Source organism: Balaenoptera borealis (genome assembly GCF_965194805.1).
Source record: "Balaenoptera borealis genome assembly, chromosome: 3".
NCBI lineage: Eukaryota > Metazoa > Chordata > Mammalia > Artiodactyla > Balaenopteridae > Balaenoptera > Balaenoptera borealis.
Genome location: NC_138866.1, coordinates 161145225 through 161433582, shown reverse-complemented (window position 1 = coordinate 161433582; position 288358 = coordinate 161145225). Strand labels below are relative to the sequence as shown.

The following is a 288358-nucleotide window of genomic DNA, read 5'->3' as shown; positions in this document are numbered from 1 at the left end:
CCCCTGATGTTATGTGACCACAAACCCGACACTTGACCTTTGAGTGACTCAGGGTCATCTTATGATGGTCTTTGGCCCCTGTATTGTGGGTAGGTTGGTTTCGTTTTAAACTATAACGCTCCATAGTCTAAGCATTACAAAAAAAAAGAAACTCGTAGGAGAAGTAAAAGCAGAAAATTGGTTTTTTGATTAAAAAAACAAAAATGAAAGGAACCTTGGATTTCTTCAAGGAAAGGAGCAGCATTGGAGTGAATCTTTTGCTACTATGTACATATACCTAGGGTGGCAGTCCTGGCTTTCCATCCTCAGGGGAGGGGAAATAAGGGGAGCAGACATTGCTGCTCCAAACGGGCAATTATCCGTGTGTAGATGTTGCTCGCTGCCCAGCGTCCATGACAAGTCACCGCCCCATGACATGGAATTGCCCTTTCCTGACTGATTCTGAAGACTTCCAGCCCTCCTGCCTCCCCTGAACCAAAGGCACACAAATGTTTAAGCAGCTTTGTCCAGAAGGGTTCAGTTAACGGCAAGTACCAGGACAGTTGTGCGGTTTGCACACGGCACAAGGCGGCTGAGCCGGGGAAGGAGCGCCAAGGTCCAGCTCAGGCTACACTTGCCAAAGCCGGAGCCCTGGCACTGGCTTGTGTCCATGTGGAAGAAGAGGTGCCTTTTCCTTCACACAAAGGCACGGTCTGCTTGCTAAGCCATGTGCCCATAGACCTGAGGATGTCCACAGGTGGCACACACAGATGTCCACACGAAGGTTCAGTACAGGCAAGTGGAAGCCCTGAATGATTGTCCAAAAGTGTGTGCATGTGTGTGCACGTGTGTGTGTGTGTGTGTGCGTGTGTGTTATGATGGGGGAGGCGGGGGGCTGCCAGAGGGCACCATACACCTGGTCAGGCTCCTTCGTTCCTTTGCATGACATGAAGGGTACAGCTTCCCTTCCTTAGCTTTTTTTTTTAGGCCTCTCACTCAAATGTTCTCTAGGGTAGCAGAGAATATTCATTCCCAACTCTCTCCTCTTTCTCTTCTCATAAGCCCCACCCCATTTGATTACGTCCTCTTTTTCCCCTGAGATGTACCAGTCTTCCCTAGAGAGTAATAAAGTGCTCATACCCTGCTCCCTCCTTGCATTTTGCATATTCCAACGTCCCAGGCATTTGCTGAATGCCGAGGCATCTATTAGTTATCGACTGATGTATGATGAATTACTCAAAACTTAGCGATTTAAAATAATAAATATGCTTCTCTCAACAGACATTTTCTCTGTGAGTGCAGAATCCAGGAATGGCTTAGCTGAGTCATTCATGAAGCTGCGATCAAGCTGTCAACTGGGACCACAGTCATTTGATAAGAGACTGCCAAGCTCACCCACATAGTTGCCAGGAGGTCTGAGTTCCTTTCTGGCTATTGGTTGGAGGTCTCAGTTCCCCACCAGAAAGATCTCTCCATACAGCTGCTGAGAATGTGGCAGCTTGCTTCCCCCGAAACTAGTGGTCCAGGAGAGACAAAACCAGTGAATGCAATAGGGTCCTACTGTATAGCACAGTAGGGAACTATATTCAGTATCCTATGATAAATGGAAAAGAATGTATATATGTGTATAACTGAATCACTTTGCTGTACAGCAGAAATTAACACAACATTGTAAAACAACAATACGTCAATAAAATTTAAAAAAAAACAAAAAACACAGTGAGTGCAAGAGGGCCCGAGACAGGAGCTGTAACCTTTTATAACCTGATCTCAGAAGTGACCTATCACTTCTGCCAAACACTGCTGGTCACACTGACCAACCCTTAGACAATGTGGCTGAGGGGGGGATTCCACACGGGTGTGACTGCCAGGGGTTAGGGACCATCAGGGACCATCGTGAAGGCTGGCTCCTGCATATACAATCCTCTGATCAATATCTACTAGCTCTCCAGAGAAGGCAGGGTGCATACATTACCAATTACAAGTTCACAACACTAAAAAGCAGGTCCTGTGTTTGTTCTTATCTTCCCCAGGGTTTTCATAGTTTTATTTGCATAACCCCCAAAAGGATTTGCAAAAACGACATACTCCTTCACACATTTTAAAGTTAATATTCGAAACTTCATGTTGTAATGTTCCATGGATGCAAAGATTATAATTTCTAGCATTTTGTAAATGTTGAGTTTTATATAGAACTATTACATCACTTTAAAAAAAACAAAACTGAAGTTCAAGTTCACTCAGTTTGGCATATACCCTTAGGGCAAAAGCCAGACCCATTGTTCCACTTCCCTCTCTGTGGTTCCCTACTTCATTCAGTCCCTGGCCTGGTTATTGTTGAAATTTTTGCCATCTCATTGATGCTTTTAAGGAGATTACATTTCTTTTTACCCAGAATTTTAGTTGTTTTCAGTGGAAGTGTCATTGTTATGAGACTAGCACACAAAGTTTCCAGAGTGTGCACCATTTTGTTTTTGAATAGTGGCAATTATAGGACATCATACCTCTCCTGAAGACTTTATTCTATTATTTTTAAAATATTTATTTGCATATCTATCTCAGTTTATACATATGTATATATTTTTTCTTTGCCCTGAGCTTTAAGAAAAAAAAGAAGATAGGGAACCTCACTTATATGTGGATTCTAAAGAACAAAAAACGAAAGCAAACAAAAGAAGGAAGGAAAATATCTTAAAGATTTCAAGCTAGAGAATATTTTTTTAAAATAAGACATGTAAAGGCAAGCCATAAAGAAAATGATGGTTAAATTCAAACACACTAAAATCAAGACCTCCGTGTCATGGAAGACACCATAAAGAGTGAGAAGACCAGAACAGGATGGAAAGCCCAGAGATAAACCCATGCACATATGGTAACCTAATCTATGACAAAGGAGGCAAGAATATAAAATGGGGAAAAGACAGCCTCTTCAATAAGTGGTGCTGGGAAAACTGGACAGCTACATGTAAAAATATGAAATTAGAACACTCCCTAACACCATACACAAAAATAAACTCAAAATGGATTAAAGACCTTAATGTAAGGCCAGACACTATAAAAACTCTTAGAGGAAAACATGGGCAGAACAATCTTTGACGTAAATCACAGCAGGATCTTTTTTGACCCACCTCCTAGAGTAATGAAAATAAAAACAAAAATAAACAAATGGGACCTAATGAAACTTAAAAGCTTTTGCACAGCTAAAGAAACCATAAACAAGATGAAAAGACAACCCTCAGAATGGGAGAAAATATTTGCAAGCGAAGCAACTGATAAAGGATTAATCTCCAAAATATACAAGCAGCTCATGCAGTTCAATATCAAAAAAACAAACAACCCAATCCAAAAATGGGCAGAAGACCTAAATAGACATTTCTCCAGAGAAGATATACAGATTGCCAACAAGCACATGAAAGAATGCTCAACATCACTAATCATTAGAGAAATGTAAATCAAAACTACAACGAGGTATCACTTCACACCAGTCAGAATGGCCATCATCAAAAAATCTACAAATAATAAATGCTGGAGAGGGTGTGGAGAAAAGGGAACCCTCTTGCACTGTTGGTGGGAATGTTAATTGATACAGTCACTACAGAGAACAGTACGGCGGTTCCTTAAAAAACTAAAAATAGCACTACCATATGACCCAGCAATCCCACTACTGGGCATATACCCTGAGAAAACCATAATTCAAAAAGAATCATGTACCACAATGTTCACTGCAGCTCTATTTACAATAGCCAGGACATGGAAGCAACCTAAGTGTCCATCGACAGATGAATGGATAAAGAAGATGTGGCACATATAGACAATGGAATATTACTCAGCCATAAAAAGAAATGAAATTGAGTTATTTGTAGTGAGGTGGATGGACCTAGAGTCTGTCACACAGAGTGAAGTAAGTCAGAAAGAGAAAAACAAATACTGTATGCTAACACATATATATGGAATCTAAAAAAAAAAAAAAAAAATATATATATATATATATATATATATATATGGTTTGGAAGAACCTAGGGGCAGGACAGGAATAAAGATGCAGATGTAGAGAATGGACTTGAGGACATGGGGAGGGGGAAGGGTAAGCTGGGACAAAGTAAGAGAGTAGCATTGACGTGTATACACTACCAAATGTAAAATAGATAGCTAGTAGGAAGCAGTCGCATCGCACAGGGAGATCAGCTCGGTGCTTTGTGTCCACCTAGAGGGGTGGGATAGGGAGGGTGGGAGGGAGACGCCAGAGGGAGGAGAAATGGAGATATATGTATATGTATAGCTGATTCACTTTGTTATACAGCAGAAACTAACACACCATTGTAAAGCAATTATACTCCAATAAAGATGTTAAAAAAAATGTTGATCAAGAAAAATTTTTTAACAAAAAAATTAAATAAGTAAATAAAGTAAATAAATTAAATATATATATATATATATATATATATATATATATATATATATAAAAATCCATCTTAGCCCACAGGTGGTACAAAAACAGGCAATGGGATGGATTTACCCACAGGTCTTAGTATGCTGACCAAATAATTACGTGAGCTTTCTAATTGTCTTCAGAATCAAAGCAAGGTTGGTCTTGTCCAGTTGTTCCATAGCTTAACTTAATGTGCTAGAAGAGAGTCTATTCCACCCCATATCATCTTGCTTAGCTAACGTGTGATGCCTTTAACTCTTTAAGTAGTGGAAACAAGATACATCAACATTGAGAGGTAATATAGAACAGGAACAGAGAACAAAGATTGGAATCCAGGCTCTCTCGCTAATGGGCTATGTGACCTTGAGCATAACTTAAACCTCTTTCCTCATCTATAAAAATGGAAATAATAGCACATATGCAGTTCTCTGTTATGTGCAGTTATGGATTCTTCTACCCTTGAACTTCAAAACCTATTCTTTTCAACATTAACTACATCCTGCTTTACTTTCCTGTCCCCAATTTAAGCTTCGTCCATGTTCCACTCATGCAAACACTTGTGAGAATTCACCAGGTTCACCTTCCTCAATGTCCTTGGCTCTTTAGTTATGGGTCTTGAAAGGCCACCTCCCATTTTTGGCATAACTACATAGTTCTGTTTGCTCTAAATCATAGCAACTAGAGAGAATGCAAATTAGAACACAGTTTGACAATGTGTGTCAAGTACCTTAAAATGCTCTTAAAAGTGTTTTCATCCAGTATTTTCAATACAAGGAATCTATCCTAAAGTAACAATCTGAAATACAAACCAAGATTTATGCACAAAGAGAACCGTCAAGGCATAAGTCATAATAACAACAACAACAAAAGGATTTTGAAAAAAAATTCTCCATGTGGAGGGGAAAGAAATATATTTTTTAACTCTTTACATGTTTCCCATGGGATTATGTATCATATATATTATGTATATTATATTACGTATGTAATCTCATGCATATGAGACCACCTAAAACATCAATCCTACTTTAATGCCAATTTGGAGCTGTATCATAGGTTTCCAGTGTAATGATGGGATCCATGGACCTTACCTCATTATATGTATTGGAAAGCCAATTTGACTCACAGTGAAACAATCTGTAATACAAGAAGGCACTTTGTATCAAGGATGTCTTGTTGTAAATTATAATATTCCTCTCAAAAATTATTTGACCACCTCACCCATAAAGGATAGAGCCTCAGATTTTATTCAACTGTTCCCATGCCGTTAGGACATGGTGCCACACCAACCACCAGCTTCTTCTCTGAGAAGCTTACTGTCTCCCCACATATGCCTGGGGATGAGGGACACTAGCCAGGATTTAATCAGACAACCTCAAACCATATTTGGAAGTTCACTCCACACCACCCAGATCTGTGTTGGAGTATAAATAATTTTTGGCCCAAGAAACAAAAATGATAGAGTTAGCATGAACTGAGACGGGGAAGGCTACAGTGGAGTAGGATTGGAGAGGTGACAATTTAGAATTCAGTTTTAACCATGCTAAATTCAAGAAACCAAGTGGAAATCTTGAGTAGGCAGGTTGCAATGTGAGTTTGGAACTCAAAAGAGAGGTCCGGCCTGGAGCACTCATCAGTTTGGGAATTGTCGGTACACAGATGATGTTTAAGCCCATGAGACAAAATGGCATCACTAAAGACGCAGATAGAGAACACAGAGGTCCAAGGAAGGAACCTTCCGGCACCTGCCATCAGGAAGTCAGGTAGATGAGGAAAAAGCAGTCAAAGAAACTAGGAATGAGCAGCTCATGGTAGGAGGAAAACCAAAGGCGTAAACCATGTAAGACATGAAAAACTTGGGACTTCCCTGGCAGTCCAGTGGTTAAGACTCTGTGCTTGCAAGGCAGGGTGCAGGGGTTTGATCCCTGCTCGGGGAACTAAGATCCCACATGCCGAGTGGCCAAAAAAAAAAAAAAGACATGAAAAAAGCATTTCAAGGAGCCACCCACTGTGTCAAAAGCTGTTGATAGCTCAGCAGTGACAAAAATATCTCACAACAGCTGCAGACTAGTTGGTACAAGTGACTGAAGCCAACCATCACATCTAAAAGCCTAAATCTAGGCTATTTTATACTTGATGTTGAACTTCCTTATTCCCATTCTCACTCTTGGTGATTCAATGAAGTCCTCTCCCTGTAAACGTTTGGTTCAATATTTAAATGTGTTCAGTATCAACCCAAACACCCAGAGTGATTAACAGAGAATAAAGATAAGGTTGCCAGGCACTGAAAAGATCCAGATATTATTCAGACTCTGACGTGAGAAGGCGGAAAGCATGGGAGTTCCAAGCCACTTGTTGAAAAATTTCCTCTTTGCTTACGTGGCGAGCAACCACTTGATGGTGAACTGTCTCTCCTTTGGGAAGACATTACCATGCATTTCAGTAGGATTATTCTTCAAAGTGACATTAATATCTATCATCCAAGAAGAGATTTTTGAGAAATGCCCTGGGCATTGAACCGTCTCCCTCCTTTCATGCTCTGTGAGTTTCTCCTCCTTCCTTCTCTCCTATCCCCAGAAAGTCTTTTCCCAACCCAGCTTAAGGAGCATGGTTCTACCACCTTGACAAAAATATTCCATTACCTTTAGGTGACCTTTCTCTGAGACTTGGAAATGGAGTGTTTCAACGATAGGTCAGGCACTGGATGACTTCACTGGTGCTCCCTGAAAGACAGAGCTGATGAATAGCATTTGAACCCTGTTTCCCTAATCCTTCAGGCAGAATTAGAGGCTCTCCGGAAGGGTAATCCCGAATGATTCATGATGCCTGCTTCAGCACGGTCACACGTCATATAAATACAAATTGACAGTTTGTGCACACTGGACCCATGATGGTATTTACTTAAAAATCCTCTCAAGTACACTCCCAGTGGCTACACTGGGGACAGTTCTGTAAGCCTGGCAAACAGAGGCACTCACTCATCCTGTCCGGCCACTAGATTGACAGGAACATTTTGAATATTCAGCTCCCTTTCTGTGCCACCTGGCACTTATCTGTCCTTTGGTCAGGCAGTGGGTTTGTTAGTTGATTGCAAGGATACTCCTTTAAAAAACAGACAAAAAGATGGTAAGCTGACACCTTGGGATAACCCCCTTGGCCGTCCTGAAGTTTAGAGGGTGAAACAAAAAATCGAGGTTATGGAATAATAATAGAGGCGGGAAAGAGATGGGTGACAAATAACGTGCTAAGAAATAGCTAGAGATACTTAACAGCACTAATAATGCACTAAGTGCTGAAAATGTAAAGAGAAAAACTCATGTAGAGTCCCCTCCAAGAAAACATTTAAATCTGTTATTTTCCAAAAGAATTCTTGATAGACAATAATGAAAAACGAACAGGCAGAGACCAACTGTTATTGATTTGTGTTTTCAACACTGGCAACCCCGCTGCTTCAAAGAAAATGTCAAAAACAGAAACACTTTTCACTGAGAGCAATGTGAAGGTCATCCACGCAGTAGCATCCTGACTGCTGACCCTGGACTCTGGAGGAAAGAATTCGAAGCAGGATTTGGAAAAAGGTAGAATTCATGTAAATAAAAGCAGAACGAACTCAGAACTGCCTCAATACCAGCTTTTACGTGGGCTCCTTTGGTGGTTAAACGCGGTGCGAAATAATCTTTTTAATGGTCCTGGGGAGTCTTGATTTCCTTTGTGTGTAAGCCCATTATGTGTTTACTTGAAAGGACTCCCTTACTCCTTTCTGGCTTTCTCCGACATTCACCCTAATGCTTCCCTCTTTCTTGTCCAGAGCATGAAGCAGCACCCTTTGGAGGTCAGGAAGGAAAGAAAACACCACCGGAGCAGATAAAGAGCTGGCAAGCCTCCAGGCAAAAGACCTGCAAGAAGGAAGTGACTTTATTCAAGTCACCTCTTCTACCCCATTGCCCATGACCTCCTGGATTTTTACAGTAGGCATGGTGTTGTTTTATACTATTACTAATTGGTAATCAATTCCCTTTTAACATTTGGGTAACCCTTTTGGCTTATACACCCTATCCTGCAGTTTAGAAGGTGGAACGACAACAAAACAAAGCTATGGGATAGGAACATTGGTGGGGAAGGATGAGTTACCAATGACATGATAAGAGGGTCATTGAGGGAGTTCCCTGGTGGTCCAGTGGTTAGGACTCGGCGCTTTCACTGCCAGTGGCCCCGGGTTCAATCCCCTGTTGAGGAACTAAGATCCTGAAAGCCGCGTGGCATGGCCAAAAAAAAAAAAAAGTGGGTCATTGAAAGTCAACAGCAAGAGCCCTAAGAAAACACTGATACGTGGTGTTGATATCAAACCACATCATGGCTCTACAATTTGTTTACTGTGTCCTGAGAGATGCGTAAACAATCTTCTGAGTGATGCTAACAATTAAGACACACCCGTGTTCCTATTGGTTAGGTTTGTTTATGGTTTGATTGGTCTGAAGGTGCCCAATCATAAGATTATAGGTTATAGCAACTCTACTCACAGGAAGAGCGACCAAAATCTTAGATTTTATATCATACATAATAATTTTACCTTTTCTAATTGAGTATCTTACAATATCTAGTCAAACAGAGCCGACAGATAAAATATATCAAAAACACACTGTCTTTCTCTTTAAAAAAAAAAAAATCTTTAAGCAAATGAGAAGACAAGCCACAGACTGGGAGAAAATATTTGCCAAAAACTCTTAAAATTAACAGTAAGACAACAAACAACCTCATTTTAAAAAATGAGACAAAGACCTTAACAGACACCTCACCAAAGAAGATACAAATAAACATATGAAAAGGTGCTCCACACTGTATGTTATCAGGGAAATGCAAATTAAAACAATGAGATACCATCACACGCATTTAGAACAGCCAAAATCTGGAACACAGACAACACCAAGTGCTGGCGAGGGTGTAGAATAACAGAAACTCTGATTCATTGCTGGTAGGAATGAAAAATGGTGCAGTCACTTTGGGAGACGCTTAGGCAGTTTCTTACGTAACTAAACATACTCTTACCTTATGATCCAGCAATTATGTTCCTTGGTATTTACCCAAAGGAGTTGAAAACTTATGTCCACACAAAACCTGCACATGAATATAACAGCAGCTTTATTCATAATTGCCAATACTTGGAGGCAACCAAGATGTCCTTCGGTAGGTGAATGGATAAATAAACAATGGTGCGTCCAGACAACGGAATATTATTTACTAAATATTTACGTTTGATTGACTGAGAAGGACTCCAAGGGACAAAAGACAGGTGAGTAAAAGATGGTGTCATGAAAAATTTAGCTCTGATGGTCTCCCTCTTTCCCCTTTAAGTTATAAAGTGTGAGTTCAAGTTCTCAAAGTTCCCTAGGGAGCTCTGAATGCAGCTGAGGATGTGCCAGAGATGGGCAAAGGACTGTACGATTTGGAAGGAATAAAAGTGAGAATAACTAAAGACAGTGAGACCCAGAAATTTAATTGCCTGCTGCAGAGACCAGGGAGTAGAAAAGCTAACCCAACAAGCTTCCTGCATCTTCGCCCACCATGAGCGAGATAACCAAGGGAAAAGGGGCATTGGGCTGGCAGAGGGAATTTTGGCTTCCATGTGCCATTTCCTGACTTTATATTAATTTTGCATTCCTTTTCTTTTTCCCCCAGTAAGTGTTTCTAACAGGGCAACTAACAAGAGAATTGAGTAAGCCGCACCATCCCATACCTCAGATAGACCTAAAGTCACTGGGAAAAGAAAGGGGACAGGGCAGGGAGGTTTTCGACATTGAAAACACAGAAGCAACAAAAATACTTAAGTCAGTGTTTTTCTGACTAGGATGTAGCTTAGCCAGAAAATCATCTTGTTGGATGATTTTGAGACAGAGTAGACAAATTTGGCCACTTCAAAACTTTTTAATAGTTTGAAACTTTGAGTGTGTTTTGGACAAGCACCAACTCCCGACCATTCTTAAAGTGCCCATCACAGCATTCCATAATTTAATTATAGTTTTTCGCTCCTAGTCATTTGCGGTATTTATTTTTCAAGCAGGTAAAGCGTGATACTTGGAAGAACAGAGTAGTTTGCAGTCAAATAGAAGAGGACAAATAATTAGACAACATTTCAAAAGTACAAGAAAAAAATGCCACCACAGCGGTTCAGATGCTGTTTTCCTTCTTATATATCATGGGCTATGAGTCAACCCAGCCGGAATATTATTAGAGGTTGACCTGAATTCTGGCATAATTACATGCATAAAAACTTGGATTTCAGCCCAATGTATAAGTTTACCCTTCTTACTGCAGCTGCTGCCCTTCAAGGGCTGGGAGATCTTTAATTCCCAATCGAGAGACAGTGCTGGCAGGACCTGAGGCTTGTTGAAGTCATCTTTGCAGTCAGACCTGATTAAACACAGCCTGGGTGGGAAGGAGTAGGCTGTCCCGGACAGAGGTCTGCACCTGCCAGCACCCTTTGTTGCGAGCTACAGACCCACTCTAACTGGCCCGGGCAGAAAATGTATTAAAAGCTGTTAGGTAGTTCACGGAAGCTCCGGAAGCCCAGAGAACCAGGCATGAAAGCTATCCAGCCAAGAGCCGTCCCCAAATGCTGCCAGAACACTCCCAGGACACTGGGACCTCCACGGAGGCCAGCTTCCCATCATCGGCTCGGCCTCTGGGGACCCAGTGTCTCCACCACCCAGTGCCCCCCCCAAAATGGGTTCTGTGCTGCATCTCCAGCCCCCAGAAGTTCTCTTCTAAATCTTAGTCTCCCGCTGGGCTGTGTCTGACTGAAGAAAGCCAAGCCAAAAAGGGAGCCAAGACGACAACTTCTGACTCTATCTTGGAGAGACAGAACCCATAACGTGGGAAATAATCTTAGGGTTAAAAAGAAATTAGCCACAGGAAGACATGGAGAGGTGGGCACATTTTCAGTCTTACAAATTCGTAGTAACATTGTGAACAAGTGAACATCAGGATCCTTCTATCCCTCTGGAACTTTCATGGACACTCATCTATTCAAATAGTCATTCTTTCTCATGAGAATGTAAGTTGCTAGTGGGAAGGAATCTCTTTCCATTTTGTTCGTGGAGGCAGCCAAAGCAAATAAAATAGAACTTAGCACAGAGTAGGTGCTCAATAAACATCTGCTGAACGAATGAATTTGTTGAACTCATATTTACTTCATGTCTATTAGACATCAAGGATATAAAAGTAACAAGACAGAGCCAGAATTCAACATGCTCTCGGCAGCTACTGACCCAGGTCTGCCGGGAAGGACAGCAATGATGGTACCCGTGATAGGTGCTTTGACAGAGGAAGGATGAGGTAGAGAGTTTAGAAGAAGTCCTTACTCTGGTTTTGGGAAGAGAGTATCTGGAAGGACACCCTAGAGGATGAGCCTGACTTAGCCAGCAAAGCACAGGACAGGAAGGCTCCTGGGATGGACAAAAGGAAGGAGAATGTCCAGGCCAATGGGCGGCATGTGCAGAAGTTTGGACATAAGAGAGTCCGGGATTTCAAGTAGCTCAATACAGACATCTTTGGGTTATAATTAGCCTTTGGGTTTCCACTCACAAGGTCACACAGAGGACAAGCAGGGAAAAGAAAGTCAGGTTGCAGTGGAAAACCAAAAATTAGCATTAAGTTCTTCCTAAAAACCCTGCTTGGCAAGAAGTTGCCATTTTCAGCAAATTGGTGATGGACAGTGTCACCTTTACCTAGAACAGTGATGGGCAGTGTCATCTTTAGGTCACTGGAACTTGGAAGCATTGGAACTTGTTGCCCATCACACACAAGGGCACTCTGAGATCAAAAGTGATTCTTAAATAAGAAAACAAATAACCCAATTTTTAAAATGAGCAATAGATCTGCACAGGCACCTCATCCAAGAAGACATACAGGTGGAAAATAAGCTTATGGGAAGATGTTCAACGTCATATGTCATCAAAGAAACGCAAACGAAAACAACAATGAAATACCACTATATACTTATCAGAATGGCCAAAATCTGGAACACTGACAACACCAAACACTGACAAGGATGTGGAGCAATGGGAACTCTCACTCATTGCTGGTAGGAATGCAAAATGGTACAGCCACTTCGGAAGACAAATTGGCAGTGTCTAACAAAACTAAACATACTCTTACCATACAATCCAGCAATCACACTCCTTGACATTTACCCAAAGGAGTTGAAAATTTATGTCTACACAAAAACCTACATGTGGCTGTTTATGGCAGCTTTACTCCTAATTGCCAAAGCTTGGAAGCAACCAAAATGTCCTTCAATTGGTGAATAGGTAAACAAACTGTGATACATCCAGACAATGGAATATTATCCAGCACTAAAAAGAAAAGAACTATCAAGTCACAAAAAGACATGGAGGAAACTTAAGTGCATATTACTAGGTAAAGAAAGTCAGTCTGAAAAGGCTACATACCATATGATTCCAACCCTATGACATTCTAGAAATAGCAAAACTACAGAGACAGTAAAAAGATCAATGGTTGTCAGGGGTTGGGGGGAGAGTGGGGTGAACAGTTGGAGCACAGAAGACTTTTAGGGAAGTGAAACGACTCTAAGATATTATAATTGTGGACACATGTCATTATACAGTTGTCAAAACCCATAGAATGTACAACACCAAGAGTGAACCCTGATGTAAACTCTGGGGGAAAAGTAGTTCTTAATTCATTCTTTCACTTTCATTCATTCAACAGCTATGAAGACAACCATACAATCTCATAAAGCAGTGTGGCTCATCATATTTAATTCATGCCCCTTTTGATACTCCGATTTTAAAAGTCCAAACAAATTTCATACCACAAATAAAAATAAAATGAAGTGATGGCTATTTTTAATACGCTATTTCGAACAACCGCAGGCCTGGTCCAGCAGCGATTCTAATATACCCACCCTTCTCAGGAGCATCCACCACCTCTACCCTGCCAAGCCCCACCCCCATCCCTGCCCCAGCGTGATAATCGCTGTGACACGGAAAGTCTGTACCAGCTCGTGTGAAAGGCAGTGTATAATAAGAGCTATAAGAAATGTAGGGAATTATTCTGAAAACAGGACCATCCTCAACTGGAACTAGTAGGTGGCATCTAGGGTTGGAACTGAAGGATGGGTAGGATTTCAAGAGCAGAAATGTAGAAAAAAACACCCATAAAAAGAAAGAGGCCTCAGAGAAAACACAGTGATGAGTAATCACAGGTCATAGATGAGAAAGCTGCATTGTCTAGTCTGACTAGAACAGACTACTTGTGTCAACACCCAGCACGGTGTCCCACACAAAGTAAGAACTCACTAAATATTTGTTGATAAACAAATGAATTTTGTCAGAGTCTGAAAGGAGAAAACTAGATTTCTACAAGACAGTAAAGAGCTTGAAATAGGGCAAAAACAGGTGGATTTTATTATGATTATAATAGGAATTTATGGAAATTTTTATAATTTTTTAGGAATTTATAGGTTTTTGAACAGGGATTGAACATGATCAGATCTGTGTGCTTTAGAAATGTTTTGTAGCCACTATCTATGGGATAGAGAAAATCCTCACGAAAGGAAAGTAGACAGAAGTCTGTGAAGTGATCCAGGTGTAAGCATAACTGAAAGTTTGCACTGTCTTTTATATGTAACTTCCTTACAAAATTGTTGTCTTAAAAGTCTTTCGTGAGACGATATGGAGAGAAAGAATATTATTACATATAATTTAAATACATTTCTTTTTTCACTGTTATGCATGGATTCATTTCTATTGTACCTCGCTTCCCAATTTCAAAAATAATACATGTTTATTATGGAAAATGTATAAGATATCAAAGATTACTTTAACCTTATGAAATTTTATCACACATAGAAAAGGTATACATCTTGGTTATATCTTTACAATCTATATTCTGTGTATGACATACACATACACGCACACACATATTCAGATCAATTTCCTCATAACTTTTATAATACGTATTTTTTCTCTTTAAAAATAAATATTTTTTAACTTTTTATTTGAAATTTTACATTTTAAATTTTAAAACTTTATTTTTTTATAATTATAAAAGTAATAAATGCTTATAAAAACAAAAATAGTGAAAACTGTAAAGAAGAAAAATAAAACCATCTACAATCCCACCACCAAATGAAAGATGCTGCCATCAACATTTTGTCGTAGCACCTAGGTTTCTCTCCCTCTTTTGATATAAGTAGATTAGACTACATAGATAGATGGTAGATACATAGATGCATAGATAATCGATAGATAAATGGACTCATCCATTTATCTAAGATAGATAGATAGATAGAGAGTTAGATAGATAGATTTTTTTTTAATTTATTTATTTATCTTGGTTACGTTGGGTCTTCGTTGCTGCATGTGGGCTTTCCTTAGTTGCAGCGAGCGGGGGCTACTCTTCAGTACAGTGCACAGGCTTCTCATTGCGGTGGCTTCTGTTGTTGTGGAGCATGGGCTCTAGGCACACGGGCTTCAGTAGTTGTGGCACGTGGGCTCAGTAGCTGTGGCTCGTGGGCTCTAGAGTGCAGGCCCAGTAGTTGTGGCGCACAGGCTTAGTTGCTCCGCGGCATGTGGGATCTTCCCGGACCAGGGCTCGAACCCGTGTCCTCTGCATTGGTAGGCAAATTCTTAATCACTGTGCCACCAGGGAAGTCCCAATAAATAGATTTTTAATGTGATAATACCTTTTACTCTTTTGTAATATTTTTAATCTAACAATATAATAAAATGGACATTCCCCATGTTGTTAAATACTCTTTTACATGATTTTTAAATGACTGCACACAATTTCATCATACAATTGTTCCATCGTTTCCTTAACAATTCCTCTATTGTTGTACATAGGCAGTTTGCAATTTTTTATTGTTATAAACAGCTCAGTAGTGAACATTATTGTCAACTGCTGTTTGCTCAAATTCAAGTTTCTTAGGATAAACCCGTGAAGGTAAAATTGTCCAGTCAAAGAGTTTAACTTTACCCTTGTGGCTCATTTAAAAACTCTTAAGTTCAGTAATACACGCCATCTCTTAAAATGCCATACATCAGATTTATTTTTGAGATCATTTCTGTTTTCTAAATAGGCAAATTGATTCACTCTTCTTCAGAATACCGAGAAGATAATACAGTGGAATACTGCTCAGCCAAAAAAAAAAAAAGAATGAAATTTTGCCATTTGCAACAATATGCATGGACTTGGAGGGCACTATGATAAGTGAAACAAGTCAGACAGAGAAAGACAAATACTGTATGTTGTCACTTATATATGGAACCAAAAAAAATACAACAAACTAGTGAATATAACAAAAAAGAAACAGACTCACAGATATAGAGAACAAACCAGTGGTTACCAGTGGGGAGAGGGAACGGGGGGGGGTGGCAAGATAGGGGTAGGGGAGTAAGAGGTACAAACTATTAGGTATAAAATAAGCTATAAGCATATATTGTACAATATGGGGAATATAGTCAAATTTTTATAATAACTGTAAATGGAATATAACCTTTAAAAATTATGAATCACTATATTGTACACCTATAACATAGGATATTGTACATCAACTATGCTTCAATATAAAAAATACATTTAAAAAATTTTTAAGAATACTGAGGGGCTTCCCTGGTGGTGCAGTGGTTGAGAATCTGCCTGCCAATGCAGGGGACACGGGTTCGAGCCCTGGTCTGGGAAGATCCCACATGCCGCGGAGCAACTGGGCCCGTGAGCCACAACTACTGAGCCTGAGCGTCTGGAGCCTCTGCTCCGCAACAAGAGAGGCCGCGATAGTGACAGGCCCGCGCACCGCGATGAAGAGTGGGCCCCACTCGCCGCAACTGGAGAAAGCCCTCACACAGAAACGAAGACCCAACACAGCCAAAAATAAACATAATAAATAAATAATAAATAAAAATTAAAAAAAAAAAAAAAAGAATACTGAGAAGATATTAAATGATGCAAAACCAAAAGCCACATCTTTGTTAGCTCATTCACTCACTCCTTAAACCCATGTCAGTGGTGCCCAAGCCTTTTTCTGTTCTGTATCTTTTAATCTTCTAATAATCTCTGCTTTTAAATGTTTACGCATTGGAGAGAAAAAGAAAGATAGAGTACATGTGTGTACACGTGTGCATGCACAGGCACAAGTGACTATTGTGTGAACATCCTACGCCTTCCTTAGTCCAATGGGTGATGTAACTTATTAGCATTAACTACATTTATCCCATTTGGCGAGTCTGAAACACTGGGTTTATATACACTCATCATGGGTTGTATAACGATGGTTATCAAGAATTCCTAGACACCACAGAGTACAAATACCAACAAAACGAGGATGCTAATTATTTGCATTGCTAAACAGCATTTATTTCATACATATACAATAATCAACTAAATATAATGTTGGAACATTTTTTGAATAGTAACACACAAATGTCACTTTAAATATTCAATGAGATGATATTAAATAGTCATTAAGTCAGTAATGACCAGTCCTGCTCCCATGCATCCAAGCCCAACAGGCTCTCCAAGCTTCTTCTGGAAGATTCTGCCACTGGACAAAGCCAGGGTCTTATCCTCAGATGTTATCCTCACGTCTAAAACAGTAAAAGAGACCGGAATCTCCGTTGCTTTGAAAGAAGAAAATTGGGACCAAAAAAGTATCTTCCTAGACAAAGGTTGGGGCAATGGAAGTGAGAAATTTCACTCAAGTTCAAAGTAACCATCATGTTAAAACTGATAAGGGAAGACTACAGGCATCGCCAAATCTGTATGTAAACAGAGGTCAAATAAAGTAGAAAAACTCATATTTTAATTCTAAATGAAGAATTCTGGCATTGCTCTTTGTAGGACCACAAGCTTGCATTTAACACTCCTGCCACCCCGCCACTTCTGGAGCAAAACGTAAAAGGGTGCAAAAAAAACAAAAACAAAACCTCAGTAATTAAGATAAAGAACAGTTTTAATAAAATATTTTAACCAAAATATTTATGACAAAAATCATAATATTTATGATGTTAAAATATGAAACATTTTAATACAGGATCATTTCTTTTTTAATTTTTTTTTCCATAATGCACTAATTCTTTATCTCAGTTCCTGGGTTTGTGCCCAAGGCAAGTGCTTCATTCTCCTCGCCCCGGTCCCAACCCTAAGGGAAACCGAGTCTCAGGTGCAGGTTAAAATCTAGTCAGGTCCAGCCAAAAAGGAAGAGGGTGGGGAAAGCAGCCTTTTCCTACAGCCCTGGGATGTCTCAGGCATAGAAACTTCCTCCCCACATCAAAGGAGACTGCAGCTGCCCAAATTTAACAAATAAAAATACAGGACGCCCAATGCAATGTGCATTTCAGATACACAAGGAATGTCTTTTAGTATAAGTATGTCCCATGCAATATTTGGGACATACTTATACTATTTTTAAAAACTCATTGTTTATCTGAAATTCAAACCTAACTGGGCATCCTGTATTCTGTCTGGCAACCCTCCCTCCATGCCACTCCCACCCCTGCCCCAGGAAGTCTCCCTTAACCCCAGGCAAGAGTTTCTATCTTCCCTGAGAAAGCCGGTCACTCTGAAGGCCCATAGCAAGAACAAAAGAAACAAAAATAACAAACCAACTGAAAGCCAGCCCAACACGGAAAGAATGTTATTGCACATTTGCTGACAGAGACCGAGGGAGATTTCCAACATAAACAAGGAAATTTAATCTCTCATTTGCAAAAGCTTCCCCTGTGCTAATTTGTTAACGGCTCATGTAGTGACAAAGAACCAAATGCATTTTATTGAGTTTCTTTTTTCTTATATGATGCAAATCAAAGCAATCCCTACTAGTAAGTGCAACTAGAGAGACCAGAAATGGTGCATTTTCCGAACTGGTCAGGTCAAACTCAGCTTCTTTTTCCCAACCAAATGGATTATCTGGCCAACCAACTTCCTGAGCCTTTTCAACCAAAGGTTGTGCATTTGTCATACTTGTGAGGCTGTGGATGACTTCAGACCCGATGTGAGTTTGCCTGTTAATGTTCCTTTTTGTCCTTCAGCCTGTTCTCTGCCTCCCAGGTAGGAGGCAAGAGAATCCAAAGCCCCCAGAGGAAAGATGCCCTCACACACTTTCCTCTGCAGCTTGAGAAGGAGACCAATGCTGGTTTTTCTCCCTCCTCGACATCAGAGACCATGCTATGTCATCCGGCTGAATCTGAAAGAAGCCCGGAATGGTTTTCATTTAAAAATAATTAATTTTCAATCAAGGCTCTTCTTTCTGCTCATCAGATCTGGGCTACGCTATACATGGTCCTGAGCACAACTGCAGCCCCAGGAACTTCATCTTCTGCTTCCCAGAGATCAGCTAGAAAAGGAGGTCTCTCCTTCTCTCTCACTCTCTCTCTCTCATTCTCCGATAATGTCTATTTCTCTTGTCATGTTTTCCTATGTATTTTTCCTTTGTTACAAAATTGGATTCCATTTTTATATACGATTTTGTGTCCTGTTCACATCTTTGCCCTTTTCCATTGACAAAAATAAACAGTCTTCCACCCCCCCAGCTGCAGAAAGAGAGCAATAAAGGCCTATACACGTTTTTCATAAAGACCTGGAACAATTAACTCTCAGCCAAACTCTCCTTTAGAATAAGTAAGACTGTTTTGCTTTCACATGTGGCTAAAATCAACATATTTGGTTCTGGTGTGTGAACTTGGGCAAGTCAATTCCCAGCTTTGGTTTCTGTATCTTCATCTATAAATGGGAATTGAACCATCTCTACAAATGCTTCCGGCTCTGAGATTCTAAGCTGAACACTGATTTTCAGTATTATCTTTTAAAGGTTGAAGAGGTTTAGCCAATACGGGTATTTTATAGAGAAAATCACCATCTAGGAGCCCAGCAGTCTCCCAACTATGTGTTGAATTAGCAGGAGCTTGAATTGATAGATTGGGTAAAGGGGTGATGTGATCATTTCCTTCCCTCGACCGTATGCTGTATGTTCATCCCATGACGATCAGTCAACGTGCAGAGAGGGCTAATATAGTAACCATGCTTAGCACTCAAGGGACACACAAGGGCTATCATCATATAAAGGTGTGGAAGGTAGCACAGAATTACATCCAGTCCAATTAATCATCAACTTCACTCTTAGATGACTTAGATCCGACCCCTTTTTTAAAGTTACTCCTGAGCAGGAATGGGATGCTGGGCTCTAAGTAGCTAAAAATATAAACCCAGACCCATAAAGGCAATGGTGTAATGTTGGTCCAGGCTTTAAAAAGAAAGTCTTACACCTCTAAGTAGAAATTTTTGTTTAAATTTTTAAACATAATCCATGACATTCTAATGGGTGGAATGTAATCTAGCTGAATAACCATGAGATAGGACTACCAAGTTACAAAACTAATCCTTGAAAAAAAGAAAAAGAAAAAAGAAACCTGTACTTATGAACATAAGTTAATGCTGTCATTAGAAGACTATGAATTATTTCAAGAATAATATCCCTGCTCAAAACACTAGTCAAAACTTCATTCTCAAGCCATTGAAAAATGTCATCCCCACTCTATATCACTCTCAAAAACAATAAGTTTTGGATTTATTGTGGCCATTACAGGATCAGCAAGATTTTCTGAAATGAAAGCTAAAGTTTATCATTGGCTTTTTTTACAAGCCTAGTTTCCAAGTGGCATTTTGGTGCTTCTAAAAATCAAAGCAATCAAAATATAAAATTTCCTACCTTTGCATAAGTTGAAAGGAATACAGCATGGTCTGTGAAGGCAATTCCAAAAAAAGATCCAGAAAACTGTGCTGGTCACTGGCAGTTTAGTTAAAATAAGCGTATATCCCAACAATGCAATCACTTAAAATAATACAATACTCACCCATGTGTCAACATTCCAGATTTTGTTTCCCAAAAAAAATCCTCAATCATCGTTTCCAGTTATAAAAGGGTTGAAAACATGCAATTGTCTCTATTCTCTCCTGAAACCCCAATAAAAATAACAGTGAAGAGATTTATTTTAAGGAGTAAATAATCCACAAAGATAAAATAATGTGAGAGGAGACAGAAGTTTGAAAGATGGATAATAAAAGGAAGAAGGGTGTGGGCTTAGCAGTTACAAGTGAGCTGAATCATAGGCAGTACCATTGTGTTGCAAAACGCAGCAGCCTTGATCCTAAACCACAGTGGAGAAATCCAAGAAACAATCAAATTTTTACCACCCAAATCCCCAAATGGCTCAGATGCTACTATTGGGTATCCCTGGGAGTGGAAGTGAAGATGGAACTCTACACAGGAAGGTGTGTTAAAAATCACTTATGAAGGAAAGAGCAACCCAGGTTCTCTAGTGTCAGGGGACTGTCTTTTCCCCACCCTCACAGAAATGTGAAGGTGTAATCTCTGCAGAGGCTAAAAGAGAGGAGCTCTAGATTGGGGCACCCAAGGCATAGCTGAAAGTGACGGGTGCCCCCAAGAAAACAGATGGATTAAAATTAAAGCTTGCCTTCTGTAAATTGAGATCTCAAACGCTCGTCTTTCAGAACACTGGCATCTAGGGTTCTTCATCTAACTGGAGACTAGAATGTTCTTTAGATAAGTTGACAAGACTTTGGGGGAGAAAAATATAAAAATTGAGGTAAGGGTTCCCCAAATAAATGGTCCAACCAGACTACCCTACAGAGATAGCCACAGTCAACACGTCCTCCTCATGAACATAGGGGATCCAATTAGCCTTTTTTAGCTTCTCTCCTCTTAAGATATCAGCAGACAATCAAGGGAAAGCCTTTAACAGAAAAAGCAGAGACCAAAACAGAGAGCCGCAGCAAGGAGAAAAGAGAAACCATGCAGGAAGACGAATACTTCAAATAACCATCATTGATATATAAAAAAGAGTATTCTTTAAAAGTAGGGAAAACTAAGAAAAAGCTCTTGAAAATTAAAAATATTGATATCAAAAATTAAAATCTCAATAAGAGGGTTATAAGTTAAGATCAGAAAATGCCCCAGAACATAGCACATAATGTTGAAAAACAGAAGAGAAAAACAAAGAAAATTAGAGATCTGTTCTGGAATTCCACAGAGAAAGAAAAGAGGAAAGGAAGGTAAGGGTGAAATTATCAAAGAAATTATTCAAGAAAATTTCCCAGAATTGAGGAATGTGAGTTTCCAGATTAAAGTAAATGAGTGCCCAACAGTGTAAATGAAAAGAAACCCAGACTAAGGCACATCTTTGTGAAGTCTCAATCACTGGAGACCAAAAAAAAAAATCCTAAAATATTGAGAAGAGGAAAAGAAATATACAAAGGATCAAAAATCAGAATGGACTGAGGTATCTCAATGTCAAGGCTGAGAGCTAGAATACAATGGGGTAAAGCCTTGAAAATGCTTAGGAAAGATTATTTGCAACTGAGAATATCAACACTAAGCCTGTTAATTAAGTTTGAGGATAGACTAAAGACATTTTCAGACACTGAGGCCTCAAAATTCATCTCCCATGCACACCTGGTAAGGAAGCTGCTACAGGAGACTCTCCAACAAATGAAGTGAGGAAAGAAAGGGGAAGACATGGAAAAATAGGGACCAGGAAACAGGGTTCCAACCCCACAAAGGGGAAAGGGAATCCCTTGGACGAAGTGAAGGGAGATTTCAAGGCTAGAAAGCAATTACCAGACTGACGATCAGGAGAGAACTTTCAAAACAATGAGTTAAGAGCACACCTGATGGATTTGAATATATTGAGAGGAGATTAAAACAAGTAAAAGGAAGTTTGGGGGATCAGGGATCATAAAAAACCAAACCGAAAACTAAGTAAAAAGAAGACAATTATTAACTCCAGGAAAATCAAAAAGTTATGTAAGAAAGCAAGGTAATCATAGTATAACAAATGTCCCAGGTGTGATTAGCATTTAGATGGCCAGAATAACATAACTACACTTACTACATAATTCACTGGGAGAATGAGGGAGATGGGCAGTAAGTATTGAAAAGGTGTTGGAAAGGAGGTGAGGTGCAGGTTTGGTGAAAGAGAAAGAAAGTTTCCTCTTAAAGAGTGGAAAGAAAATAGAAAATACCTAATACTAAAAAATAAAGAGCATTTTAAAACATGTTATTTAGAGATAATGGAGGTTAATATCAAAAAGAATAGTTGACGGCGATTTCCTCTGGGGATCAAGAAAATGTAAGAGGGTATCTTAGTCTGTTTGGGCTGCTATTACAAAATACTACAGACTAGGTGGCTTATAAACAACAGAAATTTATTTCTCACATTTCTGGAGGCAGAAAGTCTGAAATTGAGGCCCTCTTCAGGGTCACAGACTTTTCATTGTGTCCTCACATAGCGAAGGTGTCTGGGGACCTCTGTGGGGTCTCTTTTATGAAAGCACTAATCCCGTTTGGGAGGGTTCCACCTTCATGACCGAATCACCTGCCAAAAGTCCCGCCTCCTAACACCATCCCATTGGGCCTTGGCATTTAAACATACGAATTTGGTGGGGACTTCAACATTCAGACCATAGCAGGGGGTATTGGGCAAAAGACTGCGATTTGTCGTAATAAATCTTGTCATCTGACTCTTTAAATTATGTGCATGTGTAAATTTGATATGAATAAAATCTAAACTATGAAAACTCAGATATGTTATTTTATATCCGCATCAGAGTCCCAGGGCAGGATGAGGGTGCGGAGAGAATAAAAAGAACCCTTGGAGTCACAGGGAGGATATCAGCAAATATTTGGTGGCAGCTCTTCAAAACCTTAGCTGGAATTCCTCTAATCCACAATAGAATGAAAGCTAGTTTTAGATCATCTGTCTTTCAAACCAATATGACCTCTTTCCAAACATGTTTGACTGCCCATGTGCAGTGCATTAAATACAATAATAAAGCCAATCAAAGGGGCCTCCCACAAATATTTTTGCTACATAGACCAGACCACAACATTTTTCCTACACCTACTAATGTCAGCAATGATGTGTCAGTGGCAGGAAGCTGTAATGACATCAAAAAAAAAAGCCTACTACAACAGCAGGGTTTGTATCTTATTAAAATTTGTAATAACCAAAGGCCAAAGCGGCAGAAAAGAAACTGCCTTCCCCTGGTAACTGAGACCGTAATTCCACTCAAATGTGTTAAGTGAGTGGTATAATAAATTAAAATAGTTAACATGTATTGAGTGCTTTCCATGTGCAAGGAGCTGTTTATTGCTTTGTGTGTATGAGGTCCTTCCATCCTCACGGCAACCTTGTAAAGTAAGTACGATGTGTCTCATTTTAAAGATGAGAAGATTGAGGCACAGAGCAGTCAGAACTCATGATGGTACAGCTGGTGAGCGATGGATCTAAAGTGGAAGGAAACTAACCCCACCCCCTATCGCAAGCCAACCCTGCCGCAACCTTGCAGAGATGCGGAAAAGATGTTGCCACCTCTCCTCATAAAGAGCGGACCTCCTGTGTGAACCCCGCAAACAAGAACCAGATCCTTAACCCTACTGATTGAGTCCTTAACACGTGCCAGGGCTCTGCGAAGCATTTCACAAGCAATATCTCCTTTAATCTTCCAGCAATCCCAAGAAGTAGGTATTATCACTGCCACGTCCAGATGGGGAAAGTGAGGTTCCCAGAGGATAAGAGAAACTCCCCTATGTCTGTGCGGTCATTACATGGCAGAGCCAGGATACAAGCCTGAGCTCTTTCGTTCCAAAACCCTCTGCCTTTTACAAACAGAAACGACTGATGAAAAAAATGACGGTTCAAAGTGGAGAATCCAACAGGAAAGAATCCAGAAGTTGTTCTTTGAGGATAAAGATTGCAGTGCTTTAATCCTCACAACAGTCAACAGGTATTATTTTATTGATTTGATGTTGTTGCTACTGTTAAGAGATAGTTTTTTGCTTAACTTTAATATAAATGTTTGAATTAATCATTACAAATTTAATTGTTTAAGACTCACAGATATAGAAAACAAACTTGTGGTTACCAACGGGAGAGGGAAGCGGGGAGGGACACATTAAGGGTACGAGATTAACAGACACACACTACTATATATAAAATAGATAAGCAACAAGGACCTACTGTATAGCACAGGGAATTATACCCATTATCTTGGAATAACCTATAATGGAATATAATCTGCAAAAACACTGAATCACTACACTGTACACCTGAAACTAACACAATATTATAAGTCAACTACATTTCAATAAAAAGAAAAGTGAAGTCAGATAAGAATTTAATTGTTTAAATTTAGATGATTCAATTTGCTTTAAATTAAACTGCCAGGAAGTGACAGACAGCAGTGGAAGGAAGGCTGTGGGCTCAGTGTTCTATCCTCACTAACCCCTCAAACCGAGCTCCACACGTGAGAACACTGATTTCCACGTGCAATTGCAGACCCTCTCTTTAGCAATCTTGGGGAAAAAAAGGCCTATTTTGTCGTTAAGACTGCATTTACCCCTGTGGCACAGTGGTTAAGAATCCGCCTGCCAATGCAGGGGACACGGGTTCAATCCGTGGTCCGGGAAGATCCCACATGCCGCGGAGCAACTAAACCCGTGCGCCACAACTACTGAGCCTGCGCTCTGGAGCCCACGAGCCACAGCTACTGAGCCCACGAGCCTAGAGCCCGTGATCCACAACAAGAGAAGCCCCTGCTCACCACAACTAGAGAAAGCTCACACGCAGCAATGAAGACCCAACACAGCCAAAAATGTTTAAAAATAATAATAAATAAATAAATAAATAAATAAATTATACTACAATTACTCAAGAGTGGTCTGGGTAAATTGCTCCCTTTTCCAGCAGGCACCGCTAGTGAAGGCAGAGTGACAGGCAACATCTCCATCTATGCTCAGGAACGCAAAGAGGAGGAGGGGGAGGAATGGAGAGAGAAGATTGCCCCTCCAGCCTTAATAAGCTAAATGGTGAACTTCTGTCCTCCTCAGCAAGGCTTCTGGGACAGTAAATCCTGGAGGACCACAGTTCTTGTCCTCGCTGAACTTGGACAGCAGCGTCTGTCTGTGCCGTCCACTCGGTTCTCAGTACCACTTTTGCCTGTTTAACTCTCCCCTCAAGAGGCACCTGGGAGTTCAGACTGTGCTCTCACCTCCCTTTTGTCCCCAGCTGTGCCTTTACACAGCACGTGTCTATGTACAGTCTGGAACCTGACAAATATTTATCAGCTTTCCTTGTTCTTGGAGGAGGAGAGAGGAGGACTGGATGACTGAAGACGGGGGCCCTTGAGAGCAAATCCAGTTCCCGTCCGAGAAGACAGCTCAGTGTATTCTGCTGACTTTATTCCCTTCCTCAGCTCTGCTAAAGAAAATGTTCTCTTTTGTAACAAGGGCACCTAAGAGGAAGGAAAAGTGCCTCTATAATCTTGTATTTGAGAATCAAATTTCACAGACATTCCCATTTCTGTCAATGAACAAAATAACTTCTGTTTCTGATATGTTTCCCCATCTCTCTAGCTGGCCAGGATGGTGTGGGGATCTGATGTGGAAATGTTCGCAAGCACTTAGATCTGTGGACGGAACCACGCCTGGTGCCCGTGGCACTTGATCCAGAATCGGCAGGGCACCGCGTGAATAGGAATAACAATAACAGTAATGACTAGCCTTTTGCTACAAAAAGGAATTGGGCTGCTTCCCCCTCTCCTGGGTTTTAAGCAAGATAGAACTAATGTCAACCAATGGAAAAAACTTTCAAAAACACAGAACTGGGATCTCAGCCGGACACCCCTAGCAGAAAACACTTGTAGAGGCTGTGCTTTGCTATACGCATAACCTCCACACAACCTCAAGTAACTCCTAAACGTGGCTCAGCCTGTGAAAGAACAGAAATAGGCATTTCTTCATAATCCCTTTCTTTGCAGCAGAATACAGGTGAATAAGATGATCCTTCAATAATCTCTATTGCTTTAGGATTTTAGAATATTTGGTATTTCTCCACGTCAGTTCGGCCCAAATAATTCATTATTGCATTAGGAATTGAAGGGGAATTGTCTTCTTGCTCTTCATTTTCCCCCAACTGCCCCTTCTGGTCCGACCTCCCCACCCAAAACAAACAAGCCAACAGGTAGTATGCTATGGAGGCCATGACAAGGAAGGGCCAGTGTGGTCCATGAAGAGCCGTGTCCAAAGCCTGTTCGTACCAGCTCAGATCCCAGAAATCAAAAGCACAGGCTCGGAAGCTAGTCTGAATGTTTTCAACAGCATGTGCTCCTCTGGGACCTGTTTGCTGGCAACCTGACGCTTTGACTCCTGGCCCCCAGGCTGATGGGCAACATTGTGAAAGGCCATACAAGGTGGCCCATGTATTCATTAAAAAATGAAGACCTAGACCTGGGATGCATGTTTGAATTTGGACTCTGGTGAGAGGCTGCTTGTAAACTCAAAAAGAGTTCACTTCCTCTGGTCAAATTCTAATTCCTCTTCCTGAAAGGAAAGAGGAACAGATTCCCATGCTGACTTTATGGCTTATAATCAGGTATCAGAAGGACAGAGGTGGCGAGGAGTTGGTGACAGGTCATACTTCCCTCGGAGCCCAAGTAGATTTCAGACCTAAGATGACAATCGGCTGATTCTCTGGATCAAGGCATGAGCACATCCCATGGGAATATGCCTCAAAGGGGACCAAATTCATCAGCCACGTGAAACTCCATACCAACTTCCTATCATTACAGCCCCTCCAGGCCACACATTTGGGGCAGCCTTCAGTGGGCAGGGGGAGGGGCAAATCTTCTGTAAGTCGGTACCTGATTTAGACTAGAATTATGACTCTCTTCTTGATACACAGTCTGGAGGATCACCTGTTAACATAATTTTTTGCAACATTCCCTCTGAAAACAAAGTCTCAAAAGAAAATGTTACCCATTCATTTATATATTTTTAAATTTTTCTTATATTTTCTGTGCTAAGAGATTTGAAAGAAGCTAAATAACGATGATAGAGAATCCCAAGCTCCAAAATGAAGTTCGTCCATCACTGATGGACATGTCTGGTGAACACATCTACAAGCTTAGAGGCGTTTTTAAAGCTTATTTACAAGTTTGATTTATGACCAGCTTGGAGTCTTTCTAGATTCAAACTCAAATGGAACAGGAAGCTTCTGGAAGATCATAGCCTTGCCTTTAAGTGCACTTCTCAGGCCCCACCTCCCTAGTTGAAAAGATGGTAACATCAAACCTCCCCAAAATTACACTGGAACAACATATCCCTTACCCAGACCCCCATTCTGCAAAATAATAAGTAAAATACAAATATGATTAATAAAACACAATTCCTGAGCCTCAGAAATGGTGACACCGAATGATGTCAAAGAAAATGATGGAATCTGTTTCTCAGAGGTTTTTCAGAAGATGTCTGTAATAATCTTTCTGTCATGGCTTCTTAGAGAGACCAAAATTTTGTTCTCAGACTGTGGGCACACCCCCATCTCAGCTTCACCATCAGTTAAGCGTGATCTCAGAGTTCCCTTTCAGCGCCAATCTTTTAAATCAAAGGAACACTCTTAAGTTACCATCCGAAGAGCCCTGCAGGCCTAAGAGTCCACAGAGCTTGGCTATCATTGCTGGTCAATCCAAACTACTATTGGGAACCAAATGGAAAGCAGTGAACGGGGGGAAATAGTTCTCACTCATTAAGAAAAATATTAATGACCAAAAAAAAAATTTTTTTGGAACCATCACTTAGCTCTGATGCGAAACAAGAGAAAGTTAAGCAGAGTGGGGGTGGGAGCAGGGGGCATTTATTCAGAGCTTGTCTGCCCATCCCTAGTTGCAACATCCATTTTCTTCTCCCTAAAAACACTGCAACACTCCATCCCTGAAACTGACCTAGTTTGCGTCTGTTTCTTTAAGAAAGGAGGCCCTCGCTTCATCCAGGTAGGTGGAAAAGCGATCTGTGCCTGGAAACTTGGTGTGATGCCCTCCATCCTTTTTTAGCAGGCTCCAGGTGAGATGAAGCCAGTGCCGCTGTTGCTTACAAAGACCGCAGGGAAGGGGCTTCCCTGGTGGCGCAGTGGTTGAGACTCTGCCTGCCAATGCAGGGGACACGGGTTTGAGCCCTGGTCCGGGAAGATCCCACATGCCACGGAGCAACTAAGCCTGTGCGCCACAACTACTGAAGCCCGCATGCCTAGACCCTGTGCTCTGAAACAAGAGAAGCCACCACAATGAGAGGCCCGTGCACTGCAAAGAAGAGTAGCCCCCGCTCGCCACAACTAGAGGAATCCCACGTGCAGCAACGAAGACCCAACACAGCCAAAAATAAAAACAAATAATTATTTTTAAAAAATAAAAATAAAGTGGCCAACCCCCAGAGAACAAAGAGTAGCCTTCTTATTTCTTTGCCTTTCTCTCCCCAAGACCTAACACAACGTGTAGCTCACGGTTGAGGCTCGTTGCCTGGTGGGTCTGTTGACCTTCTAAGGGACACATTAGGGAGATACAGGCTCTGAGAGTGAATTCTCTTTCCAGTGTTTCCCAGAAGGAGGTGTTGCATCCACCTGCAGCAGAATCTCCTACAGTCCTTGCTGAAAATGCAGATTCTCCAGCCCCTTCCATACCTGCTGACTCAGAATGTTGGGGGTGGATCCTGGGACGCTGCATCTTTTAACAAGCTTCCCAGGTGAGTCTCCTGCACATTGGAGTTACTGGGCCATCAGTTCAACTCCATTTTAACTTCTTTAAGACCTTTCTAGGTGGGAGGGAAAGTTGACTTTTGATTAAAGGAGGACTATGTGTGGAAGTGGTTTTAAGTCCCTCAGCAACTGTAGACATCTGTGCACATCGGTGGCCTGCCTACTAACAGCTGACGTGAGATCACCTTGCCTGACCCTGCCTGGACCATGAAGCCTCTTTGATCATCAGTCCAGCCTTTATAAGTTGGTCACGCACTGGCAAGTGGCGAACCATCTTCTATCACATTTCCCATTTGTTATTGACCTGAGGCCTCAGCAAGAGGATCGTGGAGTCCCCGACCCTCGCTCAGGTGAGACGAGCCCCGCAGGTGTGTGAAAAGCACAGCATACTGGACCCTATGGGTGCTGTCTTCTGGGTCAGGGCAAGGGCTGTAGGACACAAATTAGTTTATTCAGGGTTAGCAGTCTATTTGATTGTCAGGTTTTTGTGGGACAGTTCATTTGGTTCATTTTGATTAAACCAAAGAGCAGTTGACTCGTTGACTCAGTGAAATCAGTCAAAGTGGTTGTGCACACACAGACCTAGCCCAGGAGAAGCTGCTTTGTGACAAGCCATCAGGATGAAAGAAAGAGGTGAGGACAGAGTGTAGTGATCTCTGCTACTCATAACTCCAAGTTGCCATCGTCTATCCTCCTGGAAAGGAGTAGAACTTGCCTGAAAATGTTATGTGATGAAAATGGAAGGAAGTGGCACAAGAGACACAGCATATACCCAAAAGGGAAACAGGTTTCCAGTGTAGCTCTGCCCAGTGGACAAATATATGAAAATATGTGAAAAGAGATCTAATTCATTCCCTTTAGCCTTGTGATAGAGTACATATATTTCTCTCTTCTATAACCAGATCTTCTTCGGCACAAAGTTCTGAGTCTTTGTCCCTGCTGTAGGAGGCTACTAGCCCAAATACCTCCGGAGAGAAATAGAGTCAGCCCTCTGCATCCACAGCTTTCACATCCACTAATTCAACCAAAATGTTAAAAATATTCGGGAAAAAATTTCCAGAAAGTTCTAAAAGTCAAAACTTGAGTTTGCCACACCGGCAACAATTTACACAGCATTTACATAGTATTAGGTATCATAAGTCATCTGGAGAGGATTCAAAGTATACAGGGGGATGTACAGAGGTTATATGCAAATACAACGCTGTTTTATATGGGGATTTGAGCATCCAAGGCTTTTGGTCTCCTGAGGGGTCCTAGAACGAATCTCCTGTGGATACTAAACAGCAACTGTACTCGATTACTTCTGAAATCATTTAAAAGGCTGAATTGTGGGAAAACTAGGTTTAGGAGATGCAGGGGAGGTGCTTGATGAAAGATGGTGTGTGTGTGTGTGTGTGTGTGTGTGTGCGTGCATGTTTTCTTTTAAAAGATGGGTGCTATTTCAGGCTCTCTCACATAGAAATATAACAAAAGAGTGTGAAGCTCAGAGCCACAGCATGCCCATCTGTCGACAGGCTGTTCAATTAACTTATTGTTACCAGTGAAACACCAGCTCGGTGTGTCTGCAGAAAGAGGAAGTCCCAGGTGCTAGAGTGACAGCCATTAAGCTGCTGGCAAAGCTGAGCAAGCAAGCTGTTCCTTTGGAGTCAGCCTGCCTCTCTTCCTCCTCTGGCTCCTTCCTTCCCTCTCTGTCTTACTTCCTCATCTTTCCTCCTCCCAGCTCACACCTCTTTCCCTTTCTTCGCTTTATTCCTTCCCTCATCTGGGGAAGAGAAAAGGCCACCTCCTCCATTTCAGTCGAGCATTTCTTCTTGAGCAAGAAGCCCTGATGGAAGAGAAATGGGCTGGGTTCTGAGAATTTGCTGAAGCTTCTATTTATTTAAACAGAGCCAAGGAAGGGTGATGGGGGAAGATCGTTTTTGCCACCTCAAATGAACATCAAACCATTCCCCACCCTTCCCTCCCATCATGAGGTCTGATTTTCCGCCCTCCACCCTCTTGCTGACAGCTCTCCCACTCTCTAAGTCATTTCTTGGTTTCGCTCTCAAGGGGCAGAGAAGACAGCAAGGCGGGGCACAAGCCCTGGTTCAAACCCCAGGGTGTACATACGCTGGGGGCTCCCTCACCCGTTCCAATCTTGGGGGGGGGGCGTTGGTTTTCTGCAGGGGCAGAACTGGGCCTCTCTTGACTCATGGCCATGGAGCTTGCAGATTTAGGGTCGCCTTTATCATCATATTTTCACGATCTGAGCCCACTGGCAATTGCTCAGAGGGGAAAATAATAGTCTTCAAAGGAGAAACGTGAATGCTATAGACATGGATATATTCTAAGCATTAAAGCTAATTATAAGGGATGAATCACAAATTTAAACGTCTTAAATATAGGCATAAAAAAATAATTAACCCTCAAACAGGAAGCTGCTGAACTGTCAGATCGCACCGTTTGAGAACCAAGAAAAGCAAGTCAGCACCCTGTAAGCATGAGAAAAGTGAGGTTAATCCTCTGCTGGGGTTTCAATATTCTGTTCATTTCTATAGGTGTGCTAAGGAAGGCCCTTATACGGGTGGAAGAGTCTACTCATGAGACCGAAACTGTCATGGTGGAAACACCCTCTGTTCTTTAGAAAGTGACACTCTCCAGAAGATACATCCAGCCTGAATCTCCCAATGGGAGTGATTCAGCACTCATCAGTATAAGGATGTTTCAACCTAAAAGCAGACAAACTCCACAGTTTCATCAGGCAATTTCATTCATGTTTTAGTTGCTCTCCACTCAGTTTGAAAAGCTGTCTAAGAATCCCTTCACGGGCATTCTCTACATAATCACAACATCTCTTTGTCTGGGATTAGATGCTCCTAGAAATAAGAAGTTGTGGTCTCATCCAACTATACCCCTTTGTTCCCCACGAGGGGTCAAACCTAATAATACAGACCCACGTGACAGTCACAGATGAGGGTGAAAATGAGTCTAATGGTGCCAGATGAAGGAAACGACTCCAGGAACCAGAAGCCGTGGCTTCTAGGTTCAGTTACTTTAGCAGCATCGCTACGGCCAAGCACATGGCTCCTGCTGCTTATTATCGGGATTAGCAGTCAGAGAGCACTTCCGTTCACGGCATCTGGTATCAGAGTCACCAAGGAAAATGCACCGGCAGTCAGGCACAGGATCGAGCCACGCTTCCACGTAGAGAAGAGACAGAATCAAGGTCAGGAGTGGGGTCAGCTCTCCATGGCCACGGGTCCCTCCCTTCTTGTGCTGCTGCAGAAGGATTCCATCCCCTCCTCCCAGGGGAAGGATGTAGCGGTGGGGTTGGACGGATGCCTTGTGATGCACACGCCAAAGCAGAACAACGGAGCTCACGTGGAATCTGAAACAGGGAAAGATATTCCCACACAAGGTGGCAAGTCCAGCACGGGCTGTGAGGACCCTACATCTCTCAGTAAGGAAGTGTTCAGACCCAAGGCCCCTTCTCACGTGACCTAGTGGGGGTGAAAAGGTTCCATGCTCGAGACTGCCTTCCCAACAACTAGGACCTTAATCCTCGAACCACTTAGTCCCACCAATCTGTCTCCTCATCTGTAAAATAGAGACAACAGTGACGACCCTACTTCTCCATACAGGGCTCTCATTAGAGGAGGCCATTTATGGAAAGGAGCTTTGAAAAATGATAAACCCCTGTGGGACATGGACGTGTAGTGAATAACCTAGTAAAGTTCTCAAGAAACAGTACAACTTTTTACCCCATTTGAAGTAAATTGTTAATATCCGAGAGTCCACTTGGGGTCCAGCCTGAATGAAAATCAATTTCTTAGCACTTCTTGACACCCCTGGGTTCTTCCACATCAAATTTTGACAATAAGAGTTCTTTCTTTCAGTCCAATGACTGTCTCGAATTTTCACTTTCCCAGTACATTTCCCCTTCACCAAGAGCACCCACGTCAGTGCTCGTCTTCCTCTTTAGACCTGTCTTAACTTTTTTGTTCCCAAATCCCCGGTTCCATGATGGTTGATGCTGGCTTTCACCATCCAACCTTCATCTCTCCACTTGTCAATTTGATTTTTTAAAGTGCTTAAATTGAATGCAGTTCTGCCATTTTAATGGTATTTTACAAAAATAGTTAACACACACATAATATCTGGCTATGGTTATTTGAAAAGACCAAGTTACAAAATTATATGTAGTAACAATCCCATTTAACACATACACACACATCCTGCACACTTACACACTTATCCTAAAAATTGAAAATGTACATACATCAAAATATTGAGTAGTTATCTCTAGGTAGTGAGAACAAATTTCAATTTATTTTTCTTTGTGCTTATCTATATTCTCTATGGTTTCTAAAATAAGCATGCTTTTTTTTGGAAAAAAGGAAAGAAATTTATTTTAAAATGCTGCCTCTTCCCTCCTGCAGAAGGGAACATATTGTATTAAATAAATCAAAGACAAAGTATCCTCCTCTAACTGAAATTATCTTCATCACGGCCCTGGTGATCTGAGTAAGAATAAATCCATCATCTATTGCAGTGGCTGCAACCTTTTTCCATAGTAAGAAAGTTTATGTCAACCCCATACACGCATATAGGTATACATGTGACAGAAAAAATTTTCAAGAAAGAGTACGAAAACACAATATGTTCCAATGTTTTGTATTCTATGCGATTCCAGTACTTTAATGTTGGTTGCCTTGCACTGAATTCATTAACCACCGTTGGAAAGAATCTGATCTATTGCAAACTCCTCATCTGACAGAATTAGGAGCCTTACCGTCAAACTCGGTTGCCTTCTGGGACAAAAGGCAAGTCGTTCTAAAGAACATCCTTGGAAGAGATTGTTTCTCCATCACCTGCGGCATCTCCAGAAGTGAATTACACTTCCATCCTCTGAGCCAGATCCACACATTTTCCATGCCCCAATCAGCCAATACCAAAATGAATGTTCCAACAGTTGAGCTTCCGTGAGAAAGTTTGTGATACCAATGTCTTGATTTTAGAAATGGTGACATTGGAAACAGTTTTCCCTCTTGGAAATGAGTGTGAAAGCTCCTAAGCTTGGCAGACTCACAGATACAGAGAACAAACAAGTGGTTACCAGGGGAGAGAGGGAAGAGGGGAGGGGCAACATAGGGAGAGGGGATTTTAAAAAGTGTTAAAAAGGGTTATTATGGAATTATATGAAATCATGTGTGTGAAACTTTTCAAAATTGTAAAGCACTATAGAATTTAAAGAATCTTTCATTCAATAAAAAAAAATTTTAAACTCCTTTTGGGATTAAAATATATACACAACTATATATAAAATAGATAACCAGTGGCACAACATTATAAATCAACTATACTTCAATAAAAAATAAATAAATAAAATAGATAACCAACAAGGACATACTGTATAGCACAAGGAACTATACTCAATATTTTGTAATAACCTATAATGGAAAAGAACCTAAAAAATATTTTATATATATATATATATATATAATATAACTGAATCACTTTGCTGTACACCTGCAACTAATACAACATTGTAAATCAACTATATTTCAATTGAAAAAAATTTTAAGTACCTCTAGGAAAAAAAAACTCCTGCTCTTGGAAACCAGTATAAATTTCCACGGAGCAAAAGAGGTGAAGATGGACCCAAATTCAATCACAATCTAGTATATTACATGGCTAGCATCTCACAGCTTCCTATCCTTGTCATCTTCTTGTCTTTTAGTTAACGATAGAATTGGATGCAATAATATTAATAATCATCTTCTTCAAGCTTATAAGATCTAAGATACCACCCAAGTTATGATGAGCTACAGAATATCCATTATGTATAAGACAAATGCACGTTCCAGCATATAACTGCCCCCTGGAACACATCACACAAACAACAGCACTCTGCGTGGAGGGACAGGAGTGAAGGTCAGCGGTAAGGATTCAACCGCATGCAAAGATGCTGGCCTCGGACTGCTCCCCTATCAAATCAGGATGGTTCACTCACACGCTGATGTGATCCGAAAACACTAGCAAATTCTCGCGGTGACTTCTTCATCGCCATGTAGATGAGTTTCTAACCAGTGTGACCGACATGCATGGTCAGAACGCTTTCTAGAATGATTCTGCCACTGAGAGTGTGGTTGTGGCCTGATCCTAGGCTGAGGTTTCTGGAGTTTCCATTCGTGGTCTGGGCAGTGATGATCTGATTAAGCTGCACATCTGCGAAGGGTTTGAGGTGAAGGAAAAAGGGAACTGGAATGGTTCTCACCTCATCAATTCTGACCACATCCTCCCTCTCCAGTTACCCCCAAGATGAGGGAAGAGAAAAGAGAGCAGAGTAGAATAATGAAGAGATGAAACAGAATGGAAGGAAAAAAGGAAGAGAGGGGAAAAGGAAAGCTGGAGGGAAACCCCAAAGTGACTTATTCTCAGAAACAGAAGCCCAGAGCCCAAGTCTCCAAAGAACCAGAGCTTTGTTTTACCTTAATTTCTGCTTCCCTTCCTTCTTTTCCTCCTCAATCTATCTCCTAAGTATGAACTTTTAAATGACAGTCATCTGTGAACATTGGTTTATTAAGTAAATATCTGAACATTCAAAATGGGCTTTTTATCAGCAATAAGATTATGTGAAACTATGTTTTATGTGCACAGTGTCCTGATGCCCTTGTTATAATGGTGGCATATTTGAAAATAAAAGCTTTCAATACAATACGGAAGATCCTCAAAAAATTAAAAATAGGATTACTATATGATCCAGCAATTCCACTTCTGGAAATATGTCCAAAGGAAATTAAAACACTAACTCAAAAAGATATCTGCACCCCTATATTCATAGCTATTTACAATAGTCAAGACATGGAAACAACCTGAGTCCATCAATGGATTAATGGATAAAGCAGTTGTGAGATAGATAGATAGATAATGGATTATTATTCAGCCATTAACAAAACCCACGAAACTTCTACCATTTTTGGACCTTGAAGGCACTAGGCTAAGTGAAATAAGTCATACAGACAAATACTGTACGATCTCACTTATATGTGGAATCTAAAAAACAAACAAACAAAAACAAAAAAACTCATAGAAAAACAGTTCAGACCTGTGGTTACCAGAGGCAAGGGTGGAGGAAGAAGGAATTGGCCCAAGGTACAAACTTCCAGTTACAAGATAGTAAGTACTAGGGCTGTTACATACCTCATGACTTCAGCTAACACTGCTGTATGATATACACCAAAGTCATTAAGAGAGTAAATCCTAAGAATTCTCATGACAAGGGAAATCTTTTTTCCTTGTTTCTTTTCTTCTTTCTTTTCTTCTTATTGTATCTCTATGAGAAGACAGATGTTAGCTGAACCAATTGTGGTCATCGTTTCACAATACACGTAAATCAAACCATCAAGCTGTATGCCTTAAATACTGATGCATATCGATTATTTCTCAATAAGACAGAGGGGGAGCTTTCAAATAATGACTTTTCTTCAGTTTTTTTTTTTAATAAAGGCCTAATTCCACTCTGTTGCGTCTATTATCTTTCCAATAAAATATATATCTAAGTGCATTACAATCTCAGTGCAGGAGCCCAGTGGAAAAGACGGCTGGGAAGGAAGAGGCAAATGCACATCCAGGAGAAAAGATGTAATAAACAGAAGACTGTTCACTCCCACAGCACTAGAGCGTTTCAAGGTATTTCACTGTCTCCCTGAGTGACAGGTACACGTTATACCCACACTGGGGCACGGATTCTCGGAATTACTGCTGCTATCCCAGCCACTAGTTCCCTTTTTCATTTCAGGAAATAGCTGACAGGGAAATTTGCGTAACTTGCCCAAGGCCACACAGGGACTGAGTTGGATGTGAAATTCACTTGTCCTCACAGCTTCGTGCTAATCCCACCTCTTGACCGCCAGCCAGGGTTAGCCTTTCTGATGCCACTTGAAGTCACATGTTGACTTCACAGAGCCTCTACAGTGATAGAAAAAAGCCAGCTCAAACCTGGAAAACACAATCAACCAGTTGGCTTCATCTTCCTACCTCCGGACAACTAGTTTGACTCGCCTGAGTCAGTCGAATGGACTAATATTTTTTCAACTCGTGAAACTACATAGACTCACTTTTTTGGCACTGCAGCGACTGTCAGAGCGAGTCATGGGAATAGAAGTTATAGGACAGCATTCAAAATGGCAGGTGACCAGAATATTACTGTTTCAAGAGATCACCGTCATTGGACCCTCGCTTCGCTGTTGACCCATTTACTGAAAACCGTAAATCAAATGTACAACTGGTTTTAGCAGAACATCCTGGAAAGGGGTATCTACCTGCAGAGAAGCAGTAGATACATGTCAGTTTTAGTCACTCATGCACTTACTCATTTGCTTTCACTGCATGCCTACTGCATGCCAGAGGCTGATGCTCTATGGTGTTCAAAAATAAATAAATGTGGTCCCTGCCATCCTGGCTTTTGCAATATAAAAGGAGACCTAAATAAAATTGGGCAGGATTTTTTAAAGGGCTAAGTAGAGAGTTCTAAAACCCCTGTGCGGGATCATAGGAGAGTGAATGATCCCAACAGTGAGTTCTGGGGAAGAACCACAAGGAGAGGTCTGTGTCTGATCAGGAAACTCTAGGATAGGAGAGTCGAGAGCAGGGGAACGAAGGCATGAAGATCCGTAGAGAGCCAAGGCCTAATCCAATGCGGGCAACCAAAGAAGTGGACCCACATAGGGAACAACCCAAGACAGGGTTCCACAAATTCTAACTTCTCTCATGGGTCAGAAGGTGGGGGAAATGAGAATGAGAAGAATAACATCAGAGTCTTGGGTAGGAAACAAGTGGAGGCGTGGGGAGGAAAACTACATTTTGCTTATTGCCGTGTGTAAAGCAGTGTGCTGGGAGCCTTGCATAAGTCATCTCTCTTAGTCTTTGAGACAATCCTACAAATTGGGTATCTTTACTCCTATTTTACAGATATCTTCCAGGATTTCCAGAGAGCTTTACTAGTTTACAAAGAACTTTCACATCCACTCTACCCTCTTCATCCTCACATTCCTGCGCAATAAATAAGACAGGGATCCTCATTTTATGAAAGAAGAAACTCTGGCCTTGGAACCCAGGCAGCTTGCCAAGGACAGGAGCAGAGCCACTGTGCTTTTTCCATTTTTTTTAATTTATTTACTTTTTAAAATTTATTTTATTGAAGTATAGTTGATTTGCAATGTTGTGTTAATTTCTGAGGTACCGCAAAGTGATTCAGTTATACGTATACATGTACATTTTTTTTCATATTCTTTTCCATTCTGGTTTATCACAGGTTATTGAATACGTGCTATATAGTAGGACCTTGTTGTTTATCCACTGTATATCTTTTTTCATTTTTTGATAGCCTTACACAGCTGGCCATAGTGCCAACTTAATACCCTCACTCTCTCCCCAGCTTGAGTTCACATGTTATCTGTTACTCAATCACCAATCCAGCTATCTGAAATCCATTTGAAAGAAACTCAAATTTGTAGCAGCAGCCTCCAAACAGCTTATGCAAGGTTTGGAAAATTCAGCTTCGTGGTAGGAATGGAAAGCAGTGAGTACCATCCCCACAGACATCTTGGGGGCGCACCATTACTCCCTGTTAACTTGAAAAGAAGACTCAGTCTGAAGGTCTTGTGGGGTCTGCACAACCCAAGCGAAGCCACACAGCACCAAGAGCCTACAAAATTATTGAGGTAGCACATTGTAGATCAGCCTGGAAAAAAATCCATATCGAGATTGCCCAAGTCTCAACAAAACTTAAAAAAAAAAAAAAAAAAAAAGCAAGTCTCGCTTGGCAACTGTATGGAGACCACACCTTGTGCTGCACACACATACCTGGGCTTCATCATTCTTGCACAAGGGAGTTTCAGAACGGCCAATAAAACACTTCAAGATAAAGCTCCTTCAACTTTGAGCACTGTTTTAAAAGTCCTCAGGCAAAGAAGGTTCTGAATTTCTCCAAAACTATAATTTAGCAGCCGTAGCAAACAAGCTAGTGGTTTGATAAGCTATAGCCTACTGCCAACCGAAATCCCAGGAACACAGTTTTCCATTAAATATCTCAGCCATGTGGGTATTTACCTAGTGATATCCACTACCACCATCCCCCACCCAAAGTGCTACTATCAGTCCAAGAAGCATGAAGGTTCAAGAAACCATAGGACACGATCCCATTCATCTCTGCCTCTGGATTGAATCACTCTCTAATTAAGCGTTGCTCTTTTCTCAGAGATCGCCCAAATCCAGAAGCCTGCACTATTCAGTCTCTTCCAACATGTGACTTACTCAAGTCTCAACAGCATTCAAGCCCAAGCCCAGACTATAAACAACTCTGCTGAAAAATAAACACCACCTAAGGCAATAGGCCAAATACTACAAAACATTTATTATAAATCTAATGGGGGGAAAAAAGGCAAAACAAACTCTGTTCCTGTCCCTCTCCATAGCTTTACCCAAAAAAAGACTATCCATCTAGAAAGAGCCTAACGATTGAACCAAGAATACCCATAGCTCCCTCCACCAGCTCGTGAAAAGAAGCCAATCATTTCACTTCCTTGAGCTTCCCTTTCCTCGTGTGTAAAATAGGGATCATGAGAGCTGTGTCCTATTTACCCTGCAATGATGTATGGAAGAGTAGCAAGATACTGTCTGTAAAAATACCTTGATCTCCTCTGAGATAGGGTACTATGTAAATTTCAAGTGTTGTTATTACTACGTTTTAGCACATGTGAAATCTGAGCAATAAAAGACTGGTCATCATAGGGTGAAAATAGAACAGGATACAGCACGAGGAGAGCGGAAATCCAAGCTACATGATTCGAGTGAAAAAGGAGAACTTCCCTCTGACCAACAGAAGAGAGCCCAGTGACAGAAGAGAAACGTGTGTATCCAAGGAGAAGAGTCGATTTCAGGACATCCTGACCCAGTTCTTGGAAATCAGTCAATAGATCAGAAGTGAAAATAAGGCGAACTGGATGTTTATTCAAGAAGCTCCTAAAATCCCAACTCCTCTAGGAAAAACTTGGAGAAAAGCTAGCAAATTGCCCACATGTCTACACTGTCTGTTCTGGGGTATCTTCCAGAACTCACCATTATACAATTTGCACATTTCTCTGAACTTAGACTTAATAGGAATGCTTTTATTTTTAAAATTTCAGTTTCTTTGACACATATCTTACACATATTTCTGCCATTTTCTGCTTTTCCTTTATATAGCTCCTTTCCAATGTTGTCATTTTCTAATATTTTCAGGTAAATATCATGTTCAAACAAAATCTTTTTTACCAACATGGCTCATTCATTAATTTACTTGACCAGCATATACTGAGCACCTAACACGTACCTGAAAGAAGTTAGCAGAACAAGTAAGAGGGACAGATAAGCGATTCACAATTTGACCCTAATTATGATCTTACTAGTTCTATATTCCTTTTAAATGACAATATACTTCCCAATTCATCTGTTAAAAGATAAAATAGCAATATATCTGCACAATCACATCAGAACTATCCCAAACACAACCGAAATGCTGTAGTGTTGATGTCCCAAATGTCAACAATATATCCCCATGATTAGTGGGGCAAATATAACTGAAATTACACCTCCATATTTGTATTTGTCCATCTCTGGACCGTCTTTAATTTTAGGATAACCGGAATCATACAAAGTTTTCAAGAAAAAGAATGTGGACAGTGGTATCTATTTTGTTCTCAAGACTCTTCCAGTGGAGCCTGGAAAGTCTCAACACCTGAACATCTCCTGGTTACTCAATAAGTATATTGTGGATTGATTATCTGGTGATTCACGACTCCAGCAATACTCCTAGGTCACTTCCCAGGCTGGAAAGTGACAGCTCAATGTCAAGTTTCTGTCAGTTTGCCTTGGATTGTTTTCCCCGGTTAATTAACTTTCTCTTGCCCACACAGAAGGACAGATGCTGCTTTTCTGCCTATTCACATTTCTCTTGGGCTCTCCCTGCTCTGTATTCCCATAGAATTTTGCCATCCAAAAGATCCAATTGTCATTCATAAACTGGGCGGCTTTCAGGTGTGCTTGCTCTGACGAAAGGACTCTACAGAGATTACAGGACACCAGTGTCAGCTCAGGACTCTAGAGCTATGCTTTTCAAGCTTGGGTCCTTGTGGTCCCAGGAGTGGGGACTGTTAATGATTTGAAGGAGAAAATCTAAGTCAGAGAAGTCATTGAGGGTAGGATTTGAAAACAATCATTTTCTCCAAAAAAATGACTCTATTCCTTGACTTATGTAACAAATATATTATTCAATCATCACCTAGCTATTTTTTCCCTGTACCTATAAGCTAAAGAAATTGAGGCAATTAGCTGAAACTTTAAAAATACAATAAATTTGTCTGAAATATTACAATATTCAGAAAATGGAAGCTGGGAGGTAGAGTAGATTTCTTTGAGTTCCAAGTAGTTAGTTTCTTTCCTTTTATATCTGTAGTGCCAGCCTTATTATAAGAAAGCATAATAAATAGAAAGTTTTAGCAAGACTATTATACCAAAATCCCAAATCAAATAGAATAAACTCTAATGTTTTCCATAATATAAAAACTCAAACTCTTATGCATGTTTCTTCTTTGGTTCCTTGGAAAACCTCATAGCCTCTCTCTTGTTTAATATAGAAGAGAGTTTGCATTTTAGGCAAATAAATATTTATGTTTGGTTCTGTGTCCACTTTAAAGCAGTTTTTTAAAATTGGTGTATAACATTCCTCAATGGACCTTGTAAAAAATTGTTTTGCAATACCCAAACTCCTTTTTTGAAATATTGTTTCGATTTGGTTTGTCTCTTAGCACAGCTCCTATAAATATCTGTATGTCTCCCTAATGCACTGCAAAATTGACAATTTCCAGGCTGACCAGCGATCAAACAATCCTGTCACACGGGCTCATTTGATTCAATCACTAAAACAGCTTAAATAACCAAGACACAGACTGAAACACAATAGAGCCATATATTGGTAATTAATCTGAATTAACTTCCAATGTTCCCTGTGTTGGTCTGTGTAGATGGGGCAATAGACTAAACCTCACCTTTACCTGCTTACACATATGTTAGGCAGCACCTACAGAAAAACAAAAACGAGATGAGATGTTGTCTTCCTTTCTTGAAGTGTAGCGCTTTTTTGTGTATCTGGATTTCACGGTAGGAAAGAACCTAGGAGCAAAATGGAATTTTCCTGAAGATTTTCTTTGGGAGTCTTAGCTCCACCTTCATCCAAGTAGTCTCTCACTGGCAGGAACTTTGAAAGCAAACCTGTTAGCTGCCCCTCAGCTTTGTTTTAAAGCCTCGGGTGGAAAGATGTGGCATAGAAAAATGCATATTTTCTGTACATGTGACCCAGCTGGTCTCATGCCTATGGAAACATGAGCAAGTGATGCTTGAACTACCCTCTTAGTAAATGTTCTTACTGCAGAGCACTGCAGAGAAAAGCAATCTGCTTGCGAACAGTACTCGCAACCCAGAGGCCAGAGCCAGCTGAAAGGCAGGAAGGCAAAGGGTGATCTGGAACGGGGAGCCCGCCACTACATCCTAGAACAACCTCAAACAGCATGCAAACACCATCCAAACACATCGTTTCCATTAAAAAAGCATGTTTTTCATGCAATGATTTAATAACTTTCATTGGCTTCCTAATAGCATTTGCCTCTGGAGACCTTTTCACTATTTAAAAATCTCAGTAAGTAACCACAAAAATATTACTAAGAGCAGGGACTAACAGTGGGACCTGGGCTGAAGGGAGTGTTTTCATCTGCGGCACAGTCCCTAGGAAAGAAAAGAGAGCCCATTTCTCTGCCTATTACCCAGAGGAGGAAAAGAGTCAAGTGGAGATGGATTCCGATGAGTTCTTTCTGAGATGTGGGCGATATAAACCAGGCACACTTAGAAGCGTGCAGAGAAGGGACAGCAGGAGAATCATTTCAACCGAAATGAAGGAGTCCATTCAAATCATGCTGATCCCAAATGCAATGCAGGATTTTTTTTCTTTTTTGGAGTTTCCAAGGGAAGTCTCGTGGATCCTTTTTAAGTCATTTTTCTCTTCTCCAACTTCTGTGGATACCAATTCAAGGTAGAAATAAAGCTTTGCTCTTTAGGAGTCCCACAATCAGAAGCTGTGCAACCCAACAAAACAGCAGATAGAAATGTGTTTAGAAATGTTACGCTCGGGATTTCCCTGGCGTTCCAGTGGTTAAGACTTGGCCTTCCAATGCCGGGGGTGTGGGTTCGACCCCTGGTCAGGGAGCTAAGATCCCACATGCCTCACGGCCAAAAAACCAAAATAGAAAAATAGAAGCAATATTGTAACAAATTCAATAAAGACTTTAAAAATGGTCCACATCAAAAAAAAAAAATCTTAAAAAAAGAAAAAGAAAGAAATGCTACGTTCTACACCAATATATGTGTCAAAATATCACTCACCAAAATATGACATTAGAGTAATTTCTGAAACAGACTAACAGATGTAGAGAACGAACTTATGGCTACCAGGGAGGAGGGGTGCAGGGGAGGGATAGATTGGGACTTTGGGATTGACATGTACACACTGCCATATTTAAAATAGATAACAAGGTCCTACTGTATAGCACAGGGAACTCTGCTCAATATTCTGTAATAACCTAAATGGGAAAAGAATTTGAAAAAGAATAGATACATGTATAGGTATAACTGAATCACTTTGTTGGCCACCTGAAACTAACCCAACATTGCTAATCAACTCTACTCCAATATAAAATAAAAATTTTTTTAATTTTTTAAAAAAGATTTAAAGAAGAAAAAAAATTAAACAAATTCAGAAAAGTGCAAAAAAAGAGAAGATTTCTGAATGTTTTTCGGCAAACTATGAAGTAGAATGCTAAACTCTTCATTGACTCCTTTTGCAAGCTTTCATTCAATGCTCTTCTATTCCTTGATCTAGGTGGGGCTTTAGGGAGGAAAGACATTCTTTGCCCTCAAAGAGGTCACAGTCTAATGGGGAAGGCAAAGAAGCGATCACTGGACTTGATAAACGCTTTGACACAGGTAAACATAAGGTGCTGCTGGAGCCAGTAAAAGGAGTCTCCATCCAGATCTGGGTGGAGGGAGGAGTTGCAGGGAAGGTTTTCCGGATGAGAGGACACCTGAATCAAGCAAAGGGGTCAGCAGAGCCATCAAAGACAATGACAGGCAGCTTGAAGAGCTGAAACATGGCCCACAGGCTGAGTGGTGACCGTCGGGGCTGAGGCCATTAGCCCAGACCAGATAACATCCTTTGCCATGGCATCCTGTGAAGTGGGGATGCAATCGTGGAGACAATGGGGACCTGGTAAAAGTTTAACAGGGGAGGACCATACTCATATTTGCTCTGTAGAAAGCTCACTCTGGCGGCAATTTGGAGATAATTGAAGTGGACGGAGATGAGAGACAGGGAGACTTGTCAGGACGCTGTTGGAAAAATCCAGGTTAAAAAAAAAATGAGGAGGATTTGAACAAGTGCCACGAAGAACTATCTTCAGGTAATAGCAACAGGGTTTTATGACCAATTAGAGGTGAATGAGGACGAATCGCGGACGGCTGCCAGGCTTCTGGTTTGGGTGGCAGGGTGGCTCACAGTACCATTCGCCAAAATAAGGAAATCCAGTTCCTTCCTTCTGCCTGTGGCTCCTTCTGACCTCTAGATGATCCCATTTCTCAAAGCTTCAGCCAGTCACCGGGAAATTCTGCCCTCAGTGGCTGAGGCCGGTCCACTCTGTGCAGACAATTTGGATCGACACCTTCTTTCTTCCAAAGGTGAGAACCAGGAAGAAGTTCTAATTGGGAGAGGCATAAACCTGGGCGTAAATCAACCAACCCACCAAACTGTCATCAAGGTACATTAGCAGAAGCCGTATGAAACCCTATGACCGAAGAAAGGCTTTCCTATGGAGACGTTTGCCCTCATTGTGAGGATTCCAATGCTTCCAGAGGTTGGATTTCAAACTCACTAATGTCTTTGCCAAAATAAAGCCAAATGTGCGTCTTTCCATTAGGTATCCAGGCAGGGTGTATATAATTAACAGAAAACAGGCTATGAAATAAATTCATTCAATGGAAAACTGTATATGTCTTAGAAAATACAGCATATCTCACTGAGAAAGGTTGGTGCTATTTGAGAGTACAAACTCTTTGAAGGTTCCCGCTCATCAGTTTTGTTTTTTTTTTTTTTTAATTTAAATCTCCATCGTGTATAGAAGTTTATTTATTTATTTATTTATTTATTTATTTATTGACCGCACTGCGTGACTTGCAGGATCTCAGTTCCCCAACCAGGGATCGAACCCATGCCCCCTGCAGTGGAAGCACAGTCTCAACCGCTGGACCACCAGGGAAATCCCTCACCCATTTTTATTATGCTAAGGAATTCTGGCTCAATCTGAATTCATTTTGTTAAAATGTCTACATCCATCTCAGATATTCTGGTTTGGGAATTGTACACTTGAAACGATGACCACACCCCACCCAAAGGTGAAAGATTTGGGGAAAAGAAATGTTTCCCCTGAAACCGTCACATTCTTCTCACTGGGAAGGAAGATGCTTGGACCTGGCTGGCAGCAGCGTTGGGAAGGATTAATGAGTGTTTGTAGAGCACTCCCAGGTCTGAAGATGAAAGACATCCTAGGAGCACAGCCTCTAATTGATGTTTGCTATTTTGAGTGTTTCACTAAAGGACTTTTCTCCATGTAAATGAACTCTCGTCCCAAAGCTTTTAAGAAGGACATAGGATTGAAGAGTCTCAAGTGTAGTCTTCTACCAACATGTTTTTTTTCATCAGTAATTTCAGACGTGGCAATTTCACACTCAGTAGTGATTATCCCTGCTCAGGAAGAATATTGACTTCAGGTGCTGTGATTTCTTTAGGCTGAGTCTATTTACAGCCAAAACAACCATTTAATTCCATTTCTTTGGAAGAAAATCAAATACATAGATAAACAAATAAATAAACCCAAGCCTTCAAAGGGCTAAGTGATTTACTTTCCAGTCTATTTTTAAGCAGCGCTGAAATAGTTTTGTTTTTCTTGTACATTGGAAATAAACAGGTGATCAAACATCTGGATGTCAAAGTGTATATTTGGTTTGGCTTCATTTCCCATTAAGTTGTTTTCATAATCCAGAGGCTCAAGGGAGAATCAAGTCGGTTCATTCAAGTCCCAAGACAGGCACTATTTCACTTTTAATTTAGCAATAAGTTATCCACCAGCACCTAACTCATTGCCCCATTTGGTCAAATGTCTATGCATCCCAGGTTAGAAAGTAAATTCAGTGTTATGGCAGACCTGGCCACTAAAGCAACATGCCTCAAATCTAAATAGAGAAGAACTGACTCCTTCTCTGATGACTTGCTTTTCCCAGTCCCAAGCAACCTAACAATCTTCCTTCTCCATCCTTCCTTTTCTCCATAACAGTTCATATTAGTATTTAGGACCAAAGAAGATGATGAGCTCAAACCCACCACATCCTCAGTTGAACCAGAGACTTAAGTTCCCACATCAGCAGATAAAAATTAAAGGACAGTAGTAATTATAGATTAAACATTACATCTTTCCAGATATCCTTCATAGTGTCAACGACTAAAGAAGCAGAGACAGGGCTTCCCTGGTGGCGCAGTGGTTGAGAATCTGCCTGCCAATGCAGGGGACACGGGTTCGAGCCCTGGTCTGGGAAGATCCCACATGCCGCAGAGCAGCTGGGCCCGTGAGCCACAATTACTGAGCTTGCGCGTCTGGAGCCTGTGCTCCGCAACAAGAGAGGCCGCGATAGTGAGAGGCCCGTGCACCGCGATGAAGAGTGGCCCCCGCTTGCCACAACTAGAGAAAGCCCTCACACAGAAACGAAGACCCAACACAGCCATAAATAAATAAATAAATAAATAAAAATTAAAAAAAAAAAAAAGAAGCAGAGACACTCAATAAAGAATGGAATTTGGCCACCATTATACAGATCTTTCCAAATCTAATTTCACCAGCCAAACCTTAGTCTGGCTCTCCTACTAGAGTTGACCATTTCGAAAGAGATTGGACTTCAGGAAATGTCTCTGGGAAATTCATGACTTTATCTGTCATGTCGCTATCAGTCTCAAAAGAAAACAGCTGAGTTTGAGTTTGGGTTCATGGTGGACACATCTCTAAATTAAAGCAAAAGGGCCAGTCACCTTGTTTCCAGCTGGGGGGCCCTGGGCTTTTATGAAGCCCATGGTGCTTCCTTGATTACGAAGATTCAAGAATACAGGAAACGGGGACAAAGGTTTGCCTGATGTGTTGAAAACCATCTGAGGTCCTTTCATACACATAGCCTCCAGCTCCACACCCCCACCTCCGACCCAGAAAGCACATCCTTTGGGTCTTGCCTCTGTTAAGCTTATCCCCTTCAAAGCTCCCTTCAGGGTCTTTTAAACATGATTTTGCCTTTAAAAAAGATGTGTTTCATAGATATGTTAATTTGTATAGTATTTTAGATTCCACATATAAGTTATATCATATTGTATTTGTCTTTCTCTGTCTGACTTACGTTGCTTAGTATGATAATCTCTAGGTCCATCCACGTTGCTGCAAAAGGCATGATTTCATTCTATTGGGTGGCTATACAGAAGAAATAAACACAACATTGTAAATCAACTATACTTCAATAAAATTTTTTTCAAAGATGCAGGGATCTTGATATTTGGTGGAGGGGGGTCAGTGCACACCATGCCTTTCCCCGGGCACCTGCACTCCCTCTACAGCTGGCCTGAATCTTGAGCCAGAATTTGGCTCAAGATAAGAGTTTTATCCCAAACTGGAGGTGAGTTGGGGGGGATATCAGAACCAGTATAGAGCACTGTTCAGGCTGGGCGTGCACACACAACACAGCAGAGGCAGCGTGAGGCTGTTTGAGGAATCCAAGCAAATACAGCTCCATCGTGAAATCAGATTTCTTAAAATAAAATTAAATGAAGGGCAGAGCAGTGATCATCTGTTATAAAGTTTGCCCGTGACAGTAAAAGCTTTGTTATCGGACCAGCACGGGGAGTGGGTGCTGATCAGCCAGATCTTCTGGTTAGCTAAGGCTGGATTCGCATCGCCCCGGGAGCTTTGCCTCTTATCTCTTCTCCGTCTCTCCCATTTAGAAATGAAAGAAAGTGTATCTGGTTTGTGTGCAAGTCGCCATTTGCAGTCTAGAGAGATGGAGAGTTCATTTTGTTTGCCCAAAAGCAGCAGGAATCATAGGGGCCACTTTCTAGCCAACCTGCCCTGTGGGTTCTCGCTGATCTAGTCTAGTCAGTTTTAGCTGGCTACCAGGGTGAAGATGTTGTTTGGTTTTTTGTTTTGGGTGGTTTTTTTACTCTAATACTTTGGGGTTGATTTTACTACCAAAAACGGGGTTGACTTTTTATTAAATAATCTTCCAGTGGTAGACCCTCAAAGGCACAAAAATGGGAAAAATGAGCCTCAGGAAGCAGCAGAGTGGGATAGAAACCTCAGCCTCCTGGGTACCCACATGGCTCTCCTGTCTTTACCAATTATTACTCTTATGGTCTTGAGCAAGTCAGGTCACTTCCTCGGCTCTTAATTTTCTCATCTGTGAAATGAACATATTAGAGCAAGGGATCCCTAAAGCCCCTCCCAAGCTAGGATTCTCCACACACCTTCAAGAGAAAAGACGTTTTACTTGAGCTCCTCCTCCACGAGCCTCCAAATGGATGTTGCCCTGGCCATCCAGACCATCTGAAGATCTTAAATAACTCACCGCGGCTGAATCCCCTGGAAAAGGAAGTTAGTTTTAGGTCAATCCAGTGCAAATTTTTTTGGAAAACTCCTGACATTCAAACTGGGACATCCAAGCTCACGTGCGTCCGTGAATTCTCTCCATTTTGGATGTAAAGGGAGCCCCGAGTCAAAACTTGGCCTTAGCCTCTTTGTTTGAAGCCAAGACTCTGCGTGCTGGAGCAAAGCAAATGGAACAGGAGCCGGGAACGAGCCAGAGCTTGACGCTGCCCCCAGGATATCCAGATGTGAGCCCCTGCTCGCCAAAATAAGGGCCTCCCCACAAACCCAGATCAGGCAGGGCTTCCTGTCAGCCCCATCACACAATGTCACAGCGAAACCATGTGATGGGAGACACCTTGGCTCTGAAGCCAGAAGTCTGGCTTTTGAGGCCTAGTGTTTCACTTACGGTGAAATGACTTGATTTCTGCCTCTGAGCTTCCTTTTGTAGATCCTGATGACCACCTTTAGAACGATGATGGAGATTGAATGAAATGATATATAAAGTGCCACACACCATGCCTTGTATGTACTAGATACTCAACACATTGTGAATATTAATATTTCAGTGAGTGGCTTGGGGGTCTCTGGAGTGGTTTATGCAAATCCTTAGAAAAGGTTGACGGGAAACCAGCTTGCACTGGCCAGAAAGATGGGTCCAACTTATCTCACAGGCCTCCTTTTTATGAGGGTAGGAAGGAATTTCTACTCCTCAGGGGAGATTAAGAAATAGAAGGGGGCAAGATTCTCTTTGTCAAGGGTCGAAACTGACTCGTTCCTTCTGGCTGGAGGGAAGGGATGGCCCCAGAAGAACTTTAGGAATGAAGGGAATCAACTCATGAAGTGACACTGCAGTTTCTCTGTGCTAATAACAACAGGGAGGGGGGAGAAGCGCATAGATGTAAGGTTCAAAGAATACCGAGGATCACCATCTGTACGAGATGGGGCAGACCAGCTGTAGGACACAGGGGCCCCTACTTCCCTCCATAGGCATTGATTTGCCTTCCTACCTAAGTGGAAGCAGGATGGAAAAAGAAAACACACTGAAAACTGATCTTGGGACTGTCAGCACCATATTGGCCGATGCTTGAACTGCCACCTTCAAATCCCCAAACCAGAAAGGGTGCTTTCATTAAGAGTGTCAACCTCCATAAACATAACAGATTCCACCTCAGGTCAAGCAGCACCCAAAGGAGAGGAGACAAATCCAGAAAGGAAGGTCCATGTCCACTGTCCTCCTGTTGAGTCTCCAGGATGTCAAGACAGGGTCACGCTGAAGACTCATCCCTTTAGGCTTTCAGGGGCGTCACCTTTTGGTGGGGAACCCAAAAGAAAGAAAAGCCAGAAAAGCAAATGTTCCCTATATTTTGGTGCTGCCTTGTCTCTGCGTGACAGTCTATTTTTAAAGATAATGGATTAAAGGATCATATCATTAAGTTGAAAAGAGAGGTCATTATTTGGTACACCATCTCACTTTAAAGAGAATCCTTGGAACAAAGAGCAATGACTAAAGGTAATTAGCTGGGGACTCAGCTGTTGCCGACATATTATGGGTGACCCTATGCTATGTTATAGGGTGTCAGACAGACCAGAGGCCAGCAAACAAAATGGATTATTTTGTCATCAAATGTACCAGAGCAGGAGTCAAGAGGCCTGGGCTCCAGCTAGGTTGAAAATTTGCCATGAAACGTGAAAAAACCACTCATTTCTTGGGGCCCTGGTTGGCTCACCTGACAACGTGAAGGCTGGACTAAAACGACTCCTTAGATCCCAGAGTTAGTGGTGGCCAAGGTCATGGGCTGTAGAGTCCTAGACCTGAATCTGATCAAGTCCTGGCTCTGTCCCTTAACAGCTGTATGACCTTGGCAATCGTCTATAAAATGAGATAACAAAAATATCTACCTCATAGGATCTGGGGGACATTCAATAAGTTAATGCACCAAGCATTGCGTGTGAGCACCAAGGTGGGAGAAAGGAGAGAGGGTCCCTGTCTTCGATGGGTTTTCAAACAGTAAGTGGAACTAAAATGAGCCCATTTGGTAGAAATAAATCTCCATTAAAGGAATAAGGTAGGTTTGTGCACCTGTGTGACTTGGGTCGATACATTTCTTTATACCAATTCATTCTTAACTAGTAATAGCTGCGATGCCCTAAAAGAAAAAAATCAACATTAATAGTTATATGAAAGATCCTACCTGGGCATCTGACACATAGTGGGACCTCGAATAAGTAGGTCAGAATTTGTACAGGGATTAACGCATCAGAGCAAGGTGTTTAAGAAAGGCAGAGATTGTAGGGCTTGGGGCCAGATGGTGCCAGCTTGAAAAGACAAGGAGGAAAAGAAATAGAAGAGAAGAGAGAGAAGAATTCTGAGCAAGGTGAAGGGAATTGAGGCAGTAAAATGGCAGCAGGAGATAAAAGAAGGTGAGTGTGTCTACCTGGCTGGGGTGGGAAACGCACGCCAGTCAACAGGATAGTGGATAGACTTCATCTCCAGGACCAGCTCCGGAGGATGGGCAGCGGCCGCCTGGAGTCCCATCCTAAGAGCAACCTGAGTCCTTCTTCAGGCTCCAGGAAGGGAGCAGGGATGGACCAGCATCCCCAGCCATGGGCAGCGCAGGCTGGTATGGGCCCCTCCTAGGCCAGGATACGGCTGTCGGTGGATGTTCTTGGGGCACAGGAGGAGAGAGAGAAGGGCACCCAGAGACTCAGCCATCCAGGGCCAAAGGGGTGCAGAGTAAGATGAGATCACTCCCCAGGGAGAGGGAGAGGGGAGTTATTGTTTCATGGGTGTAGGGTTTCACTTGTACAAGAGGAAAAGAGTTCTGGAGATGGATGATGGTTGTACATTATGAATGCATTTAATACCGCTTAAAAATGGTTACTATGGTAAATTTTAAGTTAGGTGTGTTTTACCACAAACCACAGTCTCTCCTCAGGACTGGAGAGAAAAGCAGCCCCAGGGAGGCAGATGGTCCTGAAGCCAGGGAGGAGAAATCTATTTACACTCAACACTTAGGATCTAACAGGGAAAAAGCAAACCGAAGGGCAATAAATCTTGACGATCATGATAGCAGAGTAGTAGAATTACGGGTGATTTTCATATATTCTGTATATTTTTTAAATGGGTGAAATTAAACCTGTATTACTCTTATAATAAGAAACAAACTACAACATTGTAAATCTGATATACTTCAATAAAAAAAGAATTTTTTTTAAAGAAACAAACTTACTTTTAAAAAAATTCTAAACCTCTGGCTGCCAAACCAAATTTGATTCTTCTTCAGATTCAAAGTCCAACCACAGTATTCATAGCAAAGACAAGTCCAGAACCAGGACTGCCCATCAGATGAGGGACAGTCTCTATGGCTTTATTATGGTCAGCTTGTCCCCCACCCCTGACTTCTTGAAAGCCCTCCAGCATTTGCAAAACAATCCCAAGGCTTTTTTTTTTAAACACCCTCAGGAATTTTCTGCCTCTAAAACTTATCTTCTCTATTTTTGTTTGTTTGTTTGTTTTTTTGGGATAGATATTTGTGCTTGTGACATCAAACCAGACTGTAAATTCCTGAGGACAGAAACTGGGTCTTGTTCCTCTTTTAACCACACTTGGCATTTAGCACATAGAAAGGGATTTCATCAACGTCTGTTAAATGATGAATGTTCCCTGTCTGTCCCCTGCCATTTCCCTGGCCCCCTTTTCCCCTGGCGTCCTTTGCACCTGCGGGGGTGCAGCACTATTTCTTGCTGTTCTAGAGACAGAGATGGAGATGCATTTTGCTGATCTCTGTCTAAGCAGAGGCCATCACCTGTCACTTCCCCAGGGCCTTGGTGTTTGGGAGCACAACCTCTGTGAATGCCAAGAGGTGACTCCAAACCCATGGTTAGTCACCCCGGGGCTGGCTACCAGATGGTGTGGTCCACTTAATAATAATACTTAACGCTTAAACTGCTGCTTCTACGAGCCCCTTCAAAGCCTTTTATGATCATTAACCAATTAAGGCACAGCCCTGCCCTAGTGACTACAGTTATAATTCCCACTTTACAGATGGGGAAACTGAGGCAGATTTTAGGTGAGCTGCCGTAGGCCAGAGTCCGCTTTCGAGCCAGAATTAGAAGTTGCGGATACCGACTTCTGGGTTGAAGCTGCTGTACCCCACACCTCTCTTATTCTAAATAAATGGTTCCTGAGTAAGTGGGTGGTCAGGCCTCCACACAAGAACTGTGTCTACAGTTTTTGAGGGATGAGTGTAATTCTTCATTCAGTACTTTTTGTCATTCTCCGGGCTGAAGTTGAGTTCAGCTTCCAGAGGGAATGATAAACAAACAAACAAAAAGAAAAAAAATGGGTTTGCCATGGGTTTTTATTTTCTACTCTACATACTTTCTGAGCATATGTGAAATGCACATGGCAGTTTAGAGCAAATTAAATATTGTTACCTACTTCTGGCCACTCAGCGGCTTCCTCCTAGCAAGAAAAGATGTAAGAGAGAGAAAGAGAAAGGAGAAGTAACAAAACTTAAAGCTCTGGGAATCCTCAGTTGGTGACAGAAATGATAATAGCTGCTCACAGCCACGTGACATAACGTAGCAAATGACCAGGAGGATTAATACTTCTTGTCTTAGAGGTTAAGATGCTAAGTAGGAAATTTTGATTGATTTGTTTGGCAGAAAACTAAATGACTCAAACTATCCAAAAGAAAACCCAAGACTCTGAATGTCTGAGTGCAGACTCCAGCAATTAGCGCAAAATGAAACCGGGCACCTCTTCCAACATAGCGTGTTTGGGGTTTTTTATTAATACCAGGACTGGAAACAAATATTTGAGATTCTTATAAAAGCGAAGTACCTCTGTCTGGGCCTTCTGATCTACGAAAAGACTAAATGCCACAGTCAAGGGCATCCAGAGTACAGGAGAGATTTGGTGGGGTCCTGAAGGACCCCTTCTGGAGGACCCGGCCTGCTCAGAATCTGTAGGGACCAGAGGGTTGTGGTCATTGAGAGGGTGTGCTGAGGACATGCCACACTTAGCACACATAAAGTCACAGACATGAGGAGGGAAGAGTCAGGGGACCTGACCAAAAGAAAGGACGCGAGCTGAAGAAAAGGATGTTTATTGACTTTTAAATAAGACAGTATTCTGTTGTTCTAAATCACAGTAACCCACATACGCAGTTTCCTGGAGGGAGGGGGAGTTGAAGATAACAACAGGCCTTCCCCACCTAAAGCCTGTGAAGTACATATTTCTTGTGTTCCAAAAAAGAGAAAATTCTTTCTGTGCTGCAGGAAACTCTTAAAAGCGGGCACAGCCCTTAAGATTTGCAGCTTAAAAACATTTCCGTTTATAACTCCCTGAGATGTCCAGCCAAATTCATCCCATGCTCATTAGCAACATGGCTGAAAACTCGGAACAGAGAACATATTTTAGGACAAAATTAAGATCTTCCTCTTAGGGGTCAGTACAACGTGGTTCCCCAAACAAATGCCAGGAAACAAATGAAATCCTTAATATTTAAGTCACAAATTCCCTCTTCTGGCATACATGAGAGGTGAGTTCACGCCAAATACAGAATTGAAGGGGGTTTTTTGGTTTGTTTTGTTTTATGGAATTAACCATTGGAATTAAAGTAATTAAATGCTATTAGCCTAACCGTTCTTGATTATTATAATAGCCCAGGTTTGAACCGAGTAAACTCAAGGTAGATTTCAGATCCCACGGATATTTGGCCTTGAACTCTGTTTCGTTTCTTGCAGAGGTGAAAGGAGCTAAGAAATAAATGCTGTGTGACTTGAAACAGAGAAAGATTTAGCCTTTCTCAAGCCCAAAGACCACCGGACACAAATACATGCTTACGGCATCTGTGCTCAGCCTTTCTCATCCCAAAGCCCCTGAATAGAGACAAAAGGGGATGAGATCAGAAATTTGAGAGGCTGTAACAGAGAGCAATATACAAGAAGCGTATGTTCCTGGGATTCTCTCCTACAGAAAGTGGCTGTGAGGCATAGCATGAGAGGTCCACTGGCAGTGGAAGAGTTAAAATTTTATCCCCACACCTAGGGTTGCCAGATAAAATACAGAACACCCAGTTAAACTTTAATTGCAGGTAAGCAACCAATAATCATTTGGGATAAGTATATCCCAACTATTGATGGGACATACTTTAACGTAGTACTCTTCATTGATCTGAAACTCACCTTTATGTGGGCATGCTATAATTTTATTTGCTAAATCTGGCAACCACAATCACAGCAAAAAGTTTTTTGCAATGTACAAAAGTGAAAAATCGGAGAAGAGGAATATAAGCACATTGTTTAGAGATATAAAAGAAACACAAAAACAGCTAAAACAGTTTAAGTAGTTTCCTCTGGGAGACAGAAATTGAGGGTGAGGAAAGTTTGAACTGCCATTTTTCTTAAGCCTCTGCAGTAGCATTTGAATTTTTCATCTATGTACTTACATAAATTTGACAAAAATTAAAATTTTTTTTAAATAAAGAAATGACCTGTAATAACCTAAATGGTAAAAGAATTTTAAAAAGAATAGATACATGTACAGGTATAACTGAGTCCTTTTACCATACACCTGAAACTAACACAGCATTGTTAATCAACTGTATTCCAATATAAAACAAAAATGAAAAAATAAATAAATAAAATAAAATTGGAAGAAAAAGAAATGGCCATCATTAATTTTATTTTAACTCATTTTTCCTCATCAAAAAAAAAAAAAAAAGAAACTGGTATGACAAGTTTCAAGGGCATATGAGGAAAAGGTAAAAAAAAAAATTGAAATAAAAAGAGAGACAGAGAAAATCATCTGCCTCCCACTCTTTCCCAGTTCTGTGGGCAGGTGAATGCCGGCCTCCAGGCCAAAGAACCCCCAGCACGGTAGCGCTCAAAGCTTGCAGACCAAGTCATTAGGAGACAGGCGGGTTTTTGCTGTGACGAGAGTGGGGATTAAGAATTTAGCTGCTAATGACTGAGCTCTTACTAAATGCCAAGCACTGCAGGAAGAGCTAGAGCCCATTATCACCTTTCATCTTCACGGCCACCCTACAAGATATTGTTATTGGCACTTTCAGATGAAGAATCAAGGCCATTGGAGGTCAAGTGACCTGCCAGAGAGCACCTAGCTGGCAAGTGGTGGAGCTGGGATTGAATCCCAACACCTGTCGGACCGCAATCTCCTGCACTCAACCAACACGGTCCATCACCTCCCAGGTGTGATGCCAGGTGCGAGATTCTGGCAACAGCCCCGATTAGAACTCAGGGAGCTGAAGCTCCTCATGCCCATGGGTGCCATGAGAATGACCTTGGAGCATCCTCTGCCTTCTCCATCTCCCACTGTCATCGGGGTTCTGATGGCCTGGGATCCTGGTGCTTTGTCTCACAGTTTTCACAATGACCCCACCCAGGAAGAGAGCGTACCCCCGCTGGGCTTCCACCCAGAGTGCCTCCTGCAATGGATAAAGGAATCTAAGTGTCCCCCAAGAGATGCTTTGTCATGGGCCTCTTGAAAGCCTGGAATTTTTGGAAAACATCCCCAAGAAGGTACAACATCCCACGTGCCTGTTTGTTTCCCACTTGAGAGCGAAGGGGCTGGGAGAGAAGTTACAACCGTCACCGGAGAGCTTTTCTGTGCCTGGGACTTTTCAAGCTTATGCTTCTAGAGCAAACAAACCTAGGGCAGCCCAAGACAATGCTGACATCTAAGAGCTGCCACTCAAATTAACACCTTTCTTCCCAGCTTTGATTCCCTTCAAGCCACACCCCAACACGATGCAGTTATCTCCCCAGATCTGAGTTTTGGGGAATCGTCAAATTTCTGCTACCTTCCTCCTCATTGGTCCAGATTCAGGGTGGGAGAGAGAAAGAAGCCTATAACAGGGGCAGTGGTGGCTACATGGTTCATCGTTATGATTATTATTTGCTGAAAGCCCAGCTGCACATTCAGCAGGGTTGTAACTGCCCAGAACAGGTGGGGAATGCCCCCTGGTCATCCTCAGGGAAGCCAGCGGGCTCCCCTCTGCAGCATCAGATAATGGTGAAGATGATAAGTTTCAGCTCCCTGGGCCCGAGCCTCCTCCAGTATTTCATCCCAGTAGGGATCTGATTCCCTCCTAATGGCAGTTCTCTTTGATGTCTGAGATTCTCCTGAGGATAAGGGAGGTGACTTCGGGCTCCTGGCCTGACTCAGTTTTGACTTTCTTGCAGCTCTTAAGAATGACTCCCATCCTGCAACCTATTTGCCAGGGTCTGCGTGGAAGTTACTAGTGCCATTTTTAAAAAACAAACATCAGGCAAGGCCTTCTCTTTTTTCACACTAAGGATATAAGTCTTTAGCCACCCAATAGGAGTCCATTGTTTCAAGAAGCCAAAGGGACAGAATATTGTGAAGATTCTGGCCTGTAGACACTCTGCAGGTCCCGACTCTTCTCTGCCATTGAACAGAATTTCTGTGTGGATCTCACTGACTAGTTGGGTGTGGCATAGCTTAGGGAGTAAACTCAATACCCTATTTCATATTCAATCACAAATGTTTATAAGCCACCAGCATGGAGGTCTCCATTTCCCTCTCAGGCAGGTAAGTGAGGGTTGGCTTACCCATCCTGGGAAGGAAGCTAGCGGCTGGTGGGGCTGAGCCCCGGGTCAGGGAGTGGCGCCTACTGACGTGTCACCTCACTTGCTGAGTCACTGAAAATCCCCAAAGTGTCCAGCTGAGTTGAGAACTGTAAGAAGGAAACAGACTTCCGGGAGCTCCCCTGACTGGCATCTGAGAATGGTCAGCGGCCCCATTGTTACTGTGGGATGGGAAGGGGTTTATCCCAAGTGCTCCAGGTCTGGACCAGAAAAAAAAGTGCTCGCGTTAGTCAAATTCACACACACACACACACACACACACACATACACCCCTCAGAACAATTGATAGCTTGCTTATGTAAACAAGATCAGATCACAGGGTCTGGGAGCCCAGGTGGGGTTAATTGCAGGAATAGAGCATTGAACACCAGCTCAGAGGCCACCGTGCAGCTCCGGGCTGGGCTCCCAACAGAACCAGGGGCTGGGCTCCCAACAGAACTCATCCATCTAGTGACCCGGTTTCCCCCAGGAAGTAGGTCACTGCCTTGGGAAAGGTCAGGAAGGTGAGATGGACCAAGAAGGTGGAGGGGGTGGGGAGAGAGAAGAGCTGGACCATGGGGCAAATTCCAGCAGGTCTGAATCCAACATCTGGGATGATAGGATTCTTCTGCACCTGCTTCCTCCTTCCAGAACCTCATTCTTCCAGATTCCGCACCTTCTAAAGTAGGGACGACTCCAAAGGCCTAAAAAATTCTGGACGAGGGGACACCCACCACCCTGAGATCTCTACTTCTTTAAACCTTGCAAATACCTCCCGACTCCCAGCTACCTCCGCCCTCCGGCGGGCAAGCAGCAGCTCAAGGTAGGGCGCACGCAGCTGCCTTCCCTCTGCCCGGGAAAGGGAGGGAGCAGGTGGGGCCCCGTCCCAGCAGGTGCCTGGGCCTCGCCTTTTCTCCTGGGGCAAGAAGCAAACACAGGTGCCTCCTGCCACTCCTTCTTTCCTCCTAGTGGGAGTGGGCGGCTGGAGAGGTGTCCCAGCCGCTCCCTCTGGTTCCCCAGGGCTGGAGGCCTAGAGAGGGCCCTTTCCTACCAACCCTTTCCTCAGAGCAGAAGCCTGGGGACCCAAACCTCGCCCTCCCTCGCTCCTTTCCCACCAGTCCCACCACCTCCAAGGAGCTTTAGGACTCCCCGTAAGGTCTGCTTCCTCCACGACCCAAGCCTCTTCCTCAAGTCTGCCCCCAGCCAGCGCCCGGGCTGGGGGCACCTTGCAGGAGGCGGCCCCGTCCTCGAGGAGCTGACAGGTCCAAGAGCTCACAATGTGGTTAGTTAGGCTTACAACCCCCCCTGAAGCTCTGGTTTGATCTTTGAGTCCCTGCTTCTGGATCTTATCTGACCCTGGACAGAACAGGACTCTGGAGAGCATACCTCTTCTCCCCCATTTTTGGTGCCCTCACTGGGAAGGAGACGGGAAAGAGGATTCTTCGAGGTTATGAAGGTGGAGGGTGACGGATGGCCATCAGGTCTTTTCTAGAAGTTCTTCAAGGAGAACCTCAGCTCCAGAATTGATGTGTAAGGCTAAGCTGGAAAGGGTAACGTCAGGAGAATGAATGACACACCGAGGGCCCTTCCTGGAAACGGCCACCATGCGTGTCCATGGACCCCTGCCTCCTGTCCCCGTGCGTTCAGGGCTGCCAAGAGGAATCCCAGACAGACTGAGGTCAACCCATCACAGGATGATTCACCACCTCCAATCCTTCCCAGCTGCTCCAGAGAAGGGACACTTCTTCGTGACCCAGGAAGGGTCGTGATTCCCTGGTAGGGAGCAATTCAGGGAAGCCGTGTTCTAAGGAAACCCAGAAGCTCTAAAACCTCCCACATGGGCCTTCCAGAAGGAATCCCACAGGGAAAAGGCAAACATGGCGGAGAAAGTGGTCCAAGGAAGGTCCCCCCTGGAGGCTGGCAGTGACGTGTGGCTGGAAGAAGGGGAACAGGAAGGTTGACGTGGTCGAGAGTGATGACAAAAGTGGCCTCGCCTATAAAATCCACCCAAAAGACGGTAGGTACCAAGGTTTAAAAATAATTAAAATTTTTGAAAGACCAAAAATGGTTCTAATTTGGGGGAGAAGGAAAGTCGGAGAAGCAGAAAAGGCAACAACAAGCAGGGACAGGATGGGATTGGGCTGAAAGCATGACGGAGAAGGGAAAGGGAAACAGACATCATGCAGGAGACGTGGCCAAGATGCTGTCCTTTGTGCCTGGGGCCCCTCTCAGGGCCCATGTCCCTTTTCTCCTGGACGTGGACAAGCTCAGACCCTACGCATCTAGTCTGAACTTGAGCTGAACTGCCAGAAGGCCCCCAGCTCCTTTCTGCTGAAACTATAGTCACTAGATGTTTGGGCAAAAGGGACATTTTCCCAGAAGCAATCAACTAGGGTTTGGGGGTTCCTCTTGATGATGCCCCCTCATTATTAAGCCCCAGGCTGAATCCCTTCTTCTGAGACCTGCCAGTGAAGCAGTGAGAATTCCTACATTACAGAGGTGGAACGTCCCTGGTTCTCCTCTTCGTCTGACCCACTTTTCTCAGCCCAGCAGCTTTGATAATCAGTCTTCTCGTGAAGCTTCCATAAGTCAAGCTGAGAACTGACCAATACACCATTTTATAGATGGGGAAACTGAGGCACTTAGGGAGGTGGGCACCCCAGCAAAGAAGACCCACATCTCCAGCAGCCCTCGTATGACCGGGAGTCTCTAGAGCCCAGTGCCCAGGGGAGGAGAACATCAGTGGCCCTGTCATTCCTGCTGGGACAAGGGGAATATCTAATGTTGGGTCAATCCAGGCTGAGCTTCTAGCGTCCTTCCTAAACGGATGTAACAATAACACCACCATCTTCTAGAAAGGTTGTTTCTTGTCTCCCGTGAAACTCCTTAAAAGCAATAAGACTACGACCAGATAAGAGGGAATTCCAAAATGGCTTGCGTAACTCCTAAAGAGAGTCCTAGCCGCCCATCCACACGGCTGAATGTGTTCAAAGACTACATCTAGAAGGACCTACAGAGACTAGCCAGGCCGATTCATTCATCATACTCTGATTAGATGAACAATGAGGTATCCAAGGACCAGATGACTTGTTCAAGAGCACACACTAGGAATTGACTAAATTGGCATTACAACTTAAGAAGAAGAAGAAGAAATTAGCATTACTATAATGAGTGAGGCCCTCTCTCCTAGCCTATATACAGAACACTGCTGTGAGCATGGTGCTTATGAGTTACCTCACTGCTAACCCTAGTACGAGTTATACTGTCAACAGTATCATCTTTGGGATAAAACGTCCTCCCAGAGCCTCGAAAAAAGAGAGAACCATGACATTGGGGTTCATCATAATTCAGAAAATTGCGGGTATGCCTTACTTCCAGCAAATTCTGCCCTATTGTATTTATATTGAGTTTTTGTAGTGGTAGCCTTTGAATGGACTGGGGAGGTGGCTGTGGAAAGTAATCCTATGGTGAATCCTTTCTATTAGCAAAGCATCTTTTTGCAAAGCAAATAATTCTCCCCGATGTTCCTTAATCAGTTTTACTTAAACTGAAGTGTGTTGTCTGTCCTGAAAGCTGATCTCCACATTACTCCACACACAGCTCAGATTCCATAAAGGACAATATTTTGGGAGCAGCTTGGGAAGAAAGCATCTGGGGAGAAGTGGATCCGGAAGACAAATCAGATAGATTCACTTCTTTCCTAATTCTTCCCCTTCTCACCAGAGCGAAGCCCCGACCTTCATGCCCACAAAGAAAGGTTTCTGAGGAATTTTGTGAAAGAAAAATAATTATTAACAGGATGGACAAGGAAGCCTGTCTTACAGTGAAGAATAAATGGTATCAAAAGGCAAATATTCACTAATTCTCAGCAGCATTATTCCAGTGGGAAGACATGAGAGGGAGGGTCCTAGATTGATGAAGAAAAGAGGAAGAGAAAGTCGGAAATTGATTAAGAGATGAAACCCATCCCAGGAGTCTAATTAATATTTTTTAGCTCTATTATTGGTTGGAGTTTTTTTTTTAATGAAGCTATAAAGAAAAATTAAAGGACCAGGGATTGCTTCAAGGGTAAACCAAGGTAGAGTCCATTCAGAGGAACGGGGTGGCCAGTTTCTTCTACCCCCACCATCCGTGCCAAAAAAAAAGACAGTGAGGAATCAGGGAGAGCTCAAAGGAAGGCTAACATTCTGCTAAAGTTTTCCTTGTGTTCTCTGATTATTAAAGCAATTCATGAATCGTTGTGGGAAATGTGGAAAGTTAAGTATGAAGAAGTAGGGGCACCTATAATCCCGGTAACCACTGTTAATTTGGGGGCATATTTCTGGAGCTCTTTAAAGGCAGAGGTCATCCTTGCTTTCCGAAACGCTGCACAGGAGGGCAACTCCAGGGCAGGACATTTTAATTCCACACCAAGGAAGCCATGGTGCTATGCTCTGGTTCCTGCCATGTAAGACTGCGTTCTATGGAGCTAGGGACCTGGACTATCACAGCTGCACATCCCCAGGGCCCCTTTCCCCACCCACAACCCCAGCAAGTGAGCCCTAGCCTGGGGAGCCGCCGCCAGGTCCAGTCCCTGCCTGGCCCGTCTGCAATGCCAGACACCCATCCAGGTGAGGGTGGACCGCTCCGCGTCCTGACAAATGGGAAAGCATCACCCGGGGGCACTGACTGCTCCTAAATCGAGTTTTCAGTTCAGGGAAAAAAAATAAACCAAGCAAGGAATTTTCCACTGCCCCATTCATCATGAGAGCAACAGCCTGGGAGCAGGAAACAGCGAGGCAGGCCGTCCAAGGCTCAGGGCCCTCCCGGCCCAACTACGACTCTCCATTCCCTGGCAGGAGTCGCCTTCCACTGGGTCCACCCTGATGGATGTTTTTGACCTCATACATGAGTGGGCGGCAGGCCGAGTGGCCTCATTTCTTTCCACGTTCCACGGGAGATGCAGTTTGAAGACCATCAGAGGGATGCTCCCGACCGGGTATCTTCCCGCCTTGGGTTCCCAGTGGCGGATACGCCCCTGAGATTCAGCTCCTTGGAGGAAGCCTTTTCCTGCGCCTGTGTTTCTCTCCTGAGACAGCTCAGAACAGTGGCTAAGAGGTCACTCGACCACCAACCAGCTGTTCGTCATTGACCCTCCCTCGGCCGCAGCACCCTCCTCTGTAAAATAATAATAGTATTTCCCCCACTGAGTTGTGGTGAAGATTCATTAGGGTAACGCATGCACTGAACCTGGTACGTGAACGCTTAGTGAGTGCTGGTTGCTTCTGTCCAGCAACGCATTCATTCAACAGCCATTTATTGATAACATGTCCTCTGAGGACACGTGGTTTCTGCCTTCAAGGAAGTCATCATCCGGTGGGGGAGACAAATGTTAAAAACACACAGCTGTGACATCGCATGATAACATCTGTGAGGCGCGTGTTATAATCATCCTTTTGCACACTACCTCATACATCTCCCCAGTGATGCCGCAAGCTAGCTATTACTGTGCCCATTTTACACATGATGAGGCTGAGGTCCTGAGGCCGCTGGGTAGATGTTCTCAGATTTGAACCCAGGTCTTCAGAGTCCAACCCTTATGCTCTCAACCCACAGTCACCAGTCCCTTTTTTCTCTCTCTTACAGGGTCCCTCAAAGCTTCAGCTGAACTTCCTGAGGATAACTCAGAAGACCACCCGATGCCGAACACAGCTTTAAATCCTAACTTGAGTGCCCTCACCCATCACGTGATCAGCTCTGCTAGGTTGATGCAAGATTACTGGCAGATTCCCATCCATCTCGATTCGCGTTGTTGTCACCACCACTGCTTCTGGTCCTTATAGAATTGCAGCCTTGAAAGTCACTCTGGGACATACAACCCAGGGGCTATAAACAGCTGTCAGGCCATCGCTGCTGAAGCCTGCCCCTCAATGCCTGACAGTGGTGATTAAACATCCCCTGTTACAGGAGCAGAAGGAAGCCAGGCGTCCTGCACAGATGAGTAGAGCAGAGAACAAGCAATGGGCCGGATTTTCCTCTCTCTCAGGGGAGTCACTCTCTCATCTTTCAGAGAAAAAAAATCCCACAATGAGAATCTGGCAGAGTAACCTAAAGGTGGCCCAGAGGAGGGCAGGCGTCAGGAGAGGTTGTCTGGACACAGACGCCCGCCCAGTACATGAGCTGCCCACGTTCCTACCTCAGGCTAAGAAGCAGAAAGGAATTTTATTTCCTGTGACTTCTTATTGTCTGTACCACTCACGTGCATCACATGCCACCCTTGATGGTGGGATTGACTCAGCCTTGAGACAGCTGAGAGTACAATCTCAGTCTCCTTTCCCCTCTCTGGTCCCGGACTTCTGGGCATAGCTACAGAAAGTACCTACCTTCACTCGGGTCCACCCTCGAGCGTGGCCTCCACACCCTGCCTGGCCCCCCTGGCCTCCCTGCAGACAGCCTGGCCACCCGCCTTATTGAGAATATGGTCTTATCATGACATCTCTCGAGTTCCCGCCATAGCCCCAAACCATAGAGGTGTGACATCTGTGTGGTGACACACTTTCCTCTGGCCCCCTCAACTTCTGAATCTTTTTCCATCTCTTCTCCTTTTTTCTCAGGAGAAGACTGATGCTACTTCCTTTTTCCAAGGCCTTTGCTCCCGACCCCTCTCTATGGGGTTCTCTCCACTCGGCCCCATCTGTCTTGCACCATGAATCTTGCCTTCTTTCCAACTACTCCTTCCCTCTGCTCACCCACCTGATTCCATGGTGGCCCTCTCAGCCCCCGAACTGAATCCCCCCACCTTTCCTCTGGCAGAGATTCCCCAGCGCAGGATCTACGTGTCTTGAGCCTCTTCTTCCTCACCACCGACTCCTCCTTTTACTCCTAACGATCCTGCAGCCACCGTGACCGTCTACCCGGAACTCTTTTTCCAGGTCAAAATAACTACCAAACTCCAAAAGCTAGTGGTCTTCCCTCCATCTTGAACCCTTGATTTCTGCAACACTTGACTTTACTTCTTGAAGTGGCTCCTCTCCCGGCTTCCAGGAGGTAGCCCTTCCCTGGTTCCATCCTCGTCTCTCAGACAGTCTTCTGCATTAGCCTTGCCAGCTCCTGTGCTTCCTGTCTTCCACCTCTTTTTTTCTTTTTTTTCTTTTTTGGCCGCACTGCGTGGCATGCGGGACCTTAATTCCCCGACCAGGGATCGAACCTGTGGCCCCTACAGTGGAAGCACAGAGTCCTCACCACTGGACCACCAGGGAAGTCCCCTGCCTTCTACCTCGTACATGGGGTGATCTTCAAAGTGACCTCATAGCCTTACCATGGCCTCAAGCATAACTCTACCTAGATCACCCCCAAAAGTTCATCTCTTCCAAACTCCACGTTCATATATCTCCCCACCTGTTGGACAATTTGATCAAGATACCCCACCAACAACTCAATATGTCTGAGGCTTGGTTTATCGTCCTATCTGGATTCACTGCCACCTTGAGACTCAACGTGCACTTCTAGGAGGGACTGGGGTGTTTTGGAAGGCAGAGAAAATGAGAATGGTAGTCATTTTCACTGTCACCCAGTGTAGACGCCCACTCTACCTCAGCCCATGTCATCTAACCAGTTTCCAGGTTCTACTGAGTTTTCCTTCAGGAGCTCTCTCCCATCTGTCCCCACCTCCTCAAGCTGTTACCCTGAGTTAGATGCCATTTATTACCTTCTACTTGGGTGCCTGCCATGGCCTCTTGGCTGGTGTCTCTTCTTCCATCTTTCTGCCCCCAACCCATCCTATTCCCATTATCACACATACAGCTGTGACTGGACCACTCCTCTGCTGAAAGACCTTTCACACCTCCATATTGAGGAGTGAAGAAACTCCCAGCTCTCTGACCTGCCACTCATAATCTGGCCCCGATGGCTCTTTTTAGCTTTTATGTGTCCTCTGTAGTCTTAGAAACCTGGGCAACTCCAGGTAAGAGCCTCCCCCTTCCCTGCCTCCATATGTAGCTCACACACTTTCCTCTGCATGCAGTGCCTCTGCCCTCCATACCAAGCTGCCTAGTAAAATCCTACTACCCCTCAAACTCATATCAAATGATACTTGTCTCCACAACCTTCCTTGGTCCACTCCTTGTCATCTTCCTTTTCATTTGCACCTTCCTAATCAGACTTAAAAGTGTGGTTGTTCATGACATAATTCATCTTCCCTCCTAGATTCTAAGCTTCTGAAGGGTAATGCCCATGGTTATTAGTTCTTAACATCCCTCCCTGGGCCTGGTATTGTCTTGCCTTGTGCCAGCTCTCAGGAAGCATTTGTCAGTTCTACAGCTGGAAAATGTTCTGATCATTCATTGAATCTATAGAGTTCTTGACCCCAACGTCTTGGTCACAGACATCTTCGTTTTGACAGACAGCTACATAGCAGTATCAGCATCATTTTCTTTTTCTTTTTGTTAATTGTCTTCTCTATCCTCACTGATTTTTTTTTCATTTTTATCTTATTGCGGTAAGAACACTTAACGTGAGATCTACCCTCAACACATTTTTAAGTGTACAGCATATTATTATGGATTCAGGTACAATGTACAATCTAGGTACACTCTCTAGAGCTTATTCATCTCGATTAACTGAAACTTTATTCCCATTGATTAGTAACTCCTCTTCTCCCCTTCCCTGGCCCTGGCAACCACCATTCTACTTTTTGATTCTATGAATTTGACTACAGTAGATCCTTTATAAAAGTAGAATCATGCAGTATTTGTCCTTCTGTGATGGTTTAGTTCACTTAGCATAATGTCCTCCAGGTTCATCCCTGTTCTCACGGATTGCAGAATTTTCTATTTTTAAGGCTGAATAGTATTCCACTGTAAGTATAGAGCACATTTTCTTTATCCATTCATCTGTTGATGGACATGCAGGTTGTTCCACATCTCAGCTATTGTGAGTAGTGCTGTGATGGACATAGTAGAGGCAATATCTCTTTAAGATCTTGATTTTAGTTCTTTTGGATAAATACCCAGAAGTGGAGTGGATCAGATGGCTGTTCTATTTTTAATTTTTTGATGTACAAAGTTTCTAATTTCTCCACCTCCTCACTGACACATGTTATCTTTAACATCATTTTCAAAGGTATTAAACATGTGGATGATTGAGCCTTTCTAATAATACTAAGAACAGTCATCATCTGCTGAATAGCTATGCACTAGGCTAAATGTTCTACCTGTGTTATCTCATCATCTTCATAGAAACGCCCATTTTACTGATGAGAAAATACATTTTCTACAATAGAAAAAATGCATGAGTCAGTTATTCTGCCCCTGTGAGCTCTACTTAAGTTCTGGGAGCCTGGGGAGAGACCTGGAACTTAGCCTCAGTGCCTATTTTTCAGAATACCTGAGTTTGTGCAGCCACTAATTCTCTTTATGAAGAGCCACTCATATGGAACTTGCCATTGCTATTAATCAGCTCCAGCCACGAGTCAATCTGACACCAGAGGCAGGAGAAGCAGTCAAACCTGTTTGTCTTAATGTGTCTGAATCATTTCTTTTTTCGGTTTTGAAGTTTTATGCATCTTTCAAACCATCAGATCACCATGAAAGGCATAGCCCAATGTTTACGACACAGTGGGTACTTCATACCTTTACTGAAATTTTTTTTTCTTTAGGATGTAATTGAATTACTGTGCATGCCCAGCTATAATATGTAATCAGACAAGTTTGCCTTGCCAAAATGACAACACATCTTCTAATCATGCAAAGGAGAAAGGTGACTCCTTGTCCCCTCTAGGGCTCTAAGATGCTTCCAGATTGGGGAGAGTTAGAGACATGAGTCTACGTGAGGGCTGACTGCAGTCCTTACCCGAATGCTTTAGGAAACTGCTTTAGATAAGAGTTCAGATCATTGGTTAACCCTTAAAGGAGTCCATAAGAGTCCATGGGAAGCATCACTGGAGCTCGAGGCCAGCAGCTACACCCAGAGCAGAGCCTGCTTACTGATGCCTGTCTCCCCGAGGAAGAACCGGGTCTTAGAGTTCTTGCTAGGTCGGTCCCCCATCCAAACGTCAGAGAATCAGAGTGATTCTCCTCCAGAAAATTTAGCCCTACGTTAAAGAGAAGGCAACCCCGGGACTTCCCTGGCAGTCCAGTAGTTAAGAATCCGTGCTTCCACTGGAGGGGGACATAGGTTTGATCCCTGGTCGGGGAACTAAGATCCCACATGATGCACCATGCAGCAAAAAAAAAAAAAAAAAAAGAGAAGGCAACCCTGAAAAACATTCTCTTTCCTACCCAAATATTGCACTTCTGCTATCTTCTCTGATGGAAGAGGAAAAAGACACGGGCATTTCAAGATCATGAATAAACCTAAACTAATGTATATTTGGATTGGGAATGTCAAGAGAAACACACAAACATGCAAACACCTGTCCATCCAAACAAACATGTAGACACACACACTCTCAGACACAAACACCTACATTTGTGACCATCCTCAATAAATAACGACTTGAATCTGATCCTATTATTGGAAGCCAACGTCTTGATCATATTGAGTTTTATTAAGTTTTTATTTTTCTGAGGATCTCCCTGAACACGTGTGAGGCTGATGTCCAGGCTGATATCCACGCTGCCAATATCGTACTCCAGATGCCAAGAGTATTTTATACATCGGGTTAAATAGCACACTGTAGTCCAACATTTTTCAGTATTGTCCAACAACTTGGCCTCACCCTCGGCTAAACTAACAACCCTTGGGGGAAACAAAATAGGCCATGATGGAGTTGCCAACACTTTCCTATTGATACACCCTTCACCAAAGGACCCACAAGCTGTAATTTCCATAATATTCCATGGTCTTGAAATGAGGAAACTGTAGCACAAGGAAAGTAAGCCCCTTGTCCGGTCTCACGTAACAAGTGAAAGTTATGACAAAGACTGAGAATCTCTACCATTCTGGACATTTTTCATCACTTTCAGTCATGAACCAAATGGTTCCAAGAGGAAGAAAAGAGAAGTTGAAAGATCAAATCCAATCCTTGGTGGATATTCACTTCTCTTCATACGGATGATGTTAGTTCTTGCTTTTTTACAGCACTGACAGAGAAAAGTACAAACGAAAACCTAAACTGTACTTACCATTGCTATACCAATCCTTAGAATTCTAGGGAATTTTGTAAAAGAGTTTCAGGCAAACTATACTCCAATAAAATATTTTTAAAAAGTAAAAAGTAAAAAATAAATTAATTAAATAAATAAAAAAATTTAAAAAGGAGTTTCAGACGGACATTTAGAAAATTGACTTTGTTGGCCAATCCCTGGCAAGTGGCAGCCTCCGTATTCCTATCATTGCCTTGGGACAGCAGATTCTGTCATTGTTCAATACCTGCCTCTGTAAAAGGCCAGTAGCCACCTCTTGGAAGGCCAGTCATTTTGACTCTTATCTAGTCTGTGTCTGTCTGAATGCTTCTATTTGTTCCACCATCCCTTGCTGGATATCATTCATGGCATGCTGGTGTGGAGCCATCCATTCAACGCAACATGGATCTGTTTGGTTTCGGGGGTGCTCTGGTTTTCAGAGTAATCGCAAGAATGAATCATAATATACCCAGCCTTATCTTGGATATCACAGATAGCAACTGGTTGCCTTCACCACCCCTAAAATCTATAATGGTTGACCTCCCTGGGATGCAAGACCAGTCTTCAGTTGAGGTTTTTATATTACTCTTGTGGCTTTAAACACGCCTAGAGACAGAAATGCACTAGACCAGTCTTCCCCAATGGCTCTGTCCCAATGCTGGTGCCTTAAGCCTTCCTTTCAGCATCACATCCACCCATCTTCTGTGATTCCATCCTCCATGCTGCCTGTAGAAGTTCTCCCAGTCTGAGATGTTTGTCCTGAATACATTATTTGGAATTGTTTTCTAAGGCACTGGGTTTTGGATCACTTAGCATCTCATCCACCCTGCTCCCACCTTTGCCCACGAATGTGCTAGAGCAGCAGTTTCAAGTCCAGAGCTCATTGGAGGGTCTCGCACACAATTGCAAATTGCAGAGAGAGAACAAGGTGAATATATCTTTGTAGCCATCTCACTCACCCTGTCCAAGTGATCCTTTCCCATCCAGGATACCTCTCCTGTGACCCTGCCATTAACTAATCCTTGCCAGGCAATCTGTTGGTAACTAAACTCTGGAAAGACTTCAGTAGTTGAAGGGATATTGATAACCCTTCACCGTTATAGGCTGAATTGGTGTCCAACATAGTTCTAAGGTATATAGTGTTTCACTTAATCCCCACAATGACTAAATGCATAGAATATCCCCTTACTACAGATGAAGCAACTGATGCCTAGAGAGCCAGAGTTTGCATCCAGGCTACCTAGCTCCAGAATCTGTGCTCTTTACCACTCTGCTACAGCTGGAAGGTGAACAGACAGATGGCTGCCTGTTTCAGGGCTGACCCTGATCTTGGCAGCCCAGTTCGCAGGTCCAGGAATCTGCCTGGACCCTCCTATCCTCATCTCTTCCCAAATCTTCCATCCGATGGGTGGCTCGGGAGAGTGTGTCCCTCTGGCCGCCACGATTCCACCCCAAACTCACGGGGAATAAAGAAATGCACAACTGACACACCAGCTTTGGACAGTTTGCCGCACATGCTGGGTCCTCCCCGTCCCCTTCATTCCTTCTTCCAAAGCAACAGTATCAGTGACCTGGGTCCTCGGGAGCCCATTTCAATCACTAACCAAACCTGCTTCTTGGCCAAGCCCAGCAAACCTGGGGATAGAAACCAAATACACCCAGAGGTGAAGTACACAGTACCCTAGGTTGAAAACAGGCTTCTAATATTCTGCCCTAAGGAGTTCCCCGGCGGTCCAGTGGTTAGGACTCCACACTTTCAATCCCAAAGGCTCAGGTTCAATCCCTGGTCGGGGAACTAAGATCCCACAAGCCACATTGTGCAGCCAAAAATAAAATAAAATTCTGTGTTGTAGTAATTCTGTTCAAAGCCCAAATGGGGAGGGAACCATGTTAAGCCCACCCTCTTCCTCAAAAGAAGACAAGACTGGACCCAAGTGTCACAGGAATTCCGTGACAGAAGACCTGACAATTTCAGGGAGTCTGGAATCGCAGTCCTAGAAGCTTCAATACAAGACTTTAGAAGGCGCTCAAGTTCCTGGACAAAAGCTCCAGTGTTGCATCTCATTCTTCATTTTGGCCAAGCCAAGCAGCACAATTTATAAAAGCAAACAAACAAATCCCTGCTTCCTCTCTAGACCCACACATAGTTCTGATGGGCAAGTCGTATTAATTAGCATTAGCCAGTCAGTATCAGATCTGGGATGAAAGGCAGGAGGCCATGTACCGTGTACTACTCTTCATATTATTTTTATAATTATAATTATATTTTATGACAGTTTCCTTAACCCCTACTGCTCAACACTGGTTAATCTCTCCATTATAAAAAATGGATTCTTTTATTGCACTAAGTGTTTTGTGATTAGTTTGGTTGCATTTTACCAGCCAAGACATAATTAAGGGAGGCAGGTCTCCAAGTGGGGCCTGAAATCCCGCTATCCAGTGTGCAGGCAAGCCAGCAATTTGGAAGGCAATGACCACGCTTTACATTTCGAGCAATGGAAAATTGCATCCTTTTTCAGTCTTGGAAGGGGATTTTTTTTAATTGAAGTATAGTTGATTGACAATATTGTGTTAGTTTCAGGTGTACAACAAAGTGATTCAGATATAGATATAGACATAGACATAGATATATTCTTTTTCAGATTCTTTTCCATTATAGGTTATTACAAGATATTGAATATAGTTCCCTGTGCTATACAGTAAATTCTTTCTGTTTATCTACTTTATATATAATAGTGTGCATCTGTTAATCCCATATTCCTCATTTATCCCCCCCTTTTCCCTTTTGATAACCATAATTTTGTTTTCTATGTCTGTGAGTCTGTTTCTATTTTGTAAATAAGTTCACTTGTATTATTTTTTAGATTCCACATATAAGTAATATCATACAATATTTGTCTTTCTCTGTCTGACTTAACTTAGTATGATAATCTCTAGGTCCTTCCACATTGCTGCAAATGGCCTTATTTCATTTTCTTTTTAATGGCTGAGTAGTATTCCATTGTATATTTATATATACCCCATCGTTTTTATCCATTCATCTGTCAATGGATATTTAGGCTCCTTCCATGTCTTGGCTATGTAAATATGTTGTTATGAACACTGCGGTGAGTTTTCCTTTTCAGAAAGGGATTTTAAAACCAGACCTTCCACACTGAGATTATGCTGAGCTCCCGCGAAGACCGCCGCTGACCAGCAAGCAATCGAATTTAAACATAACCTGCCTCTGCTAAGAGCATTCCCACAGGACACCAGCCCTGAGCTCTGCCTGTGAGTTTTCACCCCAGTTTTGACCTTTGCCTGCCATAAGATGTTGGGCAAGTAACTTAACCTCTTGGGAGAGAGGGTTAAATGGTTAGGCTGCATTTTAAGGGAGAAACTGCAAGACGAATCACTCAGCCTAAAGAATCAATGGAAAATGCTTCCCCCCAAAATCCAAAAGCCTGAGAACATGGGAGCACAGCGTCCTTTCTTCAGCTCCTGGTTTCTGTTGATGAGGAGGAGCTCTCAGACGAGAGAGAAAAATCCAGCAACACAACTGCAACACAGCTCCAAAGCCTACGTTCATGACTGATTTAGCTTCTTTAAGCTTTGTCCTCCTATGTAAACCAGGGATGATTCAGAGTAATACCTACAGCCCAGGACCTTTGGGATAATTAAATGAGAAGCATATGTAAAGCACCTAGTAAGTGCTCAATATTCAGGGTGGCCCCCAAGTCTAAAAACATGGGGGAATACATCATTGGTTTATTGACAGTGATCTCCTTACATGCTAAAATAATTGCTGCGTTTCCAGATTTGGTGGCCATTTTATGCATTAGCTGATATGACTGTTCAACAGATAGCACTGTCCTAGGTGTTGAAAGACACCAAAAAAGTCCCTTTGCCCAAAGATATCCTATGGTCCCTGGGGCCTAGAATTCCCATGGGACTCTTGTGCTTGGTTTAAGTTGTAAGGCAGGAAACGCTTCTTTGACATGGAAAGCACAGCAAAGAAGGGTAAGTTTAAGCCATTAGGGCTCATCAACATCCTTAGCTCAAAAGGGTGAAGTTAGCATAGAACCAGAACAGTGGTTGCCAAGGGCTGGGGGTGGGGGAGATGGGGAGATGCTGGTCAAAGGTTACAAACTTCCAGTTTTAAGATGAATAAGTTCCGAGGATCTAATGTGCAGCATAGTGACTATTGTTGATAATACTATATTGTATACTTGAAATCTGCTGAGAGAATAGATCTTAAATGTCTCACCACACACACAAAAAAAGGCATCTATATAAAGTGATGGCTTTGTTAATTAACTTGATTGCGGTAATCATCTCACAATGTCTATGTATATTAAATCATTACGTTGTACACCCTACATACGTACAATTTTTCTGTGTCAATTACACCTCAAAAAAGCTGGAAATAAAATTTAAAAAGAAAAAGAAAGAGTGGAGTCAGGGAACTCACTGTTCATCCCTCTCTTAGCATAGAAGTCCATTTGACAGTGACATTCTCAGGCCAGCCTAGGTGGGACCTCTGCAAAGAAGCTCCTTGATTGCTGGAAACTGATCTCAGACGTGGAGAAAGAGACCCCCTCCCCCTCCCCTCCCCCTCCTGCACAGAGCCTAAAGGAAGCTGTGGACGGTGCAGTTTGCCATGTTGTTGTATGACCTAAGCTTACTTTAAACATCCTCTGGATGTACCAGCCCATGAGTTCAGCGAGGCCATGCCTACCTAGAGCTCTAGGCAGGGTGATATCCACCAGGAAGCTGGAGCCATGTTAATTACAGGGCCAAAAGGTTGGGCCGAAGGCGTGCATGAGGCTTCTGTATTAGACATTCCATATTTCATGTGGACGAGTTTGATCCTTTAAGCTCCGAAAACACCCAGAGGGCAAACTGTCAGCACCATGCACAAGAATTTTGCCCTGAACAAAATGACCTTTGAGTTCTTAACTGGTTTCATATTCTCCGGGTCTCCGCGTACATATTCCTCGGTCGATCACTCTCAACATCTTAAATGTATTTATTTGCTGGTGGGGTTGGCCCTCTCTGGCCAACAGCCACTGATTAACATCTAGTCTGCAAACCATGTAGAAACGTAATCCTTAACAAAATGGGGAAGTTCCGAGCAAGCCAACACATTGTATTGATTTGCAAACTTCAGCCCACAGTGAGCATCTTTTCTCACTAAACTCCGGCTGTCTGTCTTCCGTGAGGCTCCACGGAGACTCAAAGGGTCAAGCCAGGACTCTCTCTTTGTCACATGTCACAGACATTAAATTCAGCGGCTGATGGGAGCAAAGCATGGTGCTAAGACATCCATGGACAGGAATGGGACTTTTTGTTTAAGATGTGAAATCAAGGTGACATCTTCCATCAGAGGTATCTTTTTCTAGATATCAAACATTGTTTTCTCAGCAATAAGTAAACCAAAGCAGCATTTCCCTTACGTGTTAAGACTTACAGTGTAGGCTTTTCTGTCTTTTACTGTCAAGGCTGAGAACAGATACGCCAGCACTCACACGGTCTAGGACGGGCCGTTGAGGACAAGCTTCTCTGTGTCTTTGGGTAACTCAGATATGCCCCCTCCATCTTCTGTTTCCCAGGTCGTGACAGTGAGGAAACACGGGCCGGCTATGTACCTCCGAGGACCTCAGAGATGGAAAAAGTGGATTGATACATGCCTCTTTCTTTCCTCCTCTCCTTTCACCTCGGTCCAGCCAGCTGGCTATGAGAGTGGACATCCTGCCAGCTCTTCTATCTGCCGTAATGGAGAGCAGACACCTAATCCCCAACCCTCATCTTAGACTCTGCTGCCGTTGAAAACCTGTACCTTCATCAGAGCTGCTGGTGACAAGTCCAGCAGGCTGGCAGACATGCTTTGCTTTCCCTTCCCCATCTTTGAACGGGTGAGCTAAGGAACAGAGGAGCAGGCTGGCTCTGGAATCTCTAAAGGAACATTGCAGAAAGTCTAATCCCCAAACTGGAGAGTCAGCCTCGGATGGAATCGGGGGTGCAGTGAATTAAGCTCCAAGTTCTATGCCTTAACATCACCACCCGTCACAGGTCGGGAGCCCGAGTGGCAGCTCCAGGCCCCGATCCAATTAAGACAGCAAGGTCCTCTCTTCTCCTGGTTACAAGCAGAGGATTGAGCCTCAGAACCTGTTCTACCAGTGAACCAGATCTGCATTCCCAATTTAATTGTTCTCAGGCACCTCTCATCTCCCCAGAGAGGCTGCAAACCTCTTAAGGGAAGGGTTGACTTCACTTATAGTTGGATTAGATGCTCACTTGCTTGGTATAATTTGGGGGAAGCTGAGAGGGGGCTGTTTCTCACCCAGATATACCCTGCTACTCACCAGCTAGAGTCTCTGAAATTCCATTCCAAAACACTGTCACATGGGTAAAATGCTGTCCTGGAAATGCCCTCATTTATACCCAATTAAGAAGGGGAGACTCACAGGGTCTCTATCATTGCCTTACACTCCACCATCACAGAAAGGTCCTAAGGAGCAAGAAGATGGAAAAAGGTCTCCGTCCCTGCCCTGCTCACAGGAAGCCATGTCGTCCACCTGTCTCGATACATGCATCATAAAGTGAAAGACTCACTCCCACCGCGCCTTGGAGTCCAGGAAACCCAAGTCACCCTGTGAGACTAGGGGCCGTGTCTAAGACTGCCCTGGGCTCGGGTAAAGAATTTCTTCATTCCCTTCTTTCTTTCATCAGTACCCGGGTATCAGAGTGAGCAGCAGCCAGTGAGGCCAAACGCAGTCGATTAAGGCCTGATGCCGATAAAGACAAGATCAGAGACCCCAGTTTCACATAGCACGGCTAACCCTGGAGAGGGAGAGAACAGGACCCTTCCCCCCCTCCAAGCCGTATCCTTCTCCAGGGGGACAGACGGCTACTATTTTTTGACAAAAGAGGAGCAGGAGACGTGATGATGAAAACAAGGGGTTGGAGTGAAACAAGGAAGGGGCCATGAGCCAAGGAAGGCAGGAGGCCTCTTGAAGCTCAAAAAGGCAAGAGAACAGATCCTCCCCTAGAGCCCCAACAAGGAGCCCACCCCTTGACCCCGTGACCCCGTGACCCCGTGATCCTGTAACTTAAGCCGGTGAAACTGACTTCAGACTTCTGACCTCCAGAAGTGAGTCGTAAACCAGCAAGCCTGCGGCAGTTTGTTACAGCAGCAGGAAGAAAATGATACAGATGTTGGCTTCCTAGAGGCACCGGACCTGAGGTTCCCCAAGAATTTGCCTGGGAGACAAAGCTGTGTCGCTGTTGCTGCGGACCTGTTACCAGGCCTTGGAGGAACTTCAAACGCATCCTGTCAGCCTCAAACACCCCCAACCCCTGCTCCCCACCCAGAACTCGGTCAGATTGGAGGCCACTGTGTCCAGTGAGGGATTTCAATTTCTCCTCTGAGAAAGGGACCGATCTAGGTTCAAAGCAGCATTACACAGCCGTTTGTGAATCAAACGAAATGTGTTGCTTGTGTCTTACGTGCCCGGCACCGAGCTGAGCACAAGGGGTTGACTGCCCCTCACGGGGCTAAGCCCCCATCCAGGGGCCAGCTGTGCACCCAGGGGGTTCCGTCTCAGCAAAGCCCCTCACCAGACGTGTGACCTTGGGCGTTCCTCAGCCTCTCCACCCTACCTTTTTCTCTTCCATAAAATGAGGAGGAGACTCTTCTCGCTGGACATGGCTTTTCTGGGAACCGGGCTTTGGAAGCAATGAGCCCCGTGCCTTCCATACAGCGTGTGTGCAACACAAAGGCAGCTCTCATTTCTCTGTGGTTTGACGGGCCCTGGGCCTTGGTGGGGAGCCGATGTGCGCTATAGCCTCCAGGCCACGTTCTCACCCTCATTCCTCTCAGGGTCCAGTCCACATGAGTCCCGAGGGCCAGACAGAACAAATGACCAGCCCCTGTCCTTCTGGGAGGCCCCCATGGTTCCAGGCCGTTGTCAGTGGTCCTCGGGTCTTCAGAAGAGTGAACGCAATGGGTTGACCGCTGGGAAGTTGGGAATTCTCTGAAGGAGGCTGAGCTTAAGGCCGCCAGGGAGCCCCGGAAAGTTCCAGGTGAAGGACAGGGGGCTTCGTGCACTCAGCTCTCAAGTTCACAGGAGACAGGTCCGCTCTGGGCCTGCCGTGGAGAACTCGGCAGGATTTCTGACTCAGTGTCACAGGCTGTCAACGAGGAGGTCCAGGCAGCTTCAGCTCAGAGTCGGCAGTGACCGTGGACGGGGCTGCGGCCAAGGAGGCAGCTGTGTTCAGAGACGCCTGTTTTACAAGACACCCAGCATCTGTCCTGTCCGGCTGTGAGAGGCCAGCCCGATAAAGGGGGGAGAAAACCTCCCAATACCAAGAAGGAGAGGGTGGCTGCATTTACCGGGTGGATTTTACCTAACGACCCCTCCCAATTCATAAGATGGAGTTGTAAGGACCCTCAAAAAGCACATGCTGTACCCAAGCCCCCGCCCCACCAGCCCCACACCTGGGGCCAACAGATTCAAAAAACAATTCCAGACCAACTATTCAAAAGACCAGACCACACATGGCCCATTCAACAGCATCCCCCCAAATCTTGTTTCTTCTGCTTCTTTTAAAAAAAAAAAAAAAAAGGGAAAAAAGTAAAATTTAACTTTAAAAGTTTGAGGGGTATTTTACAAGTTTGGTTAAGAAGTATTAACTAATTCTATAATCAGAAAAAAGCAAACAAACAAACAAAAAACCAAAGAAAAAAACAAAAGTTTCATTTTCTGGAAATGTCCACTGGCCTCTCCTCCAAAAAAGTTAGACCAGATTGGCTGATGTCTTGGTCGACTACCTGGTAGTCTGGGTGGGCATCGAGCCAACCCCATCCGGATCCTTCTGCAGTGGGGTCCCCATCAGGTCAACGCACTGAATTAGGAGCCGGTGCCAGGGGCTAGTTGCCCTGTCGCCACACTACATCCCTCATTTGCACAAGGCTGGGCCCACAGCTGCTTCCCTAGGAATCAGCAGCTCCCCTCCAGGTGTTTGCAGGCCTTGGGACTGCTGCTGGGCCCTGGCAGCATGGCGGAGTGCTTTGTACTGCACGTCTTTTGTTTAGCCTGTGACTGGGTGGGTAAGGGGGTGGACGGGGAGGGGACCCGCTCTCCAAATCCGCACTCCAAACTGTGCACACAGACATGACAGGGGATTGTAAAAACGCACCGCAAACAATGTGTCTAATGTACCAGGATCCCCTGTAAAGAAGGTCAAAGGTGACGGAGGAACAGCCCAGAAAAACCAGAATCCGGACAGAGCACCCCAAAAGTAACAGCTTTGGGGGTGCATTGATCTGTTTCCTCTGCTGATCCTCTTCTCCTGAGAGAGAGAGAGAGAGCACAAGGAAAAAGAAAGGCTGGACGCTGGCTACCTCCCTAGAATAGGCTATAAGCAATTCAGGCAGACTTTCTTTACACAACGGATGAGTGAAATATGAATCACACTGCCAACATCAGCAGGACAAGCAAGTCCTGTGTGTTCCGCTCAAGAGGGGCCTGGACACATTTCGGAAAGAGCAGGGAATCTGCAGGCTGGGACGCTAACTCCTGTCCCAGGGTGACAGTCACAAAATACAAGTTAATTTGTGTTTTGCAAGATAGTACTAAGGGCAGATGAGAGTGGAACGACCCCAGCCCATCCGGAATCTTATTACAACCTGCTCAAGATTCTAACCAGGGGTGTGAGGACGTCTTTCCTAATAAAGGATGTTCTCCAAAAAAAGTTTAAAAATCCAATGGAATCATGGCATTTTTCTTCTCACATGGGTCTTAGACAACATGTCTTCTAATGATGTAAAGAGCCCACTCCCAGAGAAATCAAACAAAAATCCTCAGATAACCCTGTTTGTTAGTGGCACAGCCAGGAATAAAAACCCAAGTTCCCAGACTCCTAAGACAGTGGTGGTCAGACATTTCAGATGATCAGTGAATTTCTCTGAATTCTGGGGTTTTCCCTTTATTGGGTTTTTGCAAAGAAGTGCAGACAAGTCCCAGTCTGAGGGTGTGTTCACACCAATATGAGCAAGATGGAATAAGCGAAAATGAAAATGTTTTTCAGAAGTTCATTTCATTTGAAAGTGCCAAAAGGGGTTGGTGTATTACTCAGCTATTTTGGATCATGGTTAAAATTTATGCTCTGTGGATAAAACGATAAAATGCTATCGTTCAAATGTTTTCTTTGCACCTTTTTGTGATTTTTAAATTTTTAATTAAAAAAAATTATTTAATCTCTGCTTACCTTGGAAATGGAAGGGAATTTCTCTACAGAGGAGTCAGTAATGCCTGCTGTCCAGGAAGGATCACAAAAATGGTTTTAGGATTTGGGGTGGATTTGGGGTTGAGGACAGGGGGATAGTACACAGGAGAACGTGGAATCACAATGCTTCTAAATCTTTGAAAGGTCAGGGGGACAATTCACCATTGTGAGGAACATATCAGATGTGGGAAATGGATGGCATTTGAGTTTGAGTTTGAATTTTGTGAACAGGTGTTTTACTGAATTCGGATCCGACATGCATTACCTGGGAAGAATTTGCTCCTTTCACACAGTTTCTAGACTTAGGAAATACTAAAATGATGTCCTGTGATGAGGAGTCAGCTTTAAAAATAATTCTAAACGCTTAAAAAGGTTTAGAAAATAGACATTGGTCTCAGAAGGCAGGTTCTGAGTGTCCCCACTTGTGTCACACCTTCTGCCTGCATGGAGACCAACCCAGGGGCCCAACCTCGCCAAAGTTCATGTCGTTCTTTTCAAAGGGGAATAACCTGTAAATGTCACCAGACTGAGACACTGGAACCTTGGTTTCTCTATTTCCTAATCTGTTTTTTTTTTTAATTAAAAAAAAAAGTTTTTAAATGGACTTCAACCTAGATCCTCAACAGGTATTTGTCGAATCAAAAGAAGTGTTTTCATTCAGAATTTTTACATCATGAACATCCACTGTTAGGTATGAGGAGTTCATAAATGGCAAAACTGTTCAACAACTATGTAGTTTGTTTTTTTTCTATTATGTTGGCTTTTAAAATGTTTTTAAGAAATAATCCAAATCTTCACATATATTCCCGTGGATGTGCTAAATGCAGCTATTTCAAAAGCGAGGCAGAAGAGATGGAAAATTAATTAGGAGTACAATTTACTCAAGATTATTGGAGCAGCATTTTAGATCTACAATCTTGTTCTGTTTTTCTAGAGGAAACCCTATCTCATGTCGCTGTCCTAGTGTGTCTTTTTTAAGTGAAGAAAAAAAGAAAGAACAAAACTATTGAAGCCATGAAAACACATGATAACATTCGAAAGGAGAAACTGGAGAATAGTTACATAGTTTTTTAAAATCTTTTGCATCATCTTCCAAAAATATCTTAGAATGTAAAATCCATGTACAGAATGATGAAATGACATTTGTCTGAGGCAGGAATAGGATCAAATGTGGCACTATCGCTATAGCACCTAAAACAAAATGTAGCTGGAGTGTTGAGTTTGGGATTTTGCTACGTGTGCCCCCCACCCCTGCCCGCCCTTCTCCTACCCCCAAGAATGTCAAGAATTTGAACTCCTGTTCTTAAGGTGAAAGGGCATTCACTCAAATCTGTATGAAGGAAAAAAGTGGCAAATCCTGAAACATTGGAACTCTCCAATGACAGCGCCCAAGTTTAAGATGGCAACAGACGACCACTGCCTTGGGTGTTTCACCAGTAACCGGAAACCACATCTGAATTAGGAGCCAGTCAGATCTTCATTTGCATCTCAGTAATCCTCTACTTCTTTATTTCAACATTGAGCTTTAGGCTTGAAATATTTGCTAAGAAAGCAGAGAGGCGATTAACAGAGATTTTTCAAATGTGTGCCAGCGTTACACATTCTGTCAACAGAGAAAAAGGAAACTATACAGCGTAGGTTACAAAATGGTTATTTCATGTTTCGCAAACATTCCAATCAACCCTTCACTGTGGTGTTATTCAACAGTAGAAAAGCAAAACAGACGTGAAGCCAGCTCCTTTCCATCTTGCAGAGATCCATCAACTGCAAATATACCCAAGAATCCCAACGAGGAAATTTTCCTGTTTCTCCTGCTAGAAGATCGTCTCCTTGAGGCTAGACAGGGAGGAGGGAACGGCGGCTCAGAGAGGACCACAGAACCTACTCCAGCCTGGGGATGGCTTCCTCTGGGCTGCATCCCATGAGCCCCAAAGATCCCCAGTTTCCCAAATGAATTGATGTTGACTATCTGGGGTTTGCCGTATCTCCTAGTGAGTAATTGAACAAGTTTGGGCTTTGTTATTTTGTTTTGTTTTGTTTAAACTCCTTTTGCTTCAATTAGCTAGAGCTACCAGATTTTAGAAGAGCTTGGCCACCACTCTTGATACCATGTTATGTGGTTGTTTTTAAATCTTTTAACTTTATTATCTTTTTATATTATTATTCCAACAGACTGCATGAAAGGCAGTGATCACTAACACAGAACACAACAGGTGCTAACATTCAGCCAGGTTGCTCTCAGAACCCAGGCTGGCGGGCCTGAGCCGCTGACATGCACGCGGGTAGCTCATACACTGCTACCCTCATAGCACAGGCTGCAGGAGAAGTGACAAAGGACAGATGCTCTTGTACCCTTAGAAGCTATTTAATAAATATCATTGAGAAACAAAAAGGAAAAACAAAATCAGCCCTGTGGAGCAAAACCGCCTTAGGTCAACTGAACATCATCTAGTTTATTCAACCAAAAATTGAGAGAGAAGGAAACACAAAAAAAAAAGCAGTTCTTAACACTAGCAGGAAATAAATTTGTACAACAATTCAGTCTGTATAATATGATGAAATAAATCTACAACTTCTCTTATTTTGGTGCTTTGAATTATACATACAAACGACAATTACAGGGACTTGTTCACAAAGCATGGAGGCCTAGGGAAGTCTAACTGAATCCTCCATGGCAATCTGGGAGTGTAACGCGTTGCCCGGAGTGATAGAATTTCCTACACAGAGGCCCACAGCTTTGAACGAATGATTCGCCTACAACATTTTTCTTTTTTTTTTCCTTTTTTTTTTTTTTTTTTCTTTTAATGCATCAATCAAACTGTGACCAGGAAAAGGAAACAAAACTGGCAGTTTGTCCATTTGGATATCAGAACTAGTTTCTTCTTAATTTCCACACTTTATTTTCTCCCATCGTCCTTAAAATGCATGGCGTCCTTCGTGCCTTCCTGACAGAGGCAATAAAGTCTTCTTCTTCCAATGTACAGTATTTCTTACAATATAAGTTATATGCAATGTTTAGCGATTTTTTTTTTTTTTTTCACAGCACTAGAGAGACCCTGTTCAATAGGGAATATGAGTCTGAATGGCTTATTCACAAATGGTATCCAGATTCAGGGAGTGAGAACACAGACACCACAGTGGGTTCCTCTGTCCAAGTGGCAAACATCGTGTTGCTTTCTGCCTGCAAAAACATATAGATCCATCGGGTTTCGGTTTCATGATACTGCTCCTGCGAAAATGCACGTAGAAGGGGCTGGAGGGACTCTCGCCTGGAGATCTTTGAGCATCGAGCAGGGACCCTAACCCATGGCGGTGACCATACTGGAAGGGTGGTGAGGTCCGAAGGAGAGGCTGGAGGGCGGGTGCATCGGCGTGGGTGTGGTCAGCATGTGGCTGGAGTGGCTGAAGGGTGAGATGTGACTGAGGGAAGACATGTGTCTGGAGAGGGCGGCGGGGTTGAACGAGCTGCTCTTGGGGAAGTCCTCCAGCGTGTCGTGCACCTTTTTGCACTTTTTGGATTTGCTAGACATTTTTCGGTTTCTGGTCTGGATGCCTTCCTTCTTCATAGTCAGGGGTCTGTTAATCTAAACAGAGATCAATTTTTTTTTTTTTTTTTACTTTATTTGGCTGGCTCTGAAATAGTGCAGACTTTCACACCCCAACCCGGGTTCCTCTGACTGCCCCAGATCAGGGATCTGCTTTCAGGGGGCCCCTTCCTCCCCACCTTCCTGCCTCCTTCCCAGGGACCCAGGGTCCTGCAGGCTAGGGTTCTGCAGTGGGGGTCTGTCAGCCTCTATCAATTTCAGAAACCAAGAGGCCACAGGTAAGGTGTTCCAAGCAGGGCTTATTCATTATGTTCATCTGCACCAATCATTTGGGGGAAAGTTTGCCTCAGGGAACTTTCTGTCTCCAAGGACCATATTCTAGAAACCCACCCAAGATGGTTGTATTTCTCTGCTAACTAAAATATAATAACTTGGGCTTCCCTGGTGGCGCAGTGGTTGAGAATCTGCCTGCTAATGCAGGGGACACGGGTTCGAGCCCTGGTCTGGGAAGATCCCACATGCCGTGGAGCAACTGGGCCCGTGAGCCACAACTACTGAGCCTGCGCGTCTGGAGCCTGTGCTCCGCAACAGGAGAGGTCGCGATAGTGAGAGGCCCGCGCACCGCGATGAAGAGTGGCCCCCGCTTGCCGCAACTAGAGAAAGCCCTCGCACAGAAACGAAGACCCAACACAGCCATAAATAAATAAATAAATAAATAAATTTTTAAAATAAAATAAAATATAATAACTTGTCTTCTTCCATTAGAATGACCTTAGACTATTTCATGAGCATGGAGGCAACAGAGGGATTTTCAAGGGGGAAATAATATCTTGTCTACTGGTCCAAAATCTGTGTTAGGACTTTGCAAGTACTGCAAGGCAACCGATCTTAAGCGTTTGTCTCTGCCTTGAGAAGCTAGGACTGCTTCCCTCTTCAAAGTAATGTCTGGTTGTCTCTCTTCTAACGAACTTTTCGAAACAAGAGGTGCTGTAAAATCTTCCCCTGAAATGTGTAAGTTCTGGGGTCATAATTTAAGACAAAGTGTCTTTCCAAAACATAAGCTCCTGCCCAGGCCACAGCAACTGTGATGATTGAAAGTTGCGATTTCTACCTGGTCCTGACTATCCACTTTTTACTAGACAAATAGCAAAACAACCAATCCACAAGAATTTAATATCCACTTATGGGGTACAAAGCCCTGTGCTAGCCTGAAAGTACTCTCCTCCTAAAAATCAAAGACCAGGCCTGAAGTTGAGTAAAGAGACAGAGGCAAGCGCTAGTCTTCCGTCTCCGGGGCAGCAGACCAGCACTCTCTTTCTGATAAGCCTCATGTGTTTTGTTTTGAATACACATTTGTTTTAGGGGGGTGGGGAGAAGAATCAAGAGAGGGGATTTGACAAAGCAAACTGAGATCATTCCCCACGAGGAGTCAGAATCAGATTGACCTCAATAGCGGCCATCTGCCCCGCAGAGCAAACCAACGGCACATCTGGCCATGTTTCTGGGGAAATGGGCAAAGGGACTCAAAGAGGGAAGGTCAGGGTCTCAGTCGCTCCTGACTCCTTGGGGAACAAACAACTCCTTCCTCCAGGGTCCTCAAGGGTGGAGGAAGAGGAGATTTCACGGCTCTAGGATCTGCCTGTTTGCTCCAAAAGCTAGAAGGAGATAGTTAAGGAAGAGAGAATCTAGCAGCCAAGAAGGCCAGGCTCCGACAACGCTACTGGGAGCAGCAAACCCACAGCTTCCTGGGCCTGAGCTGGTCACCTGGAGACGGGTACAGAACCACTCCGTGGGACTGACACCTGCTTTCCCCCTTGTGCAGGAAGGCCACGTGAGTGACGATAGAGGACCTAAAAGGTCGTTGCCCAAAGAACATCTCAGGGTTCCTTCCTCAAAGTCATAATCAAGATAAAGATGCAGCTACAGAGGCGATAGGAATCTACTGTCACATCGAATCTCCCCCAAGATACTGCCTAGACACACGGCTCTTTACGCTGATATCTAGATATACAGAGCCAGGTATCTAAATATAATATCTAGTTACACAGATAGCCACACAAAGCCAGATAACTAGTCCCAACACTGATACTGAGATAGGTAGTTATCTACACACCTAGATAAGAAGACAGGAACTAACTTAGGTCGTGCATGGTATCTCGATGGGCAGAACAAAACACAACAAGAGGAGAATGTTAATAGATTATTATCTCTTATTGTTAAATACACAACAAATCCGCCTCCTTCTGTGAATTCTTACTAAACCAGAGAAGGCAGAAGAACCACTCTGGTGGATGAGCACGCTTCTACCTCCCAGCCACTGGGGCCCGACCGTGAAGTCGGGAGCTAATTAAGAATAGGGTGGGGGCTTCCCTGGTGGCGCAGTGGTCTGCCAATGCAGGAGACACGGGTTCGAGCCCTGGTCTGGGAGGATCCCACATGCCGCAGAGCAACTAGGCCCCGTGAGCCACAATTACTGAGCCTGCGCGTCTGGAGCCTGTGCTCCGCAACAGGAGGGGCCGCGACAGTGAGAGGCCCGCGCACCGCGATGAAGACTGGCCCCTGCTTGCCGCAACTGGAGAAAGCCCTCGCACAGAAACGAAGACCCAACACAGCCAAAAATAAATAAATAAATAAATAAATAAATAAATAAATAAATAAATAAATAAAAGAATAGGGTGGGAGTGAGGAGTGAAGAAGTTTCCTTGACCTGTCTTTGATTTAATGAGAAATTCGTATTCTTCAGAAATAGATATTTTTTTAGATTGGACACAATTGACAGCCTATCTCACTGTGGCTGGGTAGTCAAAGAAATTTACAGCTGGTTCATTTCTCATAATTCCTATACTTCTGTGGAAACAGGAAAGAAGTATATATACACACGCAATTCATTACTTTGAACAGAACTTTGGTATATTCTAAAATGAGAAGGTGCTTACTCTCCTCTCCTCCCTATTAGTCCTGAGGTTATTGATCTCCCTGCAAGGCCTTTCGCAATTCAGAAATCCATCCTGGCCCTTCTCCTTCATCAGCCATGTTCCTTACTTCTCTGAGTCATCATTTCTTAAAGTAAAAGGGAAATCAAAATAATTTCTGCCCTGTCTACATCATGGGACTCTTTGAGGCTCAAATGTAATCAAGTAACATGAAAGTTCTTTGCAAAACCATACATTACAACCCCAAAATCATTTTATCAGCTGTACCAACCACTTGGGTAGCTCATAAACCCTAAGGCCCCAAATCTTCCAGATTTTAATCACAAATCTGCTTCTCTCCACGGCAGTGAGCTAGGAAACTCCCCAAAGTGAAAACGGGTCTGGGGTTTCATTGCTGATGAATGTACACAGACCACAGTCTGAGGATGTGTGGGAGAGAAGCGATGGATTGTAGTAAGACCCCAGTTCCGTCAGCGCCGGGCCCCTCCTCTCGAGAGCGGACGGCATACGGGCAGGGAGGTTAGTGTTACGGGGGTCCCCGGGAAACAAATCAACTCATTCCCAAGAAGCACAAAAGGACTAGATTGCTGGGGTCACCCTGGGAAGTTCTCCTGTGATTCAAAAACTCTAACCAAAAAAGCTTCCTCCCCAATTCCCAGGTGTTTCTGGGTAAGATGCGTTGACTGCCAGAATGGTTCTGAGCAAAGCCCTCCGCCTTTCCCCATTCACTCCCAGACATTACCAAAATCAGACTGGTCAAGAGACTTCAGGAGAACCAGACAGAGCCAGAGAGATGATGTGAGAGAGACAGGGAAAGACAGACAGAGACATACAGACAGAGAGAAAATTCTTTCTCTGGGATCAACATAAACTTCTGGCCTCATAAGGGTCATGGCCTGACAGCCAGAGTTGCTGCAGGGAAAAAAAAAAAAAGTAGCTGAAATTTTTTTTTTAAAGGTAAACATATTGCAAAATGGGAGGACCGCCAAATTGAAAGATTAAAAATGACACAGCCAAACCCATGTGACTGACTGACAATTATCATTCTGCTAATGTGATCTAGAAGGAGAAAAGCATTCTTTTCCCTGGTAAGGATAACCTCCGTCGGCTGCTTTGCAAGAGTTCTCCTGGTGAGGACAAAGTCAGCAGATGAAATCTCTCAGCCATTTCATCTCGTATCTTTTATTCAGAGAATCCTTTTAAAATTCACCAAGCCTCTTTACCCCTCAGTAACTGAATCGCCCTGAACTCTTGCGCCGTGCATTACAATCCTATTTACCTTTCTCCTCACTCTCTGGCTCATTCTCTATTTTTTTTTTGCAAAATGTTTAAAAGTCAAGGAAACATCAAAATATGACTGGTGACTTTGGTTTTTCCAAGAGAAAGATTTTTCTCCCCTTAAAAACCCAGACCAGGCCCACCACGCGTACTGTTTCCAATACAAACTAAGGGGCTGGGTCATCCGCTTTAAAGCCTTCAATCTCAGCAAGGCTACGCTGTGCCGAGTCCTTTCCTACACTGGGTCCTATTGCAATGCCTTTTCTGAGCCTTGTCATTGGGCGATTCAAATGGATAACCAACAAGGACCTACTGTAGAGCACAGGGAACTCTACTCAGTATTCTGTAATAACCTAGATGGATAAAGAATCTGAAAAAGAATAGATATAATATATGTATAACTGAACTTTTGCTGTACACCTGAAACTAACACAACATTGTAAATCAACTATACTCCAATAAAATTTTTTTTAAAAAAATCAGAAAGGGGACCAGGGAAGGGGGAAGCTGTGCACAGGGCATCATCCGAAGGGGGCCATTCGGGGTCGGGGCGGGGGTGGTGCCCGGGACACTTACATTGTGCAGCTTGTAGTACAGCCCGCAGGCATTGCAGACAGGGTCTCCATTGGCATTTCTTCTCCAGAGAGTCGTAGTTGTGGTTTGACAGTTTGCACAGGACGTACCTGCCCTTCTTGCTGCTGACTGGGGAGCGGGAAGAGAGGGGAGGATAAAAATCAAAACAAATGTTAAATGGGTTTGCAGAACTACGGAGACCGACTTAAAAAAAATTATCATTGAAATCAAAACTAGCAAGTGGCCCACATGAAAGTAATAAAGATCCCCAGAAGCTGCATCAAGAAGAAAAATACAGCCAATCCACTGGCATAGGAGCAGGTCAGACCATAGTCCGGTGGTCAGCACAGAGCCCGCTGTCCCCTGGGGAAGGATTCGGGAGGATGAGAAAGCCAACACCACCTCACCGACATAACGAGCCCCCCTCCCTCCCCCACAAAGTTTGCCAGATGTTTCATTTTTATGGGTAGCAATTTTGACAACCAGACTGGTTTGGGTACCAGGCTCTCAGTGGCTTCCTTCGCCAGGCCTACAGGAGGTCTTTTTCAAGAGCAACTGCCCAGAAAAGCAGTTCTCAACAAGGATACTGGTCATCACAATAGACCAAGAGCCAAGGAAGAACAAACCCAAGCATCAAAAGCGCTTTCTAGATCCCAAATAAAGAAACGCTGGGGGCTTCCCTGGTGGCGCAGTGGTTGACAATCTGCCTGCCAATGCAGGGGACACGGGTTCGAGCCCTGGTCTGGGAAGATCCCACATGCCATGGAGCAGCTGGGCCCGTGAGCCACAACTACTGAGCCTGCATGTCTGGAGCCTGTGCCCCGCAACGGGAGGGGCCGCGATAGTGAAAGGCCCGCGCACCGCGATGAAGAGCGGTCCCCGCACCGCGATGAGGAGTGGCCCCCGCTTGCCGCAACTAGAGAAAGCCCTCGCACGAACCGAAGACCCAACACAGTCAAAAATAAATAAATAAAGTAGCTATAAGAGCACCCAAGCCCTTACATTAGAAAAAAAAAAAAAAAAAAGAAACGCTGGATGATAAGGAGGGCAGAGTGCTGACAGAATGCGAGAACGTCTGCGCATGTGTGGCTGGCACACACGGGATGGGCCACGGAGAAAGCACCAAGCCAGACATCCTAAGGGAACAAGACCCCAGCCAATCTGCAGGCATCCTAAATGTGCACGGCCCACGTTTTCAGATTTGATCACTCGTGGGGACAGCCATCTTCATCCTCTTTAGGTGGCTTTCAGTTAGTGAGACGAACTGAGAGGAACAAGGAATTTTGCAATCCACCGGGAACACTGGCCCCGCTCCTAACTTCATTTCATTTCACCCTCTTGAAAGTAGGTGCTTCCTATCTGCTGTTCACAGAGCAAAATGGTTACAGGTCAGATGTCAGCCCCAAGCTGAATTTTCATTATTTGATTGTGTCACTGCCTTCATTTCCTTTAAAAGGGAGATTTTTCTTTCGCTTTTCGACACACTTAAATGTATAAGGGGACTGTTTCCTATGTCCATACGTTAAAAAAGAAAACTTCAGCTCAAAAACTTTTGAAAGGAAATGAGGTTGGGTCACTTGTAACCATGTATCTCTCATCTCCTCACATCCCCTTGCAACATAAAAAGAAAATTTCAACTGCAAAATTATTTCGGTCCCTGGGACTTAAAAATATTAGCAAAGACAAGAGAAGGAGTAAGAATTCAGCTGGTCTTTATCTGTGATCAAGAAAATTCTGGGGTTTCCCTGGTGGCGCAGTGGTTGAGAGTCTGCCTGCCAATGCAGGGGACACGGGTTCGGGCCCTGGTCTGGGAAGATCCCACATGCTGCGGAGCAACTGGGCCCGTGAGCCACAACTACTGAGCCTGCGCGTCTGGAGCCTGTGCTCTGCAACAAGAGAGGCCGCGATAATGAGAGGCCCGCGCACCGCGATGAAGAGTGGCCCCCGCTCATCGCAACTGGAGAAAGCCCTTGCACAGCAACGAAGACCCAACACAGCCAAAATAAATAAATAAATAAATAAATAAAAATTAAAAAAAAAAAAAAAAGAAAATTCTGGCATGGTTAGGAAAGCACGGAACAAAAGAACAAGGATCAGGGCGTGCTTTTCCATCAGTATTTTATCCAGCAAGAAGTTGGGCCAAACACCCGAAGAGGTCAGATATTGAAAACCCAGTGGCAATTCTGAACGAACCAAGCTGATTCCTTTCCTTTCAAAGCTACTCAATTGTTCCACAGAGATGCTGCCCCTTCCCACAGGTTTAAATAGCAGAGCTGTGGCTTTTTCCGTTTGTTTGTTTGTTTTTAGTAATTCTTAGTTTCTGTGTTCTGAGGAACTAGAAAGGAAAAACAGCCCTTCTCCCTCATAACTGAGAAGGTTCTACTTTTGAGTTGTCCATTTGGAAAATAATTCACTGCAGTCCAAGAGTGCTGTCTCTTATCCCATATGCCTCTGGTCCACCTGCCTTTATGAAACATGATAATTTAAGACTTAACCGTTGCTCTTGTGTACTCTTGGGAGGAAAATGATATATGAAATCGGTGCTTAAGGATTTTGACAATTACATTATCATATGATTATTATTATAGCCCTGGACTGGTTTTCCCCCTTTAAAACAAATACTTGGATATAATAGACTAATATCTACTCAAGTACCGGATTTCCCAGCCCAACAACTGGGAAGGGATGGTACAAGTGCATAATACCAACCGATAAAATAAGAGTTCCAAATAACCATGCTCATGGTGCAGCCCTTTGCAGTGTATTGAAGGTAACATGAATCCAAACAGGCTTAGACTTTATGAGAATTTATACAGAACGTCTAAGTCACACTGTTTGGGTCACTAGCAGAAGACAAAGTATATTAATAAAGCAAGCTAGTTGTGAGACTTATGAAAATCTTGCAACACTAGGAAAAAAATTCTATGGGTCTTCCCTTCTATTTCCTGCACGAGTTTATTCAGTGTTAGATATGCATCTATAGAAGAGCTAACTACACAGAGGGGGCGGGCGGGGTGGTCTTCAGCAAGTCTGCAAATGTGCAGAGCAAAAGCAGCACACTGGAGAGACAGAGCAGGGAAGCAGGGACAGGAAATATAGGAAAGAACAAAAAGAAAGTTCTAGGTATTCAGAAGTCAAATACATCTATGGGCTAAAAATATAAGTATATATATCCTGAATGGGCCCCGAGTGTCTCTCTGGAGCATGTGAATTCTATGGAACTAAAAATAAAAAAACACCCAGAAGAGGTGAGTAAGAAAGAGAAGGCAGCCTCACATGTGACAGCAAAGGAACTCTAGAATTAAAAGTAATTATTACTCAGAGTTCTAGAGATTTCTTATGAAAGGTGAATGAAGACAAAATTATGTAAAATGCAAGTCCAGCCCTCCTGTACAATCTACCCAGACAGAAGAAACCCCAAGAAAATGTCAAATGTATTCTTGCTCATCAACCAGACAACTACGGGGTCTGACACTTTACTGCTCTCTTTTTCCTTCTTTACTTTTACCTTAAAAAAAAAAAAAAAAAAGTCCAATTATAATGGTACCATGACTTATTTTAACAAGAAGTTTTTTGTTGTTAGTTTTCTTTCTTTTGTTTTTCTTTTCTTTTCTTTTTTTCTCTTTTTTTTTTCCTAAGACCAGGTTTTGAGTGATTCAGAACATTCTTTTGTGGTGCGATCATATTCATTCTGTGCTAACACCTCCAGCCATTTTTTTTTTCAAACACGTCTTGTTCTGATACGTTCAAACATCTTGATGTTTAGGTTGGGGAAGCTGAGTTGTTGTTTATGAGTTATCTCCAGAGCTCAGATATCCGGCAGCTTTTTCCTAGGAAGTTAGCTTTGCACATGAGAGAAAGGAAAAAAAAAAAAGTACCAAAGAGCATGGGGACAAGTCGGGGGAAGGTTGAGAGAGCTGGAGAAGGGGGTAAAGATGAGAAAGAATAAAGCCTAGAGACCTAGGATTGCCAAAAATTAAAGTCATGTGGGCACTGCCATCCCTAGAAAGATTTTCCTTCTTCTGAAGAGGATGTGAAAGGTGTTGATTTGCACTAAAATCTGATGGAGAAGACAAATAATTCTTTAAAAAGAATGCAGAGGATTTGGGAAGGGTCCACCTTAGAATCTGAGGGATGCTGCTTCATCCATTAATTTGCATGGGGAAATTCCCCTCCTCCCCTCTCTACTTGGTGAATCACCACAAAAAGCATTTTGATCTCTTGACTGTGGTTACAGTTATCATTTGCCAAGCCTGCTTTTATTTGTCTGTTACATACACTTGCTATTCAATCTGGCCTGAGATTCCAAAGACAAGTTTGCAAATGAACCTCTCAGGCTAGTTTTCCTTATAAATGCTTGCCAGTGCCAGGTTTTCTCAAGTATTCCTAGGGGTCAAGAGGTTTAAGAAGGGGACAAAGAGGGGGGAGAGAGGAAACTATCACCCGACCGGCAGGAGTTCAAAGGGAAAATAAGACCAGACACTAGGGGAAACCAAGAAGCAGGACAGGAATCACACAGTTTTCCCCACAGGAATTACCTGTGGCAATTCCTCAATTCTTCAGACCAAGGAAGAAGAAAAACTCCATTAAGTCCAATGGCTGCTGTTTGTGAAATTCAGTTAATTAGCCCTGGCACATGAGATCTCATCCGTGGCACTAAGGCAACCCTGAGACTGTAATTACTTCTTAGGAGCCCACTTGTATGACTTCAGAAACAAGTTCTGGGTGGCACCTGGGACACTCCATCCCCGTACTAAATTCCTCTGTGAAACCGTGACTATCAATGCATCTTAAATCAGTCACCCTGGTCCTGTTAAAGCAATCATTCTATCAGTGAAGACATTTAAGATTTGATAACCCAGAAGTCAGCATCCTTAAAAATGTGATAAGTGACTTAAGAACCATGGAGGGGGAGAAAGGTGGCGGGGGTGGTGGGGGGGGTGGACCTTTCTGTATATCTAATTTGAAAAAAAGAAAACAAAGAAGAAAAAAAAAAACTATTCCAAGCAAGCTGATTTTGAGCCGTCCTGCCAATTTCCAGCAGAAAGCTCTTCTTCCTGAAGAGAGGAAGTTAAAGACACAAAATGGAGAGTGTTGGGCCAGTGCTTCCCAAGGACAACTCACCAGCCTGCGCTTGGGTTTGATGAGGGGCCGGTTCTGTCCGTTCATCTTGTGGTAGAGCCCACAGGCATTGCACAGGTAATGCCCTGTTCCATCTCGACGCCACAGTGGGGTAGACGTTGCTCCACAGTTCACACACTCCCTGCCTTCTGGAAGCAAGATCACACATAAGTCACTTATGGAAGGAAAACACACAGAAAAGCTGCCAGCAGAATTAGGGAATGAAAGTTAAATGGAGAACTTTTTCTCTCTTTTTCCTCTTTTGGGGAACTTTCCCAGCTTCCTTGAAGGTGGCTCCTGAGTTGAAAAGAGTTACTGTGTGACCCTTTCATGGCCTAACCATTCCCCGTGTACACACACACACACACACACACACACACACACACACACACGGCTCCCAGCCCAAGAAACAGCATAGGAATCAGTAGCAGCAGAACCTCGTCCTGGGCCTGCCTGACTTGATGGGGAAGGTCAGGCAGAGCCAAGGAGGAAGGCGAATTTCAACTTGAAACGATTCCCTGAGAAAACCCTGAGCCCCAGACGATGGCGAAAGCACAACATTCCATTTCGCTTCCCTCAGAGGAAAACCAAGATGACCCATTATCGTCACCAGGTCTGTCTATGCGGATTGATTAAATAATGAAGATTAGGATGGGGCCAAAGGAGAGATTCAACGATAGGTAGATAGAGAAACAGATAATCAACAGATGAACAGATGGATCAATCGGCTGATTGATTCTAGCACCGAGGGCCTTAGATTTTACTTCCAATAAAACTGTAAATGTCCCTGGCGGGCAAGGAATAGATGAAGACCCAGCAGGGTCCACTCATTCAGTCCCCCATCATCTTTTTTACTCTCTAGAAAAAAACCAAGGTTTTCTGTGGTTTTCCAGCCACTGAGACCCCAGTCTGAAGGCTGGAGGGAAAGGTAGAGCAATCCTGAAGGCAAGGAAGCTGGAGGTGGGGAGGGAGGGAAACAGCGAGGGGGCGTGTTGGGAGGGGCAGAGGGAGGAGAAGATCAGGAGAAGAGGCCGGTTTATGGGGGGAGGGCAGTGGGGAGGCCCTTGGGTTGGCTCATTAACCAAGACTTGCCTGCAGTTGCTCTTTTTCCAAAAAAAACAAACAAACAAAATCAACAAAAAACCGGCCAGGCCGGGTTGAAACAGCACTCACTCCAGGGGCTGGAGAGTGACGGGACCCACCTCCAGAGGGAAAGCCCTGGGAGAGAATCCCTCCAGATACTATTTTAGGAGGAGGGGAGTTCGCTCACAGAGTTCTTCTCAACTTCCTCGGGAGGAAGAAGAGCAGGACGGTTGCTGGGAGAACTTGCCCCGCTCCTGGGCGGCCTCGTTCTCCTGGCAAGGACGCACCAGCTTCACTGCCAACCGAGAGGGACCCAGGAGGAGCCCCCGACCCTGCAGGGCCAGTGGCTTCACCAGAGCTGGTGCCCCCAAGAAGAGGAGTCAGGAAAGGGTCTTTAGGGTGCAGGGAAGGGCCTTGGGGATGGTAGGAGAGAAAGATGAGCCCCTACCAGTTGTTTTAAGAGGTTAATCAGCTGACCCCAAACTACCAGGAAGAAGGGAGGAAGGGTGGAGGAAGGGAACCCGCAGGCAGGACGCTAGGGAATCTTGACTCCCCACGAGGAGGGCAAGGCCAGCCCAGGGCCTGGGGACCTGCTCAGATTTAGGAAACCCCCAGACCAAGTATGAGGGTGGCAGGGAATTTACACCCCTTAGCCTGGGCTTTTCCCCAGGGACAGGCTCTCAAAAAAAAAAAAAAAAAAAAAAAAAAAATGTTAAGGAGTTGAGAGATTTCAATTTCTTGCTCCAAATTCCAAAAGGTTCTTAACCCGGGGTCTACAGAGAGCCTTCCAAGAACCCCTGAGATTATCCACAGAAACGTGGCCCTCACGGGCCAGGAGCATTTGCTAGGCACCCAGCAGCTCTGAGTAGGCTCTGGGCTGAATCACATCCAGATTCCTCTCCTTTGGGGTCACAAGCCTTCGGGATGGGGCTGCTGAAGGTGGGAGAGGCACGGGGAGGAGGAGAGGGCGAGTGGGTGAGGAGGTGTGGCCGCAGGCATAGCCAGGGCCCTGCAGTCCTTGTGCCCCCGGTGGGCGCTGCGTCAGCCTCTTCTGGGGACACTGGCCTGGCCTGGCACGCTCCCCATCCTGCGCAGACAGGGGCCTCGGGCTCCCAGCCGTTTTGTCCCAGACCTCTGGGGGGTTTCTCGGGCTCCAAATCCCCTCCATCCCCGGCAGCTCGGGCTGGACTGCCCCGCTCCTGGGCACCTGGGCCGGGGGATCTCCCTGCCTGACACGATTAGTCTGATTTCCTTTCCTTTGTCAGCCAGTGGGGAGGATAACAGCTTCCTTTTCCGAGGGACCTTGAAAGCCAGCAACAGTTGCCTCTCCAGCAATTGCACATTAGAGCAATTTTCTGTCTTGATTCACTCGGCAAGTTTGCGATTGCCTTGCGTGGCTTTTTCTTATTTTATTTTATTTTTTTCCTCTCCTTGTTGCCTCTCATCTGTGACTTCAGCAAACAACCAGTTTTCCTAATGGAGGCCCTGACTGTCTCCTGCTTTCTTTCTCCTCGCTCACCGCCTGCTGTGAGCTGCTCAGACAGACACCTCGCTCTTAGGTGACAACCACAGCGCCGGGAGGCCTCCTAACCCTCAACAGCCATTTTCAAACACCCCTTGGCCTCCGACTGAAATCCTGAAACTGAGGCTGGACTGAAGGAGTAGGGGAGGCTGCAGAGAAAAAGGGGGAGCTGGATACCCACCGCGGAGGGAGGGGGGAGCTAAGAAATGGTCCCCCCCCACACACACACAAAAGGCTTGGTGTCTTGTTTGCAAAGACACATCTCAGCCCGGACAGCCCGGGCGTTAAAAAAGCAATAGGTGCTCTAAACCACAGCTCAACCGTTTCTCCAAAATGCGACAACCCTCCCTTCTCTGGGCTCCTCCTTCAGATGATAGCAAAGAAGAGGTTAAAGGAAAAAAAAAAAGAAAAGCAACCAGCAACCACTAAAACCAAGAGAATCCCCTTCTCAGGAATTCCCACTCCTTCCACCCTCTTCACGGAGCCTCGACACTTGCCCCGCACGCTCCGCGTTCCCCAAAGTCCCAGCTCCCTCGCCGCCCAGGTGTGCTACTCTGGGTTTTTTTGACTGTGAGAAAGGAATAAGGAGGAGGAAGTCAAGACCCAAATTTAAACTGGCTCCTCTCCTCTCCAAAAAAATAAAAGAAAATAGGTATATAGGTACCCCTGGTTCTGGTTTAGGGAAACCGCAGCCCTCGCCCTCACCCCTCCCCAAATGTCCCAGTCTCCAGGGAAGAGACAGAAAAGCCAGACAAACCCGAAGGCAGAAGGTGTGGACGGAGGGGGAGAGATCAAATGCGGAAATGAGGGCAGAGGACGAGAGGCATTTGGAAAAGTCACTCTGTCCCCTCCCTACACAAACCACCACCCCAGCCTCAGAGACCACAATCTGGCCCCCAACTTTTCAGCCCTACCAGAAAAGAGAACTTCCCCAAAAAAATCCCACCCCGACTTCAAAATGGACAGGTTGTTCTCTTACTGCCATCAGCCTCGGAGCCTGGACCGAGCCCCCTGCACCCCGCCCCCGCTTTTGTGAGCAGATCTGTACCCCGCTTCCTGGGGACCCTCCGCTCGCCGAGGCAGCCAGCCCACTTTCCTGCCCTGTTCTCCCTTCCCCTTGCTTTCTCTTCGGCTCCACCAGCGAGCCTACCTCCCTCTCCCTCTGCCGACTTTCATGTATTGAACACGCAGGTCTGAGTTTTCTGTCAGCCTAACCGCATCCGGGCTCTATTAAAGTTCCTGGCTCGGGATAAACAATGCAACTGTCGCGTGCAGCAGTCTGAAAATAATTGGATTAGCTAAAACATATCAACTAAATAGAGACAGTCCTGCCCAGGCAGTCGGAGTGAATGTCACCCTGGAAAAAAACCCTGGAAACTGATCTCATGGTCACTGGGCACCCAGAGCCCTCCCTCGGAAGTTTTCTAAACCCGGGTTTTGCAGGCTCTGTTTCAAGACTGGTTGTCTCATCCAGCAAAGACAAGTGATTTCCACCACTTCTGTGTATACAGAGTCTCTACAGAGAGAGGGCAGAGGGTAGCCAGTTGGGACAGACCAGGACGGAGACGCCCACCCTGAAATGGACACCCCCAAGGAGACATGACAATCTTCCCCAAACCACCTCAAAAAATACAGTGAAATCTCATCTCAGAGACTCCCCGACTCTGATTCAGCTGCTTCGACATTGGTGGTGGTTATTTTATTTTTAAAGCATAAATACTTTGTGTGGGCTTTACTGTTTCTTTTCATGCCAGCCTCTACACCAAGAGAATAAAAATGCTGCTCGCTTTTAGCTGGGGTGTGCTTTTCTGAGGGAGAATGGGCAGAGGAAGCAGAGACATACCTGGGGAATCTTTTTCCATCCTTCCTAACCCCTCTAGCTTCAGATCAGTCGGGAAGTAGGTCGTAAGATGACTTCCTTCCCCTGCCTGAGCTCCCAGCACTAAAAGATACTGCAGGTAACTAGCCTTTCTGACTTCCATTGAACTGCCTCCTCAGGGCAGAGCCCATCTCTCTACCCAGAAGTCAGGATGGGAGACTTCTTTTCCACGCAGAGAATGTGTGTCCTATCTTTGCCACGGTCCCGCCCCCGGCGAAAAATATACACACGCTTTATTTGTACATGTCTGTGTAAAGGGCTGTCCTCTGGTGACTGTATGACCCCCTCTGAGCTGAGCGGAGGGGAACGGTCAGGACATAGAGGCCAGGGGGGTCAGAGGAGGGACCTGTGTTTGTTTGGGTTTCAGGAGGTTTCGTTTTAGCATTAAACACTAAAGATTTATTCCCTCCCCTTGCATTTGCGCTTGGAAACTGACTAAAGGTTACTGCCAGCACCCAGAAGTTCCTTGGCAGGACAGGCAGGAGATGGGGGTCTGTTTTTGTTTGTCTTTTTCCTTCCCCAGCTCTTGGGGTTGGCTTTTCAATCAGATCTCACTTGCCCTCTGCTCTGAAGACAGGAATGAGATAGGACACACCTCATTCTTTCCCCGCTGGAAGAATGGGAAGATATTAAATCTCGAAGGGTCTGAACTGCCACCCAGCTCCCGGGAGGGGCCGGAGGGAACGCTCTAGTCCCTGTCCCGGATTTTGGAGCAGGGAAGGGGACGAGGGGAAAGGTCTCGAGGGGAGAGAAGGTTCCTACCTGTGCTGGATCTGGCCTTGGGCCTCGACTTGCATCCGAAGCCGGTGGGGGAGCCCCCGAGCAGGCTGCTGGGCGGGAAGAGTCCGGAGCTGTACTCGGGAACGTAGGGCGGGTAGGTGGTGATGGGGTGGTGGGCTGAGGCCGCCGCCCCTCCCAGGGTGGTCATGCTGCTGCGGGGATGCGCCGACTCGAGCTTCATGCTGTCGGGCAGAGGCACCTGGTACTTGATGCACTCCTTCTCGTCCTGGCGGCCCGAGCCGGCTGAGCCCGGGGTGGACAGGGACGGGTCCGGGGAGACGTCCTTCGGCGGGGTGGGCGGAAAGGTGAAGAGGTGCGGGCTGGAGTGGCCCGCCGACAGGGACGAGGACGAGGCTGGGGGGTACACCGACAGGGGCCCCGGGGAGCCGTGGTGGATGGACGTCTTGGAGAAGGGGCTGAGGTTCCAGGGCGAAGCGGTGTGGTGGCCGCCCAGCGCCTTGCCGCCGTCCAGCCAGGGCAGGGATCCGTGCAGCAGAGGCGGCCGGCACACCTGGCTCCCTGCGTGGGTAAAGGGGAAGGCCCGGGAGAGAGACAGGCGAGTGAGAGTAGCCCCCAGAGGCCTTCAGGCACCTGGGCATCCTCGCCCTCCACCCCAGCCTCCCTAGCAAGACAATCCCCACACACACCGGACCTCACACTCCCTGATCCTGGGGGCCCCAGCAGTACCTGGGCCAGCACACCCCCTTCACCCCTATCTCCCCACCAATGTCCCATCAAATCCAGGGAATTAAGGGCCTGTGTCTGACACCCAAGAGGTGCTGTCATGGAGCGAGAAGGGCCCTGGCTTCCTTGGCCTCTCCAGATACACTTTCTGAATCACAGCCCTGAGGTCCCTCTCTGGAACCTGACTTGATTTATTGGTTTCCTTCAATGGCCCAGCGGCCCCCAGCCCAGACCTAATCCCAGGCAGCCTGATAAGAGGGTGGGCTGGGAAGGATGAGGCCTGAAGGGGTGAGCCCAGCCATACAACCGCTCAAAACCAGGAGAACACACGGACCCTAAGAGAGGCCCAGCTGCAGAGCCAGCTCCCCACGCCCAGAGCAGGGAGAGGGCTTGGAAGAGAGGAGAGGGAGCATTTTAGGGTTACTTGCACGTAACCCCACTTCACTGCTTGCTCGTATTTGGCCAGGCCTGGAATGGGATTTGCAGGGAAGTGAACTGCTCAAGCTGTCGGAGAAAGTTTCCAAGGCTGGACTCTAGGATGGCACTTTTATCTGCCGTTCTCACCCTCCCAAATCCTACTGGAAAAAAATAAAACAGGCCCATATGCCCCCAGAGTTATGATTCCACCAGTGCAATATGTGAATTTTCACCTGAGCCCCTGAGACACAAAATTCCAGTTTCTGTGTCTATTTCACTCACACACAGAGTAAATAGAGCTGTCGTTTGAAATGCAGAGTTTTAAGGCAGCTGTAACTCAGACCAGAAGAGGCTCTGAGAAGGGTAAGTTTAAACGGCAAGTACAAATCCACACACTTATTGATCTTTTAATCCAGTACCTGTCTCAGCATTTGACATTCTATTTAACCATTAAGAACAATACCGAAACTAAAATCTTAAGAGAAAGGAAGGGGAGGGGAGTCGAGGGGGAAGGAGAGCTCTCCGAACACCAAGGGTCAAGCTTCACATTATGCAGGAAGTAGTATAGTAAATAATATTAAGGCTGCATCTACCGCATTTCCACTTAACTGCTGATCTGCACAGAACAAGGGCAAAGAGCGCCCCATCCGCAGAAACAATTGTTTGAAACCTGGTGACAGCAGGGAGGAGAACGCCTGCTGCCCTAGGGGCTCTGTCATCGGCCCCAACCCCGGGATCTAAGTCGGGGAACCAGGGCAGACCTCAACTGAGATCGCCTCACAGTTCCTCCGCCTGAAATGTTGCAATTTCTTCTTTGGGAACACGCTTACAGATGGAAAGCCTTAAGAGCTTTTTCCCCCCAACTACATAGAGCTGGGTTTCTCTCTACCATTTCAGAACTCTCCTGAACTCCTCAAGGTGAAAGAGAAAGAAAAAAAAGAAAGAAAGAAAGGAAGAAAAGAAAAAGCAACTGGAATCGCTCCTCCATAAAAGGAAACCCTGATGGATCCCAGATCTTCTTTGGGAGCCTAATGGGTCTGTTGTAGGGCCGAAGGAGAGAGCAAGGCAAGAGTTGCAGGGAGCAGGCAATGAGACAACCAAAAAGTGTAGACGGAGGAAAATTCCGTGCAGCCGGGAATCTAGGAAACCCCAAATGTCTCAAACTTAAGACGGGAATCTTTCCACCAAAACCCGGTCAAGCACCAGACTTCCCTTCCTCAGAGCCTAGAGGTAGGAGATGTGCCTAAAAACCAAATGCACTAGCTTTGGGGAAAGGCCGAAACACAGCGGTGGGAATAAATACGTTTCTCGGGCCTTTCTGGAAATGTGCCGGAGAAACATACCGAGGCACGCCGGCAGAAGCCCCAGAGAGAGAACCACGGGATAACTGGGGGAGCGAAGCCCCTAGAAAGAACCCAGCCCCAGCCAGGTTTGGCCGGCACCGGATGCCCGGTCGGGGGAGCGGTGGCCGGTGGAGGCAGAGGCTCGGCTCCCGGCGCCCGGGATCTCCGAGGCCCCCGAACCAGCGGCCGCGCGGGGAGAGAGGGTTGCAGCGCGGCGCCCGCCAGGTGAGCGCCAGGCCCCGGGGACCGCAGTGGCGCAGAGGCGCCTGCTGCGACTGTTTTGAAAAACAGACTCTCGCGACGATCGAGACGCCTTCCTCGCCCATTTCCGGGCCCCAGTTTTTTTGTTGTTGTTGTTTTTTTTAATGAAGCAGCAACGGCACTTGGGGGCTTTGGCCGGGTATCCCCACCCCCTGGTCCCTCCCTGCCTCTCCGACCCGAGAGAGCCGGGACAGTTGGACGGAGGTCCCCGCACCCGGGGCGGACTCACCGTGGTGGGTCGGAGGGTACCTCTGCACGGTGGCCCTCACCGAGTTTCCATAGTAGGACGGGACGTGGTTGCCTTGACCGTCAATGTTAAAAAGTACATCCACCTCCTCCGGCAGGGGGTACTGCGCCGGGTCCATGTAGGAGTGGCCGAGGCCCGGGTGGTGCGTGTCCGGATGCTGCCCGTTGAGGACCGCGGGGTGGTGGTGGCTCACCCAGCGCGGCTGGTCCGCCGTCACCTCCATGGCCCCGGCTGTGCTCTCGCCCTCTCGCCGGGCCCGGAACCCGCGCGCTGAGAGGGAGGGCGGTCGGGCTGGGAGGTCGGGGGCTACGAGGCTCTGCAGGTGCTCCTGCCGTCGGAGGGGTGGGGGTCGTTTAAAGATTTGTTTTCAGTTGGGAAATGGGAAAGCTAGGAAGGAAAGGTGAGCAAATGAGATTTTTTTTTTTTTAATCTTTGCCGGGTAGTTTAGCGAAAAGAAGAGAAAGAAAAAAGAAATTCCAAAAATTACGTATGGGAGTATAAAGGGGGACCAAATTGTAAAAGGGGGGCGAAGACTGGCTGGAATTCTGCAAGTGAGGCTCCTCTGCACCGGGGGCTACTCGACGACTCCAAGACTGAGTCTCTCCCGGGTCACCTGCAAAGGAGAGAAGGGGAGACCTGGATGAGGTCCTAAGTACTTAGCACCTGAGTTTATGAAGTGGCACCACCTCCCCCCGAGCCGCCCGGCCCCGCGCCCGCGCCCCCGGGACACGCACACACGACGCACACACGCGCGCACACGCGCACGCCCCCTCCGGAGGTCGGAAAACCGGGAGGCAGCGGGGGACTGAATGACTCCCAAATACATCCCCAGCAGCCTGGCTCTCCCGGGAACCCGGGACTGACTGAGCGGTTCCAACTTGGACGACAACTCCCTCCCTCCAGGGACCCAGGTCCCAGGACCTACTTTCCAGCCTCCAGAAACTCTCCAAAAGAGGAGGGTTGAGTTTTCAATGTTTTAAAGTCCTCCCAAATGGAGAGAGAAAACAAATCAAACTTAAAAAAAAAAAAAAAAAGTCGCCAGTACCAACCTGGGTAGCGAGGAGCAGAGAGGAGGAGGAGGAGGCGTGTGACCTGGGAGAGCAGAAACTGCCCGGTCAGATTGCGTGGCTCGCTCTGTCTCGCGCTCTCTCCGTCTCTCTCTTTTTTCCTCTCTCTCTCTCTCTCTCCCTCTCTCAGTATTTTTTTTTTTTTTTCTTTTTTACAGGGAATGCATTCTTTCTGAAAGTATCAAGACGGCGCCAGGCAGCTCAGTGTTCGCAGACAGCTGTGGCGCGACGGAACTTAAGGAGGTTCTAGTGTCATCCGCGCCGACGGGGGAGGAGCCTGGCTCTGGCGAGGAGGGGACAGGATCACCAGCACAAGGAAACTGCAACCCAAACCCGCTCAGGACTTCACCGCCCCCCCCACCCCCGCCTCTCCTCCCGCCCCTCCACTGACCGGAAAGGGGCGCCGCGGAGGGCGGCCAGGGCGGAGGGGCGGCGGGGCGGGTGGGCGAGGCGCACCCGGGTTCGGGGCGGAGGGGGCGGGCCGGAGGGAATTCGCGCTCTGGCCCTTTAAATGTGGCTCCAGCTCCTGCCAATTCATTCCGGCTCGGTAGGTTATTCCGTGCCGAGGAAACCGGCCTGCCCCATTCATAAAGTTTATTTCTACAGGCGGCCTTTCTTTTTCAGACTTTTAAAATGAGCAAACATTTTTTGCATTCAATCCAGGGTATGGGGTAGTTTATTGATGTGGGGTCTCTGTGCAAGTAAAAGTGATCAGGAAAAAAAAATGTAATGTCATAGTACTTGGAGATGTGCCTCTCTCACCTAGGGATTGAGAAATTGGGCAAAAAAAAAAAAAAAATCTGTCTTTGATTGAAATGTCGGTGATACTTTGGTGGTCGTGGTCAACATTCTCCCAGCCTCTTGCGTTAATAAGCCTCTCGAATGTTTCAGCTGTTGCAGCTGTCCTTTCCAGACCTAATATTTGTAATCAATGTGTGCTTTTTGACTTGAGTGACAATAGTGATGGATGAAAAGGAGAGGGGGCGAGAGGCTCTGTCTCCCCCAGCAGAGAGAGAGCGGGTGGGGAGAAAAGCGCTCGGGTCTTCACTCCGGTTACCCAACTTTTTCCCTTCTCCCCGCCCAGGGCCCTACTTAACTCCCGCTCCCGGCGTTTTTCCCCAGCCCCCTCCTCCGACCCCCACCCCGGCCGCCGGGCAGGGCAGCGGCGGCCTCCCCCGGGTCCCGCAGAACGCGGGGCTCGCCGGGTCAGACCCCGCAGCCCCGAGCGGAGGGAGCGGGTCTCAGACACGGCCCCGCGAGGGGGGGCGGGGCGCACGGGGCGTGGCCGGGAAGGGGCCAATCAGCGCGCGAGGCTGCGGCCGGGCCGCGATTGGTCGGCCCCGCGGGCTCCAACCTCCCCGGCCTCTCTCGGTGCTTTGAGCCACTGCATCCCCTAGCGGCGCTCAGGCTCCTGCAGCCGGCTGGCCCCAGAACGCGGCCCGGGTGTGCAAGAGACAGGCGGGAAGCGAAGACTCAGGTTCCACCCGTGGCTCACCCCAGGGGAATGTGTGCGAGGATAGAGTGTGGGTTCTTCCGCAGGCTTTCCCACGGACGGTACTAAGAGCTTGCTTTGGGGTTTTATTTGAAGGCATTATTCCCTCTTCGCTTCTCTGCCCCATAAAAGTTCCCTACAAATACACACACAAAAAAGTCGACATAGAAGAGACCGTTCCTAAAAGTAAGTTCTAGAGGATTCTTTTCGTGCGGTGAAGGAAAAACATCAACACTCAGCCTTACTTGGTGTGGGGTGTGTGTCCTGCTTTAATATACAATTCTCGTAGAAAGACTAGTAAATTTTATTTGGAAGAAATGGTGGAAACGTGGGTTTTCCCAACTTGGAATTGGAGCTTCTCTTGAGTCTCCGTCTTCTTAAATCTTATGTTCGTTAGAAACCAGGGTTGAATTTCTAGATACGGAACAGGAAGAAAATCCCTAAATTAACCCCCCTCCCCCATGTTTCTCCTGAGCCCATTTAGTCCTTGTTTATTAGGGCGGCCCAGTAAAAGAGCATCGATTTTCCCTCATTCCGACCACGTCTCTCTAGGGCCAGTCAAGCTGCCAGCCTCTCCTCCTGCTCACGGCGCTCTGCAAACCTTTTAATTATTTAGTTTCTAACATTCACCGGAAACCGCTCCATAAACAAGGACAGACGAACGCATACACATTTTTGCTAAAATCCCCGAGATTAAGATTAAGGATGGCAGCAGAGGCGAAAAAAATGAAAAGAGCATCTTTGCGCGTCGGTCTAAGACCAGGCAACACTAGCCGGACCCCAGTTCAAAGCCACGCGGAAAATCCCAAACGTAGCTCTTTGGTCCTCTACGCCGAGAACTGAAAGCCCGGGAAGTAAAAGGGACCCATCCTCCGAGAGAGAAACTGCTGACGCCAGGACTTGAAAATGTTAACTCCCGAGGCTAAGACCGATTTTAAAAGACAAAGAGAAAAATATCTGAGAAGGAGGCCTTCCGGTGTAGCGGCGCCTCTCTGATAACAGACAAAACTTTTTTGGGGGGGGGCATTATTCATTTTAATTAAATCGCAAGCGCCGAGTCAGGCTGCAGTAAGCTCAAGATTCACCCCCAACCCTTGGAAAAATAAAAGATCTTGAAGCCCCTCTTGGTCTGGGTGGTTTGGAAGTGGCAGGGAAGCGTGGGGGGCTGTGGCTGGATGCCCCGTGTAATAGAGCCAGCCTGTAGGGGGTATTTAACATTTAATTCCCAGCCGGTCCGCCCCTGTTCCCGGACTGACAGTGGGTAATTGGGAAAGAGGACGTTGCTCTTTTGATGGCCCGCGCCGGCCAGTCTCGCCGACGCCACACTGGGTTTGACGTCACGGGCCCAGCCCCAGAGCCAGGAGCACAGAGCAGGGGGGGAGGGAAAAGGAGAGGAGGGGGATACTGGGGAGGGAGGGCCGAGGTCGGCCCCGGGACCCAGGGGGAAGGAAGGGGGAAGGGAGCCAGGCCGGAGAGAGGCTGCGGCGCGTGGCCTGAGGCGGAGAGCCTGGCTGCGGGGGTCTGGGCCAGGCCAGGCGCCGGCCTGACCCGCCTCGCCGGCGAATGCAGGCCGGGCTTCCTCCTCCGAAGGAGGGTGGGGGAGGGGAGGGGGCTCGAGGCCCGGCGAAAGGGGGGAAAGGTGGTCCTGAGCCCCCCTCAGCCTTAGCTCGCAAAGCTAATCCTGGCCTCCTGTGGAGATGCCTCAGCGCCCTCCTACAGACCTGAAGGCACCCCTAGCCAGGACCCCGGGCCGGGCCTGGTCTAGCGAGTCCCCTCTTCTCCCCGGGAGCGACCGGCGGAGCTCCGGTGGAGGAAGAGAGGTGGAGACCTGGGAGGATGCTGCCGCCGCCGCCGCCACCACCGCTGCAGGGCCCCGGGCTCCTGCAGAGCGCGAGGCCTCCCTCACCAGGGTAAGGGGCTGGCCGAGGTCTGGATGCCTCGGACCCTGGGGGCAAGCATCCCGGAGCCGAGCAGGCGACAGCGCAGCCACCGCCCATCCCCCGCCGCCCGGAGCTGGTACCTGGGCTGTGCGTGGGGCGGCGGGAGCGGGTTGGCCTATTTGAAACGCCAGGCCTCGAGGTGGCTGCTTCAGGCGTCACGTTGAGCGGGGTGTGTGTGCCCTCTTGGGGAATGGGTAAGAAATGGAGCCTTACTTTCTCTCCTGGGTTGGGGTAAGCTGGGACCCACACACACACACCCCAAACACATGCCCCCCTGTTCAGGTCCCTCCCACCCGCCCTCCCCGGAGCTCAGAAGCTCTCTTCGGATGCAAGTGGGGAACCCAGTCCCGCAAAGGAACCGGAGCCCGCGGTGCAGAGGGGAGGAGCGTACCCCCAGGCTCACCCCTGGGGTCTCAGGACCCAGAGAGCGGAGATCCACGCGGCCAGCGTCACCCACCCGAGCCTGGCGACAGGCGCGTCCAGGCGAGCTCCGCGGGGCCGAGGTGCCGGGAGAGCGGCCCCGGGCGCCCGCGCGCTGCCCGCCTAGGGTAACCAGAAAAGCCGAGCCTCGGGGTCGAAGTCATAAAGTTACTAATCCCGCGCAGGGGGAGAGAGCGTGCCTCGGCCGCCTGGGGCGGTCATTTGAGCGTGTTTACTTAAGGACTTTGCAAGCGGAGCGCGCGCGAAATAGTCGGATTTCCAGAGAGGCAGCAAATATTTGCAGGCGGGAGAAAGAAGCGGAGCCGGGCCGCGCCGCCGCGTCCCTCCCACCGGAGCCGCGGCGCCGGCCTGGGCGGACCCGGCCGCGCAGTTAAAGACAGAAGTGAAGCCAGGGACCTGCGGGGCTGGGGGCGGGGAGGGCGCAGAGCCACAGCAAAGGCCAGAAATTGGAGCGCGGCCCCGAGGCTCTGGCGAGCTGGGGCTGGAGGAGGAGAAGTCCCTTCCCATTCCAGCCCGATCAATCTTCCTTGGCTGCGATCGGTCATTAAAAATGGTGTGAACCGGTCGCGGTCGCTGTGCGTCTGGGGAGGAAGTGGAGGCCAGAGGTGCCGAGGCCGGCGCTAGCGCCCCGCACCAGCCCGGTTCGCGCGCGGGCGGTCTGCAAGCCTCAGGCCGGCAGCCAGTTCGTCGCCGGGAGCCGAGCGCGGCCCGGCGGGGCCTTTAATTGGATGTCTCCATTTTTATAGTGGCCATTGTTGGAGCAATTAGCGAGAGACAATAAGCGCCAAGAGGCGTTTAATTCGATTCCATGCGCCGGCTGCGGCCGGGACTAGGGCGCTCTGGAAGAAGTGGCTGGCCCAGAAGGGAAGACCTGGTTAAGTGTCGGATCCCTGCCTTGCCGGTTTTGTCTTAGGTGTGGGAGGTCTCAAGAGGCAAGCTGAAAGCGGGGTGAGGGCAACCAGATCCTGGTCCTGGTCCTGGTCCTGGACGGGGGGAAACCCGTCCTGGGCCTCGCTAGCCCTGAGGGGCTCCCCCGGAACCGCCGCGCCTGCAGGCAGCACGCGTCCGAGCTGCGGCCACCGCGCGGGTCCCCAGTGCTTGTTAGAGGAAGAAAAGCAGAGAGAACAGGGACGTGGAAACCGGCCTCCTTCCTCCTTAGCCCTGGGTCCCCCACCTCGATCACCCGAACTGTCCCAATTTCCTTTCCCATTGGGGGAGGAGGGGCAAAGGAGAGAACCCCCTTCTGGCGCGTACACACCTCCCTCTCCACCGAGCCAGCCTCGCTACCCCCTCCTCTGCCTCGGCCCTCGGATTATGTTACCGTGGCCGGGCGAGGATTTTTACTGGATACGAGAATAGCACAGGTAAAGCTGTATAAACAGCTCGCCGGCAGCCGGGCGAGAGGGTTACGCCGGGGACACGGCCGGAGGCGCCACCGCCAGGCCCCGGCTGCGCGAGCGAAACGGCGGGGGAGCCCGCTCGGGCGCGGCGTCCCGGGACAGCGCAGGCTACACACATATTCTACGATATCTCTGCAGTTCCCACCCAAGCCCCCTTTCTCTTTCCCGCATGAGCTGAAATGCAGAAAGTGGAGAGCGGAATCACAAGCTGAGGAGAGAGAAGTGGGCAGTGCTGACTGTTCTGTTCAAAGGAAATACAGCGAGCAGGGAACTTGGGGGGGGGGACGCAGAATAAAGGGGACCCCAAAATTCACAGGCAAAGGGAAGATGCTATAGGTGGAAACGACAAGGGGGAAACCCGCGGGAACTCGGGCGAAAAGCGCTCTCGGCACGCGCCCAGACCCTCCCGGCTCCCACGCCCACCCGCCCAGGCCCAGGGTCTACCTGCCCTGGAAAATGAGCCAGCACTTTGGGGGTGGTATGTGGTTTGATTTACTTTTTTTTTTTTTTTTCCGCTTATTCATCTATCACCGGTTAAAACTCGGAAGGAAACCCGCTCGGGCCAGGAGGAGCGGCGAGAGACGTCGGAGAGGAGATGCCCTCGGAGATTACCCCCTCCCAATCTGCCCCTACCGCCCGGCCGGGCCCTCCAGCTTCAAGGGATCCTGGCCCTCCCTCTGCCGATACCCTTTTCTCCCCCGTAGAGAAAAACCCTGATGGTAGCGAGATAAAAATTGGGTAGGTAAGGGTGTAGCGGAAAGGGGGAGGGGGAGGGAGACGACAGGGGATTTCTGTTTTCGAGTTTAACAATGCACATGTCAGAGGGTTGGCCATGGGGGGAGCCCCGGGGTTGGATAGGGGAGAAAGATTTCCCCTTGAGGGCCAGTTGAAAGGAATGCGAGTCACCCTGGAGGAAGGGGGCCCCTCCGAGCTCTCCCTCCCTCCTGGTTTTGGGGGCCTGGGGGACAGGTGGAGCCGCGAGAGAAGGGAAGGGATGGAGGTGCTCCAGGGGGTCCCCGCGGCGTCTCCGCGGCCACAGGCCGTCTGTCCCGCCCCAGCGGCACCACTGTCATAGGAAGCGGCTAGCGGCGCCTCACCCCAGGCTCTCGTCCTGAGGGTGCCTCAGGCCGCACCGCTGTAGCCTCCGGGACGCCCAGGGAAGGGAGCGGCCACCGCAGCCAGGAAAGGAGTCAGCAGTGCGGGATTCACCCACGTGAACAACAGGCCCTCGCGTTTTGGGGGCAGAAGGGGTGCACGTGGGGCACCGGTTCCACTCTCCCCTAGCCTCCCAGCGCCCCCGGTTTGTCGCCCGCCGCCTCACCGCCGCGCATCTCTAGAGGCCCCTGGCCAGCCCCGAGCCCCAGCGCTCGCCGCGGCCGACTCTCCGCCGGCCACTTCATTTTGGCATTTCAGGAGAAGGAGAGCTTTCTCTTGGGGCTACTGTGTTTTTACTTCTCTAGCCTGAAAAATTGGGGTGTCGATTGCTGGACAATGACGGCTTCGAGGGCAGGGGACTTCACGACCGGGAGAGGGAAATGGGGGGAGGTAATTCCGTTCCGACCAGCAGACAGCAGAGGCGCGAAGTGTTCGTGTCTTCCTCTGGACACGCCGGAGAGCGCGGTAAAATCTGTAGATCTGCCCGGCTCCGAGGCGCCCACCCTCCGCCCTTCCCTCTCGCCAGGACTGCGCCCGGCCGCCGCCTCTCCCCGGCGGCCTCGGCTCGCGCTCGGCTCTCCGCCGCCTGCCACCTCGCGGACCCCGAGCAATTTGTTATATAAAACCAAACAACAACCACACACGTGTGTCTGCACACCCGCAGCGACGGACACCCAGGGAGTGCTCCGCTCGAGCGCCCTGGGCCACGTTTCTTTCTCCTCCTTCCAACCGCCGCACCCCCTCACCACCTCTAGTCCCGGCTGCCCAGCGGCCAGGAACAAAAAGTGGGGTTCGTACTCCAGATCCGGGGCTTCCTTGGCCCGCTCGCTCGGTTATTCCCACCATTAAGAAAAAGAGGTGATCGGAAATATTTGGTCCGCACACAAAGACACACCACAAAAGGAATGCACTTTTCTGTGCGAAAGGGCTGGAACACCGAGAAGGAGACCACACCTGAGCGCAGCCGAAATGGTTAGAATAACCGGCTGCCGGAGAGCACTGGGCCTTCGGACTCTGCCCCCACTACCTCATCTGCATCTCTAATTGCCTGCTACCTCCCGCGGTTCCTGGCGCAAACTGCCTTAACCTCCGGAAGAGGGGTCCTCAGCCACCCGGCTCCCGCGTACCTGCCCTTTTCCCAGGCCTCTCGGGGTGGCCCTGCGCTGCTGGGCGTCCACCCACGGGTGCCCACTCCCACCGCTTCACTGCATCCCCCGACTCACCCCCACCTCCTGTATCCTTGGCACAAAGGCAGGATGAACATAACAAATAAAGCAAAATGCAGCTTCCTCTGTCTCCGGGCTTTTGGCAGGGAAGACCAACCCTGATCCTGATTCGTGGGGGTGGGGGGGAGGGCAGGGTGGGTGGCGATTCTGTGTAGAAGGGAGGGGGGCCCGTGGGGTGCAGGGCTTGTGTAGGGTGCACCACTCACCCGGCTCCTCAGACCCCAGCTGCCTTCTCCAGCCAGGAACATGAGGCCTGGCAGGGCTACTGCTGGGAGCTGGGCCTCCTGCCCAGTCCCAGGCAAAGTCGATATGGGAGCCCCTAAGACCCTGGGTCTGCACCCACCTGGGTCTTGGTTTGTCTGACCTGGATGCCGTATCCCACCCCAGATTCAAATGGGCAGCAAGTCCTTCCCTCAGAATCACACATTTTAAAGGTTTAGTGGTAAGCCCCCTCCTCACAACCAGCCACTGGGGCCCTGCAAGCATCTCCTATCCAGGACTCCATCTCGATTGACTCTACCAGCCTGACTGGGACCCCCTGCCCCAAGCCTGTCACACAACCAACAGCCCCCCTCCACACACACACCCCTTTTCTACCACAGCCGCTAAGGGATGGGAGGGCTGCAAATGTTACTTTATTATTATCTGTCCGTTTAAACTTCATTCTCCCCCCACAACCCCAGTGCCCTGGTGAATGTGGGTGACAGAGGAAGGGAAAAGCACAGGTGAACTGGGAGCCAAGCAGAGGAGAGATCCTCCGGGTTAGACTCCTTTGCATCCCCTGCCCTGGACAGACTCACCCGTGTCCACTTCCTCAAAGCACCCTCCGGTGTCTGAGAGGAAGGAAAGGTGAATAAAAACAACTCTCCTACTCAGAGTCACTCAACTTCCCTTGCATTTTAACGTTATCTGTCTTTGTTGGGAACTGCTTCTGAATGAGTGACTTCTTGGAGGTCTGTTGGTCCAATGTCCCGGGAGAAAGTAGAGTTCTTGTTTCCTCTCCCCCTCCCACTCCCCAGGACCCTGGACACCCTCCCTCCCAGGCTGCGGTTTTCTCACCCACCTCAGGGTGCTCCTGGAAGCAAAGGCGCCTGCCAGCCACCAGCTCCCCAAGGGATGCCAGATGCCCACACATCTGGGCTCCAACTTTCAACCCACAGTGCACAGCTGTTTCTTTAATTATATGCAGAGACAATGAGCCTAAACAGTCACTTGTAGGCAGAGGGAAATAAACATGAAATTGACACTGGACCCTGCAGCCACCTTGGGGAGAAGGCTGAGATGCTCCTTCAAACTGGTTCTATTCCCCAACCCTCTGCCCTCCCTGAAGTGGAAAATGTATGTCCAGCCCTTCCCAAGCATTCCCACCATCTCTTATTTTTCTGTTTAGTTTTTCTTTGCATGCCTAGTTCTACTGGCTCTTTCCTCCAAACAAGGACACACACACATGCACACACCACGCGCGCCCAAGGTCATTGCAGAAAGCCAAAGATTTCCAGGGACCAGAAAGAACAATAAGGACTGGGGTCTAGTTCACTTTCTTCCAGGGGCAGCTGTCTCTCTGGAGTGGAGACCTCCTCTTAATTCTCTCCACGTGGAGCAGGGAAAGCCATTGCAGAGTTAGAGACAGAAGATAGTGATATTCACTGACCTGGGTAGCCTGCTCTCGGCGGCCAGCTGTTTTTTATTTTTTCCTGACTTGCTGGAGGTCTGAAGGCAGAAATGACAGGCAGACTTCGCCACTGTTGTCGCCGCTGAGGTCCTCACCGCCCCAGCTGCTTACGGCATCTCACGCGGGCTTCCAGCGAGAAGTAAAACCTGGGTGATGTGCATCCTTCCTAGGAACACCCTCCCCCGCCTTCTGCACACTGTAGAGAACGGAGCTCTTCCGGGTTGCGAAGAGGGAAAGGGAGGGAGGGAGGGAGGGAGGAAGACTGAGGGAGGAATGAATTTCACCCCTTTTTGCAAACAGGCAAACCACACATCAGGAGTGTGTGGCACTGGCAGAGTTGAGGGATGGGGAAAGACTGCCTGAAATGTGACCAAGCCCCGTGGCACCTACAAAGTCCACTGTCTCTAGCAGGGCTGGAATTAACACTATAAATGTCACCAGTAATGTTGACTGGGTCATTAGCTACCATAGATATAAAAGCCTTTGCAGAGTTTCCCTCCCATTTTGGGAGGAAGTGGGGACCCAGTGGGAGCATCTAGAAGTAAAACTCTCGGCCACCATTAGCAGGGTCTCTGCCCCTCAGGTCCTCCCCCCCATCTGACTGTTCCACCCGTTTCTGTATATGCTGACGCTTCAAAAATGAATACACGCTACCTTCCGGTACTTGCAGCCACAGCTGGCCAGTGAAAGGAAAAGTAGGGTGGCCAGTGACAGCTCTGGGCTTGCTTGCTACTCTTTGGCTCTCCTCATGGTCACCATAAAAACATTTGGAGGTAGCGATACCTGTGCGCCCACTAAGTAGAGGTTTGGGGATGGGCTCTCTAGGGTTCCCAAGCTCTTTCAAGAAGACTTCTAGGGGAAATTAACCTTCTAGGAGAGCGAGATAAGGGAGCAAGAATCAGAGGTCACTCTGAAGATAAAATGTCAGAAAGAAAATGATCCTATTAGTCTACCCACTGGACCCAACAAACTCCAGCCCTCCCCTTCGAAACCCCCCTCTCCTGTACCATCCCTACTTCTGCTGGTGGGAGGTCAAAATAATTCAAGGAGGGACTCTGCCATGAATAAATTTGGCAAGAGTAAAATGAAACTCCATAAACATTGGGGTAGAAAGGTCAGCATCCATTTGTTTTGACAGGTAGAGTTTTCCCTTCACAATATTTATACAATAAGAATATGGAGACTGACTTTAAAAATAAATCAATCTTCGGGGAGAAATAAAATGTGTCCAACGCTGGGCCAGGAAGTCAACAAGTTTCTTGTGCTGGAACCAGTTCGGTAGGAAGGAGTGGCCCAATTTGACGGTGCCAAGCGTTCAGGGGTGGTTGTCCCTTGGGGGGAGGACGAGGCCATTGGTCAGCAGGGTCAGAGTGAGAGGGCAGAGGTGGGGCGGCGACGCGGAGGGAAGTGGGGGAGGGTCGAGGAGAGCAGGTACCCAGCGCTGCCCAGGTGGCGGGCATCCAGATCGGGGATGGGCTGCTGCCCCCGCCCTGGAGACCCGCCTGCCTGCAGCCGCTCAAGCCCCTGAACTCAGACACAGCACCGACGGCTTTGCGCCCCGCTCGGCATCCTCCGGGTCCAGGTTTAAGCCGAGAGCCGCTGGAGAAAGGGGCTTATATCGTTTGCCGACCTGGCCAGGAGAGGAAAGGGGGTCTCCCTGCCCCTGAGGAGGCCCCAAAGTCCACCTCGCGTCCCGACTCAGCCCCTCCTCTGCCCTGCTGCCCTCTGCCCCCGCCTTCCGCCACCAAGTGGCAGAGCCAAGTTCTTCGGCGCCAGGGCGCAGAGTCCGCAGGGCCGCGCGTTTCGAGATCGCTGGGGAGAAGGTCACTCTTTTGACAGTCTTCCCCCAACCTGTTGCCCTGGCGCATCTCGGGGAGCTGTGGGCTGTGCCGGGAGGGCCGCCAAGGGTTGGGCCGCGGGGATTCCGGGCCCTTCGGGGTCCCTAGGCCACCTCGCTCCTCCTCGCTCGCTGCCTCGTGGAGAGTAGGACCCCGGGGCCCAGGAGGGGTCATCCATCACCCAGATGGCGGTAGCTGTCTCCTTAAACTGGATATTAGCAGTACCCCCGCCTCGCGGTCCACCAGGCCCGTGGGGCCATTTGCCTCTTTCTCCAGCTGCCCTCCGGCTTCTGGGCCCTTTGGAGACTCCCATCCCTCCCCCCTCCCCCCTCCTCCCTCCCCCACCACAGAGTCACCTCCAACCTGAAAGCCTTTACCCGTAGAATCGGGATCCTGCCCTGCAGCCCCTGGAACCCCAGGCCGGCTCCCTCTCCGCCACCCCTCCCACCCCCACCCTCGCCACTCTGTCCCCAGCGCGCGCCCGCGACCCTCCGCCCGGTTCCGGCCGGTCTGGCGGCCCCTGTGCCCGTTCCTTTTCTGCTGACGCGGGCACTTGCTTGTCTCTGGGTCTAAAGTGACTCTTTGGTTAAGGGACTGAGAAATCTGATCGCGTGCACACCGCTCCCCCATCGCCCAATTCTACCTTCAGTAAAGGAAGGCTTAGTTTAAGGAAATTCGACTGCCAAAGACACTCGGGCTTAAAAAAAAAAAAATCCAAAGGACTTAATTAAAATATAACTGATTTTGAATTTAATGGTCAGACAGGGGCAAGATTCAGAGAAGAAATGCCAGCTGGGCATTTCTTGTTATCTTGATGGACTTAGCGGTGGAAAGTGCCGCTAATTAGGGTCCAGGAGCGAATTATTCCAGGAGGGTTGGGGGAGATTTGATGGGGGGCGGTGGGTGGGAAGGGGGGTGAAGAAAGGAGAGAATTTATCCTGAGAAGTAAACAAAGTGAAGGAAAGACGCTGGTCGCTTAGCCAGACGGGCCAAAGATTTATTCGATTCGCGGACACCGGCCCATGCACACGGTAAAGACGTTGCTTTTATGAAGCTACAAGTCGCTTTCTGAATTTCAAAAGCTACCACCCTGGCTCGCTGATTCGTGGTTCAGGTCTCTGCGCGTGTGTGTGCGTGTGTGTACTTGCGCGTAAGAGACAGCAAAAAAAGACCCTCTCTTATTCGGGGGCGACTATGTTAAACGCTGAGGGGCCACGGATTCCAGGGTGCTCAGAGCTGCCCCGTCCTAACAAGTCCGAGGGGGAGAGGGTGACTTCACCCCCAAGGTTTCAGGACTCTCCAGTGAGCCTTTTCATTGAGGAATCCTTGCTTGGTAAGCGCCTGGAGCGCCAGTGCCAGAAGGCAGGGACCCAGCTCCCCACCACATACAGAGGACACTCAGGTGCGGCTCACCTGTTCCTGCACCCCTGACTCTCCCCATCCCCGCCCCCAGCACCAACCACCGGCCTTTTAATCCCTTAACCCTGGACAGGCGATCCTCCTTTCCCGGGTTGGATTCAGAGGCTGAACCACGGAGAGAACTGTTCTGAGGTTCCAGGGCCTGGGGACTGAGCTGGGTTTGGGTTCTTCCTGGAGGGAATCACGCCATCCTAATTGGCACCAGCATCGACTGCTTTCAATCCCGTGGTGCGTCGGACCTCAGTCCCACAAGCTAAGGCGTTTGATTGGATTTTAACTATAAAGGGAAGTCGCTGGGCATGTGAGGTAGAAGATGGATCAGTAAATGACTAACAGATAATAATAGAAACACTGTGTCCCTGGATCTCTGCGATGGCCGCGCAGATAGGAACTTCACCTGTTGGATAAAGAAAAAGGAGACCCCGTAGGAAGAAATAATCGCTGGCAGAATCTCCAATCTTACTAAGAATGTGCCGCCACTTAGAGTTGTTCTAAGCAGGGCTCGGGGTGGGGGGGGGGACCATATATTTATTCTTCCGGGTTTCCCACATCCCATTTGTTTTCCGTAAAACACAGGTAATAGTTTTTTCTCCTGTGCATCGGTCTACAGCGTCATTCCTCTTGTCCATTTTTCTACCGTCCTTTATATACCCTCAGATTGGCTTAGTTCGTCTAAGTTCACTCTCTGCCAGACGAAAACACACACTCAGATTAGCCTTGGTTTAAAAGTTCCAATCTTTCAAGCACACTCACTGAGATTTATTTTATTAGAAATGTGTAGGGTGGGTGGGGTGTTGAGAGGGAGTAAACGGCCCTCTAGGGTCGTTCACTAGTTCTTTCATTTTTCTTTCTTTTTTTTTTCTTTTTAACAGAACATTTTTATTAAACTCAAGTTTCTGGTGTGGCACTTTGCCTGTGTTTCTCTAACCAAAACTGCGGGGCGGGGGGCGGGGGGGGGCGCTGGGTGGTGTGGAACCATGGATGTCTCAAATGAAAGTTTCACAAAGCAATGACTGGAAATTAAAAAAAAAAAAATCAGACCTATTCCACCCAGGCGCCCTAAATAAGTAGCCCCGTTTGCAAATTCCTATCAATTATTACGTGATGGGAAAAAATCCTATCTGAAAATAAAGCACGTGGACGTGGAGAATTTTAATTAAATCTTACTGTGGATATAATAACATGGAAGTGATTTTTCATTCGGTGCTTGCCTGCTCACCAGTGTTTTATGGCGTTTTCTTGCCTCTGACTTTATTTTAAAATATTAGACGAGGTGGAGAATTATAAACGACTCTTTCCTTATCTGCACTGCTCACATATCCAGGATCAGAGGAGCTGATTAAGAAAGAAGTCAGAGGCAACGTTGGATTCATAATGATTTGGAATAATGAATCCTTATCTCCGCTTTCCAGATTATCTGCCTTTCAGCTCCCAATGTTTTGTTACATGGGATAATTTATTGCATCTAATACATCACAATGAATCTGATGGTAGAAAGTGATGGCCAACGTTGTGAAAGGGGGCCCTTATTTTTTATCCCGGGGCAATGAAACTGCTTTTTGCAGTTTTTAATTGGGAAAATATAAGGTAGATCTGATAAAAAAAAAAAAAAAAGCTGGGTATAATCTTGCCTGCTCGTGCTTTACCGCTCTGCTCTTTAATTAGTGTGTCAATTTCAGGCTGAAATTAACAAGATCGACCTGAAACCAGCGCTTAGTTTCTCCCCAGCACCAAGATCCCAATTTTTAACATGATTTATTTTTATGAAAAAAGAGATAATTAATCATAAACACTGACGAAAGCACAGAGCCAAGTTGAAATAAAATGCCATTTGCATCTTTATATAGAAAGATACCAATAATGTTAATTTTTCTGAGATTTCTTCTCTCCTCACCATCTCCTGCCCCAACACAGCTCCCACCCTGCCCGCTGCCCACTCCAGCCCCATTCCAAGTACACAAGAAAAAAAAAAAAATCAATTCCAGGTTCCTCTTTGGTATTCATTGCTCTCTTTTTTAAAGTGTATATATTTTTATATATATTCAGCTCCTCTGGCTTTGTCTATTAACACATGCAGAATTGTACAGGTTTCCCTCCCCCAGAGCAGAGTGGTGGGTGGATCCGCCTGTTCTCGCAGAGCCCCCCCACCCACCTACCCTCATCTCTTCCCTCCTTTAGAGTTAGAGAGAAGAGGACACACATCTCATTTAATGGTTAATTAGTTACAATAATTGGCATTTTTGTTTCTTTTGTCTTTTGCCCTAACGACCATGGAACAAAAGTCATCTAAACGCAACAGGCTTTCCTCTCTGCCTCTTTCAGGATGGATTTCAGAATCCAAGGCTACACCCGTAGTCCCCTCCCTACCCCTGACAGCACTAGCCACCTCCTGGCTTCAGGAAGTAGAAGGGGCAGGAGTCACTGGTAATTTGCTCTTTAAGCTTTTTGTGCCTGTTGATTACTTTCTTGTTGCTTGGATTAAACAATCGTTGCAAATATGCAAACCAGTGAAAGGCGATTCATACATATTCGCTCTCCAATTGTCCCTCCTGACGTCAGATCATAATTTCTTGGTAATTGGATGGCTTGCACCCGAATAATGCTCATCTGACATTCTCTACGTTTGCTCTAGGTTGTAGTAGACTTTGTACTGGGAGGGGGAAGGAGGACTTGATCCTTTTTTTAAGAATTCTTTTCTGTTCACTGTAGTTTCTATTATCTCCCTTCCTCCCCTACGCTAAAGAACATTAACTTATGACGTGTAAGGATATGGAGTTTGTTTCCTGGGAATATAATTTCCCAGGCAGTTTTTGAGTAAGTTGAAGAAAGTTGAATACAGGCCGGTAAAGATGGAGGAAATGGAACAGTTGGGGCGGGAGTAAGGGTGAGGGTCTATAGAGCCAGATCTACTCTCCTCCCTCTGCTTAGATCTGCAAAGAGTCCCACTTGGTCACTTCTACCCATCTTGCAGCCTCTCCTGAGACCACCGTAGGTTCCCAGCTATCTGGAGTTCACGTCTCCACTCCTGATCCTGCCCCCACTCTCTCAAGCCAAGTAGGCAGCCAAATCATTATAGATTTTAAAAGCTTGAATCTTGATTATAAAGCTATTTCAGGTTTTAGGGGGTGGTCGAGAGAGAGAGACCTGATTTTCTGGGATATTTTCTCTTTCTGTTCACTTTGGCCTTAGTTCAGTGGACTTAAAAGATGTCTAGTTCCAATTCTGGGTCCAATATTGTAGGACTTGCCTCTCCTTCCCCTCTCTTTCTCTCCCTTCCCGCCTCCTTTTCATCCCTTCCCCCTCTCCCTTTTCCTCTCTTTTCCCTGCTCTTCAGGACACATCACTCCAAGAATTTCAAGTATCAATTATAAGTAATATTAATTTCTCAGCCCCAACCGGTGAAGAGCAGATGATCTGATAGGAGTATAAAAACGGTGCTTCCCTAGATGAAACAGACCAATGGAGCCTGCTGGGCCAATTCCCATGCCCAGATGAACATTCAATTTTCCGGCATTATCTCCACACTTAAACTCGCTTTCTCCATTTCTGTGCCAAGATAAATTTGCATAATATTTGCAGCTGTAATTAGCTGATGAGCATCTCCTAGCCTCCCCCTTTTGTTTCTCTCTGCATTTGGTCTTCCATTGATGCCACGTTTGATCTTTAATATTACAGGAGTCCCGATAGAGGATTGCATATCTTATCTTCTCAGCTCCAAAATCTTTTAAGAAGGAGGGAGAAGGGGAGAGAGGGGTGCGGAGGAAAGGGTGAGTGAGGCGAATAAAGCCTCACTAATCAGAGTTTGAAAAGGTTATGATGGCAGAAGGTATAGGTAGTGACAGGACAAATAAGAGAAATGGAGAATTATGATGGGGAGGGTGTGGGAGGGGTAGGATGAGCCTTCGGAAATGGGGAGTCTGGAATGAATGGGTTTATTTAGAGAATTAGGGAGTGGGGTAGGGGGGATTGGGCTGAGATCTGGAACGTGGATGGGCTGGGGGAGTGCCGTTGGCACCCAGCCTTAACTGTGTGGCCCTTCCTCCCTTTCTGGGCAGCTGGTCATTGCCGGGTCGGGGTCCGGGTAAGATGCTCTGTTGGGTTGCTCCCTTCAAGCAGAAACTGCAAGTTTTGAAACCAGGCGACTCCCTTATCTGGTCATCTGTTTGTCTCTGTTAATAGAGACCACAGCCCTCCTGAATTTCTAATATGCCACCAACACTTTATTCCCTCCAGCGCTGTTTAAAAGAAATGAAAGGCCAAAAAAAAATTTTTTTTAAAAAGGAAAAGAAAAAAGATACAAGGGACTAAGAAAAAGGAGACGAGGAGTCCGTCGCACTGAATAGTGTCGCCTCCAGAAGTGGAGCGAAACCAGAAAAGTGGCCCCTTGCCTCGCCTGGCTTGTTATTGTTGTGTTAGTTTTCCCCAAATCGGGAGTCTTCTGACTTGGGTGGCGGCGGGGCCGGGAGGGAAGGCGGATTAGAGGAGCCACTGGTTGAATTAGTATTTGTGGGAATCCGGAGGGGAGAGAGAGAAAGGAAAGGAAAGAGGCAGAAGGAGGAAAAAAAGAAGACAAGAAAGAGTCGATTTCCATGCCAATCATCGGAACAAATAGCTAACATTTAACGTTTACACCCGCACTGGCGGCGCCCTGGCGCTCCGAGGACCTGGAGCCGGGCTAAAATGTCCCGAAAGCCTTTGGAGAAAACGAGTTTCCAGCTATCAGGTTCTCCCCGTCCCCCCCTTCCATAAGGCTTCGGTTTCAGGCTGGAGTTGTCCAATGTCTGCGTCGCTGCTCCAAGCCCCTAAATGAGTGTCAAAGAGGCAAATATCAAATAGCGCCGGGGTCAAGGCGATTTAGTTAACCGCGCAGGGCGCTCGGGACTTGAAACTTGTGTGGGACTCGCGGGGGAGTAAGGCGGGCGGAGGGAAGGCCAGTGAATGAATGATGCGTGAATGAATGAATGAGGAATGAACACCCAGACACACGTGGGCTGAGAGCGCCTCCACGCACCTCCTCGCCCCGCAGGGCAAAGCAAGGCTCTCAGTTGGAGGAAAGTTCCTTAAAACTTTTATTTTTATATAATGAGGCCAATTTTCTAAAGCGAAGTTAAGAAATTGGGCGCTTCTCCAGCGCTTCAACGGGTACCTTTTGTCATTGTATTGCCTCAAGGCTTCAGTTTCCCCACCTGCTAATTGAGGGGGTAGGACCAGAGGATGGCCAAGGTCCCTTCTTCGTGCGGAAAAAGCAGGCTGCAGGCCCAGAGCGGTTAATCAGGAGGGGGGCGTCCCCGAGTTGACCAGGTCTGCAGCCCCCATGCGCCCTGGGGACCCCGGTACCCACCCCCCCGCGTCTCGGCCACAGGCGCTGGCCAGACTTCCAGCAGCGAGAGCTTCAAACTCCCCCAGTCCAGCCTGCAGGGTTCTCCCCCCCACCCCACCCCTGCCCCGCCCTGGGCTCCGCCTCCAGGAGCAACGGCGGTTATTCTCGATTATTCTGGGGGTCGCCGTCTAGGGAAGTCCCGCGTGCCCTGCTCCAGCCCACCCAGACTCGTTAGGCGCTCTCTCTCCTGCAGTCTTGTGCCTCTCAAGTGTTTCCCAAAGAGAGCATCCTCTTTTTGGGAGGGGAGGGGGTGCGGATTGAGGTTTCCTTCAAAATTCCCGACTCCAGAGCCAGAGCGGAAGCCCAAGCGGACTCACCCTTTGGGCGCAAAGCGGAGCTGCAGGCGCACCGCGCGCGGGGTTAGATATCGATTAACCCAAGGTCGCTCCTTAGGACTTCACGGTGTCTTTTTTTTTTTTTTAATTTTTGAGACCCAGGTCTCTGTGCGCAAGCAAGGTGGGGGGTTGTGTTTGCACGCGCGTTGATCTGCGTGCGTGGGCGTCTCAGCCGCCAGCCTCAGGAGCTGGGGGGTTGGGGGTGGGCGCTGAGGGCTGGCGGCTACCGGGCGGGTCGGTGGGGGGGGGGGAGGGGTGTGTGCACCAGACTCGACGATTCATTTCGCCGAACGCTGAGTCGAAAATCAAGTCGAGCCAGTCGGCAGCCGGCAAGAGGTTGCTTCGGAGGCTGCCGCTCAGGCTCCAGGACCGTGAGCCAGGTCCGCACTGTCTTTCCTGCCCTGCCCCTCCCAGTGCCCCGCTCCCCACCTCCGCCTCCTCGGGCGCAGCTCGGGGTCCGTGCGAGGCCGAGCGCCTGGCCCCCGGGCTTCTAGCCTGCGGAGTGGGGGGTGAGTGCCGCGGACAGGAGGAGCGCGGGGGCCGGAACACAAGAGCGAGGTGCCCGGACGTGCCGGGTGGGCTGGGGGGGGGGGTCTAGTTAACCCTCCTTTTGTTGAGTTTTTCCCTCTCCTCAGTGTAATTCTCAGCGATAGTCACGAAGACTAATCACGAAGCTACTTTCCCCCTTCTTTCTCAAATTAAAAAAAAAAGAGAGAGAGAGAGAGAAAATACGCACCCAACTCCACTACCGTTCGGGTTCCGGAGAAATTCTCAAATAGAGCAGTGTAATTTCTCAGTTGATTTTGATTGACATACTGTCCCTGGGATCATGTGTTAATCCCTTCTTCACTCAAGCCTTTTCATAACTCATTTCTCTCTTGCTAGATGGGGACTCTGATGGTTACCGAGGCAACGATGATAGCGCTAAGCTATTTCCCTGTCTGCAAGGAGACCATTATTCCGCGTGCATAGGCCATTGGCAACAGAGGTCGTCACAAAGTCGTTCACAACACAGCACACGTTTATTAAACTTTTATTCTCTCTTTTCCCCCAACACAGAAACTAGTTTGCACTTGTACGGCGGGGGGGGGGGGCATCGTTGGCCTGCTCCGTGTTGGCACTAACTGCTCTCAGGTGCGTGGGCCCCACGCGGACACTCCTCACCTGCCACCGTCGCGCGGGGGCCAGAGGTGCCCCCACTTCCCCATCTGCCCTTTGAGGTCTTCTGTGACGCTACCTCTGGGACCTCGGGGATAAGAAGAGGGGGCAGCATCTAAGTGCAGACGGGAACCGGCTTTCCAGGCCCCTTCGTTGTCTACCCTCCTATGTATAGTCACCCGCTGTCCCCTCTCTCGGAGTGTTCCCTCGGCGACACCCCTTTTCTCCTCCCCTCCTGGGGACCTGCGCCCGCTGGCCCCTCCGGGCGCGCTGGCCGCCCCGGCTCCCGAGAAGCCACCTGCCAGGAGCGCACGGGTCTTAGGTTTCTGTTCCCAGTTTGGCCAGGAAAAGGGCCAGAGGGGGGCGCAGGCTCGGAGATGGATGGATTTGGTCCCCAGGCTTCCGGCTGCGGCGGCCTGGGGCTGGGGCTGGCAGGTGGGGAGTGGAAGAACCGGACCGTCTGGGGCGGTCAGTCAAGAACACGACCCCGAGAACGGTCTCCGTTAAAGCAAGCACGGCAAACATCTGTCTTCCCAGCCTGCAAGGCCCCCAAAGCCAAAGGGCGGTGGTGAGGGCCTAGGGACGGCACGGCCTCTATTTCCCATCTTCTCCCAGTTCCTCCCTCCCTCCCTTCCTCCCTCCCTTCCTTCCTTCCTTCCTTCCTGACTTTTTCTTCCCTTTCGCCCCTCCCAGTCTTTGTTTTTCACGGGAGGACCCACTGGGGCCTCAGGGAGTGAGTCTCGGGCTCCAGAGCGGTCTCTGTGACCTTGACCCGGGAATACCTGGCCTCCACCAGCCCCAGGCCCCAGGCACTGCCTTCGCCGCCCCTGCACCCGCGCACCCTGGGGTCCGGGGGGGACACCCTTGCCTCACCCACAGCCAGGGTCGCCCCCACTGCGGCCTGTCGCGGCCCCCCCTTCAGCCCCCCTCCCGTCAGGACCGGGCCTCGGAGATGGCTCGCTGCTCTGAAGACGCCAGCGGGGACGCAGAGCCGTGCAGCGGCGGGGCAAAGGTCGGGGGCTCTTAGGTCAGCAGGTGTAGGTGCTCCAGGGGGCTGCGAGGGGTCAACTTCCCTCCCCGAGCCCGCAATTGCCCACGGCCTGTCACGACCCCGCCGGCGATACTGAAGGCCAGAGGGGATGCCGTTTGCACGGGTGACCCCAGCTCCTTCCTGCCCCCGGAGCGAGGGGTGCTTTGCTCAGCCACGGAGGTGACACGGCCTGCCGCCTTGGGAACACGCCTGGCTCGGGGTGGGGGGCTGAGTGTGGTTTCGGGGCATCCGAGGAATGGGAGGAGAAAGGCCGCAGCGGGCCTCAGGGGCCTGCTCCCGTGTGCATTCGGGCTAGGAAGTGGAGGTGACAATAGTGCTAGCACACTCGGTGGCCCTGGGAGTCTCTGCTGAGGGTCAGCTTTAGGTGTGACAATCTGCCATCTGTGTGTTGTAGGGCACCACGTGTCACACAACTCACCAGGCAGCTGAGTTATCTTGGGGAAACCAAACTGCTGAAACTCTGTTCTAAGGAAAGGACCGTCCAGGTTACAGGAAGCTGGGGCCCTTACACCAAAGGCCGTAACAATAACAACCTGGTTATATTATAACAGTGACTGCATCCATCATAAAATATATCAGTTACAGGATAATGCTCATTAAACTCAGAACACCCTGTCAGATAGGTTTATCCCTGTTTTACAGGTGACGCATCCTGTCTGGCCGTGACCAGCCCTCATCCCTGCTCCTGGGACTTCTTTCCTTCCAGGAGACCTCAGTGTGCGCTGCGGATTATCAGTGGGGTTACCGGCCTTTCTATTTCTTCATTCATCCCTCCTTCCTTCCTTTAACACTGTGTCCCCATAATGGGCACCCTGCTAAGCTCTGAGACCACAAAGCAGGAAGCTGTCTCTGTGTACAGGTAGAGTGGGGAGAAGGACAAACAAGTAAATCATTCGAGATGCAATAAACACTCTGTGAAATGCCTGCTGTGTGAACCCAGAGGACAGAATGCTTGGGAGTGTCTTCGAATGTTTACCAGATTGTGAAGCTTGATCTGACTCTCCGGATGCTTATGAGCTCACAGAGTGGTGCAGGGGGCAAGAGGTATTCCAGAAGTGAACAGGCAGGTTCGATGGCACTGGGGTGGGGAAAGGGTCCGGAGAGTTTGATAAAGGATGAGAAAGGCAGTTCCCTGAGCAGGGGAGGAGTGGGAGAGGTAGGGACACAGGGCAGTGAAGTGTCACGGGGTCAAGCTACGTGGCCTTGTCCTGTGGGCACTGGAGAACCAGCGATGGTCTTTATGCAGACGAACAGCGGGATCAGAATGAGTGAAGTTGGAGATTCTAGATGCCATTCCGGTGACCAGTCTCCCCTTTTCCCTCAGCTACACACCCACAACTAAAGTGTCTGCTTCAATACTTCCAAACTGTATAAAGCGACTGGGTAATAACAATTTTTTTTTAAATGCTTAGGCGAAAGCAACACTTACACCAAGGCTCCTGTTTCTCTGTGTGTTTTCTCACTATCGCTGCGTGGGACCTTGGTCCTCTGGGCTCGTGTAAGTGTGTTGAGAACAGCAGCCCTGGTCGCTGGCTCTGCTGCAGTCACAGCTCTGCCTGGACCAAAGGCACTCTGACAGTTTCATGGCCGCGACAGAAATCAGCCAAAGCCCAGAAGGTGAGCAGTGACACCACCTAGAAAAACGCGCTGCACCGTGTCTGTGACAGCAAGAGACGGGGAAGCCGCTCGCCCTCATGAATATATGGCAGGTATCTACAAACCCTCACACTAATTGATGGTCTCCCTATATATCATCCCAGATAAAGGGCCCCTGTGCAGTAAATGCTGATGTTGAGAACACCCTGATAGGGCTTTGTTAACAAGAAGATAACAGAAGAGCAAGATATGTTTGTTTAGCTGCCTATAGATAAACCCAATAGGTCTTCGTTAACTTTTCATGACTGATGGCAACCGCTAACCATGATAAATAATCCTGCAACAGGGAACTTTATTTAACGAGCCAGAAATGGGACCTACATTTTTAGCTCCTTTGAATGAGGAGGAGGTATTTTCTGTGTGTGAGTACAGCTATGTCATAGTACATCAGCGCCTGATTTTCTCCAAATAACTTTAAACCGTCAGCCGGACCTCTGAACCAAGTTGACCCTTGATACTTGTTCAGGGTGTGCTGTTCCAACCACACAAAAGCCGAGCAGGTCTGAGGAACTGGATTTTACAGAGTGAAATCTAGTCTTCAAAAGAGTGGCAGAACCTTGGGAAATCAACACAAACATCTTTTGAGCAGCTACAAACAGGTAAAAATGTGCTTTTCAATACTTGTGAGGAATATGGTGGCCAGAGATGACCAACCCGTCAACATGTTGGACGTTGCAGAGTCTTATCCAAAACTGATGGCTGAATAAACATTTATTTTTCAAAGCTGAGGCGGTTAGTTTTTCACTGTCTTTAACGATGTCTTGCCTGGTGAGATACATCATCCTTTACCTAGATGGGTCCCCAAGTCAGGCTATGTCCAGAACTCACCCAAAACGAAAGCCTCAAAGTACATCAAAGGCAGCTGTTTCATAAATCCAGTTCCAAAGACCAAATTTGTGTGCTGCTGGAAAAAAAAATGATCATTCCGCTGTTGTCTTTAGTGCAATCTTTTACAAGAAGGCAATCATTTTTTACTAAAAACACCATCTGAATTTTATCTTTGCTAAAACGCTAAGAAGGAGGGCAGGAGTTTGACCCAAGCATAGAATCTTCCCTAACTTGCAGACTAAGTAATTTTGATGGGAGAAGTGATCCTGGGTCTCTAAAGTGACCCAGATTTGCCACCAGTAAATGGGGATCTCGGGTAAAATGATGTTTCAGTTAATAAAAAGAATATTAAGGGGAATTCATTCTCCATGTAGAAAAACGACTATTTGCAAAAGCCACAGGTTACATATGTCCTAAAGTACTAGCGAAAGCTTTCTTTTCTTTTCCTTTCTTCCCCCCCACCCCCCCACCATGTGTCACAAATAAGAAAGAGCTATTGTAATTCGGTTCGCCTTTTGGTTCTGAGAGAAAGCTGCGGTTGGATTCACTCTCTGGGGCAGCTCAGCCCTGAAAGCATCAGATTTGATCCCCTAGACTCCCTGGAACCGCAAGTTCACATCCCCAAGGGGTTGGGCTCAACCCTTCCTCCTTCCTGGGCAATAAATAGCATGGAAACCAGGTTATCTGTGTGGCCAACTTTCAGGAAAGACCTTGAAAACAGAGACGGGGTGGACCTGGGCAGTCACGTGGTGCTTTCCATCTCCATGGCGTTTGCTGCGGGGTGGCTGCGGCCACCTGACAGGCGGCAACGGAGGAGCAATCCCAGGAGATGCTTCTCCCGGGTTTCTAATGGAAGGCCATTTCAAAGCCTGCCTGGACTCAGAGGCAGCCGGCTCCCTTTACCCTGGTGGAAAGCCATTGCGTGGCTCCATCAGATTAGCTGAGGGGGGGGGGGTAGGGAATTTGGAATGTTTACTTTCACATCCAGCTTTTGGTGGCATGTCTGTAGCGCCTTCTTATCTTAGCACCATATTTTGTATTCGTGATTAGTGGATTGGCTTAGGTACAACGTGATTAATCTTTCTTTCTTTCCCCCCTTTTTTTTTTTTTGGCTCAAAGCGTTGGTGCCCTCACCTGAGTCTAAACAATCAAGTTACTGAAACCCTAGCACACTTTTTAAACCTTGCGCCGCTTCTTTACATAAAGGGCACTGTCTCCACTTGAGCTCTGAATATACTGTTTGTCCAATTTCTGACATGACTCCACTTAATATGAAAGACCAGCTTTTCTTGTGGGGAAAAAAAAAAAAATTCAGACAATGCCAGCCAAGACCATCGAACGGCAGGGTTGAGGTTTGTTTGTCTTAGCGACGTGGGCTGTCATCACACCTGAGCAGTGACTGGGGCAGAGGCAGCTCACCTGGGCCCTTCCTTACGATTTCTCCAAACCTTCTGTTTTCCTTCTGATCTTTGAGCACCAGTGAAACATGATTAACAGCTTAAATGAAGCCAGATTCTTGTTTCTAAGTGCATGATACATATTAAAAATGATAGCCATGTGATGTGACTTTTGCGTCTGTAAACTGCATAATTGTAAAAATTATACATGAACACATACTTAGGGAATGCTGTGAGCTGTAGGTCTTAATTACACCATGTATTTTTATATAACCATCCTTCAGCTGAATCTGTGTCCACAAACTTCTCAGAGACAAAGTGGGCCACTGTCAAATGTCAGCGTTAACCAGTTGCTTGGGAAAGGAGGTAAATACACTTCTTATGGCAGAAATACCATCTTTTGAATTCGGTCAGGATTTCTGCTGCATTAAATTGCTGTATTGTCTGTGACTACAAACTGAAACGTGGGCTAGCTTAGTTTGGGCGGTCTGGTAATTTGAAGCCCTCCAGTAAGGGCTTGGTATTTTGTAATCAATAAGCAGAGCTCCTGTGTTGTTTTTAGTGATTTGAAACAAAGTTCAGTGACAATGATTTGTCCATAAAAACATTTGAACAAATAACTAACCATCCAAGAAATGAAGCAGATGTTGAAAGGGTTTATATTATATCCAAGATGCTAGAAAGGGCATGGAAGTGGTTCCCAAGTCCATAGATTCAGTGTATGTATATGAACAAGTACATCGTGTGTTCCTATTAATGGTTGAATCAGTGCAGTAGAAAAATTTCACTACAATCTCATACAAACCACTGATAACTGATAGGGGCAGACTCCTGGATATACAAAATGTGGACTTAATGAAAAACTGTTAGTAAGTTGAAAACATTAAACTCTGTGTTTTCTTGCCTTCTTCCATCTGTTGACAATAAGGCAATATAAATAACTCTATGCTGTTAAAGATACCGTCCCATGCAGGAAATGTTAGGGAATGTATCCACCCCGTCAGCAGCTCTCGGCCACCCCACCACTGCTACAGCCATTGTACCTGGTGGAGAGATGCCTTTCTGCTGTTCTTCCTAAAAATGTGCTCTTACAAGAGGTAAACAACCGGAAAAGGATGTGCCTACTTTTCGTATCCTGATTTTATTTCAGTTTTTTAACTTTAAGCCTATTTTTTAACGTTATTTTCAATGAAATCCACACCTTAAAAATGTTGAGGGTGAGTCATTTCTGATTGGGTTCCTTTCATGTGACACACACATATCCCTTCCCCTATGGACCTGACATCCTAACAGGCATCGGACAGATTTGACGTGTCGCTACCTCTGAAACGGAACTAATTTATTTATAACGTTTGAAGTCTCGAGCACAGAATGTGAGAGCTACAAGGAGCATGTAGACCTCATGGGACCTCTTTGTTTCAAAATGGAGGGGCTGAGGCCCTTGGGAGAGTTGGGCAGACAGTTAGGAAGTGAGGCTGTGATGTCTGTCAGTGCTTCCTGGTCAGAGCTACAGCGAAGGAGCAAAGAACATCCGCGGTTGTGTCTGTCCTAGAACTGCAATGATGTGCTAGCTACTAGCCACCTGTGGATATTTACATTTCAATTAGTTAAAATTATCATTTTTAAAATTTTCAATTAGTTTAAATTACTATTTAAAAATTTTTTTCAATTAGTTAAAATTAAACGAAATTAAAAATTCAGCTTCTTAGCTGAAGTAGCCGCATCTCAAGTGCTCCATAGTCCATGTGGCCGTGGCCCCGGTATTGGCCCGAGCAGAAGTGACGGGACATTTCCATCCTCATGGCCTGAGCCCAGAGATGAATGCAGTGACTCCAGAACACAAATGCTTGTGCGTGGAAGGGATTCCTAAGCACATAGGGAAGCGCGCGGGGGGGGGGGGGGGGGGTGCAGTGGCAGCTCCTCCACTAGGGGGTGCTCTAGACTCCAGTGCATCCCTCCAGCCCGACTACATTCAGAAGGCTTTGAGAAATTCCTCCTTGTTTTAAGTGTAAGTTAGGTTTCCTTCCTTTATCTGATCCCTTTCCTGCACTGAGGCCTGAGGTTGTTCAGGAATGGACAGGCAACCATGTGCCTGCTGAATGTGGGTGAAGGCCAGCAAGGCCTTGTCCTCCATGATTTACTGTTTCGTCTAGTTCTCTGAGATTGTTCAGCATAAGAATCAGAAAGTGCCAATGCCAAATCCATTGCACTTTGACTTGCTGCATATCAACATCGGTCATCCAGGCCTGCTGACAGCGGCATACCTCTCCCTCCGCTCTCCACCATTGGGTACCATACAGATGGGTGTAAAATTGAGCTGGAGAAAATGGGCACTGGGAGGAAGTCTTTCTCCTGGCGGCCTTCTGTGTCCAGTAATCAAATAGCTTGATAATAAAATCGCCTGGCTAATGTCTTGTCCACCTTTCCAGCCTCGACTGTAGCATCAAAAGAGCATTGCTCTTTTTTAAATGAAAAAAAATTTTTTTTAATTGAAGTATAGTTGATTTACAATATCGTGTTAGTTTCAGGTGTACAGCAAAGTGATTCAGTTATACATATACACGTATCTATCTAAATTCTTTTTTTCAATTCTTTCCATTGTAGTTTATTACAAGATATTGAGTAGAGTTCCCTGTGCTATACAGTAGGTCCTTGTTGTTTATTTTATATATAGTAGTGTGTATATGTTACTCCCAAATTCCTATTTTAGTCCTCCCCTCCCCTCTCCTTTGGTAACCATAAATTTGTTTTCTATGTTTGTCTGTTTCTGTTTTGTAAACAACTTCATTTGTACTATTTTTTAGATTCCACATATAAGTGATATCATATATTTATCTTTCTCTTACTTCATATAGTATGATAATCTCTAGGTCCATCTATGTTGCTGCAAATGGCATTATTTCATTCCTTTTTTATGGCTGAGTAGTATTCCATTGTATATATACATCTTCTTCATCTATTCATCTGTCAGTGGACATTTAGGTTGCTTCCATGTCTTGGCTGTTGTAAATAGTGCTGCTATGAACACTGGGGTGCATGTATCTTTTTGAATGAGAGCCTTCAACTTTTTAGGATATATACCCAGGAGTGGGATTGCTGGCCAAGATCGCTGTTTTGATGGGGTGTCGAAATCCAGAATCTGAGTCTCATAGAAAATTCAGAATTTATAGAGTACTGAAAAATTATTGGAAGAGCAAGATAGTACCTACTAACAAATAAAACTAAAAAACAACAAAACTCACAATAGATACTATAGCTCCCATTTGTTGAGCTCCTACCATGTGTTAAATGCTTTACATATGATCTTATTCAATTTTTACAATTACCCAAAGAAGACAGTCCTATTCTCCTTTTATAGAGAAGGAAACTGAGATTTAGAGAAATTAAATTTTTTTAAATTAATTTATTTATTTTTGGGTGTGTTGGGTCTTCGTTTCTGTGCGAGGGCTTTCTCTAGTTGTGGCAAGCGGGGGCCACTCTTCATTGTGGTGCGCGGGCCTCTCACTATAGTGGCCTCTCTTGTTGCGGAGCACAGGCTCCAGACGCGCAGGCTCAGTAGTGGTGGCTCACGGGCCTAGTTGCTCCGTGGCATGTGGGATCTTCCCAGACCAGGGCTCGAACCTGTGTCCCCTGCATTGGCAGGCAGACTCTCAATCATTGCGCCACCAGGGAAGCCCCGAGCAATTAAATTCTTTATTGAAGTTCATTCAGCAGTTGAGCAATACAGTCAGGATTCAGATCCAGGTTCTGACTAAGAAAAAAGTGTGCTCTTGGCTACTATCTTGCTGTCTAGATTCCTTAAAATTTAGTTAAAGATCTAAATGCAATGTGAAAAGAAGACCTATAAAGCAGAAAATACCAATTTAATGCATGAAGCTCATCAAACAGCCTGTATGCACTTTAATGGGGGCCTAGGTCTGGCCAATTCAATTTTTTAAAAATCGGTGAAAATATGGTAAGCCAAAAATATTTTTATCACACTTCAAACAATATTTGGCCTGACGCGCACTTACTGGAAGTGGGTGTGATTCCTGGGCACAGCGACCCTAGGAGTCAGGCGGATAACCCACCCATGTCACAAGGAAGGCCACCGTGTGGTCTGCCTAAAGGTTTTCAGATTCAAAATTTTTACAGCCCTGTGATGCGCTCTCCCCAAAATGAAACCAAACAACAAAGCGACCTTACCTACAGGCCTGTTTCCATGTGGGGTCTTTGTGGAAAATGACATTTGAGAGGGTGTCAGCTGAGTTTCTAGAAGGTTGCATTCCACAGCAGCCTTCCTGGGAAGCTCTGATGGCCTCACTGAGCCTTCAGAGTAAAATAAAGTTTTTCCTCATACTTTTTAAAAAAACATACAGGTATTTATAAATGCTTTTTCCCCTCTTACCTTACTTCCTTAGTGAGAATTCACCATATTTTTCCTTTAAGCAAAACTCTCCTCTGGCATTTAACATGACAGGATTAACAAAAATTTGATTTACACCTATTGCATCAGGATACATTTATTTCAGTAGATTGATCTTTCTAGAAAGGCTCAATTTTTTTGTTTTATTCAGTTTCAGATCCAATCTTTCTTCCTGGGAATGTTATAATTTTGTCAACTTACTGCTGTGTTTTTTTTTTCAATTAAGATTTTTTTAATTGTAGAAAAGAACAAGCACAAAAATAGCTAAAACTTATATATACAGTTTAAACAAATGACTATAAAGTGGTGTTTGTATAACCACCTCCCAGGTCAGGAAATCAGACTTTGCCTGTACCTGGAAGCAGCCCGAGCTTGCTTATGCCGCCTCTTCCACATCCACACTCCCCTCTCTCCCCACAGAGGAAGCCGCCATCCTTACTTTTATGAGGGTCCCTCCTTGCTTTCCCACCTTTGTGTGCATCCTGAAACACGCGGTGTAGTTTTGCCCTTTTGGGACTTTATATACGAGGACTCAAACTACATATATTCTGATGTCTGGATTGGTTTACAGCGCTTTGTGGTAAGCTGTCCCTTGGTCTCATGGACCTGAAATTGAAAACTGGTCAAACAGGAGTCAGAACTGACCATCTTTCCACGCACTCTGGCTTGGATCCACTTTTGAAATGTGGACCACGTCTCTCATGTCTTTCTCTGTCATCTCTCTGTGACACTGGGGACATGTCTCAGGTCATCTTTGCATCCCTGTAGCCTGGGAAGATGCCTAATGGTTTTTTTGGGAAGCACGTGGATGTGGTTAAGTGCAGCACATTCTGGGCCTCTTCTTTGTTTTTGTGAATGTTGTAAATAGCCACGTCAAAAAGTAATAGAATGAAGGAGAGAAGAGGAACTGGTCATTTAGAAACCTTCTAGAGAATTCACTTTCTAAAAGCTAGCCAAAAAAGCTTAGTCAACATTCCAAACAGTATAAGAAAAGAAATAATCAGAATATAACCTGATGATATTTTTGGATGATTTGAACTCCCTGTGATGACTACTTTTATTAGAGGTTTAAATGAGATCCTAGAAGCAGCAGAGACATTTGCTTCAAACCACTGAACTGGGCAATAGTTAACTCATGAAGAACAGTAACAATGACAATCTTCAGTTTTGTGTTGTTTTGCTTAAGATGATCCCATCCTAAGCGTTTCACTAATCAAATACAAGACCAAGCCAAAAAAAACCACAAAGAAAAAAAAACTCCCACAAAACTTCAGAAGGTTAACAAAATCCTGACTAGGTTCCAAGGACACAGTAGGAGATGATTGCTTGGGGCAGAGTACCTAAAATATGCTTCTGTTTTTTTTGTTTTTTGGTTTTTTTGGCCATGCCGCATGGCATGCAGGATGTGGGATCTTAGCTCCCTGACCAGAGATCGAACCTGTGCCCCCTGCAGTGGAAGCACGGAGTCTTAACCATTGGGCCACCAGGGGAGTCCCAATATACTTCTGTTCTGAAAGCCCAGCACATTTACATCTCGTGGCATCCTTCTGTTTACGTATAAATGCATTTTTTCATATATTGTCAACTCTGCTAGTTCCTGGGATCGTTAATGTAACCGTTCGCTAAGCTTTTCAATATTTTGTTGTAAATATAAACCCTTCAACTATATAAAGCTATATCCACATTAAAAACCACTGCAGTCTAAGGTGGATAGAAAGATGATGTGGAGAAAAAACTAGTAAGGAAGGGGCTTAGGATTTGATGAAATGCACATTAATACCAGAATATGGTGGAAACAAGTACAAAATGGTGGAGGCCAGACTGCAGGAAAACTCAACGTGGAGCTAATGCACTTTTGCCATTTTCATGAAGTGTGTCTAGCCAACGTTGAATGAACGAACCAAAGTGCTTAAAACTGTCCTTCTATAAACTAAACTAAAAGCTGAGTTGTCCGGGATGAAAAAGGTAACCAGCAGTTGTTTTAATACTTCGCACATAAACTAAATGTTATGTTTCCCTGATAGGAAGAAGAAAACGTTCAGCTGTCCACCTAAATATCTCATTTCCAGTGTCACCACTGGCCGGCACGCGGGGATTAATAGTTACTTTAGACTTTTTAGGCCACAACGAATGCAAGGTTCTCAAAGAAACGGTTTCCTAAGAGAATGACTGATACCATTGTGGAGAGAACGTTATTCAGAACATTATCTGTTTCATTCTTCAGTTGGGGGGCGACTATCTACTTCTAGACTTGAACTTCTAAAGAAAACTGCTATGATCTGAAGAGATTGGCCATAAAACTATTTGTATTGAAAACTTAGCCCGTGTGCCTTTAGTGAACTTAATTCATTAGCATTCTCACTGGCCAGGTTTCCATATCTGTGTTCATTTTATACTTTAGTTTGGTTACCAGGTCTTTGTTGAATCGTCCTATTCAAAGGAGAACAAAGGAGGTTTAGGTGATACAGTAGGGTAAGGCACTATATTTTATCTCTGCAAAAAGCCCGACAGAGCCAGAATGCTCTGATGCCCTCTGATTTTCTGCAGGATATTTGGAGCCACAAATCAGCTAGAGGATAGAGCTCCTCACTGTGCTTCAGTGCAGACACCTTTAGAAGACAAACAGTGTGCCAGTCACAGAAATCGCGCTTGGCCAGCTCCTCAGGGCTCCGCGGGCAGATCAGCTCACCCGAGGAATGGGGTTCCTGGGAGGGAGGGGTCTCTCTCTCTCTCTCATACCAACCCCTCCAATTAAATCACTAGCCCGGCCAATTTTTTTCCAGACTACTTCTCTTCACGAAGCATCATCAGTGCTGAGGTCAGATGGTAGTGCTGGCATAAATGACGATGGTCCACCAGCTTCCCGACCGCTGGGAGACTTCTCATGCTCCCTAGGGAAATACTCTCCTGGTGCCTTTGCATCGAATTTTCTCAGTTCCGGTAGTTCCTCAAATGTCTGCTGCTCTCTGATTTCCTTCTCCCTCAAAAGTCAAAACCCACTTTCTTCTTCTTGCGTGGGTCCCCTCAAGGTTTTCTCCCAATTAAACTGTCATCTTTCCCAATGTAACCCTCTCCCCTCTGGTCCAATACAGGATTTTCCTTTCCCTGTTTAGTTCAACTTCATTAGGGCAAGTGAATTAACCTCCAGTCTCTTTGTGACGTCTGTGGCACTTGTGGTTACTCTCTTTTTCTTCAGTGTGACTTTATGGAGGATGGTTCTGCCCAACTTCCTAACTCTGCTTTGGAACACCAGGGTTTCATTTTCTAATCCACATTTCCTTTTGCAGTTTCTCGGACTTCCTTTGGTTGGTATACGGACAGGCATCCAGTAGAGACTGAGACCACCAGCCAGTTTCACACAGGCCACTGAACAGTCAGAAGATGGTAACAACTTTGGGTCTCTGGTGACCTGAACTGGATTCAACTCACTGACCTAGAGGTGAAAGGCTCTGTATTCCATTACTAATCCCTTGAGCTCTCCAGCCCCCTGAAAATGATTCTTTGGTTTTATTATTGCAAAGGCCATTTATAAAATCATGAACTGGATTTAGGAAAGCAACCATGAAATAGCAAGGGACAACAAACTGATTGAAATTCCTTCAATGTCATTTGGGCTGAAGTCTCTCAGACAGTAGGATTGGGCGAAGGTTATATATTGGCACCTCCATTCTTATTTCAGTGGCATGACCAGGTCACTTAGACATGGCAACGTCAGATACACTGACCATGCCTCGAGGAGCTAAATCCTAAATAAAGAAAATGGAAAAGCAAACTATGAAATAGCCAATAATCTTTATTTTGCACTTCCCCACCCCCATCCCTCTCCAAAAAGCACTAAATGGGTAGATTTGTGCATGTGAAAATATTGTATAAAGTATTTAGGATGATCTCAAATTAATAGAACAAAAAACACGTGTCTCAACATAGATGCTTTGTTTCTTTGTAGGGATAGAAAAACTTTGACTTCTAGAACAAGGAGGGCAATGAAATACTGCAATCTTGAAAGGGTGACTCCATTTCCACTGATTTGCAATTTAACATCCATGGCAGAAAGCCTCATTTCTCTAACCACATAATATGTTTTAAAATATGATTCATACACTAGTATCAATTTACTTGGCATTTAAAAAAATCACAATTTCTATTAATATATTTGTATTAGGTTCAAAGCCCATATTCTAGTATTCAAGATATCCATTACACTGGCCCAAGTTGGGATTACTTCAAAATCAAGTAAAAGTCCATATTTATTCCAAAGTTGCTAAAATATGCTAATAAAATTAAATTTGATGTTTTACATTAAAAATAAAATATTTGGTTTATCTCTCAGACATCTATAACATATAATAAATAGTGGGCAGTATAGTAATATAATAAAGTTTTGTGATACCCTGAAATTTGATGAGTTTTCTTTAAAAAAAAAATTTCATAATATACTTCATTTCAGCCTTAAACCACAATATCAATGAACAGATTTGCAGAAATAAAACAATATAAACACAAAATGCTACAGTATATATATATATATATTTCCTTTTTTTTTTTTTTAACTTTCAGGGAATCTACATGTCCTTTGAAACAAAAGGAAGTCAAAGAAATTTACAGAAACAAGAGATAACAAAACAATTTCAAATCATAAACCATAGATTTAAATTGCCTTGTTTTCCTTCCAACTGCTCGGGTCCTTTCCCCCAGTGTTTTGGGTACTGCATGGGTTCAGCTCAAGGTAGGTAACTTTGAACTACGCATGGCTCTTTTTTTCTAGCTTTCTTTGCTTATGTACAGCAGTAATTACAGACATGGCTGAAATCACAGCAGATTTCAGAGAAAGCCAGATTTAAACATGATAAAAATTTTTTAAAAATAACTACTTCATAAATATTTATTATTTACATTAGGGGAGATCTCCTGGTCTGAAGAGTTTTTATACAAGTTGATGAAATGGATAAGCTGTGAGAAGAACACCAGCAGTTTAGAGAAATGGGCAAAGTCGGGAGGCAACAGAGACAGAAAATAGGTGAGAGTCAACAAAAATAATTTGCACAAAAGCCAACAGGACATGATAGAAACCTTTTTCTTAAAAAATATAAGGTATTTCACAAAAAGCCTGAACATTTTACATGTTAGTACTAAAAACAGGGAGGGAGGGGAAGCTTCATATATTTTTCATCACAAAAATATTTACCGACACTCCACCTGGAGTTTTCTTTTATGTGATTATGATTATCTCACTAGAGAGGGAAGGAGGCTGGAGGCGCAGACAGACTACCAACGTCACCCTCAGTCACGGTCAAGGCAGGCCACACGCCATCTCCTCATCTAACACCTTAAGGAAAAGGCCCTGGAGAGAATCAAGAAAATCGGAAGGGAAGATTATGGTCTTTTTATTAGTAATACTTGTCACTGGTAATAGAAAACAGAGGCGAGGTGGCCCCGGTGCCCCGCCTCCACGTGAGTTTTCCTTCGGTCTCGACCACGTGGCCCCGGGCAGGGGTGTTCCGGAAGGAAAATCCCTGCGGGTGGTGTGTTTCTGTCCTCAGTCTTGCGAGGTTCATAACCTGCAGGAACATGGTGGGAGGTGACACGGAGGCGGGGTCACGGCACCTCCCCTGAGGCATCAGGACAGGGGCCCCCGGGGCGTCAGTGCGCCCGGTGCTTCCTCTTTTTGTGCTTTTTATCCTTCTTTTTGTTGGCACACTTGGGACAGAACCACTGCATCTCTTCCGGGGGCGCGGCCATTATCCCGACGCAGGGCCTGCATGGTTACCAAGGAAGAAAAGGCTTCAGACAAACAAGCTTTATTTATCCACACATTCTTTTCCTGTGTTTTTAAAGAATTTCAAGTCATTAAATAATGTCCTAAGTCTGAGATGTATTTACCAGAAATCCAAGTCACATAGCTCTGACGGATGCTGCGCTACTGCTGGGCGTGTGGGTGATCACCTTACACAAAGCCCCTCTCCAGGCCCCGCTGGAGAAATTAATTAGCTCATTCATCCTTTCAGCCAGAAATAGTCCAATGCTTCTGAGCCACGGCTTTGTTTTTATCTCAGAGATATCATATAGCACGTGACTAAGTGGACTCCTATCTTTTTATATCTGATATTTTCAAGATAAAACAGGAAGACTGCATGCATTTTGATGGTGTTTCTTCGGTTTTGGGGGGGCGCTGAAGAGGTGCAGAAACCACACAAGCTGTCCCTTCACTTCTGCACTTTGTGACACGTTTATGGGGGCTTCCCTTAGCGTTGCCGTCAAGCACTGCAGCTGCTACAGAAAACGACTGGCAAGAAAGGAAAGGGAACCCCCTCTAGCTCCTTTTCCTTTGTTAAAGCAGGAGGATACATAAGCCAAGCAACACATTTGGAATTTAGGCTGAATAATGATAGTCCAAAGACTCGTGATTTTTGCAATGCACATGAACGCCTTTCTCTTGGCAGTGATTCTGCTCCGTACACCGCTCTCCGGAGAGGAACTGCCCTGGGAGAAAAGCCAGGACGGGCCAGAGGCACCCCCACACCCTGCGTGCAGAGCCCCTCCCCCCAGGGCCACGATGGGGACTCACCAGTGGTACCAGTCGTCACAATCGTCACAGCCAATCATGGGGCTCCCGTCATCGGGCTTGTTGCAGCCGGGACAGAACCAGATCTGGTTCCCCCATTCGTCTCGGATCTGGGGTTGCAGGGGAGGGAGCAAAACAGAGATGCTTTGAGAAAGAAGAACCCAAAAAAGGGCACAATAAGGATCATTACTTCACACTGAGAAGCTAATACACCGACAGATTAAACTAAAAACAAAAACAAAAAACCCAGTAGTTAACAATTTAGTAAAGCTGTGATCATGGTCACCACTATCCTGGGATCACCTGAAAAAGCAAATGGCTACTAAGTGTTCAATGATAAGACATTTCTTTTTCTGTTTTTTGCCCCTTGGCTTGCAGGATCTCAGTTCCCGACCAGGGATTGAACCCAGGGCCCGGCAGTGAAGGCCCAGAATCCTAACCACTAGGCCACCAGGGAGCTCCCAAGACATTTCTAATGAATATTTTAAACTCTCTTTTGTAAGTCATAAAAACAAAGCATTTTATAATCATTTCTGTGAGCAATATGACCTACAGCCACTTTTATCTAAAGAAATCCTGTAAACACACACATCCTGAATGACTAGGGTTTTCATGGAAGTAACGATGAATATTTTTGAAAGCTATTGAGCTTAACTCTATGTTGTTTCCTCCATCGCATTCACAGGCCTGGAATTAATAAATACGGCCAATGTGCATGTATTGCCTTATTACTTATTAGCCAAACCCTTCTCCTGAACTAGCTGATAAGATCAAGGATATAAAAGAGTTGTTACTAAGTAACTTTCCATTCCCTTTATGACATTTTCAGTAAAGTACAATCAACTAAAGGGCAAATGAAATAAGGGACGCGGGAGGCCAAAGAGCCACACATTTTCACGTTATTTTGCAACAAATAATGCTGTGCTCTGAACTTTGCTTTACTTAACTTAGCAGTTCCAAATGAGAAGCATCCCTAACTGAACAACTTCCTCAAATTCCACATGAACAAGACCGATTTGGAAGAAACAATTCTATGACGGGCATTCAAAACCAGGAATGATAATTTTCTAAAGTTTTTCCAATTACACAGCATATAATTTCATTCAGTTTATTTTGCAAGCTATAGTCTCTTCTGGTACTTTAAAATACAACACTGACTAGATGTGCAGGAGAGAAATGGCTTTCTCTCTGTGTGATGGGTGTACGGGGGGCAGAGATGTTTCCATTCCACTGATGCGCTATTTTAAGGCTGACCATTCTCAAAACAGTCTCTACAGAGGCAGAGGATGCTGATGTGAAGGCTTCCTAAACAAATCTGTGGGCAGCTACATCCCTGACTCGGTCCTCTCTAGTTTCAAGGGGAGAGACCACCAGTTAGCACGTGCCAGCTGTCTGGGGCGAAGGCTGGCCCAGCGCCCTGGGCCCTGAAGCTGCCATGCATGGCCAGTCCTGCTGCTGGCTGACCTTTCTTGAAATTAGGAGGCCGTGACCCTGTGACATGGGAAATCTGCCACAGCACCCATAATAACTAACGCCCAGCCCTTCACGGTTTACTAAGTTCTTTCAAATGTCTTACTTGGTTTCATCATCCTAAAACAATGCTTGGATAGGTTAGAAATGGGGAGACTGGAGCTAAGGGAATGTCAGTGACAGTTCCAATGTCACAGATTGGGCAGTGACAAAATCAGCCTTTTTGCTGTATAGCCTGTGTCCTTCCTTCAATTCACACATTTTGTCTTCTGTCTACAAAGCGTCTCTGAGGAGACAGAAGGCTTTTCATCCATGTTGTCTATGCAAATCTGATCCATCTCCAGGGAGTTAACTCAAAAATCCACTGGAGAATCAGAAATCAGCGACCACCTAGTCTATCAACCCCCTAATTACACCTGAAGAAATGGAGGCCGAGGAGATTAAGTGTAAAATCCTCCCCAATTAACCAATCTCGGGGTGATGCGGCCTCAATTAAACACCTGTAGCAACTGGTCCTTGAATGGACTGATTTGATGATCACAGATTTTTGTATCATGTCTTCTATTTTTGTCTTGAATGGCCAATTTCTTTCTTCCTGTTAATATTTCATGCCTTTATATCCTCTCTGAAGATTTTTGAGATTTTCTTATCCTTCGTATCATTATAGTGCCTCAAATACTTAATGATTCATTGAAATTTCCTTCCCAAATGCCTTTATAGAGATGTAATACTTGCACAATTTATAACAACAACAGCAGGAGTCTGACCCTGCCACCCTCCAGCCCCATCTATTCAGAAAGACCCGAACCACCACTAGGCTGACAGATCTCAGTCTGCGTACTTGGTGATGTCGGCTGTGTCAGCTCAGCTAGGACCTCCATGTGCCTGATATCTTTTTGTCGTCTGTTTATGTGTCACTCTACAGAGCTCAAAGGACATATTTATGTAAGTGCTTTATTACGTGATTGAATTCAGGGCTTGAGTAAGATCTGATACTATTAAGTATGGGGAGAACACGTAAAAACGGTTCCATGACAACCGTGCGAACTTATTCATCAAGGTGAGTTTTTCCACCTGAAGACCGGCTTGGACCCAGGAAGCGCTGTGTCTGGAAGTTCATTTCCGTTCACTCTGCAGGCCCTGGTATGTTCTGCACCTTAGCCAGCGAGTTACTATAATTAGTGCTGCTGCTCAGAAAGAGCAGCTGGCCCATCAGACGTGTGTATATCACACAAATTATACTCTTAAGTGAATCACTGCTTGATCAAGAAAGTCAATGAGGGGTTTAACTATCACTATTCACCTCTATATTTATACACTGATTGTGCTGTGTACAGGTATATAGTCATCTTCCAAAACAATGCCGAATAAAGAAAAACAATGCTCTGACATTATTTATGGAGACTAAATATGCAAACATCCTAACAATACTTTTCAGCTGAAAGCTTGAAAGTGCAATGAAAATGCCTTTCCAGTCATAAAGAATTGCCTCTGAAATTCAATAATGATTCATCTGACACTGCATTTTTAATTGAAAATATTTTCATGAGGAAAGAGTGAGCTCTTAAGTGGCTGTTTCTTAAATACTCCAAAAATAGAAAGTAGCGCACCACGTAAGTGCTGACCGTCTCCGTGACCACACTCCGGACGGGGGCTTTGGAACTGGCAGCTCCCGAGGCGGCGGGGGCCGGAGCGGGCATCCCGGTGAGGGGCGCGCTGGCCGGGGCCAGAAGGGGCAAAGGCACGGGAGCGGGGGTGACGTGCACGGGGACAGGGGCGGGGGCCGGCGTGGGCGGCGGCGTCTTGGGTCTGTTCAGAGAAGGCGCTGGCTTAGCCTCGGGGGCTGGGACCACTTTGCTGATGACACTGTCAACAAAAGAGAGAAAAGGAAAAGTCAAAACACATAGTTGAGTCAAGCCAGGTAGCTAAAAACATGATCGCACAATCACTTGGTTCTTCTAGCAGCAAACGACTTTTTGGGGAGGCCAGAGAGCGACGGAGCTCAGGGTTAAAGGCCCTTCCCCAACCTGCTTCTCCACTTACTGGGTCACGGCTGGCCGAGATGTCAGGCAGCGGGGGTGAGGCTCCAGCTCCTTCCCTGGTGATGTCGCCAAGTCGTGATTAGAGCTGCGTGCTGCTCTCTCTCTCTCTTTTTTTTTTTTTAACAACTTTATTGGAGTATAATTGCTTTACAATGGTATGTTAGTTTCTGCTTTATAACAAAGTGAATCAGTTATACATATACATATGTTTCCATATCTCTTCCCTCTTGCATCTCCCTCCCTCCCACCCTCCCTATCCCACCCCTCTAGGTGGTCACAAAGCACCGAGCTGCTCTCCCTGTGCTATGCGGCTGCTTCCCACTAGCTATCTATTTTACGCTTGGTAGTGTATATATGTCCATGCCACTCTCTCACTTTGTCACAGCTTACCCTTCCCCCTCCCCATATCCTCAAGTCCATTCTCTAGTAGGTCTGTCTCTTCATTAACACTGTCTTACCCACAGAACCCATGCCGGGGAAGAAGAACTAGGCTCAGAGCCAGGATATCTGAGTTCAAACCCTACGTCTTCCACAGGCCGGCACGTGACCTGGGGTAAGTCGTTTAAAAGTAAAAGTTAAAGGAGGCAAGAATATACAATGGAGAAAAGACAGCCTCTTCAATAAGTGGTGCTGGGAAAACTGGACAGCTACATGTAAAAGAATGAAATTAGAGCACTCCCTAACACCATACACAAAAATAAACTCCAAATGGATTAAAGACCTAAATGTAAGGCCAGACACTATCACACTCTTAGAGGAAAACATAGGCAGGACACTCTCTGACATAAATCACAGCAAGATCCTTTTTTACCCACCTCCTAGAGAAATGGAAATAAAAACAAAAATAAACAAACAGGACCTAATGAAACTTAAAAGCTTTTGCACAGCAAAGGAAACCATAAACAAGATGAAAAGACAACCCTCAGAATGGGAGAAAATATTTGCAAATGAAGCAACTGACAAAGGATTAATCTCCAAAATTTACAAGCAGCTCATGCAGCTCAAATATCAAAAAAACAAACAACCCAATCCAAAAATGGGCAGAAGACCTAAAGAGACATTTCTCCAAAGAAGATATACAGATTGCCAACAAACACATGAAAGATTGCTCAACATCATTAATCATTAGAGAAATGCAAATCAAAACTACATTGAGATATCATCTCACACCAGTCAGAATGGCCATCATCAAAAAATCTACAAACAATAAATGCTGGAGAGGGTGTGGAGAAAAGGGAACCCTCTTGCACTGTTGGTGGGAATGTAAATTGATACAGCCACTACGGAGAACAGTATGGAGGTTCTTTAAAAAACTAAAAATAGAACTACCATACGACCCAGTGATCCCACTACTGGACATACACCCTGAGAAAACCATAATTCAAAAAGAGTCATGTACCACAATGTTCACTGCAGCTCTATTTACAATAGCCAGGACATGGAAGCAACCTAAGTGCCCATCAACAGATGAATGGATAAAGAAGATGTGGCTCATATATACAATGGAATATTACTCAGCCATAAAAAGAAACGAAACTGAGTTATTTGTAGTGAGCTGGATGGACCTAGAGTCTGTCATACAGAGTGAAGTAAGTCAGAAAGAGAAAAACAAATACCGTATGCTAACACATATATACAGAATCTAAAAAAAAAAAAAAAGGTCATGAAGAACCTAGGGGCAATATGGGAATAAAGACACAGGCCTACTAGAGAACGGACTTGAGGATACGGGGAGGGGGAAGGGTAAGCTGCGACGAAGTGAGAGAGTGGCAAGGACATATATACACTACCAAATGTAAAACAGATAGCTGGTGGGAAGCAGCCGCATAGCACAGGGAGATCAGCTCAGTGCTTTGTGACCACCTAGAGGGATGGGATAGGGAGGGTGGGAGGCAGAAAGACGCAAGAGGGAAGAGATATGGGGATATATGTATATGTATAGCTGATTCACTTTGTTATAAAGCAGAAACTAACACACCATTGTAAAGCAATTATACTCCAATAAAGATGTTAACAAAAATAAAAAATAAAACAATAAAAGTACTAGTTACTGTGCGCCTCTAAGCAGCTGGTGCTATACTAGAGGCTTTCCATACATCACCTCATCTAGCCCTCACAACAACTTCAAAGAAGTTATAGTGACACCGCTTTATAGATGAGGAAACAGGATTAGAGAGAGAAAGGAATGTGGGTAAATGGGTGGCAGGCTTAGAACCGAGGTCTATTTGATCCTAAAACTCTTCTTTTCTTTTTACAAAGTGCCTTTATTTGAGGGGAAATAAGTATATCATCTCAAGTTTAGAGAAAACATATTTGCTTCTGGTCTCCCTCCCTCCCTCCTCCAGAAGGAACCACTGTCCTCCAGCCGGGAGGTGTGTTTCTAAATTTTTGTTCTTTGAACTTTTTCTGCCTTTGCAGATACCCATAAACAATGCACACCGTACCACTGTTTTATGTGTTTCAAGTATATAAACAATTCACACTATATTTATCCTTTGCAACTAGCTTTCCTCACTTAGTTTTTTTTTGTAACTGAGATATAAGCAACATTGTGTAAGTTTGCACAGTGTGTCAGCTTGACACATTTGTAAACTGCAAAATGATTACTGCAGTGGCCTTATTAGCTAATACCTTTATCACACCACGTAATTATCATTTCTTTTTTTGAAGGGAATTGTTCGGATCTAGTCTCTTGCAACCTTGACATTTGTAATACAGTACTGTTGACTATAATCTCCATGCTGTGTATCAGATCCTTAGAACTTATTTGTTTACTAGTTGCCCGCTTAGTTTTATGCTCTTGATTTATTGATATATATTACTTATTTTAATTGCTATATAGTATTCCATAGTATGAATAAGTCAAAGGGTTTTTGCCCATTGTCCTACTGACTGTACAATGTATTACCTTGTAAATGTTACATGTTAACTTGTAAATATGGTGATGAATCTCCCTGGGCTATATTCCTAGACATAAAGTTTCATCTTTATTAGGAATCCGGAGCTGCTCTCTGAAATAGGCTGCACTGACCTACCTCTTCCTACGATCCCGCACTGACCTTCCTAGACCTTGCTTTTCTGATCAACAAAGTATAAATAAAGATGGCGGCCTGTGAGGGCTACGGTGAGAACCTGAATAGGGAGGAACCCGTCAAGAACTATGTACAAATGGGAAGTGTCATGGCCATTGCTCATGTCATCCCCAGCATTGTCATGACCAATCCACACAGGGCCTCTTTCTCAAAGTCCTTGTTTAGAAAAACACCTCCCCTACAAAGCACTGATTCTTTGCTATTCTGGTCAGAAGACTATAAAACAGTATTTCAAAAATTCCATCATTATACAAGCAAATAAACAGTGCTGTTACTTGCTCTCCACTTGTTTCACGTGAGTGTGATCACCCTCCTAACTCGAATGCAGCCAAAGACCAAGAGAATTTAACATGGGCTGTTTGTCCAGGAGACACTCAATAGCTGCTTAATGTAATTCATAGTGAATATTTATCCAGCATTAACCAAGTTCCCAGCTGTTGTGAGTGCTGGAAAGCCAAGTGCATGCCGGCACCTGCTGAATGTTTACTTGCCTATCTCAACCCTCATAACAACCAAATGAGGTAACAAGTGCTGATATTATCCTCCTTTTGTAGAGGAAGAAACCAAGGCACAGAGATTAAGTACCTTACGCAAGTTCACAGACTACTATGTGGCAGAGCCAGGATTTAAACCCAGGCAGCCTGATTTCAGAACCCGCGATCTTAACAACTACACTCTGCTGTCTCTCAGTGCTTACTGAGTGAGGTTTGCCTTACATGTAAGATGAGAGGTCCAAGTCATTACTATGGAATTTATATCCATAGGGCAAGCACTCCTTATTCTTATGGTTAGACTAAAATTTAAAAACACTGTTCTGGGAGGCAGTTTCCCATAATGGTTTAAAATATGGGTGCTGGCGTATGCTAATGCACATATATGGAATGTGAAAAAGTGGTACTGATGAACCTAGTGGCAGGGAAGGAATAAAGATGCAGATGTAGAGAATGGACTTGAGGACACAGGCAGGGAAGGGGAAGCTGGGACGAAGTGAGAGAGCAGCATGGACATATATACACTACCAAATGTAAAATGGATGGCTAGTGGAAAGCTGCCGCATAGCACAGGGAGATCAGCTTGATGCTTTGTGACCACCTAGAGGGGTGGGATAGGGAGGGAGGGTGGGAAGCTCAAGAGGGAGTGGATATGGGGATATATGTATACTTATAGCTGATTCACTTTGTTGTACAACAGAAACTAACATAACATTGTAAAGCAATTATACTCCAATAAAGATATTAAAAATAAAATAAAATAAGGGTGCTGGAACCAAAACTAAAGGAAAAGCAGGAACCCAGAGAGGTAAGTAGAACACAGATGCTTCACTCTGAGGACATTTGTGTATAAGGTGAATCTGATCTTTGGTTTTGATACAGAGGACGGGTTTCAAAGCCCAGGGCCTGTCAAAGTGGAAAGTCTAATAGAACTCCCTCCCCACATTAACGACTCCCAACAGGCTATACCAATTAGGTAAGAATGAATCAGATCTCATGAATTCTCAACTCTGGTGGTCCAGGACAACACATTTAAAGTAATTTGCACTTGTAATGCACCTAGGTACCCAGCACGAATCATCTTGAAAGGAAGTAACTTAAAATCTAGGCTTCATATTATTAATACAGACAATTATTTAAGGAAAAAAGCAGCACAGAATCAAAGATAAACATATAAGGAAGCAAGGCTGCAACAGGGAGAACCAGAAGAAATAACAGACAGTATAAAGAGACCCATAAAGACCACAGATACTGCAATTATCAACTACAATACAACTCTGCTTACAGTGTTTAAAAAAATAAAAGGCAAAACTGGAAATTATCTGCAGGTAATAGGCGGTTACACAGAGTTATCTAGCAGATTTGAAAAGATCCAAACAGACCTTATAGAAACGGAAAGTACAGTAACTGAAATTTAAAACTCACTGGATGGGAGAACTAAACTGAATAGAACAGAAGAAATTATGTAGAATGTAGCCTGGAGAGGCAAAGAAAATACAATAAAAAGGTCTAATTAGTACTGTTTAATCTAAATTCTAGAAAGAGAATGAAACAGAGGTAAAATGTTAACAAAGAATATCTGACTTTTACAGAACTGATGAAAGATACTAATCCACAGACGTAAGAAGCCCAACAAATCCCAGGCAAGATAAATAAAAAGAAATCTATACATACACACATCAGAGTGAAAAGATAAAATATCACAGGCAAGGAAAAAAGTCTGAAAAGAGCCCAAAGGAAAAAAGGACAATTACTTTCAAAGAAAAAACAGGTGACAGCTGACTTCTCAACAGCAATGCTAAAATCTAGAAGACAGTGGAGTAACATCTTCAATATGCTAAAGGCAAATAAATTTTGTCTTCAAAAACACCTTTCAAGAATAGGATGAAATAAAGACATTTTCTGGCAAGCAAAATCTGAGAATTTGCCACCAGTGGACCCTTACTAAAAGAAATTCTAAAGTAGCAATTCCCAATTTTTTTGGTCCTAGGATCCCTTTACAATCTTAAAATTAGTGAGAAACATAAAGAACTTTTGTTTATGTGCATTATATCTGCCAATACGTACCATATTAAAAATTGAAACTGAGAAATTTAAAAATAATTAGAGAGTTCGTTTAAAGATAACAATAACAAACCCATTACACATTAACAGGTAGCATTTTTTTAATGAAAAGCAAGAGGCAGTTTCCTACAAGTTAGTTGCAATGTGCAATCTAAAACCATATCAATAAGCTTTTCATATTCTGTTATATTAAAGTCCATTGACCTGTCTGGCACTTTGAATAGATATTTTACCAGTGCATGATTTTATAACATCATGCACTGGTGATCTGGAATATTGGTTCACTGAATTATGCAGATCTTTCAAATATTTATACATTATATAATATTTTTAAAAATCATATTTGTTGGTGTTGCCATCCATCTCATCAAAAATTTCTTAAATTGTTGAGGAGCTGTCAATTTGTAATGATATGTCTTCCAAAATTCTAACTTTCACATAAAAGCTTGAATTTTATCATCTATAACAAATGCTCTCAGGTATTTTCTTTGAAATAACAGTCTTGGGCCTTCTCAAAAAAAATACAACATCCGGGATTCCCTGGCGGCGCAGTGGTTGAGAATCTGCCTGCCGATGCAGGGGACACGGGTTCGAGCCCTGGTCTGGGAAGATCCCACATGCCGCGGAGCTACGTGGCCCGTGAGCCACAACTACTGAGCATGCGCGTCTGGAGCCTGTGCTCCGCAACAAGAGAGGCTGCGATAGTGAGAGGCCCGCGCACCGCGATGAAGAGTGGCCCCCGCTTGCCGCAACTACAGAAAGCCCTCGCACAGAAACGAAGACCCAACACAGCCAAAAATAAATAAAAACAAACAAACAAAAAAACCTCAAAAAACAACATCCATGGCTGCTTTGTATCCTAATTGTGTGCATATCTGTCTTTATCACTCACATTAAGTGGTATATTCCTCAGGAGTAAGGTATGTACTATCTTATTTGTCTTTGAATTATCTGCAGTATTAAACACAGTGTCTTGATACATGTTCATCAACTTTAATATGTTTAATGCCTAATATTACAGGGAGAATGCTCCTATAGAATAATTATTTTACTTTTGAATATTTTTTGCCTGTTTAAAATATTTAAAAATAGGTCAGTTTACTCTATTCTTTCCTTCCTGCCTACCTTCCTTCCACACTACTTAATGAGTCCCAAGACCACTGAGATTTCTATGTGCCAACATGGATTCTAATTCCTCATCTTTCTATTCATTCTTAGACCAAGAATGATCACGACACCAATGCAAGGTACAAACACATCATGAAGGTTTCATTCTTTTATCTGAAATGCTTTTAAATTGTTTTAAGCTATACCAAACCCGTAATGAATATTATTTGCCTTGCCTGACTCTGTCTCAATCCCCTTTCATCTCTTTCTATTTTTCTTAGATTTCTCCCTTTCCTACAAGGCCTGTGAATGGTGCCCATGAGAATGGTTTAGCAATAGCAGTGCAGCCAATGGATGTAAACAGACTGTTGATCAATTTATGGGGCAGTACCTGAAATCTCAGAAATACCTACTTGTACAAATTTTATTTTTCAATTCAGAGAAATGGTCTTTTAATGAAAATAACTCATAATAAAGATAATCCTTCCAAAATGCCAAATATTCCTCCAGTTCAATTAAATTTCCCCTTTAAATTTGGTATGTATTGAATATATATATATATATTTATATTTCCCATTCAAATTTTCTGAGTAGCAAAAGGAAAAAACATAAAAGTGGGTACTCAGTGTTGATGAGACAAAACACGTCCTAATTTTCTGCTTCCAAGAGATTAGACTGGTATTATATAGGCTCTAAAGTGACTTGTCTTTCCCAACTCTTTTGTATTTCACCAGAAAATTCACAGAGTTTGAAAGTTATTTTTGATTCTAGCTGCTCAGTTACTTTTGTGGTAACTGGAGGCACAGTTTTGAGAACAATTCTTTTATTATCTCTTTAATTTACAGAACATTACAGAAAAAATACATAAACAGTATCACATGATATAATTTCTCATCACTTGTGAGATAAACTATCATTACTCAACCTAACATGATCACTGTAAAAATAATTTTGGATTCCTATTGGCCTCCACCGCCGATCTTTATTGTTTCCTACTTCTAAACAGCACTTTCTCTGTACTTCTTCCCTTTAGTGGCACTTTCCCTCCTCTTTAACTGCATAGTAAGCTCTCCTCCAGAGCTCTCTGTTGAATAAGCAATGTCTTCAGAGTAACCAACACCGCCCACAGCTGGGTCCCACAATGGCTCCACGCTGCTAACATTACATCTTTTGGAGGATTTGATCAGAGGGCTCTAGCTGCTATAAACACTGGTGTTATTCATAAAAACATGCAGAAGGAGGAGTTTTGGCAGGATTTCTTTACCTGTTTCCCCAGCACAAAACAGTGAAATAAATAGAGTGGGTCATGCGCTGCCTGGCCTGTAATGCAAACTCAACAGCTTGACAAGTCAACAAAGGGCCCGTCCTCACCTCTCCAGCCACACAGAGGCTCGGAGGTTAGAGGCAAACACCATTTGGATACATCTACATGGGGAGTTTAATGATCCTCATTAGTCAGCGATTGTGTGCAAACACTGTGAAGCCGGCCATCAAAGTTATCAAAGTCCGTATGACTGGCTACTGAACTGCACAAAGTTCAAAAGTTCCCTCACATGGCTCACTTACTTGCCTCAAAAGCCAACAGCCATTTTTAAATGGTGACAAAACGATGCCATAGGTAAAGACTACTGTAATAAGCACCTCCATGAATGTTATATAAACTTCTCAACAGGGAAGTTCTTTGATGTCTGGGAGAAAACCCACTTTGATTAAAAAATATATATATACATACACACACACACACACACACATATTCAAGCCACAACTTGATTTTCTTCTTCAGAGTTAGAACTTTGATCAATCTCAGAAATACCATGCACCTTTTGAGATACACATGAAACAGATTCCCATGTTGCACTGTAAACTAAGATTTCACTATATATTACTATAAAACCAGATCATTGTGTCTGTAGTTATCTAAAACATCACAGTTTTGCTCTCTTACTTTTCTTGTAAAAGTCCCGGAAATACTAAGCCCAAGCGTGGCAGGCAGCCCCCTCCCACCCTGGTGGAGTGTTCTCCCAGCCTGGGTGGGCTCTGACTTGGACAGCTAACAGGATATCGTGAAAACAACTGTGTGTGACATCCGAGGTAGGTCATAAGAGACACTGCAGCTTCTGCCTTGCTCTACGGAAGCCAGAGGCTAAGTCATGAGGACACTGAAGCTGCCTTAGGACGAGGCCCATGTGACCAGTAACTGAGGCCTCCTGCCAACAGCCTGTGTGAGCCCGCAGTGCATTCTCCATCCCTGGTGAGGCCTTCCAGTGACTGAAGCCCTGGGCAACAGCTTGACGGAGACTGCAGTCAGAACCACCCGAATTCCTGACCCACGGGAAACTAGGAAGTAACACGTTTATTGCTTTAGCTGCTAACTAAGTTTTGGGGTCATTTGTTATATGTGGGAATAGAAAATTAATATACCAAGTATTTAATTTATCACATTTAGGTACATAAACGAATATTCAGAATTCAGGAGAAATTATATTTTAGAGCATCGGTACTTAAAATGCCAAAGTGTAACACAGTCATTTCCATATTTCACATGTGATCAAAAGGAACAAATAACAAAAGACAATTATGAGAATCAGTGCTATGTTGATTCTTCAAATCAATCATTATCCTTATTCTTCTCGATCCTCACAGCTCGACTTTGAGCATTCATATAATTAGCACATAACTGTAAATGGATTTAATTCCTCAAGCTCATGGCTTGCCTCTTGAATATTTACATCATCTTATCTTGTCATAGCCCAAGTACATACCAAGTAGCAAACATTTTGTCTTTTAATTCAGGCATGACCTATTTGAAAAATGAAACAGATTGCATGAAGTAATTAGAGGAAAATATAGCCACTGTAGAATCTTCATTTCCAAAGAAGATACCCAAATGATTAGACTTCTATTGTCAAATGTTCAAAATCTGTAAAATACCCTAAAAAGGGCATGAATACTTAGATAAATAATAAATAATGCATATTTCCTCATATTTGCAAACAGATATATAAAAGGATAATTTAAAAAAAGAAATAAAGATGGTAACCTATAGGTCGAGGAGGATAAAGGTAGAGGGAAAGGGCGGAAAGCAAGACATCTCTGAACATATTACATAGTTTCAACTTTGGGGGCAAGTACATGTCTTACATATTCAGAAAATTAAATTTATAAAATTGCCTACAAGTCAAAAATAAACGGAAAGGAATGAACCTCAATGCATATCTTGTTGGTGACACAACCACACACACAGAATTATTTCAGGTGACTTCGGGAGGTCATCACTTTGGACCCTCCTCAGATTCTGCTCCACCCAAGGCTTTTCTGATCCTTCCTTGCTGGAAGCAATCACCTTGAACTTCTGTATCATTTGAGATGTATCTCTTATAGACTTTAACACTTTCCACCTCTATTATGATTGTTTACATCTACATTCCTGAGAGAAGAACCAACATCTGATTCAAATTTACCATTTGCACAAGTGTATCTCCTTCGACACAGTTTTACTATGTATATAATCAAAATTAGTATTTTTCAAATGCAAAACAATTTGTAAAAAATGTAAAACCATGAGGGTGTTGTCTAGGGCACTGTCAGGGTTCTTTTCAAAAACCAAATTCCCTGGAGTCAGAACTTCTAAAAGATTTTGTGATTTTAGAAAAGCTTCTGCTTCTCTCCAGCAAAGAAAGGGTACATTTAGTAAGAAAAAGCAAAACCAAATGACACTGAACATTCAACATTGATGAAACTTCACTTTTAATACTCTCTGAGCCTGGAGTCTACAGAGGAGGATGAGATGCTTTTACATGAACATATGCTAAAGTTGCAAGTTAACCATAAAAGATAAACCTTCACTCATTCATTCATTCATTTTAGGATTAAATAACATCCCAGTTATTTGAAAACATTAAAAGCAGTAAGATGATATTCAGTGAACCTGAAAAATGAACAGGATTGTGATTAAGATTTGTATCTCACTGTAGTGTTATAATATTCAGTTATTACTGAAGTCATGCTTGGAAAACCCAACACTACTTTAAAATATATTAAAATTTGATAATAGCTGCTGTGTCTTCACCAAAAATCACCATGCTTTACATGAATTTTTATCTTCCTCAGTAAATAGCATGGAAAAAATATCATATATATATATTTATAGCATGTGATATATATAGAGATGTATACACACACATATATGTTTTTTCACCTTTGTGGACTAAAGAAGCAGAAGTAATTGATTAAAATCCTAAGTACACGCGGCATAGAGAGCCAAAGACGGGCAATCAGTGAGTGTGCTCTGGGAGAAAAGCTACTCCCAGATTCAAAAAAAAGCAGATTCCAATTGAGGGGTGTCATTTTTCATCTATCCAGAGTATATGAGAGGTGCATCTGTTACTAGATAGATAATGCAAGTCTTTAAAAAAATCCACATTTCCCTTTTACATAGACTACAGAATGACCGACTTTACATTATTTAATAAAACACATTTGGAAACTTAGTCACTCCACCTGTCGGATCTTCCAATTCCTTTAAGCAACTTATTTTCAGCATCCTCTTATTATTCAAAGGACCTCTAAAGCTAGGCAGAATACCAGGAGTCACAGTTTAGGAAGGAAAAGCAATCTCTGACAGAAGATTTCAAGACCAAACGTAGCCTTCCCATTGTACTCCAGGGCTAAGAGTAAGCTTCCTCTGTCCCCTTCAGCCCTCTTACTTAAGGAGTTTTTACTTGATAAAACCAACTCCTAATGTTACAGCCATTCTGGAAAAGTAACTCAATTAAACTTTATTTTGATACCACTTCAAATCTATGAAAGCTTGTTCAAACAGAGTGAAAATCAGTGCTATGGTTCAACAGATGAGAGGCTGTTTCAGTCCGTGAATCCATCTCAACAAATATTTATCGCCCGTCTACTACGTCTCCTACCCTTGGGTGGCTGGGTTCAAGGTGAATGGGGCACACCCTCAATTTCCAAGAAACGGCTGGGGGGGAAGACAGTCACATAAGGGTAGTAGATCGATAAAGCATACGAAGTGGAATAATTTGGAATGAAAACAGTGTATTCTGGGCACTTGGCAGAAGGATGGCTAGCCTGGGGTAGGGGTGGGAAGGTGGGCTGTGATCACTTTCCCTAATGACAAGTGACAGTTTTAAAAGATGAATACGAGTGACTCCGATGAAGAGGCAGGGGGGTGGAGGCATTTGAGGCAGATGGGACAACCTGAGAAAAGGAATAAAGATGCAAAGCATCCTGTTCTGCATGGGAAACCGCAAGCAGTTTGGAAGCGCCACAACATATAAAGCATAAGCGTTCTAGACAGACTGCTCTGGAGGGACTAAGTATGGAGAACAGTTCTGAGAGGCAGCAGGAAAGGAGAAGAGGGTAAGGAATTGACAAATATTGTCGGTCAGGCGGGGAGGGGCTGGGGACTGGTTGGTTGTCGGGTGGGTGAGGGGTTGGGAGTAAGGGAGGGAGGCATCCCCCTGCCTTGGGTTTCTGTGATGCTGGAGCTTTTACAGTTAGAGGGTAGAGCTTAGAGCTCAGATGGGTGTAGGGTGATCGGTGCTGGGTACTTGATTTGAAAAGTGGAAAACTGAAAAATCTGTTATTCTCTCAAGGAGGCAAAACAGCTCCGGTAGCTAAGGGCATTTGTGTTTCCGAGCCGAAGGCATCTTTGCTTGGAGGGTGGGGGGCAGTTCCAGAGGCCTGTGAATAGGCATCAACATCTTTCCTCCTCTGGTGCTGATGACTACTTGTGTCTAGACAAGGAGGAAAGACCCAAATTTGAAGATGGTGACTGGGAGGTACAAGAGTTCAGGTGACATTCAAAGGAGACCTCACAGGAAAGGGTCTTTCTCTTTCCTTAAGTTTTGTTCAAAACAACACTTTTGGAGCTGGGAGACATTCACGTCTTAATTTTCAGATGTCCCGTCTGGTGATATGACATAAATAAAATCTCCCAATTCTCCCAGTCAGAGTGTGTTTGTCTAATTTCAAGTTACTCTAGAAACTAAGACAGCTTGAAAATGGAGGCTCTGATCTCATCATCAACAAATAAAAAGCATAAGGAGTACAAGGTTGGGGAAATAATGGTGTATTCAATTTGGAAAGGCCATGTTTGAGGTGCCTCTGGTCTTTCCAGACTTTCTAGCAGGTAACTGGGCAGACTAGTCTGCATTTTGGGGAGAAATCTGAGCTGGAAGTAAAGATTTGGGAATCATCATCACCTAATTTTGAAAAGTGAAAAAGAAACTTTAGGGAGAAAGAACAGAGTAGTAGGCCAAGGGCAAGAAGAGAAAGAAAAAGTGATCAAAGAAAGATAGAAGCAATGATGGAGAAAGAGAATCAGATGCACGTAGTACCAAGAAAAACAAGGACTAGAGAGTTTCATAAAGGGCTTGGTGGGAACAACGGTATCTGAAAAGCAGGAAGGATGAAGTCACAGGCCTGCAGCACCGCCTTGGGACGCATTTAATCATCTTAATGAGAAGCTTCAGAAAAGTTTCCAGGGCAGAAACCAGAGCGTAGGGAGTTTAGGAATAAAACTGGAAAAAAAAATTGGATGAAAGTACATACAAGGAGTATGCTTTGAGAAGCGAGAATGAGAAGAGGAAGTTACATGGCCTTTCCCTCATCTAGAGGGGAAGGCTGGTGAAGGTGGGAAGGTTTAGGATGGTAGAACCCAAGGCTGAAGGGAAGATACCAGAGGAAGGAGAGAAAGATACAGAGGAGAAGAGAGAACGAAGGGAAAGAACTTCGGGGGTGAGGGGGGGAGGGGGGGGTCAGGAAAGGCGGAGATGGAGAAGGAGCTGGTCCTGAAGATCAGGAGGGATGCTGGGTTCCTTGCTGGACCCTGGAGGACAAGCCGTGAGGACAGATGCAGTTCTGGAACCCAGAAGAGTAAATCCAAACGGGGTAACGCGTCTAGTCAGTCCCCACGGTGACGTGTCCCTCAATCCAACCCATGTGTTGAGACTACGGCAGCCACATTTTTAAAAGGCTGCAATATTCTAAATGAGCGGTTCCCAACCTTTTTGGCACCAGGGACTGGTTTCGTGGAAGACAATTTTTCCACAGACCGGGGGCTGGGGGGCAGGTGGGGGCGTTGGTTCAAGCGATGGGGGGCGGCAGATGAAGCTTCACTCGCTCGCCTGCCGCTCACCTCCTGCTGTGCGGCCCATTTCCTAACAGGCCATGGCCTGGTACCGGTCCGCGGCCTGGGGGTTGGGGACCCCTGTTCTAAATCACAGAGGCCGGGCAGTGACACAAATTTCCATCTCACGAGCTACGAAGGCTGGAGTGGGAACAGGAAGGAAGAAGCATCACACAACGCCTCTAAAGTCTCTATGTAGTATTTTAATGTCATAGCCCCTAAAAAGACAGGGAACAACAACAGAATGCAAAGAATTTAAATTTTCTATGTTGCTGTCAGTAATAGTAAGAGTGTTCTCATCAGTAGGTATACATTCTCTTTAAACACTAGAAGTGTGAGTAGTTTGATCTTTAGGGGAAATTATAGTCAGATAGTATCCAAAAGGTTACCATGATATAGCTAAATTACCTCTGCCTGTCACAGGTTGAAGAACATTTAAATTCTGGAAGTCCGCATCAGCTTTGTCTAGATAACAAATCTTAAGTACCTTCCTATATTCACTCAATTAGTGATCTTGGGCCTTGATAACACTGCAGGGAGAAACTTTCCAACTATCATTCAAATCATATCTAAAAAGGTGGTCATAAATATTTTAAAACCTAAGTGAACTAATAAGACCTAGACCCATTAAGGATAAGATCTTTTACAACAAATTAAATAAAACAATTTATTGAAGTCTGGACTCAAGATAAGCTAGATTTACTAGCTGACCTTTTATTCATTTAAAGAACAAAATTAGCTCTAATTGCATTAGAATGGAATCCAGTAAATTTTCCCCAGTCTTGTAATGTGGCATCCGTGTAAGTGTAAGGACTGCTGTAATTGTTTACAAGTAAGATGGAAATGCTTTGATTATGATCTTTCCAGTTGTTTTACTGGGTAGTAAAAACATTTCCCAAAACCTAAAGCCAGTTTTTCTGACAGCATACTATTTTCTTCTCTTGAATACACTGCATCTTTGGTGTTAATCAACAAACTATCATGTGCCAGAGGAAGAAATTAAACTTGGGGATTCCATCATAACTTTAGCTCAGTAAAAATGAGAGAGTGATATACGGAGGTTAAGGTATCCTAGTCTGGAAAAATCAGAAAAGGGCTGAAGACCCGAGTAAGAAAAATTTTAACCACCTGCTTCCTCTTGGAATTATAACTGAGATATATGGGTTTGGGTCTGCTGAATTTATAAGTATAAAAGGTAGCAAGAATAATGTATACCACCCACAATTTGTGTTCTCATTGTTCAGCTGCTAGGAAGTTTCATTTGTAATGTTACCATCTTTCACTAGCGTTAAAAATAAGTCATTTGCCATAAATTTTAAATACAGTCACTCAAGAGTTTTATTCTTATTTATTTTTTTTGGGGGGGGGGTGGGTCACTGTTCTTGTTAGTTAGCTTCTAATATAGGCAAAATAACCTATGAAATGTTTCAGCATCAGTGGAAAGTTAACCAGGGCAAAACAAAGAAAACTATCAACACTTTTCAATCTCTCTCTCTCTCTCTCTCTTTTTTTTTTTTAAATCAAAGCAGACAGTTTTATCGGAAGGGAAACAAATTAAAAATAGAAGAACAAAAGACCTTCCAAATCTGACAGGATGATGGTCTGAAATGTTCTTAAACTTTATTTCTAAAGGATCTTTTCTTTTAACCAATAAGCTTCCTTGCTCTGCCTCCTCAGTACACTTTCATAAAAATATGAATCTGATTGCCTTTCCCTAAATAAAATAAAAACATATCAATTGTTTTTGCCTGCCCCTCATCCCTTATTCTGGTAGGAGAGTCCTTCTTTCCTTCTGGAACCTAACATTTCCCCTTCTAACAGGGCTCTCCCCCTCCCACTGGGGCTGGTTCCTGGATGGGAACCCACAGCAGATGCTGTGAAAGCGGGGGCGGGCAGTTCAGCCTGTGAGCACTAAGAACCACACCAGCCAAGAGCAACTTGCACCATCTTTGCCACCACACAGAGGTTAGACGGAGAAAAAGAAAGTGAACAGAGTCTTAATGACAGTTTTTGAACCCTTGTTACCACTTTGCCTAAAGTCAGTTTCTTTGAGCTAGTTTGATTAGGGTTTCTCCTACTTGCAACCAACAGTCCTGACTAATACATAGAGAAAGTGAGTGTTTCAACTAGGGAAAGGAAGACTCCTTACAGAGGCACCTTCACTGAGTGTGTGTCTATGTTACATCCTTGGATCAGGGGTTGGTGTAAGAAACAGTCAAATAAAAAAAAGGTGTTCTTGCCATCTGGTTCCTCATGGAAATAAAATTTCAAATTTAGTGTCTTCAAAAACTTTGTCTCTCCTGAGAAACTAGGAGGTACCTTCCTTTTTAAAACTGCATTTCACTCTGCACTTATTGCTAGGAAGCCATAATCATATTTGATGTGCAGTCATTTGCTTCTTTTTCCTCTCCTTGGCCTTGGTTTCCTAGTATTTTCTAGTATCTTTATGTTCTCTCTTTAAGTCACCCTTAAATTTTAGACTGGAAAAAAATCTGCATATGAATAAATGACATTTTAAGTGTAGGACAAAATATAGAAAGTGAGATAAAAATCATTTGCTATTATTTTTCTAAAGAACTTGTCACTAAAACACCACTATACACGTTTCACCTATTATATGTCTTTCAGTGAAATCTGGCTACATAAAAATATAAAACACTTACTTTCTTTAAAAATATTTTAAATGGTTATTTTTGTAATTGCCCATGGTTATCCTCTATTGCTGGCTGTCCTATCAAAAATAGTTAATCAGAAAAGTTTGGACCACAAAAAAGACAACAGGGCTTCCCTGGTGGCGCAGTGGTTAAGAATCCGCCTGCCAAAGCAGGGGACATGGGTTCCATCCCTGGTCTGGGAAGATTCCCACATGCTGCGGAGCAACTAAGCCCGTGCACCACAACTACTGAGCCTGAGCTCTAGAGCCCGCGAGCCACAACTACTGAGCCCGCGCACCTAGAGCCCGCGCTCTGCAACAAGAAAAGCCACTGCTCCGCAACTACAGAAAGCCTGTGCGCAACAACGAAGACCCAACACGGCCAAAAATAAATAAATAAAATAAATTGAAGAAGAAAAAAAAAAAAGACAACAAATATCTGTACATATTTTACATTTTTAAAGGTTGAACATTATTTTTCAAGATTAATCAGCAAAGTTTTAGCTCTCATTTTTACAGCATATATAAATAATTTAGAAATTACAAGTATTAAGAAGCCTCCTCCCAGCCATAAACTAAACTCTATAAACTGCAATAAAAAAACTGAATTACTTACATGAAAAAAAAAAGCGTCCAATTTTCAGCACCTCTGCTAAGAGAGGTCTGATTAATGAAAGAATTTCCTGAATTATAAGAAATACGTAATACCGTGAGTATTATAATACTCACAGCTGTGGTGATAAAATGTTAGCAGAAAGAAAACTGTAATTTCCAGCAGTAAAGTGGTCATTGAAAAATATCTCAGCGTAATTTGCATATTTTGGGAAAAGGATTAAACTTGTGAAAGAGAATACTTATTGTGACCTCTCAGCCAAAAGAAAATTTAGAATTATTAATGATAATGATATTGTTTTCATGAAAGGTATCATAAATGATTCTGTGTCACTTGATCAAATACAGTATCTAACTGGAACAATAACTGAGCCTTACTGGATTTTTGGCGGGGCCCAATTCATTACCCCCTCCCTGGTGAGCTCATTGAATACGGGCAGCAATGTCCTGAGAGCAGGACCAGCTCCCAACTTCTCCAGTACAGTAACCCTACGGACCAGACCAAAGCTCCCTGGTGGGAGAGCCACTCTGCCCTCAGAAGAGCCAAGGAACAGACGGAGAAAAGGACAGAGCTGCCTCCCCAGTACCAGGGAGACGACAGCATTCAAGATACATTTGAGAAATGTGAGGGGGAAAGAACGCTTAACCCCCTAAGCACCACCATTATTCACCCCCAAATCTTTACAAACCTTGACCTTTTTTCTTAATACTTTACCAATTCCTAAAGTTATCTTTTTTAATGAGAAGCTCCTTTAACAGAATTTTGAGCTTTATAAATATAACCACACATTTAATGTTCTGCCATGCCTTTCCCAACAATCCTATCTAAACAGTCCCACCCTAAGGTACTCCCTTCCTCACGTTACTCTGCTCTATTTATATCCTTCATAGAAATGAATAAATGAACGAATGCCGAAAGTTAGCCCAATTTCCCTACACTTGCTCAAAATAAAGGGATGGTAAGACTGGGATAACAAATGACATGGCGACTGTGCTGCCACTTGCCCATCCCATAGCGGACATCACACGCACTGTACTCTCTGTCACCAAGTCCAGCGGGACCTTCAAAATCCTGATCCATATGGCTCCAGGTGCTGCTCCTGGGCAAGCTGAAACCTACCTGCTTTCTCAGCATCAAGGCAAAACTTGACTGTTGGGCCAGACTCAGTTACTTAATGATTTATTTGAATGTGTTGTTTCTCCCCATTCATATCACCCTCACAAACTATGGATGTTGAGATTGTAACTTCAGGGTTAGTATTTTAGTTTCATCTTCAATACAGACTAACAGGAACTCTGGGTCCCCATTACTGGGAGACCTATTAAAGGAATTTGAGGTCCTTGTAAAGTCACCCTGAATTTTAACACTATCAGAAGGAGGCACTGGACTGACCACAGACCCTTTAGAATCCAGTTTCCAGGCACGTTAAATTAAGGGGAAAACAAGGGCCCTCTGTCTGGCTTCAAGGGACAATAATAGAGAACAGAGGAAATAATCTAACCTCAAAGTACCTTCCTGGATCATGGGTCAAAGGCATAATTTCTTTATAAGATTTAGAAACTAAATATTGTCTTAAACATCTTCCAAAGAGAGTGTATAATTTGAACCCTGTAAAGCTTTTTCTTTTTCCTGTAGTTTCAAAAGACTCTATTCTCTGCCTGTTCTTTAGCAGTAAACAACCCCTCCTCCTAGACTATTCAAACTCCCCCATTTGAATGCTAGTCTGCTCATTAATTCCACTTCAAAAGAGCATCATTACACCCCCTGGCTGTATACAAACTAAGTGAAGGCACATTTATATGACTCTACCATCTCTTTTCCATTATTACTGCCAAGGAATAAGTCATGTATCCTTATGCTATGACAATAAAAGATTACTTTTAATTTCATATAATTTTCATGTTCATAAAATGTTATCCTTCTTTTAATTTTTTTTCAACCATTCTTGGCTTGTGAGTCATAAAAAACAGAGAGTGGGATGGACTGGCCATGGCCATAGTTTGCTGACCCGTGATTTAGATTTAAAACAAAAAAACAGAAAACAAATAAGTTAAAAAAAAAAAACCCTTACTCATTAACTTATATTTTATATAAAATCCTATTGCTATGTGACTTGGGCCTCTTCTTCTCTCTCTTTTTAAGTTTAAAATGTAATATATTTCACTTAAGTTATTCCTTTGTTCATTATATGTATTTCCTTGTGTCTGACTTTGGTCAAGTGATTAATTATTCATATGATATGGGAGTTATTTACCTAAATGTCAGAAAGTTTACATGTTACATAAAGTTATACTTTCAAGGACAATTTGTCTAGAATGTCTGGGTACTATAATTTCCGTAATACTGAACATTTTGTTCCAGAGTCATAGGATCTATTTCTCACATCTTCCAATATCTTAGGTAGATGAGTGATTTATCGAGAGGAAAAGAAATTACTCAACAGAATAACTGAAAGACGCTTAAGGGTAGATGAGATGAATATTATTATCAGTGCCTTTTTACAAACCTTATTTCTCTAAAGGAATAAGCAAGCCAAACTTCTGTGTGAAAGGAAAGGTGAAGTAATGGTGAGTTATGAGAAAAATGGAATAAATATGAACGGGTAGGAGAAAAGTAGTTCTCCAATGATAAATAAGAACATCTTCCCTTTAGAGTAGTGAACCCAAGTACAGGATTTCCAAGGAGATGGTAGGTACAGTTATTTTGGTTGGGTCTCTTTGTTAACTAGCCCTCTGTCCTCTGATGGTTGAGGGAGAAGGATGTTACTAAAATTTTTGTAGGTAAGATAGAGGGCACCAGAACCAATATTTGGTTTAAAAAGAGCTCAATCTATAGTATTTTTGTTACGTTTTCTGAGCTTGTCAGCAATACTACCACCTACGGTCTAGGTCTCTACTGGCACAACCAAAACGAGTAACGTGGAAATTACACAGATAATTTCGGTAAGAAAAGCACAAACTATTCGGATTTTCTTCTTTCAGAAGAATATACACTCTCCTAGAAGGCCACGTTTGCCCTACACCACCATTCATGAGAATGATGCTGGGATTTTTCGTTGTATTACACTTAGAACTAACAGAAGCAGTGGCTGCATAAAATACACGCTACACACAAACTTTAAGATGGAACGAACCATGAGAATGCAAAGCAAATTTCCTGTTGTCTACTCTACCTACTAAATAAGTAAGTTCATGGCTACTACTTTCATTTTTATGGCTAAAAATTGAATGAAAGTTAAATGCCTTGTACGCCTATTTTCTACATAATATTTGATTGTTTGCAAGGTAAACTAATCCATTTTCAGGCTTACTGGTAAAAAATAAGGTTGTAAACTTGTACTTTGAGCTTGTAAAATTCATTTAAATGATGTATAATATGATTTTTAGAAGAATGATTTTCAACATGATTTACAAAAAAAAAAAATCAATGCTTCATTATCCTATTAGGATCATATAATAGCACTGTAGACCTTAATTCATACCCTCAAAATGAATAAAAGAAACAAAGCCAACTAATTTACTTTGAAGCAGGGTGGGTGGATGTGATGATTCCGTGAAAATTAAGAAAATAAACAGCAAACATGGGGTTTACATTTCCAGTTCTCTCTCAAAAAAAAAAGAGCAGACAATTCAGACTTCAGTTGTTACTACTATATACTGTTTCACCAAGCCTTTGGCAGTATCCTTGTTTTATATGCACAGAATAAAACCATGTGCCATCTGAGCAAGAAGAGAATCTTCATTCTTTGTCCTGGTGACAGAGAACACACACTTGAAAAGGTTTAACATTACGTCCACCTGGGTGTAACATGGTAGTCAGTCCATTCAATACATAGTTTCTTATTTTTCAGATAACCAGAGCCTTACAAACTATGCAGAAACAATGTCCTGTGCTAGTCTTTATAAAAGAGAAAAAGTGCCAGAAAAAAAAACCCAAAAAAACAAAGGATCCTATATGTTGAATAAAGCAATAAGCATTAACTCTGAGGAAGAAACCAATAAAAATTTGAAAATGAAGACTTCTCAAAATACAGCTTGACCCTACTACATATTCACACTGGGAAAAGGTCTATAGAATCAAATCCACTAGGAAGGAGCAGTGAAGGTTAAGTTCCATCTATTGCACCCTAACTGGAAGTGTCTGTACTTACATTTTGTCTTGGCCAGCTCCAACTCTGAGAGTCAATCTGGGGATCACGGGGCTTGGGGCTGGGACCACTGGCTCCACTTTTATCTGTTGAAGATATTACGTTAGAGTCAAATACATTTTTTTCAACAAAAGTACCTCCTCCCTTTTCTCCTACTTCCTCATCTCCACAAACTTGATAAGCCTTTAAGTTTCAAATGTGTCTAAAATGCTAGATGTAAAGATAAACTGGGCTATTTTGTTTTCGCTCCCCAACTGAAGGCTACCAGGCAACATGGGAAATTCCATAAACTTTAAACACTTTAGTAGATATGGGAGTTATTTCTGCATTTTCTTAGTTTTGACTAATTTCTTGGATTTTATTGTTAGAATTTTTAAACAGAAACTGTTACCTGGGTCATTCAGTGGAACGTTTAAGTAACTGCCAGACTTAACAAAAACAGAAAAAAAATGCAGTGATAGCTTCACTACAAGATAAAATGCATCTATTTATGGGTCTTGAAAAACATTAAACTCATCTTATGTTTACAATGTCATAAAAGAAAACCGACACACGAAGTGTAACTACAACACTGAACTCTTCCATTTTTTGGCTAGTAGAAAAATGATCTAAAATATTGTACGAGACAAAGCATATTTATTTAGAAAGGATTTATGGTGAAGGCAATAACTGCTGAATAAGTTGAAGATCTCACAAATATCTGAGCTAATAATCAGAAAGGGAATACACAAATTAAGTATGGTGTTAAAGGGATTCTCCACAATTTCTGGCTTGAAGATCCTATATAGAACAATTGACATTTTGAATGAACAAAATGAACAAGAGATGTGCAGTTCAAATTATTATCTACATCAGAGTATTCCGGCATTTTTGGTGGGATGGTTCCTTGGTGGTCCCAGGCACGGCCAGATGTTTAACATCCCTGGCTCGGGTACAACTACATGCCAGTAGGACACTGCTAGTCACTGTGACAACTAGTGCAAACCACTGACTTATATATTTCAAGCTCAAGAGTTAAATCATAACAGAACAGTGCAGTGGTTCTAAAGGGGAAGGAATTTATAACGTAGTGCTCAGTATAGTATATCATACAATCAATATATTGCACATTGATCAAATCTATCATTTTTTTCATGTTTTTACCTGTCCCCTACTTGAGTTTCTTTTTTTTTTTTTTTTTTTAATCCCGTCACATCAAGATCTATGACTTCGATCATTCTCTTGAACAGTGTATGGTAGGCAGGAGGTACTCAACCAATGTCTGTTGAATGAACCACTTATCCTGCAAGCACCCTCAACTCCCTTGCCTCTTGGTCATTTCACCATTCATCCAGGACCAATCTAAAATCATTCTCTAGGGCACTGAGTAATTCCAAAGAAAATATTTAAAACTGTACAAACTTCTGCCATCAAAACTCCAATTTCATCTGTGCCTTTAATACTATCTGCTTATTTGGATTCCCAGTTAAACTAGTTAAGAGCAGAGACCATGCCTGTTCTGTTTGTTGCTATTTCCCAGATCCTATCGTAGGGTCTGACACATAAGTGCTTAAGATATATTTTAAAAATTAATCGGAAGCGATTATTTACAGCTTTTAAGACCCATCCCATGATTTCCTTCCTCTTCTGCCCTTCAAACCCCACAGGAAAAAATACTGAGGCCACTAAGCAGAATTCCTTCAATTCCCTACAAACTTCTCTGCACTCACAATTACACTAGAGTCCATCTCCTCCAGTCTTCGAAAGACTTCCTCCTTATTTGTAGCATCTTCAGCTTCTCAGTTCCACTCATTATTTTCATCTAGCTTTCAAATGCGCTCAACTCTATCCTTTAAAAAACTTACCTCCCCTTCAACCTCTCGCTGACAACCTCTCACACTTTCTAGTCTTCACTTCATCGTCTGCATTTCTCCATTTCTCCTTCATTCCTCACCCAACTCCACTCTACTTTCTGGCCCAACCACACCACTAAACCACTCCTTCTAGACAATCTTTCCAAATGCCCCGTCTGTTTCTTCACTGAGGTCTTCATCACACTCCTTCCCTGTCCCTAGCAAAGTCCTCTCCTCTCGTCTTTTTTTTTTGAACACCGGGTTCCATATCTAAACAAATCTGAAAATCAGTGGTCTAGCCTATTTTGTAAACTACTAAGACTTCTATATTTTTCTCACCATTCTGTTATCTGTGGGAAAATAAACAAATATATACAAAACAAACATTTATAAAACACTTAATGTTTGCCAGGCATTGTGTTTGGTTATTTTCCAGATGTTCTCATTTAGGTTCTTTAACAAACCGGTTGGGGTATGGTTTCCATTTTACAGAGAAACTGATCATACATGAAGCAACCATTTTTCCTTTCTTTCCTGTTTCTTTTTCCTTTTCTGTTTTAAGGTCAAAAAATAGCAAAACTAGGACTGAATACAATTCTTTTTATTCAGAGAATAAAAAATTATATAAAGTTCCTATATTTCTTCAATTCTAAAAAATTTTAGGGTCACACACTCCTAATTGACCTGAGTATTGGGAGTAATATTCCATGTTCCTTCAACCCACAATACTATTATTGAAGCACTTAAATAACACTTTCTTAAGCTTTATTAAAAAATAAAGCTGTTTGCCCTACCTTTCAAAAAATCTTCTTCACTATTATTATGCTTCACATTGTATTTTGGTCCACTGCTATTACCACACTACACAATAACTATAACTTACCTGTATAGCACTTCACAAAGTGTGTCCCATATACATAATCCAATTTGATCTTCACAACTCTATAAGGTAGGTGTGGAAGCTATTATTACTCACATGTACTAAGGGCTCAGAAAGATTAAGTGGTTTGGCCAGTTACAAAGTTAGTAAGTAAATGACTGAAATCCGGTTCTCCTGGCACCAAATTCATCCTGTTCTACCATACTACTCGTGACTCTTTGCCAGACATTTCTGAGTCCTTTTTTCTGGTAATGCTGATGTCTTGCATGGAGCTATTTCGTTTCTTTGTCAATGTCTTTTATGATGAATGACATATACTTGTGAGATGTCTAGGGTACACTGTAAAATATATTTTTTTCTCTATGTTACTTACACCATGTAACAGGTGTAAACTGGACTGTCCCAGGCAAACCAGGACATATTGCAACCCTACCTAAAAATAGTTAAACACTTAATAGTTAAATTTAATAGTTAAATTTCATTCTTAAAGAAGTTAAAGCAGATTTAACTTAAAGATAAAATTCAAGCAAGCATGGAAAAAGACTAATAAGGATGTTAACAATGTAGATACAGAAAGTACAGTTTCTAAATAAAAATTTCTCACCAGACTTTTGTTTGTTAACTTTATCTGAATGCCCACCCAAATAAAAACACAGGGATGTTTCCTACAATCATGAAATAATTTCTCATGTGTCCATCCCAGCAATCAACAAACTAGATGACAATGACTTCAATTACTTACTGCCATCTTTTAATGGCATGAAACGAAAATCTGGGGGAAACACGAGCTTGTAAGGGTTAAAATAAAAGAACAGTACTTTAGAGCGATGCTGAGAATTGGGGCACGCAGAACAGCATTTACAGTGGATTACTAAGCTTCCCAATTCACCAAAGAGGCAAAGTCCAGTAATATAAGACTCCTTTGTAGCTAACTAAAAATACATTGTCAGTGGATTTGTCCAGTTTTATGTATAAGCAATACTTCTTTCACCTGAACTAATACTAGTAGTCATATAAGCCCCTTATTGCCATGTGCTGCATTTTTTTTGCTAATCTTCAAGGATTTAGCTTCTTTGCCACATACCTCAGGGCACCAACTGATAAAGCTCTAACTCTCCATTTTTCCGGGACACCAGCAGTGCGGCCTTGCAAAAAATGAAAATCGCTCAAGAGATTTAAAGGGGAAATTTATTTTTAAAATCCTGACTTGAGGCAAAGAGGTGGATTTTTAAAAAGCTTATCTATAAGGAATCAGTTTAAATTTAAATTCTATCTTGGAACTCTTTCATGCATTCCAGCTTTAAAGTTTATCTTCTGACAGGGACTTTCTGCAAAGGTAATGGGCAGCTTTGTCAATATAATCTGGCCAAGTTTTACTTTCTATTTTTTTAAATGTTAAACTTCTTTCATTAAAAAAAAAACAACAAAAAAAACCTATGTGTGTGTGCTAGGTAGGGTGGCAGTAAGTTCAGCCAGCACTAGTTCAGACGTCTATCTATGCTAATATGTCAGAAAAACACCCAGAAATACTACTGGTGAAAAGCTGAATTTAAAAACCGACTATTTTAGATGCTGAACTATGACAAATGGTAACCATCCTGTTGTCTTTCTTAACGATGAAGGTCTGTACATTATTTCCATTCAGAAACATAGTCTAACACTGATAGACTGTTTAAAATATTCAACAGACAGAAGATCTATGGTTGTGGTGAAGTAAAACAAGTGGGATCCCGCGAGGACAATGAAACAGGACTCGGGCTTTCAGTAAGTGTTCAGTTCATTCCTCTGAAGCCTTGGGGATGGACTTCAGGAAACTTCGATAAATTCAAACATACTCACTTAAACATTAAGTTACTGGCTTCCCCTTGGAACAAATAGTTATAAGAAACAGGAGGGAATATTTCCCCCTTCTTACTGGGGTTATTTTATTTACTGAAAACCCTTCATTTCACTAGTTAATCATGAAAGCTGATGAGAAAAGGCTGGAAACGAGTCAACAGTACTTTACATAGAAAGGAAAGACGATGGAGACCTTCTGTCAAAGGCACAAACCGGGAAGACCACTTCTCATTCTCTAAAAAACAAACTGTTTAAGTTCAATAAAAGATTATTTCGGGGCAGATGCTAAGGGATTTGGGGATAGACTGGAGACACATGAGACATTTTAATTGCTCTGATGACTGAAATCATTCAAGCTTTGAGGACCGCCACTGCCTGTCCTTTAAAATATGGCAGCTGAACGGGAGCTCACTATGGGCTGATCAGGGACTAAAGTTTTCTAAAAATCACGATGGCCCTTTACTCTAGACTGTGAGCCATTCTCATCCCCCTCACCAGCTTCCATCGTGGGCCTGAGAAGCCCACGGGCTTCAAGCAGACAGGCCTGGGTCATGTCACAGCTTGTCCACAAGTCACCGTACCTCCCTGCGCAGTTTTCTCAACTGAGGAACAGGAGCGACGGTCTCCCCGCCTCAGAGCTGTCGGCCAGGCCTGGCAAGGACCAAGCGTACTCACTCATTAAATACCAAGTGTGTGCTGATGTCATTTACCATCTGGGTTAGTTCACTCAATCGCCAATGTTAGCTCAAATAAAACAATTCATCAGCCAACAGGAGAAAAACGGGGGTGGGGTAGGGCGCTCCATTATAGAAGTATGAGCTTTCCATTATAAACAGATCCCAATTATCTCTGGGTTGATTATCAGCATTATTGGTTATTGTAAAGAAACTGGATTGTCCGAGTCCATGTATCTTAAATGACACAAACTAGTCTTCACTCAGTGTTTCCTATGAGAAGGCAGAAGAGAAAGCCTTTTAAGCCAAAATATTCTTAGAGCACGTATAAAACTATTGTTTTTAAACACAGGGAAAGCATACTTTATAATGATGCGGTCTCTTCCCGGTGTCGAATGGGAGAAGGGAGAGAGGGAAGGAAGCAGAGGGTCAGAGGTTAGGAGAGCCTGGTGAGTAACTAAGAAGTGGCAGAGCTGAGACCAAAAACCAGGTCAGTCTGACTGCCAAAGCCCAGGCTCTTCAAGGCCCAGTATTGGGCCTTTTTATCTACAGTCTGTGATGTCATCATTTTGGGGTGAAACTCTACCAGGTCTTCTCAGATCATACTCCAATAAGAGCATAAAGACATATTTCCAAGTTCGACAGATGGATTTTGGCTTGTCTTCTATACAAGGTTATATGAACCTTCAATTCCACTAACATAAACGAGACATTTTCTTATTTATATTTTTACTGAAAATACCACAAGTAAAAAGAGCCATGGTTTGAAATAAAGTCATGTAATACATACACTGACACAAACACAAATACAAAATTATAATAAAAATTTAAACTGCTCTGAAATTTTCTATTAGGTTTATCACAGCTAAAGCTATTATGGTCAAGTTTGTGACCGTTTAACACCTTGCTCTTCGTATGTTTTCCGTAAAAATTTACTTGGGTTCTACTTGAAACAGATGAAAGACCGGACTCCTAACCCTGACTGAGGCATATTACTGCCCATAAAGGGGAGTTAGAAGACTGTGCATAAATCGCCATACTCTGGATTATTACCACTACTAGAAAAACGATTTTTCCTTCTGAGGGGGCATCACTGAACCCAGTGCCATAAATTATTTCACTTAATCCATTTTTAATTTAACTGTAGGAAAGGAGTGTGGTTAAGAACATTAGTTATAGCAGCTGATGGCCTGGGTTGAAATTGCGGTTCCCGTTCAACCACTTATTGGGTGTGTGATCCTGGGCAAGTTTATTCATCTCTCTAAGCCTCAGATTCTTATCTTAAAGTGACAATAATTACAGTATCTACCTGATAGAGTTGTGATAAGGAACTAAACTTGTATATGGTGTTTAGCATACAGTAAATACTCAATAAATGTTAACTATTACTGTCTGCAGTTTTTTAAAAAGTGTTATTATCATATCCCACTTTAAAGACGAAATGCCGGGAAATTCCCTGGCGGTCCAGTGGTTAAGACTCCATGCTTCCTCTGCAGGGGGTGCGGGTTCGATCCCTGGTCGGGGCACATCACGCATGCCGCACGGTGCGGCCAAAAAGATAAAATAAAATAAAATGAAAAATAAAGATGAAATGCCTATGGATTAAGGAACTAAAACACCTGCCTCAGATCTGCCTGATTCCAAAGTCCAAGGCTCCTTCTATCTACCATGCAGATTCCCGTTTAATTAATGGGATCTTTATTGGTTCTTGTATTGATAAAAGTGGGTATGACTGGTAAAAACTTTATAGGCAGGTAAAGTAAATATGGGGAGGTTTTTCTTTTAATTAAAAAACAATGGGGCTTCCCTGGTGGCGCAGTGGTTGAGAATCTGCCTGCCAATGCAGGGGACACGGGTTCGAGCCCTGATCTGGGAAGATCCCACATGCCGTGGAGCAACTAGGCCCATGAGCCACAACTACTGAGCCTGCACGTCTGGAGCCTGTGCTCCGCAACAAGAGAGGCCGCGATACTGAAAGGCCCGCGCACCGCGATGAAGAGTGGCCCCCGCTTGCCGGAACTAGAGAAAGCCCTCGCACAGAAACGAAGACCCAACACAGCCAAAAATAAAATAAATTAAAAAACAACAACAACAAAAAAACAATGCCCTTGCTTGCTGATCCAGGTCAATGTCCATGACCGTTGCTTCTGTGAGCTGGTGAGGAGGAGCAGGAGGAAGGAAACTACGGCCCTCGGCCTTCTGACCGCGGACTTTTTCTTGGGGCAGCTTATGTACGCCCTGTTTTGATTTACTCTTGTTGTCTTCTGTGCGTATGTAAGAAAATTCTTAGATCACAGGCAACCCAATTTCAGGTCTATTTTCATTTACTCATATGGCTTGATACTTAGGGGGATTAAGTGGGGTTGAAAACAGAGAAGTCCTAATGTTTAAGTTAATATCTCAATTTCTACTCCTTGTCAATGGCATCCCACGGGTTACACTAGATTTACCCTTTCCTAGCTGTGCAAAGGGCTAAAATTTAAAAGAATGCCCAGGAAGCAGACATAATTTTTCAACACTGGAACCACAGCCGACTCACCCTGTCACACACAGGTCAGTCACCAGGGTCCAATGAAGCAGCCGCCTCTTTTCAGGTTTCTGTGTTTTAGTGGTTGATTCAAAATGGAATAGTAACACTCGCCATCACCATCACCGCCTTCTCCACTTATTCAGCATTTACTTATGTGCCAGAAATGGTACTAAGCAGGTCTCAGATGTTATCTCATTTAATCCTCACCTAAGCCACTTGCCCAAGTTCACAGGGCTGAAAAAGTCAGGATGGGAACTCAGGTTTAACTCCAGAGACAATAATGTTTATTATTTTTAAAGCCCTGATGGCTGACTTTTGTAAGTTTTTATCTTTAAAAACTGATCCATAACCATCAAAACTGATACAAGGACTTGTATTCCTCTGTTAGGTGAAATCTGTGTGACTCATAACTGACCCTTTGCCTCTAGCCAAGATGGTCTGAGAGACATGTCCTTCCCAAAGTCAGGTAGGTGCTGAGAAAAAGCATGGGCCGCTGTTACCAGCTAACCTGATGGGCTTTACTGAAGCTCACAGTGCCCTCTGAAACACCTCTACTGACTTTCCAGAGGTGAGATGGTGATGAAAGCAACAGTACTCTGATGTGCTGAGGGCTCATTTGGCAAGTTATTAGGTACCTGATGGGTAAGCGGCTAATCGCTGCCGGGCAGGATCACCAGCCATAAACATTTCAAAACGGGAAGTAAGTCTGTGTGTAAATGACCTGGCTCTTGCTGGTTGTGTGAGCTTGATCTTGGACAAGTCACTCAGGCTGTTTCTCATCCATAAAGGTTGATAATAATACCTGCTGGACCTGTGTGACGGGTGTGTCGGGGGAGAAACTAAGGTTCGTGGAAGTGCTTTAAAATCTTCCAGGTACCACGGAAAAATAACATAATGATAAAGTAATTTCAAAAATGGAAAAAAGAGTTGGATTTCTGTGTCTTGTTAACTTGCTGATGTTCAGTTATTAATATCAGAATTTCCATTCTACTGCCTTATATTTTAGAATAATAGCCAAGGGGGACAGAGAAAGGAAAAAGTTAGGCAGAAAAATGTGAGAGGGTAGTTAGCTCGTCAGCTAAACTAATCTTCCCATTTAAGTCTGAAATGGAAAACATTGCAAAAGTATGGATAATGGAGCTGCTGTAGGTCAAATACAGCATATTTTATCATGTGGAAAAAATTACTAGGTATGATTTTGTAGCCACCCTCAAAGAGGAATGCTTCCAGAGGGCAGGGAAAGGCTACCTGAGGATCTGTACGTATGGCACCAGACACTTAGACACTTTTTAAGAAAGTTTAAAAGAAATTTCTCCATCAACAAGTCAACCACTATAACCCAAAGAACTGTGGACAGAGAGCAAAGCTATAAAAGCAGAGGTCGCATCTTGTGCCCAAAGGATCGAAGTCTTGGCTGCTACAAAGTGCATGATGCACATCAGTTTCTTTGGCTATATTCTACGGAAGCCGGATTTACTTACATGGGAAAACACTTAGAATTAGTTTCTACCCACCAACCAGGCTGCCAGATGAGCTAGATACTCAGAGACATGTCCTAATCTTATTAAAGCAGAAAAGAGGGACTTCCCTGGTGGTGCAGTGGTTAAGAATCCGCCTGCCAACGTAGGGGACACAGGTTCGATCCCTGGTCTGGGAAGATCCCACATGCCGCGGAGCAACTAAGCCTGTGCGCCACAACTACTGAGCCTGCGCTCTAGAGCCTGCGAGCCACAACTCCTGAGCCCGCGTTCCACAACTACTGAAGCCCGCATGCCTAGACCCCGTGCTCCGCAACAAGAGAAGCCACTGCAATGAGAAGCCCGCGCACTGCAACGAAGAGTAGCCCCCGCTTGCAGCAACTAGAGAAAGCCCGCGTGCAGGCGCAAATAAAATAAATAAATAAATTAATTAATTTTGTAAAATCCTGTTAAAAAAAAAATAAAGCAGAAAATAGAAGGATAAGAGATGCTACAGAATGTAGAAGACAGGCATAACCTTAAATACTTGCAAAAATGGCTCACCAAACAAAACTGAGTCAGTGAGCAAGGACTCCAGGGGCCTTGCGGTCCTCTTAGGACAGCGCCATGGTTTTACCTGCTCTTAGAAAACTGGGTGCTGCCTTTTCTGGGTATCTAATATTTGGGTACAAATTAGTATGCTGCAGACTTGATAATTACAAAAATATTATTCACAGTTGAAGATTACAGATCTTTTCAAACTGCCAGAGATTAGTGTGGTTAACAGAGAGTTGATGGTCTGTGATTAGATTGCTCTTGGCCTATGAATTTTTAACGTTTTCCAGTGTATTGGGGGGTTGATGGCAAGTTTATGGGTTTGAGAATTAAAATTAAATTTTGTAAACGCATTACAAACGTGTTTCCAGTTAAGCTGTGGGTGATTTACATCCGAAAAAGACAGACAATTGCTGGCTTTGTTCACCTGCACTTTCAACAGAACTTGGATCAGACAGGGCCCCCAAGGATAAAGTGCTTACTTTCTCATGCTTGTGTTTCTCCTTCTCTTTCTCCCTCTTCTCTCTCTCTCGCTTCTCCTTCTCCCTCTCCTTCTCCTTCTTCTCCTTCTCCTTCTCTCTCTCTTTCTTTTTCTTCTTCTCCTTTTTGTCCTTTTTCCTTTCTTTCTCCTTGGGCTTCTCTTTCTCTTCGAACAGCTTCTCGGGAAGCATGGGTGTCAAGGAGGGCAGCATGGCTGGGATCCTCACGGCCGCCGCGGGGCTGAACAGGGGCAGCGCCATGTCCTTGGGGGGCAGGACCAGGGGGGCTGGGGCAGCCTTCAGCTTCTCTTCTCGGCCTTTCTCTTTCGCTTTCTCTTTGTCCCGCTTCTCTTTATCCTTTTTGCCTTTTTCTCTATCTTTCTTCTTGTCTTTGTGCTTCTCCTTTTCCTTTCTCACCATTCCATCTTTCAACCTCGCTTTTGGATCCACGTCTTCAGGCTCTTTTGTCTTACACCTGAAGGGACCTGCCTCTCCGTCTTTGAGAAAGTCCTGCCAGGGGTACCTGGCTTCCCTGCTGGTCTCCTTCCCTTTCTCCTTCTCTTTGCTTCTCTCCTTGCTTTTGTCCCTGTCCCTCTCCTTATCTCTCTGCTTCTCTTTCTTTTTCGTCTTCGTCTTCATTTCCTTTTTCAGCTTCTTTTTGATGTCCGTGGAGGCCGGCACTTTGGGTTTCTCCTCATATACCTTGTGCAGCGGCTCAGGGGTGGGAGGAGAGACTGAAGGGGAGGAGATGTAAGGGAAGCTGGGGGGTACGCTGGGAGGGGTCCCCATCTTGGCTTTCCGGACCACCTCGTCGATGGATGCGTCCATCGTCCAGGAATTGTCAGAACTTGAAGTTCCGCCTGAAAGAGGGAGAGGGGTGGACCCGGACTTGGGGAAGTTGCTGGAGGAAGTGGAAGCTTTTGGGGTAGCACATTCTGAACCTGAAATCCTCTTAGGACTGGTAAAAATGTCTCCTTCTGACTCGGATCCGGAAGAAAACTCGAAAGGGTCTGGCTCCCGTTCAGCACAAGCCCGTGCAATCACGGCATCAATAGAGTCGTCGATGGTCTTATCGGTCACGACGGCCTTTTTCGGCTGATTCTCATGGTTCAGTTTCCCAGCATCGGGGGCTGTTTGTATTTGTTTCACCTGAATGGTCTCTTTACTAATTTTTTCACTTATTGTAGCTGAAGGAGTCCTGTTAGGGGTGTCGGGTCTGATGGGTACTTGGGGAATGTGAGTGATGACCTTGGGACTCTTGGGGCTTTTGGGGCTCTTCGAACGTCCAGGAGACTTCTTTTCTTTGGATATGGTTTTTGGAGACCGAATAGGACTTCCGACCGTTGCTGGTGACGGAGTCATTTTGGGTGATTTAGTCTTCTGCCCTGGAGAACTGGTTTTAGTCTTTGTTTTAGGTGTAAACGACCTTGCTTCCAACGGTTTTGCGGTTGGCAGCTGTGATTTTGCCACTGGAGCTAACATTGGCGGCTCTGGTGACGGAGGAGCTAGGTCCGTGCTGTCCTGGACGTGGACGGGGGACAGCATTGGTGGGATCTTCTGTGGGTTTATTGAGCTGAGTGGCTCTCGAGCCTCCAGTAACACCACGTCCAGGGCGTCCCCTTTAGTGCTTAGCAGGCGTGGCCGCTTCATCGTGGGCATTTCTTCAGCTTCTGGACTGTCCAGCGGTCTCTTACCCAAGAAGTTCTCATCATTGATAATTTCCTCCTCTTCCAGTTCATCATCTTCTTCCAAGGGAACCTGCATGGCTTCTGCTGATGTGCCCCCATCGGTGGGCACCTGCTCTTCTTCTTCTTCTGGTAAAGGCAGAAAAATGAAGTGTTATTAGAATATACATATATATAAAACCTAAGAAATAAAAACAATGCTTCAAACATGATTTCTAAGAAAGAAAGGAAATTATTGACAGTTGTTAGAGAGTAAAGTGGTAAGTTTTCTAGAACCTTCCAAACTTGCATGTTGTCATGCTTTGAAGAGTGACAACCAGTGACAGGAGATATACAAACCGTTTTCCTTTCTAGTGGTGTGGCCCTAAATGCAGGATCTGGAGTTTGCTAAGGATTTCCTGTTTGCCCTCTGCTTCCTTAATTAATTCTTTTCCTTACTTGACTAAATACTGCCTTTCTGTTTTCCCCCTCCTCTTACGTACACGTGTGTACACACACACACACACCCACCCACACACCCACACCTACCTCTAAAAACCAAGAGATGGGGGACTTCCCCGGTGGTCTAGTGGTATAGAATCCACCTACCAATGCAGGGGATGCGGGTTCGATCCCTGGTCAGGGAACTAAGATCCACACGCCGCACAGCAACTAAGCCCACGCGCCACTATTACTGAGCTCGCGTGTCTCAGTGAGAGAGCCCGCGTGCTGCAAACTACAGAGCCCATGCGCGCTGGAGCCCACACTCCTCAACTAGAGAGAGAAAACCCTCACACCACAACCAGAGAGACGCCCGTGTGCTGCAACAAAGAGACCACACGCCGTAATGAAAGATCCTGCATGCCTCAACGAAGATTCCGTGTGCCGTAAGACCTGACGCAGCCAAAAAAATAAGGAAAATAAATAAATAAATTTAAAAAATAAGTATTTTAAAGAATCAAGAGATGGGTTATTATATGACTACTTTCCTCAGAAATGACAGAAAAGAATACTTTTTAAAAGAACCTTCATAACATATTTTAATTCTTGGAGTTTGGAAAATGTAAATCTCCAAGCTGGACACAATTCATACGCTATTTATGTCTTCTATTCCGCGGGCTTGAGGACAGCCACTTTGAGAAGCAGTGTGGTGACATGAAGGACACATCGGCTTGGCATTAGAAAGACGGTGTTTCAGCAGGCGTTCAGGCATCACAAAGCAACAGGCCTAAGGCAATCTCTTAACCTCCTTGAGGCTGTCTTCTGACCTCTCAAAAGGGGCTAACATTACTTGCCCTGCCCACTTGACTGAGTTGCTGTGGGGTCAGATTATTTCTCTCCACACATATTAACTAAGCATCTACCATGTGTAATGCACGATGATAAAGGCTGAAAGAGCTACAGAATAAGTCAGAAATAAACCACGACCTAAAAGAGCTTACAGTTCAGCAGGAGTCGCCGTGTAGATGTCTAGCACATAGAAAGTGATTAGTACCATAAGAGAGAGAAAGTGCCATAGCAGTTCAAAGGAGAAACAGAATACCTAAATGTCAAAGATCTGGGACAGACTTGACTACTCAGGTAGCATTTTGGATATTTGGAGATTGATAATGGTGAAGTACAGGATGTAGGAACAGGTGACACAGAGATGGAGGGGTGCACATAAGAAGTTGTATAAGAACCAGGGAATAATTTGTCTGGAAGGTAGGGTGCAAGATGGGAAATAGGAGAAAGTAAGTTTAGCAAGCTTACATCCAGATCCTAGAAATTTTGAATTCCAGAAAAACAAACATGATCTTTATTCTAGTGGTAGTTTAGACCTTGTAAAGATTTTTAGACAAGGGACAAAAATGACTGGAGTGTATGTTAGCAAAATTACGCTGGCAGGAACATATATGATGGATGGGAGGCAATGGATCCTAATGGAGAGGTGACAGGTTAGGGGTTATGAAATGATGTAGGGAAGTGACAAGAAGGGTCTGAACTAGAAGAGCGGTATCGAGTAAGAGGCAGATGATATTCTGAAGACAGAATGAACAGAATCTGATAAGTGATTAGGTATAAGAGTGGAGGAAGGATTCAAACACAGGTTTGAGGCTTTGAGCCCTGGTGAGTGAGAAATGCAGTCATTCATATAAACAGGAAGTAAAGAAATAGAGAAGGAAGATGATTATGAATTAGCTCAATCCTTGAGATACACTAAAGTTCAGAAAACCGGACAGGGTGTTAGAGAAATCTTTGCTGTGCTCAATGAAATCACAATAATGGATAATGTCAGCAAGGGAGCAATCAGGGTAGTCAGGTTTAGATATTCTAAGGATAAAGAGAAGAGGAGGCACTAGAGAAATCAGGAGATGTCAAAGAGATCAAGGGGGTAACGGTTTTCAAGGGGAGGACTCAGGAACAAAGTCAAACGCTTACGAGGGCAGCGAGAACAAAGGCTCACAGCGGAAGTCCCTCCAACAGGAGCACTAAGGGGGGAAGACGTAATGTTCGTGAAAGCGCTTTGTAAACTACAGAGGACAAGACAAACTGGAGACACAATAATTGCTACCATTACTCGAGAATAATACTGTCATCCATCCAGTCACCTAAGTGAGAAACATCACTCCAGGCTGCTATTGTACTTTCCCCTCTTTCTCCAGATCAGAATTGTGAACTGTTTTCTATTCTGTTTCCTTTCATGTGTTTTCCCCATCGCTACTGTTAGCTCAACTCAGCACTGGGTTTCTACGCATCGTGTTAAAGACTGTACTACTTTGCCAGTGTGTAATTCTATCAAATTGGAACTGGCAAGGTGACTACCACATAGGCATTTGAACTGCAGGATGTGTGTCACACTGGGCTATGGAAAACTGGACTGTTTTTCCAGCAAATACTTTAGAAAACAGACTGGTTCATTTAGAATTTGGAGCTCAAGTACCTCAGAAAAATATTTTAAAAATTAATGGTTGTTGCTTACATTTAAGTGAGAAAAATTTAACATAAAGCTTAATTCAAAGCGGTCTCCACAAGCTAGGAGGGATTACTCCATTTCTGTTATTTTATTTTTATGGTTTCTTTTTTTTTGTTTGTTTATTTCAAGTCCCTGCTGTTAACTTGTATGCCTCTAGAAGCTTTATGTGGTTTAGAGGAATATAAATGAATTATAAAAATAAACTATTACAAGAGCTGATTTTATTTTATTATTTATTTATTTATTTATGGCTGTGTTGGGTCTTCGTTTCTGTGCCAGGGCCCTCTCCAGTTGCGGCAAGCGGGGGCCACTCCTCATCGCGGTGCGCGGGCCTCTCACTATCGCGGCCTCTCTTGTTGCGGAGCACAGGCTCCAGACGCGCAGGCTCAGTAGCTGTGGCTCACGGGCCTAGTCGCTCCGCGGCATGTGGGATCTTCCCAGACCAGGGCTCGAACCCGTGTCCCCTGCATTGGCAGGCAGACTCTCAACCACTGCGCCACCAGGGAAGCCCAAGAGCTGATTTTAGGAATACTTAAATATACAAATGTTTATTTTTAATTTACAATTTTTTTACGCTTAAAGATTTTATAAGGAAGCTTCAATTGCAGCATCAAAATTAATCAAAATGAAAAGGGAATTCTGCTGGAAGAGAAAGCCTTAAGCTTTAATAAGAACAGGTGTGAAATGTTTAAAGTGTGAAAATATTTAAAACAATTTTCTGAATTAGAAATTATCTGGTACATTGCAGAGCGCAGAAGTGATGTGCATGTAAGGCATAAAGCATAATAATGAATGGATGCCTGTAGAACAGCTGTCGACTTCCGACTTCCGGAAGACAGCATTAGCATCATCATCACACCTCCCCTCGGTTCCTTTCTGATTCATCCTCTCCTCTCTCCACTCCCACCCCCATCCCCAGGTAACTACTCATCTTTTTATATCTGTCCTTTCTTTGTGTCCTGTACAGTTTTACCACATTTGTATGTAGTGACTTGTTTTTGAACTTCATACACGTGGTATCATACTACAATGTTCTTCAGCTTTTTTGCCCCTAACATTATGTTTCTGAGCATCACCTATGTCCATTCAGGTAGCTGTAGTGCATTCATTTCCACTGTTGTAAAAATGTACCACGCTTATTAATCCATTCTCCGCAGTATTAAAGTTTTCCACTTGAGTGAATATATTTTTATTTTTAAAATATTACAAAATGCAAACAAATGAATATAACTGATCTAGCTTATGCTTGCTCAAACACAGACTTAATTGGTGATTTTGCATAACGAGTGTCTGGCTTTCTATTACATGAGTTATTTTAATTCTGTGTTCTAAGAGTTTGGAGTAAGATAAATATGTGATGGCTACTGAATGGTTTATTCTTTACCATCACCCAAACTCCCACCTGAAGGTTAATCTCAGTTTGATTACAGGTGAACAGCAATGAAGTATTCCTTGTGTGTATGTGTATAATGAGCATGATTCACCAAAAATCTGTAAAATATCCTAAAAATGGTTTTTAGCATTTTCCTATACTTATCCATGAAAACAGTTTTACTATAAAATAGCACATAATTTGGTTAACAGAAGTTTAATATTACAAGATACTTGATCTTTTGACATGTTATTATATAAAGGTGTAAAAAAATAGTATAAAAATTTTTTTGAGTCACAAGCTCTTTCTAATTTAACACAAATACAGACACAAAAATAAAAGCTGTGCTCGAAAGTCAAAAGAGTGATGTTACAATATGAGGAGTATTTTAAAGATTTTTTTATTTCCAGAGAACTAAGAACTTATTTTCTACTGTTTAAATATGTTTATTTTTTTAAAGATTTTTTTTTGATGTGTACCAATTTTAAAGTTTTTATTGAATTTGTTACAATATTGCCTCTGGTTTATGTTTTGGTGTTTTGGCCGCGAGGCATGTGGGATCTTAGCTCCCCGACCAGGGACTGAACCTCCCCCCACTGCACTGGAAGGCAAAGTCTTAACCACTGGACTGCCAGGGAAGTCCCAGGTCCATCTTTTTTTAAAACTTCACAAATACTGAGAGGAGTGGGGGGAGACAATACAAACCCCATTCCAATTTTCCTTCATTAATGACACAAATAAATAATCCACACTCCCTACATTTCCCGGAGGAGTAATGAGCAAAATGCACTTCTTTACCAAACTTATCGAACAAAACCGAAACAAGGCAATATGGTCTGAACACACCAAAAGGATTTTTAGGGGTTAGTTCTGAGCTACTATAAATATTGACTTAGAATAAAATATCTTTTAAAAAAATCTTTTTAACTAGAATAATAAATGCCTTTAAAGAAACACTATAATCTAAAAAGCTCATGGACATTAGGAAAAAAAGGAAATTGCAAAGGCATGAAAGCTTTTTATCTCATTAACTACACAGATTCATGATCTTAAGCAGAAAATATACTTGTGCTACTGAACTCTGTAGGGACAATAAAATGCTATCTGCATATATTTCACCAAAAATTAAATGTATTTAAAACTAGATTTCCTGTAATTTTTTGGAAATACACATGCAGAAATTAATTTCTAGCAACGATGACATGAACTTTCCTACTGTCTTATTAGTTTATGCACACTGATGTTTTTATAACAGAGATGAAAGGATTCATTTAAAATGCACATTTTTCAAAAAACATCTTTCTATATTAGGTATGTTTATTACAACCAATTACTTGAAGTGACTCCATACTACTTACATTCATTCATTTACTCCTGACTCATCATTCAAGCATTCGTTCACCTACCAAGTGCCTGGTGAACACCAGTGCAGGGAGCACCATGTTAGATCCTAGGAACGTACAGTCAAATAAGACATGACTTCCTATCCTGAAGAATCAACTACATTTTGTGGCCATCAGTTCAAGTGCTGTGGCAAGGATCGGTACAAGGTACATACGTAGCCACATCCAGGGATACGAGGACAGAAATCCCAAGGTTAACTAGAGAGGAAGTGGATGGAAACTATATCTGGGGTCTGTTACCAGAGCCACAGTTCGACCTAGCACAGCCCATTTACTCTCTCAGACCTAAGTTTTCCCATCTGCAAAATAGAAGTACTGGGGGGTGGGAGGGTGGGAAGGGACAAACTGGGAGATTGGGACTGACATATACACACTACTATATAGAAAATAAATAACTGATAAGAACCTGCTGTAGAGCACAGGGAACTCTACTCAATGCTCTGTAATGGCCTATATGGGAAAAGAATCTAAAAAACAAAAAAATGAGTAGATATATGTATATGTATAACTGAATCACTTTGCTGTACACCTGAAACTAACACAACATTGTAAATCAACTATACTCCAATGAAAAATTTAAAAAATAGAAGTAAAAAAAAAATACACACACACACACAAGTATTGACATCTGACTCCTGCTTCGAAGAACTGAAGGTCTCTAATATTAGGGCCATCTCCACATGCAGGGCGATGATCTAAAGGGCAGGACAGAGTTCTTTCTGCCCCTAAATATCTCACTGACCACATGCTACAGTGCTTGGCATTCTGACCACTTGATTTATGTCTTGGATAAGGGCAGTATCTTTAAGATGTTGCTGCCAAAATATTTTTAAGACTGTAAAGCTGACACATGAATGATTCTATCTTACTTTTTGAGGTAAGGAGACTCTGAGTAAATGGTACTTCAGTGAAGTAATCTGACAGAATGCTGAGGATGGAGAGGGTCTGGAACCCAGGGTGCTGCCGAGAGGGGGAGGCTCGGGTGGGCTGCTGCTGTTGGGGGGCGTGTCTAGGGCAGCTGGAGCGTGACAGGCAGACACTGGATGCCTGGGAAATGCAGGAAGAGCAGCAATATTAAAACAACCCATTCCAACATTTTATCTCTTAGTTCCAAATGAGGCCAAAAATTCTTTTCGAATCCCATCTACATGCCCTCATAAAATATTTTAAAAATTGTCCTGTCTATAATGGGACTGAAATTAGACCCTTGAAACACAACTCAACATGTATAAGTGGGTAGGTATTTTCTAAACAAACCTATTTACTTAAAAAAATGAAATGACTAGCAAAGACAAGACAATTAGGCACTGACAATTCATACAGTACAACCAATCAATAACACAATAAATTAATAGCAGAGTGAAGCTGATGTGTTATAAATACCTATATATACACTGACCTGCAGAAAAGCACTATTTCACTAACATTCTGCACAATAAAAAACTAAAATGCTATATAAGCAAGCCAACCTGAAATGACACCTAGTATTATAAATGGCCTAATCTATATGTTAATACTGTTGTATCACATAACTGCAGCAAGGCTAAGATAACAGTATGACTTTGGGGTTTCTATGGCTACATCCTGGGCTGGCGTGCCTGAAAGGGCTGGCTGCTGATACTACACGAGCATTCTGAGTGCTTCTTTTTGGTTATTTACGATATGATTTATGATAACAACAACATCTCCTATTTTCTCTCCTCCTCAGACACAATAAATTGCTATCGTTAATCACCCTTCTTAGTTCAACTATGATTACAATAGCATAATAGGGTCTGGCTATGGTAATATTGTGGATTTTTTAAAAGAAATAAATACAAGGAGATCTCTTCAGACAATGTCAATATCTCTAATATTTTAATCATCTTCCTTTAAGTCTTTCAGAATAAATTCTATTACAACTAAGATTCCATATCCAGGATGTAAGCCCTTTGTGCAAATCAAATTCATGATCGAGCCCCACACATTCACAAATCACTACCACCATGATGTTCTTAAACTCACCACAGCAGTAAGACTGCACATAGGATACGGTTTCTTTTCCAAGACAGACAATGACAGTTGTTTCTCTCTTGTATTGATGAGACTAATCTTACTGCTGTTTTTTCCTCCCCAGAACTAGACAAACTAGGCAAATTAGCCATTCGTCTATCAGAAGGCAAAGCAGTAGAGAAAGAATAAAAACTTTGCCACCATGCAGACATGTGTGACCCGCCTTTGCCAATTACTGGCTGTGTGGTTGCTTAATCTTTCTGAACTTTCCTTTCCTTTTATGCCCATTCGGGTTAACAGCTAGTACTACCTCTCTGGCTTTTGAGTAACAGTAAGAGGAATCCTTTTCCTCCCTGCATCGATGCCCTTTCCACCAGATCTCGGCAAGAGGTGGAGCCTACTTGATTTGGGTGGCCGGGTAACTTGCTTTGGCTGATGGGTCAGAGTTGGCAAATGCAACACAAGCACAGGCTGGAAAACCACGTGCAGACTGGGGCTTGCCCTCCTGCTGCTCATGGGAGACTTGCAACCACCCCAGTGCCCGGGTTAGCCTCCTGGGTGATGAGAAATGCGTGGCTCAGAGCCCCAGTCAAACCGTCAGACGTATGAGTGACGCCATCGATTACTAGCTGATGGCAAATGTCCAACCGAGCCCAGCCAGACCCAGCAAAAGGACTGCACCGCTGAGCCAACCCCAAATGCCAACTCCCAGGATTATGAGCCAGTAAACAGTTGCTGTTTTAAGCTACTAATCTTTGGGGTGGCTTGCTACACAGCAACATGTTAACCATGTGTTCACATGTACAGGTACAGTGGATTCATGTTATTTGGGGTGATTATGTTCTACAAAGGGGCTGCAAACACTCAGTCAGTGAAAACCGCTGCTCCCAAAGGAAATACAAGGTTAGGTTCCTATGAGGCTTTGGTCACAACATTTTCGTCAGCAGATCAATACAGAATCTTGTTTTATGTGTGTTTCTGTTTAAAGACATCTCATTTAATATATACTGTTGATTCATTCACAGTGAACTCACGGCCAACAGTACTGCACGGAGCTGCTCTATTCTTTCCATTAAGGCACATCAAGCCCTCTCGCACCTGGGAACACCAGCCAGCGTCACACTTGGGGGGCACTTTAGATAGCAGAATCACCCAAAAAAGCAATAAATGCAAAAAGCATGGCAACAAATAGACTGAAAATACACCTGTCGACAGTCTGAGCTGAAATAAGAAGGCAGAGTGTCACTTTGTTTAGACTCAGCTAGAAATGTGCACAACTCAAATTTCCTGCCCCCCTGCGCCTGTCCGTGAATGACTGTGGAAGCACCGTGTGTGCACTGATCTGGGGGTTACAAGTACATTCCAGCCAGCAGGCGGAATCACAAACACAGAATCAGCGCATAATGAGGGTCGGCTACGTATAATTAAATGGACACAAACCCGTCAACGTCAAATATTTTTATGAACAACTGATTTAAAAGAAAAGATTTTACTTGAAAAGTAATTCCAGTCCTCAGAAGGTATTTAATAAGAAGATGAAAAGTGCCTTATGAACTATAACACTGTGATTATACCTGGCAAGACAGTTTCCCAAATCCAAACTGGGACGTATTTTAGTTTAAATTCAAAGAAGCAGCTATGTGCAGAACAATCTGCTCAAGCCACATGATCATTCTTCGACTTTCTGGAACATACCCAGTTCCTTCCCTTCTCAGGGTCTTTCTACCCACATATTCCGCTCCTCTCCACTAGCAACACTCTTCCCTTTGTTACTTCCATGCTGGTCTCTCACCCTTTAAGTCTTAAGCTTAAGCACTTCTCAAAGAAGCATCCCCTGGTCACGCCTTATCTCCAACATGAGTTGCAATTTGTAACTGCTTGATTGTTAGTGCATTTTTAAAATCTATTTCCCCAACTAAGCTTCACTAACCATGTTTTCCCTGGGCTGCAAAGCAATCATCCATGGCTAATAATCAATATTTCCTTCAGCAGCATTACTATTAGAAAAGTAAGAAAAACTATTTTACCATATTTTTTCTGATTCTAAGTTGTCAAAATATGAATAAGTGTATATCTCTGAATTGCTATTTTTAGAATAATCAGTAGCATCTTCTTGTCTCTATTGGATGAGGGACAGTAGTGATGGAGAAGTCACTGCCTGCCCATGGGTGAACCTGACCGTCATTCCTGGTAGCATGACTGACTGGACACCAGTGTTTCAGTCAACAAACAATTAAAAAATTTGAAGAAGAAATATTCTTCTTCAGTTCTATGCAGTTAAAAAGAAACATCTGTATGATAAGACTAATTGGCAGCATGTTTTTTTTTTCCCCTAGTGGTACATAAAAGAATGGTGCTTCTTATGACTGATGGTGTCTTAAGATCAGTGAAATATGATAGCCGTTCCAAATTATTATTAAATGTTTACTATGCTCCTTACTATATAATACAGAGAAATTGTTTTAGTTATTAAAGTAACATTAAACTGGACACACCTGAAATCCAAGGGTCCACGAAGACCCACGAGAACTTGCAAACTGCGACTCAGAGGGAATGGCTCAGGTAAGTGGTAGCTTGGCTGTCGCCCAGGCTCTCCATTTTCCTCCCCTTCTTGTGCCCACTTACATAAGACCTGCCCCCCATCAACTAGATCGTGCGTACAGTCCTTTCTATGAGACTAACTTGCCCCGTGACCTATGCGTTGGGGACAGTGATTAGGAGCAGGCTCTACTCCAAGCCACACATTATTACTGAGGCAGCGTTTCATTACAGCGTGAACAGCAATGGACTGCGAGACGACCCTGGTTCCACGTTCCTTTGCGACGATGCGCACGAGATTCTTTATCCGCACACACACAAAATAATGCCAGCCCCACCTACTCCCCAGGGTTATCGTGCGCAGTCAGCACGAGCTCAACGTGAAATCATTTTGAAAACTGTTCAGACAGAAGTTGGTGTCAGAGGCGGCAGCAGCAGCCGAGACCCTCCGTTGCCACCGTCCTCCACCCAACCAGCAGCCCCGCCCACCCCGGCCGCCGAGCCCGGCCCCCAGAGGAGCTGCTCCAGCAGTGAGCTTCCCCCAACTACACACGTATAATCCTAGAGATCTTAGCAAAATCATTTCAAAAGAAAGCTCGGTATAATTACACAATGGCTGTTATCAAAGCAAGATTAGAAAGAAGACCAAATTTCGGATGACTCTCGTTTGAAATGGTAAGAGAAACATTAGTTCAGTACCAAATGGTAAATTTAATAGGGGGAAAGAAATTCAATATTTAAGCTTCGGATTTTTATGTGTCTATCCTTGCCTCACTCTATTAACTCCAAAGATCCTCGTATTTACAAGACAGCCTGTAAAATCTGCTGCTGGCCTCTCAAACTTTGGTGACTCAAAATAAACAAAAAAACACCCTAAGAATCCATCCTCATACAAGCCACAAAACAAGCAATTCACAACAGCATAAAAATTACTAGAAAATGCTATGAAATTACAATCAACTCTTTCCTGGCATGGATAGGGAGGAGGGGGAGGAGCACGGAGGTTAACCAGTCTATGAGTAAGAGAAAGTTACCACACACGTGAGATACGGATTAAAAAATTCTTAAAAAGCAAAAGCAAAAGGTACTGATTTTTAACACTGAAATGACTTGGAACTTCATTTAAATTTTCTTTGGTAAAAGGCGTGTCAGGAAGGCCCAACACCTCAGGGATGAATGTCATTACAATACTGCACTTGTGTGACTTCGCAAAGAAATAGTTTTGACTAAGAAAAGGCTAAATATGACAGCTGTCTGTTCTATCAAGGCCACGGGTCGGATGAGGCTGGAACTGACTCTCTCCAACTCCAAATGCTAAACCAGAGCCTTCCCGGCTCGAGGGCCTCCGATGCTGTCCTGTCCCATCACGATTAGAGTAAAATCCCACCCTCGCTGTGGCCCATCAGGTCTCACACCATCTCCCCCTGCCCTCACTCACCATTCCTCTTCTCAAACCACACTGGTCTTTCAGTGTTCCTCAAACTTGCCAAGCTGATCCCCTGGAATGTTCCTCCTCCAGGTCTTCTCTCTGCTTCTCTTCTCAGTTTACTCACACCTCCAATGTCCCCTTGGCAGGGAGGTCTGCTCTGATCCCAGCCCCCTGCGGCCTGCCTGTCCCCCAACACTGCCACGCCCTGCTTTAGCTCCACTGCACTCAGTCCTACCTAACATCGTCTTATTTATTTGCTTAGCTATTTTTTTGTCTCACCCACTAAAATGTAAGCTTTCTGAGGGCAGGAACTGTATCTTCTGGACTATATTCCCAGTGTCTAAAACAGCAGCTAACCCAGAGGAGGCCCTTAATGTTTGCTGAGCAAAAGCTCTTAATGAGCACGCTATCCTGCCTGCGGTGGTGGCTGAGGCCATGGGTTTAAGAAAGGCCGATGGGGAAACACACAGGCTGAGAAGAGCAGAGAACTGACATTTTGAGACACAGCAAAATGTAAAGTAGTGGCAGAAGGAGAATGGGATGGAATTAGCCAATAAGTCGGAAGAGGAGAATGTATAAGCAAGTATAAGAATTTTTAACAAGTAGGGAGTATTCAATTGTGCCAAAGATCAGAAAAGTATCAAATAAGCCAAAAGAAAAGTATTACTATGATCCATGACAAGAGCTATGAAATAACTAAATAGGATAAAGTAATAGAAAATAGCAACCAGGGAGGTAGTGTAAGGTACAATGCTGCCTCCTTAGACGGAATGGAGAAACTATCTAAACACTGATTAATTAAACAGAGGTGTGAATAGTTAGCACAGCCAGTCAGAAGCAGGCCGGGGGAAAGCACTCTGGGCGCAGGGAACAGCCCGGGGAGCAGCCGTGGTTTCGTGCTGGGGTCTCTGCAGGAAGCCTGTGTGGTGAGAGTGAGTCAGGGAGGGGAAGACGGAATGGGATGGGCTGGAGAGGCACACAGGGCTTTACTGAAAGGTTGATGGGACGTCAGTGATAGTTTTAAAATAGTTTGATCTGTCTTGAAAAAGATTATTCCAGCAGCTGTGTAAAGAATACTAGTCAGGTTATTGGTGAGCTGAGTAAACAGCTTTAGTAGTGGTGGAAGCAAAAGCTGGAAGGCGGTAGGGTAAGGAAAGTATCACGAAGTAAAGACCGCCTCATTTATTTATTCATCCATCCATCCATCCATCCATCCATCCATTCACCCACCAAATATTTATTACGATCTATATACAACAGGCCGTACAGATTAAGTAAACAAAAAACAAGGTTTCCCTTCTCATGGACTTTACACGCTGGTAGGGCGGACAGGCAACAGCTATATACAAAAGATAATTAATAGTGATTAAGTGCTAGGAAGATAATAAAACAAGATCGCGTGCCTGGGGAGGGAAAGGGCTATTAATTTAGATAGAACGTTCACTGAGGAAGTGATGTTTCAGCTGAGACCAGGTTTGTTAGAAAGCTAGAGGCATGGGGTGATCTTGTGAACAAGCATCTCAGGGAAGAGAAGGCAAGGGCGAGGCCATGCCATGGGAACAGGAGGAAAGGCAGGCTGGCTGGAGGTGAAGCGCGTGGAGGAGTGTGTCTGAGCTCAACGCGAAGCTCAGTGATCAGAAGAGTGGAAATGACGGAGGAAGGTAGGAAAGATTGCTACAGAGAGGTCTCAAAATGCTCACTGTGCAGACGGATGAACAAGACCAGCTATTAGGTAAGGCGAACAAAAGAACCAGAATATAACAGTTCTTTAGTCTACTCATGGGGAAAGAAATTAAAGGACTGGCTGCATTTAACACAACCACGCCAATAGGAAATCGATTATTATATGAAATTACACACATATAAAAAGTCACTAAGCATGCATGTCGGCACTGCTCTCCCACTTTTACACAGTGAAGCAGACACGTGCCAGAGGGCAACGCACTTAAAGTGGATCAAGATAGGACATTTGTCTTTGGGATAATACTTTATTCTATTTTGCGCAGTTTGCTACCACAAAAATAAAAATAAAGTAAAAAACTACAACTACATTTAAGTTGATTGATTTTTACATTGCACAGACTTCTAGGTACAGAGTATACGTACTTTTAACCAAACCTTTATTCTAATGTAGGATTGTCCCCATGCTCGAAATGACCTTGACAAAATTCTGGAAAAAATATCTGAAGACCTGGGGCTCTAAAGCTCTTTTAGAATTAGCTCTGAATAATTGTCCCACAATATGAGTTTCTTGATTAATTGCTTAAGATAAGGTCTCCTTTTCGTTGCTGGCCTCCAGTGGCTCCACTAGTTCCCACAATCACTTTTGTCTCATTCTTCTAAACCTTGGAAGGCTAACAGAAAAATCAGAGATACACCAATTCCATTACTTGAGGATTAGCTAAGAGATAACCCTTTGTATTCCATTACTGACCATTATTTGAGTAATTATTCAATAACTACCGTACATCTGAAAGATGCACTAATTGTTTTCTGAGGCTCACACCTGCTTTCCACCCGACAAGTTGTGAATGTCATGTTCTTTAACACTGTAAATCTACATTTGGGTCACATGAGAAAAATGGCCAGTAACTTTCACTGCATTTCATTTTTTCTTGGATTTCTTTTCCTACCTGAAAAGTAAAAGCTGAAACAAGAAGAATTAGTCAGTTGAAGGTCTTACTGACTAACTAGAAAATTAGGACTCTATTTTTGACCAGACTTACGTCTTGCAAGAGTCAGATTTCTGCATAATTTAGACAGAAAATTGGCAGGGGATTCCTGCCAATTTCAGCAAAATTAGTATTCAGCCACCTGAATTTTTGGCAGTATTCCAGTATGTTTATCCAAAGCAATAAGTAGACAGAAAATAAAAGAAAATTAACAATCATGCCTAAATAAGTTAGTTTCTCTCTTTACCTCTCTGTCTTCTCTCTCTCTCTCTCTCTCTCTCTCTCTCACACACACACACACACCCCCCAACATAAAAAAAAAAAGGAATGAATAATTTTAAAAGCACATTTCATGAATGGATTCATAGTTTTGTGTTCTCCCCTTAGTATCAGTTGCAGACAAAACAAGAAAACCCATCCCATTTTCAAAGTACAAAGGACCCTAGGACAGTCAGCTGCTCAAACACAGTCTACAAAGGGGGAATGTGTTTTCTTTTTTAATTGCTTATCCTCCAAGTAAGGCAAACCAGTTACCTCAATTCTTGACTTCCCTTGCTAATAAATGGAAATGACAGAGACAGTGATTCCAAATTCACTAGAACTTGCTTTGGAATGCATCCTAAAGAAAGAAAGCTGAAAACCCACAGAGCTAATTTTTGCTTACCTTTAGCTCCTTCTAGAACTCTAACTGGCACCAGAAAGAAAAAACCAAGAGACACAAATCGTGCGTTTAATATTTACTGAGCACCTACCATCTGCAAGCTTTGACCTCAGAGAAAACTGGGAAGTATTTAATCTTCGTGGCCATATTAAGCTTGAGTCTGGCAGCGTCTAATTTTGGTGGCTCACAGACACCCCTGGCAGCGAGCAGGGTGTTGGCAGGGACACTGAAGATTAGAGTAAGGCTTGGAAGCTACGTGGAGAAGGTCGACAAAAGGGGGGCTTCCATTCAACAGTGTTTGTTGTGCACCTACTATGTGCTGGGCACCAGGAGCTAAGGACTCAAATAAGTAAAAGACCCTCAAAATGCTCACCTATGGGAAAGTTACAAATTGAGAAACACATGTATCACTTAAAATGAGGTAGTTTGGGGCTTCCCTGGTGGCGCAGTGGTTAAGAATCCACCTGCCAATGCAGGGGACACGGGTTCGAGCCCTGGTCCGGGAAGATCCCACATGCTGTGGAGCAACTAAGTTTGTGCGCCACAACTACCGAGCCTGTGCTCTAGAGCCCGCGAGCCACAACTACTGAGCCCATGTGCCACAACTACTGAAGCCCGCACGCCTAAAGCCCGTGCTCCACAACAAGAGAAGCTACTGCAGTTAGAAGCCTGCACACCGCAATGAAGAGTAGCCCCTGTTCGCCACAACTGGAGAAAGCCCACGCACAGCAACGAAGACCCAACGGAGCCAAAAATAGATAAATTTATTCTAAAAAATGAGGTAGTTTGCAATAATAAAAAATAAGCAGATGGAATTCCCTGGCAGTCCAGTGGTTAAGACTCTGCACTTTCACTGCTGGGGGCCTGGGTTCGATCCCTGGTCAGGGAACTAATATCCCACAAGCCGGGCACGGCACTGCCAAAAAAAAAAAAAAAAGGGCAGAGTGCTAAGGCTCTCAGAAACAAACAGGAAGAGCAGCGCCACCCAACAGAAATAAAATGTGAGCCACATAATGGGATTACAGTACCTGAGACATGACAGGCATCAGGTTCAACAAATCTTTGTTGAATTAAAATGAATCACACTTTTCCAGGATGTGCAAAGTATAATGATGTTTATTCCAGATGAATATGAAAATTACTTGTCTTTGCTGAGATTTCACTATATGGCAATTGGGGGTGGGTGCACTGGTCAGAAATATGCTCTGTAGTAGGAGACATCAACTTGGAATGCTATACCTGCTACTAAAAATTCATTCATTCTTGGATAAATAAAATGTGGTATGTCCAAACAATGGAATATTATTCAGCAACAACAAGGAATGAAGTTCTGATATATCCTACAATATGGATGAACCTTGAACATTATGCTAAGCGAAAGAAGACGGTCACAAAAGATCACATATTATATGATTCCATTTATATGAAATGTCCAGAATAGGCAAATCTAGAGAGACAGAAAGTAGATTACCAGTTGCCTAGGACTGGCAGGAGCTGGGGGGAAATGGGGAGTGGCTGTTAATGGGAATGGGGTTTATTTGGGGGGAAGGTGAAAATGTTCTAAAATTGATTGTGGTGATGGTTGCACAACTCTATGAGTATATTAAAAACCAGTGAATTGTGTACACTTGAAATGGGTGAATTGCCTGATGTGTGAATTACCTCTCAATAAAATTATTATATTACAACAATCATTTACTCAACAACCATGTGAATGCCTACTGTATGCCTGGCACTCCTCTTGGCACTGGGAAAGAGTTCCTGCCTTCACTGGGATAGAAAGCAAAAAACTCAAATATACATGGTATTTTTTTTAAAAGGCAGGATAAGGGGACAGAGTGATGAGGCGTGGTGCTGTAAATGGGGAAGAGGTGACAAGGGTGTGTTCATCCACGTACAGCAGAGACCATGTGTATGTGTCGGACACCTGTATTCAGGTGTTTTAATAATTAGATAGTAATGCAGAATGGGAATCCAGACACCCTGTGCTAACAGAATTCTCCTAGAGTTTAGCCTTCATTGTAAGACCTAACATGGTGCACTAAAGAGAATTATTTTTTAAATATCTGTCTTCCTGTCATTTTATCATAAATACTTTTGATTATAAATATTTTAAAAATCATTACCATATGGATTTTATATTCTGAATACTGCTGTGGCTAAACAGTAGAGTAGGGAATTCAGCTGAGACAGAGAGAGAGAGAAAGAGAGAAAAAGAGAGAGAGGAAAAAAAAAGAGAGAGAGAGAGAGCAGGAGAGAGGGAGAGAGAGGGAGAGAAAGAAATAGGAGAAAGCAAAGTAGTCCATCAATTTTCAGCCAACTTTATTGCCTTCTCCTCCTTCCAGCTGCCTGTGTCACATGGCAGGCCCACAGGCGGGGAAGTGTCTTTTCTGTATTTCTAGGCAGGCAATAAATGTTAAGTCGTCAGGGAGGCCTTACTTGCTGAGTAAGCGATACCTTCAAGATGGTTCACTTAGACACTCTAGAAGGGACATTAAGTGGCAGCTTCTGTGTGTGGCAATACAGTTTTCGCATTTAAGGCTTTTCATCCTGGGACTCTTTTCAGTCTTTCTTTCTCTCCTTTTTTTTGAGGGAGGACATTTGAATTCTCTCCACCTTTTCTTTACCTTCATTATCATACCTTCCGTCTAGTCAACATTTTATTTGGATGTTTCTTATATACATTCCTTCCAGTTTTTCTTCCCTTTAGGAAGTCTCTAGGCTCTGGAAGTGACCTTGGACCACAACTGGACCCGAGGGAGGAGGCCTGCTTCGGGCACGGGCTGCGGAGGCTGCTGCAGGTGAGCCCGTGCAGACAATGACGAGAAGACCTGAGCACTGGCTCCCTGCCTCCTCCATCTCCCGCCTCGCCTCTCTGGCTCTCTCCATCTCTCTGAAGGCATCAGAGAGCCACCAGGAAGCCTGCACTGTAGGAGCGCGATCCAGAAGAAGAACCAAGAGGTGAGCCTGACATCTGAGCCTACAAAAGCCGTGGCCCAGAGCCTGAGTGCAGGCTCAGCAGGCTTGTGGGGCAAAACGGAAGGATAAGACCTGACTTACATGTGATCTCAGCAGAATCCCAAGATCTGCCGGGTTGAGAACAGACTTTCGGGGAGCAGACAGGGGCACAGAGAGAAGATGGGAGGTGACTGCAGTGGCCCAGGGGAGAGGTGTCTGGGGCCTGGACCAGGCAGGGGAGACCATGAGAGGTGGTCAAATTCCTGTTAAGAGCAGAAGATTCCAACTGGCGATCCAAGGCTTAGAAGTGTCTTTTGAGGGGCACAGTAGACAGGAGGTGGTGCATAATGTTTGTCAACATTTTTAGTTAACTGCCAGGATTTAAGAATCCAGAAATGTCAAAAAATAAAAATCTAAAATTTCTGCCTTTACTAAAAAACATCAGAAGATGTAAAATTCCACAGCCACCTTCCCACGAGGCCATAACCCACTGGGGCAGAGTGAGGCTGCCCACAGGAGCGGGGGGGCCACTTCACTGTCACCATGTCCCCCAGCTCCTCTCGGGATCTGTGTCTGCAACCCTCACTGCAAAGTCTGAAACAGACCTACCCCAGGATCTTCTCAGTCGGTGATGACCTAGGATTTGGTTAGATTCCCTAAAGCTTTCTCTGGAGCTTGGTTTAACTAAAGAAAGGCAAAGCTTATGGTTTTATAGGCGCATCGACAAGAACGTCTTACGGTACTGTTACCGACATGAAGCAGTATCATACAAATACATAAGTACATTTAAAAATGTTTCTGGCTGGGAAAAAAAGTATTATAATTTTCAGCTGAAAACAATCCCTGAACTACCAGAGGTGAGCTTATAAATATGCCAATGAAGTCTAATTAGAGCAAATGTATTAAAAATATATTTGATAATAAAATATTTACCTTAAGTATCTCTTCAGATAAGTATATATTTGCCTGTCTTCTCCTTTTCTACCTACCCACCTCCTACTTAAAAATCTATCTTGCCTATTAGGATCTCTCTTAAGCTGTGTCCTTTGTATTTACACAGTAATTTAATTTCTTACTTGGGTTTATCACTCTGACTTATTTTCCCCTTTTCTTGTCATTTCTGGTTTTTGTTTTTGTTTTTGCATCTTACTACTTCAGAACCACTATAAAATTGGAGTAAAGCCCAACTCTTAAATGAACATAAATAGTATTCTACACTCTTCTTATTTATTGGTAATGCTGTTTAAATAATATAGGGTTATTATTTTTAAAAAGTAGGGAACACAGAGAAGCAATGTGGAACATCACAACAAAACAAAGCAAAACAAGACGCCACACGTAACCCAGCTCCCAGAGGAGCCGCTTCCTTATCCTCATCTGAATCTGCACAATCGTCCTTAACTGGAAAGCACTGAATTGACGACAGTAATAGAGACTGTGGAAGACTGCTATCAAAAACAGAGAAAAAATTTACATCTCTCAATTCATGAAAATGAAGAGATTCTTGTAGTTCTAGTTATAGGAAGACCTGTCTCTGTATAAAACATTTTCTAACGTTTAGAAATTAAATCCTTCTGAGTGGAATAAAATGCAGAAAGAGAACAATCTGAAAGGCAAAAAACCTCCCTTAAAACACAACTATGCATTGCAGAACAAATATTGTTATTACATTAAATTCAAGTTTATGAGAATTTTGCTTATGGTAACTAAAGATTGTTTATGATAACTAACCATTTCAAACAGTGCAAACAAATGGGAAACACTAAAAAACAATTCTGCTTTGAAGATGAGAATTTTATCATAAGCACATGCCCTCAACTACATGGTGTAACCTAGGTTATAATATGCCTACTTCTCTAGAGGTCAGGCATCAAAAAAAATCTTGATATTCTAGATTTTCCAGACAGTTCTCTGAACCTGAAAACAAAAGCTACTAAATAATAACTATCTGCCAAAAAGATCATTTGCATTTCTTGATAAGAGAAAGGGAGCCAGTCTTAGGCTATTACCTAGATAACTGTAGGTAGGCAGGACTATAAAAGCCATTAGAATACTAGTTTTTATCTGTTCTAAATCACCAGCACAATAGCTCACGGTTATTAACACAGAGGCAGTCCCACAAGCTCCACTTGCCCACATAGGAATTACAGCAATTATTATTCATAGTGACATCCTTGTAGATGTCAGTAGATGAAGTATGTTTGGAGTACTCCAGTTAAGAAATTAGTAAAATTGATGATACAATTTGAAAATGTCCATAATGCATTAAAATGGCATTTTTGACTCAAAAGGTAAAATTTCATAGAAACCCGTTTATGGAACTCCCCCAGTTACCTAAACGTGTAGGGCAAGGGTAACTCTGTTGTAGTGTAACTACTTTAATTGGCTCGTTCGACAACCACTTGAGCGCCTCCTGCATACCGGGCACTGCTGTCCTAGGTGCTGGGGACACAACGGTGAAGAAGCCGAGGACACATGTGGCGGCTCTCCTGGCCTGCAACCCACAGGGTCACACACGTGAGCAAACACAGACCTTCCTGTTCAACCTTATAAGAGCAAACGTATAAGGAACACAATTCGTCCAAAGATCAATAAAGAACTACAATTCTAGGCAATCAATTATACATTTATGAAGTTTAAAATGAATCAAAAATAAGAGGTGCTTTACCCCAAGGTTCACAGGAAGCCTGCTAGTTTGCCAGTATTAGTTAATACCTCGGTCGTCTCCTCGGGGTAAAACTGGATGCCCTACACATTCAAAGAGATGAATTTTGAAAAAATTATTTATATAGTTTGAGTGAAACAGTAGTAAGATAAAGTATCAGGAAAGTAAACTGACATGATTACTCAAAAAGCAGACTATTTAGCAACCTATGATTTCTGAGTAACATATCTTTTAAGTGAGATTTGGACATATTTGTGTCCTTTGATAGAAGGAAACTAATGTGACAACTAGAGAACTAGGACTTTTCCTCAAAGTTTTAAAAGTGATTTCCCTCCTCTGCCCCCCTTGCCCCACCAAAAGCATAGATAGTGCACTGGGGTAGTGAGGTTATGGGTGTTTTTCTTTTCTACTTTCCAATTTTTCTTTAACGTTGTGCATATTTAAAAAGAAAAAAAAAACCTGAATAGATTTTTAAAGAACACTTGATCACTTATAAGGTCACCACCAAGAGAGTGAACTCTTAACTTCCACCAAAAGAAACAAGTTTGGTGTTGAGAAAGGTTAAAGAGAAAAGGGAAGATGTAGTCCCATGAAGCCGTGTGAATGACCTACATGCTTGACTTCTGTGTTTGTTATGGTTTGATAGGCAGGAAATTTCAAACTCCTCAATGATAAACGAAGCACAGACACTAAGGCACACCGGCTTCCTGACAGGACAAAACGCTCAGACTGCTCAGATGTACTTTAAAATCAGAACACACTAGCAGAGAACTGTCACTGTCTTCAATGTTTTTATACCAATATATTTTCTCATCAAGTCAGCACAAAATGAAACAAACTTCGTGTACAAAAAAATCAGCTTTGGCTCTCCATTTCTCCTTGCCTCTCAAACATCCTGGCACCAGGTACAAAACAGTAAGTAATAAACACTGTCTAAGGATGAGATACTCATACTTACTCACGTTGATAGGGAAAGGGCTGAACGTTCTCTTTTTAATGGTATGAGGCTGCTCAAAAAGAATTTTTTAAATAAAATTATAGCCTAAATATTGTGAACTGCATAGTTCAACTGTCCTAGTTTTAATGTTTCTATCAAATTTCATAAAATTCAAGTATGAAATATACTTTATACCTTGGAATGGTCCTTTATTTTCAAAATGAAAATAAAGTTTCGCTATTACTTCACTTCAAATGTTAGCTCTATAAATTTCTTCTTCAAGATATCTAACCTTGGTTTTTGTATAAAGAGTCAATCATGTGTGCAAAAATTTAATTCTTTTCCCATTTATTCAAATTCAATGGACTGTCAACTACAGCAGTATTTGTACAGTGACTCCAAAAAACTGGGGAACAGAGTCCATGTTTTGTTTATATTTAAAGCAGGAAGGTACTCCTTAAAAAATATGTATCGGACTTCCCCGGTGGCGCAGTGGTTAAGAATCTGCCTGCCAGTGCAAGGGACACGGGTTCGAGCCCTGGTCCGGGAAGATCCCACGTGCTGCGGAGCAACTAAGTTCGTGTGCCACAACTACTGAGCCTGTGCTCTAGAGCCCGTGAGCCACAACTGCTTAAGCCCACACACCTAGAACCCGTGCTCCGCAACAAGAGAAACCACTGCAATGAGAAGCCTGCGCACTGCAACGAAGAGTAGCCCCCGCTTGCCGCAACTAGAGAAAGCCCGCACACAGCAACGACGCAGCCAAAAATAAATAAGTAAATAAATAAATTAAAAATCAGTTAATCAATCAATCAATCAAGTAGCCCTTTCACTAAAAAGAAAAAAAAAAGTGTCATCATGCATCAACTACGGTACTTAATTCAGGATGAACATCAAGACAACTGGGGACTAATGTGACAACTAGAGGTGGAAGGAAAAAAAGAAAAGACTTGTTTTTACTATACAGCAAACACAGTAATTACTAACTTCAAAAATAAAGTCAGAAGAAAATAATTAAGCTCCTTTTGACTGCTTTCAACATAAAGATGTGGTAAACACTGGAAAAATAAAAATTAGCATTAGTTTTCATGCAAGTAACATTACAGATTACAGATAATAAACAAAGCCCTCCTCCAAAGTACACAGGGGTCCATTTTCATGACATATACACACAAAACCCATGATAAAAAGGTTAATAAACAGACATATAAACCATATATTATTACTTAAGATGTGACACAAAGCAATTTTCAATTATATCTGATACTCTGCTCCTGTGACTCTCTATTTTTGTTCACACACCATGAATCACAGATATAAAATGTCAGCCTTCGACTTGAACTCTTTTGCTATTGGAGATTTCTGTCATAATCATAATAGGATTTAAACATAGCTGCTCATTTTAATGATTTGGGTTTACTCACATAGAAAGAAAAAACTTTTAATAAAGATAGTATGGGGAAATTAACTGTTTGGTAGGCTGACCAGAAATCTTATATAGAAGATTATACATATTAAAAGAACCTAATGTTACTAAGTGGTTTAAATGTATAAGCTAGGAGACACAAGTTTTCTAATAAACCTATTATTTATGGCAGACCAATACAGTGCTCCAATTATGAACTGTAATCTGCTTTTGTTTTCTCTAAAGTGATATATGGCTGAGATAAAATGAACTCCTAGTGGTTTCTTAATGTTTCAAGGAGTAGCATTATTATTCTGTAACACTGCTTTAAAATAGAATACCTTTTATAAGTTCCAGTACATAAAACTGGCAGTAAGTAGTCAAAATACACATTGAAACATGAATAACTAAGTAATAAACCATGATCAAGGGATTGCTAGCCATCTGCTTTAAAAAGCGATTATTTGAGGACAGAGTACAATTGTTTTGAGTCAACAATCAAGTCTTAATTGCCTGGCTCAGTTATTATCTCAGTTATGTTGTACTTTTATCCAAAAGGTACTTGACATAAAAACACCAAGCCCCCCTCTTACTAATCAGCGCACTGTCATTTGTAATGTCTTGGGGATTTGAGTATTAGATTATTTTAAATTAGATATTGAGGCATCTGCTTGATATTTGGAGCACAACTTGATTATCATTTACAGTCTACTGAAGAGGAAAGAGACGTCTGGAGAAATTAAGGGATGAGATTAGATAGTACAAATATCACAATGGAAAAATCGCACAAGTTTAAAACTCACAAATCGGTCCTCCCCTGATTCCAGAAAAAGCAATAAAGATATCCACCATATTAGGACCCCAATACAAACCTAGTCCAAACCATTTAACAATTAACATTAGTTCAATGATAGTTTATTTAATAAGCAGAAAAAAATTCAAGCAGGAAGAAGTACTCAATTAGAGCCTGGAGAAATCTGACAAGGTTCCAGGGGCAAATAGTCCTTTTAAAAATTCCTTTGAGTTTGAATGCTGAAGAGTTGAATTTATTAAGAGGTCACCATTTTTAAAGAGAAAAAATAAAACAAATATGAACACATCTATATTTCAACATAGGCTTGACAAAAATTTGACTGTGATTTCTTGGAGATGGAAAACTGTACCTTATACAGTTCAAATATGTCTATTACCTGGCATGAGATCCTTAAATGTTTCTTGAATTAAGAGAAGCATGGTTTTTGCTTAGCTCTGGAATTTCAGCTTCTGATCATATGATAATGTCAGAATTAGAAAATAAAAATCACTTTTAAAAAATAGAAAACTTTGCTGTCTTTTAAACTTCTAAAATATTCAACTAACAACAGTATCGACCATTTAGCTGAAAACTCAAGATTTTAAAATGTAAACTTGCATAGAAAGACTATAAAACCTTTACCTGAAATATTCTCTGTAGTATGTTTCCAGACTTTGACAGCAGCCCACAGTAAAAAATACTTTACATTTTCATACTTCTACACGGACATACACATCTATGTGTAAGTACAACAAAAGTGTCATGAGACAATACCTAACCTCTCTATGAGTGACGAGTTCTATTTAAAAAAACTTTAATGCTGTTCTCAGCCCACTAACCTGATTTAACAATCATTAATGAGTCATGACCTGAAGTTGGAAAAACACTGCTCAGTACATCTTGGAAATCTTTTTTTTTATATATAAAAGGGGGGAGCTGTCAAAGGGAGTTGATGTAGGTTTTAGTTTTGAACAAAATATTTTGGATAAGTAACCGAATACTAAGAAGAATTTTTAAAGGTAGTAGGGCAGTAACCTCAAGCTCGGTAGCCTGAATACTATATTTTTTTTAGCAACTAAATAATGTGGAAAGGATAGAAAAACTACCAAATAAAACTACATTTACCGTCCTACTTCAACGTAAGGTATGTCTTTTACTAATTAGATTTCCAAGAGGAACAGTATGCATTATTAACAAGACCAAGAAAGAATTAAGAAATATATAATGTCTAAGACAGCTTCTGACCTAAAAAAGGGCTCCTGAGAATTATCTGGGGATTCCAACTTCCCTCAAACAGAATACCACTAATATCCTCCAGATTGTCTGGCCCTAGCCCTCACCATCTCAAGAAAATGTTTACATTACAGCTGGGTTCAAATGCAAGGTCAGTTAGCTTTAAGATTTGGGAAACTACCAAGAGCTTTTTAGCTACAGTATAAATCACTGTTAACAAAATTATTAACTTTCTAAACTGACAAAAACAGTTTCACTCTATTTCAGTGCTACCAAGTTTCCTTTAAGTATTTGGCAAAAATATAAGCTTTATTTCAGAAATGTTTTACCTGCAAATCAAAAAGCTTTTCAGGTTGAGCCATATTATGTTAAAGAAGGATAACAATTAACTGCGATTTTTTACCTCTGTTCTGAATTCAAAAATGCCAGTTTATGTCAAGTAAACAAGATAAGGCATTTATATTGTACAAATGCAGACTTGTTCTTTAGAAATTGTTTCTATGAATAATACAGAATAGACACCAGGAGATTATTTTCTATTTCATTATATGCTACACAAAAATCAATATGACTTTACTGCGGATAAGACCGCTAGAAATACATTTTATCATTTATATCTCAGAACAAAATGGACAGCATGAAAACCTCAACATTATAAACAGAGATTGGGATCACACAATTCCCACAGCATTCATCTAGTGGGGGAGAAAACCCAACAAATGACCCAAGCATTTTATATATATATACCTTTCTATGTACATATTGGGGGGAAATGTCATGAAGCATCTGCTATATCCCCAGACCCTACTGGGGTTCTACATATACATTATCTCTAAATCTTAAATACCTGCAAGCCTGGACATATCTCCGTTTTACAGGTGACAACACTGAGGCTTGGGAAGGCCATGTGACTTGCTCACGTGTACAGTTAATCCAAGTAACCGCAGGACCGCGCACTCTGCGAGAGGGAAGCAAGGACCCCTGAGTTCTTGGTGGGGCCGCCCCTCCCAGGCTCAATACTGCCTACCTCGCTGCCGCAAGGTGTAGAAAAGGCAAACCCCAGGAGGGGCCTATCACAGAGCAGCCATGACTGCTCAGAGGAAAGCAAGGCTGATACCTCACTGGACACCCCCGATTACCGCAGTCTCCTCTCATCGCAGAAGCTAAGCCTCCCAGGCTGCCCAGCCATCATCACCAGGCTCCTCACTCCCGCGTGGCTCTCCAGCCCCATCTGCCCAGACTCTGCCTCCGAAACTCACAACCTGTGTGTCCAGGGTCTTCTGCAAAGGCTTCCTTTCACCGTCTGTGAAACCTCAGAGGATACTACTTCCATGACAGCCCCTCCACTGGCGCCATTTTCTCTCCCATGTACCACATGCCAAGCTGTCCCGAGGTGGCGTTAGTCCCTTTGTGCTCTTCATTTTGCTTCTCGACCATCCTCCCCCTCTGCCACGCTCCCTGTGACGCGCACACCATCAGGTACCATCGCTACCACTCTCCTTGTAGTGCTCATCTTTGGCCCAAGGAGTTAGTCCTCTTCGTTTCTGGAAGATTCTAGTCCCCAGTTTCCTGTTCTCTCCACCTCTACCCAAGTGACCCAAACAACATCAGTGTAGTGGTTTCAAAGGCTGAAAGCCAAGAGCTGAACTCCGTGCACCCCTTCCTGGCGGGCATGTTGCCTGACCACCGGAGCCTTGTCTGTAGCAGGAGGACAATCACAGAGCCTGACCAACTACAGATTCGGCACCCAACACCCCCCGTGCTCTCAGCCCCCATCTTTTCCCAGGCTGCACACCTCAGACCAAACCTAAATCACGCTGCAGTCTCTCGGCAATCTTGCCCCTCTCTTCCATCATGGTACAGACCTGGCCAAATCCCAGTCCTGGTGAAATCCAGCTCTTCACTTACCCGAAGTCTCTACCCAACTGGCTAAATCTGGACTCTCTGAACACAGAAACATGCATTTCAAATGGGCCCAGAGCACTGCCTGGCAATCCTACACTTCTCTAGATAATTCTCTCTCCTCTCTTTCTTGGAGACTGTTTCACGCTTCTCCTCTCTAATCAAACTGCCAACGTCCCCCTTCTCCCCCTCTCCCTCTCGGCCCTTAACGGCCTCTTACTTTGCTTGTGTCTCCAGTGGAAGCAACCGGCACTGCCTGCTGCTCCTCTACTGGCCGGTTTACTCAGGGACTCCGCTCCTGCACTGAGGCTCCCTTGTACCCGTCAGCTGACTCCTCTCAAGCGGATCCTTCCTAGTAGCAGACACCATGCCATCTCCAATCTGAAAAGCAGAACTAGACTAACCCAAGACCCTTCCTTGGCCCCGCCACTCTCCCACGTGTCTGCTCTGTCCTGTCTACACGCTTTGACGCTGCCCTGCTCGCTGTCTCCACTGCTCACCTCCCGTCTGCTCTGCAACCCCCTCCAGTCAGACTTTCAGCCCCAACCCTCCCCCGAAACTGCTCTCGTCGAGGCCAACAGCGGCCTCTATCCTGCCAAATCCACTGGGCCATTTTCAGTTTTCATCTTATGTAACTTCTCAAAAGTATTTCCTTCTTAACTGCCTTTTTCCTCACTGGCATCTGCGCCTTCTCCTCTCCCCACACCCCACACCCCATCCATTATCGAGTCCCTGTGCCAGCGCCTCCAGCGCCACCTCTGTAACGCAAACCAACTCTCCCGCTGCCTGGTAACAGGCTCCTAGCCCGACCCCTGCCTGCTAGTCTCCCAACGAGCAGCCACAGGGGGCTTGTCAAGCACAGACTAGATCACGCCCCTCCCTTGATGAAAACTGCAGCCACAGGGGGCTTGTCAAGCACAGGTTAGATCACGCCCCTCCCTTGATGGAAACTGCAGCCACAGGGGGCTTGTCAAGCACAGGTTAGATCATGCCCCTCCCTTGATGAAAACTGCCTTTACATTAGAACAGATCCAAACTCTTCTATACCAAGGCCTACCAGCCTCTCAAATCCCCGTACCTCTCCACGCTCATTTCCTACCATCTTCTCCAGGCCCTGTGCTGCCACAGACTACCTTGTTATTCCTAGAAAATGTGAAGCCTGCTTCTGTGTGAGAGCATGTGTACTTGCTGCACCCGCTGCTTGAAATAGTTTTACCTAAAATATACACAAGGTTGGTGGGGGGAACATCCACCTGGATTTTTTTTTTTATCAGGTTTGCTCTGATGCCACCCTGACTGCTCCACCCAAAGTACCGCCTCTCCTGATTCCCCATCCTCACTCTCTTTCCTTCCTTGCTTTATTTTTTTCACAGTACTTACTACTATCTGAAATTTTGTCAAATGTTTATTCAGTTATTTTTATATTGTCTGTCTCCCCAACTAAAATGCGGGCACAACTAGAGGATTTACCCTGTTTGTTTTGTGCACTGATGTATATATATTGATGTATATACTTCCCATGTCAAAAAATGAGCTTATGTGTGTAGAGCACATAGGAGGTATGCAATGAATATCTGTTGAATGAATGAACCTAGTAAGTAGCAGAGAGGCTTCAAACCCAGGTCCCTATCATTCTGAAGCCTAAGTTCTTTCTAAGATACAACATACTGGGGCTTCCCTGGTGGCGCAGTGGTTGAGCACCTGCCTGCCGAAGCAGGGGACACAGGTTCGAGCCCTGGCCTGGGAAGATCCCACATGCCGCGGAGCAACTGGGCCCGTGAGCCACAACTACTGAGCCTGCGTGTCTGGAGCTTGTGCTCCGCAACAAGAAAGGCCGCGACAGTGAGAGGCCCGTGCACCGCAATGAAGAGTGGTCCCTGCTCGCCGCAACTAGAGAAAGCCCTCGCACAGAAACGAAGACCCAACACAGCCAAAAAAAATAAAATAAATAAATAAATTAATAAGATACAACATACTGCCTATATTTCTCAAGAAAATTAGCTAAATAAGTATAAGCCCAATTCAGTTACTTTTTGTCAGTCCATTAACTTACTTCAAAATTATTCATTATGCTTTAAGATAAAGGATATACCTCAAATAGTAAACAAAATAGATAAGGCACCAGTATTGAAAAAAAGAGAACTATATACACTCTTGGGTTGGTTTAAAGCAACAAGATACATGACAGTTCAAATTTATAAACACAAAAATAAAACTGAGTTTTTAAAAGATTCCTTTAATTGCAGTTAAACTGGGATTTACAGATTAAATCTGCATACTTTAAAATCTCACCTGATAGGAAAGACATGCTTTTTACAAGCTCAGCTAGCTGGGAGGTTATGTTAAATAGAAAATTACGTAATAGATGTGGTGTTCGTTATTAAAACAAACTCTACTAAAATTGAGATACATGTAGATATTAACAACAGATACACTGATATTTTTAGAATTAATCCAGTTCTTATATTCTTAAAATTAATTAACTTCTTATATTTATCACATTTTATAGTTAAGATCCACATATGAAGCTGATGGGAGTTGAAGCTGAGTGATGGTTACATGAAATTAATTAATTACACTATTCTACTTTTGTATATGGTTGAAATTTTCCATAACAAAAAACCTTTAAAAATTTTTTGAATATTCCACACTTAGTTTCTGTGTATATGCAACTTAAAAACACGGTCAAAATTGGAATACCTACATTAATTACCTGAAGACAAAGACATAATGTAATAATCCATTAACAAAGGAAACTAGCTACCTGGCTGAAAACAAGGTTTCTATTCTGTGTAGTACTTTAACAAGTAACTACTGGGTAGCATCCAAACTAAACACTTTGGGGTTAAGTGAAAGAACTACACTGAAACAATTTACAAACCAGTCACTCATTTAGATACAACAGATACAGCAGACCGTTTAGACTCTTAACGAGACTGGGGCTTTAAAAGCTACACCGTGTTAAACTCAGGATGACATAGTTCTTTAGGAGCCTAAAAAGTCCTCTTCCTAAACTCTAACAGGAATTCAGCCTCCTGTAGGAAAGTGAGAGCAAAGGGAAGAGCAACAGGGTTCTTCTCATGAAAGCGCCAAGGAGTGGGGAAAGCGTGAGATACATAGCTACGATAGGTACGTGTTGCAAAGACATGTTTATCATATATATGGAAAGGACTAATGGGTCAATGATTTAACAATAAAGTTTTTGCTCCACTTTCAATGCTAACGACAAGGTGCCCACTATTAAAAAGACTCTACTTAAAATGTCTATATTTATCTCATATTTGAGTTCTTAAGTACAAAAGCTTAGGCAGCACTTACTGCCTCTCCCCACCCTCACCAAAAAAAGGTAAGCAAAGAGGCTTTAGACATTTACAATAGACTATAACAAACTACAGTGCAAGTCCAAATTTGGAAACACTCAAATGCAAACATTGTATGAAATCAGATTTTCTTTCATTTATTCTTTTGATATGTATTCACTGACTGCCTACCAAGTGCCACACAGTGTGCTAGTTTCTGAGTATACAGTGGTGAACCACAGATGGTCCCTGTCCTTCTGGAGTCTATAGTCTGGGGGCAAGAAGGACAATAAGTAAATAAACACAAACTCTTAATTACCGCTTATGATAAATGCTGTGAAATAAACAACATGACCAAAAATAATGGGATGGGGCAGACACCCGCTCTGGCCAAGGATGCCCAAGGAGGTAACGTTAAGCCAAGACCGAAAGGACGAGGAACTGACCAGTGTATTTTACCTCCCTTCTCCCCTGTGTATTTTAATGCAAATCTCGGACATTATGTTACTTCACCAGTAAATATTGATACTTCCATATGTATCTCTAATAGAAAAGACATTTAAGAAGTATGTATAACCACACTGCCATTATCACACCCAGCAAAATTAATAAGAATTTAAATGCATGGTTCATATTCAAATTTCCTCAAAAATTGCAAACATGTGTTTTTGTAGTTGGTTTCTTTGATCAGCATCTAAAACACGACCATGCATTGCAATTAGCTGCTATGACCCTAAGTCTCTTTTGAGCAATAACAGTTCGCCTTCCTCTCCTTTTCATGCTGTTCATTTGCTGGGTCGTTTGTTTGGCAGAATGTCCCACTCTGGGCTCAGCTGCTCCCCTCCTCATGGTACTGTTTCACTTGTTCCTCTACCCTCTGTTTTTCCGATAAGCATGTAGCTGGATCTACAGTCTTAATTACATTCAAATTCAATTTGCTCGGCAAGAGCCCTTCATGGGTGATGCAGTGTGCTTCCTGTTGCGTCACACTAGAGGCACATATGTCTGGTTGTCCCACTTTTAGTATTGTCACAATCCGTCACTGGGATGATTTGAAGAGAGGGAGGAAGAGTGTCCCTGGCATAGGGTCAACCGTGTGTTGTTGAGGAATTGAAAGTAAGAGGCAAGGAAGACTCTTTGGAAGATGAAGATGGAGAAGATGCATTTATACACATAGGTTTGAAAATTGGGTGGTGAGTTCCTCACTGAAAAGGATTTTAAACACTAATCTTAAAACCTATGGCATAACTGGCTTGGCAGCCTTTTAGAAGTGGGAAGTGCTTCTGATTTCTCTCTTTCCATTATTTCTGAGAGAAAGAGGTAGAAAAAGGATGGCAGGTATTGCCGGGAGCAGCAGGGACAAATAGCTTAAGTAGTGCTGTGCGACATTCTCACCTTTAACCCGCATTTAAAAGAAACCCCTTATTTACTCTTATTTCATTTCTATTTAAAAACCCAATAGGTGAAAGTAACTAGCAGAGGGCATCCTGAGGTCCAATTCAGAAAGAAACAGAAAAGCACCTGGATGCAGTTCACTCCCCAGTGAGTATTTGTTCAGGTCAGAGGACCTGGGCTGACAGATCAAGCCACTGGCAAGTAACTGCTCGATGGGATTTGGACTGGGGGGGAAAATGTTAGCTCATCTACTTGTATTAACTCCACTGTCTGCTCAAGTTTCTGACTGGTGTACCTGCTAATACCCAAAGATAGCCGAAGGTAGATTTTTCCCTCAGAATGACCATGTATTTCCAAATTTAAGAAAACCGTAACTTCCATACCTGGAAGGGTTAGGTCATTCAGTCTTAATTTACAGATGAAATCAAGATCTACTAAAGTTACTGAACTTATAAAACTAATGAGTCCCAGAACAAAAGTATCCCAAATTGTTGTTCCTTTCTTCCACTACACCATGTTGTTTCTTACTCATAAAAATTACCATTTAAGAATTTTTCTCCTAATTGTACTTGGTTCTCATAGATAAACTCAAGTTCAAATTTTATTGCATCTACGGGCTCTTTATTTTTCCATTTCAATTCCTCAAAGACACACGTTTCCTGAATGATGAGGTAATGAGAACAATATCTTTCCTACCACATATAAGGAAGCGCTCCCGAAACAAATGTACATAAAAAGAATACGTAAATCACTAATAATTCTGATTTCAGAATTCTGGATGACAAAATTATTAGAGTGAATGTGATTCCTTGTAATAGCCTAGGCATTGTTTAAAGTAGGGGTCCCAAACCCAGATGTTTGAGGGGCCAGGAAAGTGTGGTCTACAAGTAAAGCAAGCTGGATATACCACATGAAGGCGCCACAGAGCATACTAGAGAGGAGAGTCTCTGCTCCAGGTCATTGGGGCCATTAGGGACAGAAGCTCAGTGTTCCCAAATCTTCCAAATTTTAAGGAAAGATCTAAAAACCAGTTATTTGGTGTGGAAAACTTATCTAAATTAAAAATGTTGGCAACAAAAGGAAAGATTTTAAGTACACTGTGTAAGTCCAACAACACATATCTGCAGGATGAATGAAAATTATGTCCCACATAAGAAAGTATGCATTATTCCTGGTTTGAACTTATTGCTATATATTTTTAAAATTCTGGCCTGGCTCATGAGTCCATATACAAACAGATATTTAAATTCAGGTCAGAATCCACCAAATTATTCCTAGCTTTTGGTTGGCAGTTAGGTTAATGTTCCTGAAAAGTAATTTTAACTGAATTATTATACTCAGAAACATGTTTAAAATTTATAAAATATAGAAGTAATTTCAAAAGGCCTGATATTTAGGAATGTTTTTGCTGCAGTAGTTAGTGCTGCCTATTTGCAACACATCATACTATACATTAGATTTTTATTAGATAGGTCCTGCCAAATAAAGCAGGAAAAATTCTGTGGTTACAAATTGTAAGTGCTCAGCATAAGGAGGAGATTAAGGGCTCTGGGAGCTCAGAGTGCCGAGAGCATAGGTTTTAAGTGCCATAAATACCTGGGTTCAAATCCTGCCTCTGCCAATTCCTAGTTGATTCCTCTTCTTGCAAATGAAGATACCCTTACCTGCTTTGCAGTGGTTAATTCTCTTCGCTGTTATGAGAATTAAATGGGGCTAGTAAAGCATCTGGCATATGTTAGACTAATAAACGATGTTAGTTTCCTTTTGCCCTAAATTTGCAGCCATCAACCACAAATAATATTTCTAAAATTTAATTCATCACCCTTTCTACATAACTGGCTTGTCATCCCATCTCATTTCCTACAATTTGAATCATTTTTTGAAATTAAGTTGTGAACTGATGCAGCAGTTTAGCCAATGACACCGGAACAGTGAAGGCACGGAAGCTCCTGGGGGAGTCAGGGCCGTTCATTTAACACAAGCGCTGCTCTGAGGGGTAGACCGTGGTGGAGGCCAAGTCGTGGAAGTGGTGAACAGAGTTCTACCCACGGGCATTTTATAAGCTGTTCCCCACTCCTGAGTAGGGCCAGCAGTTCTCAAACTTCGGCATGTAAAAGAATCAACCAGAAAGCTTTTAAAAAACACAGACCCTGGGCTCCCAAGAGATTCTGGTTCAGCAGGTCTGGAATGGTGCCCTTGAACTTGAATTTCTAAAAAGCTCCAGATGCTGCTGCTGCTGCTGGCCAGTGGACCAGGCTTTGTCAAGACCACTGAACACATTCTGGACAACAGGCATCCAAGGAAGAGGGGACGGCCACAGCCCTGGCTGAGAAGTAACATGCCTCCTCAGATTCTTTTCCTTTCAAAGCAAGTCTCCTGAGGTACCGCACGCACCCTCTAAGCGTAGTTCTCAGTGTGGTCCCCCTCCAACACCACGAGCCACAGCACCGTCTCTTGGGAACTTGTTAGAAGAGAACATTCTTGGGCCCATCCCAGACCCGCCGGCTCAGAAACTCTGGGGTTAGGGCCCAGAAATCTGTGCTATAATAAGCCTTCTAAGTGATTCTGACCTAAACTAAAGTTGAAGAACCACTGCTCTATTCAGTTCCCCATAAACACTTCAAACAGAGCACATCCAAATTAATCCTTCTTACATACCAGGTTTCCATGTAAGCATTTGTCGAAGAAAGGGTTCCGTGGCTTGAAAAATGTCTGATAGTCCCTTCTGTCTCATTATGTGCTCTGTGACTCTGGAAGCATGGAGTAGCCTGGATGCTTTACTGTTACTTTTTTTTAGCAGCTCTCAGTACCGCAGAAGTAGGAGAGAAGGGGGACGTGAAGATGGGGATGCAGACAATGATGATGTCCAGGTGACACAAGGTGTTAGGTACTATTCTAAGATCTTTTTATTTATGAACCCGTTTCATCTTTGTGGCCACCCCATGAAACAGCTATTGTTAGAATTTAGAGTATTTAAAGTTACCAACATCTAAAAATCAGGACATTTCAGGTTTCTGCTTTTAAAACTGAAAAACCTGGCAACGTAGAGCTTGCATTCCTGCCCGAGGATAATCAGCTGGGCTAATAAGCAGCAGCCGCCCAGGCCACCCACTTGCGACAGGAAAGGTGCCCTCCAGTTCAAAGGTTCCGCCCCGACCCCCAGGCTCTTTCATCATTTTCATTAATTCCTGGTACTGGAAGGCATGAATTTGTGGCACCTGCTTTGAAAAAAAAAAAAAGTATATGTCTATTTATATACAGAGGGGATGGGGACGGGGAAGAAAGGGAACAATGGAATTAAAGCCAGGTTGGAAACGGGAATAAAGGCTTTGAAGGGGAATCATCAACACGTGTGGGCACAGGGCAAACCCTAGAGATGACTGTGCATCATTAGTATTTCTAACTCCTAAGCATCTCTTGAACCGATCGCCTTCTGTCTATTCCTGTTGCCACTGACTTAGTTTAAGTCTCCACCAACTTTTGCTGATTATTGCAGAACTCACTGCACTAGTTCCCTCCCTGCAGTCTTTTCCAGCTTCAGTCCAACCTCCACACTGCCTTAAGAATGTTCTTTCTAAAATACAAATCTAATCATTCTGCCTTCTTGCCAAAAACCTTTCACGGTTCCACATTATTATAATAGCAGCTTTCAAACTAAGACACAGAACCTCCTCTTTAATGAAAAAGCTTACCTGGGAGATAAATGTATTAAAAAGATGAACATGGAAACTGCTCTAACTGTCCCTTACAATTTAGTTCTCAGCTTCTTCCCGGGTGGTCCAGCTAGAGATGCCATTTCGCAGCCTCCCTCGAACCCAGGTATGGCGTGTGCCAGAGGAGAGCCGAGTGGGTATGAATGGCAGCATGTTACTGTGGGTCATCTCCAAGTCAAAACAGCCTCGTTGGATTCGGGGACACCCAGCTGGCAGTAACTCTGCTTCCCCCAAGTAGACTGGGACAATTCTCCTAGGGGACAGCTCAGCAAGGCGATGGCAAAACCCAAGTCCCTGAAGGACTTCGGGGAAGACAGCTGTCTTGCAAGCCTAGACCAGCCACATTGGTAGCTGCAGGACTGAACTCCTGTCTTATTGAAGCCACTGTTTATTTGGCCTTTTTATGACTGCAGCTTAACCTTATCTTTAATTAATACAGTTTGATTTGTGTTTTATTTTTTTTCTAATGTAGACTTATAACCCTTTTAGAAAGCAAGCCAGTGATAAACTAAACGTACTAAGTTCTAAGAAAATCCTATTCTCCCCAAAGTAACAAAAAACTAAAACAACCACCCATATACCCAAACTAACAAAAAATAATTAACATGCTGAATATTCTGGAAAAAGAAAAGGAGTTGGTATTAAGAAGATATTCAACCAGGGGTCAGGCTGATTGCAATCCATTTTCTAATTTAAACAGTACAGCAAGCAGAACACAACAACATGTATAAAGTGTGGGGAACAGAAAACTAGTATTCCCTTTATGAAGAGAGACAGACAGAAACCTGACAGGCTGTCTGAAACAGCAGCACTCTGAAAAAACAGGCAGTACTAGTAATGTACTGTATTTTTTCTCCTGAGGTATAATTAGCAAATAAAAGGCAATACAAAAGATAAGACACTACAAGGCTATACTACAAATCATCCACCTAACTTTGGGAAAGACATTTCACTTTTCATTTTTCTTTCTGTGGTTCAACAGAGGCAGTATTTCCCAAACTTCTGGCATTTGTATATTACCTTTACCATTTTTTTTTGCAATATTAGCATAAAGTGTGGATTATTATCCCTTTATTTCTCTTAAAATTCAGCTAATTTTTAACTTATATCCCACTTTACCCTTGTTCTAAACAATAATACCTGTGAAATCACCAGATCCTTGTGTTAATTATGTTTTTGTAGTATACGTTAAAATACAAAAAATAAACTTAAACGCTAATTTGTCACCTAACATCACCTTGTTTGCCAGCAGGGATGTGCACCTCACACTTTGGGAAACGCTGGATTTAGATCCATCTCACGAGCATGATAATTCTGTGCTCTAAGTCAGGTCTCAGTGCCAGACCTCCTGAAGGACCGCTGGGTCTCCTGGTGCTCCGAGTGCTAAGGCAACAACACCACGACCGACCGGAGATGTGGATGTACCTCGGCTTTAACCCCAGAGCTTCCGTGTGCACTGGTGGTGCCCTGCATGTGCCAGAGCCTGGGGTTCAGAGCACAAAGATTGCTAACAGTTATTCAAGCTATTTGAGTCTACAGAAGGCTAAGCCAGTTGGCCCAATGAACACTGTTTGCCCAAGGACAGTCACCTAAATTCCAGCCCAAGATGCACGGGAGAAAGTCCAGAGTGTCAGAAAGGCTAGACTTCACGTGTGCAGTGTCAGATACGAAAGATGCTATTAGGTTAGGGGTGTCAACAGCTATAAGAAAGCCACAAAAGAATACCATGTTTTTGTTGGTGCCATCCTGGTTCCATAGGGCAAATTAAAAGCAACTCAGCAGAAATCTTTAAGTTTTCCCAAAACAGCCACCTTCCTAAATCCTTCCAAATTTTACTGGTTTTTTTCAAAGTTTACCTCTGAAAGGAGAAGAGAACTTCAGAATGGTAATCTTAATCGGCAAACATAAGGTTTCTGCTTTGAATAAGAATCGCGTAGCTGTGGTTACAACCTGTCTCTGCTAGCTCTGTCAGAAGGGGTACCGACGAATCCAACCCTGCTCTACTTAACCACGGGCATTATCAGATATCTTGCTTTTTCTACTTCTTGGTTATGTGCCAGCAATGGAGAGGAATGTTACCATCTGATATTCAAATTAAAGACAAGACACCATGAAACAATAACTTCAGCAGGAAAAATTAAAGGAGAGCTGGGGGAAAAGAATTAGACAACCAGAGAAGCAGCATAATGTATATACTCTAAAGCACGCAAGCGGCCAAAGAAGAGTCTCTTCAGAGCATCAGCTCCTATCCTGGGAGCATCTTTAATGACCTGTGATGTAGTTCACTAAACGCCATCCTATTAAATTCCCTTTTGCCTGATTAGCGGTTGCCAAAAACTTTTGGAATATAACTTTCTGCCTAAAATTGGAGCATTTACCACAATTTTTAAAAGTACAAACTCTATAAGGCAGAATCTTTGCATAATTTTAAGTTTCTAAAGTAATGTTATTGCCTTGCAATATTTTTACCCCTTGAGTTGTAAACTTCATAAAAACATTCAAAAATAGACTGCAACACAAGCATCTCTAGCTATATGAACTCTTTCTAACAAAATTCAAAATGTGAATGAATTTGGACCATAAGGGATACTTATATTTTCATTGTATATGAAGATAAACAGATACTGTCTAAAAGAGAGAAAATAATCAATGCTTTGAGTTAAAATTAGGAAAAACTCTACCAAAATCACTGGCTCCCCCCAAACCACACGCTTCTCTCGACTCTCCCACTTCTCTGAGGGCGCACTTGTCACCGTTTCCTCTTCCCAACTATCACCTCACCTGACAGGTGTCAGCTCTGGACTGTCTACCTCAGGGGCCTCAAACTCTAACGCTCACAGGGGAAGAAGATATACAGTCATCTCTTGGTATCTGAGGGGAACTGGTTCCAGAACCACCTCCCATCCCCCATCTCCAAAATCTGCAGATGCTCAAGTCCCTTATATAAAATGGCACAGTACTTGCACATAATCTACCTCCTCCTATGCTTTACAACATCTCTGATTACTTACATTACCTAGCACGATGTAAATGCTATGTAAATAGATGCCAGTGTACAGCTAATTCAAATTTTGTTTTTTTGGGACTTTCTAAAAAAATTTTCCCCAAGTATTTTCAATCTTTGGTTGGTTGGATCCCCGCATGTGGATCCCGCAGATATGGAGGGCCGACTGCATAGAGCTATAATGACAGGAACAGAGTATTACACATCGAATAAAAAAAGAATCCTGTGTCCTGCCTAATAACTTAAAGGGGGATAAAAGTGGGAGAGGGACAGAATTCCAATGCAGAAGAAATGAAAACAACAGAAAATCAACCCTTACAACCACTATTATAATAACTGATTAAGCAATAATCATCAATGAATGCTAAATGAATGCTGAGGAACAGAATATTCACACAGTCTTAGACTCTTCCCCCTAACACTCATCAGGGGAAAGTTACCTTTACAATGAAGAGCATCCGGCATCATTACCAAAAAACCCCAAACTGGATAAACAGACATTATACATCTTCTGATGTAACACACTGAAAAGGAATCAACATCATCTATGAAGTATCCTTGCCAAAATGTTTCCATCTGAATTTAATCATGAGGAAACAATCCACATTGGCCTGGACTCTTCAATAATATCACTACAGTAAAAGATTTAAGAGGAAAAAAGGCTAAGAGATTGTCAGAGACTAAAAAGATAGAATTTAAATACAGAGACTAAAATACAGTGTGTGATCTCTGACTGGATCCTGAATTGAGGGGTAAAAAAGATAGCTACAAATAACATTATTGGGAAAACAGAATATTGGACAATAATATTGCATCAATGTTAAATTCCTAAGTGTATTAATTTGTGGTTATGTAGGAGAAATGTCTTTGTTCTTAGGAAAAACATGCTGAAGTATCAATATACAGGGCATGAGTGTCATAATATCTGCAATCACTCTCAAATGGTTCAGAAAATAAAGCCTGGCTCTGTGTGTGTGTGTGCGTGTGAGTGAGTGTGTATGTGTGCACACGTACCTGTCTGTGTGTTCAAAGAAAAAAGCCAATGTGGCAAATTGTTAAAATTATCAAATTTGCAATATAGCTTTTAAAAACAAAAGGTATTTATCAGTCAAAATATCAAAAAGAAAAGCAATGCAAGCACTTATTATCTGGAAAAAAAATTAAATGTAACTGTTACCAGCTTTAGTTGATCAGATGGAAAATTTTTTAATGCTATGACATTTTTGGAATGTTCTAATATGAAATACTAATTTAGGAATTTTCCTGATTATTCCCAATAGATTAGAGAGGTTAACTCTGTTAAACACTAAACACACAAAATAACTGGGCTCCATGCAAGCCTCACGGTGAGTCTAAAGTGTAACGACCCCCCGAATTCACAGATCACGGGAAAGACGCTGACGATCCAATGGAACCGGCCATCGAAACAGCTACATGCAACACTGTTTTCCACTCAAGCCCAATTTCAAAGGAAAGTAGTTTTCAATGGTTGGTTGGTCAAAAACAACATTAAGTAGCAAGCACTAAAAAGTTAATTGAATGGTTGCCAGAAAGAGTATGACTCGTTTTTATACTGGATAATTAATTTCTTTGTTTTTATAAGAATTTTAAAGCGTGACCAACATGCACCCTGTGGGTAATTAACTTCATTCAAAAAGACTTCTTACTTTTGTGGCATGGACTATGCTTAGGTTTGGAAACACTCCAAGAATGTTTTTATTTGTTTTAAAATTTTGCTTCTTCTAGTACTTTTTTTTCTTTACCTTAAGGATATACATTAAGTGTTATAGTATTTAAACTCCATTACAAATACCTTTAATAATATCATTGACATTATATGTCTAAGTAAATCCTCATAAAGAAAATAGGTTTTATAATATGAAGCATTCTTAAGTAAATTATAATCAAATGCAATGGATCTTAGTAACTTTAGATGTGCAAGCTAAAAATTTGTTTTGGGATGATTGGTCTGGGTTTAAAAAAAAAAAAAACTGAACATGTGGAAAGTTTCCATAAGCCTGCTGAAAGAAATTATAAATATTTATATACACTACTACTTTATGAAGCACGATTTTAAGAAATAATTTTAAAGATTAATATGGCATCCTAAATGTGAATTATTTTGTGATGAATTTGCTATGATTTTAAAAATTATGATTTCTTGCTAACTTAGGATAAAATTCACATGCTCCCAATCAAAATCTTTGTTAATATGAATCCTAAAGAGAAAAAAATTCTGTAAATCAGAATAAGTTAAAAACAAACAAGACCCTATAAGTAGGTGTGCCTCCCTTGTGTAACACCTTCCTTATGAAATCTCTCTGAAAATCGGGAAAATTGCTTCTTAAATACATCCTATGTGTGACAATTTCCATAAAAAGTTTTTCTGCTGTAGTAATTCAAAGAATCTGAACCATTTCATAACTTTCTACTCTATTTTCCGAGACTGGATCTCACAGTCCACATGGCACACGTTTTCAATGACACCAGCGTTATACAATGTTTGTGCTTGTTTCCTGGTTCCTGGCAGAGTTACACAATAGTAGCTGGCTCACTGGCTCCCCGCTCAGCCTTCCAAGTAGTTACATGTAAAATAGTCATGCATTTTATCAGCAACATTCTAGCTCCCCAAATCAATGAAAATCCCAAGAAATGATACAGCATTCTAGTTATTTGTCCATTAACATGCTTTTGAGACAAATGCCTCTATTAAAAGTGTAGTTCATCAACATGTATATAAGACTATTGTACTCTTCATCATTTCTTGGCTTTTTTAAAGAATAGAAGACTTACTTTGGCAATAAGAAATAACGGGGAAAATGGGAAGCAGTGGCTAAATTTCTGGTGTTGAAACCGTTCGGTAAAGGCAAGAGTGCAGGGATAATTAATCAAGTTATCCAGTCAGTGGTTTTACTCTGGCCTAAGTTTTACACCATCATACAAATACCTACTCCTCTCCAAAATATTCTAGTAGACAATTAATGGGGAGGCAAACAAAGAAGCATTAACATAAGTAGATGCTAGTTAATATGGCAATTGAAGAAAATAAGGCGAAAAGGGAATCCTAATTATAGGTACTTTTCTTTTAAAATTACCCAAATCCCACAATCTAGGAGGATAAAAATCACTGTTAATTAGGGTTTTCATTTTCTCTTAATTTTTTCTACACACATTTCTATTTTTTTCCTGTATAAATGAAATCATACTAAACAGTTTATATCCCATTTTCACTTAACATTATAGTCCAGAGCATGTTCCCACTGCTGGGCATTTAGGTTTTCCCTCCATTTTTTTTCCTCTGTGTTCCTTTGTGTTCTTCAACATCAACAGGACTGGAAGCGTCCTGAGACCACAGACTGCCTTTCTTGACTGGTTTCCCAACATTTATTAGTCCACTGTTGCACATGGAATATACATTTACATGTTGACTTTAAAAAGAACTATGTTGTAACCTGGTCCTCTGTGTCACAAAACTGAATTTTATAGTGAAAGCAAGATAAATAATCATGATTAAACAATCAAAGGCAGAATTTCTGAAGCAAGATGGGAGAATGAAAGAGGGATTCATTTCTGTTCTTATCCAATTCTCCTGCCCTCCCCCCAAAAAAGTTATTAAAGAAACTTGAAACGGTGTTAAACCTACAATGCTAAAGCAAGCAGGAGAAGAGAAAATAACAGGTGGAGATGTCGCTGTTTTCAGCAAATGGAGAAGGGGTGGCTGGGTGAAGGGAAAGGACAAGCTGATATTTCAAGTACTTGCAAATGCAAATGAGTAAACACACTGCTTCCCAGGACAGACAGGGAAAAGCTGGGGAATCAGAGGCACCAGGCCCCTTGGAGGACGGGCAGGTGGTTACCAGAGGGGGGCTGGTTGAATGGGTTACAAGTCAGCCCCCAGATGGCCTTCCCAATGTAAGCGTCCAGGCACCTACTCCTTCTTCACTCTGGCAGAAGACGTGAGGTTTTTCATCAGAGAACGGGGTTAAAAGAGTCCACCAAGTGCCCAGCAGTACAATGAAAGCAAAAAAAGAGAACCCCACGGAGGCAAATGCGAGTGAAATTCTAAAATCTAAATTTGCTAGAGAGAGAATACTGACAGGATATGCATGACTGGGATTCCCAATGGCACAGGATTTCTCGACTATATTTTTAAACGCTAAGATAATGGAGTCATTTGTCCAAAATTCTATAGGAAAATAAATACCAGTTTAGAACTTTTTATTCAACCAAACGACCTGTGGTAAGCGGAATTCTGAAAGTGACTCTCGCTTGTGTACAATGCCCTCCCCTTTGAGTGTGAGTGAAACCGGGAGTATGAGGAGACCTCCGCTCTTACAATTATGCAGAACTGAGAGGAGCCAGGTAGGCCTAATCCAATGACACGAATCCTTTAAAAGGAGAGTTTTCTCTGGCTGGTAGCAGAAAAGAAAGCCAGGGATTCAAAGCACGAGAAGGATCTGATGGGCCCTTGCTGGTCGGAGGATGGAGGGGAGGGAACAAGGAACGTGGGCAGCCTCAAGTACAGCCAGCTAGGAACTGGGACCCCAGTCCTACAGCTGCAAGGAACAGAAATCTGCCAGTGCAGAAAAACTGGAAAAGGGGCCCCAAGCTCAGGCTGGCTGACATCTTGACTTTGGCCTTGTAAGAGCTTGAGGAGAAAACCCAGCTGACTTCTGACCTACAGAAACTGTGAGAAATGAAGAGAAACTGTCTAAGATGCAATGTTGTATGAGCCCCCTCTTTGCCCGCGCCCTGGTATTAGGAGCCCCTCCTCGGGAACAGTCACAGGATGGCATGAGAGCTTAGCCCCATACCCAGGATGAGGCTGGGTTCAGCAAGAATTGGCTTTGATCTTCACCCCCACCCCCATTCACCAAAGCACAACATTAAAAGATCTGGGAGAAACAATAGAGAGCAGGGTTATTACTTTCTTAGAGAGTCGGAAGGTTGAAACAGACTTGCTTTTTACCTAGCTTTACAGCTTTATACTATAACATAATGGAACAGAGCAAGGTTCCATATTGGGTTCCAGGGGTGGGTAAACTGAGCACGAGGACCAGTCAGCAGCAACAGTTGGGACCTGCTTTCAGCTGCCATCAGCAACCTCACGCCTCTTCTTTTCTTGCCCCGACGCTCCTGTTCTGCTTTCCATGCGCGCTACGCCCAAGTCAAGTCTCGACTCCTTTACTAGTCCAGTCACTAGCCCAACTGGATATTCCCACCTTCACACAGTCAGCCCCACACTCACTGAAGGCACTGTCGGTCCCTGTCTTGTGACCGCAGCACCAACGCCGTGAATGTCCACCATATGCCAGGAAACCTGTGCGAACCATCTCATTTCATCTTCACCTCAACCCTACGAAGGAGGTATTGTCATCCTCATCTTGTAGACGAGAAAGCACAGGTCCTATACAATGTGCAGGCCACACAATTAGTGAAAGAATGTATGCACTGGAAAATCTCACTCCGAAGCCCATTTGTTTTTTTTCCCCAATTAGAATCATGGCCCAATTTACCAAGACTCAACCAGGAACCCTATGCTTTTATCCTCTTTTCCTTTTTATTGTAAATAAGACTCCTAAAGTAATGACTGCTGACAGGTCAATGATCAATAAGAAATGTGATGCACTGATTTTAAGAAAAGTATCTGTCTTAAGCATCTCTTCAAAATGCTTAAGGCAGAGCTGTGAAATGTCTAAGAAACAAGTAAGAATTGTCTGCTAGCTTCAGGAGAGAAATAATTGTCACAAACTCTAACTTTAGTGGGAAACTGAAGCCATTACAGATATATCAAGAACTTTCCAAAACAGCTGACATAGCTGAAAAGGAAGACACAAATATTCTAGGCAGATATCTAATGGGCCGATAGAACAGGGAGCAAGGGCTCACTGAAGCAGTCACCAAGGAAGCCGCCCCTTGTTTAGGATTTACCATGTGAAGAAAGGTAGGAGCTTAAAAGCACATCAAAGAAAAAATGAAATGTTTCAAGAGCAAAAGACCTTACTTTGAATACAGTTTGAAGGTTACTGGAGCAATGAAGGCTTCCTATATAGAGCAAAAGAGGAAGGTATTTTTGATCAAAACATCATCAGGCTCATATTTAAATAGTCTTAGCTTATATATCCCAGCCCATCAAGAAAAACTCTCTAAGAGAAAAATACACTAAAATAGTTCCATATTAAATATTTGATTTTATATATTCAATAAACATATATAAAATGTTCATAGATGATTTTGACATTTTTATAGTAAGTGCTCAATAAACATTAAGTGACTGAATAAATGAATAGAAAAGAGGTTTCCAGGAAATGAACTCCAATTTAAAACACTGACCAACAGAAAATCATGTTTCCACTTTCAACAGTTCAATGTACAGGAACCAAGGAGCTCACTCACACACCACACCGCACTTGCCAGGATGACCAGATACCCCCTCTCCTACATTTGAAACCAGACAGCATTGAGATGTGAGGCCGGCAACAATTACCTGGTTGTTTTTGTTTTTCTCTCTTACTATTTTCTACCTTATATGGTCATTTTCTTCTTATTTGCTCTTATGAACCCTGAAGGCTAAGACCCCCTGCTGACAGTAGGTACAGTATTTATGACATTGAACAGTGTGTACTGGTTAGGGAAAGGGAAAGTTTTTAAAATGTGCAACATTCCCAAGGCAAATATAGTTGTAACTACAACTTTGGATTACATTCCATTGCTTCCATTAGAACAGCTAATTGTCAACTGAGAGCTTACTTCAAGACAACATAAAAATGGAAAAGGGTAAGGATTTAGCCCTAATAAAAATAAAATAAAATGTGCGATTCCTTTGGTGATATAGGGCAGACGATTACAGTAGGAAAGAAGAAATGAATTTTGACCTTTGTACCTACTCTGCTGGGCAAAACATTCAGTTAAAGATAGAAGACAACTGACCCTGTTTCTTTCTGTTTTTCTTCAAGAGTTCTTTTGAGAAGGATGATTAAATAGACATGGGGTATACAGAAATATTAAAAGAGGTGGTATTTTAATTATGAGGGTGAATTTATATAAGAAAGCTCCGAATAAGGATTGAGAATATCTGATAAAAGTTGATATGGGCAAAAGAGAGGTAAGCAGCTGAAGCTGGACGGGCAGAAGGAGATAACTGTGGTAAACTCACATCAGATAGGCTACTAGGACAGTGCTGCGAGCAAGGGAATCAATGAGAAGGAAGGGGAAGCAGTCAGAGCAGAAGACGACCAGGAAAGATCCGGCTACAGGAGTGAAAAGAAGTGACAAATACAGTCAACGATATGAAGGGAAACAAGCACCTAAGGCACAAAAGCCAGATGAGATACACAAAGCACAGAGGAAAACACCTGAGAAGATGAAAGTTTGGTCCAGTAAAACGAACTCCTGGCTCTGTAGGGATTCTGCTGGGTCACCTCACAGGACAACTTGCAGAAACTTACACACTGAATGGCTCCTCCCTACTTCTTACATGTTTATCTCATCTTAAAGGACACATACATTTCAAATGATAAATTCAAAACCAAAGACAAAACATTCCTTCCCGTAAGGCCTATACGAATTCAGTTAAATAACAAAGCTTTCTTTCAGTAATTTAGGCCTTGACATTATTCTCTTAAAAGATAGAGAGTTCACAAAATAATTAGCAACTTTCTCAATATACATCTCAAATACTCAAGAGTGTATTTTAAAGCCTACTTATAAAATAAATTTTAATATGTTGAAATAATGTAATAAAGAATGATTTCCATTTTAGATTCTTTGACATTTCAAAGATGGATAACTGACCAACTGAAGGATCAACCAACAGATACATATGCTGTTGGAATTTTGTAAAAACAAACAAACAAACGAACAAACAAAACCCAATGTGTTTCAAAAATCAACCTAAACTTTATAGCAGAACTAATGATTAGGGATAACAAATATTTTTGTTTTACTAATCTGACAATATAGTCTATTTTACCATGTTAAGATTTAATATTTTAACACAGTTTTTAAATTTTTGAAATATTATGTGCTGCTTTTTAAAATAATAATTTTTATTGTAAAAGAAGAAAAACTGGAGCAATCGAGTTTTCATCTGCTTTTTTTATATTTGCAAAATTTTTGCAATCAAGTAGAATAAAGAGAAGAAAATTACGGTGCTTTCTTATGAAAGTAGTATATGAAAAAAGGAATGAAGAGTCCTCCAAGTTGAAAGCTCAGGAGCTGACACACCTGTCTGTGCTATAGTTGCTGACAGAACACACTGAATTTGTTTATTGATATGTTTAGTTCAGTTCAATCAATTAGTTCTTAACCAAGCCCTTACGAAACAGATGAAAGTGCACAGAAAACCCAAAACTTTCAGAGAAAAGTGGCAAAATAAGCATTTACAATGTATATCTGAATTTTGTAATATATAAAGTTGTATACATGGAAATTGCGCAATAAATATTTAATGACTGAATGAATGACTGATGTTTCAAAACATCCCGGTTTTGAAAACAAATTGTTAAAAGAGGAAAATCTCTTCTTTGTTAATATGAAAACTGGCTACAAGTTAACTATCAGCAAAAGTCATTCACTGCTACAATTTATACGCATATTGTAAGACCACATAACACCATTGTGCTTCAGTTAACAAGCAAAGCAGCTATTCCATTTATGTTGGCAATGTTCCGCAAACAACAGAGCTAAGTCCAGTAGATACAACATTTTCAAAATGCATGTAAACTATTTAGATGAATTCTTTCTGCTGACAATCCCGGGAGAGAAAAGAGAAAATGATGTGTTTTACCCTAAGAGCTCAAAGCCCTCTTGGGAGGTAATTCAATTGAAATTTTACATTCAGTCTAGCCAGGCAGTGATAAACAGATGCTTAAATTAGCTGCCTTATACCATAATCAAATATCTTAAGGAAAAAACTTTTTAACAAGAATATAGAGAAGAGGGTAAAGAGAAAAAAGAGGGGAAAGAAAATATTTTTTTAAACTTACTGATATTTTTAGGGAAAAAAACATGTTTTTGTAACTTCTTCCGTAAGTAGTACACCATAAGAATCAACCATGCCTTTCAATACATTACTGGTTAGTTCACAGCATTACCAGTTAGCACACAAATAATCAGAAATAACTAAATTTATATTAAGTTTTTTAAAACTGATATAATTTGCTGGGCTTTTTTTTTAAACAGTTGCATGTACAAAATGTAATTTGTATCTGTGTCTTTTACAATAAGCATCTTCAAGTCTTTGCTGAAAGTAATTAGTGGTACAAATAATAAATAAATAAAAGATGAAAGATTAAAGCTCATTCACAAAATTACTCCCACGTATCAAAATGGGTAAAACCATAAAAGCAGCTAAAAAAACAAATTATGACCAGTAACCAACCAAAGAAAGGTAACTTCACCTATACCAAAAGCCTGCAACCTTCATTTAGGTGACTCACTAGATTAACTAATGCTCTTATATTTTCCTCTAAAACTTATCTGCTGACGCTCCCAGTCTGCAGAAAGCAGGCAGCTAATAAAGCCTGGAGCAACTCTCCATCAGTCCCATAAATATTGGCCTCCACTAGTTGAGCTATGTGTTTACCAAAAATCAGCTGTGCTGTTCTCAAACTAGTTCTTGCCAGTTGTACTTGTTACTGCAGCTATGTTGCTTAACTGAATATTAACCAAGGAGATATGAGTGCAAAAAGTGTCTTGTTTCTTACAAAAACTAAATTGAACGCTTCGGGAAGACTCAATATAGACCCATCACTGGGGGGAAAATGTCTGTTGATATAAGTGTGGGCAAGGATTTAAAAAACAAACTAGAAGCATTAGAAGTTAAAATCTAGAAGGATCCTGCACTGATTACTTTGCAAGGTTTTAAAGTTCTAACTTCAATTTAAAGAAAGTAAAACTGGAGATCACAGATGATGTACCAGAGGGTGTCTGATGCAAGAAAAGTCATGTTAAATTCCAACCAGACAACCAACACTCACTGAGCCTTGACCCCATTGAGAGAGCCAGTGGAGGGACATTTATATGTCTCAACTGAGTATCGAGTGTTACGGTTTTCATGTATGAATCTTTTCTTTAAACAATTCTCCGCTTTAACTTCTTTTCTGTGATGAACTGACCAGCTGAGGTCTGATAAGAGCTTCTATGGACTCAGCTGGGACCTGGAGCACAGATGCAGGAGCTCACTCATGAGTGATAAGGCACCAGCACAGGCACAGGCACAGGATGCTTGGAGCACCCAGCCAGGCCTGGCTAGCAAGGAGAGGTCAAAGAGAACTTGAAAGGGGTTAAATCCTAAGAAGGATATAGAAGTTCAGCAGGCAGATAAGAAGAAGTGGTCTCTGAAGCAGAGAAAACAAAGGCGGGCGATGCATTGCAGGCTTGTGAGTAAAGGGCAAAGGGGGGTGATGGAAGGTGAGGCTCATCCTACCTGCCACGGCCAAGGCTTTGATTTTTATCAGGAAGGCAGAATAATTTGAAGAACTTCAAGTAGAGCAGTAACCAGATCTCTATTTCAGAAATACTGCTCTAGCCCAGTATGGTGGACAGAGAAGGGTAGCTGTGAAATTAGAACTGGGCCCTTGGGGTCGGAAAAGAATATGGATTTCATGTCTAGGAGGTAGAATTGACAAGAATTCGAGAGAGAGCTGATTAGAAGAGTGCGAAAGAGAAGATGTCAGAGGACCCCACGGGCTTCTACCATGGGAATGAGATGGATGATGGGGGCCCTTGAACAAGCATGGACATGGGGGAGACCCAGAGGGAAGGGGCATGGCTCTCAGCCTAGAGGAAGACAGCTGAAGAAGGGCTTTAAACGTTTTTCTTAAGATGGGAGAGATCTGAGCGTGTCTGCAGGCTGGGGAAGGGGGGATGGAGAGAAAGAGCTGGAAACGAGAGGTGATAGGATGCAGAGCGACGGACCGGACGCTGGCCAGGTGAGTCAGTTCACCACTACGCAGCCGTACTCTAAAAGGCGGATTCGAGGGCCTAGAAATCTCTATTTAAAAACGTCCCCCAAACTAGCACAAATTTAAAGGTTAAAAGTTTACAGGCCTGTCTAGTACTGAGATGTATGAGATGAATCTGATTTCGAAATGTGGTTAAGTCTATTTAGCTTTTCATAACAATTTTCCATAACAGATGTTGAATTTTAAAATTCAATGAATAGGGACTTCCCTGGTGGTGCAGGGGTTAAGAATCCACCTGCCAATGCAGCGGACAGGGGTTTGAGCCCTGGTCCGAGAAGATGCCACATGTCGCAGAGCAACCAAGCCCGTGCACCACAACTACTGAAGCCCGAGAGCCTAGAGCCCGTGCTCCGCAACAAGAGAAGCCCCCGCTCACCACAACTAGAGAAGGCCCGCGCGCAGCAACGCAGATCCAAATGCAGCCAAAAAATAATTACTTAATTAATTAATTAAAAATTCAATGAATAAATAAATAAAAAATAAAAAGGCCTCCCAAGTTACTCTATTACTGCTCTGTGGAATGGAGCTGGAACCACTGACCAAGAGCTCACATGGAGGATTTGATATCTAAGACTTAAATGCTTCACTTTTCAACTCTATAATTTCCTCCGGCGTTCCGTTTTAAATGGCCAATTAAAATTATAAAGAATTTTAATAACCTAAGGGTACAATCAGGTATCTTCCTCTCTAATCCTTAACTTTGTTTTTATCACCCCCAATTCTAGCGTGGATTGAAAAGCCTTTCTTGAGGTTTGTTCTCAGACTTCAGATGATTCAGCATCAAAACACTCCTGGGGTTCTTATCTGTTTCAGTCCCAGGCAGTCAATTCATCTTCCTAAATAGTTCACAGTTATCACCGGGAAAAGTCTTATGTTGCATTTTCATCTACTCTGCTCTCTGATCTCCTGCTTCCTCTCCCTATAAGCAACAGAAGTGGGGAAAGAAAAAAGAAGAGAAAGAGAGAGAGGAAAAGAGAGAAGAGCTACACGCGGAGTCTTTTCACTGTGAAGATAAAGCCTTTCTTGACTGTGCGATCACAAAAAGTTCTCTCCACACTCGCAACAATTTTGTAAGCAGCATTTCATGCCAGCCTCAGAGCTACGCTATTTTACATAAGACATCAAGTCCCGGTGTAACTTCACTTTCCTTAGCACCCCTTTAACAATGGTATCCGTCCAGAAACTGCTTTAGATTCTGTTTCCCTAATCATTTCCTCCACCAGCTTGTATCCCTTTCATAAAAGAGAACATTTCAAACAAAATTTAAAGATACTCTTAAAGAACATATTTAGAATAATTTCAATATGTGATTACTCCGGTCTACATTATTTTCCTATTCATGTCATGAGTGCAAGTTTCACTTCCTAAATAAGACTGACAGAAGTTACTCGAGAGCAGAGATCAGGTTATAAGTGCTGCAAGTAAAGTGAATATTAGTGTTAAGATGGGGAACTGGGAAGGAGATGAACACTTATTGGATGTCTGCTATGTGCTATGATGTATACGTTATCTCATTTAACTTTTACGACAACTCTGTGAGATATGATTATCCTCATTTTGCTGATAAGGAAGCTTGAGTTCACAGGGGCTCAGAGAACCATACAGCTATTGAGGGGCCAGGCCAGAATTCTCGGCCAGGTCTAGGAGTGCAAAGCCCACACTTTTCTTCGGTTATTATATACGGTGAGGAAAGAAAACAGGAATAGTTACATATTTGGGAGAAAAAAATTAAAAGGTTTATATGGAAGAACAGTAATAAAGGAAAGAGGCAGGAGAAAGCAAAGAAACTGCTTGAGAAACACAAGAGGGACCGGAGCTCCAGGTGATGCCAGCACTTGGGGAGGGAGGGGGCAGCGGCAGGAGGGGAGGGGCGGCTGGTCACGTTGAATGTGGCCGATTCGTCCAAAAGCATCAACACAGGGAAGACCTGGCCTAGACGGGGTTCTTCAAACTTAAAACCCGAGGACAGGTGGTCAGAAATCATCACTGGGGCAGTGCCCACGAGAGCACTCAGCTCGAAGAGGCTCCCCTGGAGAAAAGGTGGGGCGCCTGTTGATGGGAGAGAACACAGGTGCGCTTGTCCTCGTGGGGAGGAAAGGTTGGTCATCTGGGGGAGAGTGGATACAGCACCAGGAGGAACAAGAGCACAGGCACAGAGGTATTTGAATTAAAAACGCTTGTAATCAAATAAGAGACACAAAGGAGAAAGTGAATATACGGGAGACATGAAGGGTAAGCCAGAAGCTCATGAGAATGGTCACCAATGGGATGAGTGACCAGTGTCACCTACGGGGTGGTGGCAACAAGAGGAAAGGATGGGGGGGTGGGGCAGTGGGGCAGATAAAATGAGGGAGCGACACTTCTCTGAGGACACTTCCAATTTGTTGGAGCCATGTTAATATTTTACATAAGGAAAAAACCTCAAGGATGGGGAAAAAGCCTAAAAAGGAATATAAATAGAAACAAATGAACCTAACTCTATTTCCAATGAATAACACACATACCTATACTGTCGACAGGAGAAAAGGGGACCAATCCAAGCGACGTGTGTGTGTGTGGTAAAATATATATAACATAAAATTTGCTACTTGCACTATTTTTTTTTTTAAAGTATGATTTCACTTATATGAGGTACTTTATTTTTTTAATTAATTAATTTTTGGCTGTGTTGGGTCTTTGCTGCTGCGCGTGGGCTTTTCTCTAGTTGCGGCGAGCGGGGGCTACTCTTTGTTGCGGTGCGCGGGCTTCTCATTGTGGTGGCTTCTCTTGTTGTGGAGCACGGGCTCTAGGCGCACGGGCTTCAGTAGTGGTGGCACGTGGGCTCAGTAGTTGTGGCTCACGGGCTCTAGAGTGCAGGCTCAGTAGTTGTGGCGCACGGGCTTAGCTGCTCCGTGGCATGTGGGATCTTCCCGGACCAGGGCTCGAACCCATGTCCCCTGCACTGGCAGGCGGATTCGTAACCACTGCGTCAGCAAGGAAGTCCACTTGCACTATTTTTAAGTGTACAGTTCAGTGGCATGAGTTACATTTACAATGCTGTGCAGCCACTACCACTATCTATTTCCAAGACTTTTCCATCACCCCAAACAGAAACTCTAGAGCTGGTAAATAAGCAATAACTCTCTAGCCCTTCCAGTAACTTTTAACACAAAATTTTGACCACATACCTTCAAACTAAAGATTAAAAAAATAAAATAACTGTGAACAAAAACTGAAATCTAGTTAGTAGGATTGTTTCCCACACTGCTATGGGTTAGCAATTCTGAAGCTCCTTTCCGCATACTCTAGAGTTAAGCAAATAAGAGAATAAACTCTGTGCTTTTGGATCCAATTTGGAGCTGGCAGTATAAACTCCTGCTCTTACTACTCTGAAGAGAGAATTATGGAAACAGATACAGATGTCTGTGCACGCACATGAATGTATTTCCTAGCTCTGTCTGCTAAGAGCACCTAATAGCAAGGACACGGTAGCAGCAGTGGTCAGTCCTAGTGCCCAGATCCTGGGTTCTAAATTCCATTCTTCCAAAAAAGGAGCCAGGGCGCTGGAGAAATCGCTGGCTCCTGGGCTAGAGCTGGGAAGTACAAGAAGAGATGGATCATCTTGTTGGGCCACAGAGTAACGAAGTGCTCCTAGAACGATGGAAACATGTCAAAGAACACCAAGGCAACTTGGGGGGCTTGCGTGGGCCAAATCAGGGACAATTTAAGTACCAAAATAAATGATGACAGTCATGGAGTATAACCACTGACTAAAATAAAAATCCACAAGTGGGGACTTCCCTGGTGCCACAGTGGTTAAGAATCCGCCTGCCAATGCAGGGGATATGGGTTCGATCCCTGGTCCGGGAAGATCCCACATGCCATGGAGCAACTAAGCCTGTGAGCCACAACTACTGAGCCTGCACTCTAGAGCCCGCAAGCCACAACTACTGAAGCCCGCGTGCCCTAGAGCCACATGTGCCACAACTACTGAGCCCACGCGCTGCAACTACCGAAGCCCGCACGCCTAGAGCCTGTGCTCCACAATGAGAGAAGCCACTGCAATGAGAAGCCCGTGCAACACAACAAAGACCCAATGTAGCCAAATAATAATAATAAATAAATAAATAAATAAATAAAATAAAACACAGCTGTAAAAAAAAAAATCCACAAGTGTACACTGATATAAATACATGAATAAATAAGTGAGAAAGAAGGAAAAAGCTCCCTTAGAGTAGAATGCCAACTAATAAATGTAGAAGGAAGGACAGAATTAGAAATTTACCATCCAGCAACTATAATGGTAATAACTGGTCCAGGTGAAAATCATCAGTGGATGCTAAAAGTGGTGGATAAAACTGGGTGAAAAACAGAATGTTTACATCACCTTAAAGCATCTCCCCACAAGAAAGTTAGCCATGACAAAGAGAAAAATAATAACCTGACAGTGGAGAAGCCTGGCAGACACTGCCTTAACCAAGGAAAGTCAACGTGAAATCAACACCACTGGGCTCTTCACACGGCCCACGAGAAGAACACACCACCACTATTCTGTGGGATTCCGGACAAAATCACATAACTTGAATCTCATGAAGAAATATCTGACAAACCCAAACCGAGGGACATTTTACAAAATAAGTAGCTTATTCTCTTCAAAAACAGCAAGGTCACTGAAAGGCAAAAACAGACTGAGGAACTGTTCTAAATTAAAGAAATTAAAGAGACGTGACAACTAAAGGCAACATGTGATTCCTAATTGGATGCTGGACCAGAAACATTTTTGTTTTCTTTTGCTGTAGAGGATATTATTGGGACAACTGATGTAATTTGAATATGGTCTGTAAATTAGATAATGCCATTATATCAATGTTAATTTCCTGATTCTGATGACTGTATTGGGGTTACATATGAGAAATTTCTTGTTTTTAGAAAATACACACTGAAATATTTAAGGGTAAAAGGGCATCTTGTCGGCAACTTTCAAACGGTTCAGGAAAAGACAAAAGAAAGCGTGTATATATATATATATATATACAGAAATAGAATGACAGAGCAAATGAAGTAAGATGTTAATGTTTAGGGAATATAAATAAAGAATATATGGGGGATTCTTTGTGCTAGTCTTACAATTTTTCTGTAAGTCCGAGATTATCTCCAAGTAGAAAGTAAAACAAAACCATCCAGTGTATTAAACCAGCTATTGCTTAATATTTTTGCAAGAACCTCAAGTGCTCTCTTGGGCAGTTCCTGAAGCCCACCGGTGACTTGCTCACTCCTTCGACCCCCTTCCGATATGAACCACTGCATCTTCAGACAGCTGTAACTGTTAGACAGTTCTTCCTTATACTGAGTCTCAATCTATGCCCTGTGTATTTTTCACCTATCAAACCTATGTGCTTTTTCCTGTGGTTACAGTCTTATTTCCCTAAATCCTTTCAAAGGCTTTCTACCAACTTTAGGTTTCATGGTAACATGTTCTTTTTTTTCCGAGACCAAACTCCTTGCTCTCATTTTCTTGCTTTTGAAGATTTCTTTTCTCAGCCTCTTAATAGTACTATTTCCTCCACTATAAAATGAAGTAGGTGGACTCGATGGCCTCTCAGACCCTAGCACAAGACTATGAATTTCTCAGAGGCAAGGACTGTGGAGTACCTGTATGCCTGCCGCTGACACATGGTATATCTGAATGCACGTGTTGGACTCACCAAACCTCCAAACCCAACATGCTAAGACCAATGTTTCTTTGATATTCTCCAGTAAGCGGATCTCTGCGCAATGCCACACGCTATACCTAATTTTCCAAAATCTGAATAAATTTTTGTTTCCCTGCAATCCAGTAAAATATATAATGCACCCACCACTTTAGGAAATAGCTGTTTTTGTGAAGACTTGTGGTTAAATCAAACCTGCTTGATTTATAGTTTTGAACCCACTGTAAGTACCCAATCGATAGCTGTTTAACTGACTTTACTATTTCTTTCCATTATTCATCCTATGACACACCTGTGAAGTTACAGGAACAACTCCTATGGAAGCCGATCAACATCTAATATAAACAGTCCCTAGTGATAGTATCTCTGCTTAAGAATCACAAAATGCAGTTCTGTAATTTAAAAAAAAAAAAGTCCACTAGGGCAGAGGAGGTAAGTAACTCATCCAGAGTTACACAGTGAATTAGATTTAAAGCTGGAACTAGAACTCAAGCCTAACCACCCCCCAACTCCCCTCCACTCCTGGTCAGAGCTCTTTCTACTGTATCCTATCACTCTGCCAACTTGATCCTGGAATGCTTCCTTGAGGATAATTTTTTCATTACATTTAAACACACAATTGTTACTCTATCATGTTTTGACGACCTCTCTAGAAATGGCGTGTGTCTTGCTCTCTTTATTTGTAAAACATATATAAACATATTTGATATAAAAAACAAATTATTTATAAAGTTCATGCTTCATTGCTAAATTTTGCATTAAACCCACCATCCATTTTATTCTTTTTTTTTTTTTGTCCCTTTTATATGTTTCAGTGACAAGAGTCTTTTATCTCCTTCCTAATTTAATTATTAGATCACCCTGTTTTATAAAACATATGGTTCTTTAAAAGGGAATTCTGGAATTTTTATATACTGCTGACACAGAGGTACTAATTAAAGGCAACTCTTAAAGGTTAGGGACCCAGGGTATTAAAATATAACTGAAGATTTTTAAGGTACGCCACAGTATTGCAATACATGGTGGGAAAATCGTGTCTTCAAAGACCTAACTTTTTAAGGGAATCCTTTGGTGAGGTGAATAATTTCGCCCTAATTTATCTCTTTGTCCCTCTGAACACTGATATGCTGGATTTGCAGAAATGTAGATAAGTTAATATGAATGGGTTATACAGTTGAAACGTTAGACATTCTATATTACTCACCATCAACAATGATGTTTGCCAAATTACAATGTAAATAGCTCGGTGATGAGTAGTAAGGAGTTGCTTCTGGTAACCTTGCTAGCAGGAACAGAAACCATTCAGAAAATGCACACAGAAGAGGGACTTAAAGCACAGGAAGAAACAATTTGTTCTGTGTAGAACAGCTTGTTCTAGAAACATGAATGCATTTATAAGAAATTGCTCTCAAAGGAAACTAATGGCAGCAAGATGATACCTATCATACAATCCAAGAGGGGGGGCAATATAGGAAAATTCTCACATAGCTTCTGTTACTCAACTGTTTACTTATCTTAAGTTCTCTTAAGCATTGTTTTATAGTGCTAGGGGTATTGGTTGGAATAACTGTATATTTTTGATTTCTCACATCCACTAATTCCCTCCAGATCCTCACCGGACCTTATATACAGATGATCACACTAACTAGAAAATATTTTTTGTTTTCAGATGTGCAAAAATGTTTCAAATGAAAGCACTATCCGAAACTGAGGTTTTATTTTCCCCAAAAGTAGAAGGAATAAATTTTTAAAATCCAAGTATGTATTTTTCTTTACACGCCTTTTTATCTGTAATGATACACGTTGATAAGACTAAAACTAAGAAACAAAACCAGAATTAAAACAATAGTTGAAAAGCCACACATAAAGCCAGAAAGGTAAATAACTATGGTCCATTAGATGGACAAAGCAAGTTACCTAACAGGTAGAGGTAGAAAAGTAAATATCCTGAAAACATCTCTCATTATTTCGAATGCTGTCTGAATTATCTTACTTTTTAAAAGCCTGTGGTTACATGCTGTATTTCTTTTAGGAGTCCATTTGGTGACTCGTTACTACAATAAATTTCTAAATATCATCTAAAATAATAACTGTGCCATTTTCCAAATAAAACAGTTCCTTGTTGTTGTTCATCTTAATCTTGTGACAAAGATGAGGGTGAGCATCATCATTTCATTTAATATAAACTGAAAGTAGTTCTGACTCCAAACTATACAAGATAAATATATATAATCAAATATGTATTAGCATGTAACCAAGTGAAATGCAAGGTTGCATTTCATTAATAGCATATAATTCCAAAAATCTTTCATAGACAAGTTTGCAAGTAGTTATCTACTGTACATTTTAATGTTTAAAATTGGTCAAGGTAATTTTATGCCAAAGGTATAACTTCTTAAAATAAAAAGGATGAAAATGGAGAAAGGAAATAAAAGTTCCTTGTTATTCTGCTATTTGGAAACAGTACTTAAACAAAAAACCCAAACATGGACATATTTAACATTTCATAAAATTATACATGTTTAATCTTTTAACTTCACAAGGATATCTGTATTGGAAGCAGCCTAAATGTCTGAAAAAAGTAAATTGGTTGACTGTATTACAATGCATCTAGAGGTGGGTTTACCATGAAGCTAATAGCCTTTGGATTCCCCTAAGGCTGTATATCTAATTTTTAAAAATTTCTTATTAAAATATAATAAGTATACGAAAAGTACGTATATTACAGCATACGGCTTGATGAACTTTCGCTCAGATCAAGAGAAGGGCATGACCAGCAGCCTAGGCTTCCAGTCGCCCCTACCCTCCACAAGGTCACCACCACATGCTCTTTTAAGAGCAGAAGCAGTGCTGTGTTTGGTCTGGCTTCTTTCACTGACTCTATGTTTGAGAGATTTTTCTATATTTTCTGTAGTTGGAGATCATTTTTCATTGTCATATAATATTCCACACTGTATATATATGTATGTATGTATGTATGTGTGTGTGTGTATATATATATATATATATATATATATATATATATATATATATATATATATATTCCACCATCAATAGGAATTTGAATCTGCTTTTTTGTATTTGTTATTTTATATTACTTTCTTAAAGAAGGCTCCCAGAGTTGTATAAGCTTTAAGCCTCACAAAACCAAGATCTGCTCCTGGGTATATCCATAGGATGGTCTTGTATTCTTTTTAAAGGCATGTTTTAGAACAACGAATAGCCTGGGAAGGTCAGAGGCACACTATCTGTGACCTATCGTTTTGCAGTAAAGTGGCATATGGTATGTACTCATAAATGTCTACTGAATAAATGCCAAATTGGAAAGTACAGTAAAAGTCATCGAAAGGAAACCGTGACAGGTAAGACGACAGAAACATTAGCTCAAATGTTTTTCACATTTGAATTGTCATCACACTATGGGAACTACCTCTCTAGCCAGGCCCTTCTCAAAACAACATACGTGGTGTATAAGGGGCATTTGAAGGGGAAAGAGGGACGCTGAATTTATCATGCAGTTTTACAAAGTGGAGTAAGAACCAAGAAACCTCATTCTATCTCCATCTGTCACTAACTAGCTTTTAAGACTTTAGTCAGGTCACTTTATCACTATGAACCTGAACCACCTTATTTTTTACCTTGAAGGGTTGTAATCTCAGACGTCTCTCCAGTTCTATGATTCTTAGACTCTCTTACTGTAAGATAATAATGATAAAAGAAAAGTATTTCTACTTTTTATTAAAAGAGTATTTGAAAATTCTAATAATATATTATGCTATATTCTCATTATATTCTCATTCATATTCTGAATATTTAGGAACTAAGTAAACAGGTAGTTTAATTTTTTTCTGTGTGTCTTAAGAACTGAGCAAGAAATTCCAACTTAAAAAAAAAAAACTTTTGTTGACTATTCTGGGCTAATAAGTGTGTATACCTACTTTACTGAAAGTTTTTAAAATACCAAGAAATTAATCACGTAAAAAACATTCAAATGTGGGGGGAAAAAACCCTACTAGGTATCCACACCCTTACCACCTCCTCAGTCCCTACCAATGAGTTCTAAGGCTACAAATTCAGGTATCGTTAAAACATTTATAAAGTCAGTATTAATTACTCCTAAAGACTCAGAGGCTGATAATTTTCTCATTTTTCTGTAAGATTCTCAACGAAGTTTGTAGTTACAAAAAGGGAGTAACAAGTAGTAAGTTATAAAGTAAAAGTATTTTTAAAAATCAAAAAAAAAAAGGATAGTAACAGGAAAAAATAAACATCGGATGTGGAATCTCCATTTTTAAAAAAAAGTAGTGAGCCGATAGGAAAGTGAGCAATTTGGGTAAAGGAAGTTCAAAGAGAGATCTGAAAATCAGGATGACAGTTTTATTTAGATTTGCTAAAGATAAAGGAAGCAAATCAAAGTAAAAGTGATGGGTTTAGCACCGTCCTATTTCCAGTACAAGGAAATAGTCTGGAGGAAGAATCATGCACTTTCAATGTTCAAGCAATCTGTTGGGGGAGGTGAAAAAATAGTTTTAATAGGTGGCAGAAAAGTTAAAGTGTAGATAAAGATTTCAGTAAAATAACTGATTTTGGCTATACTCCAAAGGTAAAGAAAGTAACCAAAGAGCTTTTACGACTTTTAGGACAATACATTTATATTTTCAAATAAGCTAATTAAAACTAAATGCACAAAACGTGACGTAACAATTAATACCCATGACCTTGTGCACAGCTCCCACATTCATGAACATGTGAGGCTCTCACTGGCTTCTCCCTCCCACGTGTACGATAAACGCATTTCCGACAGCAGCATTTCAGTAGCTACTGTGACAATAAATAAGTCGTTCCTTCAAACTTAATTCTTACACAACCAACAGGAAAACTTTTCGAAAGCAATCTGCTTTAAAATACTGTTGACTGTTCATGATTAAATTTAGAGATGACAAGGCCCACAATCAGGAATACGGAGATTCCTGAACATTGCGGGTAAAGCACTGTTTTCCAGTAACAATCTTTTTAAATTAAAAAAAAAGAAAAAAAAGCACTTTACACTATTTTAGGAAATTAACCCTAAGCAACAGTCTCATCTTTCCCTTGTTGAAATTTTCTCTGTTTTGACTATTCAAGAACAAAGAAAAGAAAAATACCAATCACTTCACCAACTAATTTATACACATGTAACATTTACCTTTTGGTCATTAGGTGTCTCCCTTCATTATACAGAAGAGACAAACCGTAAGTAAGAAGGAAGAAAAAAAAAAAAACTTTTTTTTTTGTAAATATAAATTTTAAAGTTTAAGAGTAATATGAGATTACTATCACTTCTTTGGAGTTTGACTATATTCTGTCAGTAAAACAGTTCTCTGAGGGCAAAAAAATTTATTTGCTTTTGAAACCAAGTTTGCTATTATTGCCCTCTTGATTAAAGTACAATTAAAATGTTCTCCACGAAAAGAAGTAAAAACGTGCCACTTTTTGCAACGCACTTTTCTGTCGGTAGATAGGATTTCTCCTTTTTCTCTTCTGTTTGGAGTAATCAGACACCAGAGATGGGGGGCAAATTTACTAAATTAGATATATTTAAAAAGGACCATTGTTCTATTTTTAAGGCTCTAATTTTCTTAATATTGCATTAGGACCACCATACAAAGATAACTTTTGAAGAAACAGTCAACTTCTATTTCAAACTGCTTTTCCCCTCGAGGCCAGCCGCTGTCCTGGTCCCACTCACCCTACAATACAGCCTGTCTGCTCTCAGTGGCGTTGGCCATACCTTCCTCCACACCTCTGGATTTTCTCTTTGTTATGACACAATCTCGCCAATCCAGTAATAAAACAAATCGACCTAACGTTGAGGGAAAAGTGTCATTCTTCAGCCAGAAAGAGAAATGGCTAAGTAGGTAGAAATGTAGGCCCATATTAGAAAGATTAATAAATGTGAGGCTCAGAGACCATCATTTATAGGAACTTTCAAAGAAAACGGTTACAATTTCCAGAAACGGTGCCAGATGTTTACATTACCTTCAATTTAAATGGTTAAATAAATAAACAATGTGTGAAGTATGGAGAGAGGGGGAAAAAGTAAGAAGGGACAATTATGACAGCAATAGCGTTTTTTATTTACTACCATATAAATACCGACTGATAAATAATACCTAAAATCAACATGAAGGCTGCTTTCAGTCCTTATTTCAATTAATGGCTCAGATAAGCAAGCTTCATTTAAAACAAGGAAAACTTACAAACTGGTACCTTTAATTGAGTGCTAACGGAAAAACAGTGCATTTTGGAGAATTAAGAAATATGAACGCAAGCAGGGGCAGCGTGATTCCAAACTATAAACCCACGAAGTTCAGAAAGGCTTCCTTTTTAATAAGACTACTGAAGAGGAAAAGGAACTCGAGTTCAGTATGTAACTTCTTTAGTATACGTGTTCTCGATAGTTATGTGATATTTGTAAGCAAGTAATCTGGGGAAAATTCTTCCAAGTAATCTGCACCTTGAGGGAAAATTACTTCAATTGACATTTCTCCTAACATTGTAGTCCTGTTTCCCACAGAAAATTAACTGAAAAAAATATTAAGATGAAACGTAACATTTTAGAGCCTACGTTTTCTAATATATTCATGAACATATGTCATAAAAGTATTCCTCTGAGTAAGAAAGAAAACAAAAAACAACAAAAAATCCTTTTTGTCTTTAAACGTGTAGAGCTTATTTATATCTTTGGGTTAGAAAAGAAGTGCCAAAATAATGCAATACTCACCATCATCTCTTGATAAGTATAAGGTCTTTTTTTCCTACCACCATCCCCCAACCAAGGAAGCAGAAATCTGATTTTTGCAGGAAAGTCCAGAGGTAAAGATATATGTAACTTCATAAAAATGATTATCTTAACAAGTAAACTCAATTAATATGTGTAATTTATAAATGCCTTGTAATATTTATTCTTTTGCATTTCTTTAAAAAAATTAGCCTCTAAAACTTCGGCAGTACAGGTTTAAATGTAGAGCAATTAAGGACTTCTAAAAACATTAATCTGTTCCTCAGTTTTTCTCTTCTTTAAAATGCTTGTAAAATTAATTGCACTCATGAGCTCCATACAAATAAATAAAAACAGTAAGAGGTATATTTTATATGACAAGCTTACAGCTTTACAAATTCGTTAAGAGCATGGCAATAATATTTTCAGTGCATTTTACAATTACTTATCGATCCTAATGCACTTGACTTATCTGGAGAGATAAAACTTATCTTGACCTTGCTGAATACAAACAGCCTCAACTAAAACCTGTGATGGCCTCTCCAGGGGGAAAACACAGCAATAATCATTACCAAGATGATACAGGAACAGTAAGCACTCGATACAAAGGCTTCCACAAAATGAAAACTTGTTTTACTCTCACTGTGGTCATAAGCCATGAGAAGACAATAGCTTTATATCTATGGATAAATAGCATTAAGTTACTTTATTTAATCGACCTAACATATTTTAGTTGCCTAACAAGAATCTAGTACAGTTTCTATATATCCTCTGTCATGTGGCTGCTTCTTCAAAACACCTGGTCTCATCTGTCTCATGATGCACCTAAAGCACAGAGAGTGTGGGACTGATGGGAGGAAGGGGAGAAAACTAGAAGGTCTTCCGACATCTGTAACGTCAGGGGAATTTAGGGGGAAATGACAGAGCTTTCTTAAGGCGCATTCCAATCTTCAGCTCACGCTTTGTTCCAATTCCTCTAAAATATTCTAAAAATATACATATAGTGACCATAAAATACATAAAAGATATTTCTAAATGCTTTTTTAAAAATAATTACATTGGTAGCTCCCCTCAACCATCTTATTCCTCTCTCAAGTTTTATCCCGCATTTTTATTGTCAGAGTGAATGGCTAAATCAACATTAAATCACCTATTCAGCTTTTCAAAGTCTGTGATACATAAAGTAGGCCAATGCAAGTCCTTCTTCACCTTTTAAAATAAAGGCCTGTTCTGAGATAAACACAATTTCAACAGTCGATTAGACCCTTAACTAGAGTATTACATAAAGTTAAAAAAAAACACCAAAACTTGAAGAAAATGCTAGTTAATTCCAGAATTTCACATGGCTGCCAATTAAAGATTTAAAAATAAACTAAACCATTAAGATTCTTAATTCTCAAATACTTTTCTTTTACAAATGTTAAAGCATAGGATGAAATTAATTTCAAACACATTAAATTATTACTTAATTTTTTAAGTTCCTGAAAATTATATCACTAGTAATCTATAATTTGATTTCAAATAAGATTCCTGTGTGTTTTAAGCTACTCTGGGATTTATGGTTAAATTATGACTTTATGAATCACAGCCCTGACAACTTCAAATTCAGGCTTGGATTTCCTCTAACCGCCCTGCCGCCCCCGCCCCCCACATTTCCCACGGCAGCCAGGCACTGAATGCACGTTTACTGTCGTTTTATGTAACATTTATGTTCCTTTCAGAAAGAGAGGTTTAACTTTAATTGTGCTTTAATATTCACTATTTCAGTAGCTAAATATCGACATCAGTAGTTTGATTTTAAAAAGGCACGAAAAAGAAATTACATAGAGAATTTGCTAAGTAGATCAGTGGTTTCTTAAAGCAGCACACTAATGCTGATACATTTTTTAAAACCCTGCAAGAATTCCTTGTCCTCTATTATTATTCAGGGCACCTGAACACAAGATATTATTACTATGGCACATTAACTCTGCTATTTCTCAAGATAGAACCAGGAATTTTAAACGTTTCCTATCAAATAATGTGCTCAGAGCACCTAAATAAAACATACTGTGATTTTATACATTTCTATCTACAATATAGTGCTGATAAACCACAATATAACTTTCTGTATTTTAATAGGTGACAGTTTTTGGCATTGGCTATAGAAAAGTACAGGCTAAAAAAAAAAACCACCATCCACAAACTCTGCCACAAAGAATAAGGCTCCATTGCTAATTATATAGGGAACTGATTTTAATTACACAGAGAACACTGCTTTTAAAAACACTTTCCAAACTGCAAAAGCAGATGGGGGAGTTAGTGAATCAATAAAACACATCTACCGTGTTACAACAGTGCCCTCTACTGGTAAGTGTCAAACTTTGCAGAGAAAAACAACATTTTACTCAGAAACTAAAGCCGGAGAGAACTTTAATTACTGAAAATTTTGCTGCCTTCTTTTAATATAAATAATCAAATTCAACTTGTGTCACTTTAAACCCAAATCAATATTTACCTTTATATTTGAAAAGCTTCTTAATGAAATTTAGAGTTTTGAAATAACTAAATTTAAGAAATACGGCTTACAACTATACCATCTGGGTAAAAGACAATTTTTTTTTAATAATAAATATTAGAAATATTTAGATAATTTGTAAATAATATTTCTTAATCTAAAATTTGCATATTTAGTGCAAGAAACTAAATTTTCACTCATTAAACTGTATGAATTTTTACCTAATTCTCTCCATCATGCATAAAATGTCATAATATCAAGATAACAATAGTTATTTGTAATCAACTTAGATTCAGAGAAAATTTATTTCTCGTACTTATTTCTTTTAACCAGCTAGTATTTCTTAAACTAGTAAGTGTTTCTGTAAGAATACCCTTGGTTTCAGCAACAATTAACAATCTATGCTTACTTTTAGCATATGGATCTCAATAACAAAACAACCATCCTTACTATTATAGTTCTTGCATTTGAAGTAAAAAACTTGGCCACACATGAAATCTGATTTACAAGAAATCACAGTATGAGACGTAAAGTTACATGTACTTTAAAATCTTTGAATCTTACACTGTAAGATCGAAAACTTTAAAAAATAGAGCTTAAGAACAAGTACATCAACTGACCTCAATGTATTACGATTTTTAATCTAGCAAAAATAAACTATTCCTTATATCTAGAGCTGAAGAAACTCTCCTGTTGTTTTTCCTTATAAACAGTTTATTTCTATCACAGATATATACAATCTAAGTTACAGAAACTGTAATTTAAAAAGCAGTACAAGAACTTCATAACTGTGTAGGAAACCAATTTGTTTTATATAACATGAAACTCAAGAAAGGTGATGCCCAGAATATAGTCTTTCAGCAACTTAAATCCAGGTGGGAGGGAGAACGGGGTAGAGGAAGGGATAGAGAACAAGGAAGCCACAAGCAGGAAGCTGTCAGGCAAGAGGGTAAAGTCTCTGGTGGGGGCAGGGGGATGTTGAGAGGTCCAAGGAACAGACTTTGAGAAAAAGAGGAAGAGGCAGAAATGTCTCCAGTTGTGCTGCTGGGCAAGGGCTAAAACTTTCAAGTGAGAAGGGTTCAGCTGATGGTTTAACCAGTTACCACTGGACTCTTCTTCAACAAAAGACCCCCATTTCTCAGTAGCAGTGAATTTTCAATTTTATAATGGATGTCAACAGAAAAATACAATTTACATTATGAACACTGCTTTTATAGTGAACCACCAGAAAATATCTTCAATTAGGAAAGAAACTGTATGCAAACTGACCACTGGAAGAGAAGAAACAGAAATAATTATGTAAGCAGCAGAGAATTACATTAGACGTGAAAATGGAGCGAGTATACCCTGATGGATCTGAGGATTTTTTTCTGAAAGAGTCAGAATTGGTATGTACTTTAAAGCACGACAGTACAACGATGACTGGAAGATCTTCAAAGTTAAAGAGGGAGTTATGGATTACAAAAAGGAAAGGATCCAATGACTCATTCTTGGGATCAGAGTTTTTAAAGTTCCTACTCATAAGAATGAGTTCAGAGTTATGTCTCTGTTTAAGATGTAGGAGGGAAGAAGACAAATCCTTAGAGCAAGTTGTTTGGCCTTTTCTGATACATATATTACTTACTATAGACCATCTGTCATTTCTCCTCATGATCTTTAAAAAAAAAAAAGGATGTGCACCTGAAGTCCCTAAATTTAAATATTTGTAAAGTGAAATCAAATACAGTCCACCCAAAAATTTAAACTCCTGAAAATTGTTTATTTGGACCAATCAAAACTCAGAAGTCAGGCATGATAAAATGGGCAAAGGATAAAAAGAGGCAATTTACAATGAAAAGAAAACAAATAGTTCATAAACACATCTACTGGTAATCAAAGGCATAAGATATAGCCCTTTTTCACCAGGCTGGCAAAGATCAAAAATAAGCCCCAGGATAGAGATGAGTGTCGGGGAAGAAGCAGTCTCATGCTGCCACAGGAGAGCACACTGGTGTGACCTTTCTGGAGGGCAATTTGGAACATGTATCCTTAAAAATGTGGCAACCCAGGCTTTCCTGGTGGTGCAGTGGTTGGGAGTCCGCCTGCCAATGCAGGGAGCCCTGGTCTGGGAAGACCCTACATGCCGCAGAGCAACTAAGCCCGTGTGCCACGACTGCTGAGCCTGTGCTCTGGAGCCCGCGAGCCAGAACTACAGAAGCCCGCGCGCCTAGAGCCCGTGGTCCACAGCAAGAGAAGCCACCGCAATGAGAAGCCCGCGCACCGCAACGAAGACCCAACACAGCCAAAAATAAATAAATAAATTTATTTTTTAAAAATGTGGCAACCCTTTAATCAATCCAGCGATGCAATTACTAGGAATTTCTCTTAAGGAAATTATTAGAAAGTGCAAATAGATATGTGGACAAAGGTGTTCATGAAAGCATTGTTAAGATGGTGAAAAATTCTAAACAACCTAAAGATTACAACAAGGAGTCAGGTAAATGAATTCCGGCACACCTATATAATGCAACAATGTAATAATGTAAGCTGCCACTAGGATAAGGTTACAGACATGGAAAGACATTGATAATAAAATAAGAGAGTGGGAAGGAAACCAAATCAGAACATAGTATGCATGGTGTATTCTTTTTTTTTTTTTTTTTTTTTTTATTTATTTATTTTTGGCTGTGTTGGGTCTTCGTTTCTGTGCAAGGGCTTTCTCTAGTTGTGGCAAGCGGGGGCCACTCTTCATCGCGGTGCGCGGGCCTCTCACTATCACGGCCTCTTGTTGCGGAGCACAGGCTCCAGACGCGCAGGCTCAGTAGTTGTGGCTCACGGGCCTAATTGCTCTGCGGCATGTGGGATCTTCCCAGACCAGGGCTCAAACCCGTGTCCCCTGCATTGGCAGGCAGATTCTCAACCGCTGTGCCACCAGGGAAGCCCCTGCATGGTGTATTCTTATTTTGGAAAAAAGGAACCAATAAGAACTATACCTACATACACACACCCGGGGGAGAAATCAGGATGGATCCCATTACGCAGTGTGATTGTAAGTGATGTCTTCCTTTTCTTATATGGATTTAAAAAATTTTTTTAATTAATATCTTTCTTATATAATAAAGCTTTTATTTTTAACATAGAAGTAGGACATGAGAATATAGTATGAAATCTTCAGATTAACAAACAAGATAGGGGAATCATTCTATGATGTGTTGGTTTATACTCTCAACTCTGAATCCAATGATCTGAATTCTAATCTTAAAAGGATCTTTTTAGAAGATGATATGGAGTTATGATTAAAAGCATGAATTCTGAAGTCAGATCTTCTTAAGTTTAAATCCTACCTCTGCATTTCCTAGGTGTGTGACCTTAGGAAAATTTCTTAAAGTTCTCAAAGTGGGTTTTTCATCAGAAAAATAAGGGTATTAATACTTTCCTTATGGGTTATGAGTAAACAGATAACAAAATTATAGTGATTATTAATTATATTATTGTTGATTACTCAGCACTTTCTAGGGGCCAGAAGACAGGGTGCTAAGATCTTTACCCAGACTACCATTTCATCTTCTCCATTACCCCATGAGGTAGGGTATGTATATTTGTGACGTATATTTCACAACTGAGGAAATGAGACTTGCAACGTTTAAGCAACTCATCCAATAAAACAGCTACGAAGAGCTACTCCAGAATTTGAACCCAAGACTTGTGTGCCTACAAAGTTTAGGGTTTAACCACTCTGTTACTGCCTCCATCCCTCAGTGGTCACTCTAGCTGTGCTACTGTTGTTCTTCCTACTACTATTGAACCATGATTTTCTATTATTTTATTTTAGAATATTTCACTTGTCAAACAATATAATAAAAATCTAACTCTTCATTTTGACTAACAAATACACCAATCTTCCTTCCTATTCAGAGCAGTGCAAGACTATATCCCTTTCCTTTAAATTTCTAGTAGCCACCCTATCTCCTCCATATGGAATGAGCATGTACCTGCTTCAGAATCTCTCTCTATATTCTTGTACACTGTGGTTCTAGTAACAGTAAAACACAAATTTCCTGGCTAATTTGGAGCCAGAGCGATTTTTTTTTTTTAATGAGTCAGGAAATATTTGTTTTTGAGCTCCAATTTAAACACTGCATTTCATCCTCAGTATCAGCATAATAATTCTCAAAGAAGTAAGTAACTATGTACTAGTTCCCTACTCTAAAATATAAAATAGCTTTTAAATGCATACTTGAAATCACATCTTTAAAAAACAGCATTCCTCACTTTGGAATTTAAACTGTATATTGATCTAAAATTGAATTTATCTCTTAGATCTGGAGTTACCATTTTGGGTAGATTACATTTTAGAGCACACCAGAAAAACAATGAATAAACTCTTTGCAGCCCTCCACCTCAGCATCCGCCTGATGCCTTGAACACCACAGGGTTTTCTTCAAAGTCGCTTCCAACTGGGCTTTCCAGGTTCTCCTCTGACTCATCTGTCAACTGCAGCTTTTTCTATAGCTCTGTTTTCTTTCTTAAAACTCCTCAAGGGTTTCCCGTTGCACTTAAAATAAAATCCTGCTTCTTCTCCCTGAGTACCAGGTCAGGACTGACCCCTGCTGCATCTTCTACCCCTCTACCTCTCAGAGGCACTGGCCTCGTTTCTGGGTCTGGAAAACAATCCCAATCTTACTTTCACGCTCTGGCACCGGCTCGCTCTTGCCTCGTACCCTCTTCTTCCCCGATTACGACCTCCTTGTGGTCACCGAGACATCAGCCTAAATGCTCCCCTCTTGAAGGAGGCCTTCCCTGACATCCCAGGGCGGGTCACAGTCACACCCCTTCTTTTAAATCTCTACACACATAACACGTGCCATCATTTCCTCTTTTCTTCTTTGGTGACTATTAGGCCACACGAGATAGAACCCAAGCGCCAGGAAGCAGGACCCTCTGCCTATTCTATTTGCTGCCACATCCTCAGTGCTCAGAAAGGTGATGGCACGAAGGAGACATCTGTCGACAGAGCTAAATTTAGTTTTCTAAGTTTACTAATCATAAAGGTGACATATGCACACTGAAGGAACTTAGAAAATACAAAAAAACATTTTTAAAATTATTTTATATTCCAAACAAAACTGCTATTAATATTTTGGCATATCCATCACGAAGATGACTCGAGTTCTTAACTACCAGTCGGGAAAGAGCAAGAGGCTATACTGTTAAGCAAAGCGCAAAGCAGGGCGCAGGACGGTGTACCCTGAATGCAGCACTTTGTGTAGGAAATGATGGGGGGAGGATAAAACAAGAGTCATGGTTGCTTTTATCTGCATAAATAAACACTGCAAAGAGAAACATAAAAGTGCTCTACAGGGAACAGAAGGGAATGAAATGGAGAGGGAAAGCCAGGGGAGAAACCTTCTCAGTGTGTACTTTCTTATGTTGTTTTGATTTTCGAGCTAAGTGAAAGTATCACCTATTCAAGACAAATACCTTTACTAACCTTTCTATTTCTCTTTCACTCTTGCCTGTGAAAACCCCTCAGTCTAGATGAGCCCAGTTGCCACTTTCCATGGGCCTGCAACCAAACTGCTAGACAGCAAAAGTGAAACAACACAGGCAGGCCTGTTACTACTGCCAGCCTCAAAGCAGGCCCTCAACCCAGCTCAACAATCGCACTGCGCCCTTCTGGTCGGCCTGCTTTCCTTCTCTCTGAACCACTGTTCCTACCGTCTCCATTCTCCTCAACCTTCCGACGCTCACTCCTGACTCACCACTCTCCACTCATCACCCTGAATCACGCTTCACTCAGAAGCCAACAACTGGGAACTCCCTCCCAGCCCCTCACCAAGTCTAGGAATCTCTCTGCATTTCTACAGGATTCTCCCATAACAGTGGAGAAATGTCTTATCAAAGACCATCTCTCCACACACATATGGTCAACTGATTTTCAACAAAGGACTCAAGGCAATTCAATAAAGAATGGGTTACTTTTCAACAAATGGTGCAGGAACAACAGGACACCCACATGCACACACACACAAAAAACAACCCCACAAAGAAACTAAACAAAAAAAATCAAAACCACCCAAACCTATTCTCACTCTATACACAAAAATTAACTCAAAATAGATCATAAATCTAAAAGTAAAACCTAAAACTAAAAAACTTCTAGAAGGAAACATATGAGAAAATCTTTGTGATCTTGGGATAGGCAAGGATTTCACAAGATACAAAAAGTACAGAAAGTATTAAAAAAAAAAAAAAAGAAAAAATGGACTTCATCAAAATTTAAAATGTCTGCTCCTTGACATTGTTAATAAAATGAAAAGACAAAACAGAGGCTGAGAGAAAATATTTGCCAAACAAAAAGTGCATATATGATAAAGGACTGGTGATCAGAAAATATAAAGAACTCAATAATAAAAAGACAAATAAGCCATGTGACCCCGACATTCTACTCCTAGACACTTACTCAGGACAGATGAACACACATGCCTACACAAAAACCTACACGTTAACATATGTAACAGCTCTATTCGTAATTGCCGAAAACTTTTTTTAAAGGGTCCATCAACTGGTGATGGATAAAAAACTTGTGGCATATTCATAATATGGACTACAACTCAGCAATAAAAAGGAATTACTATATAATGAGTGAATCTCAACAGCATTATGCTAAGTAACAGAAGACTCAAAAAGTTACATAGTGAACAATTCCATTTATGATGCTCTAGGAAAGGAAAAATCACAGGGATAGAAAACAGAGCAGCGATTGTGGGGGAGGGGGTGCAAAGGTGGAGTGTGGAGGGACGGGAGGAAATTGATTACAAAGGGGCACAAGAAACTTACTGCGATGATTCACATTTTTTAAAAATTATCTTGAAAATTCTAGGAAAATGGTGGTAAGCAGTAGCAGCATAATTTTTGGATCTCTCTGAATCTCCATATGATAACAGCAGAACAATGAGATACAAAATCAGAAATCTATGGATAATATTTACAACAAAACTAAGGGATAAGGTATCCCCAACAAGTCCAATATACAAGCAGATGTGGACAAAAAAAACAAGAGACACAAGACCTGTCTATCATCAGGATATTACGAAAAAAGTAGAAGAAAGCAACAGAGCCATGGACTTAACCTGAGAACAGAAGAAGAACCTTAATAATAACCAACAGACATTCACAGGAAAGTGCAGGGGCCACTTTGAGAACAGTGGCTAAAACTGCAGAGGTTCTGGCCGCTCCAAACCAGACGAGTCCCTGGGTGAAGTCTGAAGGGGCTGATGAAGGCCAGGGCACCCTCCCACAACAGGGCCCCATAACCAGGAGAAACCCCTGGGACAGGTACCAGAACTGGAACAGAACAGGGACAACAGGGATGAAAGAAGGATGAAGTCATACAAAGTGCACGAGGAGAAGCAGGCAGATGACCTCAGAAATCAAGCTGCAGTATATTTTAACACTACATGCAGAGACCAAAAGAGGGAGCTCTGGGAAGATACAAAAGCTATCTGAACCAAGCCCTCTCCTAAAAGTTCCAGAAAACTAACCTCAACGAAAATGAGCAACAGAAAAGCAGTTCTAAGAGGGAAGTTTACAGCAATACAATCCTACCTCAAGAAACAAGAAACGTCGCAAATAAACAACCTAACCTTACACCTAAAGCAATTAGAGAAAGAACAAAAAAACGCCAAAGTTAGCAGAAGGAAACAAATCATAAAGATCAGATCAGAAATAAATGAAAAAAACAATAGCAAAGATCAATAAAACTAAAAGCTGGTTCTTTGAGTTGATAAACCATTAGCCAGACTCATCAAGAAAAACAGGGAAAAGACTCAAATCAACAGAATTAGAAATGAAAAAGAAATAACAACTGACACTGCAGAAATACAAAGAATCATGAGAGATTACTACAAGCGACTATATGCCAATAAAATGGACAACCTGGAAGAAATGCACAAATTGTTAGAAAAGCACAACCTTCCAAGACTGAAGCAGGAAGAAACAGAAAATATGAACAGACCAATCATAAGCACTGAAATTGAAACTGTGATTAAAAATCTTCCAACAAACAAAAGCCCAGGACCAGATGGTTTAACAGGCAAATTCTATCAAACATTTAGAGAAGCGCTAACACCTATCCTTCTCAAACTCCTCCAAAATATAGCAGAGGGAGGAACACTCCCAAACTCATTCTACGAGGCCACCATCATGCTGATACCAAAACCAGACAAAGATATCGCAAAAAAAGAACACTCCAGGCCAATATCACTGATGAACATAGATGCAAATATCCTCAACAAAATACTAGCAAACAGAATCCAACAGCACATTAAAAGGATCATACAGCATGATCAAGTGGAGTTTATCCCAGGAATGCAAGGATTCTTCAATATATGCAAATCGATCAATGTGATAAACCATATTAACAAATTGAAGGAGAAAAACCATATGATAATCTTAACAGATGCAGAAAATGCTTTTGACAAAATTCAACACCCATTTATGATAAAAACCCTCCAGAAAGTAGGCATAGAGGGAACTTACCTCAACATAATAAAGGCCATATATGACAAACCCACAGCCAACATTGTCCTCAATGGTGAAAACCTGAAACCATTTCCTCTAAGATCAGGAACAAGACAAGGCTGCCCACTCTCACCACTATTATTCAACAGAGTTTTGGAAGTTTTAGCCACAGCAATCAGAGAAGAAAAAGAAATAAAAGGAATCCAAATGGGAAAAGAAGAAGTAAAACTGTCACTGTTTGCAGAACACATGATAGTATACATAGAGAATCCTAAAGATGCCACCAGAAAACTACTAGAGCTAATCAATGAATTTGGTAAAGTAGCAGGATACAAAATTAATGCACAGAAATCTCTTGTATTCCTATACACTAACGATGAAAAATCTGAAAGAGAAATTAAGGAAACACTCGCATTTACCATTGGAACAAAAAGAATAAAATACCTAGGAATAAACCTACCTAAGGAGACAAAAGACCTCTATGCAGAAAACTATAAGACACTGATGAAAGAAATTAAAGATGATACCAACAGATGGAGAGATATACCATGTTCTTGGACTGGAAGAGTCAACATTGTGAAAGTGACTATACTACCCAAAACAATCTACAGATTCAACGCAATCCCTATCAAACTACCAATGGCATTTTTCACAGAACTAGAACAAAAAATTTCACAATTTGTATGGAAACACAGAAGACCCCGAATAGCCAAAGCAATCTCGAGAAAGAAAAACAGAGCTGGAGGAATCAGGCTCCCGGACTTCGGACTATACTACAAAGCTACAGTAATCAAGACAGTATGGTACTAGCACAAAAACAGAAATATAGATCAGTGGAACAGGATAGAAAGCCCAGAGATAAACCTATGCACGTATGGTCACCTTATCTTTGATAAAGGAGGCAAGAATATACAATAGAGAAAAGACAGCCTCTTTAATAAGTGGTGCTGGGAAAACTGGACAGCTACATGCAAAAGAATGAAATTAGAACACTCCCGAAACACCATACACAAAAATAAACTCAGAATGGATTAAAGACCTAAATGTAAGGCCAGACACTATAAAACTCTTAGAGGAAAACATCAGCAGAACACTCTATGACATATATCACAGCAAGATCCTTTTTGACCCACCTCCTAGAGAAATGGAAATAAGAACAAAAATAAACAAATGGGACCTAATGAAACTTAAAAGCTTTTGCACAGCAAAGGAAACCATAAACAAGACGAAAAGACAACCCTCAGAATGGGAGAAAATATTTGCAAACGAAGCAACTGACAAAGAATTAATCTCCAAAACATACAAGCAGCTCATGCAGCTCAATATCAAAAAAACAAACAACCCAATCCAAAAATGGGCAGAAGATCTAAATAGACATTTCTCCAAAGAAGACATATGGATTACCAACAAACATGCTCAATATCATTAATCATTAGAGAAATGCAAATCAAAACTACAGTGAGGTATCACCTCATGCCGGTCAGAATGGCCATCATCAAAAAATCTACAAACAACAAATGCTGGAGAGGGTGTGGAGAAAAGGGAACCCTCTTGCACTGTTGGTGGGAATGTAAATTGATACAGCCACTATGGAGAACAGTATGGAGGTTCCTAAAAATAGAACTACTATATGACCCAGCAATCCCACTACTGGGCATATACCCTGAGAAAACCATAATTCAGAAAGAGCCATGTACCACAATGTTCACTGCAGCACTATTTACAATAGCCAGGACATGGAAGTAACCTAAGTGTCCATCGACAGATGAATGGATAAAGAAGATGTGACACATATATACCATGGAATATTACTCAGCCATAAAAAGAAATGAAACTGACTTATCTGTAGTGAGGTAGATGGACCTAGAGTCTGTCATACAGAGTGAAGTAAGTCAGAAAGAGAAAAACAAATACCGTATGCTAACACACATACATGGAATCCAAAAAAAAAAAAAAAGGTTCTGAAAAGCCTAGGGGCAGGACAGGAATAAAGATGCAGATGTAGAGAATGGACTTGAGGTCACGGGGAGTGGGAAGGGTAAGCTGAGACGAAGTGAGAGAGTGGCATGGACATATATACACTATCAAATGTAAAACAGATAGCTAGTGGGAAGCAGCTGCATGGCACAAGGAGGTCAGCTCGGTGCTCTGTGTCCACCTAGAGGGGTGGGATAGGGAGGGTGGGAGGGAGCAAGAGGGAGGAGAAAATGGGTATATGTGCATATGTATAGCTGATTCACTTTGTTATACAGCAGAAACTAACACACCATTGTAAAGCAATTATACTCCAATGAAGATGTTAACAAAAAAAAAAACACGGCATCAGAGAACTATCAAGGTCAAAACCCAAACTAAGTTACTATGTGAAAAAGGGAGAAACAGATTAACACTCCATCAAAAATGAAAGCAAAACTGAAAAACACATGGCAAAAACATAAATTGTTCAGCACTGAAACATACTATTTAAAAACAAGCTAAGGAACATTTGGAAAATTACATAAGCTATGAAAAATGCATACATGAGAATTAGAAAAATTCAGAAATGAGGTGATAGAAGCAAAAAAATTAGAAATTTAAAAAAACATTTTAGAAACAAAGACCAAACTAGAAAAAGCAAAAGAGCTAATAAACCCAGTAATGCCTGAAGAGAAATAGAACGTGAAAAGGAAAATTCTATAAATCAAAATTAAAAGATTAGAAAGAATTAAAAAGAAAAGACAAATATTGGTGAAAGGCAAAAAAGCCCAAACATATAGCTAACGGTAAGTCCTGAAAAAGAAAATCAAACGAAAGGAATAGAGCAAACACAAAGGCAATACTTCAAGAAGATTTTCCTGAAGATTTTAACTACATATTGAAAGAGGACACAATGTACCTGAGAACATCAACCAGAACAACCAATGCCAAGATATTTTGATAAAGTCTGTAGACTTCTTAGGAAAAAGAAAAAAATCCTTTGAGCATATAAGTAAAAAGAACAAATGATTTTAAAAAGGAAAAGACCATTAGTGACAGGCTAACCCAATAGCAAGGAACATTCCAGAGCTTAGACTGTGGTTCTGAAATACCATTTCCCAAGAGAAAAATTGGTGATTGGAGTTCAACTTCCAGTAATGGCAGAACAGCACATGTCAGACAAGCCTTCCCCAGATAACAACTGGGAACTCTGTATTTTCCACTCAATTTTGCTGTGAACCTAAAACTATTTTAAAAAATAAAGTCTCTTCTTAAATCCCATGTATTGTAAAACAGCATCAAATATGTGAAATACTCGTTTATTTTTGTAAATACAAGTTTACGAAATACGTATAAGAGCTGTACACCAAAAACTATAAAACATTGCTGAGAAAAATTATAGAAGGTCTAAATAAATGGAGAGTTATCCCATGTCCATTGATCAGAAGACTCAATAGTGTTAAGATTTCAATTCTCTCCAAATTGGTCTGTAGATGGGATGCAGTCCCAATATAAATTCCAACAGTCATTCATGTAGAAATTTATAGGCTGCTCCTAACTTTTATATGGAATTGTAAAGAATCTAGTTTCAAGTACTATAAAGCATCTGAAATGCTACTCTACTTTCAGCCTAAAAAGTTAGTCTGCCACAGTTTCATGGATTTTGGTAGATGACACCAGACTCCTGGCTCAGAGATGAAGAACAGTTTATTACTCACAGCCATTCCACTCCTGGTATTTAACCAAGAAAAACGAAAGCATAAATGCTCCTGGCAACTTTATTTAAAATAGTCCAAAACAGGAAACAACCCAAACGTCCATGAATAGGTGAATGGGTAAACAAACTGTGATATGTCCACATAATAGAATACTACTCAGCAATAAGTTATGAATATTTGCCAAAAAATAGGTGAATCTCAAAATAATTATGCTGAGTGAAAAAAGTCAGAAAAATAGTATATACTATGATTTTACTTATATAAAATTCTTGAAAATGCAAAGTTACCCTACAGTGACAGAAAGCAGATCACTGGTTGCCTGGGGAGGGAGTTAGGGAGGACAGAAGAGAGACGGTTTACAAAGCGCTTAAGGCCAACTTTTGGAGGAGATGGACATGTTCAGTATTTTGACTGTGACAGTGATTTCACAAGTATACACATAGGTCAAAACTTATCAAAATGTATACTTTAAACTTGTGGAGCTTAGTGCACATCAATTATACCTCAATTAAGCTGGAAAAAAAGTTAAGACAATAATCCAGTGAAAAAAAAAATCAAACACTAAACAGATTTCAGCTGTTGCCCAACATATGAGAGACACAGTTTGGAGTTTGAGTTGAACCAAGTTAACTTCCTGCTGAAACAAAAAATCAATGTTCTTCAAAGGATAACAGAATCCATACTCTACAAAGGATCATTAACAAGGTCAAGAAAATAATAAAAAATTATTAGACGTATGAAAACCAGGAAAATCTGATCCATACTCAAGAGAAGTGGCAGTCAACTGAGACCTACCCTAAGAGCCTGTAACATTCTAACATATCAGACAGCAAGGAACCTATCAAAAATCACTAGGATAAGTCAGGAGGAATAAGTAGCAAATATAAAGAGCCTTCTGCTAGCAAAAGATTGGGCTACTGGGCTCCAGTAAGGATAAGAACTGGAATGGATTAAAATCCATTATATATGGTTAAATCAATGAGCTCACAATAATATAAAATGTAATTGGTACCTCATAGGTAACAATGGATCACTCTGTCAACTTGAAAACAGAGTATATTAAAAAAAAAAAAAAAAAAGCAAGCATTTATCCTGACTTTTATTTTATATTTTATACTATCCCATTGGGTAACCAAATAGTATGAGAGGAAGTGTCTCCTTATAAAATAATTCCAATGTGTAATCAAAAATCAATGTAGAGATTACTTTGGAAGGAGAAAGAGGCTGTGATTGGTATGGGGCAAAATAACCTAACAGGTCATTTCAATTTCTCAGTTCTAAACCTCTAAGACTACTTTCAAAATAGGTAGATAGAAGCTTTCCATTTAAAAACATCAGCACTAGCAATGCCTTATCTGGGATACGGAAATTTGAGTGCTTGATCAGAGCAAAACCTTTCCAAAAGACAAAAACACAAACCTGGCTGAAGGAATCCAATAGTGACCTAAAGATCTACATGGCTGCCATATGTTTGTTAACTACAAATGATTCTAGAACAGTTTTAAAGTAAAACTCCTTGGAACAAGTTCACTAAACCAAAGATTTACTTAAGATTTAAACCAAAGCTTAATAAATTCATATGCATAAATTTATTACACATATTATATTATAATGTAAATATTTAAATGTATTTAAAATAAAATATATAATACAAATTATTAAAATACAATAATATAATAACTATAATATATAATATAAACATATTATTTATATATAAATTCATATATATATATGAAATGTTCATAGAATTACAGAAACTAAGGTTGATAGGGACCTCTGGTTAAATCTAATCCATTGTTTAAATTCTTCAAGCTTCTTATACCATCTCTCCATTGCTTCCCCCACAAAACAAAAACAAAAAGCAACAACCAAAAAAAACTTGCTGATGGCATCACTACCTCTTCCCAGACTAGTCCAGAGGCATCCAAACTTTTTCAGTTCACAGTGCCCTTAGCAAGTCTCAGTAATTTTTTCACGGTCCACCAGAGCCAAGAGAAGTACAGAACCATTCCATTTGTTAAGTACCAATAGTTAGTATTTACATCCTATCAACCTAGTAGCTATTTAAATCAAATAACATACATTCTTTTAGAACTTGCTTTTTAGTCTTGAGTAACCCAGTCACTCCTAACTGGCTGTGTGCCTGTCAGTCCTGTACAACTTCTCTAACCTTGCAGACTGGACCCAGCCACCCTCATCTGCTTTACAGTGGTTTTCATACAGTTCTTGCTTTCTAATTACAGCAACCACTAAAAATCTAGTTTTGTAAATACATGACATCATTAAGAAGAATTTAGCGTCATCTAACGTTAAAACTATAAACTACCTTGAGCTAGTAGTTTGCAAGTGTCCCACAGATATTAAGTATCTTTGTTTTTCCCTTGAAACTTTAAAATACCCTATGGCACCCCTCACACCCCTGTGAGCTCACTGTGTCACCCAGGGTGCCTGAGCATAGAGCTACCAACAGTATGACTAGTCCACTGTGTACTTGCTCTTACTAGTTATCAATTAGTTATAGGAATTAATATACACTTTTAAAGGTAATAAATCAATTTAATTTTTTAAAAAGCAGTATTTTATTGCATCATGGATCGTATCTCCCTACTGCACCAACCATGTTTAAAAATCAGTTTTTCAAACAACAAACTTCAAACACTTAAGAATTCATTTCTTGAAATAAAATTTCAAAGGGTGAATTTAGACTAAGTATCTGCCATTATCAACCATATTTAGTATAAGATGGATGGGGAGACACAAAACCACAATGCTAGGGCAATATACACAATAACTGTCATGAAATAAATTCTCTAGGAAACAGCCAATTTGTTCAACAAACCAGGGGCTACTCTAGGAATGGAACAGTGAACACAACGGACAAAAACACCTTCTTATGGATTACATTCTAGTAGAGGCAGACAGACAAACTAAATGGGTAAAATATGTAAAGTGCAGCCATAATGCACCACAGGAAAAAAAAAAAATGGAGCAAAACACAAGTGACTCCCTTTCTGTTTCCTTACTTCATTCTCAGCTGAGGATGGTCTCAAATTCTTGTCTCTATCAAGGGCAAAGACATGGGAGAAGGAATGAATGAGGTGAGACCAGGCCAGTAAACAGCAGACAGTCTCTCCCTGGACATGGTGTCAGGAAGTGGGGAAGCTGGAGTACGGGTCCCCATTATTCTCGCAGCTCAATCTGGAATGGGCTGCACGAAAAGCCCATGTCAGGTGTTTCAGAAATCACGGCTGCCCTCCTGGAACCCAGAAACCACACAGTAAGATCTGAAGACAGGATGTGTACGTATAGAAGAGGATTCCAATTTTCAACAAGGTGCTCCAGAAAGGTCTCAAGAATAACATGACATGTGACTAAAGACCTGAAGAAGGTAAGGATGCGAGGAGTAAAGTAGGACACACAGTCACATACACACACACACACACACACACACACACACACACACACACACTCACATACACACATATACACACACAGGGAGTTTCCTGGTGGTTCAGTGGTTAAGACTCCGCGCTTCCACTGCAGGAGGCGCAGGTTCGATCCCTGGTTAAAGAACTAAGATCCCACATGCTGCACTGCGCGGACAAAACAAAAACAAAAACAGAACATATATATACACACATACAGCAAAGGCTCTGGTGTCATCCCCACCAACAAGCCTCAGGTCACTGAAGTTAAACAGGAGAGAAAGAACATAACTTTCAGAATCCCTATGCATCCCCAATTATCATTCACACTTGTTTGATAAAAGATTAATTAAGAAACAATTAAAAACAAATACATGGAGAGTCCTACAAACTTGGCTCTGCCATCTTAGAAATTATGTAACTTCTCTGGGACTCAGTTTTTCATCTAAAATGAGGATTAAAGACCTACCTCACAGTGTGGCTACAAGGATTAAATAGATGATGTATTTGAGGCAATGAGCACAGACGGCGGATGCTCAGAATAAGTTGGCTAGTTCCTAACTGTCGACACAGAAACTCCACTTCCGGCTCCACTGACAAAGCAGACGCCACAAGTGCTGCAGCAACAGGGTGATGCTGCCTTGGTCTGAAATCTGATAGACCAAGCCTTCAAGATCAAGTGCTGGCTGAAGGCACAGCAGGTCAAAGTTTTATTACAACAACCCATAAGCGACTAAGTAAAGTTTGTGCGAATGCTGGCATTTTGCTGTCAATATTTCTTGAAACAAGTGGGCTAGAAGGGCTTGGCCATTTTTGGTCAGACAGTATTATCAACAGAAGCCACAAGGAAGGCAGGGGGTAGAATGTTTCTCTGTAAAGTCAGTAACAGCAGCCTGTTTTCATTGTCTGGGGAGTCAGGCAGGGGAAGAGGCTGCTTAGGGCTCAGCCCTTCCTATTTGAGGACACCCAGTTCTCCACCTCTCTCCACCCTGAAGAGAACAGGTTCCAGACAGGCAGCAGAGCCAGGGGCGCAACTCTGCACACACTTTCTCACTTTTTTGTCCTGCAAGTAATGAAGTAAGGTAGTACCTTGGATGATCTAAACAAGCAAACAAACAAAAGTGAAAAAGAAAACCTGTAATATACCAGCAGATCTGATGATGATGGTGATGATACTGACATTAAAACAATTAATGACCTGGGTGCTTGACTAGTTCCAGGCACTGTTCTAAGTGTGTCATATGCATTAAACTCACAACAACCCTACAGTAACTTCTAGTTAACAACAGATATATCTTTGAGGGTCAAAACAAACAAAAAGACAGAACTCAGTTAACAACCTAAGACTTGTTCAACACAACACAGCTAGGAATTGAGGAGTCAATGTTAGAGCTTTCTGACTCCCAGTTCTGTGTTCCAGTCTGCACCACACTTGAATAAGAAAGCCTGGAGCCTTCCTAACTAGTCAGGAATGACCAGAACTCGTGAAAAACCGGTTAAGTATGTATCCAAGAATAAATCAACTTTGTTAATGATATTCGTTGCAGCTTGGCTGATGTGGATGAAAGACGCCACCTGCCGTATCAGTAAAGCAAAGGAAGCCGCAGCCAGCAGGCCAGCAGCCATTGCAGTCACCCTGTGCACCCTGAGGAGGTCCTTCAGGCTGGAGAAAAGCAGGAGACTGGCCCCAGACAGTTCAGATGCCTATCAAAGGAACGATTTCATGAGCCCAGACACAGGCTCTTGCATCTTCCCATACACAGAAAAGTGCTAAATTCCTTACCTTGAGATGTCTGGTTTTCTTTAATTAATAGTAATCTTTTGATGTTCCCACTCCCTGGTTTTTTTCCCAAAACGCCTGTATATCCTGGCCCCTCCCTGGCCTCTTAGGAGCAGTCCCTCAGAGCGACCTGAGAAGCTGTCTTCCGGGCTTAAGTCCTCAGAAAATTCACCGAATAAAACATAATTCTCAACTTTCAGGTTGTGTATTTTTTTCAGTTGACACTGACATAAATGATTACATCATATAGGAGGTTCTAAAGCACCAAGTGCCAGGGAAAAAAACTAAATATAAAATTCAGGGAAGGAACTAGAATCCAAGTCCAAATTATACAAAATTACTGGAAACCCCTTGTAATAACACTCATTTCTTTGATGATTTTTAAACTAGTGGCTTTAGAATAAAGATGAAAAGCTTACTATTCTACCATTAACATTCCTTGGGAAAGACCGTTTTTAACAGCCAAGTCAGTTACTATTTTCAAAGAGTAGTTCTTCTACGAGGGGATAGGCTATAAGGGAGAGTTATAGGATCTCACGTCCCCATTTGTAATAAAACAGAGCTCAACAGTTAATATGCTACTGAGGCCATTTAAACCTATTCGTAATCTGTCAACCCCATAAATCCTCAAATTCCACTCGTCCTTACTCCCACCTCCCCCCAAATAATTCAGCTGACAGGTAGATAAAGTTTCTGAGAAATCCCTAAGGTTGGCAGGAAAAAAAACATGTTTCAGAAATGTTGAAAAGGACCCTGGGGTGTGGTACGGTGGAAAATCAGAGTATTCCCCTAATGAATTTAGAAAGCTAATAGTAGTTTCATAACTTCTCTAATTTTCTCCTACGTTTTCTTTCTTAACCTTAACAAAACGTCACTTAAGATGCTGAGGTAAACAATCATGTAAAAAAGCTACGAGAAAGCTAAGAGCTTTCCTTGGATGATATTTATACCCGTGTGAAAGAAAAAAGTCATTATTCCCTCAAATCAAAATACAATTACCCTTTCATGAAATAACTCACAAATAGGATGAAGAATTCAAGCAACATAAAATCAAAATGCCTTTTAAAACTTTAGAACAAGTCTGAGTAGAGTCCTGTGACAGTCCCCCAAATAATACACTATCCAGTGTCTACTTTAATGTTCCAAAGACTTTCCGGCACCAAGTCCCTGACTCTCTGGGAGTACCCATTGCTATTCCACAGGCACCCTGCCAGCTTCTCCTCCAATTCCAAAGAACCTTCCCCTACACAGATCGCCTATGAGAGCAGTGGTGAGAAACAGTTCTAACTTGCTAATGGGATGAAATGATGTACCTGTGATAGGAGAGACATCATCAGAAAGGAGTTCGTGTGGCTTGCTGAAGAGCCTGCATTTTAATTAACCCTCGTTTTTTCCTTTATCTTCCTTACTTTCTTTCACATTTATTTATTTTAGGCACCAGCATGACCACCCAAATAATATCGCCTTAGAAACAAAGTGCTACTTGCACTGATCGTTACTCAAACAAAAAGAGAAGCGGATTCGATTCCATTAAGAAGTAAATTCAAAAGAAATTTTAGAACATTAACGGGGGGGATTTCTAGTCCTCATAGTCTTTTGTGATGGAACTGTAATATCGTTATCATAATATTCTAAAGACAAAGCACCATCTATCTTCCTTCCAGGGAGCTAAAAGTTTAAGAGATTTCTCTTGGTTTTTAGGGTCTTAATTATATATATAGATAGATGTCCCTCAAAGAGCTAATCTGAAAGTGAGATCACTACTTGCTTTTCAGAAGGATTCATCACTTTATAAAGGATTAGGGGCAAGTATCCTTTAAGTAGGGAGCATTTTGGCTTTATTTTAAATTCTATTTTTAAAAATTTGAGTGACATCATTTTTTTCAGATATACACATCTATTACAAAAAGGGAGAAAATTAAATTAATTTAATTAAAATCAGATCCTATAAGCTTGCAATTGATTAAAGTATATAAAAACAAAAGTCATAAATGCTTGGGACTTCCCTGGTGGCGCAGTGGTTAAGAATCTGCCTTCCAATGCAGGGGACACGGGTTCGAGCCCTGGTCTGGGAACTAAGATCCCACATGCTGCAGGGCAACTAAGCCCGTGCTCCGCAACTACTGAGCCCACGCACTCTGGAGCCTGAGCCCCACAACTAGAGAGAAGCCTGCGTGCCGCAGCGGAACAGCCTGTGTACTGCAACTAAGACCCCAGACTGGGAAACAACCATTTTTCTGAGGAGCCCTGGCTTTCAGAGAGAAGTAAATTCAAGACAACAATCTGGCTCTAGTGGTGCTCAATGCTACTGGGCTGGTTGTGGCTTCATGGCCTCTTTTCTGGAACTTTTGTCATTTGGATATTGGACCTCCTGGACTGGTCCTGTAATTTGTAAAAAAAACTTTTCTCTTTTAAAATCTTTTTTTGTTCTGCTTTCTATAGGATTACCTCACCTTTATCTTCTAATTCTCTACTGAGTTTTTTTTTCTTTCTTTCCCTGATACCATGATTTTACATTTCCAAGCGCTCTTCCAGTCTCAGAATGAATGCTGCTTCTGCTCTTCTACTTCTCCTCCATCTCCTCCTTCAAAGTATTCTGTTCCTGCTTCACCATTACAATAGGTTCTTTTAACTCTCTTAAGATATCAGTACAGAACAACTTCCAGCTTTTCCTCTTGCATAATTCTGTGTCCTCCAGGTTGCTCTGTTGTTTGTTTTGTTCTCTTTCACATTAGGAGCTTTCTCCACTGTCTGGGAATCCTTGGTGATCTGCTCATGTTTAAGAGTGGAGCTAAAAAGACAGTTGGGAGCTCTAAGTATGTCAGTGGGGCTTGGGGCTTACGTCAGAACTTCACTTGTTTGTCAACTATGTGAGCAACTTCTTAGGTAATTCATATAGACTCGTTTTAGAACACTGGAAGAATACGTTTTCATTTTTTGGTACCATTCAGTGGAATGGTTACAGGCAGTATACATTTTGAAGTGAATTTATATTTTCAACACTTTTCACCACCACTTTGATGTAACTACCCTTGCCATGGCTGATTTCAAACTACCAATGTGAGGTTTGTGGATGTACAGCTGGGAGGACGCATACAGTAGCACACAATCATACAGTGTTCCACTCTACAGATACAAGAAACTTAACCTTGAGAGTAAAGTCACCAGGATGTGGTAAATTTTGAGTACCTTTGCATTTAATAAAATTTAGGTAATTGTAAGTGTATAGGATTTTATTTTTAATAAAGGCTATGTTAAACAACCAACCCACAAGTTTCCTGAATATTTAACAATCGGCTCTTGCAGGTGGGTATGAGCCAGCTCCAGCCTACCACTGGCCCTATGTGCCAAAGACTGGACAATCTGAATACAAGTAAGGATGACAGCTGCCACGGGCTGACACCCATCACATTTGTTTAAACCCATGAGCTCACAATAAGTTCACAATGAACTTAGGAAAACACAGGCACAACTAGTTGGTGACCGTTGGAAGAAGCCAGGGAACCAAGTCATTATTTTGAAAACTGATGAATGAAGAAAAGAGATCAAACAATTATTTAGCCTATCCTATATAAACTGTACCACTAGGTACACAAATAATAGATGAACAGAATTTTTTCTTATAGTAGTACTTCAGCTAACAAAAGAAGAAAGAGGGATAGAATTTGTCACCATTTTGCAACTTCTATTGATTTAAAGGTTCAATATTTGCTAAATCACACACACACACACAAACACACATACACACACAAATGACATGTCCCCAGATGGAATTAGACATCCCAACTATGAAATACTGTTGCCAAAACAATCAAACCTGACAATGATCCAGCTTTTAGATCCAACTATCAATTTATATGATATAGAGAGGACCATGTAAAACAAAACCATTAGGATGCTATAAGCAAAATTCAGACTGAAAAACTCTATAAGACAAACAACCCAGTTTCTTCAACAAATATACAAGTGTGAAAGGGAAAGAAAGATAAAAGAAAGGGAGGGAGAGAGAGACATCAACAAATGACAATGTGTTATTTGGATCCTGATTCAAAAAAAAATTAAATAATAATCTAATAAACATTTATGACATTTATGAGACAAACATTTGAAAAAAGACTGGTTATTTGATATTACAGAATTATTATTACTTCTGAGGGTGTGATAATACTATTGTAGTTATGCTTTAAAATAGTTCTTATCTTTCAGAGATATATCCTGAAACATTTATGGGCAAATTAATAGGATGTCAAGGATATTCTTCAAAATAATATGGAAGACTGAATTATTTGTAGTGAGATGGATGGACCTAGAGTCTATCATACAGAGTGAAGTAAGTCAGAAAGAGAAAAACAAATACCGTATACTAACACATATATATGGAATCTAAAAGAAAAATGGTTCTGATGAACCTAGGGGCAGGACAGGAATAAAAACGCAGACGTAGAGAATGGACTTGAGAACATGGGGAGAGGGAAGGGTAAGCTGGGACGAAGTGAGAGAGTAGCATTGACATATATACACTACCAAATGTAAAACAGCTAGTGGGAAGCAGCTGCATAGCACAGGGAGATCAGGTAGGTGTTTTGTGACAACCTAGAGGGGTGGATAGGGAGGGTGGGAGAGAGGCTCAAGAGGGAGGGGATATGGGGATATACGTATACATATAGCTGATTCACTTTGTTATACAGCAGAAACTAACATAACACTGTAAAGCAATTACACTCCAATAAAGATGTTAAAAATAAAAATAATATGGAAGGGGGAGAAATGAATCGGAGTATAGATAAAATAAGACAGGTCATGAGTAGATATTGAAGCTGGGTAATGGATACATGGAATTTAATTATTGGAGTCTGTTTACTTTTGTGTGTTTGAAATTTTTCTATAATAAAAAATGTTTAAATATTGAAATACTTCAATAGCTATTCATCTTACCAAAACTAAAAGGCAGACTCCAACCACAAGGCCTCCCAGGATGATCCCTTCTGGTGTTCCCCACCCCGACCTCCTTTCTTAGCACTCTGCCCCTCTATAATCACTCTGTACCAGTCATGCTCACCCCCAGGTCAAACACACCAGACACATGACCTTTTGGGGGATTTGCACTAGATTTCTCTGCTGAAGGCTCTTTCCCCAGATGTCTTGCATGGCTAACTCCCTCCCTTCCTTTACGTCTTTGCTCAGATGTCCCTTTCTCAATGATATCTACCTGACTACCACATTTTTAATTGCAACTTTCTTCCCCAACTCTAGCGTTTTCATTACCCCTCATAATGCTCTATTTTTTCTCATAGTACTTATCCCCTTCCACGAATACTATATAATTTACTTATTTTTGTTATTTTTATTTCCTGTCTATTCTAACCACTAAAGTGTAAAATCCACAAGGACGAAGACTATTGTCCATTCTGCCCACATGTATTTTCTGTGTTCATAATAGAGCTTGGCACACATAACCAGAGATCAGTAAGTATGTGCTGAATGACTTCAATAAATGAATATGTATTACAAGACCAATATTTTAAATAATATCCATTTATAACTTTAAATTTAGGTATGGTATGGATTTTGCCTCCCACGTGACTTCCCCAAATTGACAGCAAGAGTTGCCCTACAATTCCAAAATGAAATGAATGAAATCGATGAAAAGAGTAGTAACCGTCAAGTGTGCTTCTTAACTAAAACACCATAAACATTTAATCTATAGTTACATCACTGAGAATAGAAAATAACACCAGGTTTTGTTGTTGTTGTTGGCTGAGCAATTCACCCTGGCCCAGACAGAGAGGATTCATCAGGACATGGGGATCCTGAAATCTTTCACTTGATGGTTCCCAATTGTTTCTACTAAATAATGCCCCCATTTTTTAACATCAAAAGGTATCATGAACGCCCACAACAATATAGCTGTAATTTCAGTGTACATTAATTAGGGAAATACATAATAACAAACGGCTATGAACTAAATGAAACTGTATGCTATTAACCACAACTGTTATACTCATTTAAAATATAGTTACATGTATGTTCACATAAGTGCTTTTACTCAGCCTACATACAATGCTTTACGCAATATAAGTTCACACGACCCAGGCAATAACCTCAAGTCTTCCCAGAAGTCCAAGATCTACAGGATGAAACCAGTGGCATAAAGTATCGAAAATCTTCATTATGGATCTTTGAACCTTATAAATGGAAATATCACATTAATACAATTTAAGCACAAAAAAGCTCAAGTAACTTAAAAAAAAACAAACTAGTCCTCTGGAGTCAGACTGTCTGGATTCAAATCCTGGACCCCCCAATTACTAGTGTGTAATCTTAAAAGTTTACCATCCCTACACCTCAGTTTGCTCGTCTACAGAATAAGGACAATAACAGCACTTAATTCATAGGGTTATGATGAAGACTAAATGAGTTAGTATGTGTAAAGCCCTCAGAAGAGTGTGTGGCACCTAAGTCAGGGCATCTAAGTGCTGCTGTTTTTCACCAAGTTTCATCAAATCCAGCATTTAGTCTCTTGTCCTTCAAGGTGTGATATAAACTCACCATGCATTACACCTTTTTGCTATTAAAGTTTAGAAAGGTTGAAAAAATAAAGTCTCAAAAAAAAAAAAAAAAACCCCGCCATGACATATTTGTTGAAACATTTAACATCTGTTAAACTATAAACACGAGTTTACTGATAGGCTCCACTGCCACAGTGGGTTAAATACCACTTTGGCAGGTTCGACAATTGCATAGTATTTGTAAGAAGACTTACAATGTTTACTGTACAGATATGTAAAGGTACAGAATTCTATGCCATTTTTAAAAATTTTTCCCAAAGCATTTTTGGTAATACTACAGAGGACAGTTCTGGCAATCCTTTCCTTCCCAACAAAGCCAGCTTTAATAAAAATGAATGCACTACCAGCTTCACTTGAAGTTGAACTTTAAGAAACCCTTTAAATGCAAAACTAAGTGTATCCCTGTTTCATATTTAACTTGCAATAGGATACCCAGCCACTATCAGGGGACTTGGCAAGGTTTGTGAGTTGACGACGAGATGCCTGCTGAGATGGGCTCCACACACAGGTAACACAAAATTGCAGACAAAATCTTCCAACCTACACCTCAGTCTCCTTTAAAGTTAATCTGAACATACCATACATGAAAGGAAATGAAAAGTGAGTTTTTCTCCTTTACCATGGCACTGGGACTTCCTGAGTTTTCCATTCCATTGCTGATTGGTCCAGAACTACTGTTTCCTTCTAACTATTCCCAATTGTGTCTGTCAGACATAATTAGGGTTACACACTAAAAAGGAAGTGTTAAAATGTAATAGTGCCATTAAATCCAACAAATAATTTTTACTTTCACCCTCAGTGTATCAGGAAAAATAGCTATTACCATTTGACATCTGGGCTCAATGGAACCTTCATATTTTTAAGCTATTTTTATATATAATTTACAGAAATATGAATAAAAGGATAGTGAAAACAAGGCTAGAAATGTTGCTATCTCTGCATTTATTTGTGATTTGTCTAATAATTATGAAATGTCAGTTTTTTCTCTTTTCCATTACAAGGGGAAAACGAAAAATTCTGCATTTTCAAATATGTTCAATTAATCCTAAAAGTAGGCTAGAACAATGATGTTTCCCGTCTTCTTACATACATTCTTGAAACAGAATATAGAATTAGAAAATAGTCCCAAAATTAGAAAAATGAAGGGTGACAATTTATTTCACTATTGGATCATCCTTATCTAGGTGATTTCATCCTTCTTCCATTTTATTAGTCTTTTTTTTTAAAGCATATTTGGGAATAACTGATGAGTAATGATGAGTCATAATAAAATAATACCTATGATGATAAAATAGCAAGATGTTTCAAGATACAGGAAAATATGATCCATAAGAGCCCATAATGTAACTTAGATTTATAAAAGGGTGCAATGGACCCACATGGTAATGGCAAGGCAGAATGAGTTTTATTCAATTAAAAAAATTAAATAAATTTTCTCTTTGTGCTTTGACAGCATCTAAGAAAGAATAAAAATCATGAAATGCCAATCCTTTCAGACAGTAAGAACTGCTCAATACTCAAAAACAAAATTAGAGCCAATCAACTCTAACAATACACCGAAGGTTAAGAGTACTTTTTCTCAAATTATTTAAATGTTAATACCAGAAAAATTTAAAAAATTAAAAAATTTTAAATGTAAATAAAATCATCTATTAAATTAGAAACACTGTTTTAAATGAAAGATGGAATAAAATGGATATTCTGTATTACTAGCAGTACTGTAAACTAATATAATATTTTAAGAGAAATTTCATTAAAATTTTTTTAACTTCCATAGTCTTTAACTCAGTAATTAAACTTTCAAAATTCAATCATAAGAAATAATCTGAAATATTGAGAAAACTGCATGAATGAAAGCATATATTGCAGTGGTATTCATATAAGTTAGAACTTAGAAGAGGCCTAAATCTTCAAGACTAAGGGATAGCCTATCATACAGTCATTTAAAATGATGGTTATAGGGACTTCCCTGGCGGCCCAGTGCTTAGGACTTTGAGCTGTCACTGCCGGGGCCCGGGTTCGATCCCTGATCGGGAACTGAAAATCCCACAAGCTGAGTGGCGTGGCCAAAAAATAAAATAAAATAAAATGATGGTTTTAAGACTATCTAGGAACATGGCATAATATTCTTCATCTTTTATTTCAGATGAGACCTCTCAACCATCATTCTGTAGCTGAACAGCTAACTGCTATGAGGCATATACTCATAGATATTCACTAAGTAAGTACCGCAAATCAAAATCTTTAACACACTTGCAGCCCCTCCATACCCCCACCCTACTTCAAACACATCGTTGTTTACACACACCCTATCACGACTAACAGGGCGCACACACACACTTACTTTGAGGACTACATCACTGTAATAATAGTGCTTATGTTCCAGTGAGAGATTTTTGTTTTTAGTTCCCAATTTTTACCTAAAAAATTTAAAACAAAATGCCCCCTCAAATGTATTTAATCTAAGTTTGTAAATATATACTTTGAAATTCAATTCCAGTGAGACTTCTAGGATATTGGTATAATCACAAATTTATTACGGCATCGCAAAATGATACAATTCTTTTGTAAAGCAATGTGTAATACATGTCAAAAACCATACATGTGTTTATACCTTTGACCTAAAAACTCCTACCCTGGGAATTTATCATAAAGAAATAATATAAAAGAAAAATGTGCACAAAGATACTCGATGCAACATTGTAATACTGAAAAACATTAAAAGTTTCTAAAAATAAGACAATGGCTAAGTAAATTATGGTACATTCTTTAAAAAAAGAGTAAATATAAAATACACAGGAACAAGGAAAAGAGATGACAAAAATGTTAAGTTAAAAAAGCAGAATATAGGGGCTTCCCTGGTGGCGCAGTGGTTAAGAATCCGCCTGCCAATGCACGGGACATGGGTTCGAGCCCTGGTCCGGGGAGATCCCACATGCAACCAAGCCCGTGCGCCACAACTACTGAGCCTCCGCTCTAGAGCCCGCGAGCCATAACTAATGAAGCCTGTGTGCCACAACTACTGAAGCCCGCGCGCCTAGAGCCCGTGCTCCACAACAAGAGAAGCCATGGCAATGAGAAGCCCGCGCACCGCAGCGAAGAGTAGCCCCCGCTCGCTGCAACTAGAGAAAGCCCGCGTGCAGTGGTGAAGACCCAACGCAGACAAAAATTAAATAAATGAATAAATAAATAAATTTATTTTTAAAAAAGTAGAATATAAATACTGTTAAATTAAAAAGGGTTTAAAAACTGTATTAACTATGTCAATTAACCAAAAATTCTCTTCATAAATGAAAAAGGGATGGGCACACTGAAAAGTAAGGAAGACTGTTATGTTAGAGTGGGGAAAATGTGTTCATTTTTAAAGTATTTTCTAATGGGACTTTGAAGATAATGTTTAAAAACCAAAACATGGAAGGAAAAGTAGATACTCATGGATAATAATTTCAAATTTTTGAGAAGAAAATCTAGAGTTTCAGAAAGGATAACAGGCCTTTGCTAAATGATAAAGCAAATTCTTGTCTAGATGCAAAAGTTTCCTTAAGGAAAATAAATTTTAAATATATTCCTATGTAACTGCTCTAGCAAAGTTCCAGAGACACTAAATTATTAACAATGCTGCTGTTTTTCTTTCTAAAACAAGCCATCTATGGTTAAGTTGTATGCTTGTTCTTAAGACTTTAAAAACTTTTTTTGGCATTTGATTGGATATTAACACTAACAGAAAAGGAAAGAGTGCCACCTACTGAACTGTAATCCCTTCCACAGTAAAAAAGAAATCAATATTCCTATTTAGACTGCAGAATTTGAAGTCTCCAGCAAGAGTAAAGTGGATAATTAAACATTATGAGCTAGCAGCGTATTTTAAACATTACATTTTTACTACATAATACCTGATAAAAATGAATAATAACTTTAAACCAAGTCTGATTACATGCAGAAAAACAATCAATCAATGCGTTAATTGTGCACATGGCAGTGTATTAGCACAAAACATCAACAATTAATCAACACTGTAACGTAACATCACAAGGCTCACAACAAAGAAAAAGAGAAAGAGAGAAAGTATTGCTTCTTTGCTGTGGTAAAATTAGATGCAAATAGCTACCTTTAAGTATTATGTAAAATAAAATTCTTAAATATGTCTAAGGGTTAGAAAAAGTTGATTACAAGTTATTGAAAGTGGATCAGTAAAATTAAAGTCTATCACCAAAAAACAATGAAAGAGACATGCAGAAATATAAAAGATAGCTGCAAAGATCTGGCCCAAACAACTTGCACATTCATACACATCTTCAATTTATTTCTCTCAAAGCCAACCAGCGAGGTAACATTCTGAGTGACGCTATGGTCTTCAGGTGTGAGTCTGTGGACCTGAGCTGGCTGGCAGTGCAGCTCACACAGGAAAGGCAAGACAGTCCGTCAACCAGAAGGCAGTAAAATACCCCAGCAGATGAGAACCTACTCTGGGCCGAGCACTTCACACACCGTCAGAATTTTCACATCAGAAAGAATTAGACTGGGTGTTATTACCAACGTGTACATTTATGGTACTGTAAGTGTTTCTTCAGGATATAATGGTATGACAACCATCATACTTGGTGCTGAGATTTTCAGGAACAAATTGTAAATGTGGTCCTGCTCTCAAAGACCAAGTTGAAGACTTACAATAATAGAGGATATTAATCTCATTCACTTTTTTTTTCTCCAGCCACGCCACGTGGCTTGTGGGATTTTAGTTCCCCGACCAGGGATTGAATCCGGGCCCATGGCAGTGAAAGCATAGAGTCCTAACCACTGGACCACCGGGCAATTCCTTCATTCACTTATAATAACAACCCTATGGAGGCTACTATTTCCATTCTACAAATGTGGAAACTGGAGCTTAGGAGAGGAAAGAATAGACATAACAATATTGGGGAGAAAGCAAAAAAAAAAAAGAAAGGCTTTAAATCATCAAACCCCAATGAAATACCAATCTACAATTTTTGGCAGTCAAACACCACATGACTACAGCAACCATTAGGCATCACAGCACAAGCGTTACCTATAACTTTAAGCCCTAAACTAATAAACTGAAGGTTAATGTTTAATCTTTTGTAACAAAACTAACATGAGGTGTTTTTGAACAGCTTCTGTTCTAAAATCTCAAAGAATATTAATTCAGTATCCTACAATGACAAACAGGGCCATCTTCAAAAATCCTCACTACACCATGAGGTCAATGAAAGGAGAGCCTTTGCACCCCCAACATGGAGCACAGGGCCTGGCACAAAGCAGGTGCCCTAAAATTAAACTAGTAAAAATGACAATGATAACAATGCACAAACCCGGCCTTTTTTTTAAAGCAAGTGCATCTGTTGCCCTTAGCAAGCAACATAGTCTGCTTGCGTCCCAAGTTCATGCCGGATTATTTAATCTTGAACTCTACCTGATTCCTCTTTTTAAAAAATAAATACAAGGTTATGCTAGAGCATTGCCTGAGGGATAGAAAGTCCATTCTAAGGTTAATCTCCAGATCAGGCCAATCTGTTTAAGATCAGGACACCTACATGTTGAGATTACCACCCAGCCTCCCCAGCATGAAGCCCCGCTCCTCTCTCTAACACACTCTCTATAATTTACCCACCGCCCAATCCTGTCCACTCAGCACCTCTCCAATCTGGCCCTTCCTCTGATCGCTTCACCACAGTCAGAATTCAGGCCCCATCACCTCCCCCTTGCATGACCACACTAAGCTCCACCCAGGCTCTTTGCAAGGTCTTCTCTCTCGAGGCCATCCTCCTCCTCACCATGAGAATTTACTCATGGAATCAGCTTATCCTGGCCACTTAACAGCCATCAGTCCCTCATCCTTACAGCACACTAGGTAAATATCTCAAATAATAATTTGAAATCATCTATAAATATTAGTCTAATCTTTCTTCTTTCCTATAGATTAGAAGCTCTAGGAAGGCAAAGTCGGCGCTTTCTTTTTCGTTCACCCCTGTATCTCCATAAGTAAGCAGCATGCCTGGCTGACGGTAGGCTCTCCGTAGCTATTTGATAAATAATGAAAAAATGATTCTGAATTTGCCTTTAGCACCAATGGTACAGGATAAATATACAGCCGCTTTAAATTGAAGCAAATAACTTGATATTATTCTCTCTGAAACAGAAAAGCTCTATGTAACCATAGCAGATAATTAAATAAAATGCAATTACTGCACTGTCCCAGATAAGATTCAAATTCAGCAAAGCAAGATAGAATAAATCCTAACTACGACAAAAACACTAACGTTGGGGTCTTAACCCAAGTCAGCTGTGTAACAACTATCTCCCTACTCCCCTCAACCTCCCTCCCTACACACACACGCACGCGCACACACACACACACACACACACACACACACAGGAAATTTAATCCAAGAAATCTAACTGTGGATATTAGGAATGTTAAACTTCTGAAATTTTTAAAATTCGATAAAAAACTGACAAAATATTTTTTTCTGTCATGGACGCCTGGAAGGGAGAAACAGACAAATTTGGTGGTTGTAGTATGTAAAATATCAAAATGCTTAACTTTTCTAAGGCATTTGATATTACTTTGTTGATTTAGAAACATACAAACTATTTTATTATAACACTGGAAGTGTGCTCTTATTTTTATAAATCCAGACAAATTAAAGGGAAAAAATTTCAACAAGGAAGAGAATTTTGGCCTGGTCCACTATAAACTGTGGTCTATCATATCAGCATGTGCTGGTACTTTTACTGTCCATCGTGAAATGTATACACCTCTACTTAAGGGCTGATTCTGCTAGTTTGAATGCAAAGCAAGAGATACACATATTTTTAAAAAACCTAATTTAAAAACTTATGCTGTAGGTAAAAATCCATTTCAAAGGACAATAATAATAAGCAGAAACTCACACAAGTGAAAGAATCAAATAAGATGTTACCAAACGTGATTTCTTTTTTCTTTTTTTTTAAGTAACTGCACTGAAGGAGTCAATCTGAAAGGAAAAGAAGAACACTGGAAGAGCCCAAGGATAAACCCTGCTCTGTTTCACACCTGGACTTGGAGAATAACAGCAGGGTGATGAGCGATGCAAAGGACACTGGGCTAAGACCAATTCTGGGCCTCGACGGCCAGCTCTGTCACTCAGCAGCTGTATCACTCTGGACAAGCTACTTCCTGAGACAGCTTCCCCAGCGTTCTGAACAAACTGCCCTAAGGACAGCGGTCAGTACCTTTCTCTGTGTCTCGAACTGACCGCTCAGGTAGAGTAAAAGGGCTTTAGGTTTTGTACAAAAGGAGGAGTGGAGAGAGAGTGCAGAGGAAGCAAGACCAGTGTAAGTTCTGGAGACAAAACCAATCATTAGAACAAGACATACTGAGGGTGATGATGGAGACACACATTACATGGCGCCTAAAGGAGCCTGGCTGAGGAGGGGACTCCAGATGAACCCGAGCAAAGACATGGAGGTGCACGGTTCATTTGGGGAAACGTAAGCAAGTTAATGATGCTGGAGATTAAGGCCTGAAGCAATGAGGGGCAGGAAACTAATATGAAAACGCAAACAGAAGTCTCATCATGAGGGCCTTATAGGTTCACGCTCAGAAATTTGTCCTTAACATCGTAGACAAGTCACCACATATCAACCCTTCATATCACATCAGATGTAACCTTTAGGCTCAGATGCTGTAGGATTAAGAAAAACAACACGATGCCTCCAGGTAACCACCTAGGATACACAGAATAAACTTTGCCCAGACCTTCGCGCCCCAGCCCTGGGACGTCAGGAGGGAAGACCCTGAGAGGGTCCAGGGAAGGGCTGGCCACTGGGCTGGACTCGGGGCCAGGACGCCTTCCGCAAGCCTGTCCGCTGAGAAGACGGGCTTGATGACGGTACTGCTCTACTCAGGAAGGCCTGCCCAGGCTGAGATTTCCAACAACCACAGAAGGAAAGGCCAAGAGTGGGGAGAGGGGACGCCTCATTCTCCTCTCTACTGTCAATCCCACTTCCCCGTGTAGGACTCGACACTGGGCACCCACGCACGCAGCACTGAACGGAATCACCAAAACCCGAATCCAGCCCTGCTCCCAGTGCACCATGTAACGCAAGGCAAGGTAACTGAAACATTTTTTTTTGAACTTTCATTTCTCCTTCTGTAAAGTGGAAGTGATAATAGCATCTGCCCTTAGGGTTGTTTCAAGATTAAATGAAATAATATTTATAAATTTGCCATGTGATGCCAAGCTTTTATATCTCTACTTTCAAATAAACAAATACTGATATTTTAGTGACTTAAAAGCAGTGCAAATTTCCTCATTAGCGCTCTTCTATTCAGTCAGTAAGTAATCTAAGTTGGAAGAATAAACATCTTTTCTTTAGAATGATTAAAGCTACATTTATCTTGACCCAGTGCAGCCAAAATTTAAAACAAAAAAAATTTTTTTTTTTAAATTAGGGACTTCCCTGGTGACGCAGTGGTTAAGAATCCGCCTGCTAATGCAGGGGACATGGGTTTGAGCCCTGGTCCGGGAAGATCCCACATGCCGCGGAGCAGCTAAGCCCGTGCGTCACAACTACTGAGCCTGCGCTCTAGAGCCTGCGAGACACAACTACTGAAGCCCGCGCGCCTAGAGCCTGTGCTCTGCAACAAGAGAAGCCACTGCAATGAGAAGCACGCACACTGCAACGAAGAGTAGCCCCCGCTCACCGCAATTAGAGAAAGCCCGTGCGCAGCAACGAAGACCCAACGCAGCCAAAAATAAATAAATAAAAGCAATCATTAAAAAAAAAAAAAGTGGAAATGTTCAACTAAATACAGTAATTTTTTTTTAATTTAAAAATAAGAGGCCCAAGTGGAAATCAAATTACATTTACATAAAAAAAGTTTTTTTAAGCTATATTTATCTTGAATGAAAAAAAGAACTTGCTCTCCACAGACATTTTTGGTTTTCCTTGAGAAACAAGGAGCACGCACTGTACCTGTAAGCAGTGGAGAGCCAATAAGGTGTTTTACACTATGGGATAGACTTAACTTTTATTTAGCAGCTTATCGTGGAAGATAAGGACAGTTCAGGAGAGAGATAATGGTTTAAACAAAGGGAATTTGGGGGTAGTGTTTTAGACATTTTTAGGAAAGAAAATTAGCAGAATTGGTTATGGGACTGAAGGAGCAGAGTGAGCGGAGGGGCCAAAGACAACGCTCACACGTCTAGCTTGAGCGGCTGGGTATCAGATGGTGCCACCAACAGAAACAGATAACACAGGTCATCAAGGGTGAGATACTGTGTGTAGCCCTTGACGTGCCAATGTGAGGTACCCATGGGAAATGCGGAAATGGCCGCTTGACGCCTGGATATAGAATCTCAAAGGTGGGGGGTATGAGGGGACAATCTGGGGACTCATCAGTATCCAGATGACAGGTGAGACCAGAAGAGTAGAAAAGATCATACACTGAAACGCTGTACAGTGTGGGAAGCAGCAGGTCAAGGATACAATTTTGGGAGCATCAACATCCTGGAGGTAGAAGAGCCACGGGAGATGAGCCCATGGGAAGCACAGAGAGTGAACTAGTCACATAAAAAGAACTAAGAGAGGACGATGTCACTGAAGAAAAGGAGTTTCAAGGGGTGCCCAACAGTGACCAATGCAGCAAGAAGGCCCAATAAAGGGAATCCTAGGAGAAAGTGGCTTTAGTGGCAGTGCAGTTTGGGGATCTTCCCAAATTGCCACATAAAAACAGAGCAACTACTATAATGAGGTGACAAAGTACACCCCTCAACACCAAAACACAGAGGGTGAGAACCAATCACCAAGAGCCACGAGCCCTGAGTACTACCCATCTGCCAGGGAAAACGGTGAGAAGCAACGGGGAGACTGAAAGAAGATTCTCCTGAAAAAGGAGAGCCTTAAAACCCCAGCAGGTCCTGACTGCCAGCCAGGCAGGCCACATGAGAGGAGGGGCTGAGGCTGGGAAGGTCTGACCACTTCCAGGGGCCAGGGGAAGCGGGGGTGGGGGGATTGATGTAGAGGGCGCAAGGGTCAAGCCCCCTGAGCTTTCAAACCTGACCCTTGGCTCCTCTGCCCAGGACAGAGCCCACTGAGAAGAAACTTGCTGGGCCTGGAGTCATAGCCGAGGAGAAAAGGAAAAGCAAGCTGGCAAGAAGGAAAGAGAAGATCCAGATACAAGTGCTGGAAGAAAATGAGACAGAAAATCTCAGAAAGCAAGCTATGTCTGCACATTACACAGCAACAGCAGAAGAGGGAGCACGTAAAGCTAGAAAAACCACCCTCAACTTCCTTCCAGATGTTCAGAAAACCTACACTCACCTGCACAATTTCTATAAGAAAAAGGAGATGAAATACCAAAATAACACCCCTACAGACAATGGAAGTACACAAGAAACACATACTCAAAAAACAGATGAAAACTGTAATGTTCTATTTGAAGATGGTCTAGAAGACATGAAAGAGCATAAATCAAAATTAGGAAAACTCAAAAGATGTAACAGAACTCAAGAAAGTAGCTATATAGTCTGACAAGGTACAATCATAGAAAACTGGGGGTGAGGAGTAATAGGATAGCATAAGCAAAAAAAAAAAAAATTTTACCTGTTTCATGAATCATAAATGACGGTTTTAACACTGTATGTGTAATCTAGGATATGGCAAATGAGTAATTATGGAATGTTCTAATTCTATCATCTTCTTTTTATCCCTGGGAACCAGAATTCTTGTTAGAGACAAAAGTATTTACTGATGTAACATGAAAAGCAAAACACCTAGAGTCATGAATTTGAATTGGAAATATCTGCATAAACTCCTGAGGTCACCTATCTATTATCTGTCTGTCTAACTGTCTATGTATTCACACACATCTGTATGTATATACATGATATAGATATTTATTTAGTTATTGCCTAGGAACAATGACAACCCAGTTGTAGTAAGCACCCCAACTGCCCAGATTGTGAACTGGAAATGCCATTTCCCAAGAAGCCAAGGCTTTCTTGGAAAAGTGACTGATTCCGAGTGTGGCACAAGAATATACACGATGAGCTAGGGCACTGTAAGACACCAGGTAGCAAGGGCACCGTCAGAGACCACTAGCATCATGTCAAAAGGATACGGAAGCCAGACAGAAGGAGCCTCCACTGGCCAAAAGATGGGAAGATCTGGTTTGCAATAAGGGTAAGAATTGTAATGAAAGAAACCTAACAAATATCTTTAAATCTATGAGTTCATAATGATATATTTAAAAAAAAATAATTAGTCACCTATGAATGACAAGGAACCAATTCATTATCTTAAAGACTAGGGAGATAAAATGAAAGAACCAAGCATTTATCCTGCTTTTGCTGTATGAACTAAGTAACTAAACAGTGGATGAAGGAAAGGATTTCTTTATAAAATTATTCCAGTTAAAGAATGAGATAAAAGCAAAATGATAGAATATCAGTACCTTGTGACCCCAACGAATGAACAGATCTAGGCACTGAGCACTGAAACTCCTAGTATCAAAAAGAGTGAAAACCAGGGACTTCCCTGGTGGCACAGTGGTTAAGAACCTGCCTGCCAATCCCACCCCTCTAGGTGGTGACCACCTAGAGGGGTGGGATAGGGAGGGTGGGAGGGAGACACAAGAGGGAGGGGATATGGGGATATATGTATATGTATAGCTGAGTCACTTTGTTATACAGAGGAAACTAACACAACATTGTAAAGCAATTATACTCCAATAAAGATGTTAAAAAAAAAAAAGAATCCACCTGCCAATGCAGGGCACACAGGTTCAGTCCCTGGTCCAGAAAGATCCCACATGGATCCCTGGTCCGGGAAGATCCCACATGCCGCGGAGCAACTAAGCCCCTGCACCACAACTACTGAGCCTGCACTCTAGAGCCCGTGAGCCACAGCTACTGAGCCCGTGTGCCACAACTGCTGAAGCCCACGTGCCTAGAGCCCATGCTCCGCAACAAGAGAAGTCACCACAGTGAGAAGCCTGAGCTCCACAACAAAGAGTAGCCCCCGCTCGCTGCAACTAGAGAAAGCCTGTGTGCAGCAACGAAGACCCAACACAGCCAAAGAAAAAAAAGAGTGAAAACCAGACATTATTTGCCTCCTGATGAAGGAACATGACCCTGCATCTATCTTGCCAGAGGTACTGATCAATCCTCAGATTCTTGCTGCCAATTTCCAAGAAACACATTGTGCTGCACCATGAGTACACAGTCAGCAAAATCCAGACTGGGAAATCCTATAAGTCCAACCACCCAGGTTCCTCAACGAATACATTGTAAGGAAAAAGAGGGATTTGGTGGGGGCAGGGAATTACAGGGAGGATCTGTAGATTAAAAGAAACTTTAAAAGACATGTGAAGTAAAAAGAGGGGCTATGAAAAGAAATTAAAGTATCTAGAGATACATGTTTGACTGACAGAACTATAAAGAAAAGCAAAGCAGTATGTGCTATAAAGTGAGGACAGTGGAGGGAGGGAAGAGGGGCTGGCCATGTGGAGGGCTCTGGGGTGGTTGGTAAAGTTTTATGTATTGAACTGGGAGATGGTTAAAAGGTATTTTCTTTATAATAATTCACTAAGCTATACCCACACCCCCAGAAAAAAACAGATCCGTAAGGATAAAAATTTCCTTTAAGTCAACCAATTAGGCAGTACTTGGGATCTCAGTGAGAGTTGCTTCAAGAAAAGGATGGAGGGAGAAGTCAGATGGCAGTAGCTTGAGAAATAAATAGTAGGGATTGAAATAGACACATATCCTTGAGTCTAAGGAGTCAAAACACTTCCTATTAAAAGATCTAGAAGGATTCATACTTTAAACAAGGTTATTCATGGTGAATGGGAGTACGAGGAAAATGAGGAGGACCTTTCGTTTTATACTGAATATACTTAGGCAATATTTCTTTTTTTTTTTTCAACACGCTTGTGTTACTTTTGTTAATTATTTTGAACCTGTAAATGTTTACCTTTTAAAAGAGCTTCATAGTGACTTCCCTCATGGTTCAGTGGTTAAGACTCCATGCTCCCAATGCAGGGTACCCGGTTCAATCACTGGTCAGGGAACTAGATACCGCATGCCGAAACTAAGATCCCGCACGCGGCCACAAAAGTCCTGCGTGCCGCAAGTAAGATCCAGTGCAGTCAAATAAATAAATAAATAGAACTTCCCTGGTGGCGCAGTGGTTAAGAATCTGCCTGCCAATGCAGGGGACACGGGTTCGATCCCCGGCCCAGAAGATCCCACATGCTGCAGAGCAACTAAGCCCGTGCACCACAGCTACTGAGCCTGCGCTCTAGGGCCCGTGAGCCACAACTACTGAGCCCCCGTGTCACAACTACTGAAGCCCGCGTGCCTGGAGCTCCGCAACGAAGAGTAGCCCCAATCACTGCAACTAGAGAAAACCCGTGCACAGCAACGAAGACCCAACGCAGCGAAATAAAATAAAATATAAATAATAAAAAATAAATATTTTTTTAAAAAACTACACACAAAACAATATTTAATAAATAAACCAACCAACAAACAAATAAATAAAAGAGCTTCATAATATAAGCCCTGGGGGAGAAGAGACAAATTGAGAAGAATTTCAAATAGTTTCTGGAGAAGAGTTTAATTTGAAGGTGGAAATACTCCACCTTCAAAGAGGGGGCGTGTAACTCCCTGCTCCTTAACTGTGGGCTAGGTATAAGGAATTCTTTCCAAAGATGACAGTGTGGGAAGCAGGAAAGAGGGTATCTTTATAGTGGAGAAACCTGAGAAACACCACCTCGGTCAGGTGACCAAGGTCAACATCAATACTGATCAATCACGTTGATAGGATGTCCCCCTAATACGATGTGATGAAAATGGCACTTTACTTCTGTGGTCTTCCTCCCCCAAAACTCATAACTCCAGTCTGATCATGAGAAAAGCCTCAGACAAATTCCAACAGAAGGGAATCTATAATATATCTGACCATTACTTCTCAAAACTGTCAAGGTCATCAGAAACAGGGAAAGTCTGAGAAACTGTCACAGCCAACAGGAGCCTAAGACAGGACAACTAAAGTAATGAGTATCCTGGATGGGATCCTGGAACAGAAAAAGGATATTAGGTAAAAACTAAAAATAATGGACTTTAGTTAATAATAATGTATTGACATTGGTTCATTAACTATAACAAACATCCCATACTAAATATAACATACTAAAACTATGGGAAACTGGGTACAGGATATAAGGGGACCCTCTGTACTATATTCTCAATTTTTCTGTAAACGTAAAACTATTCTAAAAAATAAAGTTAATTTAAAATATTTTAGAAATAAAAACCCTAAAAGTAGCAACATCACAGTATCTTTACCAAGTTTGCTAGGTTGACGTTGGTAAGTTTCTGCAATAAATAAAGCAGAGTAAATGGTTTCTATTTATTTTTTCTTTCTCAAATATTATGGACAGATCAACAGACCACCTGAACACTACTGAACACACTCTGAGAACCAAACAATGACTTTGGCAGAGAATGCTATTTTTCACGCATTCCTCAGCACAACAAAACAGGGAAGAAAAATTTGTTACTGTTGTGAATCTGAAAATACGTATGGCAGGCTGGCGGGAGAATGTTCTTGGTAAAACACACTGGGTACTGGCCATCAGAACTGTAATAGTCTACGCAAGACGTGCATTTATAAAATACTTCAAACAGGTCTCACTTGTAAACATTTAATCAGATATAACGGGCAGGAATGCCTTCTACTTCATCTCCTCCCACACCATCTTCACAGGGCTGACAATCAGAGAGCTCCTCCATCAAGCACGCACCCCAGCCCAGCTGTTAAGTTTGTGTTCCCTCAGCCCTAAGCATGTGATTAACGTTGTTTTAGATTTATTCTTATTGTCAAGTCACTTCACAAATGTATACTGTCTTTCAAGCGAAAAGGAAATTCCTCAAGAGTGAGGAAGCAGGACTTCCCTGGCAGCACAGTGGTTAAGAATCCACCTATCAATGCAGGGGACACAGGTTCGAGCCCTGGTTCGGGAAGATCCCACAGGCCGCGGAGCAACTAAGCCCATGCGCCACACTACTGAGCCCCCATGCCACACCTACCTACTGAAGCCCACATGCCTAGAGCCCGTGCTCTGCAACAAGAGAAGCTACTGCAATGAGAAGCCCGCGCACTGCAACGAAGAGTAGCTCCCGCTCACTGCAACTACAGAAAGCCTGTGCACAGCAACAAAGACCCAACACAGCCCAAAATAAATAAATAAATCAATTTATTTAAAAAAAAAAAAAAAGAAGAGAGATGGGACATTCATTGTTACGTGTCCTATGCGTTCAGCACCGTACTATTCTATATAAATGTCTTACAAAATCTCTCACTTAGTCCTCACCATCACTCACGTGGCAGGTATTATTATACCTATCCTATGGATGATGGATATGACGTTCGGAAAAGTAAAGTGACTTGGTGAGACTGTAAACTCAGTAACTAGTTGAGTCACATCTGAACAGCTCCACGAAGCCCAAGCTTCTTCTACTACAGCCCGCTGCTCCTTCAGGCCTTCTACGCTTCCACCCCCACCAGATGACAGACTGCTGTGTGTGGAGAAGACATTCACACGCTTTTGTGACGAGAACCAAGTCAAAGGATTGATAAGAGGGTAGTCCCATGACAGTACTTTGTGAACAAAATGTTATGACCAAAGTCTGACCATGTCCATGGCTCTTAGGAAAATAAGAACAAAATAAAAAGCTTGGTGAACAGGTGTTATTATCAAAGCTGTTCACGTCTGTACCACACTGCACACCACTAACCGGAATACTAGATACTTTCTAACATGCTGTGCCTGTGGAAAAAAAGACATCAGGTTGTAAATGACTTATTAAGTTGACTTGTGTGGCTATATTAAAAAATGGTAGGGCTTCCCTGGTGGCGCAGTGGTTGAGAATCTGCCTGCCAGTGCAGGGCACACGGGTTCGAGCCCTGGTCTGGGAGGATCCCACATGCCGCGGGGCGGCTAGGCCCATGAGCCACAATTACTGAGCCTGCGCGTCTGGAGCCTGTGCTCCGCAACAAGAGAGGCCGCGACAGTGAAAGGCCCGCGCACCGCGATGAAGAGTGGCCCCAGCTTGCCGCAACTAGAGAAAGCCCTCGCACAGAAACGTAGACCCAACACAGCCAAAATAAATAAAATAAATATTTAAAAAAAAAAAATGGTAACCACAGGACTGTACTTTATGTCCTTTTCCATGAATAAGGGGAAAAGTTTTTGATAAGCATCTTACTGTACTGCCTATCATTACTACATCCTTATGAACCATAAGCATATCGTATGAATCAGCAATACCTCTGCTCCTTAGAAAATCCCTAAGTGTTAGCTGAAAAGAGAAGTGGTCAAGGCTTACATTATTCTCCTCTTAAAATGTTTATAATTTTTATTGAAGAAAACTTGAAATAAGATTCTTCTTTTGCTTCAAATAATCCAGAAGAGAAACTGAAAAATTTACTACTGTAATTTCAGACAGAAGTCACTAGCTAAAATCACTGAATTGTTTTTCATACTTCCTTCACTACCCAGCATAAATCTACTATCTCAGTTACATTTCCTTGGCAGTATTTAAACATGATAACCGTATCACTTGGAGAGAATTTCACTGTGCCATAAAAATGAAACAAAAGGGTTAAGCGTAGATTATAATCAAAGTCCTAGCCTTGGTTTTGAGTAATGAGCTCATTAGGGCTTATTACATTATTAAAAATAATTAAATAACTCTCTAAATGAATAAATGCAGGCCATGCATGGACCAGAGATGAACCTGTGCGTGAACCAGGAACTGAGATTAATCAAATATGAATTCAAATTTTCAAAAAGACTAGAAAAAAATTAAACAATATAACTATTAAATAGGAGGTGTAACAAGAGACAGAATGAAATGAAAACTACAAAACAGATTTAGAAACCTCCAAAGCGCACCGAGAAAATGGACTAAAACTTTCTACATGGGGAAGATAGTAGTTCCGACTGAATCACACGCCAGCTGATAACGAACATAAGTCTTGGCCGTTACACATTACCACTGTCTAACCCACTGACATAAAACTCATATCCTTCTGAGATCACTGATGTGTCAGTTATATACAGTGCCTTTCCTTTAGTTTCCTCCTATGTAACGCCTTCAGTTTCCCCCCAGCATTTGATTACCATTCATGTTTTCTTAGCACAATTCCAAATTTTGTGTACTTCTAAGTGGCCTTTCAGCTAAAAATTTCAGAGCCATACAAAGATTATTCTTAAAGTACAAGAGGACACATCACGGACTGACTTAGCACTACTTTCATGAAGAGGTCCAGGATGCTGAATAAATCACATCCAATGACAACAGCAAAGAAGGACATTCCAGGCCTACTTGATAGTCACGACCTGTTTATACGAGAAAACGGAGTTCTTTTCAATACAGCTACTACCAGGCCTCTGCCCAAGAAACCCTCCTTTGATAATTTTAATATTGAAACGTATTTGTTATATTTTTAAAGTAAATAAACATATGCTTAGAGATGCTGTAACAAATATAAGTTTCTATGATCAAAAACATTGACATTGGGGAATGAGGGGTTTAAAGAGAATGACTTTACATAGGGAGCGACAAACAGTAAGATTTCCTCCAAGGTAATAAAGGCTACAAATACAAATAAATTCAAAGCCGGGGAGGAGACAGATTTTTAGCAGCTACTAAGGAAAGCTGGGGATGACCGAGATGCATGTGAAGATTTCCAAGTCCTGCTGTTCATGTACCATTAGGCCAGAAAAGGAGAAACAAGGAACCTCTACAGGCAAGATCCTATAAACGTTTACTTGAATTGAGTTCAAGAACATTTACTGAAGGCACCCTTTGTATCACATTTACTGGTGAAACTGATTGCTGCCTTCAGTCAGGATTAAATCTCTAAGAACTTTAAGCAGAAAAGTGCTAAGCTGTCAAGCAGAGTCTTTTTCTAAGGGACTCAAATCAGAAAGCTATGACAACTTTCCAAAAGGTTACAGTGAGTTCTTTCCACACCCATGGTGCCTCTCACCAAGCACGAACACAGCACTTCACCTCAGCACATTTGATTACAGCACCAGCACTGTTCAGTAGAGGGCCTGCTGCCCCGAGACCCAGAGTGTCTGATGGCCACGCACCAACCCAGGATAAATCTCTACAACTTAGGGCCAGTTTTCATCCAGTTTTTCAGATGAGGAAACACTGACACACAGACTGTAAAACAACTTATTTCATGTTTAAAGCTAGTCTCTGAAACAAGTAAGTTAACACTTCAAAATGCTATTAAAGTGCAATTGGAGATTAGAAGAAATGAACCACAAGAAACTGGGACCCTCGGGAATTGCTGGTGGGAAGGAAAAAAGGTGCAGCCACTGTGGAAACAGTATAGCTGTTCCTCAAACAATTAAATATAGAATTACCATATGATACAGCAATTCCTCTTCTGAGTATAGACCCCAAAGAACTGAAAAGCAGGGAATCAGGTATTTGCAACGTTCATAGCAGTATTATTTGCAACACCCAAAAGGTAGAAACAACCCAAGTATCCACCACCAAGTGAATAGATAAACAAAATGTGGTTTAATACGTACAATGAGGTATCATTCCGCCTTAAAAAGGAGAGAAATTCTGACACCTGCTACAACATAGATGAATCTTGAAGACATTATGCTGAGTAAAGTAAGCCAGACACAAGATAAGTAAGATTCCACTTATATGAAGTACTTAGAGTCGTCAAATTCATAGACAGAAAATAGAATGGTGGCTGCCAGGGGCTAAGGGGATGAGGAGTTATTGTTTAATGGTTACAGAGTTGGAGGTTAAAAAGTTCTGTAGATGAACAGTGGTGTTGGTAGCGTAACAATGTGAATGTACTTAATACCACTGAACTGTACATCAATAAAAAGGTTAGAAAGTTATTTCTGCCATCATTGGCATTATCCTGAAGCACATCTATGGCTTTAGAATTTTAAAAAAGAAAGAAATTTCAGCTTTTCCATTTTTTAACAAGAAAAAATATTCTGTACCTGTGTTAAAGACCACAAATTACTATGTATCTCTTTAGAATCTTAGTGAACCTAAATGATTAACATGTAAAATCATGCAGGAAAAAAGGAACTCTGCATGGATTGACTACTGTGCCTGATTAGGTATTATTTTACAGTAAAAATTCTATATGACCAAACATAAACATTTCTACTCATCGTAAAAATGCAGATAGCACACTCTCACTGCTGATGGCCCAGGTTCAATCCTTGGTCGGGGAACTAAGATCCCACAAGCCACACAGCGCAGCCAAAAACAAAACAAAACAAAACAAAACAGATAAATAGATAAATCTGCATAATATTAGTGAATGTTCACTCACTCACTGTTTCCAGTATTATCCAACTCACATTTATAATAAGGGGGGAAGGGGGAGAGCTACCCCAATTTTCTTTATGTTTCAAAGGCTTTCTCATTTACTTAATATCCCATTCTCATATAATACATCTTTGACAGACTTCTCTCTGTGGTCACATTCTGTTCTCCCCTACTTAAAATTTACAAAGGAAATCAAAGCCTCATCAGATATACCCTTGATTCCATGGGTCTGCCTGGTGAGGCCCGCTGCAAGTTTGTTGGCTTAAAGGTTAGAATAATTTGTAAGTAGTATTACAATATTTTTACTGCATTTCTAGAATTTATATGTTAGCATAACTTTTTATGTAATTCTGTTAGGAAATCTAAGAAGATTAAAAACCCGTTAAAATAGTTACAAATATATGAGCGAGAAACAAACAAAAAACCCCACAAACCTTCTTGAGAAGACACAATGGGTGGCATGTAATCAGGGATGTATTCTTTTCTTTCCTCTGCATCTTTACTTCCGGGTTGAGGAAACTGAAGTACGTTGTTCTTGCTAACAGGAAATGAAGGAATTTGATGTGGGAAAGTGACAGGTTCAATGTTGTGGATATAGTCTTCTAGTTCATGAAGACTAACCCCCATGAGTTGGAAAGCTTCACCAACATCATCCAAAATTGGGTCTGTCCGGCCATCTGAAACAAAGTCAAAAGCAAAGCAAATTATTTTAAGCAAATTCCATGAATATTTTTTAGAATATGAAGAAAAAAGTATTAGGTAAATATGCAGCTCAGAATCAAATATACTATATACTTAAGACCCAGTTACTGGAAAAAACTGAATAGATTTTCAGTAGAACATCATATTGTTTAAATATTAGAAAGATGACTCTGAAAGTCAATTTTAAATATGATCTGACAACCAACCAGAACACCACAGACAATTCATACTAACAATCAGCCAGGACAGAACTAATGTCAAAAGTAACTTATAGATGGTCAACAGCACCTGGAACAGAGGCTGACACAAAGTAAATGCCCGATAAATATTACTATTATTGTATTTTATCAAATAAGTATTGATAGAACGCTGAGCTAGGTAAATGTCCATTCCATTTTCTCTACTGCTCAGTGATACAACTCTGGAAACTACAACAGTGGTTGGCATATAGTTGGCACTCCATAAACATCTGTTGAATGAATTATACCACTGAATCAATTTTTTAAATCCAAGAAAATGTGCTGAAAGAGCTTAGACCATAAAGGTAATTTACATATAAATTTTAAATGTATTTAGAAGACACCATATAAAATGGGTAGAGATAAAATGATAAAACATTAGATATAGTGAGATTCTCTTTACAAAAGGAAGTTTCTCCTCTGCCTGCCCTTAGCAGAACTTAAGGTCTCTACATCTTTTAAAACTTCTATGAAAATTCCAGTTCCAGATTTCCAATAAATAGCTTATTTTTTTTTAACTATAATCTCCTATGATCATGCCAAACTCAGTTTGTCTGAAATTAAATCATGATGTAAAATGGAAAAGAATAATCCAAAGTTCATAAAAATCAGACACATGTTGGCTCACACCCACACAAGGAAACTTCTGGAAGGATATACATCCAACTGTAACAGTTTATGGGGCTGAAAGCTGCAGAACAGGGGAAGGGCAGAGTTGAAGCAGGAGACTCGTTTCTAACTTCAAAGATTTTGTAGTCTGAATTTTTATACAAGTCTGGGTTACTTCTTTGACGTAGAAAAAAGAGAGGATAAATAAAATGAATACTCATTCTTTCCCTTAATGACAGACAGGCATTTCAACTCTCTGATTCTTATTAAAAGCAATATTCTTTTCTCAATCTTAAAAATGTGGTCCTCTTGAATTCTTCCACATTTTTGCAATTTCAACCCAAGACCTTCCGGTGCTCCCCTGGCACCCTTTTGGGTCCCGGCTTTCAGAATTTTTCCTTTCTCCCTCTTCCTACTCTCACTGTCTCAGCCTAGTTTCAAGTCTCCCCACTTGCGCTTCTCTTGCACTTAACCGACAGCACAATTGTCTTGAAGCCTCACTTTCATCACGCAATCCCCCTCCGTAAGAGTATGCAGTGTTTCCTACCACGTTGTAATTTCTCTGTTAAGTCCCTCCCTAAGCTGATTTCGTTCCATTTAACATTTTCCTCTAGCACCTTCCAAATGAACTGGTTACATATGCCAAGCTGGCCGCCTCACTTACTCCCACTTGGTTATCTCAGGTTATGCTTTTCTCTACCTGGCACGCTCCCTACATTATACAACCTTGCTTCACGGCTCAACTCAAATCTCATCTTTCCAGTGAATCCTGCCCTGGAACCCAGAGTGTGCATGTGTCTCTCCTTCACTGTATTCCTTTTGCATTTACTGCCTATACCTATACCGTGCACTGCTTTCAGTGTACACACACATTATTTAATGTATAATACAATGCATACAGAAACTTCTGCTCCTGAATGCTTTGGCAAATCGTTACCTTAGGGAATTTTTCAAATGCATTATTTGTTGAATTGATAGTAACTTCTGATACTTGCTTTAACTTTAGAGCGTGTTTTTAAAAAGGAACAAATACCATCAGTTTGTTTTTACTGACATTTCGACACCCTTTTACACACCTTACGGGCAGGGACTGTGCCTAAGTAATCCTATGTCTCCAACACGCAGCACAGAACTCAGATCATAAGTGGTGCTCAATAAACGTGTGTCAGAAAGACAAAGGAAATAAAGAAACAGATACAAGATTGCATAGTGGTGACCTGATGTTACAGAATTCTGGTTTAAAATAAGAATAGTGTAGAGAAAAGAATATTTAAAAGTCTATGACTAACAAGGAAAAAAAAAAAAGGTCATGAAGAACCTAGTGGTGGGATGGGAGTAAAGACACAGACCTACTGGAGAATAGACTTGAGGATATGGGGAGGGGGAAGGGTGAGATGTGACAAAGTGAGAGAGTGGCATGGACATATATACACTGCCAAACGTAAAATGGATAGCTGGTGGGAGGCAACCGAATAGCGCAGGGAGATCAGCTCTGTGTTTTGTGACCACCTGGAGGGGTGGGATGGGGAGGGTGGGAGGGAGGGAGATGCGGGAGGCAGGAGATATGGGAGCATGTGTATGTGTATAACTGATTCACTTTGTTGTGAAGCAGAAGCTAGCACACCACTGTGGAGCAATTGTGCTCCAATAAAGATGTTAAAAAAAAAAAAAAAGTCTATGACTAATAAGTATACCAGGAATTAGCATTTTCAAAAAGTCACCAAACCACAATGGAGAATAATGAACACGATCATCGTATTCTCACTAAAAGCAAGAAAATCATTACAGAAATTGGGTAATTATCGAGGTTCACATTAACACAAAACAGGGATCACCCGATGACTCTAGAATACCTGGTTGCTTGGAGTGCCAGCACCTGTCTGGTTCCATGTATAAGGCAGGAACGGTAACTATGTATTCAGGGTTATTCTGATTACCTAAAGGTACAGAACATCTGTCCTCATTTAGGGAACTTGGTAGCAAAAATATAACCTGGACTACGCATGCTGTAACAGTATACTCAAGCACCAGAAGGGAGGAGGGAGGGAAGAGAAGCAAAAGCAGAGAGTGGTGTGCTGGTGGTGTACTTTTAAGATCAAGATGAATGAGAGCTACTCAGCAGTTCCAAATTCAGATTAGAAGTATCCATGAAATCAAGCTGTCTAAAAATACACATTTTTAAAACTCAAAAGGTGAAATGACTAAATAGTTATTGTGGTGGTGGATTATCAGTTCCCTTATTTATTCAACAAATACTTCCTGGGTGCCTATTCCATTATGGCACTGTACTAGGTTACAGAATACAAATATAATAAATTTGTCTCCTGGGGAGGGGAGAGGGGAGGGTGAGAGATATACACAGATGATTACAAAACAAGGTGTTCAATAACATAGCAGAAATATGCACAGAATTATGAGAACAGGTATCACGAGTTTGCTAAAGCAAGTGATAAGTGAATCTCAAACTAGAAGTCGTACTACTGGTGGACCAGGGGGCGAAGGACACGCTAGGAAACAGCATGCATGCAGGAATGGATGGCTTAAAGTGTTTTGGAAAAGGCAGGTAGCTCAGCATGGTTGCAGATTTAGGATGACAGAATGGCAGAAGATAAGAAAAATGCTAGCTCACAAAGGGAAGTGTGTGCTGCTTGAGAGCTTAGATTTTTCAGCCTGTAACCAACTGAAATATTTTTAAGAATGACACAACCAGATTTGCATGATGGAGAGATTAACAGATTATTCTGGCAGTGCTATGGCGCTGGAATGGAATTTGGGGCCTAAGAAGTAAAGTGTATTCATGGGTCTCAATTTTTCAGTGAAGCAACCTCTTTAACAAAAAATATCCTATGAAACACTTCACCCAGTTTTCCAGCTTAACACCTGAAAAATAATGCCCCGAAACTTAAATGAGGGGTAGTTCCCCCTCCACACACACAGACTTCCCATCAATGAGATGATATGTTGCTTCTACTTAGTAAATGCCACCAGCTATAGATACTACCAGACATTCGCTTAAAAACCATGTACTGTAGCCCAGATTACCTGGGGAGCCTTGTAAATTGCCGAAGATCCCTCTAACACACTTTGATAACCACTGACACAAAAATATAGAAGAGGAGGAAATCAATGGGTGGCTGAGACGTAAGCCACAGTTAATCTAAGTGAAACCGACCAAGTCGGCCTTGGGAAGGAGTAAGCAGAGATGCTGTCTATGAAACGAGCACATAAAGAAGAGGCAGAGTCCCTAACGGAGCAGAGCTGTCAACGAGTATGTGTTGTCAGGAGCTGAAGAATGGCCAGGCTTGTAAGAAACGGCCGGTAGACGGAGCGCCTGTGACAACTAGTTGTAGTAGTTTGCGGGCAAGGGAGGAAAAGGACCAAAGTAACAGAGGCTGTAAGACATTCTGGAGGTGGTTCTACACGCAGCCCAAGTAGACGATGATTAAGACCGATGATGAGATCACAGAGGAGGGCAGAAGCTGTGGAGCTGGGAGCGGGGACAGGGCTCGGGCTACGGGCGGGATAAGTTAGCGGCTGACGAAGAGGGACCAAAGGGATGACTCGAGTTTCCAGGGACAGTGGAAGCGGAGGGGCGTCAGGGGCCGAGAAGACACCCAATCGCGGGGTGGGGGTGAAGGACCAACACCTCCTGGACGCCGGGAGAGCGAAGGGGAACGTGGAGGTGTCACCCGTGACTGGCCAGAGGCAGCCCTCCCGCACCCAGCCCGGTACTCACACAGCTCAGAGTACCGGTGGCAGCCCCGTCCCAGCTGCTGCAGGTAGCGCTGCAGCACGTCCGTGAGGAGGTGGCAGGCGCTCAGTTGCACCGAGTCCCAGCCCAGCGCCTGGCAGATCTGCGCCACCGAGACCCTCAACAACGACCTGGAGTAACTCTCGCACATCCCGCTCCGTGGACTCCACCGCAGTCCTTGCTGCCACTTCTCTCCACCCCCGCCGCCTAACCTTAGAAGAGCCCCTGATTCATCCTCTAGGGCCCCCGCGGCGGGGAAATCGTCCCCCCCGACCCCCGGCGACCACCTCAAAGCCTCAGCAGCACGGAGCGCGCCAGCCTGAGAGCCGCCATTTTGGGCTCGCTCCGCCTCCCGCTGGATGGTCGCCGGGGGGAGGCAGCACTAGCCGAGTGCGGAGCGCGCCGATGAGGAAGCTCCGCCCCGTTGGAGCAGAGCGATGGTCCGGGTATCGACTCTCGGGCCTGGAAGAATGCAGGAAACGGCAGCTCAGAGCGCCGGTGGAGGATGCGCCCGAGGAGGCAGGTGCCTGGGGCCTTCCCGGGGTGCTCGCTCGGAGATGAAGGAGGAGGGAACGTCAGTGGTTCAGGGGCCGAAGAGCGAGCCGGGATATGAAACTGAAATGCGGGTGTTAGAGAAGAGTGGGGATCTGAGAGGCTGTGAGTGCAGGGGTGGGATTTGGGGCGTGGAAACTTCAGGACTCTCCCAGACTTCGATCTAATCCTCTGCTTGCCTCTGCTAAAAAAAAAAAGCTGTTTACCATTGTATAGATTAAATCAGGTCCAAGCTGTTAAGCATGCCATTGAAAACCCTTCACTATAGAGCGGGGTGCAGGGTGTGGCCAGCGTGGCACTGACCTCCGGGCAAAATTTACGGGGGCAGCAGAAAACGTAATCAAGATCAATAATATTTTAATACAATTTTTAAAAAATCCAACCACTGCCCCCGAATTCCGGCCTCACTCACTTCTTTCTAATCCCAGCCCTGGTTTCAATAAAACTTTATTTACAAAAACGGGTGGCATGCTTGTGGGCAAGAGTTTGCCGATATGCCCTTCACCAGCCTCTGGGACCTGTCAAAGGAAGAAAGGACTCAGTTGCCTGCGGAAAGTCCTTGACTCAGCGAAGCAGTCTGTGTATGGAGAACTGTTGCCTGCCCCAGTCTTCTCCTCGCTCCAGCCAAGTGTTGCCAGATCTTAACCAGATGCGGGACACCGAGATTTTGTGATCAATAGCTCGATCAATATTTTTAACTATTGGAAATACATTTTTAAAGTTTTAATTTGCAAGCCAAACTAATCCCACGGTTAAGCCAGATTCAGCCTATGGGTAGCCAGGTTGCAGTGGCTTACCTACTCAGTCTGTTTATCCTTTTGTGCCTTTTTCTTCTGAAAGCTTCTGGAGTGTTCCTCCCTTCCCCTCCTCTCCCTCCTGTGTTCCCCGCTTCTTGCACCTATCACAGTGCATTTAGTATTTGAGTTTACATGCCTCTCCAATAAACTGTGAGTTGCTGCATGGCTCTACATTTTCCTTATAGGGACCATTCCAGAACTTTGAACATAATATTCAATTTTTTTGAAGTCCCAGAAACCCAGTAGAATGGAAAATATGATTCTTCCGCTAAATGACAATCTGTAGACAAGGAGCAAGATGCTAGGTGGCAGGGTGCCTATAATATTTTCTCCACTGACACTTCTGTCCCCAAGATTATCAGGGACCTTCTAGATGCTAAATCTGGGGGACACTTTTCAGTCCTAGACTTGCTTGACCATTTTGTAGCCATTTGAGAATGTTGAACACTACCTTAATTTTGAAACTCTAGTACCTTGGATCTTACAACACC

At 42.6% G+C, this 288358-nt stretch overlaps 3 protein-coding genes and 2 long non-coding RNA genes across 16 annotated transcripts; 2 read left to right on the top strand and 3 right to left on the bottom strand.

Moving 5' to 3' along the window:
- Positions 1-16034: 16034 nt before the first annotated feature.
- On the bottom strand, positions 16035-58452 carry LOC309626474. Its single transcript, XR_014243218.1, has 3 exons — positions 48799-58452; positions 47581-47651; positions 16035-20374 (listed from the first exon to the last, which is right to left on the bottom strand). It is a non-coding gene; the product is annotated as an uncharacterized lncRNA (long non-coding RNA).
- Positions 58453-81238: 22786 nt separating this feature from the next.
- Positions 81239-111053, bottom strand: GATA3 (GATA binding protein 3). Of its 5 annotated transcripts, none has more exons than XM_082387174.1 (6): positions 110844-111053; positions 100454-101084; positions 97502-98038; positions 92259-92404; positions 87138-87263; positions 81239-82389 (listed from the first exon to the last, which is right to left on the bottom strand). In XM_082387174.1, exons 2-6 carry the CDS (start codon positions 100692-100694, stop codon positions 82105-82107), a joined length of 1335 nt encoding a protein of 444 aa, XP_082243300.1. In that variant the 5' UTR covers positions 100695-101084; positions 110844-111053; the 3' UTR covers positions 81239-82104. The 5 variants fall into 5 exon arrangements, with proteins under 5 accessions (XP_082243300.1, XP_082243299.1, XP_082243303.1 ...); XM_082387173.1 differs by lacking the exon at positions 110844-111053 and adding an exon at positions 101521-101698; XM_082387177.1 differs by lacking the exon at positions 110844-111053 and adding an exon at positions 101521-101698 and having other exon boundaries at positions 92259-92401.
- LOC309626466 (uncharacterized protein) lies at positions 102736-109255 on the top strand. Of its 6 annotated transcripts, none has more exons than XM_082387202.1 (4): positions 102736-104940; positions 105253-105518; positions 107360-107549; positions 107938-109255. In XM_082387202.1, the coding sequence occupies exons 1-3, from the start codon at positions 104728-104730 to the stop codon at positions 107526-107528; spliced, it is 648 nt and encodes a 215-aa protein (XP_082243328.1). In that variant the 5' UTR covers positions 102736-104727; the 3' UTR covers positions 107529-107549; positions 107938-109255. The 6 variants fall into 6 exon arrangements, 5 of the variants coding, with proteins under 5 accessions (XP_082243328.1, XP_082243327.1, XP_082243326.1 ...); XM_082387201.1 differs by having other exon boundaries at positions 107870-109255; XM_082387200.1 differs by having other exon boundaries at positions 107781-109255.
- Positions 111054-120128: 9075 nt separating the features above from the next.
- On the top strand, positions 120129-123444 carry LOC309626483. Of its 2 annotated transcripts, none has more exons than XR_014243227.1 (2): positions 120129-122006; positions 122688-123444. It is a non-coding gene; the product is annotated as an uncharacterized lncRNA (long non-coding RNA). The 2 variants fall into 2 exon arrangements; XR_014243228.1 differs by having other exon boundaries at positions 120129-122021.
- A 10662-nt stretch (positions 123445-134106) lies between these two features.
- On the bottom strand, positions 134107-286870 carry TAF3 (TATA-box binding protein associated factor 3). 2 transcript variants are annotated; one of them, XM_082387134.1, is made up of 8 exons: positions 286504-286852; positions 281652-281894; positions 232252-232308; positions 171969-173779; positions 161723-161805; positions 139974-140229; positions 136897-137003; positions 134107-136086 (listed from the first exon to the last, which is right to left on the bottom strand). In XM_082387134.1, exons 1-8 carry the CDS (start codon positions 286667-286669, stop codon positions 135972-135974), a joined length of 2838 nt encoding a protein of 945 aa, XP_082243260.1. In that variant the 5' UTR covers positions 286670-286852; the 3' UTR covers positions 134107-135971. The 2 variants fall into 2 exon arrangements, with proteins under 2 accessions (XP_082243260.1, XP_082243261.1); XM_082387135.1 differs by lacking the exon at positions 232252-232308 and having other exon boundaries at positions 286504-286870.
- Positions 286871-288358: the final 1488 nt, after the last annotated feature.

Excerpts from the sequence above, each read along its gene's own strand:
- LOC309626466 (XM_082387202.1), top strand. The coding sequence starts at position 104,728 with ATGCCTCAGCGCCCTCCTACAGACCTGAAGGCACCCCTAGCCAGGACC. Across the intron at positions 104,941-105,252 it reads GCGAGGCCTCCCTCACCAGG|GTCCCTCCCACCCGCCCTCC; the intron begins GTAAGGGGCTGG and ends CCCCCTGTTCAG. Across the intron at positions 105,519-107,359 it reads CCGCGCGCTGCCCGCCTAGG|GAAACCCGCTCGGGCCAGGA; the intron begins GTAACCAGAAAA and ends AAAACTCGGAAG.
- GATA3 (XM_082387174.1), bottom strand. The coding sequence starts at position 100,694 with ATGGAGGTGACGGCGGACCAGCCGCGCTGGGTGAGCCACCACCACCCC. Across the intron at positions 98,039-100,453 it reads GTACCCTCCGACCCACCACG|GGAGCCAGGTGTGCCGGCCG; the intron begins GTGAGTCCGCCC and ends TTACCCACGCAG. Across the intron at positions 82,390-87,137 it reads TGTACTACAAGCTGCACAAT|ATTAACAGACCCCTGACTAT; the intron begins GTAAGTGTCCCG and ends ATCTCTGTTTAG.
- TAF3 (XM_082387134.1), bottom strand. The coding sequence starts at position 286,669 with ATGTGCGAGAGTTACTCCAGGTCGTTGTTGAGGGTCTCGGTGGCGCAG. Across the intron at positions 232,309-281,651 it reads CATTGTGTCTTCTCAAGAAG|TAAGAGAGTCTAAGAATCAT; the intron begins GTTTGTGGGGTT and ends ATTATCTTACAG. Across the intron at positions 161,806-171,968 it reads AGAAACACAAGCATGAGAAA|ATAAAAGTGGAGCCAGTGGT; the intron begins GTAAGCACTTTA and ends TATCTTCAACAG.